The 259,614-nt window shown below is 40.1% G+C and overlaps 5 protein-coding genes and 1 long non-coding RNA gene across 8 annotated transcripts; 3 read left to right on the top strand and 3 right to left on the bottom strand.

Moving 5' to 3' along the window:
* Window positions 1-25,559: 25,559 nt before the first annotated feature.
* LOC133553455 (protein phosphatase 3 catalytic subunit alpha-like) lies at window positions 25,560-118,794 on the bottom strand. Of its 3 annotated transcripts, none has more exons than XM_061901673.1 (14): window positions 118,774-118,794; window positions 79,313-79,513; window positions 70,754-70,878; window positions 55,489-55,600; window positions 49,006-49,151; window positions 46,038-46,177; window positions 44,214-44,291; window positions 40,174-40,268; window positions 39,932-40,057; window positions 37,790-37,867; window positions 37,589-37,673; window positions 35,239-35,336; window positions 34,587-34,634; window positions 25,560-27,560 (listed from the first exon to the last, which is right to left on the bottom strand). In XM_061901673.1, exons 2-14 carry the CDS (start codon window positions 79,479-79,481, stop codon window positions 27,382-27,384), a joined length of 1,479 nt encoding a protein of 492 aa, XP_061757657.1. In that variant the 5' UTR covers window positions 79,482-79,513; window positions 118,774-118,794; the 3' UTR covers window positions 25,560-27,381. The 3 variants fall into 3 exon arrangements, with proteins under 3 accessions (XP_061757657.1, XP_061757655.1, XP_061757656.1); XM_061901671.1 differs by lacking the exon at window positions 118,774-118,794 and adding an exon at window positions 93,015-93,035; XM_061901672.1 differs by lacking the exons at window positions 34,587-34,634; window positions 118,774-118,794 and adding an exon at window positions 93,015-93,036.
* An 11,323-nt stretch (window positions 118,795-130,117) lies between these two features.
* Window positions 130,118-139,426, bottom strand: LOC133553454 (uncharacterized). Its single transcript, XR_009806915.1, has 3 exons — window positions 139,297-139,426; window positions 132,158-132,356; window positions 130,118-131,500 (listed from the first exon to the last, which is right to left on the bottom strand). It is a non-coding gene; the product is annotated as an uncharacterized LOC133553454 (long non-coding RNA).
* Window positions 139,427-142,446: 3,020 nt separating this feature from the next.
* LOC133553453 (ubiquitin-conjugating enzyme E2 D2) lies at window positions 142,447-165,149 on the top strand. Its single transcript, XM_061901669.1, has 7 exons — window positions 142,447-142,716; window positions 148,053-148,116; window positions 160,379-160,410; window positions 160,540-160,617; window positions 161,960-162,065; window positions 163,024-163,117; window positions 164,097-165,149. The coding sequence occupies exons 1-7, from the start codon at window positions 142,693-142,695 to the stop codon at window positions 164,140-164,142; spliced, it is 444 nt and encodes a 147-aa protein (XP_061757653.1). The 5' UTR covers window positions 142,447-142,692; the 3' UTR covers window positions 164,143-165,149.
* Window positions 165,150-167,193: 2,044 nt separating this feature from the next.
* zgc:110843 (uncharacterized protein LOC541492 homolog) lies at window positions 167,194-175,355 on the top strand. The gene is made up of 3 exons (XM_061901668.1): window positions 167,194-167,398; window positions 170,683-170,885; window positions 174,786-175,355. Exons 1-3 carry the CDS (start codon window positions 167,332-167,334, stop codon window positions 174,873-174,875), a joined length of 360 nt encoding a protein of 119 aa, XP_061757652.1. The 5' UTR covers window positions 167,194-167,331; the 3' UTR covers window positions 174,876-175,355.
* A 3,346-nt stretch (window positions 175,356-178,701) lies between these two features.
* On the top strand, window positions 178,702-181,096 carry LOC133553451 (CXXC-type zinc finger protein 5-like). The gene is made up of 2 exons (XM_061901667.1): window positions 178,702-178,919; window positions 179,601-181,096. Exon 2 carries the CDS (start codon window positions 179,731-179,733, stop codon window positions 180,607-180,609), a length of 879 nt encoding a protein of 292 aa, XP_061757651.1. The 5' UTR covers window positions 178,702-178,919; window positions 179,601-179,730; the 3' UTR covers window positions 180,610-181,096.
* A 37,887-nt stretch (window positions 181,097-218,983) lies between these two features.
* Window positions 218,984-244,120, bottom strand: zgc:92242 (uncharacterized protein LOC436899 homolog). The gene is made up of 6 exons (XM_061901666.1): window positions 243,923-244,120; window positions 237,009-237,398; window positions 229,180-229,297; window positions 224,627-224,741; window positions 224,336-224,549; window positions 218,984-219,895 (listed from the first exon to the last, which is right to left on the bottom strand). Exons 2-6 carry the CDS (start codon window positions 237,178-237,180, stop codon window positions 219,744-219,746), a joined length of 771 nt encoding a protein of 256 aa, XP_061757650.1. The 5' UTR covers window positions 237,181-237,398; window positions 243,923-244,120; the 3' UTR covers window positions 218,984-219,743.
* Window positions 244,121-259,614: the final 15,494 nt, after the last annotated feature.

Genomic DNA, 259,614 nt, shown 5'->3' with positions numbered 1-259,614 from the left:
TATTATCGGGAACAATAAGGAAGTGGTTGTAAATTTGTGGCGAGATTAATCCAATCCAATCAAATCCACTTTATTTGTATAGCACATTTAAACAACAGAAATGTTTCCAAAGTGCTGCACAACAATATTAAAAACAATATTCAAATATTATCCTTAGCTCCACTAATGACTGAATTAAAAAAAAAATAATAATAAATATAAAACCAATATAAAAACAATATAAATAAACATGATTAAAAATTATTTTAAAGGGTAAAACCCATAAAAAAATAAATAGAAATCTACATTTTAAAAACACAATGGACCACAGAAATCACGTAGTGTTAAAAGGCAAAGAATAAAAGTGGGTCTAAAGATGTGACTTAAAACATTCCACTGTTCTAACATGGAGGGGCAGAGTTTTCCAGAGTTTAGGGCCGACCACAGAGAAGGCCCTGTCTCCCCTGGTTTTAAGTCTTGTCTTGGGCACCACGAACTGGAGCTGGCTCTCGGTAAATAATAATATAAGGCAGTATCACTATTGGATTAATACCAAGGTAACTTATTTAAAAAATGACATGTAAATCCATCCATCTTCTTCCGCTTATCCGAGGTCGGGTCGCGGGGGCAGCAGCCTAAGCAGGGAAGCCCAGACTTCCCTCTCCCCAGCCACTTCGTCTAGATCTTCCCGGGGGATCCCGAGGCGTTCCGAGGCCAGCCGGGAGACATAGTCTTCCCAACGTGTCCTGGGTCTTCCCCGTGGCCTCCTACCGGTTGGACGTGCCCTAAACACCTCCCTAGGGAAGGGTTCAGGTGGCATCCTGACCAGATGCCCGAACCACCTCATCTGGCTCCTCTCGATGTGGAGGAGCAGCGGCTTTACTTTGAGCTCCTCCCGGATGACAGAGCTTCTCACTCTATCTCTAAGGGAGAGCCCCGCTACACGGCGGAGGATACTTGTACTTCGGCCGCTTGTACCCGTGATCTTATCCTTTCGGTCATGACCCAAAGCATTACTGAAGACGCCTCACCGATCCGCCTGTCGATCTCACGATCCACCTCTTCCCCCACTCGTGAACAAGACTCCTAGATACTTGAACTCCTCCACTTGGGGCAGGGTCTCCTCCCCAACCCGGAGATGGCACTCCACCCTTTTCCGGGAGAGAACCATGGACTCGGACTTGGAGGTGCTGATTCTCATTCCGGTCGCTTCACACTCTGCTGCGAACCGATCCAGTGAGAGCTGAAGATCCCGGGCAGATGAAGTCCTCAAGACTACAACTTCCGCAAAAAGCAGGGACCTAATCCCGCGGCCGTAACATTGTAAATGTAATATAAAATAAATATAGCAGTGAATGTTCAATAACAAGGTTTCTGGAATCAAATTAAGAATATCTAAGATGACCTATACCCCCTATCAAAACACGCAAAAGTGTCTGTTTCACCTGGATAGGGGAAAACCCAGTATGAACGCTCCACTCAACACATGACAATAAAGTTCCTTGAATCCTTGAATAGCGTCATCATGAAAGCTCACTGTTAAGCATTCACACTCAGCACCTGTCACAAAGTGGTGGAGGTGACGAACCCACAGATGCAGAGATGACAGGCTTGAAAAATCAAAACATGGTTTTAATGTTAAAAAAAAAGGCAAGGAAAACACAAACCAGGAAACCACAAACAGGGACAGGAGTCGGGATCCAGGGAATGGCTCTCAGCTTCCAAAAAAAGTCAGTCCACAGCATACAGCAAACAATACTCCAGCACTTACTGGAAGGCAAGGCAAGTTTAAATAATGTCTCTGATTAGTGCTCAGGCAGCAGGTGAGTGGGTGAACACTAATCATAAGCAGGTGGATATAATAAGTAACAATGGTAACTAAAACAAACAAGGGTGCACAAAAACAGGAACCGAAGGAGTCTTAGTTTGAAAATAAAAAACTTTATACAGACCACCGATCATGACAGAACCCCCCCCCCTTGAAGGACAGATCCCAGATGTCCAAACCCCAAAAAAACAAGATCAAAGAGTCATGAGAGGGCAGGAGGGGTACTCGGCGGGTGGTCCCCAGACCAAGTGTCTTCGCAACCAGCGAGGGACTGTCAGGTGGCGGCGACGTGTAGAATGCGGCTGCACCTGACGAGGCGGGCGACCCGAGAACGGCCACATCTGTGGCCGCTGAGGTGGGCGCACTAGGCATGGTGGACGTCCAGGGAACGGCCAAATCCGTGGTCGACGAGGAGGTGGGTGCGTCATCCTCGAGGCAGGCGTGGAAGCTGCACGCGTCGTCCTTGCTGCAGGCGGCGAAGTTTGGCATGGCGGGTCTTGGCTTGGCGGTGCTTGGCGGCGTGGAGCAGCTACTGGCGGCGTGGAGCAGTTACTGGCGGCGCTTAGCAGCGTGGAGCAGCTACTGGCGGCGTGGAGCAGTTACTGGCGGCGCTTAGCAGCGTGGAGCAGCTACTGGCGGCGTGGAGCTGATACTGGCGGCGTGGAGCTGTTATTGGCGGTACTGGAGCTTGGCGTGGAGCTGTTACTGGTGGTGCTGGAGCTTGGCGTGGTGCTGTCGCTAGCCGTGGACTTGGTGCTAGCCTTGGACTTGATGCTAGCCTTGGACTTGGTGCTAGCCGTGGACTTGGACTTGGACTTGGTGCAGGTGGCCTATCTGGGGGTTGCGGCTTGGCAGGCCGAAAGACTGGTGGAGGTGGCCGGGCCGGAGGTTGCCGCCTGGTTGGGTGCAGCTGAGTCACCCCACTAGCACAGCTCCCAGCCCTAGCCCCCTCCTCAAGGGACGGATCCAAAACGTCCCCAAAGAGGGCCACAGACGACAGGGATAAGTGGGAGGGAGCTTGAAAAGAGTCAAAACATCTCCTCCATTCGGCCATCGTTGCCAGCATTCCTTTCAGGCCTCTCTGTTATAGATATCTCCACGGGGTTCGTATTTGACTGGAGTATTCTGTCACAAAGTGGTGGAAGTGACGAACCCCAAGATGCAGAGATGACAGGCTTGGAAAATGAAAACATGGTTTTAATGTAAAAAAAAAAAAAAGGCAAGGAAAACACAAACCAGAAACCAGGGAACAGTAAACAGGGACTGGAGTTTGGATCCAGGGAATAACTCTCAGCTTCCAGAAAAAAGGCAGTCCACAGAATACAGCAAACACTACTCCAGCACTCACTGGAGGGCAAGGCAGGTTTAAATAATGTCTCTGATTAGTGCTCAGGCAGCAGGTGAGCGGGTGAACACAAATCATAAGCAGGTGGAAATAATTAGTAACCATGGTAACTAAAACAAACAAGGGTGCACAAAAAACAGGAACCCAAGGAGTCTTAGTTTGAAAATAAAAAACATAATACAAACCACCGATCATGACATCCCCAGCATTCTGGAACAAGGATGAATTGATAGAAGAAGGGTAAAAATACATTAAATCTATTTTTTTGCAGCATAGTAGAAAGTTATGTGTAAATTTCACTTTTGCACATAACTGAGGCACGTTGAAGGACCCTGGATTAATGTTAGAAACAGAGGTGCCGCTAGTTTATAAAGAGAGATGCGCTAAAATGTAATATAATCATAATCATTTTAAAACCAATATTGTCTATTGCTGATAATCCCATGTGTATCAGATAATCTGTAGTTTACAATAACAGGTTATGGGATTATTCCAATAAATTTCTGGCTACTTTATATTGAATTTGTTGGCACTTTTTTTGTAAAAAAACAAAACCAAAAAAAACTTTTTTTTTTCTTACATACCCAAATTGTATTGGGGGGTTTGTCTGGATGTAACTTAATCCCATCCGTAAACATTCAAAAAACCTAAAGAAGGTCTTTACTTGCGTTTTAAAAGATGGTTTTAACCAAATCCATGCAATAACTAGATTTTTTTTAGTGCATGTAAACATACCAAGCATGTGTGTACAGTATGGGGATGTTTGTGTTCAGAATGCAGATTGGGGACCCTTTACTTTTGTGAACAGGGCCCAGAATTTGGTGCTATGACCCTGGCCAATAATATAGTGTAATGCGATGTATATTTTCTCTTTAGTTCTACAAATATCTGTTTTTTGTTGTTGTGTTGTCCGTGTTGTTAAATTGTGGATATTGGTATATTTACAAAGTCAGGAATAACTACTTGGTCACCGTAGTATTTGCTTCTATTTACTTACGATGCACCTAGGAGTTTGTATTGTGCTATGACGTTTTGTGGTTACGACTCACTCCCATAATTACTAAAAATGTTTATTTTCGACTAGGTGGTTTGGTTTGTAAATACAAGATGTTTGAGGATAGTTAACAAGGCACGGTGGAAGAATACATAGTCGTGCGTAGCTACACTGAGAAAGGACCACATCACTTTTATAAATTTTTGTTAACATTTTACCTTTCATTAAGTGTCCGAAGCACAAAGTAGATTCTTTTGAGTATAATCATGATGTAAAAAATTAAGGCATAATTACAATATCATTCAAATGATTTAAGAAAAATATTAAGTAAAAAATATCCATGTCAGTGTGATATCGGTAATAAAGGCCCTGTATATACTCGATATCAGATCTATTGTATAGTTGAGCCTGGAACACTGACACTCATTGGTGTTATAGCGTCAGCATGTCAGCTGATGACAGCTGCTATCAACGCAGTGATTGGTGGAGAACAAGTCAGACCTGTCTCAGTAGTCATTCCTCCTGTGGCTAACACCAGAACTCATGCATCTGCAGTGTTTGTGTGATTCCAATGCACATGACAAAGAACAAAACAAGGTCTTCTCAGCTGATCAGAACACGTTTCGGGCTATAGTTTAAGAACGTATTGTTTCAGTCCAGATCAATAGCGTATATTACTAAGTAACATGATTCACAATGACAATGTATACATAGGATCTACTTTATCAATGTAAGCCTAAAATAGAAATACTGGGATTGATGTCATAAAATCTAAACCACGGTATATAATGCAACCTATTGCGATGACAACACACATCAAAATATATTATTTGATGTATAAATGATAATAGAACAATTTCAAAACTAATTACAAAGGCTTTTAATTTGGCTTGATGTATGCAGTAACATATTGTGTCATTTCCAGTTTTATTATTTTCTCAAAATCATTATTAATCTTTTTGTTATTTCATTGTCAATATCTGGTTACTTTCTGTTGTAACATGGTTCTTTCTTTCTGTTAAAATGTAATACGCACTTATTCTTCTATTGTTTGGATATTTTACATTACTACAAATTTGGGTATTGATTCAATACCAAGGAGTTACACGGGCAGTATTGGCCATGTCAATGCTGATACTGATATTTCAAATTTTACAAGCTCTTTAAATGATAGTATTTTTGATTATAATTATAATCAGACAAAAACACAGGATGGTTGTGTAACAATATCAGATAAATATTTCAATAGTTTCTTACTACTGGCTCTGATTTAAATATGTATTCCCTGTGCCCAGGGACTAATTTCCTGAGTTTGTAAACAATGACAAAACAACAAAAAATATTGATCTAACCACTGCACATTACTATTGATCATATAATGATGTCATACTTTGTATCAATCCGACAACCTTTGTTTACATTCAAGAGCTCTAGCTTGTGGTTAGGGGTCAGTTTATACTCCTATGATGTGTAGTGTAGCAAGTTTAGCTATTCCTCATCCTCCAGGGATGAAACGTGTAAAAAACATAGTTTGTTTGGAGTCGAGGATTGGTTTGCACTGTGGAGGGACGTTAGACATTAGCTCGCTGGCAAAGACCATACCATTGAAGATCTGTGTGTTCGCTTGTTGCTGTCACATTTGCAGGACATGGCTAGAATGTCATCAACATTTGATTCATATTGTCTAGATTGCGCAACCCTACTTTCAGTCATGCTAAGTCAAAATTACAACAAGTAGTCAAATAAATACGATTGTAAAATTATGATAGAGAATACTTGGAAATAGACAGTGGGGAAAATCAGACGCAGGCACCAACCAGAACTTCAAACAATTGTACAGTTCATTTTGACGCATGCTCAAATTTAGTAATTGGATTGAAGAACTAAGTAGATATCGGGGCCTTACGTCATTGTTAATTGGTGGTAGTTTTTCACCTGCACAAACTATGAGAAGCATCTAGCTAAAATGCTCAGACCGAAACACTCAAAAGTTTGGTTAGACTTCACCTCAAATGATGCTGACCAAATGCTTGAAGGTGATATCGTGCAATTAATGTTGTGTAAGTCACTTTATTTGGCTCAATTAATACACAACTCTTGCATGCAGGATTAGCTAGCAAAAGTTAGTCGAACGTCACTAGAATTGTGTATCAACTGCACATTTCTATAAAAATTCTGCGGAATGTATGCACCAAAGCAGTGTTTCTTATATAAGCGGGTGAGAACCCCCTGGGGGATTGCCAGCAGCAGGGGATATATATATATATATATATATATATATATATATATATATATATATATATATATATATATATATATATATATATATATATATATATATATATCTTTTGAGTCTACACTCTAGTATTCCCGTTAGAACAATACACAAGTCTCCAGGGTGGCAGCTGTGATTAGATTATTTAAAATGTCTGTCGTCATACAGTAAATAAAGAAAGTAACTAACTCACAAAGATCAATACAGCTCCCAATAGTAATTAAATGTATCAAGGGTCACAGTGATTTACGGTTCATAGGGAAGTCATGATGGAAAATAATGGAGAAGCACTGCACCAATGTACTGCGATTAGTTCTGTGTTCTGTATTGCTGCTCGTTGTCCTGTGATAATTATGACAATTTCCTATCATATTGCATCTTTTTGGACTCTGGAACAAATCAATCAATCAATCAATTAATCAATCAATCAAACAATCAAAGTATACTTATATACCTATCCGAGTGGATAGAGTTAATAATGAGTCCAGTTCATAGTCAATCAATCAACCAATGTTTTTTGTATAGGCCTAAATCACAAGTGTCTCAAAGGGCTGCACAAACCAGTTCAAACGACATCCTCGGTACAGAGCCCACATAAGGGCAAGGAAAAACTCACCCCAGTGAGACGTCGGTGACAGTGACTAAGAGAAACAATGGAGAGGACTGCAAATGTGGGCAACCCCCTTCCCCCAGGGGGGACCGAAAGCAATGGACGTCGAGCGGGTCTAACATGATATTGTGAAAGTCCAGTCCATAGTGGATCCACCCTAACAGTTAGAGTCCAGTCCATAGTGGATCCAATATAGTAGCGAGAGTCCTGTCCATAGTGGATCCAGCAGGAAACCATCCAAAGCGGAGACGGATCAGCAGCGCAGAGATGTCCCCAACCGATGCACAGGCAAGCGGTCCATCCTGGGTCCCGACTCTGGACAGCCAGTACTTCATCCAGGGCCACCGGACCTGTGTGTCCCCCGCCCCGCCCTCCATAAGGGAGAGGGGGGCAGAAGAGAAAAAGAAAAGAAATAGCAGATCAACTGATCTAAAAAGGGGTTCTATTTAAAGGCTGGAGTATACAAATGAGTTTTAAGATGAGACTTAAATGCTTCTACTGAGGTAGCATCTCGAACTGTTACCGGGAGGGCATTCCAGAATACTGGAGCCCGAATAGAAAACGCTCTATGGCCCGCAGACGTTTTTTGGGCTCTGGGAATCACTAATAAGCTGGAGTCCTTTGATCGCAGATTTCTTGCCGGGACATATGGTACAATACAATCGGCAAAATAGGCTGGAGCTAGACCGTGTAGTATTTTATAAGTAAGTAGTAGAGCCAGTGTAGGCGTAATATGATCAAACTTTCTTGTTCTTGTCAAAAGTCTAGCAGCCACTCTTTGTACCAACTGTAATCTTTTAATGTTAGACATAGGGAGACCCAAAAATAATACGTTACAGTAGGGGTGTAATGGTACGTGTATTTGTATTGAACCCTTTCGGTACGGGGGTTTCGGTTCGGCACGCGGGTGTGCCGAATGAGTTTGTGACCAAAAGTCTTCACAAGCTGCTCTGCTTTCTGTCTCTGCGTCAGTCCCCAGCATTGACCCACCCACACAACCATCTGATTGGTTGAATACAAAGCCAATCAGCAGTGCATATTCAGAGCGCATATAGTCAATGCTTCAGCGTCGAGCAGATAGGTCTTTAGCAGGAGAGCAGCGGACTATGAACCCGTTGACCTTCTAGAACAGGGGTCACCAACGCGGTGCCCGCGGGCACCAGATAGCCCGTAAGGACCAGATGAGTAGCCCCCTGGCCTGTTCTAAAAATAGCTCAATTAGCAGCACTTACCAATGAGCTGCCTCTATTTTTTAAATTGTATTTATTTACTAGCAAGCTGGTCTCGCTTTGCTCGAAATTTTTGATTCTAAGGGAGACAAAACTCAAAATTGAATTTGAAAATCCAAGAAAATATTTAGACTTGGTCTTTACTTGTTTAAATAAATTCATTTATTTTTTTACTTTGCTTCTTCTAACTTTCAGAAAGACAATTTTAGAGAAAAAATACAACCTTAAAAATTATTTTAGGATTTTTAAACACATATTCCTTTTTACCTTTTAAATTCCTTCCTCTTCTTTCCAGACAATTTAAATCAATGTTTAAGTAAATTTAATTTTTTTATTGTAAAGAATAAAAAATATATTTCAATTTAATTCTTCATTTTAGCTTCTGTTTTTTCGACGAAGAATATTTGTGAAATATTTATTCAAACTTATTATGATTAAAATTCAAAAAAATTACTCTGGCAAATCTAGAAAATCTTTAGAATCAAATTTAAATCTTATTTCAAAGTCTTTTGAATTTCTTTTAAAATTTTTGTTCTGGAAAATCTAGAAGAAATAATGATTTGTCTTTGTTAGAAATATAGCCTTGTCCAATTTGTTATATATTCTAACAAAATGCAGATTGGATTTAAACCTATTTAAAACATGTCATCAAAATTCTAAAATTAATATTAATCGGGAAAAATTACTAATGATGTTCCATGAAATATTTTCAAAAAGATTCGAATGAGCTATTTTTTCTCTTCTTTTTGTCGGTTGAATTTTGAATTTTAAAGAGTCGAAATTGAAGAAAAACTATATTTCAAAATTAAATTTTTATTTATTTCCTGTTTTCTCCTCTTTTTTTTTCATCATTTATTCTCTACAAAGAAACTTCTGTAAAAGGAAAAAAAATGTACGACGGAATGACAGACAGAAATACCCAATTTATATATATATATATATATATATATATATATATATATATATATATATATATATATATTAAAGGTAAATTGAGCAAATTGGCTATTCCTGGCAATTAATTTAAGTGTGTAACAAACTGGTAGCCCTTTGCATTAATCAGTACCCAATAAGTAGCTCTTGGTTTGAAAATGGTTGGTGACCCCTGTTCTACAAACTTAAACTGCAGCTCAGCTCGCTTGCAGTTCTGGGTTGAGGTGAAAGCTAATTAGCTTTTAGCGTAACGTTAGCTCATTTTGCTGTGTGTGTTTTGAGCGTGTGTGTGTGTGTAAGGAGCTGCAAAGCCCTGTCTGTCTGTTATTTCATTGAACTCCATGGTGTTCAGGGATGAATAGTTTCTCCTATTGCTATTGTACTATTTTTTCAGCAATAGTTACATTAATCATTAGTAATGTAGCAGCCTAGTTTTGAATGGCAGGGTCCCTGTTATCACATGTTGATAAAAATATAACATTTACATAATAAAAGTCAAATGGTAAATGAGTTGTATTTGTATAGCACTTTTCTACCCCTTTTTGAGGAGCCCAAAGAGCTTTGACAGTATTTCCACATTCGCCCATTCACACACACATTCACACACTGACGGCGGGAGCTGCCATGCAAGGCGCTCACCAGCAAGGGTGAAGTGTCTTGCCCAAGGACACAAAGGACGTGACTAGGATGGTAGTCAACTACAGGCTTCCCAAATGCTGTAATAAATTAAGCATGATGAGTTGACTTCAAACTGTTTAATGTTGCACTTTTTATATGTAGAAGAAAGGTTTTGTAATTTTATTTAATCAGAGCAACAACTTGAGGCAGTTTATTGTGGATTAACGTAGGCAAAATTATTATAGTGTTCCCAATGTTAAAAGGATAAAGCCATTGTTTACAAATTTGGTAAATAAATAACCAAAAAATGTATATTTTGTTGTTTTCTTACTGTACCGAAAATGAACCGAACCGTGCCCTCTAAACCGAAGTACGTACTGAATCGAAATTTTTGTGTACCGTTACACCCCTACGTTACAGTAATCTAGACAAGACTTAACAAACGCATGGATAATGATCTCAGTGTCGCTAGTGGACAAAATGGAGCGAATTTTAGCGATATTACGGAGATGAAAGAAGGTCGTTTTAGTAACACTCTTAATGTGTGACTCAAACGAGAGAGTTGGGTCGAAGATAATACCCAGGTTCTTTACCGAGTCGGCTTGTTTAATTGTTTGGTTGTCAAATGTTAAAGTTGTATTATTAAATAGATGTCGGTGTCTAGCAGGACCGATAATCAACATTTCCGTTTTCTTAGCGTTGAGTTGCAAAAACGATAACGAGGCCATCAGTGGATCTTCTTGTATGGAGACAGAAGCGCAGAGATGTCACCAACTGATGCATAGAGCCGTGGTCCATCCCGGGTCCCAACTGGGAACAGCTAGCTTATCCTCCATGGAAGCTGAACTGTGGCCACCCAATAACCTCCCTGCAGGAGAGGAGGGCAGATCAGAACAAAGTGACGGCAGATCAACTGGTCTAAAAAGGGGCCTATTTGAAGGCTAGGGTGTATAAATGAGTTTTAAGATGGGACTTAAATGCTTCTACTGAGATAGCATCTCTAACTTTAGTAGTAGTAACCAGGGGAAGGCAAAGGAGACACCAGCCGACAAGGCCCCCGCAGTGTCCTTTCTCTGGAAAGGGACTGGAGTATGAGAGTTGACATCGGCAAACAGCTCCAATTCCCCCGTGAGATCACCACCACTTCACTCCACCCAGACATTGTGCTGTGGTCTTCTGTTACCAAGTCTGCCATGTTGATTGAGCTTACCATCCCCTGGGAGGAGGGAATCCAGGCAGTTTACGAGCGCAAAGCAGCCAAGTATGCAGATCTGGCTGCTGAGTGTAGAGGTGCAGGCTGGTCCACTACCATCTACCCTGTAGAAGTAGGCTGTCCGTACATCAACCATAAGCCTGCTCCGAGATGTGGGATCGACTGGGGCTAAGCTCCAAAGGGAAACAAAAGCCCTTGCTGAGGAAGCAGAAAAGGGAAGTTTCTGGTTGTAGCTGAGAAGGAGGGATAAGTACTGGGGGTTGAGGCAATAACATGGGTCAGCAGCAGGGGGTAGCAGGGAGACGCCACCAGGAGGCGTTCCGGTGTTAAAGTGAGCGAAACTCCAATGAGCGGTGGTCCCCGGCTGACGACCCTACAGCTGACCCAAGGCGCAGATTACTGGAGTCCATACAGAAAACGCTCTATAGCCCACAGATTTCTTTTTGGGTATGGGACTCAATAATAAGCCGGAGTTCATTGAATGCAGATTTCTGGCCCGGACATATGGTACAATACAATCAGCAAGATAAGATGGACCCACACCGTTTAGTATTTTATACGTAAGTAGTAAAACCTTAAAGTCACATCTTACGTGCACAGGAAGCCAGTGCAGGTAAGCCAGTGTAGGCATAATATGATCAAACTTTCTTGTCCTTGTCAAAAGTCTCCCCTCTGCATTTTGTACCATCTGTAATCCTTTAATGCTAGACATAGGGAGACTCATAAATAATACGTTACAGTAATCCAGACGACACGTAACGAATGCATGAATAATGATCTCAGCATCGGTGGAGGACAAAATGGGACACATTTTTGCAATATTACGGAGATGAAAGAAGGCTGTTTTAGTAACATTCTTAATGTGTGACTCGAAAGCGGGAGTTCGGTCAAAGATAATACCAAAATTCTTTACCGAGTAGCTATGTAAAAGGGTTTTGTTGTTATATGTTAAGGTGGTATTATTAAATAATTGCAAAGATGCAAAAAGTGGCTGCACATCCATTGTTTCATATCATTTAGACACGCCTCCAGATGACTAAAGTCTAGCGTGTTGGTCAGTTTTAAGGGCATGTCAAGTTGGGTGTCATCAGCATAACAGCAAAAGCTGAAGCCGTATTTGCATATGATGTCACCTAGCGGCAGCATATTGATGTTTTTTTTTTTTTTGCTGCTTGAGCTGTGGAAGGCGGCTGCATCTCCAGTAGCTCTGTAGTTGTTTTTAATTTTCTTGTAGGAACTCTCCTGAAGGAATTAATAAAGTACTATCTATCTATCTATCTATCTATCTATCTATCTATCTATCCATCTATCTATCTATCTATCTGTCTATCTGTCTATCTGTCTATCTATCTATCTATCTATCTATCTATCTATCTATCTATCTATCTATCTATCTATCTATCTATCTATCTATCTATCTATCTATCTATCTATCTATCTATCTATCTATCGATCTATCTAAAGAGTGCAGGGCCAAGAACCAAACCCTGTGGAACGCCGCACGTTACCTTAATATAATCTGAGGTCACGTTGTTGACATCAAGTAGCAGCAACATGGATGACGCATCAGCATCCATAGTTAAAACAGATCATTAGTCATCCTTGTGAAGGCTGTCTCAGTAGAGTGTTTTGCCCTGAAACCAGACTGACAGGGTTCACAGAGATTGTTAAATGCCAAGTGTTTGTTTAGCTGCTGTGCAACAATTTTTCTGAGGATTTTCGAGATAAAGGGAAGGTGGGACACCGTCCGTTAGTTTACAATGACGTCAGAATCGAGGTTAGGTCTTTTGAGCAGAGGGTGAATAACCGAATGCTAGGAAAAGAGTACCATTGGAAAGTGATACATTCATAATATTTTATCACTGATGGGCCTAATATCACAAACAGAAGTTTCCCAGGAAGTAGGTCAAGTAAACATGTTGTTTGTTTTGTCTCATTTATGAGTCGCAGAAGTTCCTTTAATGTTATTTCTTCAAAAAGAGAGAGATTATTTTGAAGGTCAATATCCGTCGTACATGCATTCGTATCTGTGTCAATACAACCCATTTGGAGCTGCAACACGTTTTTAATCTCCTTTCTAATGAGTACAATTTTCTCAATAAACAATTTCATAAAGTCATCTGCTGAGTGGGTGGAGCAACTGAGAGGAGTTCCTTGTTGGGTTCGCGAGGCTATTGTATCAAACAAATATTTAGGACCGTTTTTATTGAGGCAGATGATATTTGAGTAGTAATTGGTTTTAGCTGTGGTAAGAGCGTATTTATAAGTTATTAAACCATCACTCCATGCTTGATGGAAAACCTACATTTTAGTTGCATGCCATTTGCTTTTGACATGATAGTTTAAGAGCTCTGTTTTCTTCTGTGAACCAGGGGTACGCCTTTTACCGGTCTTTTTTTTTTCTAGCTTTAGTGGTGCTATACTATCAATGACATTGCGTAGGGCATCGTTAATGTTGTGAGTGAGGTTATCGATAAAGCCCACACCATTTGGGAATGGTGCCAGTAATGAGGGCAATAGGCCTCGTAGTTGTGACAGCATTAATGTAGCGACTGCTAAAGTATCGATTATTAATAGTTTGTTAAAAATGAGTCTGAACTTTGAATTTTATTATGTGGTGATCAGACATTACTTTAGTGTACGGGAGTATTATAACTTTGGAGGAGTTATAGTATAGTTAGGAGGAGATACCTCGTTAAGTGGAAAACAATCATCTGGTTTTAGCTAAGTGTCACTGACACCAAGGAAGTTAAGATTGTTGTCTCTAATTACCTCATTATCTAATAACGTTTTGGGAGACACTGATCTAATGTTTAAAAAAGTCCATAGGCATTTTTGTTACCGGTATACATAGTACTGATATTAACGTTACGCCTATTTTGTGTGACACGCCTTAAATAGTTTTGATTCTCTTCTAGAAATTGATATGGTGGGGATCTTGAGATTATTTGCTTGCTGCTGCAATAGATTTAACACTTCATAATTTGCCACCTCAGTAGAATGCATGTTATATAATGTAATATTTTGTAAGTCATGTAATATTCTACGAGAAATGCTATGTGTGCAGGAATTGTCATGCCTGGCGCTGATTAGTTCTAGCTTAACTGACTCCTCACCTGGGCTAACAGTCACTCCAGTTGCCTGTGTCCGAGCTTGCTCAAGTGTAGTTAATTAGTTAATGTACACTTAGATTCGGTCCACAAATGGATTTATCTTATTAAACACACACGAGCGTTTAACTAATCTCTGTTGAACAAAACACACATTTTCAAGGAATTGATGACATATGATGTGATTCCTGTCAGGCTTCATCCATCCAGCTCCACTTTTAATATATCTAAGAACTGTATTAATTTGTGGAAAACTAATATTATATGTGTACTGTGAATCAATCAACCTTAGCAATATTTTCATCACCAGTGTTCTTTTTTTCAGCTGATAGAAGATTGTGCCAGGTTACACACAGACTCTGTCATGTTAGGCTGCATTTATTGCCCGGTTTGATATAGTTAAAGTGGTATGCTATAAAACCTTTGCTGTGTATGTGACAGTTGTGTTACAAAGTGTCTAACTATATAATGGAGTGACAACTGTATCTTTGAGTTGTATTTACATGTACAAATGAAAATGTGTGTGTTATGAAAGCTGCCTCTGTCTGGTGCAAGTGAACTGTGACCTATTAAGAGTCTTGTGCGTACACACGAGCATCACCGGGATACAACAACGCTCCTTTGTGTGAAGTTTAATCTTTTAAAGCCTTTGAGCAAGCAGTTTAGCCTTGTAATGTAATGTAAGGGCCTCAAGAAGATTGACTGACTTAAGATAGGTCTGATGCAACGTCAATGTGCTGTTGCAGTCTTAGTGTACGGGAGTGGACTAGCTAGACCAGTACACAAGAATAAACAACGTTATTCTGACTGGGCTTAATATAAAGCCCCGTTCATATACTCGGGCGGTGACCGCCAATGGTGGAGAGGAGCCCGGGAATTTGGACATATCCACAGAGAGACAAGTTGCAACGTTCATGGAGTCCAAGGGTATACTCATGGACATTACAAATATAGAAGCTTGCCACCCACTCCATAAGAAGAAGGATGGATCAGCACCAGCAATAAAAATGAGGTTCGCCAATAGGAAATATAAAACTGCATTACTAAAACAAGGGACGAAGTTAAAAGGAACAAATGTGTACATAAATTAACATTTAACAAAGAAAAACGCAGACATAGCCAGAAAAGCACGTAGCCTAAGAAAACAAGGCAAAATACAACAAACATGGACAGCAAACTGCTAAATATTTATTAAACTAAATAGACCACCAGAGGAAGCAAAAGTAATAGTCATAAGGAAAATAGCATAGCTGGATAAATATCAATAACGATAAATAAATTAAACACAACCATGACACAAACACACATTAATTAATCAGAAAGAGAATTTATAACCTTTTTCAGCATTGATCATAAGGGGACAGAACTGGACAGTGCTATAGATCCAGACACACTTTTTTTTTCTCACATGGACAATAATTGTTTATATCATACAGAAGTACAATTCCACACCAACATTAGTTCCAAAAACAAACTGTCAACTATTCATATTAACTGCAGAAGCTTGTATGCCAATTTTAACAATATGAAATCATTTTTGGAACAATTTAAAGAACCTTTCAAAATTATTGCTGTATCAGAGACATGGATGTATACAAAAAAAGGAATGGACTTTAGACTAGAAGCATATGAACTCAATTATATTAATAGATTAAATAAGAATGGACGCGGAGTTGCTGTGTATGTGATGGACTTCCATTACAAGGTGGTAAAAAACATGTCACTAGCTATTGACACTGTTTTCGAGTGTATAACCATTGAGATATGTCATGAAAGAAGTAGAAATATATTGATCAGTTGTATATATATAGAACACCCAATTCAAGTATTGAAGGATTTGAAGACTGTATTAAAGGAACTTTCAATGGAATCAGTCAAAAATTACTTTTTTATGTGGAGATTTCAATATAGATCTCTTGAACCCCAATAAGCAAAAGTCAATTAATGATTTGTATCCCCAAATCACAAGGCCAACCAGAATTGCAAGTTACAGTGCTACACTCATTGATAATATCTTCACTAATGTCTTTGATAATAACATAACAAGTGGACTGTTAACAACCGACATCAGCGACCATCTGCCAGTTTTTACTATTTATGATGGGAATTACAAGAAGAAGAACATTGACGAAAAGAAATTTCAAAGACTATGCACAGAGGAAATAATAATTTCCTTCAAGGAGGATCTGAGGAAACAAACTTGGGACAATGTATACAATGAAGATGATATAAATGATGCATATGGGAATTTTTTCAACACCTTTCTAACACTCTATGATAAACATTGTCCTTGGAAAGAACTTAGTTAGAAGCAAAATAAAAACAACCAACCATGGATTACAAAAGGACTGAGAAATGCCTGTCACAAAAAAAAACACATCATATCGAATATTTATAACACAGAGATCAATAGAGGCAGAAAATACGTATAAGAAATAAAAAAACAAGCTAATTGGTATACTACGAACATCTTAGAGGGAACACTACAGTCAATTATTAAACAAGAACAGAAACAACATGAGAGCAACATGAGAGCAACATGGGGCATCCTAAATAGCATCATTAAAAATGATGCTAAGAAAGATTACCCCCAGTACTTTCCAGATGGAAATACAAAAAATTACAATATGAACCAAATAGTTGAACGTTTTAATGATTACTTTGTTAATATCGGAAAAAATCTGGAACAAAGTATTCCAAATGCAGATGATGGGTCAGTTGAGAACTTGAGTGAGCTCATAGACAGAACTCCCAATTCCATGTTTCTTAAGAAGGTGACAAAAGAAGAAGTAATTAAAATTGTAAAAAATTGTAAATCTAAGACCTCAACCGACTGTCATGGAATAGGTATGGTAACGATAAAAAAGGTTATAAAAGACATTTCAGACCCTCTGACATATATCAGTAACGTATCATTTCTAAATGGCAAATTCCCTGACAAAATGAAAATTGCAAAAGTTGTACCAATTCATAAGAATGGAAACATACACCAGTTCACTAACTACAGACCAGTTTCATTACTTCCACAATTCTCCAAAATCATGGAAAAACTATTCATTAGCCGATTAGATAAATTTATCAACAAAAGTGGGACGCTCTTGGAGAACCAATTTAGATTCAGAGCAAATATCTCAACATCAATAGCATTAATCAAAAATAACTGTGACGATTACATGGCATCGTGGTGATGCGGGTCGTTCTCTCATAGATTCAGTCGGGCTTCGGACACAGCGTGAAGGTAAGAAATACTGATTTATTTAACAAATAAAACAGGCTATGAAACAGAAAAACTTGCACAAGGCACAAAAGACAAAACGAACAGAACCAGCGTGGGAGCTAGAAAAAAAACAAAAGACTTAGCGTGGAAGCTAGCTGGTTGCGAACATGAATACAGAATCGGAATCAGAGGCGTCACTGTTGTGAAACACAAACTAGGAAGCAAGGCTGAATCAATGGAAAAGGCAGGCTTAAATAAAGACAGCAATCAGAAAACAGGTGCGCGTCAAAAGCAAGGGGCAGGTGAAACTAATGCGTAACTATAGTAACAGACTAAACAAGAACCGAAAGAGTCCAAAACAAACAGAAAACAAAATATGATCCGGGCAGTGGATCATAACAATAACAGAGGAAATTACTAATGCAATAGACGGTAAAGAATGTGCGGCCGCAGTTTTCATGGATTTAACAAAAGCATTTGACACAATTAATCATGATATTTTAATACAAAAGCTAGAACGATATGGCATCAGAGGTTTGGTATTGAACTGGGTAAGAAGCTATTTAACCAACAGTAAGCAATATGTGAAGATGGCTGAAAATATGTCAACACGGCTAGATATATCTTGTGGTGTACCCCAGGGATCAATACTAGGACTGAGATTGTTTAATCTTTATATAAACGACATTTGTCAAGTTACAAAGGACTTGAAGTTAGTTTTATTTGCAGACGACACAACTGCTTTCTGTTCAGGAGAGAACACACAGAAGATAATACAGATAATAACGGAAGAAATTAACAAAATTTAAAAAATGGTTTGATTAAAACAGACTATTTTTGAATCTCAGTAAAACTAAAATAATGCTATTCGGTAACAGTATAAAAGAGCATCAGACACGAATACAAATACATGGAGTAGATATTGAAAGGGTAAAAGAAACCAGATTTTTGGGAGTATTAATAGATGATAAAATAAACTGGAAATCTCATATACAAAACATACAACAACATAAGGTGGCAAAAAACATTTCAATAGTGAATAATGCAAAATACGTCCTGGGCCAAATATCACTTTATATTCTCTACTGCTTGCTAGTGTTACCATATCTGATTTATTGTGCAGAAATATGGGGAAACAACTACAAATGTGCGCTACATTTGTTAACTGTGTTACAAAAAAGATCAATAAGAATAATACATAATGTTGGATGTAGAGAAAATACAAACCCTTTAATTATTGAGTCAAAAATATTAAAGTCCGGTGATTTGGTAAAATTGCAAACAGCTAAAATGATGTACAAAGCAAATTATAACCTGATACCAAAGAATGTACAGCAATTCTTCTCAACTAAATAGGGGAAATATAACCTTAGAGGAAAATGTAATTTAAAACATTTGTATGCATGTACAACACTTAAAACCTTTAGCATATCAGTATGTGGAATTAAACTATGGAATGGATTAAGTAAATAAGTTATTACTGATATGATCCGGTTAAAGAGGCTGTTCAAATTAATAGTGCTTACAAAGTAAATAAGAATAATTATGAGAAACACTTTCAACCTTATTGAAAATAAGATATTCTTCATCTTAGTATGTTAATAATGACTGAATTAATTAATTACTTATTACAAAACTGTTGTGTTACTCATTCACTGATGTCATTTTACTATATTACTATAAAAAAGGTCAGTAAATGAATGTCCTTATTTGTAAACACTCTGACGTGGGAAAAGGGTAGGATTAAATAACCTTTGCTTCTTCCTACTCCTTTTCGGACATGATGTAATGTGAAATTATATGAAATTGTCTGATGTATTATGTTGTAAGTATGTTCATGTTCAAAATAAACTAAGAAAGAAAGAAAGAAAAGTCTGGTAAACAGGTGTGGTGTCAGGTGCCTCGTCAGATGACTTGTTCTTTTTGTTTTGATTTATGTCGTCATATATTTGTTGCTTCATGGTGGCAGAGGTGTTAGTGCGTCTGCCTCACAATATGAAGGTCCTGAGTAGTCTGGGCTTCAATCCCGGGCTCGGGATCTTTCTGTGTGGAGTTTGCATGTCCTCCCCGTGAATGCGTTGGTTCCCTCCGGGTACTCCGGCTTCCTCCCACTTCCAAAGACATGCACCTGGGGATAGGTTGATTGGCAACACTAAATTGGCCCTAGTGTGTGAATGTGAGTGTGAATGTTGTCTGTCTATCTGTGTTGGGCCTGCGATGAGGTGGCGACTTGTCCAGGGTGTACACCGCCTTCCGCCCGATTGTAGCTCAGAAGGGACCCAGCGCCCCCCGCGACCCCAAAGGGAATAAGTGGTAGATATTGGATGGATGGATAGTTGGCTTGTCTCCATCATCCTCCCTACAGCTGCGGGTTGTTTCCTGTTTGTGCTCATAACTGTTATGGACTGGCAACAAACCCTCTTTATTTGCCTTGTTACAAGGACGTTTTTGTTTGATGTGATACATTATTGAATTTACAATCTGAGAGGTTGTCCTTAAGGTGCTGATGTAGGTTGTGCGTCCAAAAGGAGCAAGACACCAACAAGATTGAATACAACCTTTGGTCTACTGTGGAACAATGTCACAGTCTATTAACAGGATGGACATATAATGTTCTGTTCTCTCGGGAGGAAGAGAGAGGACAATCGAGGTGAATTGTACGCACACGAACCAACCTGTTCAGTGTTTTTCCACAACGACTTATTATGCAATGCAGTGTGTTTACAACACATACATTCATCTTCATTACCCTTCAGTGAAATGAGTCTGTTGTTGAGTGTTTCCCTTGGTTGGTGTCGGCAACTATAGTTCACTTGTTATAGTTTTATGATATGCAATTTGGGCTGACTTTTGTGGCGCCAAAGTGACTTATATTCCTTTGCAGTGAGTGTGTCCAGAATTTACCCACAATCTTGCCCAAAGTCAGCTGGCATAGACCTGCAAAACATGCTGATGTCTTGCATGATGGATGTTGAAACAGTGTTTTTGTAGGACTTCAAAGACATATTTCAAATCAGAGTTAAACTCCAGTGTCTCCCATAGAGCTGCAACTAACGATTATTCTAAAAGTCGATAAGTCAACGATTATCTTAATGATAAGTCAGATAATAAAGTGTGTACATATTTAATGGTTCTAAGTTTTCCATCGACTTATAAATGCAGCTTAAGTTATTTTACGCATGTGTTTACTAACAACAAATATGACTAGTTCATTCATACATATTTATTTTTACTGTAACTGTGCGGCTCATAAAGCTGTTAAAAAAGACAAAAAGACTACTCAAATGTTGTCCATTTAAGCAGCCATGAAAACAAACAACAAAACACAGAATCTAACTTCCTCAAAAAGAAAAAAAGGACTTTGTGATGATGTTTGAAAAGCTGCACACTGGTATATTGACTATTGAATAACTCTTGGCAGTTTTAGCACTTTAATAATCTCAATGTGTAGAATTGTATCTTTGATTAATTCTTAAAATGTTGGCTATTAATAGATTGTATGTTTAATCTGATGATACCTCCACATTGGTGCATGTCTGTCTGTCTCTCTGTGTGTGAGTGTGTGTGTGTGTGTCACGTTTGTTATTGTGCCCTTTTTTACGGCATTGCAAATTGATGCTCCTTTGGCTAAAATGATAGTTAAAGTTTTTTTTCACACAACTTTGTCTCACATTTGTCAGCTAGCTAGCAATGCAGAAGCTATCACTCTTACCAAGGCTGAGACCACGGCCATCCCCCAGATGGATGACATCATGCCTCCTAATTTTCAGTCCCCTCCTCGGTTTCCTATTGTATCCTATTGGAATGACTTTTTCCTTGCCCTGATGTGGGATCTGAGCCGAGGATGTCGTTGTGGCTTGTGCAGCCTTTTGAGACACTCGTGATTTAGGGCTTTATGAATAAACTTTGTTTGATTGATTGATTGACATCCCTAGTCTGAATACTTGTCTAATATAACATCTAAGTCGCTAAGTTGTCAACACAAATCCTGTTTGCAATGTCTTCTTATTTTCTGGCAGACTATATCAGCAAATAACAGGTAGCACAAGGAGGCAGTGGTCCAAGTTTCATGGCGCACAGCCACAAATAGACAAATGTATGGGAAAGACTCCATCTCCAACTCCAATTCGCTTAGTCCTAAATTAGAACGGAATCAACCTGTTCATGTAAAATACAATACATCATAGTGACTGAATAAGACATTCACCATACCCTAACTCATAATGACATACATTTTTGCATGTATAGTCAGAATAGCACTCTCAACCTCGGTATCGTTACGGTTCAGGGTTATATGTAAAATAATACAATTATTAACTTCGAATCATATAACACTTTTAAAAGCAGGCTTCTTTACAATCTTATATCCTTAATATACTAAATGTTGTTTGCTGGTTGATGATGGTTTTACATTGCTTTACAAAACAGTCTCTTCTTAGATGAATTATCAGAATTACCAGTAGGTGGTACTATTACTGTATGAACAGCAGATGCAGCTTATCAGGGAACCACTGCAAAATGTAGTGGAATTGAATACACTTGATACTGCTAGGTGTTTATTTAACAATAAGCTTATCATTACTGTTGGAGTTTGCAACTGCATCATAACAGAGCTGTTTTCGATATTTCCGTTATGTTAGAGAATGCATTCTAGAAATAGTATTACAAAGGAGATTTTCTACACCGTTATTAAACACAACCCTAAAAGACTGAGGCAGAATTTACATACAGGACAGATTCAATTGTTCTAAATTGGCAGCACAAGTCACAGAACACAAGCCAAGTTCCCACAACCAAGTGAGGAGGAGGACGAGGCCAGGCTGTGGGCCACATTCATCTTCCTCCCCCAGATGTCTGATGTAGCCACCTCTGACGGACCCTGCACACCCACCACACAAGCAGCCGGGCAGAAAGTCACAACACGTCACCTCTGCTCAGGGGCAACCCAACACCCTTTGGAAGGTGTCAGCCAAAGGAAAAGGGCATCCCTGTGATCAAACTGCCCTTTCCTACGTCGGAGGACTATTCCTAGAGCAAAAACAAAGAGCAGAGACAGCTGCACATTTGAATCTCTTAACACTATGTGGAGACTTGACAAGTAGATAGCGAGCGCCTTGACGAAGATTTGTTTTATGTTTTTAAACCGCAGAGGACACGTAAATGACACACTTTATTCTACAATATTGTTCTACACAGAGAGATAAATCCCACATGGAAATGGGTCTTTATGGAAGTAGATCTAATAGAAACAGTTTGCACAGTGCAGCTCATGTTGACAAACGTCTAGCTGAATGTTGTCAGGGAAGCTCAATGTGAGGACAACGTCTGTTGTACAAACACCAGTCTCATGTCAGCGTTAAACCTTAATTGATTTACTTTTATTTGTTCTTTCCTCCCAAAGACTCACATGAGTGACGCTTCTGTGTTAGTGCCAGGCAGCGAAACAGGAGGTTCTGTTGACTTCATAAGAACATGATAGACGCTGATGGATGACATATAGAAGTGTTTTACTGAGACTGGATAGCTAAAATTGTTTCCCTATAGTCATTTTATCACCTGAGAAATATTTCTAAAGTGAGGAATTTGCTGTCAAAATTGGATCTTCACACGTTAATATTTTCTTGTATTGACTATTGCAATTCTATTTTCACACTTTTCAACAAGTCAACGCTAAAGAAACTTAAAACATGCAGCTGCCAGACATTTGACCGGTGCACTCAAAACAGCCTATATTACCCACAGTTTATCCAGGCTTTTTTGGCTTCCAGTCAAATTCCGCATAGAGTTTAAGATCTTAGTCATGACTTTCCGTACTTGAATTAAAAAAAACTATTCACAGGGGGTACATCACTGAAAAAGGTTGAGAACCACTGGTCTAAAACAGTGGTCCTCAACCTTTAAGTATCCGCGGACCGGTCAGCACTTAATAATTTGTCCCGCGGCCCGGTTAGGGGGGGATTGGGGGGGGGGAATGGGGGTGAATCTTTTTTTTTTTTTTTTTCCTTTGTCATGAAAAAGGGAGGTTTTTGTCATGAAAAAGGGAGGTTTTTGTGGTTGGTGCACTAATTGTAAGTGTATATTGTGTTTTTTATGTTGATTTGATTAAAAAAGAAATATATATATATATATATTTATATATAGATATATATATATATATATATATATATATATATATATATATATATATATATATCTATATATATATATATAGATATAGATATATTTCTTTTTTTTTTAAAATAAAAATGAATAAAAATTATTCTGCTGCCCGGTAACAATCGGGCCACGGGGCCGCGGCCCGGAGGTTGGGACCACTGGTCTAAAACATATATGGCCAAGGCAACAAAACAGTGGCTCGAAGAGAATCAATCAATCAATCAATCAATCAATCAATGTTTTCTTATATAGCCCTAAATAACTAGTGTCTCAAAGGGCTGCACAAACCACTACAACATCCTCGGTAGGCCCACATAAGGGCAAGGAAAACTCACACACAGTGGGACGTCGGTGAAAATGATGACCCAGTGGGACGTCGGTGACAATGATGACTATGAGAACCTTGGAGAGGACGAAAGCAATGGATGTCGAGCGGGTCTAACATGATAGTGTGAAAGTTCAATCCATAATGGATCCAACACAGCCGCAAGAATCCAGTCCAAAGCAGATCCAACACAGCAGCAAGAGTCCCGTTCACAGCGGAGCACGTTAAGACTGTGTAATGGAATAGCTCATAGAAAATCTGTGGAAGGAGCTGCAACTTCGAGTTGCCAAGTGATAGCCAAGAACAGCTTCTGCTGAGAGATGTGGACCTTTGGCCTGTCCCTCCTAGAATTTGCGATCACGCAAATTCACGCAAATTCAACAAATCCTTGTCAATTATGTGTGGCTTTACAACTTTGTCCAATCCCCGCAGATACACCTCACATTTTGGCCAATGACCATCGTTTTTACCAATCAAATCAAACCGTCTAATGATAATTTATGTTTGTTTCTGTATAGATGAAGCAGTTACAGCAAAGTGTAAAAAAAATAATCATCTCTTTATTTTGCTTAGCCTTTCCGGTAATGTAGTATATAAACATTAATCAACACTCTGGGGTTTTAGGTTCAAAGCGTGGGGAAAAAGTAGCGGCTTAGAGTCCAAAATTTATTTTCCAATTTTTGTTAAAATCCTGTCCAATTTGAGGTTAAAGTTCCAAGGAACACCCTCCATCCATCCATTTCCTACCGCTTATTCCTTTGATTGATTGATTGATTGAAACTTTTATTAGTAGATTTCACAGTTCAGTACATATTCCGTACAATTGACCACTAAATGGTAACACCCAAATAAGTTTTTCAACTTGTTTAAGTCGGGGTCCACGTCCTCACGGGGTAGCAGGGGGTGCTGCAGCCTATCCCAGCTGCACTTGGGCAGAAGGCGGGGTACACCTTGGACAGGTCGCAACTTCATCGCAGAGCAAACACATATAGACAGACAACATTCACATACTAGAGCCAATTTAGTGTTGCCAATCAACCAATCCCCAGGTGCATGTCTTTGGAGGAGGGAGGAAGCCGGAGTACCTGGAGGGAACCCACGCAGTCACAGGGAGAACATGCAAACTCCACACAGAAATACCCCAAGCTCAGGAATCGAACGCAGGAGTCTCGTATTTTGAGGCAGACGCACTAACCCCTTTTCCGTTAAAAAATCATGAAATCACAAGTTGATTCAATGTTATTGAAAAAATACGCTTTTAACTTTTGCTGCACCTTTTGGAAAAAGCTGCTGCGAATTTAGGCATTTCTGGCCACAACAATCACAAAACAATGATAAATCCTGATCGACCACTGTCACAATAGTGAGTGCAGTGACCCAGATATGAGAGTGAGGTTTAAAAGAGGGAGTGTAAGAGATAATGGCTAGTGCTATAGTATGTTTTGTAAACTTCACTTACAGAGGAAGTGCTGGACAATGAGTTGACTCATTGACTAATACTGTTCTTGGTTTGTGGACATTTGTGAACCTTGGTTCAAGCCCGATGTTTTCAGGACTGTACTGTGCAGAATCACCAATGTTACACTTGCACAACTAGGAACTGAATGTAATACAAGACTAAATGACTGTTATTAACAGTACCGACCAGTTCTAATATAATTGAAAAACAATCAGTTCTTTGCGACATTAGGACGTGTATGCGATTCATCCAGTAAATAAAGGCCCAGTATGGATACCAAAGGTTCATGCATATTTTATTCAAGAGTAAAAAAAGTGGATTGTCCCATGGGGCATGCTTACAGTGTTAGTGACTGGGGAGTTGCAATAGAGAGAGAGAGAGAGAAAGAAAGAGAGAAGGGGAGAGAGAGAAAACCATGACACAGTCGCTATGCCATGGGGGGTTCACCTCTCCCAAAGAAGCACAACAAGATCAACCAAGGAGCAACGCAACATGAATAGCAACTAGCAGAGAGAGAGCTTAAATATTAATAATAATGTTCATAATAAACATAATAGAGCCATAAATATCAAATAACAAGAGGAATCGTTTAGTTTTTTTTCATTTAAATGGTGACAGCAAAACAACTGCCTTATCCGGTCAAAATGTGTCTTGCTGCTTTTTGCTTTGAACTGCGTTTTTTTTGTGTTTTTTTTTTACCATGCGATCATGCTTTCGTATGCCTGAATGTCTTTTGCCTCTGATATACAGTAGCGGTGGTCATTCGATACTAGTTTGTAGTTATTACTCATATTTGTCGTTAAAAAGCACCTCCTGTACATTGACAAAGAAGTATTGAACGTGGACTTGACACTTCTCAGTCGAAGCGTATTGTTGTTCTGTACAGTGCCGAAAGAAACAGGAAGTAGGCGTTGAAAATAATCAAGAAGGAAACAAAATGAATACAAAAAAAGCAAATTAACATTATGTACAAAATAAATAATTCATAATTCCTCCGCTCATTTATGTCAGCCAGAAAACCAGGAAAAAAAATTCTACTATAGTGAAACACATAGAGCACAAATATAATTCACATTTTTATCAATTAACTTAACTCTGCATGCACCGATGCGTTAATATAAATGCTTCACAAAGAAACCGCTCTTCTGATGTCTTCTTGTCTTGGCAGCGGAAGAGTCCATTTCCTCTGTAAAATATAATTGCCTACTTCTTAGACCAGAGATTGATTTGTTCTAACAGGAGGGATGTGTAACTTAGTATGACGTCGTATTTCAAGCTCGTTCACACTCGCATAAATAAAGCATTCTGTTTCTGCTACACTGCATCTTGCATCAGGTGTGCAATGCAAACGTTCTAAGTAGGCTCAGGAGAGACAAGCCTAGTTTGAGGCCTAGTTAGCCTGAGGCCAGTGGGGATGACTGGGCCTCTACTCTTTCATCAGGTGGAGGTGTTGTGCTCCGACAGCAAACATGATCTCCTCCTATATTAAAACACCAGGGCTCAGATCAGTCTGCAGCTGTGATGATCTTCGCACATCCCTGTAGGAGAAACAGCCACCCCTCGCGTCGCATTTTTCCAGCACATGTCTCAAATAAAACGGGCGAGGACATTGTTAAAGCATATCTCACTTCTGGCTTTTGGATGCAAACAGGAAAAAGAATCTATTTATGTCCCTGATGGCCACACTCTGACCTTACCCACTCCTTTGTCAGCATGACACGTTCCACATCCACATGACGCTGACACGGTCAACCCACTGTGGATCTCCAACATGCACAGTGAATAGTAGCTCCTCCTGCTCTGCACAGGGAGTGAGGTTATTTCCTCTTTCTTCGGGTAACGTAGGAGTCAGAGTTATCTAAATCGGCCTTTTGTTGTGAAGTCCGGCCACACTCATGCCTTTTAGGTAGAGCAAGGAGAAGGGGTAGATAATCACGACCCTCTCTGTGCCTGTCTGTGTGTGAAGCCAGTGTTGGAAATACTGCATTTGTGTGTGATGTATTTGCTTATAGAGTATGTCTATGTACAGGTATAAGTACCAGTGTTGTAACTGCATTAAACTGTGTCTTGGGCATGACAGTGCGCATCCATCACTGTATATTGCTGTTGCTATCGGTCCCATTGGGTTCTCCCATATTCATGCGACCCATAGACAGGCCCACACTGTTGACGGCGTCACGCCGCGGCGGCATTCGCTCGTTGATCCTGTCCAGACCTTTGGCCTCCTCGAAACTGCTGATCCGATGCTGCGGGGAGAAACCTCGAATGGCTGTGAAAACAAACAGCGACAAAAACACACACACATAGATGCACACAGTTAGTGTTTAGTTATGCGTTCAGTAAAAATATTTGTGTCAAAACTCTCGATAGAAGCCTTTTACTGAATGCCAGTCCGACTTAACGAATAAACTCAACTTTCCCATGCTGTCGTTGCACTCGGGTAAGGGCAATGCCATCATTCGGTCCAGATTTTCTGCTTGTGGTTTTGGGTTTGGATAAACGGAATTCTGTCACACTGCGCATGTTCTAACACCAATATCTACAAACATCAGGCAGTGTTTATCTGTTGTTCTCAATGCTGAGCCAGGATTAGCTGGGCGACCTAACCACTGATCAGTAGATCTGTAGTCAAAAGCCCCTAAGAGAGAGTGTGTAATAAACAAAGCAGAGCTCTACAGAAGTAATCATTCATTTTGTTTTCAAAACTAGTGTGTGTTGTTATTTATTTGACATACAGAGACTAAATAAATGAACTAAGATTAACACGATCTAGTAATCTCACTAAGCCCTACTAAAAGTCTAATCATAAAAATCAATTGACAAAAGTTATTTTTTAATACAAAATAATAACATTTTAATGATCAACCGCCAGGAATGTTCATGTTTACAGTCTCATTTTTTTTAGGTCAGGGATGCCCACACTTTTTCAGTGATCTTCTTCATATATATATATATATATATATATATATATATATATATATATATATATATATATATATATATATATATATATATATATATATTATTTCATATATATTATACTTATATGTATATGTATTTATGTTTATACTTATATCTAATGTTTATTTATTTATGAAACTGACATTTTTTGTTAACATGTTAAAGGAGCTTAATCAAAATACAAGCATGCTTATCACATGTATTATTTTGTAATTGTATGCATGTTTGAAAAAAAAACTCGAACCATAACATATACATTCCTTTCTTTCATGAAGACAAAAATACAAGTTGGTGTATTACCTGATTCTGATGACTTGCATTGATTGGAATCAGACACGATTCACAGTAGTGCTGATAACTTCCCCATTTTCGAATTTACATTGTAGGGGAGAAAAAAAGTCCAATACCACATAAAAGTGGTTGGTTTTTGGCATCTTATTTGTCGAGCTTTTATATTCATTTGTATACACTTTACAAGAAAAACATTGACGGCAAACTCCGTAGCTTGCTAGCTTGCTAGCTTTCTGAGACTCTTATTTTGTTAGCACAGGCAAGATAGAGCAGCACTTTTATTGTGAAGACAGGAACTGTGCAGTCGGTGTTTAGGCTTTTGACAGCAGGTGCGCCACGAGAGTCTTTTAAAATAAAAGGTGTTTCTCGCGTTCTAGTCAGTGTTTTTTGCTGCAGCCAGCGTCATCTCACAAGGTCCTCGGGTGTCAATCAAGTGACGAAAGTAATGTCATAGTGAAGGTTGATGATCGCTAATTTTTAGGACTAATTTTTAAATGCCTGGCTGGCGGTTGACTGACACACCTTCTGCGATCGACCGGTAGCTTGCAATCGACCTAACGGGCACCCCTGTTTTAGGGTGTGCCCACTTTTTGCACTGAATGTCATGTGTAAAGGACATCTTACACCCTAAGAGTCTGTTGATTTATTTTTCACTGTGGTTCTATACTTTGTATAAGAAGGTAAAGCCATTTGTTTCGCAGTCATTTATCTTTCTTTTGTTAAAATTGAATTTACTATAACAGTTTTACTATAACACTTAAACTTCAAACTCAAACGTGTACAGCCGATTTAAATTTGTCAAAAATAATTGATGACTTTTGGACTATTAAATAATCGTTATTTGCAAACCACTTTTGTACCCTCACAGTTAACATAGTCAACATCTTTGATGGTTGACTATTGGCAAAAAATGTGTTTATTTTTGTTTATTCCAATTGTTGAGACGTAATATACATTATTTTATAGTTCCTTATTTTATCAGTTTCTTCAGTGGCCCGGTTTTGATTGAAAGGTCCACAGTGGCAAATAGAAAAACAACATATTGTACATAACACATATCGTAAAGGAAACATTACTTTTGAACAACCATTGTTACGCTACTTTCAACAAACATGCAGCCACCCACAAATATTCTGCTTGACATTGTACATCTAATACTGAGCTAATAGATTATCAAACACACACTCACACAAACACAATAACAAGCCATACCCATAATTTATTTGCCTAAACAAATTATGGACTGTACATCAGGTAAGCCACACACAGATTACTAAATATGCACAAACAGACAAATCCTAATTCCAAAAAGGTTGTGTACAGCTTTTTGTAAAAGGAGAATGCAATGATGTTTCCATCCATATTAATTTGTGCTCAATTATAACACAATCACACATTTAGAATTTGATACCCCAAAAACATTCCAGTAAGCCCATTTTCTTGGGAACTGAAGATACTGTTACTTACTTTGAGTATTTAAAGTCATAGATCAAAATGTTAAACCCATTTTTTCTACAGGTTTGTAAAGAATGGGCTGATTAGGGCTTACCTACAGTATTTAAGTTACCCATAATACCATGTGGCTGTCAAAGATAGTGACCATTGAAAAAAATTACTTATTTTACTTTCATTCTTAACTATCATTTTCTAAAGCAGTCAGTGTGCATCTTTAACCGTGTTTCCATTAAGCAGTAAAGTTTAGTTTGGTATAGAACACATTTTCACTTCTTTGAAATCTCTACTGGGTTCAAAGGGAATCGACATAGAAGTACAACAGTATATAAGTTTCATGTGACAACAAAAGAGATGAGTACAGGATTGGGTACTTTTAAAGGTACTAAACAAATTATTTTAGTACCGCCAAGTACTGATTCAGGTAAAATAAAAAAGGACCTTTGTTGCACGTAATGCCACATTGGGTTGCAGAGTCGGCACAGGATCAAACACTTCAGGGACAAACTGGTTTATTTGTATCAGACCACCTCCAGTTATTGTTGCAATTTTTTATACTAACAAAGCAAGCATGCTTGATAAAAAGTGCTCTAAAGTAAGGCTGTACTTTTCAAAATGCGCAAGGTCAATGCTAATTTACATTGGCTATCATTTATATACATACTACTGTTTAGCATCAGCACTTTCACTAGGCAATTTCAGCACATCCAAATTTAGCAATCAAAATTACAACTATGATACACATTACAATTAAAAAAACTGGTTTGTAATAAAGACTGTACAATACTTACAGTATAAATACATTGTTTATATATATATATATATATATATATATATATATATATATATATTGTATATAAATATATTAGTATTTATCATATACTGTATATATACTATGTAAATATGACATGTACGCTATATTTTATATTGCTACTACGGTACAGTTTTAGTGTACTTTATACCTGCATTATCCTTTCAATCCTTACATTTTCCATCCTTTGTAACTGAGCTACTGTGTGGAACAATTTCCCCTTGTGGATCATTAAAGTTTGTCTAAGTTTAAGTTGTAGGTCTCAACAAAAGACAAGACTGGCACATCCAACTTAATGGCAAAGGACTGACTACGGCAACAAAAGTAGGACACACTGCAATGAGTCAATACTTTTAATTGAGACTCAGATGTGTTGTGTTTGATAGCCAATTAATACTACCCATGCTATCTTTGAGTGCAGGGCAGGAGCCAAAATACTTTTCTGGATTGCTAAAATGTTTTGATGATTTGCCTACATAGACATTGAAAAAAAAAAAAATCCTATCCTGGTTTGTAACTGAGTGAGTACTATCTACAAAGATGAGCCTAATTGTTTGTTTCACACATTCCTATTTGTCTATTGTGACTGTCTTCAAATGTGACTGTTTTGTTGCAGGCATTACATTCAGAATTAATTGTGAAGTTCAGTAAAAGCTGAAAACCTCACATGCGAATCATTGCCGTCTGTCATCAATTTTGGAATAAGGGTTTGATCGAAGCTAAACATTACAGTTAAGTGAAGCGTGCACAAAATCACCAAACTTGTTTATACAAAATACAACACAACATTTAATACAATACATGACCTCGATCTGTTTGCTGGTTTGTCCTCTTTTTTTAAGGTTACAAATACATTATAATCCATTAACACAAGCATATTGTTGATGTCTAATGACAACCATGTACTGTATGTCACACAACAAAACAAAAGACTGTTACTGGACATATTTAACATCAGAATTTGTAAAATGAAAATACTGAATAAAAATAGTCGAGCAACCCAGTTTTCGATTAACAGCTATTACGCGTAAGTCTCTGCAGTCCTACCAGCACAAAGTGAAAATGCTCTCCCACCGTGTTTGATTGACACTTTCAGAAGCCGATGGATAAACTTAAAAACTTAATTATTGTTTTTATTGGTCAGATGGGTATGTAGTGTTGTTTGATCTTCATAGAATCACAGCATTTTAAACGTCCAGAATTGTCGAACAGCTGATTTCCTCAGGACAGCTGACATACCAGTTAGTGTATTATGTGGTAAGGCAAACGTCTACAGGGGCCAGCACAACGGAAAATGTCAGGTGACTTTGCGTTCGAACCTGGGTTTACATGCAAACGAAGCGTCTTCGTGTCGCCCTTGCCACATCCGGGTCTTAATTGGCTTTCAAAGTGTACCAACTTGTCGTAATACATTCTCATCCTTCGGATATCAAGGTAAAAGAGACATGATTTATGATCTGGAATAATTGTTCATGAGCAAAGAAGCGGGAAAACAGCTTACCACTCGATAATGTCAATAAAGGCACACAAGTTTGTGATCGGCGCCGCTATAAATAGTTTGACTGCATTAGCGCTTATAATAACAATATAACTAATTCTTGATTAATAGTCAAGTCACAAAATGCAAATGGAATATTGTTGGTGTTTTTTTATTGGGTTAATGGGCGAAATAGAGGAGCTCTCAAAGGCTCCGCTGTCTGCTGACTTTTATTTACGTTTCTTTACAAGTTAGAATTGTCAGGCTTGTCACTGACAGTTTGGTTATGTTTGGTTTTTCCTCTGTGTTTGTGTTTCATTTCCTGTCAGCGTTCTTATTTTGGTTCCTTTTCCTGCATGTCTCCCTGAGCGCTTGTTTCCCTCACCTGTACCCGATTTGCAGTCTGGCACACATGGTCGCAATTGCCCATCAGGCTACTGTTTAGACCTGCCTCGCCCTCCTGTCAGGGCTGGAGTATAGTATGCTGTGGACTGTTTGCTGTCTCGAGTTCTCCCTAGTTCCTCGTCTCTTGTATCCTGTTAGCTGTCTCCAGTTTGCCTGGTACCTCTTTCGTTTTTTTCTCTGCATTTTTGGGACATTAAAGGCCTACTGAAACCCACTCCATGCAGTCTGAGAGTTTATAAATCACTGATGAAATCTTAACATTGCAACACATGCCAATACGGCCTTTTTCGTTTACTAAATTGCAATTTTAAATTTCGTGCAAAGTATCCTGTTGAAAACGTCGGTATGATGACGCGTGCGCGTGATGTCTCTTATTGTAGCGGACATTTTTTTCCAGCCCGATCCCAGCTATAAGTACTCTGCTTTAATCGCATAATTACACAGTATTCTGAACATCCGTGTTGCTGAATCTTTTGCAATTTGTTCAATTAATAATGGAGATGTCAAAGAAGAAAGATGTAGGTGGGAAGCGGTGTATTGCAGCTGCCTTTAGCAACACAAACACAACTGGTGTTTGCTTGTTTACGTTCCCGAAGGTGAAGCTTTACTATGGAACAGAACGGTCAAGCAAACATGGTTCCCATCCACATGTCAACCGGCAGGTTTTGGTGAGATAATTGTGGTAATAAGTCTGCTCTTACCGTAGACATGTCAAAGAGGCAGCTGCGACTCTCTTGCCTGCTCTGTGGCTTCCCTCAGAGACACTGGCGGTCACCACACCAGTGGCCACACCCCTCCAAATTTCAGGTATGACGGTATAATCTCACTACAACACTAGTAACACAATAAGCAGATAAGGGATTTTCCAGAATTATCCTCGTAAATGTGTCTAATAACATCTGAATCGCTCCCACTGCCCTGTCTTTTTTTTAATTTTTTAATTTTTTTTCTAGTCCTTCATTTTCACTATCCTCACCCACAAATTTTCCATCCCAGCTCATATTAATGGGGAAATGGTCGCTTTCTCGGTCCGAATCGCTCTCGCTGCTGGTGGCCATGATTGTAAACAATGTGAGGATGTGAGGAGCCCTACAACCCGTGACGTCACGCGCACATCGTCTGCTACTTCCGGTACAGGCAAGGCTTTTTTATCAACTACCAAAAGTTGCGAACTTTATCGTCGATGTTCTCTACTAAATCCTTTCAGCAAAAATATGGCAATATTGCGAAATGATCACGTATGACACATAGAATGGACCTGCTATCCACGTTTGAATAAGAAAATCTCATTTCAGTCAGCCTTTAAAGTCATGTCTTCCTGCAACAAGCCTACCATCTCTGCATCTTGTGCTTCGGCACCAACACTTCCTGACAAGAAAGCATTAAAAAAATACATTCACTGTCATTTCTTTCGTAATGTTACTAAACCCTTTTAAGGTAACTGAAACCAGGAAACAGATTGATGACATGCATGTTCACCTTTTAACATATGTAATTGACAACAAGGGATCAGATTAACATCAGCGTTCACTCCTCTTTTGTGTTAGTGTGCAAAAAAAGTGATGATACAGTATGATAAGCAAGTGTGCAGGTAGAGTAGGTGTACTGTAGTTCTGTTTTTTTTTTTCACCAATAGGAAGAAAATGAAGCGTACATACAGTATGTAAGAATAATACGATGACTTCAGCAGGCGTTGGATATCGGTTGATGCAGTTAGAAAAGCTCTGTGCATTGTGGGTAAGGAGAATCTTTGACCTTATGAGCATGGGTGGCCAAGAGTGCAGCCATGCTATCTCTCTCACACACACACGCACGCACGCACGCACACACACACACACACACACACACACACACACACACACACACACACACACACACTGTGAAATGAGTGGTTTTACCTTCGTCATCCTTAACTGTCTCGATGGCTTCTATGGCCTCAATGGTAGCTGAAGGATGGTCAGACAGAGAGAAAGAGGAGGCAGCAAGAAAGGGGTGACAGATTCCGAGAGAAGAGAAAAGAGGTGAAGGAGAAAAAACGAGTGAAGGCTGAAACATGCTTCTGTGCAGATACACGTCAACATAAAGGCTAAAGAATAACCCTGTTGGCAGAATAAGACTCCCTGATTGGAAAGCATGTTTCAGGCGTAATCCATGTGAGGCCTGCACAGCAACACTGAGGCCAAGGCAGGTTAGATAGCACCTGGTGTTAGCAGCAGCTTTGTCTGACTCACACATTGTCTCTTTCGCTCTCTTCTGTAATGCCACGCTTTCCTCTCTTTCACACACCCACGCACACACATACACAACCAGCAGGCTGTTAGTATCCTCAGCGCCAGTGAAGAGAGGTGGAAGGAGGGAATGAGTCCATGGGGCGCACGGATGACAGGAGATAAACAGCAGTTTAGGAGGGGAGTAAAGGCAACAAAACGATGCAAATGTGAGACTAAGCATGTGCTTCAAGTGCTTTGTGGTTTTTGTGTGACTTGGAGGTTAGGTTTGAAAGTCAAACATCTGTGTGTGTGCTTGTTTGCCACTAAGTAAAACACTTACCGCTCTGCAGAGTCTGTTTGCCCCCTGACAACACTCCGCTTGGCAGCATACCTGTAGGGGTCAGTCCCTTCAGGGTCAACACGTTCTCGCTCTCCTCCCTGGGAGTAAGTGTGTATGTGTGTGGAGACAGACAGAGAAATAAAAAGTGGGTAAGAAGATGAGCACATCTGCCCGCACTGTTTGTTAATGCAGTCATTCCAAGAAAGTAGCAAGAGAAAACAAAGCAGAAGTCAAAAACCATAAAATAAAAAAATACAAGTTATCAGGGACATGCAATAACAAGGCTTCAATTTCTTCTGCTGTACGGTCACAGTGTTGCAATTTTTTATTCAATTACCTTTGAAGCTCCTTGATTGTTTCTATTTCTTAATTATTGGTAACATTGTTAGACACAAAAATGCTCCTGGGCTACATTTCACTGCATACCACATAATGGAATAGTGGAATAACATGGCAACATTTGCTTTTAACTTGCACAAAACTTTTTCATTCGAATTGATGTCACATGTGCCTCAAGGATTCTTTATTATTATTATTATTATTATTATTGCCATTAATATTTTCTTTATCGTTATTATTATTATTTTATGTGGGATCCAGCATCCAATTTTGCACTTAAGCAAACGTTTATTCAGGCATGTGACATTTCCGCGAAAACGCTGAAATCGGCGTCATTAAAACATTAATGTTCGCGTCAAAATATCACTTTTGCATTTTTTATACAATATTTTAAAAAATTACATCCAAATAAAATGTTTTGAACGCTTGACTTGCTGTTCCTCTTGTTTAAACGCTGCGCTGTGTTGCAGGACGGGGAGACAATCAGGAGCATGGAAACAGCACTTTTTGCTGATATAAATTGTAACGTGATCGCTGGCGAGGAGGCATGATGATGCCGATTGTTCTTTCGGCGAGGACAGCAGGAACTCCAGAGATAGCGTGCAGGTGGGATTGATTTAATGATTGATTGATACTTTTGTTAGTAGATTCCACAGTTCAGTACATATTCCGTACAATTGACCACTAAATGGTAACACCCGAATAAGTTTTTCAACTTGTTTAAGTCGGGGTCCACGTTAATCAATTCATGGTACAAATTATTATAGGACAAATTATTTATTTGCATAAATCATACACAAAAACAGAAACGAACAAAACAAGCAAACACAAGGTGAGCGTGCCTAGGACAAGGAAAGTTAACAGAATAGCTACACACAGGGAAGGCATAAGGCAACACTGAGGTTAAGGAACACAAGGGACAAATGTAACAGTTACGTTAAGCAAACAAAAGCACCAGACTGACTGCATCCGACTAAATAGCTCTCTGATTAGTGCCCAGTAACAGGTGAGCATCCTGAACACTAATCAGATGCAGGCGAAAACAATCAGCACTCATGAGAACCAAGAAAACACAAAACAGGGGTGCCGAAACAGAACTTAAACCACGAGTGACTCATAACCCAAATTAAACTATGATCCGGCACAGGATCATAAAAATAAATGTTCATTTTTTTTTCTCAATGTTCCTTTTTTTTTTCAAAGAGTGCTCAAATGCCTGTTTGTTGAAGCAAAAAATGTTACCATGTTATCACAATGTATCCACACAGGTTGCTAGCATCCCGAGCGCGGCCACCGCTGCTGCTCACTCCTCCCCTCACCTCCTAGGGGGTGGAAACTATCAGTGGTACTTTAACTTTTGAAATAACAATGACTAACTGGCCCTGCTACATGTTGCAAAACCGTTCTACCAAGTCATTGTCAAATGGTTTGGCAACATGTAGCAGAGTCACTTAGTCATTGATATTATTTAAAAAATTAAACATTTAAAATACCACTGATAGTCACACACACACTAGGTGTGGTGAAATTACCCGCTGCAATTCATCCATCCCATTGTTTACCACCTGGGAGGTGAGGGGAGCAGTGAGCAGGAGCGGCAGTCGCGTTCGGGAACCATATTGGTAATTTAACCCCCAATTCTAACCCTTGATGCTTGATGCCAAGCAGGGAGGTAATAGGTCCCATTTTTATAGTCTTTGGTATGAATCGACCAGGGTTTGAACTCACGACCTACCGATCTCAGGGCGGACACTCTAACCACAAGGCCACTGAGCAGGTATTACAATATACAAATCTAATGTTGACCAGCGTATCTGAAAATATTTTGGTAGACATTAGAATTTATAATGTATCAAATAAAACAATCACAGGACAAGCTACACTAAATAATTTTCCAGCCTTGGAATGGTCCTGTTTTTTTGGGGGAGTTTTCAAAAAAAAAAAAAAAGCGACTGCAAAATATTTCTATAGGCCTTTACAAAGTGCTTTTAATGATCACAGGTCAACTCACCGTAGAACCGAAAACATTTTAGCCATCTTCCCGATGGCACGAATCTTGTTCTTAATCACTTCCTTCCTGGCTGCTGCTGCACTGGCTGCAAATGAGACAATAAACAAAAAAAAACAACCTCAAAACTACTGTGAATGCTAAAATACATGCACAGTAGTCATGAATGTGATGTGTAATACCACCAATAAGAGTGTTCCTTACCGTCATAGATCTCATCGCCATCGTTCATGAGCTCATCATCAGAGCAGATACTCAAGACATTGACCAGCATTTCTGTCACTAGGTGAACAATTCCAAAAACAAATAAATACGTTATTCTATCAAACATTATCATTTTGTAAACTAAACTCTAGTTAATGTAAATAGGTAGTTTGATCGCGGCACTGAATATTTTCCAAGAAACTGCTAAAGGAGAAGCTGAATGAATTGTCTGCTATGTTTAGACACTTCCCTGAAAAGGCATTACAGTCGTTAGATTACATAGTCACTTCATGTACACCTTCGACTTGGAAGAAACTGAAGGAACAGAGTCACGGTTACACTGCAAAAATGAGCTGACAAATTTATAAGATACAAAGACTAGATTTTAGGGAAAAATATATATATTAAAAACTACTGAAATTATTTGTCCATGCTACAAGTTCATTTACTTCATAGGATATCCTAAATTAGGATTTCCATATCTAGACTTTTAAAATATAAATACTTATTTTATTCTAAAACAAGCGTGATTCGAATTACAATTCTTAAATTAAACATACTCGTGATGTTGCAGAATATTTAAAGAAGATTTCCTATGTGGTGAAAACCCAAAAATCTTATTTGAATTTTTTTTTTTTTTCAAATTGAACCTTTTTAAACTAGTCTATGGAAAATATATCATGCTAAAATTAAAATTGTGATGTAAAGTCAATGACTAAAAATAAGCAAATAGCTCTTAAAACTAGTTAGGGCATTTTTAGAAATACCATTTTTAATCTGGGAAAGTGGAAAATAATTTTCAGTGTAGAAGCTAAAGAAGCTGAGTCATCATGTCTTGAAGTAAATAACAAGACTAGGATGTCCTGGCTGGTTCACTAATATAGATTTTTAACGTACTATAAGTAATCTGGTGTCAGCGTAGCAATGACTGATATGTTCTCCTAATTGGAAGCTATCCAAATAAATATCTCCTCAAATGAGGATACACAAGTTAATACAGTCCTAACCAAGCACCTGGTAAAGAACACAATCCAACTAAGGTGTGAACACCCCCAGTCTCTATCCTTGAAAGCACAGGCTAGCCATTTTTTAAGATTAAATATCAATCAATCAATCACTGTTTACTTATATAGCCCTAAATCACGAGTGTCTCAAAGGGCTGCACAAGCCACAACAACATCCTCGGCTCAGATCCCAGATCAGGGCAAGAAAAAACTCGACCCAATGGCATAACAATGAGAAAACTTGGAGGGGACCGCAGATGTTTTAACTTAACATTCAAAACTGCTCTGAAACACTGGTGGAAAACTAATCAGACGTTCACGCACAATTATATTATTCACTTGTTTTTTTGTTCATTGTTTCATTTTTTGTCAATGGTCTGTGCTTATGGTTTGCTTGTAATATGTAATGTCTTGTGATTCATGTATTTTTTTGTATCATGACCTGTAGAATGTTTACTGTATTAACCTGCCTTAGGACAATGGATGAAAATGAGCTATTGTGCTAACATTGGCATATTTACATTGTTGCTCTTTATTGATGAATATGCAATGTCTTAATTCAAATAAATAAACAAATGTACATTACAAAAAAAATGATGTACATCCAAACCAAAGAGAGAATGTAGAGGGCTATTTTAGCACCGCATCATTTCGAAAGTACCGATTGGGTTCTAATATCGGAGGTTAAAATGTAAACGATACCCATCCCTACTGGCTTGCGGAAGCAACTTAAAAGCAATGTTTTGTTACAAATGTTTTTCATGTGTTGAAGCAGAAGGTAGGATTTGTAGTTGATGGACCGAATTGCTTTCAAATATTTAATGTCTTTGTGCAACACACATTAAATTGCTATTTTACGTTTGTACATTAACATCACATTAGAACTGCATTCCTGTCAATCCCGGATATGGTAGAGTCGTTTTCCAGTTCTTGTAATCGTTTATTTGTGTCACCTTTTGTTGTTTATGTCATTCCGTGTAAAAGCATTTCTCGGGCAAAATCACTGCTATGAAAAAAGACATTAAAAGAAGGTAGCTAGGGGAGACCGAAGACATTTGCAAAGTAATTAAGAACTGTTCCCACCCTAATTCAGTCAATGAAAATAGCGTCATTGCAAAGTGTGTGTGGTGCATGGTACCCTTTTCCCCCACAAAAGGTAGCGACCAGGTGAAGACATCCATGAAGTTAGGCAGCCAGTATGGGTGAGGAGAGCAATTGAACTGACGGATGTTCATGACGTTGTTCTCATATTTCAGCACCGCCGCTGGAAACACACAGACACTTTGTGTAATCATTATGTTTTTGTTTTTTTATCGATCTAATCCATTTGTAGTTGTTTGTTGCACAAAATGAATGCCAGTATCATAATGCTAGTGTTACCTTTGTTATTATAGACATCCAGGTAGTTTGGAGCAGAGAAAATGGTGATGAGTGACGGGAAACCCGTTGTCTGACTCTTTCTGTACATGCGGTACCTGTGGAAGTTTTAGTAGAACGGGTTAGAGTTGCACACACGAGCCAAGTAAACAGCTGATGACTGACACAAATGCTACTAATGGGTTCACCAAATAGCACTGAGAAGAGTGCTGGCTTAATTGCCGCACTACATTGAGAGGATAACAGATGTCAGGGATGGATTATGGGTCAGAGAGAATGTTTTGACCCTGTACCTTTTTTTTTATTCATGAATGGTGGAAACATCTTAAAACTGGATCTTCCATGCAAGCTTGACGGCCTTGTTTACAGAAGGCATTTTCACAACGTAAAATGTAAACACACAATCAAAGGGGCTGCGAAGTTGCACAATTTGAAGATCAGTCGAAATCTTCTGGAAAAGTACTCCTCTAAACTTTGAGATGAAACTGCCGTTGAACGAGGTTTGCTGAGGGTTCGCAAGATATATGTGTTTAATCAGCATCGAAAAAGTCACCTCCACCTGTGTTTTCCTTTTTCTTATGAAAAAGAAGGAAAATGTGAAGACAACCATAGAACGGATAAGTGGGATTTTAGGATGTTACAGTAGTATAGCTGTAATAATTGATTATATTTACCGAAATAAACCACCAAAGTTGGTGGTGTCTGCGCTCTTCCATAAGTTGCACACATTCTACATGCTCTGTGTTTGTCCATCTTAGACATTCATTTATTTTCCAACACATTTACTCCTGCACTTTAAGAGCATGTGTGAACTGTTGAGAGCAATTTATAGTGCTATTTTTTGTTAGTAGAGGAAAGACACTGACAGATTATCATCACACTTCAACATCTTTAACTGTAAATGTTGCCTCTTAGACAGGTTGGAATTCCAAATGAAAATCTGATCTTAATTATTTTACTCTGGATAAATAAAGCTTGAACATATAATTGCATTTAAACTAGGATGTGAGGAAGCCAGTGGGTTACCAAATGTTTATATACTATGTACCACTATTCCTATACTATAATACCCAGAAGACTTTGCGCCATAGACAGGAACAGGAAGTAGGTCTGAGTTGCGTGGTGTCGATAGGCCTTTTTTATGGGGCTGGAACCCCCTAAACTTTCTTTTCACCAGGACCTCCTCTGTATTGAGGTCAACTCTGTAGTGCTGTGCAAGTTCGTTCACACTGCTGTCACCTGTGCAGCGTTTCCCTGTTTACAAGTTGCTAGCTAGCTTTTCCGTGCAACAACATTGTCCTTTTGTGTTTGGGCCATCTCATGCTTACTAAAGATGACTAAAGCATTCGTAAACTTTCACTTTCAACCATTTAGATGTATTCAGTGTTTGTTGTGTAATTCTAATACAGTGCCAAAAAGTTGTGAACGAAAAGATTTTGCTAGTGCAAAAATGTTTTGCTCTCGCGATCTACACACTCACAGGACCCTCTTGTTCTTCAAACCAAGTGACGCCCCTTGATTGCGTTATTTGAGTGATAAAGAGTTGACATGAGGAGATATGTCCATTTTCCTTGTTTTGAGTAAATTAATGTTTTTTGTGGAGCTTTTCATGAAACAACTGTACTGCCGATGTGTGTTGCAATTAAATCGTTTCTAATAACCAAAATTAATCAATTTCAAAAATACAAATCTATTACAAAAATATAATTTTGTACACATTTTTCAGTTAAAACAGATAACTCTAAACATTTTTTTTTCCAAAACAGACTCATCCTATATGGTGCCAGCTTGACCTTAACAATGAGCGAAAACATAGTTTTTTTTAGGGGAATGCTTATTCCATCACCGTAATGAATTAATTAATTGATTAAATTCAGCCAAACAAACACTTTTTTTAGGTCATCTCTGGACAGAATGGTCCAGGGTTTACATTGACCACTGCATTATGACATCATTACATTGACAGCTGCATCACAAGACAACAACAGCAGAGTAAACATTTGTATTTATTTCTTTTTTCCTGCAGCTGTAACACATATTGTAATATTGTACATGGTAATTGGGATTTGGTATATATTGTATATATTATATGAACATATTATATAATAATATAATATATCAGTATATCAATCAATCAATCAATGTTTACTTATATAGCCCTAAATCACTAGTGTCTCAAAGGGCTGTACAAACCACCACGACATCCTCGGTAGGCCTTTTTTAACTTTAGCGATGCTATGTTATCAATGGTTTCGCGCAGGGTGTCGTTAAAGTTGTTAGTGAGGTTATCAATAGAGCCCACATACTTTGGGAATGGTGCCATTACCGAGGGCAGTAGGTCAGCAAGAGTTGTCGTTGTGGCCGTATTAATGTTGCGGCTGCTATAGCAGTTATTATTATATAATAATAATAATAATAATAATAGTATATAATATATACTGTATATATATAATATATACTGTATATATAATTTGTAAATGTTACCTATATTTTATATTTTATATTGTACTATGGTACATTTTTAGTATACTTAATACCTGCATTATTCTTTCCATCCTTACCCTTTCCATCCTTTGAAACTGAGCTACTGTGTGGAACAATTTCCCTTGTGGATCAATAAAGTTTGTAGTTTAAGTGTAAACACACGATTCAGTTCGTCATTGGAGAGAGTAGTGACTAAACACGTATCCTGTAAATTATGTACACAGGCAACAGACGGCATTTTCCCACCGCGCTGTGTCGACCTTTCTTGCTCTCGCAGACTGCTCAGATTTATCAGGAACGCTCGCCGATTTGATCAACGTTACTCATTATTGATGCTTTAATTTGGTTACAATCACGGCAAAAACTGACACGAAGTGAGCAAAAGTGAACACTGATATTGGATGACGCCATCAGATTGGTCCTGGTGGATTTGTCTGTTTGTGATAGAAAGACAGCGGGGCGCTTGTCAGTTTCAGAATCAGAATAGTTTTATTGCCATTATTTGAAAACGGGTTCACAAACTAGGAATTTTTCTTGGTAAAATTGTGCAATATAAAAACACATAACACAGAATAGCTAATAAAAATTAGCTATAAAAATTGTAAGGCTATATTAAGGGCATGCATTAAAAAAAAGCAAAGTGAGTGAAACAGAATATTCAACAGTGAAATGCCAAAGATAAGTTACTTTTGCAAAAAAATAGATTTTACCTTCTGGTATAGAACGGTGTTAACCACTAGTTCTCAAACTTTTTTCATCAAGTACCACCTCGGAATAAACTTGGCTCTCCAAGTACCACCATAATGACAAACAATAAAATACAGTAGCGTTGTAGCCCCAAGTATTCATTAAAACAAGCCAGCGGTTTTATTTAACAGGTATATTAAAATGTCTGTAACCTTACACGCAATTTGAAAGGTAACACCACATTTAAATCTGGGAAAATAAAAACGCTGTACTTTAATCAAGTGTTTCCTTTGTGTAAATTCTTTAGTGGCGTTTATCGTTTTTTGCGCCTAAACTCTTCATTTATTTTTACATTTTGCTGGTCCTGCTTCATCTACACAAGAAACAAACATAAGTATTGATTTGACAATTGACTTGTGCGCTTGAGTGCTGCTTAGAGACAAATTTGAGTGGCGAAATTCACGGAGATTGGCTTAATTTGCGGGAATTGGCGCGACCAAATTCCTGGAGTGACTTGCCAACTCTCCATTATTGCCGCCAAAAAAACTAGAGCCTTGCTTTTCTGTCCTCCTGTTTAAATAGTTTCCCCTAAATTTTACGCATTTAAACTTTCATCCAAAAATAGCAACTTTCTGGTTCTGCAGCTGACAAAGATGACGTATCCCCGCTTGAGTTACAGCAATCTGCAAGGGCAATGGTTCCCCAGAATCATAATTGTCTGTTTGTTTGTAATCCTCAACCGACAACACATCTGATGGAGAGGTTTACGTGGTATTTTCTCACTAGAACAAAATGTCTGGGTGCGTTCATTTGAAGGGTACAGCCTGTAAGTATAAACAAAGGTTAGGCTGTTCTCAGAAACATCAGCTTACCCTGCATCCTGTGCTTCGTGTGCTCGGATGATGGAAAGCAGGTTGTTGGTTTGTAGAAATTCACACACTGCTGGGTAACTGGCAGAGGGAAACAAAAGACGAGGTGTAAAAGAGCATCAGTCAGTCTGAATGAAGACATAACCATAAAACACAATACATCATTTGCATATTTTAAAGCTCCTTAAGGGGATGAGACTGAACTGCTCGGTCAGTCCTGACTGCCAGCAGGGGCCATGAGTGAGCTCGAGGAGGCATAGTACTAGACACAGTGATGTGTCAATACAACTCATTGTCACAAACCAAAAAAAAATCCCAGATATTACATGAATAAAAACAATTTATACCAAAAAACAAAACAAAAAAAACATTCCGTATCTAAACAGTCATCTCTCTTTAAACCTCAGCTTGTCTCTTTACATCTCTCCATTTGGACAGTTATATGTGCATCTTTTTTATCTTCTTATCCTCACCACCGCACTCCCTCTTCTCTCACTGTATCTTAATATCACTCTGTAACTGGCAAGAGTAGCCAGTTGTCATAGCAACAGAACCGCGCAGCTTCCCCAGGGATTGTGGGATATCGTTTCATGCCGAAACAGAACTGTGTATGTGTTTGCGCATGGACGCGCTGTGTTTACGTGTTTGATCTCATAACTGTGTGTGTGTGTGTGTGTGTGTGTGTGTGTGTGTGTGTAGTGTGTAGTGTGAACTAGCCAAGATGTTATGTCTGTAGCAGTATGCCCTCAAGTAGTGATGGTTATTAGATTAGAAGGCATCTTGTCATCGCTCGTGTCCCAAAATAATAGTGTTGGTCCACCTAAAACTTATTGGATTTTTTTTTTAGTTCAAATTAATCAATCTCAAAAAAATAATACACAATAATACCATAACAACACAATTCCAATTCCAAAACCAAACCGGGCCCAGCAACATTCAGAATAGCAATCAACAGAGCAAATGAGAAGACACAAAACAATTACACAAAACAATCCAAAAGTAGTCAAACAAAAATTAATAATATCAACAACAGTATCAATATTAATGACAATTTCAACATAGCAGTGATTAAAAATCCCTCATTGACATTATCATTACAGACATTTATATATAAAAAAAAAACATTAAAAAAAAAAGAACAATAGTGTCACAGTGGCTTTCACTTGCATCACATCTCATAAGCTTGACAACACAAAGAGAAAATAAGTCATATTTTTGGTTAATTTAATAGTTAAAACAAATTTAAATTATGGATCCCATATTCCAATATATGACTCACTATTATCTAAACTAAATGCAGTTTTTTCTACTGATATCATTTCCATAGCCTGTGTATAGCAGTCAGTATGAGTTGGACTATTAACATCCGTCCATTTTTTTTAATATTACCCTTTTTATTATGATACATATTGAAATAAATGCAATTTTACTCTTTGATGACACGTTGCTATATTGATGCAGATCACCTAGAATACAAGTTTGCAGTGTCATTGAGATGTTTATATTTAGGAATGTGATTGCTTCTTGTTATTTTCAACCATAACTCCTTTATTCTCTGACATTCCCACAATAAATGAACAAGAGTTCCCTCATACATACTTTGCTATATACTGCACCAATTTTAAACAGCTGAGATGATGTAAAGTACAATCTATTCAAGATCTTAAATTGACTCAGCTTATCTTTATTTTATTTTTTATGTATTAAAGTCGTATTACTTTCACAAAATGTCATGACGCACACCTTTGAGAGGCAGTTATATTACGCTTTGCATGTGCCATGCAGAACTATTGCGTACGCCCCATTGTGAGGTTATTTTGTTTTTACCTGTAGAAATAAGAGCAGCCTCTGACTGTGTTGTGTCCAAAGTACTCTTGGGTCTTCTCATTGCCAAAGTCTTCAAGGGGGTCTGCCCACAACAAGTCACACATGGGCCCAAACGCCGGAGGCTCCTTGAATCGGTCCAACTGGGACAAATAATGGACACATACAATAGACCCTAGACAAAAGTGTTACGGCCTGCGAAGAATACACCGAGGAAACAGATGCACCAGCACATGTCATTTCAATCAGAGGAAAGAAAAGCAAACACATCACGCATACACACATACATCATCGCCATGGCAACTCCAACCACACAGGAGGGAGAGGATGTCACACCAGCAGATTCACCATGGAAACGCTGCCATTAAATGAGGAAGTGTGTGTTCTCTCCATGTTTTTTGTACAGTGTATTTTATTCAGGATACAGATGTGCGGGGTTTATTCATTAGTCCTTATCAGACATCGAAATACAGTCATGGTCAAAAGTTTACTTACACTGTACAGAACATAATATTATGGCTGTCTTGAGTTTCCGATAATTTCTACAACTCATATTTTTTTGTGATAGAGTGATTGGAGGACATACTTGTTGGTCACAAAAAACATTCATGAAGTTGGGTTCTTTTATGAATTCTTTATGGGTCTACTGAAAATGTGACCGAATCCTGGGTTTAAAGGGCTCACATTTTCTCCCCCAAACATATTGCTGGGGATTGTGGCCAAACAGCTCAATTTTTGTTTCATCTGACCACAGAACTTTCCTCCAGAAGGTCTTATCTTTGTCCATGTGATGTCAGATGAAACTAAAATGTATCTGTTTGGCCACAGTACCCAGCAATATGTTTTGAGGAGAAAAGGTGAGGCTTTTAATCCCAGAAACACCATGCCTACCATTGGGCATGGTGGTGGTAGTATTATGCTCTGGGCCTGTTTCGCTGCCAATGGAATTGGTGCTTAGCAGAAAGTAAATGGGACAATGAAAAAGGAAGATTACCTCCAAATTATTCAGGTCAACCTAAAATCATCAGCCTGGAGGTTGGGTCTTGGGCACAGTTGGGTGTTCCAACAGGACAATGACCTCAAACACATGTCAAAAGTGGTAAAGCAATGGCTAAATCAGGCTAGAATTAAGGTTTTAGAATGGTCTTCCCAAAGTCCTGACTTAAATGTGTGGACAATGCTGAAGAAAGAAGTCCATGTCAGAAAACAAATACATTTACCTGAACTACACCAATTTTGTCAAGAGATCAGGTCAAAAATTCAACCAGAAGCTTGCCAGAAGCTTGTGGGTGGCTACCAAAAGCGCCTTATTGCAGTTAAACTTTCCAATTAAGGGACATGAAACCAAATACAGTATTAACATTTCTGTATGTATATTTTTAACCCAGCAGATTTGGTCACATTTTCAGTAGACCCATAATACGTTTATAAAAGAACCAAATGTCATCAATGTTTTTTATGACAAGTATGGGCTCATCATTCTATCACAAAAAAATAAGAGTTGTAGAAATTATTGGAAACTCAAGACAGCCATGACATTATGTTCCTTACAAGTGTATGTAAACTTTTGACCACAACTGTATAGACATCAAAATATGTTCTGAAATCCTGCACTTTAATAAGAGTTTGATATTGATCTCCTTTTTTTTTAAATTACCATAATTATTTTTGTGTAAAATATAAGTTTTCTTTTTTATTGCTGTTAATTGGTTCCAATAAATTAATTTCCGTAATTTCATTATAATTTCATAGCAAGAGCATAAAAAACTGTGTACCACCTTGTAAATGCATCTAATGGTATTATGAGAGCCCCCTAGATTATTCTAACCCATTAAATTAAGTTCATAATGCAGGAAGTTGAATAATGCGAACATGTTTGTTACCGGACACTTGCTAATACGCCTCTGCCTCGGATCGAAGACTTTTCACGTGTAAGTGATATGCAACTATAATTATTTGATACGTGTTTACATTGACAAACGTTGTTTTAGACAGCAGTGTTGTTCAATTAGGGACAGTTATTACGCATGTCGAGCTCGTGTGGTATTGTGTGCTTAGCTGTTGTGTAGCTGCTAGCTCGAAGTATCAATGACTTGACTAAATTACAAGAATATACCAACCTTATGTGCTTTTTGGAGGACAATTAGATGTTAACTGGCTGCCCAACTTTGCACAAATAAACATGCTACAGGACTGCTTGTAGCGGCGATTATATCGGAGATATTAGATGCAAGCCAATATCATCCGATACAACCATTATTTTCTTTTTTTGCTGATATTGAACCGATGTAAATAATAATTGATATTTACTTATTTTTAGAATGTGATGGGGACCAATAATATACCAGCTGTGAGCCAAAAATGTCCCCATAGCCACACTTTGGACACAGCTGCTGTAGTATCATCTTTCGTCAAAGCTATAATTCAACCTATCTGCAAACTTGGCAATGTTCTTTTTATAAATTACTTGTGATTATCCTTCAAAATAAATGCAGCAAATATATTTTGCCTAGCTTCAAAGTGAGCAGATGATACTGTGCATAAAACATGACAATTATGCATATACCGAATTCATCACAAAGTACTTTCATACTATCAGAAATGTAAATGAAATGTTATACAGAAAAATGAGTATATTTCTGCCAAGACTTATGATAGGCTGGCTCTGTCAGAACCCAGCAATGCAACAACCCACAAAGAGATCATTTGATGCATGACGACATCTGGTGTGACGCATGAAATACAACATCACAACAGGACAGGATGATGACTAATGACCGTCCCTGCATTTTGTGCATTAGCGCTAACGCAGGTGCCTTCCTGCCTCCGCCTCAGCCATCATTAAGTCCCTCAACAGTTCAACGGCACTATAGCCCCTAATTTGATGATTCAATTCCTGTCTTTTTTTCTTTGACGTTCTTGAAAATTGCAAGATTTTATTCAATGAGGCAGAGTCAGGTTGTGTGTGTACCTTCTTGATGTCATCTAGTGTGTGGATCTCTGGTGAAAGGCCTCCATGCACACAGAGAAACTGCTGGTTCATCAGGGCTGCTAGAGGCAGGCAGTCAAACGCCTCCATGCAGGAATCATACACCTGCTCCGAATACTTGATCTTACCTGGAGGTCATTGAACAAAAAAAAGAATTGAGAGCGGTGCAATGTGTTTTTTTAAGTAATACTTTTTCTCCCTCGTCACGCTTAAAGGGGTCCTTCTGATCACTTCAGGCGCTTTTAAACTGATAATGATTCCCAGTGAGGCACTCTAATAAGTTGTTTTTATTTAAACACTCCATACATTTCAAGTTGTGTACGGGGTGAATCTGCATTCTCCTCCTCTTGGGCGAAACTCTTGTATTCCACAGATTGCTCCACCGACCACACCCACTCAGATGGGCGATATGGCCTAACATCTATATTGTGATATTGTGAGATTGTGTATGTATATATATATATATATATATATATATGTGTATATTTATGTATATATATATATATGTATACGTATATATATATATGTATATGTATATATATATAGAGAAAGAGAGAGAGAGAGAGAGAGAGTGAAATTTGAAGGATGGATATATATATATATATATATATATATATATATATATATATATATATATATATATATATATATATATCTCCATACCTCCATCCATCAATTTTCTACCGATTGTCCCTTTTTTGTGTATATACATATATATATCACAATATATTATTTAGTATATAAATGATAAAAGAAGCATTCTCCTTGTTAATTCATGTTGATATCTCTTTTCCGTGTAACAAGGTAATGTATACACTTGTGTCAAAATGTAAATGTAATAGGCACTTATTCTTTTGTTGTTAGGATACTTTACATTAGTTTTGGGTGGTACTGCAAATATGGGTGTCAATCCAATTCCAAGTAGTCACAAGGGCAATATTGGTCATATCAATGCTGATACTGATACATTTTCAATGATTACATTTTTGTCACAATTATAATCAGACTAAAACAGAATGGCAGTGTGACAATAACAATGATATTTTTTAACTGTGAAGTGAATTATATTTATATAGCGCTTTTCTCTAGTGACTCAAAGCGCTTTACATAGTGAAACCCAATATCTAAGTTACATTTAAACCAGTGTGGGTGGCACTGGGAGCACGTGGGTAAAGTGTCTTGCCCAAGGACACAACGGCAGTGACTAGGATGGCGGAAGCGGGAATCGAACCTGCAACCCTCAAGTTGCTGGCACGGCCACTCTACCAACCGAGCTATACCGCCCGGTATAATGTTAATATTCTACTAACTAAAGTTAAAGTACCACTGATAGTCACACGCACACTAGGTGTGGTGAAATTACTCTCTGCATTCGACCCATCCGCTTGTTCCACCCCCTGGGAGGTGAGGGGAGCAGTGAGCAGCAGTGGTGGCCGCGCCTAGGAATCATTTTGGTGATATAACCCAGCACTTGATACTGAGTGCCAAGCAGGGAGGTAAAGGGTCCCATTTGTATAGCCTTTGGTATGACTCGGCCTACCGATCTCAGGGTGGACACTCTTAACAACAAGGTCACTGAGCAGGCAATTATTTCCTACGATTCCATCCTTTCATCCATTTTCTACTGCTTGTCCCTTTCGGGGTCGCTGGAGCCTATCTCAGCTGCGTTTCGTATTTAATTAATTTTTTTGTGTCCAGGTTTTTTATTTCCTGAGTTTGTAAACAATAGCAACATCGACGGACAATTTTTTTTTAATGATAAAACATATCGAATTAACCACTGTTGTATCGACCATACACTGTACTACACTTTGTATCGTAAAAACTCTCCCTTCCCTCTTTTACACTCATTCTCACTCATTCACACTCAATCACACTCATTCACACAAAAGGGTTGTTTCCTTCTGTTATTAATATTCTGGTTCCTACAATATATATCAATACAGTCTGCAAGGGATACATTCCGTGACCCACACAGCATTGTGTGTGCTGCTGGTCCACTAATAGTACTAACCTTTAACAGTTAGTTTTACTCATTCTCTTTAATTACTAGTTTCTATGTAACTGTTTTTATTTTATTCAAATAAATTTTTTGTTCAAAAAAATATTTTTTTATTTATTTTTAATTTTTTTTAAATAAAGAACATTATCTTCACCAGACCAGGTTGTCAATGAAATTTGATTGTTTAAAGGGTTCTTAAAACCAGGTTCAGTCCAGATTATGTCCAGGTCTGGCTCAGCAACACACACCTTCATTTATGTACACTCAAATCTGGGAACACAACAACAGATTGCATATAATCTCTAAACAAAATTACATTTTCAAAATAAGCATTTGAGGCCTTCCCATCTGTTTTTTTGTGTGTGGGGGGGGGGGGGGGGGCATCATTATCGGTTTAAACCATATAACTTTCTATAACTTTTCAAACTGTGCTTTGTTAAGTAGCTAGAGCAGAGGAACAGTAGACTACAAACATATTGAATAATCTGAGAAATATTGTGGTCAATTTACCACATTTTTAACATAATAAAGCATTAATGTATAAATGAAAACTTGAAATGGAATAGTATGTATGCTTTCAAAGACTGTACTAAAAGTGGCCCACATATGAGCATTAAGCAGAATAGAGAAACTGTGAAGCAGATTGTTTTGTTCTACCAACAAAAAAAACTCCTTTCATTTGGCAGCGATAACAGTCAAGACATCCAGCAGGACGCATCTTGAAAGAACATTACACACAGACGGACCCTTGCAATGCGTCCAACACAAAACAACATCATTGGATTAAAATAGCTGAAAGGGAAAAAAGATAGAAGGAAAATAAGAAGGGGGGGGGGGGGGTTGGATGAGAGAGAAGCGGGGAAAATAATTTCATGAAGAGAGAATGAGGGCATTTGGAGAAGGTGATGAAAGAGAAGAGAGACTGTAAAATGTACGCAAAAAGGCTAGAATAATTGTACAGTGAGGGAATTATGAGGATGTACTAGTGTGTGTCTGCAAGGGGTGTCATTGTCAACCTCTCCATCTGCTTTGTGTAGAACAAGAGATCATTATTGCCAGGTGTCAACTCTCTTTCGCTCTCACACACACACACACACACACACACACACACACACACACACACACACACACACACACACACACACACACACACTCAAACGCATGCAGCAGATGGTAATTGAGGGCGACCACCATTCGCCAAGAGCATCAGGGGAAATTAGCTTCCTCGTCCCTTGGCCAATCAGACACAAAGGAAGAAGTCCCCGAGCCAATCATTGACGGCCAAATTAATTTACTGCTAATCACCAACTCTCCCGGACAGAACTCGCTGGTAGGCACCGCTCTTCTTTGACTAGTCAGGAATGCCATGCAAGAATGAAAAGGAAGAGAAAAGACATCTAACGGAAATTGATATGACCAAAATCACACATTTCAATAGCAATTAGTGTTGTCTCGATACCAATATTTGGTACCGGTACCAAAATTATTTCAATACTTTTCGGTACTTTTTTAAATAAAGGGGACCACAAAATGCGGACCGGCACTTTTCAGAGGCGGTATAGTACTGAACATTATTCATTAGTATCGCGGTACTATACTGTTAGCAATTGTATTGGTAATGGAGAAATTCATTACATAAAACATTTTTGCTGATCTGGCAGTATTTCCTTAATACTAAGTTGAAAATAGAAAGCAGGGTCCTATTTAGTTATCTAGTTACTGTATCCTCCACATAACAAAACCTGGTCATAAAAACTACAAAGCAAGTTACATATTAAAGATTGGTGAGCCGTGTGCGCAGTATCATTGATCACAACACTTTTACTGTAACTGATAGGAACATTAATCAACGTTTAGTAGAGTGTAAGTAATTGTTTTGGTTAGCAGAGTCGGACCGGATGTGACATGCAACGCTATTATTGTAAAGGCCAGAAAAGTGTTTGACTGGTGGGAAAAAAGAGAGCTTTTAATGGTGTGGTCGTTTTAGAAGGAGTGACTTTGTTTACTTCTTGCCTTCTCCTCTTCACTTGTGTAAACTCATCCGAACTAGAACGTCTTCCCGAATCAAGTCTGCACATGTGCAGTGACATAGCGGGAGACGGGAGGGAATAGCTGTCGAAATGATCATAATTGATTAAGCATTTTGATGTACTGTGTTTTTAAGCACATTGGTATGAGGTGGCGACTTGTCCAGGGTGTACCCCGCCTTCCGCCCGATTGTAGCTGAGATAGGCGCCAGTGCCCCCCGCGACCCCGAAAGGGAATAAGCGGTAGAAAATGGATGGATGGATGGATGGTTAAGACAAACATGAATACATACATGTTTCAAATATTACAAAAACTCTATTAATCGATTATGTGAGACAAATGTCTGTAAATCTTGGGGCCCCCTGCCCTAATGGTAGGTTAGCCCTTGCGTTAATTAGTGCTGTTTTCCTGGAATGTAGTCCAACCCGAAATTCTTCATCTTAAATATAGCAAATGGCTAAAAACACTATTAAACAACATTTTGGGGGCCACCAGTATTTGATACATGGACTTGGGTCATTATGGTCTCATCAACCCCTAATAATAATGGTATCATCTTCCACAAACCACAGATTTTTTTATGTACTTTTGTAAATGTTTATCATGTTAGCTACATCTCTTTGTTTAAAATCTACAAACCCCGTTTCCATATGATTTAGGAAATTGTGTTAGATGTAAATTATAAACGGAATACAATGATTTGCAAATCCTTGTCAACTCATATTCAATTGAATGCACTACAAAGACAAGATATTTGATGTTCAAACTCTTTTTTTTTTTTTTTGCAAATAATAATTAACTTACAATTTCATGGCTGCAACACGTGCCAAAGTAGTTGGGAAAGGGCATATTCACCACTGTGTTACATCACCTTTTCTTTTAACGACACTCAATAAACGTTTGGGAACTGAGGATACTAATTGTTGAAGCTTTGAAAGTGGAATTCTTTACCATTCTTGCTTGATGTACAGCTTAAGTTGTTCAACAGTCCGGGGTCTTGTTGTCGTATTTTACGCTTCATAATGCGCCACACATTTTTGATGGGAGACATGTCTGGACTGCAGGGGGGCCAGGAAAGTACCCGCACTCTTTTACCACGAAACCACGCTGTTGTAACACGTGGCTTGGCATTGTTTTGCTGAAATAAGCAGGGGCGTCCATGATAACGTTGCTTGGATGACAACATATGTTGATCCAAAACCTGTATGGACCGTTCAGCATTAATGGTGCCTTCACAGATGTGTAAGTCACCCATGCCTTGGACACTAATACACCCCCATACCATCACAGATTATGGCTTTTGAACTTTGTGCCTATAACAATCCGTATGGTTATTTTCCTCTTTGTTCCGGAGGACACCACGTCCACAGTTTCCAAATATAATTTGAAATGTGGACTCGTCAGACCACAGATCACTTTTCCACTTTGCATCAGTCCATCTTAGATGTGCTCAGGCCCAGCGAAGCCGGCGGCGTTCCTGGGTGTTGTTGATAAATGGCTTTCGGTTTGCGTAGTAGAGTTTTAACTTGCACTTACAGATGTAGCGACCAACTTTAGTTACGGACAGTGGTTTTATGAAGTGTTCCTGAGCCCATGTGGTGATATCCTTTACACACTGATGTCAGTTTTTGATGCATTACCGCCTGAGGGATCAAAGGTCCATAATATAATAGCTTATGTGCAGTGATTTCTCCAGATTCTCTGAACTTTTTGATGATTTTACGGACCGTAGATGGTAAAATCCCTAAATTCCTCGCAATAGCTCGTTGAGAAATGTTGTTCTAAAACTGTTCGAGCTACTGTGTGGAACAATTTCTCTTGTAGATCACTAAAGTTTGTCTAAGTCTAAGTTCATCACGTCACTATATAATTTAGAAATTATAGATAATTTTGATAGGACAAAATTCATATGACTATCTTTATGGACAAAAAAAAAACATTTATAGTGGACGTCCTGATTAAAAAAATAGGGCACAACCTACAAAAAGTGAATTTTATTTTGATTTGATTTTAATTATATTTTCTATAGCACCAGATCCCAACAAAAATTAATTTAAGAATGCATTTCATGGAAAAAAAGGTCTCATCTTTCTGTATATTTACAGCAGAGCTGTCATTTCCAAGTTGTTCTCTGTATCACATGAGGTGGAGCGATTGTATTAACTTATCGACACGTCTTGTTTTTTTCTTTTGTGGATTTCTTTGTAATATTTTTGTTTCATTCTGTTCCGAAAGGTTGTGAAATATTAATGTAAAGTGGAGTGGTGGTTGCAATAGAGAGGGCTATGCTTTGCAAGTGCGCCTGTGCTGCCCAAAATGTAACCAATGATGTTACTATTATCCAAACATTTTCTGCCGTATCTTTAAATTGAAAATAATAAAAGAAAACATCATTACTTCTGTAAAAGTGATGAGGAAATGAATGGATAACTCACATTCTTGTTTGAAGGTGAAATATTCTGTCAGATGTCTACATTCATGGTTCCCCCGTAGAAGAAAGAGCGTCTTTGGGTAGAGGATTTTCAGTGACCACAAATATAACACACACTAAAGAAGAAAAGAAAAAGAAGAATCACATTAATTGTAAAGTATAAACATGTGTGTAAGCCAATGATTCTCAAACTTTTTTCATCAAGCACCACCATAATGACCAACATTAAAATACAGTGTTGGCATTAGGTCCAAGTATTTATTAAAACAAGACAGATGTTTTATTTAGCAAGTAACATTACACACAGTTTGAACAGTAACAATGTGTTTGACTTTGAATGTAGGAAAATAAAATTGCTACATTACAATATTTAATCGAGCGATTCTTTGGCGTACCACTATATAGCACCCGCATACCACTAGTGGTACCTCTACTTCAGTTTGACAATGACTGTAGATAGTATCGTGAAGTGGAAATGGAGGTTTGTTTTTGTTGTCCTTGTGAGCATCTTTTCCTTGTTTCTAGTCTCTCCATGCTACATGAACTCTACTGAGTTGAAGCAACTTTTTTACAGTGACCTGTCCAACCATTAGAATAAAAGTAACTTCATAATAAACATTCAGAGGAGAATATATATAAGCACATCTAATGTGTTCTCACAGGAATTCAGTAGGAGATTATGCACGAAAAAATAGAGCATTTTGTTGTGTTGAATCATTCCAGCACGATGAGTGTGCACAGTGTTTAGTAGGCAAACTACTTTTTCAACATTCATTCATTCAAAAAAGTAGTGAAGTAACTCTGAACTAGTAGCAAAATTATTTCGATGCTTTTCTGTACGTTTCTAAATAAAGGGCACCACAAAAAATTGCATTATTGGCTTTATTTTAACAAAAAATCTTACGGTACATTATACATATGTTTCTTATTGCAAGTTTGTCCTTAAATAAGATAGTGAACATACAAGACAACTTGTCTTTTATTATTAAGTAAACAAACAAAGACTCCTAATTTAGTCTGCTGACATATGCAGTAACATATTGTGTAATTTTCGGTTCTATTATTTTGTCAAAATTATTAAGGACAAGTGGTAGAAAATAAATTATTCATCCAGTTGTTCATTTACTGTTGATATCTGCTTACTTTCTCTTTTAACATGTTCTATCTACACTTCTGTTAAAATGTAATAATCACTTATTCTTCTGTTGTTTGAGACTTTACATTAGTTTTGGATGATACCACAAATTTGGGTATCGATCCGATGCCAAGTAGTTAAAGGTCATATTCAAAGTCCTTATGTGCTCAGGTACATATTTCCTGAGTTTATAAACATAATATACATTTTAAAAAAATCAAAGATGTTGTGATGCCAAAAAATAGACGTAATCATAGTGGTATCGACTAGATACGCTACTGTAATTGGTATCATTACAGTGGCTGTAATGTGTAGATCCACCATTGACGTTTGTTTACATTTTGACGTCTGTGAGCTACGATGTGTAGTGAAGCATGTTTAGCTATTCCTCGTCCTGCAGGGATGATACTTGTAAGAAACTCACTTTATTGTCGCGTTGGAGGCGAGCATTAGTGATTTAGAAGTAGCTACAACACTGCCGACTGGGGGATGGACTTTAGCCGCTAGCTAGCAAGCCATGTCTTAAAGCACCTCTTCCTGAGGGCATTCAGTGTTGTAACTTCACCTTTATCATTATTTTTTAAGCCAAAAAGTGTCTGTTCTCCTTTTCTGTCTACACACCATGTCTGCTTGTAAGTACTCTGTGATTGTGCGCTGCCGAACATGCTCGTCAGCTCGTAAAACCTGCAATGTCATGATGTGACAACGATGTGGGCACGGAGGGAGGGGCGGGTGGTGGGCCGGTACTTTTCAGAGGCGGTATAGTATCGAATATGATTCATTAGTATCGCGGGTACTATACTAATACTGGTATACCGTACAACCCTACTCTGAACATGTCCATTTTTTGATGTTCTAGTCATTACTTTGTGTAAAAAATCCAACCAAATGTTCTTATAGCAAACCCAGATCATTGCCGCAGTATCTCCAGTTTTGTACACCCTACATTCTGTTGGCTTATGTGTACAAGTTGTGTGTATGGTGTAGACGTACAAAGGGAAAAAAACAGTCAGTTTGGAACCATTCAGCTGAATTAAGTGCCCAAACAAAGAATACTGGGCACCTAGTCTGGGGTTAAAGAAGGTTGAAATTTGTAGCCTCCTTGCTGTGGGGTTGTAGAGTCTCGACAGCGTGACGTGTTATGCTGTAAAGCGCCGTCTGGCCCAACCTTTTTTCAGTGATGTACCCCCTGTTAACATTTTTTTTAATTCAAGTACCCCCTAATCAGAGCCAAGCATTTTTGGTTGAAAAAAAGAGATAAACTAGTAAAATACAGCACTATGTCATCAGTTTCTGGTTTATTAAATTGTATAACAGTGCAAAATATTGCTCATTTGTAGTGGTCTTTCTTGAACTATTTGGAAAAAAAGATAGAAAAATAACTAAAAACTTGTTGAAAAAAAAGCAAGTCATTCAATTATAAATAAAAATTTCTACACACATTGAAATAATCATCAACTTAAAGTGCCCTCTTTGGGGATTGTAATAGACATCCATCTGGATTCATTAACTTATACTTCCAAACATTTCTTCACAAAATAATAAATGTTTAACATCAATATTTATGGAACATGTCCACAAAAAAATCTATTTGTCAACACTGAATATTGCATTGTTGTATTATTTTTCAAATTTTATGAACTTACATTCATATTTTGTTGAAGTATTATTCAATAAATATATTATAAAGGAATTTTTAATTGTTGCTATTTTTAGAATATTAAAAAAAAAATCTCACGTACCCATTGGCATACCTTCAAGTACCCCCAGGGGTACGCGTACCCCCATTTGAGAACCACTGGTCTAGCCCATCCATGTGATTTTATCATTTAATGAATGTATATCTCTTGGAGATGAATAAAGTATCTATCTATATATCTATGCAAATGAGTCAGGTGAGAACACAGTTTTTGTCTGTGCATTTTAGATACAACACTAGTGTCAGCACTTTGTTAAAAGAGATGAGAATCCTTATTGAGTTAAAAAAAAAACTCATAGCAAAGCACAAAGGTGGGATTCATGTAGCTTTGCTTCCCTTCCGCTTATTGCTGTGTTTGCCAAAAAGTGTTGAGTAAAAGTAGAAGTTGTCACGGTGTGCCAATGCTGGCTGTAGTCGTGACCCCAAGTTTCAGGGACAGCAGGCGACGTGCAAGTAAAATGTCCCTTTATCACAGATGCAATTGAGGGAGCAAAAAGGAAACCATTGAAAATACCAAAACAAACCAGCATCGCTGGGAAGGTGACGCTGGTGGATGGACCCTCCTGATTAGTGATTAGAGTTAGCGCATAAAGTTAAAGTTGAAGTACCAAAGATTGTCACACACACACTAGGTGTGGTGAAATGTGTCCTTTGCATTTGACCCATCCCCTTGATCACCCCCTGGGAGGTGAGGGGAGCAGTGGGCAGCAGCAGCGGGCAGCAGCAATGCCGCGCCCGGGAATCATTTATGGTGATTTAACCCCCAATACCAACCCTTGATGCTGAGTGCCAAGCAAGGAGGCAATGGGTCCCATTTTTTTCATTGTCTTTGGTATATAACTCACAACCTACCGATCTCAGGGCAGACACTCTAACCACTAGGCCAGTGGTTCTCAAATGGGGGTACGCGTACCTCTGGGGGTACTTGAAGGTATGCTAAGGGTTACGTGAGATTTTTTTTAAATATTCTAAAAAGCGCAACAATTCAAAAATCCTTTATAAATATATTTATTGAATAATACTTCAACAAAATATGAATGTAAGTTCATAAACTGTGAAAAGAAATAGAACAATGCAATATTCAGTGTTGACAGCTATATTCTTTGTGCACATGTTCCATAAATATTGATGTTAAAGATTTCTTTTTTTGTGAAGAAATGTTTAGAATTAAGTTCATGAATCCAGATGGATCTCTATTACAATCCCCAAAGAGGGCACTTTAAGTTGATGATTATTTCAATGTGTAGAAAAATGTATTTATAATTGAAACACTTGTTTATTTTTCAACAAGTGTTTAGTTATTTGTATATCTTTTTTTTCCTAAATAGTTCAAGAAAGACCACTACAAATGAGCAATATTTTGCACTGTTATACAATGTAATAAATCAGAAACTGATGACATACTGCTGTATTTTACTTCTTTATCTTTTTTTTTTCAACCAAAAATGCTTTGCTCTGATTCGGGGGTACTTGAATTTAAAAAATTTACACAGGGGGTACATCACTGAATAAAGGTTGAGAACCACTGCACTAGGCCACTGAAACCAGAGGTAGAGTGGCAGAGAAATGAGTGCAGACAGGAAGCAAAACAAGAAATAAGAACGGTGGACAGAAAATAATACCAAAAATACAAGATCAATAAACATAAATCCAACCTGTCATGAGTGATCATGACAAAAATGTATGTTAAATATTCAATCATCCATATTATTTCACATTGTTTTCTGCATGTAAAACTATAATTATTCTTGCAAAAAATTATTATTATTTTTTTCATTTACATCATTTTTTATATCGGAACATTTGCTTTAGTTTTTGCACGATTTGGTTTTCATCTGTTCTTTTGGAACGCTTTACTGAGGAAAACTGAGGTATTACTGTGCGGTACTTGCATCACGTCAGTTTTAGGTTGCCAGTTGTAATTAGTCATGATTACATTCATGCAGGCTATTATAATGTTGGTCTCATCGTACAACAGTTTGTCAAATACCTCACACGTCATGTAGATGGTTTTACATTGTCTGCGAGGGCACAATGATTCCATAGAATCAAATTGTTTTTGTGAAAAATGATCAAATAAAGAACACAGCTGATTGAGACATAGGACAGCACAGTTGACATAAAGCTATCATATTTGCAGGAGGTTCTGAGTTCCAATCTTGCTTCTGAGGGTAATCTAAGACTATAAATTGTTCATAAGTGTGTGAATGCTTGTTTGTATATTAGACCAGTCCATCTTCCCTGGGACCCTGAACAGAATAAGCGGTAGGAAATGGATGAAAATATATTTCAGACGTTGTCCTGAGAGTACCTGCTCTACATTTGTTCATTCTGCCCTTGACAAGCATTACAAAGGTGGAATAAATACTGTTCACCTCCCTCCGAACTCATGTCAGTGACATAACACTCATCCCGCCATGGCACACTTCAGCCAGACAAAGTAATAGCAGGAATACCAGCATGCTTGCATTGTTTATACACCAGTGGTTCTTGACCTTTTCGACCTCGGGGCCCAACTTTTCCACTACAGAGAGTCACGGGACCCACTCAAATAATAACGCTGAATTAATACTCTTACTCTTGAATTTAATCATGTTTAATAATTACATCTAACCTACTAACAGTTTAAAAAAGATATAGTACCTTGTCAAATGATATGAAACCATGTGTTATTAAACAAGGATTATAATTAAGGCTTAGGCTGATTACAAAAGGAAATACTATGCTAAATAAATTATACTGCAAAAGAAGCAACTCCTTAAAAAAAGATGTTTTTATTTTTATTACATTCATTTACACAGTGCTAAAATAATAAAATAAATACATCTAGCTAAATTAATAATAAATGAATATATATATATATATATATGTATGTGTGTGTGTGTGTGTGTGTGTGTGTGTGTGTGTGTGTGTGTGTGTGTGTGTGTGTGTGCTTTCTTGTATTTCAACCCTTCTTGAGACGTCAATTGTCCATATAAGGACCGGTGAACAAGTTAGGACATGAATCATGGTCTCAATATGGAAAACTATTGCATCCAATTGAGAATGTCTCATATGCACCCATGGTGGTGAAATCTGTCAAAATTAAGGTGGTCCCAAAAAGGAGGGATTTTTCAAATTGACTGTGTGTCGGTTTTAAAAGTGCTCCTGCACTGGTCAACATATGAAATAACATGTGTGTGTAAAACTGTGAAGTGCTCCCCCTCTGGCCAATATATGTAATAACAAGTGTGTGTAAGAAATTGGAATGCGCCCCCTTTGGCCAAAATTAATTTATATATATACATATATATATATATATATATATATATATATATATATATATATATATATATATATATATATGTACATAGAGACATACTGTAATAACTTGATCTAAATAATAAAGATTAAAAACCAATTATAAACAAAAACATTTAAAGATTAAAACAAATTAACTAAAAGCTTACCTTTTTTATATTTGCATGGTTTGTATATATTATTTATGTTGTAAATAGAAATCTTTATATATCTAGAAAGGGTGGTCCTAAAGAGGCAGGCATTTTTGGGAGGTCCCAAGAAGGTAAAAAATACAAAAGTGTGTGTGTGTGTGTGTGTGTGTGTGTGTGTGTGTGTGTGTGTGTGTGTGTGTGTGTGTGTGTGTGTGCGTGTGTGTGTGTGTGTGTGTGTTTGTGTGTGTGTGCGTGTGTGTGTATTCATTAAATAAACCGTCACTAAAATTTAAGTGCAAAGGAAAATACAGCTTCACCACTTTAGTCATCATTCTATAATTTTGGGGCTACAGAAACTTTCATCCATCCATTTTCTACCGCTTATTCCCTTTGGGATTGCGGGGGGCGCTGGTGCCTATCTTTTCTTTTTAACAACTTCAGCTCCAGAATTCTTCTGTTAGTTTGAGATTGTCATTACTGCCACAAGTGGTAAAAAAGTGTAAGTGTATTACAACTGAATACTACTGCAGCCCATACAGATCACAGTTACAAAACGCATATATTTTGGCGGCCCTCTAAATCAGTGGTCCCCAACCTTTTTGTAGCTGCGGACCGGTTAACGCTTGATAATTTGTCCCGCGGCCTGACGACGGGGGGTGGGGTTGGGGGGGACGTTTTTTATTTATTTATTTTATTTTATTTTCTTTGTCATGAAAAAGGGAGGTTTTTGGGGTTGGTGCACTAATTGTAAGTGTATCTTGTGTTTTTTATGTTGATTTAATAAAAAAATTAATAAATAAATACAAAAATTCTTCTGCGGCCCGGTACCATTCGAGCCGCGGCCCGGTGGTTGGGGACCACTGCTCTAAATGGCTGGTGGTTAAGAAACACTGGTATAGACTACAGAAAGAAACGTTCATATATGTGATAAATGATGATCGTAATGCATCGAGTGATTTTATGTCACTGGAATCCGATCATATTGGTGGCCCTGTCAGGTCACATGCGTTGGCGTCATGTTTGATTTCACCCGCTGCAGATGTCATCTATGTTCTTAAAAACAAAACGAGCCAACTTCAAATGTAATAATAGCATGAGGCTATTGTGGTTAGAAATAACTGAAGTTATTGTGCATGCCTAGAGTAACGTTATTGCACAAGAACACACTGTGTGCACAATACAGCCAACAACAACTGCCTCGTGGAAACAGACATGAAAACAATTTGAAGGAGGTTACACAATGTGATGTCTAGTGAATACGACATACTCCCATGAATTATTAATATTGTACACACACAAAAAGAGAACTATTTACATGGGAGTTGGCGGAAGGGTATGTAGAATGCTTTTACACTATAAAACTACTGAAAGTGTACTGCGTTGATATTGTACTATTCACTTGTTTTTGTGGAGCCTGGGACGGATTAAGGTTACATTAGAACAGATTTCTTCCACGGGAGGTGAGCGACCCTAAGAGTATCCCTAGAAGTATTGCAGAGTGGTCATTTAAGGTTGGTTATTTAAACCAATGGTCCCCAACCACCAGTCCAGGGAGCGGTACCGGCCCGTGATGCGATTTAAACCAGGGCCCACAGAAACATCAAATAATGTATAAACAACCGACTTAACTTTAACCTGTCTGACTGGACACCCAACTAAGCTTGTTCATATATGTATAATAATAAAACACCTGATAGGAAGTTGTCATTTGTTATATCTTTGTTACATTGGACAATGCACATTAATCAGCATATAAAATGTAAATACGCTAAACTGTAGCCAAATTCTAATTTCTTTCCTACTGACGATACCTTGCAGGTTTAAAATAAAAACATGAATAAATAATTGTATTTTTACATAATTTTATATTTATGTTAGTATTTATGATAGCGAGCAATTGGCGCTTTAGTTACCAGCTATAGTGATTAGCAGGACTATATTGTATATCTTAGTAATGCAAAATAACAGCATACCTTTAGAACTAGTTTATACAGATGTATAAGTAGGACTCAAATGCCTAAGTTTTTTCCACTATGGGTCAAATACTGAAAAGTTTAGGCATGCGGGGAGCATTTTAAATTTTTAGGAAACAAAATCATAAAAACAAAATCAATTATCCATCCATCCATCTATCCATTTTCTACCTCTTTTCCCTCTCGGGGTGGCGGGTGTTGCTGGAGCCAATTCTGCCTTCATTGGGACGGTAGGCGGCGTACACCCTGGACAAGTCGCCACCTCATCACAGGGTCAACACAGATAGACAGACAACACTCGCATTCACACACTAGGGCCCATTTAGTGTTGCCAATCAACCTATCCCCAGGTGCGTGTTTTTGGAGGTGGGATGAAGCCGGAGTACCCGAAAGGAACCCACGCAGTCACGGGGAGAACATGCAAACTCCATACAGAAAGATCCCGAGCCCAGGATTGAACACAGGACCATATATGTATATATATATATATATATATATATATATATATATATATATATATATATACACAAACCCCGTTTCCGTATGAGTTGGGAAACTGTCTTAGTTGTAAATATAAACGGAATGCAATGATTTGCAAATCATTTTCAACCCATATTCAGTTGAATATGCTACAAAGACAATATTTGATGTTCAAACTGATAAACTTTATTTTTTTATTTTTTTGCAAATAACTTTAGAATTTGATGCCAGCAATACGTAACAAAGAAGTTGGGAAAGGTGGCAATAAATACTTATAAAGTTGAGGAATGCTCATCAAACACTTATATGGAACATCCCACAGGTGTGCAGGCTAATTGGGAACAGTTGGGTGCCATGATTGGGTATAAAAGCAGTTTCCATGAAATTCTAAGTAATTCACAAACAAGGATGGGGTGAGGGTCACCACTTTGTAACCAATTGTCGAACAGTTTTAGAACAACATTTCTCAACGAGCTATTGCAAGAAATTTAGGGATTTTACCATCTACGGTCCGTAAAATAAAAAGTTCAGAGAATCTGGAGAAATCACTGCACGTAAGCGATGATAATACGGACTTTTGATCCCTCAGGCTGTACTGCATCAAAAACTGACATCAGTGTGTAAAGGATATCACCACATGGGCTCAGGAACACTTCATAAAACCACTGTCAGTAACTAAAGTTGGTTGCTACATCTGTAAGTGCAAGTTAAAACTTTACTATGCAAAACCAAACCCATTTATTAACAATATCCTGAAACGCCGCCGGCTTGGCTGGGCCTGAGCTCACCTAAGATGGACTGATGCAAAGTGGAAAGGTGTTCTGTGGTCTGACGAGTCCAAATTTCAAATTATATTTGGAAACAGAGGACGTGGTGTCCTCCAGAACAAAGAGGAAAATAACCATTCGGATTGTTATAGGTGCAAAGTTCAAAAGCCAGCATCTGTGATGGTATGGGTGTGTATTAGTGCCCAAGGCATGGGTAACTTACACATCTGTGAAGGCACCATTAATGCTGAAAGGTCCATACAGGTTTTGGAGCAAAATATGTTGTCATCCAAGCACCCTTATCATGGATGCCCCTGCTTATTTCAGCAAGACAAGTGTTACAACAGCGTGGCTTCGTAAAAAAAGAGTGTGGGTACTTTCCTGCCCAGCCTGCAGTACAGACCTGTCTCCCATGGAAAATGTGTGGCGCATTTTGAAGCGTAAAATACGACAGCGGAGACCCAGGACTGTTGAACGACTGAAGCTCTAAATAAAACAAAAATGGGAAAGAATTCCACTTTCAAAACTTCAACAATTAGTTTCCTCAGTTCCCAAACGTTTATTGAGTGTTGTTAAAAGAAAAGGTGATGTAACACAGTGGTGAACATGCCCTTTCCCAACTACTTTGGCACGTGTCGCAGTCATGAAATTCTAAGTTAATTATTATTTGCAAAAAAAGATTAAGTTTATGAGTTTGAACATCAATTATCTTGTCTATGAAGTGCATTCAATTGAATATGGGTTGAAAAGGATTTGCAAATCATTGTACTTCGTTTATATTTACATCTAACACAACTTCCCAACTCATATGGAAACGGGGTTTGTGTGTATATGTGTATATGTGTATATATATATATATATGTATATATATTTAAAGACATAACTTTGTGTCATGTTTCTGTTGTAGGTTACAACATGTATTATTATTATATCAAAGCTGTTAGTATCAAAATGTAAGCGTTTTCTCATTAATTACATCTTTTTGCTCACATTTTTACTTTTGTTGGTTTAATTTTTGTTCGACAAAATGCTGTTGGCCAACAAAACTCGAGCTCCCGGCCACAAATGGTCCCTGGGCCCCACCTTGGACACCCCTTGGACATCATTTTGGGAGTCTTTGGCCTCGAGAATGTTGAAAACCACAGTAATCCCATGTTCACGTCCTCTGTTCAATCCAAGCTACTCACAAAAAGCTAGACACCCCCGGGCGGAACACTAGCACAAAGCCATAACGCATGTCCACCTACGCAGACCAACCCAACCTCACCTTCCCTCACCTACTAAATGCACTCACCTAAATGCACGCCCTCCACAATCCGCCGCCCTCCAACTAGGAGCTGGATGGGAAATCTCACAAGGGTTTCTTAATCATGAATATGACAATAACCAGTCCAAGTCGGTTACACGCTGCGAGCATTATCAAGTATAAAAATGGTATATTGAAACATGAAATCGACAGTAATCAACAGTAAGAAACTTGTTTCTGCCTCTCTTCTAACTCCCTTAAATGTGCAAGACGACCCAAGGGATAAAAGTAAGAACATTTTGAACTCATCAGTTCATATAATTAGAAATTTTTAGGAGGGGGCTAGAGCTTTATACATGCAATAAATGTTGTCTCATCACCTGCGTGTCAAGGAATACAGCACAAGCTCAGAGGTGAATTTGCCTCCAGACGAAAGTGAAAGTGAACGTGAGGCGAAGAAAATGTTGGAGGAAGCAATTCTGAGTCTGTTCAACAAATTGAAAGACGGATTCAGTGGTTTTGGTGCGCACAGGGAGGAGGATGAAGATAGCGATCAATGACTTTTCTGGTAGGCTGCTGTACACAGCCAACACTGACAGTGAATGAACACAATATTACCTGCTTTAATGTGTACACCTGGAGCCTATAAACACTTGGGCCCAATATAAGTATGGTTATGGTTATGGTTTGAATTTATTTCGAACATGCATTCAATTACAATATTATTTATTTATTTATACATTTATTTACAGACAGACATAGTTTTGTAAATTCATCATTGTTTTTTTTTGTTAATATTAGAGTCCGTTCTGCAAAAAAGGTCATCCCGAGAAGCACACTGCTTATGGACAGGGACCCACAGTTAAAACATCCATAATCATATAATATATAAAATACAATACAATACATTTAAAAATCTACCCACCAAATACCCATATACAATTTCATTTGTAAATAAAAAAGGAATCTTTATATCCACCAAATCAGTCTCAATATCCTATTATTCAAATTTGATTATAAGGTTGCATCTTGAGGATTTGCGATAATCTTATCAGACATACAGAGGTCAAGACCACAATTATGCAACAAATGTAAATTCCTCAACCATAAAGGGTGTGTTAAAATTACTAAGCATAACATTGCAATAGATTTAGCTTAAAACGCTTTTTAAAAATGTCTAAAGAATTTGATTCTTTTAAAGAGCTATCAATCTCATTCCAGATCATCGGGCCTCTACTGGCTATACAAAGGCTTATACAGTATAGATGATGATGTTTCCCTTTTAATAAAGGTTTACTTCTAATGTTATATCAATGATACGTCCCAATTTCCGTTTTCTCCCTTCAACATGTTCGAAAAAGGAATAGGAAGAAGCAGTTTATTTAATCCAACCCCTTTTCCATTACATAGCAAATGCTGACACATTTGTTCACTTCTTGTTCTCAATTTCTTCACAATTTACTCCATAAATAATAAAATAAAGAAATAAATACTGATGTAAGTTGTACTTCATATAATGAGATGAATAAGTTATCAGTATGTTCAAATATAAACATATAAAATAAAATGCACAAACAAATTTAGTGGGTACAGTTTATATTGATGTGCGCTCTATAGTCCAGAAATTAAGGAATTCTAATATTTAATCCTTTGATTGCTGTATTTTATATGTGTGTGTGCAGTGTTACAGTGTTAGGGACTTAGGTACTAGTTACAACTACATTACCAAGCTACATGACATGTGTGACACAGTTTTCAGAGTAAAGTTGTGCGGACCACTGTAAACTAAAACCACAATTGACAGTAGCCACATGCACATGGACAGCATTTATTTAATCTGATCATCATTCGAATTAGAATGTTGCTGTACATGGAGCCTGAAAAAAATGACCTAATGATGACATGCATCACACCTTAAATTGGAATACTTTATTTTGACATGCGCAGAACATAACATAAACAGAAAGGTGTGTTACTATTCATACAATGGTGCCATCTTTTGGATGAGTTTTCTCACTGCAGATGCTGACGAGGCAGTGACTCACACTGTAAACAAACATGGCTTTGTGCATTTCTGCTTGTTCGATGTTATCACTAGGGTTGCCTTGAAAAACGGAATTGTCCCTTATCAATCTGTAATGGGTAACACTTTGTCCCGTATTACCGTGTAAATCGACACAGTCTTTGTAAAGTCAATGGAATCATTGCATGACAAGGCGCTTTTATATTGTTTTTCACGGTAAAGCAGCAGTCCTTTCCCTGCTCTGGGACCAATAAGCTGACAGCACCCTCGCACATGACCATTACAAAACAGAATTCGGCTCATCTCATTGGTTGAGGCACTGGCATGTGCGACGAAGGGACCGGAAGTAAACAGACAAGAACACAAAAGCATGGCTCACAAGGGTGACGCGGAGACCGATGCTATGCATACGAGTGACAACCTCAATCAGCTTTCTCCTCCCAGGAACAGAACGAAAAAGCTGCAGAAATACAAATTTGATTGGTTAAAGGGAAATATGTTGCAACACTAACAACCAACTAGAAGTCAAGCGGAATATTATTTTCTTTAAGCGTTATAGCTACTTCCTTTTGATATTTTTTCAAATTGTGCAGTATACTCAAGTTTTCAGCAATTTTTTTGCCGTAGCCTATTCTAATTACTTCAAAATATGCATTTATTTAAATGTAGGTTTGAGTCAAATAGTATCGTTTCACAAAAAAATGCCAAACCAACCACGACGCTGATAGGGGTGAAGACGATAAGTTGGACCGGTGTTTTAAGAAAATGTGCTACCTGTAAAATTTGCTACCCATCGCTACTCCGCATGTGCATGTATGCCCATCAACGCTAAAGGTTTCCTCGGAACAAAATAACCATAGCAATTAAGGTAAGAAAGGTTGCTATATTGTGGATTTTTTTTAGTATTATTTTACATACCAGGAAAAAAAAAACAAAAGAAAGTATGAACCTTGATTAACCTGGTTATTTGTCTATATCAGTTTTCAACCAAGTACCACCTCAGAAAACACTTGGTTCACCAAGTACAACCATAAAGATCAACATTAAAATACAGTAACTTTATTTATCAAGTATATTGTAAAATTAAACATAGTTGGAACCGTAACACTGTGTTCGAATACAGGAAACCAAAACTGTTACATTACAAAATATTTAATTAAGTGACTATTTTGCGTATCACTTTTGGTACCCGTACCACAGTCTGAGAATCCCTGGTCTGTACGGTATGGTGACAGAATGAATATCAAGTATCTTGACAAGCTCATATATGAATAATAATGAAAACTACAAAAAAAAACTTCTTCCAGCACCTATTTAGGAAATGTTTTTAATCTTTATCCAAATCCGTGCATTGGTTATGTTGAAAACTCTCAAATTACACAACTGGTTGCATTTTTTTTTTTATAAAGCAGCACATTTTTTTGGAACACAGGCCGTGCTAACAAGGTGTTCCTTATTTTATTTTTACAACTATTTATTTATAATTTTTCCATCTGTTCACTACTTTTGTTTTACCTCTCTTTTTGAAATGGAGTTGTTCTGTGTTTTTTGTGTAGTGAATATGTACAGATTGCGGTGCATCTTTATGTTACAACATTCAGTGTATGTCTTTGAGGCTAGAAGTTAACACTTAAAATAGCTGTAGTCGTGAATAAAAAAGCTTCTTAAGACAACAATTGGATGCCTTTTTTTTGTTGTTACATCGACACATGACACTCCAGACCATACTTTTGTTTTTTTTATTCTCATTTTAAAGCAACAAACTGAACCGTATGTAACGCTACTTCTGTACATGTTGAATGGGGGGAAACAGAAGCAAGACAACAGCTTCATTCCGAGACTATTATATTTAGTCCCAGCTCCACCCCCAAAGTATATGTGAAATCAAAGACATGCGCAGTAAGGATAATTATAACCTGAATTTTGAAAGGTGTGTTTTCATAAACCACCTGTCTCGATTGGAAATACATTTTGATCCAAAAGTGTGTGACTTGGTCAAAATATTCCGAATTTTTTATTTACATGAAGCATGTTTATCTGTGTTGGCCCTGCGATGAGGTGGCGACTTGTCCAGGTTGTACCCCGCTTTCCGCCCGATTGTAGCTGAGATAAGCACCAGTGCATGGATAGATGGATGGATGTTTATTCCGGTTAGGATTTTAATCTCATTACATGTGTCCATGTGCACAAAGATATTGTCAATCAAAACTGTGCAAATAAGTGTAGCTCAGAGTATGAGAAACCAGAATATGAGAAATCTATGTAGCACTTTGCTTCACTGTAACCATGGTGGGAGACAAGCAAATACTGGTGTGTTGTTTCCTTTAATGGTAATAAGCTTACAAGGGTATGCAGAGGTATATTTACAAATATTTTATAGACAAATTATACTCCTTCTATTCACGATGGAGAGTGAAGCACTGGTGTAATTTCCTTAACAGCTGTTGTATTGTAGCGCATGTATTAAATAACAGGTGTGTATCCAGCTAGTGCTGGAAAATAAATCCACTCTTACCTCAATACTGAAATAGCCTCTGTCCACATAGTCCCCTAGAAAGAGGTAGCGCGTGTTGGCAGGGGAGCCTCCCACTTCAAACAACTTCATCAGGTCAAAGAACTGTCCGTGGATGTCTCCACACACTGGGAATGACACACACGCACGACAATAAGCCACTTTGACACATTACAGTACATATCTGGAGAAATACAGGCTTTGCTTGTGGTCAGATTTAGAAGCAAGAACAGTTTTCTGGAATGTGCCCGAATGCAGCTGAGATACGCTCCAGTACCCCCCGCTAACCCCGAAAGGGACAAGCGGTAAAAATGGATGCATAGATGGACGCCTGAGAATATTCTCGTTCATCCAGGTTTATGTATGGAGTTGAATAGATCGCTCTTGGACTGTTCAGGTTGTTTTAGAGAAAGCTGTCCTATCTACTGATTAACATTAATTGATGAGAGGGGAATCATCTTCTAAGGCACCGTTTACACTAAGGTTATCCAGGGTAAATCCCACCTAACCTTATCCTTGTCCACACACAACAATGCCCCCGTTTAAGACCCCCTTCCTCCCTCCGTCTGCCGGCGCAACGCGACTTAATAGGCATGCGAGGAAAATGCCCACGTCATAGTCATCTCCAGTGTTGCTTTGTGTGCAGGTTCTTGAATTTATCTTATCTGAACAATATCCAGTGTTGTGGTATTTCAATTAACTGGAATCCAGTGTGCTATTGTAGTGAATCACACCTGAGCCATCATGAAGTAATGTATTCTTTATTAGACACATCATCAATGTGATAAAGAACATTTTACAAGAATCAAAGTAGGTAACTAGATATCTGGTCAGGACTCTCCTCACTGTTTTGCCATCACCTTCATTGTCCATTTGTTTTTGGTGACTTTATATACTCTGGACCTAGATGCTGAGTCCGCGACATACATGGCGGACAATAATTGATACAGTCTGCTTTGCCAGTCCAAAACCATTCGCCGTTTTCTGTAGTTAGTCTTCCCTTGACGGCCAGGTACTACCTTTTTTATCACATCCCCGAGAGCTCGCATTCTCATTGACTCTCCTTCGACAAATGGACAAAGTTTTTTCGCTAAGTAGACTCACAGCTGACCTCGCCATTGGAAAGTTCTCTTGCCATCTGAGATGTGTTGAATCCCAAATAGCTGCAAACGCTTTCCTTTAAGGTATTCATGTGTGATTCGCACAAGCGTCTGTACATGTAGAAGAATGAGAAACACGGCATGTCTGGATGACGCGACTTCATATTTCTAGAGGTTAGCGCCGAATTACGAAACCGGTTTATTATGAAGCTTGCTGTGGCGTGTTCTTTCTGACGTCACTTCCTGTGTGGGGCGCGGTCTTTCTGGTGTCACTTCCTCTCCGAACTCACTTTGTAAACGATCAATGAGTCCATACAAAGCTAAGAGCCGGAGATTCAAGAAATACACGGCGCACTTACCCGTGTAAAAAATTTGTCTGAGTAGGGGGACCTTAAACGCTGTTCAAATGTGGCTGAAACGGGGCTTAGGATAAATAATTATTCGTTTAAAGGGTTAAACGACTTCGTGTAAACATGTCCTAAGACCACCCGAACAGTCCAGGAATTTTCTAAAAGGCAGCATTTTATTTTTGCCTCCACGGTATCACTCTACACTACAGTTTGTGTCTGCAGGTGGAGATCAATATTTCTCTGTTTGAAGCAGTAGGTTGGGGAAAAAAAACAACAGTTTCTATTGGACCCTTTCCCCATCTGCCTTTCTGTCTTCTGTTGTCCCCATGGAGCTGTACTTGTGAAAGACGAGCAATGTTCCTACACTGGAACATCCCACACAGATTCATCTCACCACTTAGATTTGCATAAACACACACACACACACACACACACACACACACACACACGCACACAGTAAGTATTGGATGAGTCTGGGTCTGATTGCCTTCACGTCTCAGAAAAATGCTTTCCATTCTGCTCTCCATCGATCTCCATCTATCCCCAGCTACCACCTTCCATATTCTCCTTGCATCAGACCATTTCCCTGTCAAGGAAATACATGCAGGCATTACCCAAGCCAGCAGCCGCTAATGTGAGGCGTGTAACAGCCAATTGGGTCTCTCAGCTCAGTGTAGTTCTTATAAAAAAGGGTGGCAGATTCTTCAGGTAGAATAACAAAATCAACGAATGGAGTCTGATTAACACTGTAAATGATTAGGGCTTTTCCCCCCTCTACTGACTTGTTTTTAATTGATTGTGTGATAATCAACCTATTGGTAGAACATCATCTACAACCCCGTTTCCATATGAGTTGGGAAATTGTGTTAGATGTAAATATAAACGCAATACAATGATTTGCAAATAATTTTCAACCCATATTCAGTTGAATGTACTACAAAGACAACATATTGATGTTCAAACTGATAAAAAAATGTTTTTGCAAGTAATCATTAACTTTAGAATTTGATGCCAGCAACACGTGACAAAGAAGTTGGAAAAGGTGGCAATAAATACTGATTAAGTTGAGGAATGCTCATCAAACACTTATTTGGAACATCCCACAGGTGTGCAGGCTAATTGTGAACAGGTGGGTGTCATGATTGGGTATAAAAACAGCTTTCCAAAAAATGCTCAGTCTTTCACAAGAAAGGATGGGGCGAGGTACACTCCTTTGTCCACAACTGTGTGAGCAAATAGTCAAACAGTTTAAGAACAACGTTTCTCAAAGTGCAATTGCAAAAAAAATAGGGATTTCAACATTTACGGTCCATAATATCATCAAAAGGTTCAGAGAATCTGGAGAAATGTTGGCCGGAAACCAACATTGAATGACCGTGGCCTTCGATCCCTCAGACGGCACTGTATCAAAAACCGACATCAATCTCTAAAGGATATCACCACATGGGCTCAGAAACACTTCAGAAAACCACTGTCACTAAATACAGTTGGTCGCTACATCTGTAAGTGCAAGTTAAAGCTCTACTATGCAAAGCAAAAGCCATTTATCAACAACATTCAGAAACGCTGCCGGCTTCTGTGGACCTGAGATAATCTAAGATGGACTGATGCAAAGTGGAAAAGTGTTCTGTGGTCTGACGAGTCCACATTTCAAATTGTTTTTGGAAATATTCGACATTGTGTCATCCGGACCAAAGGGGAAGCGAACCAAAGTTCAAAAGCCAGCATATGTGATGGTATGGGGGTGCATTAGTGCCCAAGGCATGGGTAACTTACGCATCTGTGAAGACACCATTAATGCTGAAAGGTACATACAGGTTTTGGAACAACATATGCTGCCATCTAAGCGCCGTCTTTTTAATGGACGCCCCTGCTTATTTCAGCAAGACAATGCCAAGCCATATTCAGCATGTGTTACAACAGCATGGCTTCGGAAAAAAAGAGTGCAGGTACTTTCCTGGCCCGCCTGCAGTCCAGACCTGTCTCCAATCGAAAATGTGTGGCGCATTATGAAGCGTAAAATACGACATAAAACAAGAATAGGAAAGAATTCCACTTTCAAAGCTTCAACAATAATTTTCCTCAGTTCCCAAACGTTTATTGAGTGTTGTTAAAAGAAAAGGTGATGTAACACAGTGGTGAACATGCCCTTTCCCAACTACTTTGGCACGTTTTGCAGCCATGAAATTCTAAAATTAATGATTATTTGCAAAAAAAAAAAAAAATGTTTATCAGTTTGAACATCAAATATGATGTCATTGTAGCATTCTCTACTGAATACGGGTTGAAAATGATTCGTAAATCATTGTATTCCGTTTATATTTACATCTAACACTATTTCCCAACTCATATGGAAACGGGGTTTGTACCATGCAATATAATATCTTTGTACTAGTAAGCTCAGTGTTTCCCACCTAGGCCTTCAGTGAGCTCCGACTTCAATGATTACCTCTCAAAATACCATTATTTATGTCACCACATGACCATTGCTGGAGAAATATTATACGGGAACACATTTACACCCTACTGGACAGTGAATCACATCGACAGTATACAAAACGGGTTATTTTATGGGGCATTTAAAAATCAATTGAAACGCATCAGCAATTAAAACACATACCGTAAATTTCTCTGCTTGGCTTATACAACTTCCGGTCAATAAAGTTTGATTCAAAGTAAACACTTCTCAAAGATATATTAACTGTCCTGACCACATGATAGCGACAAATATACACGCGACCCCAAAAGGGAATAAGCGGTAGAAATGGATGGAAATATACATGTAACAATGTTAATTAAATGACAAGCATGATACACTTTAACAACAGGAGTTTACAACTTTCAGTTGTAACTAAAGATGTCTGATAATGGCTTTTTTGCCCATAGTCGATATTCCGATATTGTCCAACTCTTAATTACTGATTCCGATATCAACCGATACCGATATATACAGTTGTAGAATTAACACATTATTATGCATAATTTTGTTGGGATGCCCTGCTGGATGCATTAAACAATGTAACAAGGTTTTCCAAAATAAATCAACTCAAGTTATGGAAAAAATGCCAACATGGCACTGCCATATTTATTATTGGAGTCACAAAGTGCATTATTTTTTTTTAACACGCCTCAAAACAGCAGCTTGGAATTTGGGACATGCTCTCACTGGGATGCATTAGGAGGTTGAGGTGGGCGGGGTTGAGATGTGGGAGCGGGGGGGGTGTTTATTGTAGCGTTCCGGAATAGTTATTGCTGCAAGGGCTTCTGGGTGTTTCTTCTGTCGTGTTTATGTTTTGTTACGTTGCGGATGTTTTCCCGAAATGTTTTTGTCATTCTTGTTTGGTGTTGGTTCACAGTGTGGCGCATATTTGTAACAGTGTTAAAGTTGTTTATACGGCCATCCTCAGTGTGACCTGTATGGCTGTTGATCAAGTATGCGTTGCGTTCACTTGTGTGGGTAAAAAGCCATAGATATCATGTGATTGGGCCGGCACGCAAAGGCAGTGCCTTTAAGGTTTCTTGGCGCTCTGTACTCCTCCCTATGTCCGTGAATACAGCAACGTTTTAAAGAGTCATCATTTTTACTTTTTGAAACCAATACAGATAATTTCCAATATTACATTTTAAAGCATTTATCTGCCGATAATATAGGCAGTCCGATATTATCGGACATCCCTAGTTGTAACAGAACAGCTACTGTCAACAACTTGTGATCTGATTGGCTATCACAACTGTCTCTCAACTCTTTGTGTTCTCAAATTCATCTGCTAACGGTCCCGATGACGTATCCAATCACAGGATGCATAAATATCACATTGAAGGTGAGACCATCTAGAAGGCCTTACTGACAACAATTCATGATCTGATTGGGTATCGCAACTGTCTATCACCTGTATGTGTCCGTTCACTTACAAACTAAACCTAAAAACAACAGCGCTGGTAGGAGCATAATATGACATGAAGAGAATATGAATAATTTTTGATATTTAGGGAAGGTAAATAAAAATGTGTTTTTATCTTTAATCTCTAATCATGACCACTATTTGTAGTTATAGCAGACCAGCAGAGAAGGTCTTGCTGGCCCTGACGGCACACCACTGGGTAAGCTACAGTATTTGGTTGGTGGCAAGGTGCTGGAAGCAGAACTAGGTAATACAATGGCGAGTTTGGAGCAATCTATTGAGTTAAAACTGCCGTTTTTAGGATGGAAATATAAAACTATTTTAATATCTTTGATGTAAAAAAATAAATGTTTTTTGACTGGTTAATAATGTTAAGGCTGCACAATTAATCATTTTAATTACAACCACAATTTTGGCTGCCACAATTAAACGAGGACCGGTGACCATCTGGGATATTAACATTTAAAAAGCAAGCTGTGCTACATATTAAATTAAAGACTTTCACAGCGGGCTGTCTTGAAGCCCCGTTAAGGGGCGACCGCCCACCCCAGAGGCCACTGTGCATGGGCACAGGGTTCCCATTACCACGCCGACCACGTTTCTGGTCGGCATTAACAAACTTCTCCTGGGCTGCTGAGGCCTCGTTTGAGTTCCATGGAGTCGAACTCCGCATGCGTTAAAGACCGCACTGCTGTAATTTAATGGCGACAGGTGTGAACGCCTGTGCAACACATCGCTCTGTTTGTCTCCTTGGAGTCGCACTAGCAGGATTAACCGCTAACCATCGTGCTGAGTAGAGTCTGGAGACACTTCTTAGTCGCATTTCTCGCCGGTTTGGTGGTGCAGTGTTACTCGCAGCTGTGTCCCAGCGTTTCACGTGATTGTACTCACGTGAAAGAGTCCTTCAAAAGGGACGCACGCTCAGGGAGACAATTACATTTCCATATTCCTTGTTACACACATGCAGGACTTGCATGACTTCCAGGAGGGTGCCTGTCTTGTCAGAACACTGGTTCAAGTTTGAGAGCAAGCTGCAATAAAGGTGTCGTCTATTTACAGTGCAACACCGCTAACTAACAATTGGGGCTTTAGTAGTTTCCTAGCTATTAGAGGCGCTATAAAATATTTGAATATTTTAGTATTACACAATAACTATAATATAGCTTTATATATATATATATATATATATTTTTTTTTTTTTTTTTTTTTTTTTTACATATATATATATATATATATACATATATATATATATATAAAACTATAATAATAATAAGTGTACCTGCTCGGTGGCCTTGTGATTAGAGTGTCCGCCCTGAGACTGGTAGGTCGTGAGTTCAAACCAAGTCATACCAAAGACTATAAAAATGGAACCCATTGCCTGCTTGGCACTCAGCCTCATGGGTTGGAATTGGGGGTTAAATCACCAAAATAATTCCTTAGCCTGGCCACCGCTGCTGCTCACTGCTCCCCTCACCTCTCAGGGGTTGAACATGGGGATGGGTCAAATGCAGTGGATGATTTCACCACACCTAGTGTGTGTGTGTGTGTGACTATCTTTGGGACTTTAACTTTAACAAAGTACGTTTAGTACCAGTTTATTGACAATTGTATACAGGACATATAAGAAGGGGATCCCCGCTCCAGCTCTACATTACTTTGGGGACCTTTGGCCTGGAAAACATTGAAGACCCCTGCATTAATGTAAAGTTGGGGTGATCAATCTAGATCAGGGGTAGGGAACCTGTGGCTCTAGAGCCGGATGTGGCTCTTATGATGACTGCATCTGGCTCTCAGATAAATCTGAGCTGACTTTGCTTAACATGATGAGTAATGAATAATTCCACGTGTAATCAGTGTTAAAAATAACATTCAAAATATAAAACAATCTCATGCATTTTTAATCCATCCATCTGTTTTCTACCGCACCTGTTCAAGAGGTTGCGTTAATGGTAAGAAGTTATTCATTTATTATTGGTTAGTGTGGGGCCTGCCCTCCTGGGGGTTCCTCAGACCACCAAGCATCGACATGAGAGCCTGTTTCAGGGTTACATTAGTGTTTTATTTTTTAATAAGTCTCTCAGTTGCTTTCCAGCAATTGTCTTTTTCTCTTTCGTTCTCGCTCGCACTCTGGCTCCAGCCCCAACCCCGTCTCTCCTCCTGGCTGCTGCTTATAACAGAGCGACGGGTGATTAGATAACAAGGCCCAGGTGGACCATCTACGCACCTGTCGCTGATTTTGAGGCCGGTCCTGGCACACCCCAGTTCGCTGCAGGCCCGCAGGCCACGACCACTCCACAGTTAGCTTCAGAATAACAATGTTATTACAAAGAATAAGAGACCTGTTATACTCTAGGAATGTTGGTGTTACTTAAAAATGCACGTATTTAGTTGTGTTCAGTGTTTAAAAAAATATTGTATGGCTCTTACGGAAATACATTTGAAAATATTTGGGTTTTTTGCTCTCACAGCCAAAAAGGTTTCCGACCCCTGATCTAGATATTCATACTATCAATACCTACTGTAGTATTAGTATATAAATGGTACTAGAGTAATAAAATGGATATTTTTTTTTGTTATTGTTTTTATTACAAAAATTATTTTGGTTGTTTTTGTTATTGGAGCAGTATAGCTCGGTTGGTAGAGTGGCCGTGCCAGCAACTTGAGGGTTCCAGGTTCGATCCCTGCTTCTGCCATCCTTGGGCAAGACCCTTTACCCACCTGCTTCCAATGCCACCCACACTGGTTTAAGTATAACTTAGATATTGGGTTGCACTATGTAAAATCGCTTTGAGTCACTAGAGAAAAGCGCTACATAAATATAATTCACTTCACTTCATTGTTAACAAACTCCAACACAAACCAAAATGATTTAAATTGGAGTATATAGTAATTTTCTTTTGATTGTGTTTAGTTATTGGGGAACTAACCACTTTATTTTAAAACTTCCAACACTTTATTTTGTCTAAAAATTTAACATTCGATTCCACAAATTGAATACGTGATCTGATTTACCTCAATACTAACACTTTCTAAATATAATAAGATGAGCTTTGTGTTAATTATAGTTACTTGCTAAAAAAAAAACATTTTCAGTTCTATTATCTGTTGCCAAAGTATCGGCTTGGGACTCAAAATCGGACTTGATTTGAGGGCCAAAGTGATTGGATCAGGATGGAACGCCAAAAGCGTTGCTTGGGACATCCTTCCTACCTGTGACTGGCGCCTCAATGTCCAACATGGTGCGTTCCTGGCGCAGGATGGCAGCGCCCTCATCAATGATGCGCAAGGCCACCGCTTCATCCAAGCGGCCCTCCTTGGTGAGGTGCGCTTTTAACAGGTCTACCCTCGGCCGGCCCTCGGCGTCGAACACCTCCTTCATGGTGAGCCGGTGGGCCAAGGGGAAGGGGACCGCTGCGGAGGGGAGATTGAGAGTTTAAATTTCAATGGCTGAAAATGAAGAATGAACTCATGTAGAGAGAATGAGGGAAGCAGAACATGATTAATTGATGTTTCCTTCAAGAAAAAAAACCTTGCCTTCAAACATTATAAGCCCTCTCCATTCAGAGCTGCAGGCTTTGACTCTGTGTGTGAGTTATGGAGGTTACAGCGTGTTGTAATAAAGCAGGGGCTGCAACATTTATCAGGGTTGCCTGCCTCTGTTTTGCAGTAATGTCTTTCTTACATAATGAAGGCCCTCAGGGCACCGCTGGAGAGGGGGGGAGGGCTTGACTAACGAGGGGGGAAGATACGGCGAGGGTGCACAGCTGCATGTGAGGAGTCGCATACAAGCAAGACACGTTGGGCACACCGTGGACTTGAAAATCGGGGGTAAGAAACAAAACAAGTATGTGTGGGTGGTACCCACACATGTGAGATCATTAAAGGTATTGTTACACACAATCCACTGAGTCTCTTCCGGCCCCACCAGTGCTAACACAGATAATGGCCTAGATCATATGCTAAAAGTAGGCCTGGCTCTCACTCCATCTCTTTCTCTCTATCTCTCTTTCTCTCTCTCTCTCTCTCTCTCTCTCTCTCTCTCTCTCTCTCTGCACACCCACTCACACACACATACATTGCCACTCTGCCACTTTGTCTCTGTTTTGCACCCCTCTTGCCCTGTCTGTGTTTATTCCTCCCTCTTTACTATTTTCGTGTCTCTATCCTGCTGACGCTGCGAACAAGCCACACCTCCTCTGTGAGTATCAGGCTAATGTCCGTCGTAATATTTCAATGTGAAAGTCACACTCGATTTTAGCTCCATAGCCAGTTTAGCCACAGATCCAGACAACTAACAAAGTAAAGAAATAACCCCTGAAACTGGTCAAAATACCGTACTTTCCGGGCTATACAGCGCACGCTTGTGCGCACGCAAGCTTTTTAGCCCCACAGGGCTATTTGGTTTCTGAATATCATAACTCTAACAAAATAAATAGACCAACATCTAATGTCGACCACACAGTACGCTGGTTCTCAGGAATATGCAAAAGAGGAATCATTTTGAATGGAGAAGTCCGCCCTGCGGTCCTTAGCTTTCTGTAAATGTGCCCCCAAAAACTACTTCCAGATTTAAGAGGTACCGATATGCCCTTTTCAGGGGCTTAGTGATGTTTGGACAACTGACATTTGAAAATCTAAGTGACATTTTTCATAATCAGATGCTAATCCTTTGTAGTAAATGACTTTCATTGCAGTCCACCCTCAGTGTTGCGATCTGCTGCTCAGATCTTCACGTGTTTGTTTTTTCATTCTCAGTCTGACCCGTTTATTTCCTGTTTTTGTCCATCACTATGGTTACACATCAGTCCACCTGTTAGTCTCGCCCCGCACACCTGCTACTAATTTTCACCCTCCTATTTAAGCTCACCTTTTCTGTTTACTCATTCTCGGATCCTAATTTGCCCACGCGCATCAGTGACGACTCTCATCATTTCGTATGTATTTTCTCGCTAGCTCTCACGCCAGGCCACTTTATTGTCTAGCTTTCAGGCTAAATGTTTTGTTTAATCTTTTGTGTCCTCGTACCAAGTTTTAGTTTTCCTTGTTTTATCCTAGCTTTCACGCTAGCGTCTTTTGTTTACTTTTTCTCTTTACACCAGTATTTTTGTTCATAGACTTTTGTTATTAAATACCCTTTATCTTACCTATGCTGTGTTCTGCTTCGACGCATCCACGGGAAAACCACACCGGCATTACCATGCCGAAGAAGAGTCTTCACAGTAGGATCCGAGCATTAAAAAGTTTTTCCGCGTCTGGCAACCACGAGGAGACCTTCGACGAAGGCACATGGAGGGTATTCCGAGCGATGGAGGCTGAAACTCTCCGATGCAATCCAGACGAAAGCATGATGTGGGACCTGGAGGGAAAACTGGTTCCGATCGATGCTTCCGGGAGCGGTGAGTTTCCCTCCCGCAGGGCTCGCGCTCGTCCGCGTAGGCGGAAGCCGCGAAGTATGGCTTCGTCGGGCGACAGTGACTTGCCCACTCCATGTCTCCCTCCTCACGAACACAGCAACCTACAGTCAGCACACAAAACCCCTACACCATTGTTTGGGGACCCAATAACACACTTTGCTAACAGTTTTACCGACTGGGCAAATTCCCAACTTGTGTCCCGCGCAGATGACGTCATTTCGTCGACGCCCCCCGGTAACGCAAACCCGTCTTCCGATGATGACGTCATCAACAAGGAATTTTTTGGGGAAGATTCGTTTTCTCAGCCATTTTCAAATGACAATAACATTAATAATAAGATACAAAAGTATCAGGATATTTTTTCTTATTATTCTAGTCAACCTCAGTCACCTAGTTTTTCTTCTAACCCACCGTTTAAACCTCATTCTCTGCCCAAGTCCAAGGTTTTTTCTCCCTTTTCAAAGGGACACTCTGGACAATATAGAGGGGAGGGGTCTGCCCGCCTCCAAACCTCCCACCACCCTCCCTTATGGTCAGTCCCTGACCACAGGGAACGGGTCTGGGATTCCCGTCTGGAGGGGGGGGCTACGGCCTATAGCTGTGTTGCGGAGGTAGGGCAGACGCTACCTCTTCTTAAAACTGCTAAACAAAAACCTCCATGTAGGCCACCTTTACCTGTTTTTCGGCCCGCTAAACGCTTAGCTCCTCCTAGTAGACCTCCTCCACCTGTGTTTCCCCAGGCCAAGTCTCAAGGGCCTTGTAGACCTCCTCCACCTGTTTTTCCCCCGGCCAAATCTCAACGGCCTTGTAGACCTCCTCCACCTGTGTTTCCCCCGGCCAAGTCTCAAGGGCCAAGTAGACCACCACCGGTGTTTACCCCTGTTATACCACTACGGCCTCCTAGACCTCCACCGGTGTTCTCCCCGGTCAAGTCACGCCCTCTTAGACCTCCTCCACCTGTGTTCCGTCTGTGCCCTAGTTCTAGTTTTAGTCACAGTCTCTCTCAGAGTTCGAGTCCCAGCCTTCTTCGTAGCCCATGCTCTAGTCCTACTCGTAGACCGACTTGTAGACTGAGTCGTAGTCCAAGTCCTGGTCCGAGTTTCCGTTCTGATTCTAGTTGTAGTCCTAGTCTTTCTCGTAGTCGTCGTAGTCCTAGTTCCACTCGTAGACTGATCCGTAGTCCGAGTCCGGTCCCGAGTCTTGTTTCTTGCCTTTGTAATATTAGTACTGATTCCCCTCGTGGTCTTAGTCCGAACCCTAGTCCTTACCCAAGTTCTTGTCCGAGCCCCAGTGTTACTGTAAGTCCTAGTCTTTGTCCTAGTCCTTGCCCGAGCACCAGTTTGATTGTTAGTCCCAGTCCTTGCCCAAGCCCTAGTTTGACCGTTTGTCCTAGTTCTTGCCCAAGCCCTGGTATGACTGTAAGTCCTGGTCGTTGCCCAAGCCCTTCTCAAAGCACTAGTGTGATTGTAAGTCCTGGTCCTCTCTCAAGTCCTTGCCCGAGTCCTAGTGTTTGTCTTATCACTCATCATAGTCCTAGTCCTGCTCACAGCCAGTCCCCTAGTTCTCCTCGGCAGACCCCTGTGCCTGCTCCTCGGCTGAAGCCGACTCCTGCTCCTCGGCTGAAGCCGACTCCTGCTCCTCGGCTGAAGCCGACTCCTGCTCCTCGGCTGAAGCCGACTCCTGCTCCTCGGCTGAAGCCGACACCTGCTCCTCGGCTGAAGCCGACACCTGCTCCTCGGCTGAAGCCGACACCTGCTCCTCGGCTGAAGCCGACACCTGCTCCCAGTCTGGTTCTCACACCAGCACATGACTCTGACCTGGTTTTCACGCCAGAAAATGTTTCTAGCCTTGTTCTCACGCCAGTTTCAGACTCTAAACTGGTTCTCACGCCAGCACAAACTCCAAGGCTGGAGCCCACTCCGGTACCAGCACCACGACAGGTACCGGTGCCAGCTCCGCGCCGCCAAGCACCGCCGACGACGGGGCTGGAGCCCACACCAGCGTCGACGACGGGGCTGGAGCCCACACCAGCGTCGACGACGGGGCTGGAACCCACACCGACGACTACGCCTGCATTCACGTCGATGACGACTCCTGCGGCTCCCAGGCCGCCTCCGACGACTCCTGCGGCTCCCAGGCCGCCTCCGACGACTCCTGCGGCTCCCAGGCCGCCTCCGACGACTCCTGCGGCTCCCAGGCCGCCTCCGACGACTCCTGCGGCTCCCAGGCCGCCTCCGACGCCTTCTTCGGCTGCAGCACCCGCATCATCCTCGCCAGCTGCACTCGGGCCTGCTGGGATTTCGGTGCTGAGGCGTCCACCACGTCGACCACGGGCGTGGCCTCTGCGAGGTCATCCTCCTCGCCAGATACTCCCTCCTCCATGTCGGCCACGGATGTGGCCGTGCCCGGGTCGTCCGCCTCGCCGGGCACCTCATCCTGCGAGGCGGCCACTAATGTGGCCTTTTCGAGGTCGCCCGCCCAAAACTTTTTCGGCAGCAGCGTTCCACCCGCCGCCGCCACATGATGTGTCCTCGGTGGATTCGGGGACATGCGATCTGGCGACCCTCCACCGTGGCCTCCCTCCGCCCTCCCTTCGTTTGTGAACTTTCTGGTTTTGGGGAGGGGGTTCAAGTTTTTGTTTGTTTTTTAAGACATCTGGTATCTGTCTTTTGTTGGGGGGGAATACTGTTGCGATCTGCTGCTCAGATCTTCACGTGTTTGTTTTTTCATTCTCAGTCTGACCCGTTTATTTCCTGTTTTTGTCCATCACTATGGTTACACATCAGTCCACCTGTTAGTCTCGCCCCGCACACCTGCTACTAATGTTCACCCTCCTATTTAAGCTCACCTTTTCTGTTTACTCATTCTCGGATCCTAATTTGCCCACGCGCATCAGTGACGACTCTCATCATTTCGTATGTATTTTCTCGCTAGCTCTCACGCCAGGCCACTTTATTGTCTAGCTTTCAGGCTAAATGTTTTGTTTAATCTTTTGTGTCCTCGTACCAAGTTTTAGTTTTCCTTGTTTTATCCTAGCTTTCACGCTAGCGTCTTTTGTTTACTTTTTCTCTTTACACCAGTATTTTTGTTCATAGACTTTTGTTATTAAATACCCTTTATCTTACCTATGCTGTGTTCTGCTTCGACGCATCCACGGGAAAACCACACCGGCATTACCATGCCGAAGAAGAGTCTTCACACTCAGCTTGTCTTCAGTAAGTGAAAAAAGCAATCAGCCTTTTAATCCACATGGCCTGCCTTGGTTTTCCTAGAATCAACATGTCCAAAGGGCCAATAGTAAGCCAGAACAGCTTCTTCAAGTTAAAGAACTCGCTGAAGATTTTCAATGACTTAGATGGAACAAATTAAACAAAGAAGAAATACATTCTTTCTAGAGGATGGAGTATGGCAAGATGACCTTAGCCTGCTGAAACCAGGAAAAGTCTGAGCAAATGATCCTTTACACGTGCCACTATGTGCCTGCAAGCAATTTGTTGCAGGCAAGCCATGCCCAACACGTTTAGAAGTTTTTGTCATTCTCTGAAGTTTTTCGAGGGAAGGATACTTTTGCTGATCACAGGTTGGGAATTGTGGCAGCAGCCGTCCTGCCACGTGTGGTTAAAGCTTTACCACTTCGACCCCTACTTAGCATCAATTAAGCTCATAGATTAATTTTTGTCTTAGAGCTCTCCTGCAACTGGAACTAAGACAAAAACAAAACATGTCCCAAAGTAATGTGTGGTCTGTTGACAAACTGTAGAAAACAGAATGGACAGAAGCGTTAGTGATGGTCAATACAACAACAAAGCAATGAAGATGGCAGCTATTGCACACAGGAAAGATCCTGAAAAGGTCTGCGTCAGATGGTCAAAGAAAGACAAAGACGCACAGTCAGAAGGGTTCAATGACAATTAAATCTGCGAGCAGCGATTGATTGAAACTTGTATTAGTAGATTGCACAGTACAGTACATATTCTGTACAATTGACCACTAAATGGTAACACCCGAAAAAGTTTTTCAACTTCTTTAAGTCAGGGTCTACGTTAATCAATTCATGATACAAATATATACTATCAGCATAATACAGTCATCACACAAGTTAATCATCAGAGTATATAAAATAGTATATACATTGAATTATTTAAAATTCAGGGGATGGGATTTGGAGGGCTGGGGGGGTTAGGTTGGGTTGCTATCAGCATATTGCAGTCATCAACAATTATATATCAGCGTTGAGAGGGTTTCGGTACCTCCTTGCAATTCTGTGTTCACGCAAGTTTGCAGGCACACACAACGCATGCTGTCACGTCATTTCCAATGCCAGGACCCACCACCAAAAATTTCAAGAAGATCGGAAAATGCAGAAGGAAGTTACCAGTCTAATATTTTTCCACCACAAGGGGGCGATCTTAGTGTCGATATCAACTAGGAATGCAACGGTATCAAATCTCACGGTGCAGTATTATCCCAGTTTTAGGGCCAGGGTACGATATTATTGTGGTATATGTCCGAAAACAATAAAGGCTTTAAGATATTATAGTGTGTAAAATGGAGTGGCAGGAATGTTTAGGTTAAACACACTTACTGAAGTTGAACAGAAACATATTACTAAAAAATTCTAATCATATTTATTAGTACAAATATACATTTTAAGTGCAAAAAATTGTGCAGGGAGATCCACTGTTTCAAGCAAATTTATTTTTTTTAAATACAGTTGCCTGTCTTTAAAGTGACAATGAAAATCCAGTGTCCAAGAATAATGTTTACTTTAGTGTATATCAACTTTTACTTTCTGACTAGCAGTGTCCTCCACAGTGGACATCTTTGTTAGTCTGGCATATGTTGTTTCTTAGAAAAGGTAACTAAAAACGTAATTTTTAATAATGTAAATACCTCACAGTGATGTTTGGCTTTGCTGGCTTCAAATATATTTTCTGGATGACAGTTTATGAGGTAAAATCTTGTCTAGAGTGTATGCTGCCTTCTGCCCAAGTGAAGCTGGAATAGGCTACATTAAAGAAATAAACAGTACAAAAAAAGATAGACGGACTGAGGATTTATCAGATGTTTTGTCAGTTTTCTCATATTTCCTGCATTGAACAATTCTTTAGGTTGATTACCTATATGCAATGCAATGTGTCGCCTTAGAAACGCTTGAGACAAATGAATGAATGAATGAATGGTTTATTTTGAGCCATGCAAACAAAACAAGAGAATTACATAAAATACAAAAGAAATATATGAATACATTATTTTTACACATACATTGAAAACATTACATGTGACTAATCTTTTGTAGATGTCAAGATTGGCTCAAAACGGAGTGGGAAGAAGTAAACTTATTAGGTCCCACCCCTCAAAAGCATTTATTGCTTTGTAGAATGCGTGTAGACTTTCCTACCTCCGCTAAAGAGGTTATGTTTTCACCAGGGCTTGTTTGTGTGTTTGTTAGAAACATAACTCAAGCAGTCATGAATAGGTTTTGATGACATTTTTCAGGAAATGTCCTAAAAAGTAATTCCTCTCATCGACTACGAACACATTTCGAATCCTGCTTACGGCGTACCAGGCCCCCACCTTGGCACCCCGCGCTGAGCAGAGGATTCTGGGAGACGTAGTTTATTTTCAGACCAGGCCAACACTAAAGCGCCGGGAAAAATCCACACCAGGTTTTGGTTTGCTACCGTCAGGCATCACAGTATTACCGTGACGATTTTGAAACCGAATTTCAGAGGTAGCTACAATACCGTTACACCCCTAAGATCAACATCTAGTCATGATCAGACCCCAACCTAAAAGCCTCATATCAGTTTGGAAGAAGAGCCAACCATCTAAAGTGAACTAATGACGGTTTAATGGTTAATGGCAAGGAGCATGAATTACCATGAATTGATTAACGTGGTCCCCAACTTAAACAAGTTGAAAAACTTATTCAGGTGTTACCATTTACAGGTCAATTGTACAGAATATGTACTGTACTGTGCAATCTACTAATAAAAGTTTCAATCAATCAAAGCCGGTTTCGCCGCCAGTCTCAACCCCTCACAAATGGGTACCAAAGGATACTGGCCCATCCAGCACTTCAGAATGTCAATATCATCGTTTCTACCAATTATGACTAAGATCTTTATTTGTGGAGCAGAGTTAAAAATGTTGAACGTTTTGTATCAACTTTTATAACGCCAATCGAAGTGTGGCGCCATGCCACGCCCATATGCTAATGCAAAGGCAAAATTCCTTCCTAATTTATCATCGCCCATCTGTCTCGTATCTGTCATTTTAACCGCATTCCGTCCCTAGGAGGAGTTTTAAAAAATGACAGACGAAACCAAAATGGACAACTTTGTTTTCTTTCAATTGTAGGTTCTTGAGACTTTTATGTGGGTCTTGTCAAGGTATAGACTTTTCCAGCCATATTCGTAGCAATACGTTAAAAATGGTGGCGGTGGCTAATCTTTTCTCATTTTTGAGGGGGCACTGGAGAGTCATTATGAAAATTTTGTGTTCAGTGGCCACAAGCTAGAACATTTTTTGCCAGATCAAACGCGCCAGCAAAAATTGCTGAGTTTACGTGCGCATTAAGGGCCTCAAAAATTTTGTCAAAGCGAGAGAAAAATCATGTACAAAGGAATTACAATAGGGCTCTTGCAGCCCTTGCTGCTCAGGCCCGAACGAGGCTTGTGTGGACCCCTATGACCGCATGCTGAGAACACTTAACAGTTCCTGGGCTTTAATCTGCTGAACTACTTAGAACCTGACCACCATGGTTAGAAAGCAGATGAAAGCATAGAGAGCGAAGAAGAGTAACAGTTACCATTCACCAGGATAATTCCTAAAAAGATGGTAGATTACACTAGGGGTCAAGGCGTTGAGGGGTTCCGGTTTGGTAACCGCAGGATTAGGTCTCTGCTTTTTGCAGATGATGTGGTCCTGATGGCTTCATCTGACCGGGATCTTCAGCTCTCGCTGGATCGGTTCGCAGCCGAGTGTGAAGCGACCGGAATGAGAATCAGCACCTCCAAGTCCGAGTCCATGGTTCTCGCCCGGAAAAGGGTGGAGTGCCATCTCCGGGTTGGGGAGGAGACCCTGCCCCAAGTGGAGGAGTTCAAGTACCTAGGAGTCTTGTTCACGAGTGAGGGAAGAGTGGATCGTGAGATCGACAGGCGGATCGGTGCGGCGTCTTCAGTAATGCGGACGTTGTACCGATCCGTTGTGGTGAAGAAGGAGCTGAGCCGGAAGGCAAAGCTCTCAATTTACCGGTCGGTCTACGTTCCCATCCTCACCTATGGTCATGAGCTTTGGGTCATGACCGAAAGGATAAGATCACGGGTACAAGCGGCCGAAATGAGTTTCCTCCGCCGTGTGGCGGGGCTCTCCCTTAGAGATAGGGTGAGAAGCTCTGCCATCCGGGAGGAACTCAAAGTAAAGCCGCTGCTCCTCCACATCGAGAGGAGCCAGATGAGGTGGTTCGGGCATCTGGTCAGGATGCCACCCGAACGCCTCCCTAGGGAGGTGTTTAGGGCACGTCCAACTGGTAGGAGGCCACGGGGAAGACCCAGGACACGTTGGGAAGACTATGTCTCCCGGCTGGCCTGGGAACGCCTCGGGATCCCCCGGGAAGAGCTAGACGAAGTGGCTGGGGAGAGGGAAGTCTGGGTTTCCCTGCTTAGGCTGTTGCCCCCGCGACCCGACCTCGGATAAGCGGAAGATGATGGATGGATGGATGGATTACACTAGGGGTGTAACAGTACACAAAAATTTTGGATCGGTACGTACCTTGGTTCAGAGGTCATGGTTCGGTTCATTTTCGGTACAGTAAGAAAACAACAAAATATAATTTTTGGGGTTATTTCTTTTACCAAATTTGCAAAATCTTCCACCAAAAATATTTTTCTTTGTGGAATATTTGATGTGAAGTAATCGGAACCTTGGATAGGTCAATAATTCATAATAACATTGATTTTGATTCAATATTATTTTTTGAGTAATGACAGTTTGAAAGAAAAAAACAGGTTGGTTTCATTAGTCAACGTTGCAACTTTTTCTTAAATTACATTTAGCCTTTAAGCTTTTTTATCTCACTTTTTTATTTTTTTGTTTATTTCAATAGTATTTTTAGAATGTGCCGTGGGCCTTTAAAACATTAGCTGTGGGCCGCAAATGGCCTCCGGTGCACACTTTTGACACCCCTGCTATAGAAAATAAAATATAAAATCTGATAAATTTATGGGTAAAAAGCAGAGCCTGGCGACGCATGCGTGTTTATCATAACTCTCTCACTCTCTCTGTCTCCGCCCCTCCTTCACGAATGCTGCTGCCTGCACAAATTGTCTTGTTTTTAACCCCTTCTTAACCCTGAACGTCCATTGAAAGTACACGCAACCCTAACTTAAAATACTGGACATTTGAGGCACTTAAGAAACTCCACCCGGACAGCTCTGCAGAAGAGGACATGTCCGGTGAAAAGAGGAGGTATAGTCAGTCTAACACACAGCTGCTAGCATGCTGTGTGTTGTGCCTCTGGGTGTAATGTCTACACAACGTGCGGTACGCTACTTAATATGTCCGTGTGGATACTCGTTCGGTTGGAGGGTCTTCCAGCTCTGGCTTTTACATGTTGTCCTGGTCCGTTCGCTGCTAGCATGTGTACTCGTTCGGTACACCTCCGAACCGAACTGAAACCCCCGTACCGAAACGGTTCAATACAAATACACGTACCGTTACACACCTAGATTACACCCATGCATAGTGGTGCTGAAACCAAGCTAGCAAGGTTTCAGAAAGCAAGAAAGTTACAGAGTTTGCCATCAATGTATTGCTTGTAAAGTTTTTAAAAATAGAGTATGGAAGCTGGAAAAATAAGATACTAAAACCAACCATATGACACAAAGAATGACTTTTTTTCACCTCCACAATGTAATTCAAAAATGTGGAAGTTATCAGCACTCCGGTGAATCCTGTCTGATTCCAATCAATGCAGGTCATCAGAATCCGGTAATACACAAACGTATATTTTTGTCTTCATGAAAGAAAGGAATGTATATGTTATGGTTATGGTTTGAGTTTATTCGAACATGCATACAATTACAACATGATACATGTGTTAAACATGGTTGTATTTTTATTAAACACCTTTAACAAAGCACACACTACCTTTTTTTATCACATCCACGGGAGCTCGGATTCTTGTTGTCTCTCCTTCGACTAATGGACAATGTTTTTCGTTAAGTAGAATCACAGCTGACATTCGAAAGTTACCTTGCCGTCTGAGATGTGTTGTATCTGAAATGGCTGCAATCGCTTTCTCTCAAAGTATTCATGTGTGATTTCCACAAGCGTCTGTACATGTAGAAGAAGAATAAACACGGCATGTCTGGATGACTCGACTTAATATTTCCAGTGGTTGGCTCTGAGTTACGAAACCACTTTATTATGAAGCTGGCTGTGGCGCGTTCTTTCTGGCGTCACTTCCTTGCCGTACTCACTTTGTAAACGATCAGTGAGTCCATACAAAGCTAAGTGCCGGAGATTCAAGGAATACATGGTCCACTTACCCGTGTAAAAATTTGTTCGAGAAGGGGCACCTTAAACTCTGGTTTAGTGTGACTGAAACGGGGCTTAGGCCAAATAATTATTTGTTTAGGGGTTAAACGACTCAGTGTAGACATGGCTTAAGACTGAATACAACACCAGAGAACCCAGAGACATCCCAGGATTCAAGTACTGCCAAAACCTTTGAGTCTCCTTTCCATTGCTTCACACCTTTGCACACTAAAACCAGGTTAGCCTAACCAGGTATAGACTGATTATAGTAATATTTGAAATAATAACGTAATAACAGAGAAAGCAGTCATGCTTGTGACTTCACACTGAAAACAGCCGGTGGTCAATGTGTTGTGTGACTAAAATTGATTGTCCAATGATGTACTATACTGGTTGCGTCATGCTGTAATGTTCTGTTGAAAAGACAACACAAGCTAGTGCACACTAAGTCAACACATGCATGCTCCTGCTTTGAAGCAACACAACTTACTTATTTGTAGGTATGAATTTGTGTGTGTAGAGCAGGAGAGTTGTAACTGTGCAAGTGTGAAAATAGGTATGAGAGTGTCAAGCCCCAGCAGAGTCACAGCTCGGATAGAGAAACTATACTTGGAAGCAACCATAAATGTCCCTTCCACCTGTCACAGGAGTTTCATATTTAGATACGAAGCCTCGGTTTTGGACCATAATCTGCAGATTGAGAGAAGAGAGTACGAGCCAACCGGCCAAAAGCCTGAGCTGTCACCTTGTTGTCCAGCGCGACTCTCAAGGCATCAGGGAGTGAAGTTTGCACATGGACTCATGGCAACCCCCTGGCGTAAACACTCTATGTGGTTGTTTAGGGCAGTGGTTCTCAAATGGGGGTAGTACGCGTACCCCTGGGGGTACTTGAAGGTATGCCAATGGGTATGTGAGATTTTTTTTTAAATATTCTAAAAATAGCAACAATTCAAAAATTCTTATAAATATATTTATTGAATAATACTTCAACAAAATATGAATGTAAGTTCAAAAACTGTGAAAAAAAGCGAGATTTTTTTGTGGACATGTTCCATAAATATTGATGTTAAAAATTTATTTTTTTGTGAAGAAATGTCCCCGAAAGGGAATAAGCGGTAGAAAATGGATGGATGGATGTTTAGAATTAAGTTCATGAATCCAGATGGATCTGTAATACAATCCCCAAAGAGGGCACTTTAAGTTGATGATTATGTCTATGTGTACAAATATTTGTTTATAATTGAATCACTTGTTTATTTTTCAACAAGTTTTTAGTTATTTTTATATATTTTTTCCAAATATTTCAAGAAAGACCATTATTTTGCACTTTTGTACAATTTAATAAATCAGAAACTGATGAAATAGTGCTGTATTTTACATCTTTATCTCTTTTTTTTCAACCAAAAATGCTTTAGGGGGTACTTGAATTAAAAAAAAATTTCACAGGGGGTACATCACTGAAAAAAGGTTGCGAACGACTGGTTTTGTTAAGATCCGTACGCGGATTTTCTCATATTGTTGTTGTTTCTGTTCCATTTTCATATGACTCTGCTGTTTAACATGCTTATTTCCTGTTTTTGTTCATTACCATGGTTACTCATCAGTTCACCTGCTGCTCACGGCCCCGCACACCTGCTACAGATAATCACCATCACTTTATAAGCCGTCCTCTTTTGTTTGTTCAGCCCGGGTTCATAATTTGCTTTCACGCAACGAGTTACGCCTGCACTCTGTCACATATGTACATTCTCTCTAGCTTTTCACGCTAAGCCATTTGTTCATTCCAGCTCTCATGCTGTATGTTTTGTTTTACTCTTTTATGTGCCTACGTGCCAGTTTAGTTCTCATTGTTGTATATCCTAGCTTTTATGCTAGCGTCTTTGGTTTGCCTTTTTATTAGCACCAGTGTTTTGTTTCATAGATCCTTTTCGTTAAATACATTGTTTATATCTTACCTTTGCTGTGTTCATTTGTTGACGCACCACGATGCCGAACAGGCGTAACAGGTTTAGGGCCACAGTAGCTGATCATCAACGTAATCGAGGTTCTCTGCAGGTGTTTGCATGTTCTACTTTGATTGACTGAATGACCTCATGGATACAATTATACTGTGACACTGCAGAACTTTTAATCAGCGGTGAGTCAACGTGTCTTTTGTGTTAGTTTTATTACGGTTTGGCAGCCTCTATTCAAAAGCCCATAGAGATAATTGCTCATTTAGCGTCACTTGGAACGCCGTCACCGTGACGGATTTACGGCCATATTTCTATCCATCCACCCATCCATTTTTTACCGCTTATTCCCTTTGGGGGTCGCGAAAACGGCTATATTATTTAAATGTATTTTGTAGCTAAGCCTTTTCCCCAAATATACAATGTCTAAAGAACATTACTTTTTTTCACAGTTTTCTCTATTTATTGTGTTGTGTTTACTGTTTTAATTAATGCCCAAGCATCATTGCAGTTTTGAATTGGCTTTACTGCAATAGCCGATATCGAAAACTTTTATTTTCCGCTTGGACCTATCAACCTACTTTTTACCTTCTTATATAAACTTTGGACATTATCTGGAATATAATCACATGACTACGAAACATATTGGATTGAACTAAATTGTAATTCTCAATGTAGTCTTTTTGTCTATTGTTCATATCTGAATTGTAATGGTTTTGGTTATGATTTTAAGTTTATTTCGAACATGCATACAATTACAATATGATACGTCAGCTATTTCCAGTTTCTCATTACAGCATGTCTGAAACGATGTAGGAAGAAGCAGAGCCTATTTAATTAAATCAATCTGTAACACAACCGTGAATAACTGAATTAATGAGTAGATAAATATTAAATACATAAATAAATAATTAATAAAGTTATCATAAATAAATAGCTAAGTAAGCTATAAATCTCATGAGATGTATTAAGATTATTTTATTTTTCAAATTCAGGATCTTTATCATGGTTCTTCTTTTCTGAGTTTGAACAGTTTCTTAAACTGGGTCATATAAGTACTTTGTTTGACTTATTTGCTTAATCAATTCCATAATTAAATTCCACATTAAAAAATAAAAAATTAAACTGGTTCATATAAGTACTTTGTTTGACTTATTTGCTTAATCAATTCCATAATTAAATTCCACATTTAAAAATAAAAAATTAAACTGGGTCATATAAGTACTTTGTTTGACTTATTTGCTTAATCAATTCCATAATGAAATTCCACATTTAAAAAAAAAGTATCGTACGAGCATACAAATGTTTTGAATTTGATTTTTCTCTAAGGTTATATTTCTCCTCTTTTGTTGGCCCTGCGATGAGGTAGCGACGTGTCCGGGGTGTACACCACCTTCCGCTCGAGTGCAGCTGGGATAGGCTCCAGCACCCCCCCGTTATTCCGAGAGGGAAAAACGGTAGAAAAAGGAAGCATTGATGGACAATCTTGGGTAGCAGGTTACAGTTTGCTTTGTACATAATTTTTGCTTTTCGCAAATGCACTAAATCATTGAATTTAAAAATGTTGATTTAATAAATAGAGGGTTCTCGATAGCCAAAATAAAATGGTATTAATTTAACTGACCTGTTTGTAACATGGTTAGTAAAAGAAGAGTACTTTTGTTATTATTTACCCATGTTTCTGCACAAATTTCGATATGGTCACACAAGCGAGCAGTAGAGAATATGGAGTGATTTTTGGTCTAACACATGTTTGCCTTTATTCATTATTATTTCTTGCAACTTTATGTTGTATATTTTATATAAATGAGATTTCCAGTTGTATCATCTATTATTACAAATAAAAATTTGATTCCCCCTCCTTTCAATGTCTATTTCATCTATTTGTATTTGTTTTTGACTGTCTCTCGTGTAGGGCTGGGCGATATATCGCGGGTTTGTCTCTGTGCGATATAGAAAATGACTATATCGTAATATTCGAGTAGACGTTCTCACGCAGTTGTTTTTAACTGCAGGCATTACACTACTGGCTCTCTTTGCTCTTTCCTGGGTTTCCTTCTCACAGACAAGCAGGCGCACATTCTTACATACGTCACATACTGTCACGTCATACGTCACATACGTACACGCCCTCGACCATTAGAGAAGTAGCGGCGTGGCTCACGTTAGCTGTGATGCTAGCGGTGTGTCGCGAGAGAGAGAAGGTGCGAATCTCGTAACAAATGAAGGAAGAATTAATTCCCGAGAAAAACAGCACAGGGTCCATCGTCTGGCGGTGGTTCGGCTTCAAGCGGGAATATGTCGAATAGACAACTTTAATTTGTCAAGTGTGGGGCACAAACGTTGCTACCAAAAGTAGCATTACTGCTAATATGTAGCATCATTTGAAAAGTCACCTGCTAATAACTTTGATAAATACAGTTTTGGTAAATTGACTTAGTTGTGATTTCCTTCTCTGCATGAAAGTTTAAAAGTAGCATGTATTAGTGCAGTATGAAGAAGAATGTTTCAATGTAGACACATCGAATCACCATATTGCTGTGATTATATGTATTCAGTGTTCATTCAAGGCTGAGGCAAGATACAGAGAAATTTATTGTATATCGCGATATGGCCTGAAAATATCGCGGTATTAAAAAAAGGCAATATCGCCCAGCCCTACTCTTGTGCATTATTTTAGTTTACTATCTATTGCATTGCTGCGATGAGGCGGCGACTTGTCCAGGGTGTACCCCGCCTTCCGCCCGATTGTAGTTAAGATAGGCGCCAGCGCCCCCCACGAACCCAAAAGGGAATAAGCGGTAGAAAATGGATGGATGGAGGGATCTATTGCATGGATAATCTCTTCCGTTATTTTGATTAATGCCATTAATGTTAGGATATTGGCGAGTAAATACAAATCCATACATCCATCCATTTTCTACCGCTTATTCCCTTTTGGGGTCGCGGGGGGCGCTGGCGCCTATCTCAGCTACAATTGGGCGGAAGGCGGGGTACAACCTGGACAAGTCACCACCTTCCCGCTGCTCCCCTACCTCCCAGAGGGTGATCAAGGGTGATGGGTCAAATGCAGAGAATAATTTCGCCACACCTAGTGTGTGTGTGACAAACATTAGAAAAAAAAATATATATATATATATACACACATATCTACATATTTACAGTATATATGTATATATACATATATATATGTATACAGTATATATAATATATATATACAGTATATATATACACATATATACACACATATCTACATATATACAGTATATATATACAGTATATATACTATATATATATATACAGTATATATATATATATATACACAGTATATATGTATAGTATATATAAAGCCTTTCTCCTCTTAGCACATTATATATCAATATACATAAATATATATATATATATATATATATATATATCAATATATATCAAAAAATATAGAGAGATATATATACACACTGTATTTATTGTATATATAGACATATATATCTATATATATTCAGTATATATATATATATGTGTATATATAAATATATATATACATATATATATATATATATCAATATATACAAAAAAATATAGAGAGATATATATATACACACTGTATTTATTGTATATATAGACATATATATCTATCCATATATATTCAGTATATATATATATATGTGTATATATAAATATATATATACATATATATATATATATACATATATATTTATATATATGTATATAAATGTATATATACACACGCACATATATATATATATATATATATTTATATCTATATAGTTATTATACATATATCTGTTTGTATGTATTTGTATATATATATATATATATATATATATATATATATATATATACACGTGTGTATATATATACGTATATATATATATACAAATACATCCAAACATATATATGTATAATAACTATATATATATATATATATATATATATATATATATATATATATATATATATATATATATATATATATATATATATATATATAAAAGTGTGCGTGCGTGCGTGTGTGCGTGTGTGCGTGTGTGCGGGTGTGTGTGTGTGTGTGTGTGTGTGTATAATGGACAAAACAATGGTTTAGTACCAGCCCTTTTTTTCGACTGATTATTATTGGGTCATGTCTGCACATATGGATTCAGAGATGGCATCTATAATTTCTAAATGTCTGCAGGGCTGCTTATCACAGTCCATGCATTTGGACAACAACTCTGTTAGGCTTGTCGGGTTTTTTCTTCATCCCTTTGTAGTTTTGAGGTATTTTTTAGCTTTTCTTTGCATTTTAACACTGTTTTTATACTGTCCTTCATGCCGTGTATTGCAGTGACTTGTTGGCGGCATTTTTTGTAGATTAGCCTACTGTTGATGGTCCCTGTCAGATTGTTTTAAATCCAAACAAATCCTTTTATTGGCATTCAATTTTTGGTTTAGCTTACGTTGTGGTCTTTGTTTTTGAAATGTTGTTAACATTCATGCTCTCACCAGCTTTCACCATAAAGTTCCATTAGTGATGTAAAATGCTCCTGCAAAGCAGCAGCAATGCTGCAGCTACACTACATTGGTTAGAATAACGTTGCCAATATTAGGACCTTTTTTTTTGTTTGTACTAAATTGTATGTCGTAATATAGCACATACCTAGTTTTGGCCTTTCATACACACGGTAATTCCATTCTGGAAGGTGAGCATTAGCTTTAAAGATTAGACTCCAGACTGGAAAAGCCTGATAACTCTATTTTGTCATTCTCGCCTTGGCTCCTCTCCTGTAATTGTTTAGGCATCTATAAACTATAAAGTCCGCATATATGAAAACATGAATATAGTGTTTCATTAATTAAGACAAAAGATAATTTTTTGAAAATACAGTTTATATACAATTACACATTCTTACAAATATATATTTATTAGCGCTGTCAAAATTAACGTGTTAACTCATGTGACAAATCACAAAAAATATTACAATAATCATGGATATACTGTATGCTGATTAATCACGCCATTTATTTTGGACATATGTGCTCATTTACCTTAGCTTTGGATGGATACCTGAAAGGCTGAAGTTTGTAATTTGTTCAGTGATCAGGTCAATGCATAGGTCAAATTAAACAGATTACTCATGATTAATCACAGGTTATCACAGCGAGAAGGTTCCTGGTTAGATTCCCGGTCTCAAAGTCTTTCTGTGTGAAGTTTGCATGTTCTCCCCGTGACTGCATGGGTTCTCTCCGGGTACTCCGGCTTCCTCCCACCTCCAAAGACATGCACCTGGGGATAGGTTGATTGGCAACACTAAATTGGCCCTAGCGTGTGAATGTGAGTGTGAATGTTGTCTGTCTATCTGTGTTGGCCCAGCGATGAGGTAGCGACTTGTCCAGGGTGTACTTTACCTTCCGCCCCTACCCTGAGACGGACAAGCAGTAGAAAATGGACGGGATGGAAGACTCTAAAAATGCGTGGACTTTTATTGTCAGAATGTCATACAAAAACATTATAAAATGTTTTACTTGAATGCACGTCATTTATTTGCTCAAAACTGAGTTACAGTTTGAGCTAAAGTCAGGATGTTTTTTTAAAGTGAAATTTTCCAGCAGCACAACAGTCTGAGTCTCCTCACTCATGTTTGCACTGACGTGTGCATTGAGCTGATACCCAACCTTATTAAACTAAAGGAGCATGTATGGTAAAAATAAAGTGCGTTATTAATCTGTGTACATACATGTTTAATGTGATGAGTTTGTGTTAATTCGTTAAAAAAAATAAAAATTTAAATGTATCTTTTTTTTTTTTTTTACAAAAACTAAACTACGGTATTCAATCCAATCCAATCCACTTTATTTATATAGCACATTTAAACAACAATAACGTTTCCAAAGTGCTGCACAGCCTTGTTAAAAACAATATTATGCTCCACCAATGACTGAATAAAACAAAAAATGAATAAAAATAAAACCCAATAAAAACAATATAAAAACAAATATGAAGATTTTGCATAATATGATTAAAAACTCAGTACATAGAACAAATCTGATTGACAACCAGTATCTCGTCAAGTAAAATGTGCTGGTTTAAGTAAGTTTGATTTAGGAATGTGTGTGTGTGGGAATTATATTTATATAGCGCTTTTCTCAAGTGACTCAAAGCGCTTTACATAGTGACACCCAATATCTAAGTTACATTTAAACCAGTGTGGGTGGCACTGGGAGCAGGTGGGTAAAGTGTCTTGCCCAAGGACACAACGGCAGTAACTAGGATGGCACAAGCGGGAATCGAACCTGCAACTCTCAAGTTGCTGGTGTGTAATTAACTTGTGTGCTTACTTGTTATCTTAATAATACCACCTTAACATTCGACTACAAAACAATTACACAAAGCGATTAGGTAAAGTACCTGGGTATTATCTTCGACCCAACTCTCTCATTTGAGTCACACATTAAGAATGTTACAATAACAGCCTTCTTTCATCGCCGTAATGTCGCTAAAATTCGCCCCATTTTGTCCACCACTGACGCTGAGATCATTATATCATGCGTTCGTTACGTCTCATCTCGATTACTGTAACGTATTATTTACAGGTCTCCCTATGTCTAGCATTAAAAGATTACAGTTGGTTCAAAATGCAGCTGTTAGACTTTTGACAAGAACCAGAAAGTTTGATCATATTAGGCCTACACTCGCTCACTTGCACTGGCTTCCTGTGCACTTAAGATGTGACTTTAAGGTTTTACTACTTACGTTTAAAATACTACATGGTCTAGCTCCATACTATCTTGCTGATTGTATTGTACCATATGTCCAGGCAACAAATCTGCGTTCAAAGAACTCTGGCTTATTAGTGATTCCCAGAGCCCAAAAAATATCTGCGGTACTCTGGAATGCCCTACCAGTAACAGTTAGGGATGCTATACTTCAGTAGAAGTATTTAAGTCCCATCTTAAAACTAATTTTTTGAATACTCCAGCCTTTAAACAGCCCCCTTTTTAGACCAATTGATCTGCCGTTTCTTTTTTCTGCTCTGCTCCCCTCTCCTGCGTGGAGAGGTTATTATCGGGTGATCACGGATCAGCCTCAACGTAGGAAGCGCTAACTGTTCCAAGTCGGGACACATGTTGGACCACGATGGACCACTCCTCTTAGCATCAGTTGATGACATCTCTGCATTGCTGACTTGTCTCGGTTCTAGAGGATCCCCTGCCGGCCCTACTGTGGATTGGACTCTAACATCATTAACCGTATCCACTTAGCATCCATTGCACTGGTCACCCAAGGGGGGGTCTCCAAGGCCACGGTCCCTTCCAGGGTTTCATGTTCCCATTGGGTTGAGTTTTTTCTTGCCCTGATGTGGGATCTGAGACATCTGTGATTAAGGGCTATACAAGTAAACTTTCAATGACTGATCATTTAAATTTCCATTTTGTGTCTGTGCCCCAATCAAAACTGTTACTTTTATTTCGCAGATTGATTAGACAGGCAGGTAGAGGTTGTGACCATGTGGTTTTCTAAGTATGCATGTGACATTTTGTAAATAGTATAAACATTTCATTTTAAAACTGTTGTTTTCCAGTTTATAACAACGGCCTTGATCACGTTTAGCTTCCTACACAATCGACTCTTTTATTGTTTACGTCCTCCGGCACACTCTCCACAGCCAAACTCCCTTGTGTGGAATTTATGAAGTGAAGTGGCGAAGCCGCCAGCTCTGCCAAAAATGTCACGAGCCTGAGCATACATCTATGACATGGCTTTCAACCAAAGCCCCTAAATTCATTTGGGCCGGCCTAATACCCTAACTGGAGCAGAATCTGATCAGAATCCGTCCGCCCATTATTGAGGGCACCATTCATAATGGCTCAAAACAATTACGGGGCTATTTCATCAGTTTTTACGACACAGAGGCACTGTTCGCACTGCTGCGGGATGGCGGGAGTGACAGGAACAGAGGACATGACGGAAGATATTGTTGTGTCCTACAAACAGGTGGAGAAGATACCAAGTAGAGAAGTGGATGGAAATGATGACTTCATTGTGACGGGTACAGAATGGAGAGTGGCAGTGTGCGCGACGCTAGATGTAGGTTGTCTTTATACCATGATCACACACATTTCATTCTGTTGTTGGGCTCCGCATGAATAAATGAAGCTGGAAGAAGTGGAGGATGAAAGAATGAGAGCAAGTCTTTAAAAGAAAGGAGTAGCACAAACTGAGGACTGATAGTTGTGATTTTGTGCTAATGTTTATCTGCTGACAGAAGCATGGGTATTGGAAGGTGGTGGTGCAAAGATGCGTTTGAAGTCATTCAATTAATGCACACTACACACATGAAGAGCCATCTGTGTACACTAAAAGACACACAACAGCACATCTCCCAACAGCCTGCCCTCGTTAGACAATCTCTCCCTCTCTCTCCCCGGAGTGCCTTCACTATAAACAGACAGTGCCCTGCCGCCCTCCTCGCTGGGCACACACAGACCTGTCAAGGTGGGACCCCCTGCTCGTGAGACGACACACAAATCGAACACACTTATCCTAAAATGCAGCTCACACAAGGCCTTGGGGCAGCCATGAGGGGACGGGAACATGTTGCACTAAAAGGAAATGTGCCCAGAGTGCCCCAAGCCATGCTAGAAGTGGTGCGTTTGTGCATGCATGAATACATACATGCATGTGTGCATATTAGATACGGCCATCAGTCAGCTTTGGTGAACTGATACGCCTAAGAGTACTCTTACATTGACATGAAACCACTCACTCTTTGTAGGACTACTTTCTGAAAGTGACGCTGGGTGTTCTGTAATGAACACATGAATTAGGAACTGTTTGATTAGTTGTTATGACTATATTGTAGTGTAGTGTACACATCAGGGGTGTCAAACGTACGGCCCGCAGGATGAGTTTGCTAAGTACAAAAATGAGCTGAAATTTTTGAATGAAAGAAACTGCTGTTCTAAATGTGTCCACTAGATGTCGCAATAGCAATTCTGTGTATCTTCGTAGATGATGCTACATATGTAAAATAAAATAAATAAACCACATGATGTTAGTGCACCAGTCGAGAAAAATAAGCAAACTACATATATAAAGTCATGTAATTTGATTTTGATATTTATATATCTTGATAGATGGAAAATGAACACCAATTAATTGACTGATTTTACCATGAATTGATTAACGTGGACCCCAACTTAAACAAGTTGAAAAACTTATTCGGGGGTTACCATTTAGTAGTCAATTGTACGGAATATGTACTGAACTGTGCAATCTACTAATAAAAGTATCAATCAATCAATCAATCAATGAACATTATCATAATTTATTCGGTAAGTATTAATCACGACAAATAAAAATATAATACTATTAACCGCAACATGAAAGTGTAAAAAAAACCCAACAACACCATTATGATTTGTACATTTTCAGAATGTCCTTGTTCTATTTTTAAACAAAGAAAACAATCGGAAGTAATCTTTTCTATTGAACTTATCGTGCCATGATTTTACCAGTCTGGCCCACTTGGGAGTAGATTTTTCTCAATGTGGCCCCTGATTTAAAATGAGTTTGACACCCCTGGTATACATACAACTGCTATATTTTCCAAACTTTATAAGCCACACCCCCTAAATTTTAGAATTTTAGAATTTTTTTTTTCAGATTTTAGCCACACCAGACTGTAAGCTGCATATATATACCGGTACATTGTCAAATTAGATATTTATATATTTAGTGATTTTGTAAATGTTTATGTGCATACCTTAATAAACAGTGCCTGTAACACGGCAGTAAAACAGCCGGTTCAAAAGAACACAAAAGCCATTGATGTCGTTATTCATCCTTAATGAAATGAATAAGATTTTCTCCCTTTTTAACAATGTTCAAGAAGTACTTCTTCTTGGTGAGTTTTAAAAACTTTGAGTTTGAACTGTTTCTTAAAGTGGATCATTTTTGTACATTGTTTGATTTCTTTGCTTTATCCATTCCATAATATAGCCGTTAGTGGGGGAAAAAAATCCTTATATTAGTTGCACCTTTGTATAATCGGCAGGGTTCAAAGCTTGGGGAAAAAAGTAGCAGTTTATTGTTCGGAAAATACGGTAGTTAGTTGGTTAGCAGGCCACTTTTTGGTTCTTGAAGGATAACAAACAATGCTGATGCCACTAGAATTTTAAGAGCTGGACAGCTTCATTGGCGCCTTGCAGCCTTTTTTACACAGAGATCCTGCCACAATACTGAAGACGGTGCAACTGGAAAAAAAAGGGCATATCCGAAAGACTCCTTTCTGCTTCTTTACATTTCAACTGAAAAAAAAAGGGCATATCCGAAAGACTCCTTTCTGCTCCTTTTCATTTCCAGTGTTTTTTGATCATTGCATTTTTTTCGCATCTTATGTCTGTGCTTTTACATAGCGTCAAAGCATAGCAAATACCCAGAGAGGTGACGACCAAGACAGTAATATTGACTTTAAAACAAGTTTTCTCCATTCACTTTTACACAGGCAGTGTCTTCCCTACTCTTTAAACAGAACAGATCATGTAGCAGGCAGTTTAAAAGTCTCTCAGATGTCAACACACCCTATGTCTGCACCTTTTGTAAATATAATCGCCTAAATTTTAATGGTTTATTACTTGGCCCATGCACAACCCCTCTAAAAAATTGTGTATTATTTTGTATAAACCTTGTACCTATTGTTCTACTGTCAACGTGACTGATGTCCACATCAAAGCAAAACAACATACTAATATACAGTACATAGTTTACACAGTAAACAATAGGATTGTGCCGATCAGTATCAGTCCATTTTTGTGAAAAAGTGTGTGATCTTCACAGCCAATGAATGCCTTTTAATGCCAATAACAAACACAGATGCCTTCTGGGTGACACTATTTATTTTCAGTCCGCCTGCTGACAAGCAGCTAACAGCTAATTATGTATCTCCATACACAGTGTGGAGCTGCTTCTCTAAATTAATTAATAATTTCCATTTGGTCAAATAAACTGCATTGCTTAGTATCTCAGAGGGGACTTATTGTAAAAAAAAAAAAAAAAACTACTTTTAATACCTATTGGTACTTGATTTTGTGTACTTGGATCTGCATTAGCTCCAACTATTTGAAAGCAAACTATAGAGGCATAGCAGAAATATTCATAAAACTATCTTGCCTTCCTTCATACTGTGGAGGTTGCCCTCCAGGGGGTTCTTCGGACCACTAAGCACCGACATGATAGCCCGGTTCAGGTTCACAATACAGTTTTATTTGACAATAAAGTCTGTGGCTTGCTTTTCAGCAATTGTCTTTTGTGTCCGTATCAGGCTCGCTCTCGCTCTTACTCCAGCTCCCATCCAGCTCCAACAACTCTTTCCTTCCGGCTGCTGCCTTTTAACAGAGCGACAGGTTATTAGACAACCGGCACAGGTGGGCCATCTACGCACTTGTCCCTGAGTTTGAGGCCAGTCCTGGCACACCCCGTTCGCTGCAGACCCGCAGGTCACGCCCGCTCACCCCTCACATACTTTCTCCAAAAAAGCCGTTTGGAAAATGCCTAATTTGTGATGTTTTTCCCTTTGGTGGCGTTAGAGGATATCTAGATATATGGTAAAGTTTAACCTGGAGAGCTTTGCGCAAGACCGCCATTACAGTCTGACTGTGTTGTCAATAATTTCCTTCTTTTTCTCTATCCTCATGTGAGTCCTACCGGCTCGTACATGCACACGGATCCTCCGTTGTTGTCATTTATAATACAAAGTTGTAGTAGTTCTAAATTATATCTATCAGTAGACTCAATATGGCAGCGCTAAAAACTATAACATAGCTGACAGGGAGAACACGAGATCAAAGTGGAAGCACGTAAATAAGACCGCACACAAAAGGCACATCCTGAAGAGACGGCCAGAAGGGACTTGAAGATCGTCTGTAATACATAATTTATGAACATTTTTGACCAACGAACCTCCTTTACATGTTATGTAGACCACAAGGAAATGTTTTAAATGTAGTAAAAAAAATCATAAAATGACCTCTTTAAGTACTTAATCGTTATCAAGTATCATCGTCACCTGAGAACGAGGCTAAACATGTTACACATTGTGAAAAAGACAAGCGCAGGCATGCAATTGCTTAGTTAAGTTTAAGAAGGGTAGATTGAACCACGTAACTGGTAATTAACAAGTTGAATAATACGATATTGGGAAGGGATTACATAACAACTGTTGGTGTGACAGCATTGTCACAGTCAGTACACAGATTGATCCGTAGATGTGTGGTCTCAATACCAAAGGTAGTATAAGTACAGATATATCCTTGAGTAATTAGATCAATATTGTTTTTGTTCATATTTACAAACTCAGGAATTCCTTTCCTGGACTCAGAAGGACATTGAGGGCAAAAACCAAAGGATTAAATGAGTAGTCGACAGAAGTTTATGCTTTTGTTTAGTTATTGTGTAATTCTGACTTTGTTTAGCTCAAACATTGTATGTAGTACAAAATAATAAGAAACTAGTTTAGATATTGTGGTGATTATGTTAAACTAATAGCTCTCTCCATAAATACATGGACAATTTTATAGTTGATACATGTGATCGGTATTAGTAGCGGCCGATCTCATTCCTGGATGATCGGTATCAGATGCGGCAGCATAAAACCCTGATGGGAGCATCCCTAGTAAACACACATACATACAGTACGCTAAACAATGCAATGCTACTATAATAATGCTGGAAAAGCAGTTGTGATTTTGAATTATTAACAAATTAACACTGCATAAGAATTATTAAAACACATCCATCGGAACTATTAGTAACATTATATACCGTATTTTCCGGACCATAGGGCGCACCGGTTTATAAGGCACACTGCCAATGAATGGTCTATTTTTGATAATTTTTCATATATTAGGTACACCGGATTATAGGGCTCATTAAAGGAGTCATATTATTATATTAAAAACAACCCGAAGGCCCTCCGAAGGCCCTCCGAGAGGCGGGGTGGAAGATGGGCCTAACAGGACTGACTACTCGGTAACGACTGGAACGGACATCGACAACGAGATGAAGACCTTCCGATTGTGCAGGTGTGGATGGGGGAAAGTGACCACATACAGGGGCTTACGGATTCATCAGGGGAGGAAGAAAAAGGAGAGCGAGAAGAAAGGCATGCAACATCCTTGCACTGCTCCAGCAGATAAGACAAGCAGGACCCCCAGCCGGGGAGAGAACCACAGAGCCAAGGGTCCAAACATTGTTGATATGCGGACGGTAGAGGAAGAACCCCCCGAGCGGAGAGGTACCCCCCTGGCATGTGAGCATGCTGAAGGTGGACCCGGCAGCCCCCCAGTCACCCAGCAAACAGAAAAGAAGGAACCAGGAAGGAAGGGCACCATCAAGTGGCCAAGGGCAAGTGATGTGAAGACATGGCAGAAACTGGACTCAGACCTCAGTCTACTGCTGGAGAACGCACTACGTGGTAATGTGGACAAGAAACTCAACCTTCTTGGGAACATCCTGTACGAGGAGTGCAAATCTAGATTCGGTAGCCTCACCAAGATGCAGAGCCAACTCCACCCAAGAAAAGGCAGGAGGGAGGCTGAGATTGACGCCCTGGTGCAAGATCGGCGCCAGCTCCGCAGGAGATGGAGGAAAGCAACTGCAGAGGAGAAAGAAGGCCTGAAGGTGTTATGGGATGAGGTGAGACAGAAGCTGGGCAGCATGCGAAGAGCTGAGCGTATTCGCAGACGCAAGAAAAGAAAGGAGAAAGAAAGGGCTAGCTTCATGAGGAATCCTTTCAAGCACGCCCGCCAGCTTCTAGAGGAGAAAAGAAACGGGAAACTGGAAGCCACCAAGGAGGAGCTTGAGCAGTACATCAGGGGCCAATACAGTGACTCAAAGAGGAACGATCCGTTAGGTTCACCAGGATACGTACCTCCTCCCCCACCTCCAACCACGCAGTTTGACAGCTGCCCTCCTCGACTGAGCGAGGTAAGAGCAGTGGTCAAGAAAGCGAGGTCAGCATCAGCTCCTGGGCCTAACGGAATCCCCTACAAGCTATACAAGAACTGCCCCCAAGTGCTGAAATCCTTGTGGAAGCTAATGAGCACAGCATGGAAGAAACTACTCATTCCGTCGGAGTGGCAAAGAGCTGTGGCGGTGTTTATTCCGAAGGAACAGGAGTCCCATAACATCAACCAATTCAGGAGCATTGCTTTGTTGAATGTCGAGGGAAAGATCTTCTTTGCAGTCATGGCCAAGAGACTAACATCTTATCTCACAGCGAATGGCTATATTGACACCAGCTGCCAGAAAGCAGGAGTACCAGGTTTTCCAAGATGCGTGGAGCATTCTTCTATGATTTGGGCACAGATCCAGAGGGCCAAGCAGGAGAAGAACGACCTCCATGTGGTGTGGCTTGACCTCGTCAACGCTTATGGTTCTGTCCCTCACAAACTCATCCAGTTTGCATTGGAATTCTTCCACGTCCCTGTTTCCATCATCAACCTGGTAACCAGCTACTTCAGGGACTTTCAGATGTGTTTTAGCCTCCAAGATTTTACAACATGATGGCAGCGTCTGGAAGTAGGCATAGCCATGGGGTGTTCCATCTCCCCAGTCCTCTTTGTCGCAGCTTTCGAAATCATCCTCCGCGGAGCCCGTCAGACTGTAGGTGGGATGAGGCTGCAGACAGGGCAGAGGCTTCCACCACTCCGAAGCTACATGGATGATGTCACTGTGGTGCTGCAAACAGCCCCATGCATGAGAAGGTGTCTGAAGAGGCTGGATGAGCTAGTGACATGGGCACGGATGAAGATAAAACCCTCCAAGTCACGAAGCCTCTCCTTGCGCAAAGGCACCAGGAACGACAAAACTATCTTTGTTGCAGGAGGTGAGCAAATCCCTCTACTGGTCAACCACTCCATCCAAAGCCTGGGGAGGCAGTACAATGCGGACCTGTCGGACAAGCACGCAGGCAAGGCAGCACGGAAACAACTCTCAGAAGGCCTAGCGAGCATCAACAAGAGCCAGCTCCCCGGAAAGTACAAGTTGTGGTGCTACAACTTCACACTGTATCAAAGGGTTATGTGGCCACTGAAGATGTGCGAGATTCCATCCTCAACAGCCAACGGGTTGGACAGAGTAGCAAACTCCTACATCCGAAAGTGGCTGGGCCTACCGCGTTGCTTCTCCGACACTGGCTTGTTTGGGGCAACTTTACTGCATCTGCCGATTCAGTCCATCGCCCTGGGCTACAAGCAGGAGAAGGCCAGATTGGTTCTCGAGCTGGAAGAATCCTCAGATCCTACAGTGAGGAATGCACAGGTACCAATCCGAACAGGCCGGAAGTGGCAAGCAGGGCCAGAGGTTGCCAAAGCCATTGGCAGGCTCCAACACCAGGAGATAGTTGGCAGGGTGCAAGTAGGAAGAGCGGGGCTTGGCTGGGGAGATTCTCCACGCCTTTGGTCCAAGGCCACAAAGAGGGAACGCAGAGCCATGGTTGTGGAGGAGGTCTCAAGGGCGAACCAGGATCAATATACTATCAAGGCCGTGTCTCAAGGTCGCCAAGGAAGATGGACCACTTGGGAAGGTACCCTTAGCAGACCCATCAGCTGGGCCGACCTATGGAAGATGCCCCAAGCCAGACTCAGCTTCCTACTCAGGGCAACTTACGACACCTTGCCATGCCCCAGAAACCTCCACCAGTGGTATGGCCAGGAGGAGAGCTGTCCCCTGTGTGGTGCTCCCAACACCAGCCTGCAGCACTTGCTATCAGGCTGCAAGATCGGGCTGACACAGGGTCGCTTCAGATGGCGGCATGATCAAGTCCTGATGAAACTGGCAGAAATCCTGGAAAGCAGTAGACGAGAGGCCAACAGCCAACCCATAGCCAAACAACGTTCTGTCATGTTTGTGAGGCCAGGGGAAGGCAAAGGAGACACCAGCCGAAGAGGACCCCGCAGTGTCCTCTCTCTGGCAAGGGACTGGAGTATGAGGGCTGACATTGGCAAACAGCTCCAATTCCCCCGTGAGATCACCACCACTTCACTCCGCCCAGACATTGTGCTGTGGTCTGCTGTTACCAAGTCTGCCATGCTGGTTGAGCTTACCATCCCCTGGGAGGAGGGAATCCAGGCAACATACGAGCGCAAAGCAGCCAAGTATGCAGATCTGGCTGCTGAGTGCAGAGAGGCAGGCTGGTCCACTACCATCTACCCTGTGGAAGTAGGCTGTCGGGGCTTCGTCGGTACATCAACCATAAGGCTGCTCCGAGATGTGGGATTGACTGGGGCTAAGCTCCGAAGGGAAACAAAGGCCCTTGCTGAGGAAGCAGAAAAGGGAAGTTTCTGGTTGTGGCTGAGGAGGAGGGATAAGTACTGGGGGTCGAGGCAATAAGATGGGTCAGCTGCAGGGGGTGGCAGGGAGACGTCCCTGCCACCGCTCCGCCACCAGGAGGCGTTCCGGGGTTAAAGAGAGCGAAACTCCAATGAGCGGTGGTCCCCGGCTGATGACCCTGCAGCTGACCCAAGGCGCTGTAGGAGGCGCGTCAGGCATACTTGCCCAGCAGAAACAACACCATATCTGTACAATCAATATTTTTTGGGGAAATTGAAAACACTTCCTTGTGGTCTACATAACATGTAATGGTGGTTCTTTGGTCAAACTGTTTCATAGATTATGTTTTACAGATCATCTTCAAGCAGTTTTCTGAAAGTCACTTCAGAATGCGGCGTTTTGTGAGCGATCTTATTTACGTGGCTCACCTTCAGCAGCGTCTTCTCCCCGACATCTTTGTTGTAGCGGTGTAGCGTGCAAGAACGGGAGTGGAAAAAGTGTCAAAAGATGGAGCCAACTGTTATGACATTCAGACTTTACTTAAATCAAAAACGTAGCAGCATTTCCTTATCCGGAAACAACAACACAGAAAACGTGTCCTGTGAAAAAACATCAGACCAGAATTTTAATAACTAAAGTTCCTTGGGTGAATAATGTTAACTCACTACACCGGTATGTTTTAGCGCTTTCACGGTGAGTTTACTGACAGTTATAAGCAAGAAATTTACACTACTTTGTATTAGAAATCACCACAGCGGAGGATTAATGTCACATGACAAAAAGATAGAGGAAAAAGAAGAAGCTTATCGACTCGCGGACGCGCGCAATTTTTTAGGACTTCCACAGATCCCAAATACAGATCAGCAGGTACGAGAAGATAAGAAAAGTTGCTTTTGCATAATATTTCGAAACAAAACGCCAGATAACTTGTCTTACCTTATACAGACACCATAATAATGTATGTTTAATGCGCTGACAATCCTCCAAGAGGTGCGGCTTACCAAAGTCGTAGTAAAACATTTTAATATATTTTTGAGCGCCGTGCGTAATGTTCTATATTTTCAATGGAAATTTTTTAATTTTGATGTTGTATACTTGAGACACATTGCAATAAAATCGCTGTATACACTTATCTCTTGTGTTTGACTGCCATCTACTGGTCACTCGTATCATTACACCATGGACCAAATAGAATAGCTTCAAGGTGAGTAAGCTCACCCAAACGTAGTCTGTACTTTAGGCGCACCGAGCTATAAGGCGCACTGTCGAGTTTTGAGAACAAAAAAGGATTAAAAGTGCGCCTTGTAGTCCGGAAAATAAGATAATCAGAGGCGATGAAATGCCCTGGCTCGAACTGATGACCTCACAACCCCTTTTTAAAAATACATGTAATACTGAGTAGTGATTTAAATGGTAAAATAATGTGGAACATTTATCATATTTGAAAGAGTAATGTCCTTATTGTGTGTTTGTTTCAGCCTGTAGTTTTCTATTCAAACAATAGAAGGCCTGCCTAGCAACAAGTAGAATTCTAGTGATTAGAGCAATTCTGTCAATCAACATGGCTACATTTCCTAAACGGTTACACTTGGTAATAGTAAATGTTTTGTAATAAAAAAAATCACATCAGGCATGAAGAGAGCACAGTTCTGAATTGTTAATAAAAACACTACTATTAGTAAATGTTTTGTAATAGAAAAAATCACATCAGGCATCAAGAGAGCAAAGTTCTGAATTGTTAATAAAAACACTACTATTACTATCCATCAAGCATCCAGTGAGGATGTAACTAACAACATCCGCTACTCAGCCAGCAGTCACATTACAATGACTGTGTGGGACATATAAATGGAACACAGCTATGACTCACACTTTTAGCTACGGTTGTGCTTACAAACCAAAATGTGCACTGTAACAAAGGTCTATTGGAGGGCATTACAGTGAGATGTAGCTTGCTATATTTCCCCCACATACTCGTACAATGGAGGATCTGTGCTCCCTCATCTATTTCATTGCCTACTCTTCCACTTTTTGTTATCTCTTTTACAGGCATTGCATCAACAGACTGTACCTATTTTTAATGTGACGCTTTGTTTGTGTTCCGTTTTCTGTTTCCACTGATAAGAAAGCGCTAAAATACAGATGGCCTCCCATATTTTTCAATCTACAATCATAAAATGGCACAATTGAGTGATGCTATTATTTGATAAAGCTTGCTCGGGTTGAGTTTCATCAAGCAATGGCCACATTTTATGATACCATCAGCAATATTATAAGACATTTTTAGATTCATTTGGATCCCTGACTGCTGCCAAACAATGCATGGGCAGTATTGGCGATAGTGGTGTTGACTACTTTGGAATTTATTTGCATTTCTCGGAAAAAAAAACGTTTTCCCTCCATTGCTGCCTTACCCCTTGAATATATGGAGTTATATTTGGAGATGAGGGACGTAACAATTAACAGTAGATAGACCACGGTAATACTCCTGACGGTTAGTATTACCATTTTAAAGGCCTACTGAAATTAGAGTTTCTTATTCAAACGGGGATAGCAGGTCCATTCTATGTGTCATACTTGATCATTTCGCGATGTTGCCATACAGTATGTTTGCTGAAAGGATTTAGTAGAGAACATCGACAATAAAAAGCCTTGCCTTTACCGGAAGTTGCAGACGATGACGGCACAAGGGTGAGGGCTCCTCACATCCTCACATTGTTTTTAATGGGAGCCTCCAGCAGCAAGAGCTATTCGGACCGAGAAAACAACAATTTCCCCATTAATTTGAGCTAGGATGAAAGATTCGTGGATGATGATATTGATAGCGAAGGACTAGAAAAATAAATAAATGAAATAAAAAGCGACGGCTCCGGGCGGTGGCAGTGTGAGCGTTTAAGATGTAATTAGACACATTTACTAGGATAATTCTGGAAGATCCCTTATCTGCTTATTGTTTTAATAGTGTTTTAGTGAGATTGTAAAGACATACCTCGAGGTCGGATGGCTGCGGTGAACACGCATTGTCTCAGAGAAAAGCCGAGGAGCCAAGCTCACAGCTGCCTTTTAAACAGCTACTGCAGGAGGACAAATAATCCAATGATGTCTCCGGTAAGATATATATCACAATTTTCCCATCCAAAAACATGCTGATTGACTAGAGAAACATGTTCGCTTGACCGCTCTGTGTTAAAAACAAAGAAACACCGGCTGTGTCTAGGTCAGGGGTGCCCATTACGTCGATCGCGATCGACTGGTCGATCTCGGAGGGTGTGTCAGTCGATCTCAAGCCAGGCATTAAAAAATAGACATAAAAATGAGCAATCATCAATCATACCAAGACTTCACTTTCGTCAGTTGTTTGACATTCTCGGCATCCGAGGATCTTGTGAGATGACGCTGGCTGCTGCGAGCTCATATTTAAGAAAAAAAATCACTAACAGGGCGAACGCAGAGAAACACATTTTATTTCTAGAGACTCCGTACCTACTGTCAAAACTCTAAAGACCGACAGCACAGTTCCTGTCTTCACCATAAAAGACCTGTTTCATCCTGCCTGTGCTAACAAAATAAGAGTCTCAGAAAGCTAGCGTGCACAAGCTAGCAAGCTACGGAGTTTGATGCCAATGTATTTCTCCCCCGCCCCCAGCGACCGCTTTCTCACTTGCTTGCCCACCCGCACAGTCACTGACGTCACTCACCTGCTGCCAGACATTAAAGGGCCACACACATATGCTACTCTCATAACAAAGTGTTTAAAAACGAGTATGCAAGTTGGACAAATGAGATGCCAAATCCAACCACTTTCATGTGGTATTGGACAGAAAGGAGGACTTTTTTTTTCCTCCATTTGAAAATGCGGACGTTATCAGCACCACTGTCTAATTCCAATCAATGCAAGTCATCAGAATCAAATACACCAACTTATATTCTTGTCTTCATGAAAAAAAGGAATCTATGTGTGTTAAACATGCTTGTATTATTATTAAACACCATTAACTTGTTAACAAAAATGTCTCTTTCATAAATATAAATTATAAATAGGAATGAGGTAGATCTCCTCGACTTGGTCAATTGAAAAGTAGCTCGCCTGCAGAAAAAGTGTGAGCGCCCCTGGTCTCGGTGCTAAAGACAGCTGCAATCCACCGCTTTCCACCAACAGCATTGTTCTTTATAGTCTCCATTATTAATTGAACAAATTGCAAAAGATTTAGCAACACAGATATCCAAATGACTGTGTAATTATGCGATGAAAAGAGATGACTTTTAGCCGTAACTGGTGCTGAGCTAATATTTCCTGACAGTACGCGTCATCATTCCGCGACGTTTTCACAAGAAACTCCGCGGGAATTTTAAAATTGCAATTTAGTCAACTAAACCGGGCGTATTGGCATGTGTTGCAATGTTAATATTTCATCATTGATATATAAACTATCAGACTGTGTGGTCGGTAGTAGTGGGTTTCAGTAGGCCTTTAAATTAAGCCCCATTTAACAACTATCAGTTTTGGTTGATTTTAGCAGCGGACCAATGCAGACCACATTTCCTATGAGGACCAGCGCATAGCGTCGTAAATCATCAGAAACTACTGTCACGTACATACAAACTGACACGATAATACTACAATGATTTAGTACAACTGATCTTTCCACAGTAGGAACCAACATATTTTACTCAAACTTTACAGGTCGAAAAGTTAATTAGTTTTTCTTTCAATTAAAACTGTTGTAAAAGCATGATTGATAACTACACTTTTATAAACTAATGTACAGGTGATACTGCTCATTTCCTGAAGAAGCAAGTAAGTACGCTAAAGGCTGGCTAGCTACTTTAAATGCTACAATAACAAGCGACACTCTTCCTTGTGGTCTTTAACGTCTTTCCACATTAAGAGACGTCCCACCCCAATCTAAACTTGTATAATCACATCTGAGTAACTAAGCCAACACTTGGTTAAAATATTTCATTGTGTGTATAAGTACTAGAGATGTGCAGATCAATAATGAAATATTGATACCGCCGATACCAGATAGTTATGCTGTAATATGGATTCTAAAATTAAAATATCGATACTTTTGACACTTTAGTTAATTGAGATTGTGTTTATCATTAACAGGAACACAGTGTAAAAAAAAGTAACTAAACCTGTGAATGAAGCAATGTGTCAAATCCTTTTGTTGAGTGGTGTTTACATGTTCAGTATTTTTTACGATGTGTTCATGTAACTGAATTGTCAATCACTTTTTATTCAAATAGTTTTAACGCTTTTATCATTTTACGTATTTCCTTTTTTTAATGATTTGAAACAACATGTTTGTGTACTTTGTATGATTTTGCCCTTCTGTTGTATTAGTTTGGCTATATTGTTATTCATGCCACTAACTCAATATGCTACAGAGTTTGAAACAAATAAGTAACTCTAGTCCTGTATTCTTTATGCTACGAGATATGTTATTATTTGAAATACTGTACACCATTTTTCAAGTTTTAGCAGACACACTAGGTATATTTTCACGAAATATCAGTATTGGATTGGTTTCATTATATCGCGCAACAGAAACCGATACCAATGCGATATAGTCCGATACCAATACCAAGCTAATCACATGTATTAACTGTAAATTTCCAATGTATTTTATGCTGAGTGCTATTGACAGTTTAACATTATCAACACAATATTTAAACTAGTTCCTTATTTTCCATCCATCCATCCATTTTTTACCGCTTATACCCTTTGGGGTCGCGGGGGACGCTGTTGCCTATCCCAGCTACAATCGGGCGGAAGGCGTCATACACCCTGGACAAGTCGCCACCTCACCGCAGTTCCTTATTTTCTTTTGATTATATACAATTGTCTGATCAAAACAAAGTCAATAGTACACAGTAACTAAACAAAAGTAAAAACTACTATCCACTACTCATTTAATTAATATACCACCCTAAATTTTACTTGGTATCAGATCGGAAAGAAAATGAGTGGTATCGTACATCACCTACAAGTACAGTACAGTATGTTTCAAAGAAATTCAACAATGCCATGATAATAATGATAACCATGACAGGAAATGTTCACAGTGTTAGATCTCTATCCTTCAATTTATTAATTCTTACACCTGGCCCCGTTTTCAGAAATAAGCTACAACCATTACTGAGCAGCAACTTCCTAAAGTTGTGCCGTGAGAAAATTCAAAAGCTTTCCAGGAAATCCAGTGAATTTCTCTTACCAGACCGACCATTCATAAATTTGAGTGGCGGAAAAATAAAACCGGGGATTACCTAATACCACCAACCTCACAACACTGCACTTCCACATTGCACAGAACGAGATAACCACACCTCAAACATACATCTAAATCTGAAAATTCTTAACAGATGCTAATGGAATTCATGCTGAGCTTTTCAAAGAAAACATTGTCGCCAATAAATATGCAATAATATAGAATGCATGTATTTGTTTTAACTATAGTACAATCCTCTCCAGTGTCAATAACATATTCAGCAATGAACACTTGTGGAGGGTTTTCATCATAAGCGCTTTAGAAAGGTGTAAGAAGATAATTTTCATGGCCTTGGCCCTCCTCTTGTGCTTTCCTGCTCCAGCAAGAGTCCTCTGTGGCCTTGTCACACACTCCCTCTCTCTCGCTCTCCTCTCTCTCGCCTCGCCCCCACACTTTCTGTCCATTCCTGCGGGTATGCTTTGTCCTTTGGCTCCATCTCCGTGCACTTCTATCTGACAAACAGCACTAAAATCCATAACGTAGGCAACAGTCTGAGCGACACAGTGCTGTCTGTGTGACTGATGCCATCGTCCCCCTTCAGCCCAAACACATTAAATCATTCTCTCCAGGTGTGATGAATTGCAGTGTGGTGTCGCTCTGTTTGTGTGTGTGTGTGTGTGTGTGTATGTGTGTGTGTGTGTGTGTGTGTGTGTGTGTGTGTGTGTGTGTGTGTGTGTGTGTGTGTGTGTGTGTTATTACGACTAATGCATGAGGGTATAAGCTGCACAATTGCTCTAGTGTGGAGGCAGCTGAGCTTTGGTTGCCTGGATGTTTACAACGAAAGGGGAGACGTGATGTAAAAGCATATATGTATTTATAAACAAACATCCATCAATCCAACGCCGGAAGCAGGAGTCTATCCCAGTGGGGTGGATTCTGTACTGACTGCCAGTCAGTCACAAGACTGACAGAGGGACAGTTTCGGCTACTTTATTTTGGTTCCTTTTCCAACTTTCATCACTGTATTTACTAGGAATTATCTGATCAGAGTTGTATGACGCCGATTCCGATACCAATGTGATATAGTTCAGTACCAGGCTAATCACATGTATTAACTGTACATTTTCCAACATATTTATGCTGAGTGCTATGGACAGTTTAACATTATCAACACAATATTTCAACTGGTTCCTCGTACAATTGTTTAAAGTGAATAGTACACAATAACTATCCATCCATCCAGCCGTCCATTTCCTACCGCTTGTCCCGTTCGCATTCGCGGGGGTGCTGCAGCTGCGTTCAGGCAGAAGGCGAGGTACACCCTGGACAATTCGCCACCTCATTGCAGGGCCAACACCGATAGACAGACAACATTCACACTCACATTCACACATTAGGGCCAATTTAGTGTAGCCAATCAACCTACCCCAGGTGCATGTCTGAGATAGGTTCCAGCACCCCCCGCCACCTCGAAAGGGACAAGCGGTAGAAAATGAATGGATGGATGGGGTTCCACTGTACTCATTTAAGTGTATAGTTGTGACACATCCAATGAACCTGGAGAACTATTTTCTCATCCTTTTTAACCCTTCGGGCCGCAGTACTTCTACTTAGCTGCACATAAATACAACATGCAACGGTTTTAATATCATCATCGCTATTACAGCCATTTATTTTTTCTTATTTTGCCCCCCTACCATGGACCTTTGTCCCACTGACTAACACATGGGAGGGAAGAAGACCTGATAGAGCCCACCCACAAAACACAGGATAAATGTTAACTCCACACACAATTCCGAACCTAGAACCTTTTTGCTGTGAGGCAACAGCACCCATCATCTGTGCTGCGGGTGATGGGTGCTAATTTTCTACACCAAAATTAATCTATTTACTCAACTTTTTATATTCTTCTTTTCTAGAGTTTGGTGTGCTCTACCTTCCACATTTTTCATCCAATTCAAACCGTTCCAACTTCAAACTGTTCAGCCTATTCAGGAATCGCGGGCTTTCCTTTGACAAAGTCCAAAAAATTCCCAGATTTCCCCAGAATTCCCAGCTTTTTCCGGCACATTTTTCCCATTCAAAATGAATTGGCCATTTTTCAAACATTCATAATTTCCACATTTTTCAACCAATTCAAACCATTTCCACCTTCAACACATTCCACCATTATGGAAATTCAAACTATCATTTTTCCAAGTTAAAAAAAATTCCCAGGATTTTCCAGAATTCCTGATCTTCCAGAGCCTTACTTCCACCCTTATTTTTGGCGACCACTTCTTCCAGATTTTTCAACGCATTTCAATCATTCCTCCGTCAAAACATTCCTCTTAATCGGGACACAAAAACGTTTTTTTGAACAGGAAAAAATCCTGGTTTTCTGGAAATCCCGGAATTCTGTAATACCATTTCTCAAGTCAACATGTTACTACTTCAGCTATTCTCGAGCGATTTGAAAAGTTTCAACACCAACCAGTTTCAACTCATTCAGACCCATCCATCCATCCATTTTCTACCTCTTGTCCCTTTCGGAGTTGCAGGGGGAAGGGGGGGGGGTGCTGAAGTCTACACCCTGGACAAGTCGCCATTTCATCGCAGGGCCAACACAGACAGACAGACAGACAACATTCACATTCATATTCAATACACACTAGGGGCCAATTTAGTGTTCAATCAATCAATCAATCAATCAATGATTATTTATATAGCCCTAAATCACTAGTGTCTCAAAGGGGCTGCACAAACCACAACGACATCCTCGGTAGAGCCCACATAAGGGCAAGGAAAACTCACACCCAGTGGGACGTCGGTGACAATGATGACTATGAGAAACCTTGGAGAGGACCGTATATGTGGGCAACCCCCCCCCCCTAGGGGAACCGAGTCCAACATGATAGTGTTGCCAATCAACTTATCCCCAGGTGCATGTCTTTGGAGGTGGGAGAAAGCCGGAGTATACCCGAAGAGAACCCACGCAGTCACGGGGAGAACATGCAAACTCCACACAGAAAGATCCCGAGCCCGGGATTGAACTCAGGACTTTCGTATTGTGAAGCACATGCATGAACCCCTTCACCACCGTGCTGCCCTTCTTGCCTCTTCTAGTTCAACATAATCATTTAGTGCACAGTGTCGTTTTGTGCTTGCACACCCACTACATAGCTGTACGTGCAAAACATGCACCCCACACCCCAGCTTCCCTGTGAGCACCACTCACGCACGGAATACCGGGGGCATGCCCGAGCGACGAGTCCAGCTGTCACCTCGGCTTCTTCCGGCAGATAGACCTTGTGACATTATTACCAGGGAGAGAGAGAGAGGAGAGAGAGAGAGAGAGAGAGAGAGAGACGTGAGGAGGGGCGTGGGGGGGGGGGGGGGGGGGGGGGTTGTCATGTTGTGGCCACATAAAAGAGGACAAAGTGTACAAAGCCCACCCCTCCTACATGCCTGGCCATGCGTACGGCACGAGGTATTCCATAAATCCAATGATGCAATAACATCATTAGCGCGGCACGAATCACCATCGCCATCATGGCAGCCCTGCATGCATCCCCCTCACTCCATTTTGTCTCTCATTTGACCGTCAGTGGAAACCGGGGGAGGGGGGGCAAGGAGGAGTCTTTAACACGGACGAGGCCTTCGAGGACCTACGAAAAGTGGGCGGCCATCAAGCCAAATGTGACGCCAAAGTTTTCACTTAAAAAAACCGATCGATCGGCAGCTGCAGCTGTGGTCACATCTGGAGGGCTCAAATGAAAAGCGCGCACATGCGTCGTGTAAACGTCAACATCGGAAGTGAAAGGCACGATATAAAGCGTCAAAACTAACCCCCCCCCCCCCCCCCCAAAAAAAGGAATTAAAAAAAGCCCCCTCTCGTGGCAGCATCCTTGAACCCCCGCACCCCTCCTCCCCCTCCTTCTCCTCCCATCACCGCAGCATCAGCACCACTGTCAACACACACACACACACACACACACACACAGCGCAAAAAGGTGCATGTTTTTTTTACCTTTGTGGTCTGCCTTTCGCCGTCATCGTCACACTGCTCCGTGTTTCATCCCAACAAGATGCCCATCTCTCTCTCTCTCTCTCTCTCTCTCTCTCTCTCTCTCTCTCTCTCTCTCTCTACGCTCGGTTGGTGACTCCGGGTTTTTTTTTATTCAGTAGCAGCCAACCACCGCTAGGAGTAGTGCGCGTACACGACAAAGACCACCCCTCCCTCCCTCCGGAAAATAGGGTATTGCCTCAAGTGAGGATTGTAAAAGAATAGAGGGGGGGGGGTGGGGGGGGGGGGGGGGGGGACACATTTGGGGGAGTGGAGGCTGCAGCCCACTCACACGTTGCGAGGGTCACGTGCTCTTTTATCGCCAGGAGTCACGTCACAACGTGCACACATGTTTCGTCATTTCATCAATGGGACAATGCGTGGATAACAGGCGTGCATGGTTGGCTGCTGCAGTGGCATCGCTCCACCAAAGCGTCCCCCCAGGTCCTCGGCCGGGGGAAGCCTGCGCTGCTGCGGGGACTTTGAGGCTCTGTAGGCGGCAGGCCTCTGAACAGAGGTGGTGGTGGCGGTGGTGGTACATTATAGGAGGTTATAATAAGACTAAAAGACGCCTCTGCATGCAAGGATGTGCAGCTGGCTGCTTGGCAACACCCCGGAATTGCGAGAGTGAAGGAACTCCCACGCACGGTCACAATTACGCAGGCGCAGTCAAGCTTTTACTGCCACCTTGTGGTGGCTGACAATTAGGAGTACAGTGCAGGGCTTCCCCACAGAGCAACTGTATGGTCTTGTGATCTGTAGACTTGTCTTTGGAATATCAAATACATACCCCCCGAATGCAGCTAGGATCGGCTCCAGTACCCCCTGTACCCCTTAAAGAGACAAGCGGTAGAAACAAGGATGGATGGATGAATACAACTGTGTTGGAGAATGAAAATATCCAGTGCATTTAAAAACTAAATGGATTGACGCAAAATAGATTATCTTATTCCATATGTTCAGAGAAAACACGTACATTTATATATATATACATATATATATATATATATATATATACACATATATAATATATATATATATATATATATATATATATATATACACATATATATATATATATATACATATATACACATATATATATATATATATATATATACATATATACATATATATATATATATATATATATATATACATATATACATATATATATATATATATATATATATATATATATATACATATATACATATATATATATATATATATATATATATATATATATATTATATATATATATATATATATATATATATTAGGACTGCGAATCTTTGGGTGTCCCACAATTCGATTCAATATTGATTCTTGGGGTCGCGATTCCATTATACCGTATTTCCTTAAATTGCCGCCCGGGCGCTAATTAATTTAAAACCTCTTCTCACTCCTGCGCTTACCAAAGGCATGCGGTAAAAGTAAGCATGCGCTAATTATTTTAAAACCTCTTTACTCACTCCGGCACTTACTAAAGGTATGCAGTAAACATTTGAGTGTGATGTAAGCTTGGACCTTAAATTCCTACTGATTAGCTCTTAATCTTCTTCCCTTTATGCGATTTCAAATTACCGGTATTGAAATCAGCCTCCTCCATTTTGAAAATGATGACAGGGGAAGTGTCACTCGTAACGTCATGAGTTTGACCAGGTGGTAATACTAAGCATGCGCTGATTATTTTGGGAAGCGAGTTTGACCCGGCAGTAATTCAAGGCAGGCGCATACTATATGCCCTGCGGCAATTCAAGGAAATACGGTATATCGATTTTTTTTTAATTTAACGCGATTCTTGATTCAAAAACGATATTTTTCCGATTCAAAACGATTCGGTTTTCATTCAATACATAGGATTTCAGCAGGATCTACCCCAGTCTGCTGACATGCTAGCAGAGTAGTAGATTTAAAAAAAAAAAAGCTTTTATAATTGTAAAGGACAATGTTTTATCAACTGAATGCAATAATGTAAATTTGTCTTAACTATTAAATGAACCACAAATATGACTTATTTTGTCTTTGTGAAAATATTGGACACTGTGTGTTGTCAAGCTTATAAGATGCGATGCAAGTGTAAGCCACTGTGACACTATTCTTTTTTTTTATTTATTTTTTTATAAATGTCTAATGATAATGTCAATAAGGGATTTTTAATCACTGCTATGCTGAAATTATTACTAATATTGATACTGTTGTTGATAATATTCATTTTTGTTTCACTACTTTTGGTTTGTTCTGTGTCGTGTTTGTGTCTCCTCAATTGCTCTGAGTGTTGCTGGGTCAGGTTTGGTTTTGGAATTGGATTGCATTGTTATTGTATTGCTGTGTATTGGTTTGTTGGATTGTTTAAAAAAAAAAAAAAAATTTAATTAAAAAAAAATATATATTAAAAAAAAAAGAGAGAATCGATTCTGAATCGCACAACGTGAGAATCGTGAATCGTATTCGAAACGATTTTTTTCCCACACCCCTATATATATATATATATATATATATATATATATACATATATATATATATATATATATATATATATATCAGTGACGTGCATTTAGAAAACATTTTTATTAAATTGTTGTATGTATCCAGTGATTATACTATAAAGTTATTTTCCATTTAACTTCACCCGTTTTAGAATTTTTTTTTATTCAAAATCGCTGAATTTTCACATTTGCCGTTCAAATACAGAGAAGAGACTTGCGTTGCGTCAGCAGCCAGTTGAGCCCATGGCTCTATGCAGGGGCAAGAGGGGGCAGAGCCCCCTTAAATAAATGTCTTGCCCCCTCAAATCAAAATTTGAGAAAGCAAATGTGAATAAACTCACAAAATTACTACATTACAAGTTGACAAAATTATCTGCACTAGCGGAAAAATCCGCCGAAAAAGGGACACACACGATATAGTAGTGTCGGCTTCCCTCTCATCCCTCGCTCCACTCTGCGTGTATTCACCATTCCACAGCCTGCGCAGCAGACACACACCCGCACACACACCTCAGCCCTCAGTAAACATCCAATCACTGTTGCAGTATGAAAGTAAAAGAAAAGGAAAAGTTGTCTACATTTATCATATACTTGTTAGGATGGGTGTATTTGTGTAGTCTTATCTGTCATAAACACGTTTATCGTTGCGGACTTTCGGTGCTACGGAGTTCCTTTTTTTTTTTTTTTACAACTTGACGAGAGCAGTGACAGTGGAGGCTCTGAGCAGCAGTGGTTTGGAAGGCAGAGAGCCTCCACTGTCCCTGTAACAAGCTACAAGTCATTTATGATGCTGTTAATGACGGTAAAAATGAAACATAAGGTATATATCCTGCTTAGCAGTCCTCCTCTGCTGTCCTCTGTTCAGAGCGGAGTCCCTAGCAACGGCCCGTTTTACTTAGCAACGATCTGGCAATCGACTGCTAGAATTCTTTTTCTGTTGTTTTTCTTATAATTCTACATAGTCAACCTTTAATGTTTCAATCTACATTTTGTAATAAACAAATTATAAGTTTCATTTGATATGACCAAGACACCTAAAAACAAAAACACTGCCGTTTTCATCAATTTACAAGCAAGTGGGCGACACACATACATTGGAGTGAATGAATTTTGTGCCCAGATGAGTGCCCACGTCCACTGCATGTGATGAACTGAAGACAAGTGACCTGTGTCTGACGGACCCCTACGTAAAGCCCCGCCCCAGGCTGTAGTCCTGTACTGTTTTTGTTTTTCTTCATGTAATCACAGCGGGTTTTTTCTGTTGTTGTTCAAGCTTACTTATTTTCTGCTCCAGCTTCCAGCAGCTCACAAACAAACAGTTAATGCTCTGTAATGCATCCATTTTTCAGAGCATTTAAAAAGTTTAATCCTGCTCCTGCATGTAGTAGTAGCAATGATGCTACTGCTAGTACATCAGGGACAGCAGATAGCAATACTGCACCTTTAGCACCAGCAAGCACTGTTTCTCCTGCACCAGCTCCCTCCGTCCCCCCAACAAGCGCTCCCCCAAAGCAGCCTGCTCAGCTACCCAGTGACTTAAATGGCAACGCACCATCTCAGCCAATACTGGGTGGCTACCCAAAGCGTGCATTTGGTACAACATTAAGATCATTCAATCCTGCCTGGTACCGCACACAACCATGGCTAGAGTATTCTGTGGTGCGAGACGCCTGCTTCTGTTTCCCCTGTCAGAAATATGGCAGCGCTGTTAATGTTTCCCCCCCTGAGGGATTGCCACCTTATTGTGGTCAGGGGGTTTGCGCGCCTCAGTGACCGTAAGAGCTATACCAGCAGGAGCTTAGTCTTCAGGCCTGACAAAGTGCAATCCACTACTCCAGGTTGGGGTTGGACACATAGCTAAAGACCCATTTCAATGAAGAAAGCATCGTTACTATAAGCACAAAAAAAAAAGTGCTGGAGCATGATGTGTACACATGATGCCCCCTTCACATTTCTGACTGCCCCCTCATATAAGCATGCCTAGAACCCCCCCTGGTTGAGCCTCACCATGGATTGCGCAATGACTCAGCTAACTGCTGGCTTGCTGTGCAATAGACACCGTATTGCTATATGAATTAAATTATACATTTCCATAGTTTAGTCAGCTGAGGTATATAATGTACAGTGTATTTTGTCAAAAACTCTATGTGTGTAACGTATTTCTTGTGCTGAGCATTCATAAAACGGCTGCAAAGACGTACTGGGTGAGGCTCGCAGTAATCCCGCCTCCTGGTGGTAGAGGGCGCTAGTGATCCCAGAGATCTTTCTTGCGACTACTCGGCTGCAGAAGAAGTGACAACAAGGAACAACAGTTAGCAGCGATCGTTTTTTTTTTTTTCCTCTCGCCTGGCTTTTTAACATGGAGGATTACATATCTGAAATAAAACTGTTTTCTAAACTGGACTTTCAATCAAAGCAGGAGGTAATACTTAAAGGAAGATCTCCATCGAGACAGAGAAACTTTTAAAACCGAAGAAAGATAAGGAAGACTTCTATAAACAAGTTATCGATGCTTTTGTTCAAAAGGAGCGGTGCATGGACTTCATTTATAAGTAAAGGTAAGATCATAATAACTTTTTTTTATTAAATGTGCTTTCATGTGTGCTACAGTTTGTATGTGTAAAGTTAAAGTTAAGTTTATCACCAATGATTGTCAAATACACTAGGTGTGGTGAAATGTGTCCTCTGCATTTGACCCATCCCGTTGTTCACCCCCTGGGAGGTGAGGGGAGCAGTGGGCAGCAGCAGCACCGAGCCCGGGAATCATTTTTGGTGATTCAACCCCCAAATCCAACCCTTGATGATGAGTGCCAAGCAGGGAAGAATGCTGCTATGAGCTTTTAAACATAACCCGTTAACTGCTGCCAATCAAATGGTGAATAAGATACTCTCTAGGGTTCATATGTCTGTAAATCTGACTGTGATGAAGTCAGTGCCTCACCAGCCATGAACCTAACCGCACGTCACTGATATAGATATATATATATATATATATATATATATATATATATATATATATATATATATATATATATATATATGTATATATATATATGTATATATATATATGTAGAATGAATACAGTGGGGCAAAAAAGTATACGGCGTGGCGCAGTGGGAGAGTGGCCGTGCGCAACCCGAGGGTCACTGGTTCAAATCCCACCTAGAACCAACCTCGTCACGTCCGTTGTGTCCTGAGCAAGACACTTCACCCTTGCTCCTGATGGGTGCTGGTTGGCGCCTTGCATGGCAGCTCCCTCCATCAGTGTGTGAATGTGTGTGTGAATGGGTAAATGTGGAAGTAGTGTCAAAGCGCTTTGAGTACCTTGAAGGTAGAAAAGCGCTATACAAGTACAACCCATTTATCATTTATTTATCATTTATTTAGTCAGCCACCGATTGTGCAAGTTCTCCCACTTAAAATGATGACAGAGGTCTGTAATTTTCACCATAGGTACACTTCAACTGTGAGAGACAGAATCTGAAAAAAAAACAGGAATTCAAATTGTAGGAATTTTAAAGAATTTATTTTTAAATTATGGTGGAAAATAAGTATTTGGTCAATAACAAAAATTCAACTCAATACTTTGTAATATAACCTTTGTTGGCAATAACAGAGGTCAAACGATTGCTATAGGTCTTTACCAGGTTTGCACACACAGTAGCTGGTATTTTGGCCCATTCCTCTATGCAGATTTTCTCTAGAGCAGTGATGCTTTGGGGCTGTCGCCGAGCAACACAGACTTTCAACTCCCTCCACAGAATTTCTATGGGGTGGAGGTCTGGAGACTGCGGCTATGCCACTCCAGGACTTTCAAATGCTTCTTACGGAGCCACTCCTTCGTTGCCCGGGCGGTGTGTTTGGGATCATTGTCATGCCGGAAGACCCAGCCACGTTTCATTTTCAAAGCTCTCACTGACGGAAGGAGGTTTTGGCTCAAAATCTCACGATACATGGCCCCATTCATTCTTTCCTTTACACGGATCAATCGTCCTGTCCCCTTAGCAGAAAAACAGCCCCAAAACAGCCCCATGTTTCCACCCCCATGCTTCACAGTAGGTATAGTGTTCTTGGGATGCAACTCAGTATTCTTCTTCCTCCAAACACGACGAGTTGAGTTTATACCAAAAAGTTATATTTTGGTTTCATTTGACCACATGACATTCTCCCAATCCTCTGCTGTATCATCCATGTGCTCTCTGGCAAACTTCAGACGGGCCTGGACATGCACTAGCTTAAGCAGGGGGACACATCTGGCACTGCAGGATTTGATTCCCTCTCTGCGTAGTGTGTTACTGATGGTAACCTTTGTTACTTTGGTCCCAGCTCTCTGCAGGTCATTCACCAGGTCCCACCCGTGTGGATCTGGGATTTTTGCTCACCGTTTTCATGATCAGTTTGACCCCACGGGATGAGATCTTGCGTGGAGCCCCAAATCGAGGGAGATTATCAGTGGTCTTGTATGTCTTCCATTTTCTGATAATTGCTCCCACAGTTGATTTTTTTCACACGCCAAGCTGCTTGCCTATTGTAGATTCACTCTTCCCAGTCTGGTGAAGGTCTACAATTATTTTCCTGGTGTCGTTCGACAGCTCTTTGGTCTTGGCCATAGTGGAGTTTGGAGTCTGACTGTTTGAGGCTGTGGATAGGTGTCTTTTATACAGATAACGAGTTAAAACAGGTTCCATTAAAACGGGTAACACGTGGAGGACAGTAGAGCTTCTTAAAGAAGAAGTTACAGGTCTGTGAGAGCCAGAGAGCTTCCTTGTTTGAAGTGACCAAATACTTATTTTCCACCATAATTTACAAGTAAATTATATAAAATTCCTGCAATGTGAATTCCTGGATTTTTTTTACATTCTGTCTCTCACAGTTGAAGTGTACCTATGATAAAAAGTACAGACCTCTGTCATCATTTTAAGTGGGAGAACTTGCACAATCGGTGGCTGACTAAATACTTGTTTGCCCCACTGTGTATATATATATATATATATATATATATATATACATATATATATATATATATATATATATATTGTCAGGAAGTGGTGGTGACAAACCCCAAGATGCAGAGATGGGAGGCTTAGTGCAGGAAAACATTATCTAATGTCCAAAATGCAGGGGAAAAAAAGAACTACGAACTAGGAACAGGCAAACTGGAAACAGTGAACAGGAACCAGCAAACAGGAAACGAGGCACTCGGAGACCGCAAACTACAAACAGCTATCAGCATACAGCCTACAGGAAACAGCTAACAAGAGATGAGGAACCAGGGAGAAATGGAGACAGCAAGCAGTCCATAGCATGCAGGAAGTAATACTCCAGCCCTGACTGGAGGGCGAGGCAGGTCTAAATAGTAGCCAGATTAGCAATTGACCCCAGGTGTGCCAGACTGTCAATCAGGTACAGGTGAGGGAAATAAGCGCTCAGGGAGACACTGACAGAAAGAGGAAAAATCTAAACATAACCATACTGTTAGTGACAAGCCTGACACACACACACACACACACACACACACACACACACACACACACACACACACACACACACACAGCCCGGCCCCTGGCCGAATTTTTGTAACCCAATGCACGTTACAAAGTCAAAAAGTTTGGGGACCCCTGATATAGATACGTCACTTGCTGTTAATGGGAGAAGACGCACAGAAAAAGTCCCCACTTTTGCTATCGGGGTTTTTGATAAATTGGAGATTCTTGGGATCACAGCCATAGCTGAAATACCTGACATCGTCAAATTGCTTTTTGTCCGGTGAGAGGCATTGATTTGCTGAAATAGGGCAAATTGGAAGAGCTGTTAGCCTCAAGCCAACGGCCCCCACTGCAATTCAAAGTGGTTGTCGAACAACCAGAAGCTACTGCAAGGGTTTGAAACTGTTTTAAATTGCTTCTGACGACACCAAGTGCTATTTAAGTTGACAGATTGATGCTTCAAGCTTATCTCTGAATTGCACAATGTACCAAATTGTTGAAATAAACAAGTTAAATGTGCCGCGGATCGCTAAAGAAGCAACTGCTGTTAGCAAACTGATACGAGCTGCTGATGCCGGCGATCTGCTACAATGTCCGAATCTAAAAGATAAACTCTGTTGCGATCCGCTGCTCGGATCGTTCGTTGTTTAGATTTTTGAGTTTGTTTGCGCACTTCCTGATTGGTTTCTGTTGCCATGGTTGCATATTTGTTTCACCTGTTCCTTGTTTCTGGACTCTCACCTGCTTGTTGATTACCATCCTTATTTAAGCCTGCATTTTCTATTACTCGCTCTCTGATCCTAGCCTTGTTTCCCACAACAGTGACGATCGCTATCTCCTGACACTGGTAATCCTGTTTTATACCGATTAGCTTCCACGCTATCCCTGTGTTTAGTTCCCTAGCCTCCTTGCTGGCGCTTCTGGTTTGTCTTATCTACCTAGCACCAGTGTTTTTGTTTGTAGCGTGTTTTTAGGTAATAAATCTACATTTCTTACCTCTACGCTGTGTCCGTGCCTGAACTGCATCTTGGAAGAAGCACCTTTAGCCACCAAGCTTAGCGAACGTAACAAACTCAAATCCCAAAACCTTTGGTGTCATCTGAATCAAAAGATTTTCTGGATAAAGGACACGATGGGAATCGACATAGAAAATACAAGAGTCGATCACACAGCAGGCCTGGAAAGAGTAACAAGAGAACCTGAAGACGAAACGCAACATCAGAATACAGAGAAGATCTCCGAAGTAAGCAGGAAAAAAAAAAAGAAAGGATTTTCAATGCGTCAAGAGGTGGAAATAATTGCAGTGAAACCAGACATCGTGCTGGGCAATATCGGAGATGAAAGTGATCAGGATCAACGAATGAATGATATCATCGTGACAGGGCACCGAATTAAACCAGGATCCTACGCGAAGGCTGAGATTAATTGAGAAGAACCAGATGACATGGATGTTGCCTAAGCACAACAGCAAGTGGTCAACTTGCTGGGGACGGCGTGGTGCAGTTGGAAGAGTGGCCGTGCCAGCAACCTGAGGATTCCTGGTCCAATCCCCACCTACTACCCACCTTGTCACGTTCGTTGTGTCCTTGAGCAAGACACTTCAACCTTGCTCCTGATGGGTCGTGGTTAGGGCCTTGCATGACAGCTTCCGCCATCAGTGTGTGAATGAGTGAATGTGGAAATATTGTCAAAGCGCTTTGAGTACCTTGAAGGTAGAAATGCGCTATACAAGTATAACCCATTTACCATTTACCACTGTATCCACTTTAGAATAATTCTCCTCACTTTCAAAGCTATCCATAACCTCTCTCCGTCATTTCTCTCTGGCCTGCTTCATGTCGCCACGCCCTCACGTTTCCTAAGATCTTCTTCATCCAGCCGTCTCACTGCCCCCTTATTTAAACTGTCCACCGTGGGTGCCCGAGTTTTCAGCCGCTCTGCCCCTCATCTTTTGAACTCATTACCATCAGACCTTCGTAACTTAAGACTCAATATTCCTATTCCTGACTACTTATTCATTGTAAATCTCATCGATCTTTGTTGTTGTTGTTCTTTTTATCCTATTTATTTTATTGTTTTGATTTTATACGGTGTCCTTGAGTGCCCAGAAAGGCGCCTTATAAGTAAAATGTATTATTATTATTATCATTACACAAATAAGCACCTCAAAAAATGTAATACTGAAATCTCCAAGAAAGCAGGCGATTTGAGAAAGCAGGGAAAAATTCAGGGAACTTGAAGCGCCAACTATAAAATCTACATCAAGCTTATTGGAGGTCCAGAAGCAAGAGTACTTGTTGTCCATCATATCAATAACCTGGACAAATATTAAAGTTTACACTGCTTCCACAATAATGGAGTCTGTTGAAAAACAAACACCTAAATTCAACACCAACACTACAATGTCCGAAAGGGACCACAAAACAAGAGGACCTCGATTCAGGAGTGCGTTTACCTACACTTATAGAAAGTATTAAAACAACATCAAAGATTGAAAATATGGAACTGAAAAACTTCTGTGACAAAGACCATAAAATCCAAGATTTGGGGAATCATATATATCCAGATACAATTGTTTTCTCCCCCATAAGTAATAATGTTTTTTATTATACAGAGAAACAATCATTGGTACTTTAACTTTAACTTAACTATGAAAGTAATATTAAATGTGATTAAAATAAAGGTTAGTTATTAATTTCAACAGCAGAAGCTTGTATACAAATTACAAAACCCAAAACCAGGGAAGTTGGCAAATGTGTAAATCGTAAATAAAAACAAAATACAATGATTTGCAAATCCTTTTTAACCTATATTCAATTAAATAGACTGAAAAGACAAGATATTTAACGTTGGAACTGGTAAACTCTGTTATTTTTTGCAAATATTAGCTCATTTGGAATTTGATGCCTGCAACATGTTTCAAAAAAGCTGGCACAAGTGGCAACAAAGACTGAGAAAGTTGAAAGTTGAGGAATGCTCATTAAACACTTATTTGGAACATCCCACAAAGGCCCGAGCTGGGCCCGAGCTCATCTAAGATGACTGTGGACGTTGTGTCCTCCGTACCAAAGAGGAAAAGAACCATCCAGACTGTTATAGGCGCAAAGTTCAAAAGCCAGCATCTGTATGGGGTATGGGGGTGCATTAGTGCCCAAGGCATGGGTAACTTACAAAGCTGTGAAGGCCCCATTAATGCTGAAAGGTACATACAGGTTTTGGAGCAACATATGTTGCCATCCAACCAACATCTTTTTCATGGACGCCCCTGCTTATTTCAGCAAGACCATGCCTAGCCAAATTCTACATGTGTTACAACAGCGGGGCTTCATAGTAAAAGAGTGCGGGTACTCTACTGGCCTGCCTGTAGTCCAGACCTGTCTCCGACTGAAAATGTGTGACGCATTATGAAGCATAAAATACGACAACAGATAACCTGAACTGTGGAACAACTTAAGCTGTACATCAAGCAAGAAGGCATTTGACTGTGTCCCTCGGGAAGTCCTGTTGAGAGTGCTCAGAGACTATGGGGTATCAGACAGTCTGATTGTGGCGGTCCGCTCCCTGTATGATCAGTGTCAGAGCTTAGTCCGCACTGCCGGCACTAAGTCGGACCTTCTTCGAGTGAGGGTTGGACTCCACCAGGGCTGCACTTTCTCACCAATTCTGTTCATAACTTTTATGGAGAGAATTTCTATGCGCAGTCAGGGTGTTGAGGGGATCCGGTTTGGTGGCTGCAAGATTACATCTTCATCCGGCCACGATCTTCAGCTCTCACTGGATCGGTTCGCAGCCGAGCGTGAAGAGAATGGAATGAGAATCAGCACCTCCATGTACGAGTCCATGGTTCTCTTACGGAAAAGGGTGGAGTGCCATCTCCGGGTTGGGGAGGAGATCTTGCCCCAAGTGGAGGAGTTCAAATACCTGTGTAAGGGGAGAGTGGATCGTGAGATCGACAGCTGCAAAATTTTACGTCGACGGTGACGAAATAAAAACATATGCTGAGGTATGTTTGGAACTATATTTTGACATATTATTTTGGTTGATTTAGTCAAGAAAACTAATGTCAGAAGGACCAGAATGCACGCTTTCTAAGCACAACCGCACACGTCCTTGGTAGAAAACATGGCGCCTGTTGTTTAGTTGTCCCTACTCTCTTTATACACGGTTCTTGTTTTCACAGAGTCTGTTTTGTTTGAGAAGGTGTCTTGACATGTTTGATGAAAAGAATAAAGACAAAATGATTATAAAGACTTCCTGCCTACTGTCTGCCTTCTGCCTGTCTTTCCTTTGTGTTGAGCTTTTACCCCATCTTACTAAAGCAGTTACAGTAACAATCCACATTTTATGTTATCAATGCAGTAAACTGCATCCAAACACGGAAAAGAAGCTCCTTTCTGCAAACGGCAAAGCACGCCAGCCCGCATTCGCTCCAGTGACTTCGTCTCACAGTGTTCAGTTAAAATAGTCTTTTCTTGTCAAGAAAACGACTTGTCATGGCTTTGGACATCAGATATACCCTTTTCTTTGTGCATTTCAATCGAAGCTTACTTATATAGCCGTTATTTACAAATGTCTCACCCTGGTGCATTGGATCCCGAGTGGATACGGTTAATATTGTGAGAGCCCAGTTCCAGCAGAGGATCTTCTTGTATGTAGACAAGTCCGTAGCGCAGAGACGTTCCCAATTGATGTAAGGAAGAGTGGTCCATCCCGGGTCCTGACTTGGAACAGCTAGCGCGTCCTCCGTGGAAACTGATCTGTGGCCACCTAAAAACCTCTCCACGTAGGACAAGGGGGCAGCAGAGCAGAAAAGAAAGACGTCAGATCAACTGGCCTAAAAAGGGGTCTATTTAAATTTGTCTCATTTAATTTTATATTTTAAGATGGAACTTAAATGCTTCTACTGAGGTAGCATCTCTAACTGTTACAGGTAGGGCATTCCACAGTACTGGAGCCCAAAGAGAAAACGCTTCATGGCCTGCAGACTTTTTTGGGCTGTGGGAATAGAATAGAATAAAATAGAAAGTACTTTATTGATCGAGAATAATAATAATAATAAATAATATAATTTATATCATATATTATATATAAAACAAATTAATAATATAAATATATTCTACATATCACTAATGAGCCGGAGTTCTTAGAACGCAGATTTCTGTCCGGGACATATGGTACGATACAAGCTGCAAGATAAAATGGAGCTGGACCGTTTAGTATTTTATATGTAAGTAGTAAAACCTTAAATTTGCATCTTAAGTGCACAGGAAGCCAGTGCAGGTAAGCCAGTATAGGCATAATATGGTCAAACTTCTTGTCAAAAGTCTAGCACCCGCATTTTGTACCAACTGTAATCTTTTAATGCTAGACATAGAAAGACCTGAAAATAATACGTTACACTAGTGGTTCTCAGCCTTTTTTTCAGTGATGTACCCCCTGTGAACATTTTTTTAATTCAAGTACCTCCTAATCAGAGCAAAGCATTTTTGGTTGAAAAAAAGAGATAAAGAAGTAAAATACAGCACTATGTCATCAGTTTCTGATTTATTAAATTGTATAACAGTGCAAAATATTGCACATTTGTAGTGGTCTTTCTTGAACTATTTGGAAAAAAAGATATAAAAACAACTAAAAACTTGTTGAAAAATAAACAAGTGATTCAATTATAAATAAAGATTTCTACACATAGAAGTAATCATCAACTTAAAGTACCCTCTTTGGGGATTGTAATAGAGATCCATCTGGATTCATGAACTTAATTCTAAACATTTCTTCACAAAAACAGAAATCTTTAACGTCAATATTTATGGAACATGTCCACAAAAAATCTACCTGTCAACACTGAATATTGCATTTTGACATTTTATGAACTTACATTCTTATTTTGTTGAAGTATTATACAATAAATATATTTATATAGGATTTTTGAATTGTTGCTATTTTTAGAATATTTAAAAAAAATCTCACGCACCCCTTGGCATACCTTCAAGTACCCCCAGGGGTACACGTATACTTGCCAACCCTCCCAGATTTTCCGTGAGACTCCCGAAATTCAGCGCCTCTCCCGAAAACCTCCCGGGACAAACTTTCTCCCGAAAATCTCCTGAAATTCAGGCGGAGCTGGAGCCTACGCCCCCTCCAGCTCTATGAAGACCTGAGTGACGTGTCTGAGAGCGTGTCTGCCCAATGACGTTATAACTGTAGAATGATCGAGGGCGAGTTTTTGGTTTCTTATGTGGGTTTATTGTTAGGCCGTTTCATTAAGTCCCCCCAGCGCAGTAACAACACAACAACAGCAGTCACATTTACGTCTACCACTCTACCGTAAGGCAGTTTGGCTGCCGTAAACAGCATGTGACACTCTTAAACATGACAATACTGCCATCTACCGTACATGCACCACAACACCTCCAGGCAATTTCAACCGTTTACGAATCCTCCAACAATCACATTCCATCTCCCCGGATTGTAAATAACCTAATGTAAATAATCTAATGTATTTCTAAAGTATATATTTGTTCTTATGCTATCTGAACTCACTATGTTCTCTGCTCGCGGTACATATCCTACTAAGTAACACCTACACTGTTTCAATGTTCATTTATCTGTTGATACAATAGTCAATGACTGAAGTACTGATATCAACCAAAGCTCCTCATCCCACCCCCCGGATTGTAAATAATTCAATGTATATACTATGATGATTTACTTGTGTGATGACTATTCTATTCTATTCCCACTGGCGCAGTGGAAGAGTGGCCGTGCGCAACCCGAGGGTCACTGGTTCAAATCCCACCTAGAACCAACCTCGTCACGTCCGTTGTGTCCTGAGCAAGACACTTCACCCTTGCTCATGATGGGTGCTGGTTGGCGCCTTGCATGGCAGCTCCCTCCATCAGTGTGTGAATGTGTGTGAGAATGGGTAAATGTGGAAGTAGGGTCAAAGCGCTTTGAGTACCTTGAAGGTAGAAAAGCGCTATACAAGTACAACCCATTTATCATTTATAGTATATATTTGTACCATGAATTGATTAACGTGGACCCCGACTTAAACAAGTTGAAAAACTTATTGCGGTGTTACCATTTAGTGGTCAATTGTACGGAATATGTACTGTACCGTGCAATCTACTAATAAAAGTTTCAATCAATCAATCTACTTTAGAAAGTGCAGGGCACAACTGCACACACAAGAGCTGTAAATATACTCCTCCCCTCTCAACCACACCCCCAATACCCGCCCACCCCCTGAAATCGGAGGTCTCAAGGTTGGCCTGTATGGGTACGCGTACCCCCATTTGAGAACCACTGCGTTACAGTAATCGAGACGAGACGTAACAAACGCATGAATGATAATCTCAGTGTCCATGATGGACAAAATGCAACACATTTTAGTGATATTACGGAGATGAAAGAGAGCCATTTTAGTTACACTGTTAATGTAAGACTCAAACAAGAGAGTTGGGTAGAAGATTCTTTATTGAGTCACTTTGTATAATTATTTTGTTGTCTGATGCTAAGCTGGTATTATTAAATAAGTGCCGGTGTTTAGCAGGACCGATAATCAACATTTCTGTTTTCGTAGCATTAAGATGCAAAAAGTTAGCAGACAACCATTGTTTAATTTCTTTAAGACACGCCTCCAGCTGACTAAAATCCAGCGTATTGGTCAGCTTTAGGGTCATGTAGATTTGGGGATTTCAAATGGTACTTCAACACATAAACAGTACATGGCCCCTTTATTATTATATATGTAACTCTCTTGTGAGTATAAAGGGTACTTCAACACATACACATTACAGTATGTACTTCATTATCATACATGTAAACTCTTAATGGGTATAAATATGTTCTTCATTATCAAATATGTAACTCTCATTAATAAATAGATCCTAACACTTGATTATTAGTTATTATGTGTGTGTGTGAACAAAGAGCAGTTATTATGTAGCTTCTAAACAAGAAAAATGTTTTAGCACATCAGAATTGGATCAATAACAGTCTTTTGCAATCTCATTTATAGCATAGAAAAAAATGGCTAAGTCTTTAAATCATTTCAAATTAAGCATATCCTTATGATAACCACAAAAATGTGTTCGTCTTACATTTACAGTAGTATAAGTAGTAATCAGTTGTGGACAGACAAAGTCCGAAAGTGGTATGCGCTCTTGCGAGGCGGTGGGAATACATTTTTGCCACGGAATCAGTTTTTGGCGCAATACCAATAGCAGCAAATAATAGATATGATTTACAGTTGTGAAGATGTCACGATCGATGACTCGCCGGCTGATGACATAATAAGAATAAAAATAAAATATGTTCTCTTCAATTTGTCCCATGTGTACACATATATCATGTGGAATGTGGAACATGTGAAAGCCAGACATTTTGGTCTTGGCGGTGACTTCTTGATCTCGCAAGGAAAACCACCTGATTGGCTGTCGTTCATAACTAACCCCCACTCCACTTCCGATGTCAACATGACTAAATTAAATATGATTGGATTATGTGTCTGTCAACATTTTCGTCTCGTATTTATACTCAAACTAACATGTCAGTTAATTGTGTGTTTGTATGGTTTCTTCTCTTTTTCTATGTTTCTGCATGAAAAGTGCTATATACATAAAGTTTGATTTGATTTGATGATGATTTTATAGCCTAATTGGACTCTAGACCACCACCCAAAGCCCGGAAGTGCCTCTAGGTCACGTGATTGCAACTCAGCAATAGAAAATCTGAAAGCTGTACACAGACTACTTTCATGTATAACCATGTTTCATTTCTCTGACATTGTCTTAAGAATACACTGTTTACACTGTTATAACAACAGTTGTTGAAATGTAATAAGTGTACTTGCATGAATTGCTACTGTGCCGATGGAAGACAAAATAATAAAAGTAATAAAATGATGAAATAACTATTAAACATCTGTATCCATCATCTTGCATGCATCCACATATTGTAATAATTATGTGTAATTCATTAGGGAAAATACATAACCTGATATTCTTGATGAGTTCTGACATGACTTTGGATAAACAGAAATAGGCTATCTTTTAAACATTGGACTATGCATTGAGTAAATATATTTAGACATGTTTGTGGCTCCTTAACAAGACAAATAGGCTTACTGTATGTATTAGATATGTTCAGTGGTACCTCAACTCTAAATTGAGTTGAAATATGAGCTGCCTCTTAGCTAATTGTAATACTTCGAGTTGCATGGAAATATTTGCATGACAAGCATCGCCGCCATTAGCTGTCGGAGAAAATGTCACAGTAAACCTCGTAAAATCTGTCCAAAACATCTGGTCTTATTCGCTAACCTTAGCTTATAGATCAGGGGTCGGGAACCTTTTTGGCTGAGAGAGCCATACAAGCCAAATATTCTAAAAAGTATTTCCGTGAGAGCCATATAATATTTTTTTAAAGACTGAATACAACTAAATGCGTGCACTTTTAAGTAAGATCAACATTTTTAGAGTATAATAAGTATTGTATTATTTTTAATAACATTGTTATTCTGAAGCTAAACAACAATAAATAAAATACTTCTTACCATTAATGTGACTTCTTGAACAGGTGCGGTAGAAACTGGATGGATGGTTAAAAATGCATGAGAATTTTTTATATTTTGAACGTTATTTTTGACACTGTGATTACCAGCGGGGGCTTCACGGTGGCAGGGGGGGTTAGCGCGTCTGCCTCACAATACAAAGGTCCTCAGTAGTCCTGGGTTCAATCCCGGGCTCGGGATCTTTCTGTGAGGAATTTGCATGTTCTCCCCGTGAATGCGTGGGTTCCCTCTGGGTACTCCGGCTTCCTCCCACCTCCAAAGACATGCACCTGGGGATAGGTTGATTGGCAACACTAAATTGGCCCTAGTGTGTGAATGTGAGTGTGAATGTTGTCTGTCTATCTGTGTTGGCCCTGCGATGAGGTGGAAACTTGTCCAGGGTGTACACCCGATGGTAGCTGAGATAGGCACCAGCGCCCACCACGACCCCAAAGGGAATAAGCGGTAGAAAATGGATGGATGGATTACCAGCGGAATTATTCATTAGTTACCATGTCAACTAAGATTTATCTGAGAGCCAGGTGCAGTCATCAAAAGAGCCACATCTGGCTCTAGAGCCACAGGTTCCCTACCCCTGTTATAGATGGATAGAACTTTGTGTTCAAACCACTGGAAAAGAGAAAGTGAGTATAAATTATTATTACATTACTTTATAGATAGATAGATAGATAGATAGATAGATAGATAGATAGATAGATAGATAGATGGATAGATAGATAGATAGATAGATGGATGGATGGATAGTACTTTATTGATTCCTTCAGGAAAATTAATAAAACTAATGTAGTTATTTGTAATACAGTATATTGTTAATACAATATTTCTTATCTGTTAAGTTATTTGTTTTTAATGGTATGTTACATGTTAAAATTCTGTTGTTTTTGGGCGGAGGCCTAACATCCATCCATCCATTTTCTACCGCTTATTCCCTTTCGGGGTTGCGGGGGGCGCTGGCGCCTATCTCAGCTACAATCGGGCGGAAGGCGGGGTACACCCTGGACAAGTCGCCACCTCATCGCAGGGCCAACACAGATAGACGGACAACATTCACACTCACATTCACACACTAGGGCCAATTTAGTGTTGCCAATCAACCTATCCCCAGGTGCATGTCTTTGGAAGTGGGAGGAAGCCGGAGTACCCGGAGGGAACCCACGCATTCACGGGGAGAACATGCAAACTCCACACAGAAAGATCCCGAGCCTGGATTTGAACCCAGGACTGCAGGACCTTCGTATTGTGAGGCAGACGCACTAACCCCTCTGCCACCGTGAAGCCCGGCCTAACACCAATTTGATTTAATTCAATTCAAAGGCAGACATTGATTGATTTAAACTTGTATTAGTAGATTGCACAGTACAGTACATATTCCGTACAATTGACCACTAAATGGTAAAACCCGAATACGTTTTTCAACTTGTTTAAGTCGGGGTCCACGTTAATCAATTCATGGTACAAATATATACTATCAGCATAATACAGTCATCACACAGGTTAATCATCATAGTATATACATTGAATTATTTACAATCCAGGTCTTGGTTTGGTTGATATCAGCACTTCAGTCATCAACAATTGCATCATCTGAGAAATGGACATTGAAACAGTGTAGGTCTGACTTGGTAGGATATGTACAGCAAGTAGTGGAGATAAAGAGATCAAGATTTGATATACAAGTGTTTTCAGTTACGAGCTCCTTCACAAACCCATGTAATATTGCAAATGGGGGTACTACTGTACTTGTGTTATGTACAATATATAATGTTATACATGTTATATGCTTTATTAATCCTGTGGTGCAATTTAGGGATGAACTATTTTGACTATGTAATATGTACAGGGTATCAGTCAAAATGATAATAAACGAGAACTCACTAAATCTTACGAAAGGTCAACCTTTACAATTGCGCAATTTGATAAACGACGTTAGACCCTCAAAGGCCACCGTTGTCAGGCCCTAGGACTGGTGGTCATGCAGGCTAATACTCCCGAGCACAAGACATCAACCCTCGCGTTTCAGCAATCCCAATAATGGTCTACCGACGTTCATAGACGTGTCCACTTTTATGTCACTTCCTATGTACTATTGCATGAATGTCAAAATAAACCGATAGACACTATTGTCTGTTTTTTTTTTTTTTACCTTATACAGTGTTCGTAGTGGAAGACATTTTGGCTCTGTCGGACATCTGGAGCTGTCTATCCGCAGTTGATACTGCTGCTCGTCGGAGCCAAAATGATGTACTCAATGCGCATGTCGTCGGGTGGGCTTGAGGAGCAGTGCCATACGGTTTCCGGTGTCAGACATTGGCCTTCAAAATAAAATATATTATTATATAAACTTGCATTCAATTTTCTGCGGAGAACCAACGTTTTTTCTTTCAGTATATGTATTTCTTGTAGATTTTGTTTGCGACAAAATAATTGTGTAAATGTTTTACTGTAATTGGACTGTCAAACCTCTAATTGTGTTGTTTACTTAAGCCACTATGAGGAAAGTAATTGATAATGTTCCATTATTAAATGCTATAAAATCCATCATTACACATATTTACATGTATTCGATTAATAATTTATACTGTTAGTAGGGCTGCGAATCTTTGGGTGTCCCACGATTCGATTCAATATCGATTCTTGGGGTCGCGATTCGATAATATATCGATTTTTTTCAATTCAACGCGGTTCTCGATTCAAAAACGATATTTTTTCGATTCAAATCGATTCTGTTTTCATCCCCATGTCTAGCATTAAAAGATTATAGTTGGTACAAAATGCGGCTGCTAGACTTTTGACAAGAACAAGAAAGTTTGATCACATTACGCCTGTACTGGCTCACCTGCACTGGCTTCCTGTGCACTTAAGATGTGACTTTAAGGTTTTACTACTTACGTATAAAATACTACACGGTCTAGCTCCATCCTATCTTGCCGATTGTATTGTACCATATGTCCCGGCAAGAAATCTGCGTTCAAAGGACTCCGGCTTATTAGTGATTCCCAAAGCCCAAAAAAAGTCTGCGGGCTATAGAGCATTTTCCGTTCGGGCTCCAGTACTCTGGAATACCCTCCCGGTAACAGTTTGCGATGCCACCTCAGTAGAAGCATTTAAGTCTCACCTTAAAACTCATTTGTATACTCTAGCCTTTAAATAGACTCCCTTTTTAGACCAGTTGATCTGCCGTTTCTTTTCTTTTTCTTCTATGTCCCACTCTCCCTTGTGGAGGGGGTCCGGTCCGATCCGGTGGCCATGTACTGCTTGCCTGTGTATCGGCTGGGGACATCTCTGCGCTGCTGGTCCGCCTACGCTTGGGATGGTTTCCTGCTGGCTCCGCTGTGAACGGGACTCTCGCTGCTGTGTCTTGGATCCTCTTTGGACTGGACTCTCGCGACTGTGTTGTATCCATTGTGGATTGAACTTTCACAGTATCCTGTTAGATCCGCTCGACATCCATTGCTTTCCTCCTCTCTAAGGTTCTCATAGTCATCATTGTCACCGACGTCCCACTGGGTCATTATTGTCACCAATGTCCCACTGGGTGTGAGTTTTCCTTGCCCTTATGTGGGCCTACCGAGGATGTCGTGGTGGTTTGTGCAGCCCTTTGAGACACTAGTGATTTAGGGCTATATAAGTAAACATTGATTGATTGATTGATTCAATACATAGGATTTCAGCAGGATCTATCCCAGTCTGCTGACATGCTAGCAGAGTAGTACATTTTTTTTTTAAAAGCTTTTATAATTGTAAAGGACAATGTTTTATCAGCGGATTGCAATAATGTAAATTTGTTTTAACTATTAAACGAACCAAAAATATGACCTATTTTATCTTTGTGAAAACATTGGACACAGTGTGTTGTCAAGCTTATGAGATGTGATGCAAGTGTAAGCCACTGTGACACTATTGTTCTTTTTTTAATTTGTATAAATGTCTAATGATAATGTTCGGAATAAGGTGGAGTGCCATCTCCGGGTTGGGGAGGAGACCCTGCCCCAAGTGGAGGAGTTCAAGTACCTAGGAGTCTTGTTCACGAGTGGGGGAACAGTGGATCGTGAGATCGACAGGCGGATCGGTGCGGCGTCTTCGGTAATGCGGACGTTGTACCGATCCGTTGTGGTGAAAAAGGAGCTGAGCCGGAAGGCAAAGCTCTCAATTTACCGGTCGATCTACATTTCCATTCTCACCTATGGTCACGAGCTTTGGGTCATGACCGAAAGGATAAGATCACGGGTACAAGCGGCCGAAATGAGTTTCCTCCGCCATCCGGGTGGCGGGGCTCTCCCTCACAGATAGGGTGAGAAGCTCTGCCATCCGGGAGGAACTCAAAGTAAAGCCGCTGCTCCTCCACATCGAGAAGAGCCAGATGAGGTGGTTCGGGCATCTGGTCAGGATGCCACCCGAGCGCCTCCCTAGGGAAGTGTTTAGGGCACGTCCAACCGGTGGAGGCCACGGGGAAGACCCAGGACACTTTTGGAAGACTGTCCCCCAGCTGGCCTGGGAACGCCTCGGGATCCCCCGGAAAGAGCTGGACGAAGTGGCTGGAGAGAGGGAAGTCTGGGCTTCCCTGCTTAGGCTGCTGCCCCCGCGACCCGACCTCGGATAAGAAGGAAGAAGATGGATGGATGGATGGATGGATGGATGGATAATGATGATGTCAATGAAGGATTTCTAATCACTACTATGCTGAAATTAAAACTAATATTGATACTATTGTTGATAATATTCATTTTTGTTTTACTACTTTTGTTTTGTTTTGTATCGTGTCTCCTCAATTGCTCTGTTTATTGCAGTTCTGAGTGTTGCTGGGTCAGGTTTGGTTTTGGAATTGGATTGCATTGTTATGGTATTGCTGTGTAGTGGTTTGTTGGATTGATTAAAATAAATAAATAATTAAATAAATAAATATAGGGACGATGTGGCGCAGTGGAAGAGTGGCCGTGCGCAACCCAAGGGGTCCCTGGTTCAATCCCCACCTAGTACCAACCACGTCCGTTGTGTCCTGAGCAAGACACTTCACCCTTGCTCCTGATGGGTGCTGGTTAGCGCCTTGCATGGCAGCTCCCTCCATCACTGTGTGAATGTGTGTGTGAATGGCTATACAAGTACAACCCATGTATCATTTATCATTTAAATAAAAAAATCAATTTTTTTTAAATGAGAATTGATTCTGAATCGCACAACGTATTCGAATCGATTTTTCCCCACACCCCTAATTGTTAGTCTTAACTTCATGTTTCATGCATACACTGAGCTCTAATTTTGAAGGGGCGCCGCCGGATGTGCTGTCACTGTTGCTGTTGTGCGAGCACAGGCCCGCTGTGATTTGGTAGCCGCTGCAGTAGGAGGAAGGACCGCGGTTCTACCACCTTCTATCGTCTTGTTTCGACTCTAAATTCCATAGGTGGCTCCTTGTAGCAGCGATCAGTCACTTGTGTGCACTCTAGTCGCCTTCTATGATAATCACGTCGCTGTATTATCAACCCACTTATATCACTCGCCGTTTTAATCGCACGTTTCCACTGACAGCAGCGCTAGCACAACAATGGCTCTGAAAAGAATCCACAAGGTAAGGAAGTGAGCGGGGAGGCCCTTGGGTTTCCTCGTTTTGTGGGGAGATTTGGCGTCAGTCGACGGCTGTCGGACTTCGCCGCAGCGAGAATAACACAATGGCAGTGGGGGAAAGAAGCAGGCCGGGGGCTGTAGACGCTAGCTAATGTGTGAGGACAGTCAGCCGCGACACTAGAAGCAATGCGCCGCTTTTCTCTGCCTCAACTCGGGGCCACCTCGCTCGACACAAAAGTGGCCCGTTTAACCCTGACTGGATACATTTGTATTATCCTTCAACATGTCCAGTCGTCATATACTAGAATGTTTAAAGTCGTCATCAAGCGGGTATAGTTTTTGTTTCGTTACAATATGTCCCGGTGAGGCTAAGTCAGGGCTTCTGGTGGTAAAGCTAAGCTAGTACATTAACGCTAAGGTTAAACTCCTAATGCTTCGCTTTGTCGCCGTTCTTGACGTTTGGGTGGAAAAACATATTATCAAATTGTGTTTTTAGCTACATTAATTGTCCATCTTCGTTCCCGTTTTTTTAATCTACTCTGCAGCATTTGACAGTGGCTAGGCTAAAGCTAGCTGAAATATAACGATTATTTTGCTTCCTTTATTATTGTCTAAATCTGTTGGATTGTTTTTACTAGTGACACTTGTAAAAAAAATATCAAAACGACATTTAACACAAATATCAATGGTTGCATTTCGTGTGTTGCTATTATGACATCCCAGACGTAAGGACGGATGTAAAGCTAACCCAACTAGTTCATGCTTGTGCTGCTTTAATATTGTCCTCTGACAGTTTGTCGCATATTACGCTAGTGTTGTTTTGCAAAAGTTTCAAACGTGTTTGTGTTTTGCACAAATATCATCGACACAATAGCAACGCAGCGTGAAAAGCCATTAAGATGTTAGCAGGCCCCACGCGTCGTTCGCCTGATGTGTTTGGTGACAACTGTTGTAGGCACAATACCAATGTGAGCAATTTGCAAAATGCGCAACCGCATTTTGAAAATTTGTATAATGCGCAATCTTTTTGCAAATTGCTTCCAGTTATAAATTTGAATAATGTGTGGTGCACATTTTGTAAATCAATGGGTGCAAATACATGTTTTTGGGGTCAAAATAATTTATTAAATACTTAAGTAATCTATTCATTCGTAAACGGGACAATATAACTGAGTATTGCCCTCAAATCAGTCCAACCCTATCTAAAGTTGGGTATCATTTGAATTTGAATGATTCCGATTCTTTGTTTCGATTGATTCCTGACGATTATCGATTCCGATTCTTCTTGTACCATGCCGGAATCAATGTGTTTGCCAGGTAGTCCCTGGAAGGTGGTATGTATTTCGGGTTGAGATTTTTCACCATATCCCTGCACACATAAACAAACATGTAATGTTGCTGTTACTGTTTAGCCCAGTGTCAATTAGATTAGCTCTAACGTTATTGCTTAACTAACCTAAATGTTGGAGATTCCACCCCTGAAAAGGGATGCGGTCTTTTGACTATGTGTGCAGTGACCTTTCTGTGGCACCGACATCTTCCCCATTGCCGCTACGGTGAACGGAGTACGCTGAGCCCATCGCGGGGCCTGGCTAGCAGGTTGTAAATTCCATCCATCCATCCATTTTCTACCGCTTATTCCCTTTCGGGGTCGCGGGGGGCGCTGGCGCCTATCTCAGCTACAATCGGGCGGAAGGCGGGGTACACCCTGGACAAGTCGCCACCTCATCGCTGGGCCAAAATTGTCTATGAAAAAATACGCAGACTAATTTGTTAACTGCCTCAACGTTGGCGCAAAACACAATATTTATTGCATATGTATTGTTTTACTTACCGGATTCGGACTGTAGTGCAGTCACCGATGTGCCAGGCTGGGCGTCGCAGCCGGAGCCAGAGGAAGAGGCAGAGGAGGACAGTCGGCGCAGCGCGTCGAAGACGGGACACGCATTTATTTGTACTCCATGAACTCGGAGGTGCTTCATCATGTTCAACATGCACCCTCCTAATCACGAAACAGTCCTGTCGCACGTGTTACATTTCGCCGATATTTCATTATTTTTAGTAAAATAAATCCACACTTTTGACCGCCGATGCCCGCTATCCATGCTTGACTGACTCGCTCGGCCACTGGCGGTGGGTGCTTCTTCGTTTGTGTTCAGCGGCTTCTTCTTCCGGTCGGCGGACTTATTCTTTTTTTCCGGTCGGTGGACTGGGTATCGAAACTAGGAATCGAAATTTAAATTTTGAACGATTCCGGAAGAATCAGAAAGTTAGTCCCGGTTCCAATCGATACTCGATACCCTAACCCTAACCACTATACAGTGTACATCCACAACTAAACTACTGACTAAACTACTACCACAACTTTGTTTACTATTTATAAAATATAATAATGTAGGGTTACTGACTAAACCATCCACAAAATCTCGTCTTAAATCTCGTCTTGCGATATGCAAATTGCTTGCGCACAATGGAAATGACGTATACGTTGCAAAGTGCGCGAGATTGGTGAAATGCTTACAACAGCAGCCCCAAAAAGACCTCATCATGCCTAATCTTATGCAAGCGTTTTGTTTATCTGCTGTTTTATCGCCCACCAGAACATGTTCTTTTACGTTCTGACCTGGTTTGTAATCCTCTCACTTCGTATGCTGCTGAGCCAGCGAACAATGACGCTAACGTTTGCAGAGCTGCACCAGCTATTGCCAAGTTTGCCAACTAAAAGTATTTGACTTGACATCAGCCTTGGTTGTAAAAATGTCAATAGTGTAGGTCTTGTAAGATCAATACCAATGGGCGCAATCTAGCAACGACACAATCTCTAAATTGTGTGCACACGATGACACAATCTCTAAATTGTGTGCACACAATTTTCATATTTTTGTTTCATATTTTTTCCTTCATAAGAAAATTCAACAAATATAGAATGACATCACAATACAACAATGTACAATTCAACAATTTTTTATTCATTTTTCTGTGCAGAATTCTGAAAATTCTTCTTCAGCCATCCTCAAACCATCCATTTGCACGGTCGCGCCATTTTCAAACAAAATCTCGCCTTAAATCTTGTCTTGCGATATGCAAATTACTTGCGCACAATGGAAATGACGTATAATTTGCAAAGTGCGCGAGATTGGTGAAATGCTTACAACATAGGCCAGTGGTGTTAAACTCGTTTTCGTTAACTGCCACCGTTTTGGCTGCTTCCAACAGTGAATAATATATAAATATATGCAAGTATTTATTAATTATGTATTGTGTACACTGAAAAAAGGTATGTGGATTTTATAGTAAAAAAAAAACACAACTCAGTTTGCAAAATATTTCTGTAAAATTTCCAATGCTTATTTCCATCCATCAATTCATTTTTTCTACAGCTTGTCTCTCTCGCCTATCAGTCTCCCAGCTGCATTCGAGAGGAAGGCAAGGGTACACACTGCACAAGTTGCCGGGCCAACACAGATAGACAACATTCATGCTTACACACTAGGACCAATTTAGTTTTGCCAATTAACCTATCCCCAGGTGCATTTCTTACATCATTAAAATGAAAATAGGAAAACAGGACCAATGTTTTTACTGTAAAATCTACGTTTGTTAGTTTTAAAGGTTTGATTCCCGAGCGTGGCCACTGCTGCTGCTTGCTCCCCTCACCTCTCAAGGGGTGGAATAAGGGGATGGGTGAAATTTAGAGAGTAATTTCACCACACCTAGAGTGTGTGTGACTATCAGTGGTACTTTAACTTTACGGTGTAATACTGTAAATAGAAAACAGTACCACAGTTTTTAAGAAAACCATTTCCACAGTAAATTTCTGGCGACGGAGTTATCCGTTTTTTTTTTTACCTTAAAAAAATCTTTTTACAGTGTACAATTTCATGGATTACTTGCTTCAAAATCAACCAATTTTTTCGGAATTTGTGATAATATAATATATATAATTATAATATGATCATTGCAACATTAGGTCAAGTTTACAATATATAAAATTGCAGATTTTCCACACTATAGAGAGGACAGGTGTATAAGAAGCACCCACTAAATTTTAGAACAAAATACACATTTTTGCATATAGTAGCCACACTGGACTATTAGCCTCAGCTACATGTGTTGTAAAATCAAGTTATTTACATCGAAATAGTTTGTAAATATTTATTTACATACTTAAATTGTTTCCAAACGGTATCTGTAAAACGGCTGATCAAACATATCAGAAGTCATCTTCATGGATCCATTAGCTGCGGAAGCTCGCTCTTCAATCAGCAAAACAGACTCCATAAGTCCAGGTGACATTTTGGTGAATTCAGGAAACTGAAACAATTCAAAAATCATGCCATTGTAAGTTAATAATACTAACAGACACTCCTAAAAGTATTAGCTAATGGTAACTACCCGGCAGTAGCTTCATTAGATTACGGTAGCACATACAAATATGCATGAAAACACTCCTACAAACATACATGGGACGGTTTAGTAAGTAATAATTGTTTTAGTTATACTGCAATACTTGAAAACATTGCTTGGAGTGACACAGAATCCATACGAGTAGCAACGCTACGGAAGGCTCTGTCACGCCAAATTCCCCCCCCCCCCCTACAAACCCCCCCCATTTACTTCCGGGGTCACGTTTCCTCACGTTTCCTTTTACGTCATCCCATAGCTTGTGTTTGTAAAAAAAAGTTTTTATTTTTTATTATATAGCGTTAACAAAACATCTGTATTTTTATAATATATTTTTATATTTTTATAATATAGAGTTATATTTTTATAATATAGCGTTAACAAAATGTCTGTATTAATCGTACAAATTAACTTCAGGATATTCCTGACTGAATGCACATTTGACTCGAGAAATGAGAAGGATTAGAGAATTTTTTTATCGTGTTAATCGATTTCTTCAGATTCCAGCAGTGAAGTATCCTTCCAGCGACGGGCAGTCAACGCCGAAGTGTGACGTAAAAGGAAACGTGTGGTGTAAAGGAAACATGACCCCGGAAGTAAATGGGGGGGTTTGTAGGGGAAAATAAATTTGGCGTGACAGCTCAAAGACAGAACAGGACTCATACTTCTGGTTGAAAGGACATTAATAGAAGGACACTACAGCTCCTGCAGTGAGCAAACTCGTACAAAGATGGCACCATAAAACAAGAAATATAAACTGAAGCACATGGCATCCGGAACATTGTGTGTGTGAAAAGATAGCGCAAAAAAATCGCAATCTCAATTCAGATTTTTTGCAGAATTGTGCAACCCTACTATGCATCAAATCCATAATCAGATTGACAGTGTTTTGCTATAATTTGTTGTTCATTATTAATATCGTTGTTGTGGTTTTAGGAATTGAATGACTTTGCACGGGATCCTCCAGCCCAGTGTTCTGCTGGACCAGTGGGAGATGACAGTAAGTTCAGCACCAGTTGCATGGTTTCCCGTACATTTATTTATGTCGGCCTGCCACAAATCTGGATTGTCACATGTGCCGCTGCTTGCTCTTCCTTACTTATAAACAAATTGTAATAGGTTTGTCAGGGAATGTAGCTTTTTGTTACAAGTTTTTACTGTTGATGGCTGTAACTCTGCTGCAAAACACACCTTATCTGACAGAATAAGAAGACACTGCAGGAGGGATCAATGTTTCCACTGTAGCAATTTTGTTGCTATATTTAGAAAGTAATCAGACTCCTGTACTGTAAATATCCCTTTTTAAAAAATCAACTAGTGACAAATCTTGTAAGGAGACTGACATTAAAACACGTTTTGCTCTTGTCAACGAGTCCTGCTGTGGCCCCTCCCCCATTTAAACATACTCACAGATGGCTCAGTTATTTTTGTATCATAAAAGACAAAAACAAACTGAATAAACTTCCTCTTCTGTATTCAGTCATAAACATTGGTGTTTAGCGTTAGGTTATTATTTTCTCACAATATACCTCTCCTCAACATCCATTCAAATTAATTGCGCCTATGTCATTGCCAGTTATGCAGTTAAGGTGAGAATTTCCTGTGCTCGAACTATTTGGGGAAGAAAACACCACGCACACACACACAGGAGAACGCGCACACTCAAACAGCGTTTCGAACACTTCATTTCCTGGTAGCAAGGCCATTGTGAGGCCCTGCTTGTTTTTTGGAATGTTGCCTGTCTTTCACAATTATTATAAGAGACGAGATCTCACGTCTTTTAAAAAGAAATAAAAAATTAAATATGATAAAAAAATGTTCAGACGATAGTGCTAATGAAAGTCACCGTTGTCGCCTTCAAAGCCCTCTAAAACAACTTCAAAACCCTCCAACGTTTTATATACACAATACAAGTATACATAATGTAGTAACGGTCACGTTCATAAAAAAGTGTAATAGGTACAATATTAACCATAATTGTAATCATTGCTGGAACTGACTTATTCCGCGCATTGATTTCCATTTCAATAGCAGCGCATGTTTGACTTCCGGCAACAACTTGTGTTCCTTCTTCTGGATTCAAACGTGAGTGTGTTTTAATCATGACAGACTTGGTAATAGACAACATAGACGACTATTTTTGGACAAATAAGAATTCACAACCTTATCTTTTTGAAGCTGGATGGACTACTGTTTATAGAAGCCAGCACAAAGAAAGAGGGTGAAACGTTGGAGCAGACAGAAGTCGAAAGAGTATAGTTGGCATGACACAGAGCTGAAAATGCGGAATTTGGAGACACGCTATTTCAACATTAATTGAGTGCTTACCCCCAAATAATTTGGAAAAAAATGTGTCCGGTCAGCTGGACCAAACAGTCCATCGAGTGAGTCACACTTTAATATCAATCATGAAACACGCAGCACGTAATACGTCTTATTACAACTGCGCTGTCTGGCTAGCTGTGTTCATACAAAATATGAAATGTGGGTTAATACTTTACAGATACTGTAATATCATTGTTAATGTTTTTCAATCAGTACTGATTTTTGTACTCTTGCATTTTTATGCATTGAAAATTTAAACGCCTTTTGTGCCGACATAGACGCTAGTTTATCTATTGCCGAAGTTAGCTTTTATGGGTAATACCGTAGCACGCCGATGTGTTAGTACGCTGCAAAAAGAGTTGGTCGGTGTTCGCTCTTACAATAACAATGTCATACAGCTTGTCTATTATACAGGTTATGGAACAGAACTGAAGTTTTGGTGGCGTTTTTTGAATGCATTTTTAAAGTGATTTAGCGGTAGTATTGATTGCTCCCTTTAGCTGCATTGCTAGCCAATAAAACTAGCTGATTTTTACATGTTAAAATGCAAAAAAAACAACTCCTAGCTCCTTTCATGATTGTGAACAATAGGAAACATTCCCAAAAAGTGTAGTTCCCCTTTAATTTCCCCGTTTAAAAAAATGTAAGCAAAATCAACTAAAAAGGGAAATTGCTGTTGGAATTCTATTTTCAGTGCTCCTTATTATAAAATGTTGCTGTATTGCTTAAACCATGTGTTTACCCACAATAAAAAATGCAACAGTTGTAATCAGTTTGATATATATGAACAGTTGAAATCTTGACTTTTTCAAAATGAAAGTATTTCCTATTTCTATTTTTTAGCAGCATGTAGGATACATTCTTGCACAATGCACATACCGTACCATTACAAAGTGCTGCAAAAAAGCTCCTAACTTCCACTCCTTCATGCAATCATTGTTTACTTCAAATAAAGCATTATTTTATAGAAAGTACGTCGGGCAATCTTTCCTTCTCCCACGAGAAACTAATGTATTTTGTCCTTATTTACCGGTGTCTTCCTGCTCCCATTTTTACTCGCCATTATTGGGGAACTACACCTCTTTTGGAATTTTGCCTATTGTTCACAATCTTTATGAGACGGCGCATCCTACAGAGACAGTCAGAAAGCGGCTTAAAAATGTCTGTAAAAATAATTTATGCAACATTTTGCACAAGGAATCACCATTACATGTTATGTACACCATAAGGAAATGTTTTGGATGTAGGATAAAACTTCATAACCCCTTTAATGCGCCTTACAATTCGGTGCACCTTTTTTGTGAATTTACACCTGAATAGACCCGTTCATTTGTAGTGCGCCTTATAATCAAATAGGCCCTATGGTCCGAAAAATACATTATATGGAACATTGATGGAGGTTTTTAAGTTTTTTTTAGAGCGCTTTGAAGGCAACATAGGGGACTCCTATTAGACGTATCTTGCAAGCGCTTATTTGGGCCCGGGCGATATGGCTTAAAAATTATCCCTGATTTTTTTCAGAAAATTTTTCCCCCTACTTTTTAAACAAATATTTAAATACAAATAACAGATAATCCAAAAAACATGTTTTTCTTTTATTTGATAAAAAAATACTGGTTGAAATGACACTGCATACACTGCATCTTATACTCTTGGCAAAATTCTAATTTATGTAATGTTCTTTTTAGGTCAGATATAAATTGTACTTTTAATAAAGTAATTTTCAAATAATTAAATTAAGAGCCTCCCATGGAAAGCAATACATCTGCTTGAAAAGAATACTTTTAACAAAAATGTTGCATTGCCCATTTTGCACACCCTTAGAATAGAACAGCGGTTTTCATACAAATGTGTCCAAGGGCCAACATTTTTCGCAGCAGACAGTGTGAGGCCTGGATTTATGTGGTGAATTATTTCAAGCCAAAGGCTAATTAAAACCTATATTTAAAGCCTAATCTTTGTAGTATTGTATTTAGGGTTGTACGGCATACTGGCACTAATACCGAATTAATTAAAACATTTACTTCACTGTCTTTTGAAAAATAAGGCCCATGTTAATAAACAGACACACAGCACTTAAAAGTAGAAGCAGTGTGAAGACAGAGGAGGGTGAATTGTTGTATTTTGTCTTTAAAACTAACACTATAGAAACTGAAGCGCTGCTCTACAAGCAATGCTTTAAAACATAGCTATCTAATCCCTCTGTAGTGTTGTAAGATACTTTTAAATCAGTAATCCTCGCCTCAGTGGCAACAAATAAACTACATTTCTTACAAGTATCATTACTGCAGGATGAGGAATAGAAAAACATTCTTCACAACAGACTGTAGGATGGAACTATAGCTAACATCAAGCTTGCGCTCCTGAATGTAAACAAATGGGTGGTTCTTTACAAATATCGACTCCAACGATACCAAGTTATAGATACCTATATAGTTGACACTACAATGATCGATATTTTTTTCATTACAAGATGTTTTGTAATTTTTTTATTGTTTATAAACTCAGGAAATAAGTCATCGGACACAGGATAGCTCTAATTATGACCAGTGCATGGTCCTGTAACTACTTTGTATTGGCTGGATACCAAAATTTGTTGTATCACCCAAAACGTATGTAAAGCATCTAGACAGAAGAATAAGTGTTTATAACATTTTAACGGAAGTGCAGATGGAAAAGAAAATAACCAGATATTAACAGTAGATGAACATGTATAGTAATAACATAATTGTGGATTGAACTGCTTGAAACAGAAATTAACCAGATGTCAACAGTAAATGAACAAGTAGATTAATCATTCATCCATCTACCGCATGTCCCTCATAATTTTGACTAAACATCGGAAATGACAATATGTGCTGCACAGGGGCTTCACGGTGGAAGAGGGGTTAGTGCGTCTGCCTCACAATCCGAAGTTCCTGCAGTCCTGGGTTCAAATCCAGGCTCGGGATCTTTCTGTGTGGAGTTTGCATGTTCTCCCCGTGAATGCGTGGGTTCCCTCCGGGTACCCCGGCTTCCTCCCACCTCCAAAAACATGCACCTGGGGATAGGTTGATTGGCAACACTAAATTGGCCCTAGTGTGTGAATGTGAGTGTGAATGTTGTCTGTCTATCTGTGTTGGCCCTGCGATGAGGTGGCGACTTGTCCAGGGTGTACCCCGCCTTCCGCCCGATTGTAGCTGAGATAGGCGCCAGCGCCCCCCGCGACCCCTAAAAGGGAATAAGCGGTAGGTAATGGATGGATGGATGGATGTCTGCAGTCAAATTAGGAGCCTTTGTAATCTGTTTGCTTACTTACTAATAAAAGATACGTTGTCCAGTACTGTGTGTGCACTGTTATTTAATGGCAAAATTGTGTTTTGATTGCAATAGGAAACATATGTTTAATGTTTATTGTATCACACGATTTTATGTTAAAACAAAGGCAATGATTACTTTTTTGTGGTCCCTTAATTTTGAAAAGCATTTAAAAAAAGAATCTAACTATCAAAATACATTTTGTTTTAGGTACCAATGTTATCGGGACAATGTTTACGTTCTGCAAGGGGTGCTCAAATCTTGGAGGTGTACAAATAATTTGAGGTCAATTTATTTATGTGGGTCAGATTACTAGGTTTCAGTCCAATTTTCTTGGAATTGCCAATTTTCACTGTCCACTTTTCTTTTACCGGCAAACTCGGACCACGCTATTTTCATGCAAACTATGCTCCTGACAGCCGACAGGGTGTCTATATGCAAATGGATACAAAAATGAAAGTGAAACTTAAAGGGGCACTGCATTTTGGGAGGAATTGTCTATCATTCACGATCCTTAAAGATCAAAATATGTTTTTCTCTTTTTTTATGCATTTTAATTTGTAATATTCAACTTATTGCTGACGGCTAACAATGGAGGTAACTGGGTTTCGATTTATTCCACCTATAAAACGCTCTAAACATCATCCAAAATTTTCAATCAAGGTTTTATTTAAATGGTGTAAGTGTATACAGAATGTATTTTAGTATCAGGCACATTCATAATAACATGTAATATTTACATCCATCCATTTCCTACCGCTTATACCCTTTTGGGGTCACGGGGGGCACTGGCGCCTATCTCAGCTACAATCGGGCGGAAGGCGGGGTACACCCTGGACAAGTCGCCAACTCATCTCAGGGCAAACAGATAGTACAATTTTGCTCATTTTAAGCATTACGACAACGCATAGATTCCCAATGTTTGCTATTTTGTTCAAAGAAATACAGCTATAACTAATTATGGCAGACTCCATGAGATTCTACAATAACTACTTTGGGACAATTTTTCAGTCTGAATATATAGTATGGAGGATTGGCTACAAGTCTTAGAAGCTTGGTGCAAAGATCTAAGCAGATCTCACTATACTGAAACATTAAGCACCATGTAGCCACAAGCAATACAAACTACGAACATCATAAAACAATCACATATTAGACCCGGAGATTGCGAGAAAGACACAAAAGATGCCAACCTTTCTTATTTTTTATTCAATTTTTTTTTTTTTTACTTGCATGAGGATTATGACTAAACAGGAAGATCTGAAAGTCCCATCAGTCGGCATCCCAGTGAGTGCAGACATTGTACTGAAAGTGATTGTTTTATTATGTTTGTAATTAAACAAGCAATGTAAAGTGGCATATGAGATGTCTGTGGACCACAAAAATTGAGACGGGCAGGTATAAACCCTGTCAGTGCAGCAGCACACATGAACCTACCAAAATAAGGTTTGTTAAAAGCAACACCATTTTTTTACTCGGGGGAGTGGAATGATTTTATGAATATGTGATTCAAATGCAAACCCAAATAATCCGTTTCAGACACTGTGGTATCTACAGCAGAGGTCTGAACACTGGCTAAATTTAACGATGCCCGTTAAGTTAGCAACACTTATTCCTCCTGCTACTTAACCTTTTCTCTGGCAGACCACATCCAACCATCCATCCATGTTCTACCGCTTGACCCTTTTGGGGTCGCCAAGGGGGGTCGCTGGAGCCTATCTCAACTCTATGTGTATGATATATTGTTTTTTCCCAAAGCGGAGTTACAATTCATACTGCCACACAACTGTAGTGCCGACACCACAAATAAATGAATGTATGGAAAATGTGAACTCCTTCAAGACATAGCTAAAATCTTTAGTAAGGACGTGAAATGATTAATTATGCCGGGATTTTCAAAGTTTCATTTACCCCTCTTTAAAGAACATTTTGTAAAATAAGCTTTAATTGTTCAATCACTAATCGATGTGAAACGTGAGTTTTTGGGCTGCCTGAGTACAGAGAAAACGTTTTTTTTCCTTCCTAAATACTGTGCCTTTTCTGAGGTCCTCAGCTTTGACCTGGTGAGAAGTGCGCTTCACTCTTTAAAACCCCCAAAAATGATTGTGCGCTCACACAGGACTTCAATTTGGTTTTCTGTACAGAGACACAAAATTTAACATTTGAAATTGGATGCATGGCTGCAAGAGTTTGAGAAAAAAACTTTTTTGCGATTTGTATCTCCAAAATTGCGATTTTTATATTTTTTTACACATGAATGCATACAACTGCGAAACTAACAAGTAAAGGAAAACATGTTATTTTGAGACTGTCAATCATCATATTTTTGTCTCAAGGTGCCACACAGAACAATGTTCAAAAATGTATTTTAAAAATATTTGGCTTTATGCAGACAGACTCTGAGCTTTTGTTTACAACATGCTCTTAAACTGTAGAAATACCCGATAAGGACTATACCGTGTTTATAGTGTATTATAATAATATTAATATGTAATAATGCATTGTACTGTAATTGGAAGGGCAATCACTTTATCCTAAATAGATAAACACAAAAATAAAATTGACTCGTTTATTATATATGCTAAAATAGTACTTGAATAATTATTGAACATTTTAAAGTGCACTTTTTTCCCAGTTGGAAAAACAATGTCGGGTTGTCTTTTCTTCGTTGCTGCCAACACGGCATGATCGCTCATTCGTCCGTGTTGATGAACTCATATTTCCCATCCGATTTGAAGCTGAAATATTCCCACAAAGGCTTTGTAGTCATATTTTTTCCCTACTAATTTTGGTACTTTGCAAAACCTCTTATTGACGAAACACCATGATCCCCGTCCTTGCTTCCTGTGTGTGTGTAACGCTGGTGGTCTTGCTCTCTGCCCACATTGAAAAGGATTGTGAATTACCGAAAAGAGGGCTCATTGCGTAAGGTTATTTCTACTGTTAAACATGCTCAGATGCATTTGAGAGCAACACGTAATTTGTCATTATGGCTTTTTACAAATCTGTATTTACAATAGCGACTACAAACTGTGTCAATCAGTGTACAAGTATGTGTAGCACAAGCGCTAATATCATTCAACCTGTATTTATTGTTTGTACAAAGGACATTGTGTACAAGTATTATGATAATAGGACCATTTCAATAAATGGGTGACAGATGATGGCAAGTTTCCAGTGAAGTCTAAATAGCAAATAAACAGACTTAAAGGCGCCTATTCTACTTAACTTTTATACAACAGTCTGTACTGTACCTACGGCCAGTAACACAATCCAGAAGCTGGATTTATCATAAGAAATAATAAATTTTTGCATTACTTTAAACACCTTGCACGTACATGTGTTTTCCTTGCCAAAGTTAAACATGCAAGCAACCCTTAAGAAATGTAACATTTCCACTTTTGCACTGCGAACTACATCATCTGCGTTCAACAAACTGCTATTGATGCTTCTCTATTGACCAAAGCAGGAACTCTCAAGTATATTATTTATTGTATGGGTACTGTAAACCTTTGCTGGCTGATTAAAGGTCACCTTTTTGGTATCACCATAAGGATTTGTGATTCAAAACACACATGCTAAATTACATTGATTTACCATATGAATAAAATGATTAGAGCTGCAGCTATAGATTATTTTAGTAATCGAGTAATTTATCGATTAGTTTAATCGAGTAATCAAATAAAACACACTTTAAAGACTCGTTGCGTATATTAGGGAAAATAGTTTAAACAATGAATTTTCTGCTTGCAATAACCTTTTTTTCCCCCAAATAAATGCTTCATCAACATTAAAATTGCACTTTTAGCATGTGTGTATTAATATAAAAAAACAAAAAAAACACATGCCATGTGCATTTCAAGGCACTCACACACCACCGCTCTCATCATTCTCATGTGCAATATATTTAGCGGCCGTGCAGAAACTATGTATGCAATTTAAAGTTCCAGGCCCTGCAATCCGGATTTTATTATTTACACTCATGAACAATTAATCAAAGCAGCTGAATATGAATTGCAGCTTTATTCTACACCATTAATTGTTGCATTTGTAGCCCCTTATGATAACATACAATTATTCCAGATGAACAAATAAATTGGGTGCATATAAATAGTGCTGTCAACCGATACTTTTTTAAAATTAGATTTATCACACTTCTGAATTGTAGCTGAGATAGGCGCCAGCGCCCCCCGCGACCCCGAAAGGGAATAAGCGGTAGAAAATGGATGGATGGATGGATACTTCTGAATTGTGAATCATCTGTCGCAGTGAATTGCTTGCGTGCTTTACAAACCCCGTTTCCATATGAGTTGGGAAATTGTGTTAGATGTAAATATAAACATAATACAAAGATTTGCAAATCATTTTCAACCCATGTTCAGTTGAATATGCTACAAAGACAACATATTTGATGTTCAAACTGATAAACTTTTTTTTGTGCAAATAATAATTAACTTTAGAATTTGATCCCAGCAACACGTCACAAAGAAGTTGGGAAAGGTGCCAATAAATACTGATAAAGTTGAGGAATGCTCATCAAACACTTATATGGAACATCCCACAGGTGTGCAGGCTAATTGGGAACAGTTGGGGGGCCATGATTGGGTATAAAAGCAGCTTCCATGAAATGCTAAGTAATTCACAAACAAGGATGGGGTGAGGGTCACCACTTTTTTAAGCAAATTGTCAAACAGTTTTAGAACAACATTTCTCAACGAGCTATTGCAAGGAATTTAGGGATTTTACCATCTACAGTCCGTAAAATCATCAAAATGTTCAGAGAATCTGGAGAAATCACTGCACGTAAGCGGTGATACTACGGACTTTTGATCCCTCAGGCGGTACTGCATCAAAAACCGACATCAGTTTGTAAAGGATATCACCACATGGGTTCAAGAACACTTCATTAAACCACTGTCAGTAACTATAGTTGGTTGCTACATCCGTAAGTACAAGTTAAAACTCTACTACGCAAAGCAAAACCCATTTATCAACAATAACCTGAAACGCCGCCGGCTTGGCTCACCTAAGATGGACTGATCCAAAGTGGAAAGGTGTTCTGTGGTCTGACGAGTCCACATTTCAAATTATATTTGGAAACAGAGGACGTGGTGTCCTCCAGAACAAAGAGGAAAATAACCATTCGGATTGTTATAAGCGCAAAGTTCAAACCAGCATCTGTGATGGTATGGGGGTGTGTTTGTGCCCAAGGCATGGGTAACTTACACATCTGTGAAGGCACCATTAATGCTGAAAGGTCCATACAGGTTTCAGAGCAACATATGTTGTCATCCAAGCAACGTTATCATAGACGCCCCTGCTTATTTCAGCAAGACAAGAGTTACAACAGCGTGGCTTCATAAAAAAAGAGTGCGGGTACTTCCCTGGCCCGCCTGCAGTCCAAACCTGTCTCCCATTGAAAATGTGTGGCGCATTATGAAGCGTAAAATACGACAGCGGAGACCCCAGACTGTTGAACGACTGAAGCTCTACATAAAAAAAATTTGGGAAATAATTCCACTTTCAAAGCTTCAACCATTGGTTTCCTCAGTTCTCAAATGTTTATTGAGTGTTGTTAAAAGAAAAAGTGGTGTAACACAGTGGTGAACATGTCCTTTTCCAACTAATATGGCACGTGTTGCAGCCATGAAATTCTAAGGTAATTATTATTTGCAAAGAAAAATAAAGTTTATGAGTTTGAACATCAAATATCTTGTCTTTGTAGTGCATTCAATTGAATATAGGTTGAAAAGGATTTGCAAGTCATTGTATTCCGTTTATATTTACATCTAACACAATTTCCCAACTCATATGGAAACGGGGTTTGTAAATGAATTGTAAAAAAGACCCCATTATTTTGGATACATGCTGTGTATGTCTTACATGAACATTTAAAAAAAAAAAATTTTTTTTACTTGAATACACCATTTATTTGCTCAGAACTTGATAAACCCATTTTGGTTTATTATGTGGCAAAATTAGTCACAAAGCAAATGACCAGATCACTGACTGTATAACATCCGTGCCGCATTTCAGGTCATGAGCCGCGTTCATGGTAAAGGAACATTCACAGTCAAAATAAATTAGATGATTAATCTGTGCTAATACATGATTTTTGCAACAATTTGTTGATAATATCATGAGTTAATGTGTTAAGTTTGGCATCCCTAATTTAAACCAAACTGAAAGTCTGCCCAAGCAAACACTTTCAAGTTTACAGGTGTTACAGGTACAGTCTTAAACAACTGTTTTTGGGATTATGGATGTAATGATAAACCATAATAATAACTGCAGTTAAACTCCCGATGTTTAGTTTTACGATTTAAATAAAAATAATGGAAAAAGATACATTTTAACCCCACTTTTATAAACTGATGTACTGACTGGCACCAGCTCGCTATCTTAAATGTTAACATGAAAACAAGACACAATAACATATTTCCCTATTAAGAAACAACTTACCCCAATCCAACACATTGCGGTCTGACCATCTAAGATATTCAATTGTGCATGTTGAACCTACAAGCTGTCCTCTCTTAGGTGCGTGATCATGGATTACGAGACAGAGGGGGTTTTATGGTGCGTTCAATGACCGCTGAAGAGAGTAGAATGACACTATGACTAAAAGTGAAGCATAAGAAGCCCAAAACATACAAAATATTGGGTTTTCCAACAATGTCTATTGTTTGTAAAAAATAATACTTTGTCAAAAGATTTCAGTGTTTGTACTTTTCAAGCACATTCAACAATACCGCCATAATGATAAAAGTGATAATTTTGCTCACGATAACCGTGATATTAAATTTTCATATCCTTATTTTGGGGTCCGTGTGAACTTTGACATGTGGGAATGTGAACAGGTAATGGCACATCTATTTGTGGTTGTCCAGATGTAATCATGGCAGGTACAAAAATAAATGAATGCATAGTCCTGTATTTCCTGACCACCAGCCACATTATGGGGAAAACATATGGACCCTCATGTTCATTGTATTGTTTGTTAGCTTATGACTGAGTTGTACGTGTCGTGGTTTTCTGTTCCCTATTTTTTGAAGTACAAATCTGATCTACAAAAGGCTAATAGCCGAGCTGTTGGAATTGTGCAATAGAAAAGCAGCAATAGTTCACAGAGTGACAGCCTTTAGGAGAGGCTGAGTGGAAGCTGAGCACCACGGCAGCATATCAATGAATCCATGCATAATCAGCATGTGAAATTTAGCTTTAACACAAATGTCAGTTTTAATTATCGTCCTTTAACATAATTGCAATCCATTCAACCTGTTTTTTTGTTTTTTATTGGAGTTGGGGTATTATGGATTATGTCAATAATGATATCTATATTTGCCTAGATTTATCAATATTTAAAAAAAATATTATTTTCAATTATTGGGTTCCCTCATCCTGTGTTGGTACCAATGAGATGCATTATAAGAAGTGTAATTAACAATTGCAATTTTACTGATTATTTTTTTAAGCTTGTATGGCCACTTGGGTAGCTCTCTGATAGCATTTTGTAGCCGAGTGGAAATAACAAACGAACAAATGTTAAATAGATAGAAATAGGAGCAAATTAAGTATCTTGCATGTAGTTTTTTTCCTTGTCCTGGGCCCCGCTGATCAATTATTTTGGTCTGTTTCAGGTTTTCACTGGCAAGCAACAATAATGGGGCCTGTAAGTATTGTTTATGCATATTTAATTTTACTGGTCGTTCCATTTAATGTATCGGCATAGTATATGTTTATTGTTCATGGAGCTCCTTGGGGAATGTGTTATGCTAAATGTTTTCCTCTGCCTCCATAGAATGACAGTCCTTACCAAGGCGGGGTTTTCTTCTTGACCATCCACTTCCCCACAGATTACCCCTTCAAACCACCAAAGGTATGCAAGACACAATACAAGGTCATGTCCACACTGACACTTTACCAGCCTTTGGGTGTATACGTCTTAAAGGGAGACTTGTACTCATCTGATGATGTCAAGGTTGTGCACTGGCATTTGTAAAGCACAGTATATAATGAACATTACTGCCTTTAAACATGGAGGATATATTGTATGTTTAAACTTAAACATTCAGCTATTTTCACTCTCCATTGATGAAAAGATGCCTTAAAATGGGCTTTGAAAGACGCTGCTGTTGCTTCACTCTATCTTCTGCGACACAACACCAGTGGCGCCAATGACAGTCGGCTGTTTTGGATAAGATCCCTGCGGGACTTCCAGCAGATAGAACACCTTGGACAAGCAAGATGTTTTGCTTTGTGTCATAAGAAAGGTGCAACATTATTTCATGTTTTAAATTTTATTTCAAACAGATCATGAAGTTACGTATTTACGAGTGTTTGTTCCATTTGTGGAGACTGTGCGCACGCATTTAATACGCCCATGCGACAAAGAATAAAAAAACATGATGTAGCTTCCTCCTTTTTAGTGTGTACTGATGTTGAAAACAGTGCACACTTCATTGCACATGTAGTGTATCACTACATTGATGATATAATGCCTTATAATCCCACAATGGTTTTGCAGCAGCACACTCACCAAGAGGGTTCATTGTTAGTGTGCACTGATTAAAAAAAAATATTACTTCACTGTACATGTAATATATCACCCTGTTGCTGAATAAACGTGTTATAATTCCACGAGTGTCGGGTTTTGGCAGCACAGGCTCGTATGCTCGCTTTAGACACTTAAAAAAAGATTCATGCTCCTTTGTACATGTAGACTAGTTTTAAATGTAATGTACATGTCATTGTATGTCTCGCATATTACAATTAACATGATATTTATAAATGGTTGATTTATATAGGGTAGTAAGGTAAAGTTTTGTACCAGACAAGTTTCGGCTACTTTGCTTTTGCAGCCGTCATCAGAGGTGTCACGTGATGTTATAAATTTATAAATACACATCAGTAGGCTAAATGAACCTCTTCAACATACAATTAACATGATCATAATAACTGAGGCGTCATGCCACCAAGTCAGCTGTGGCTGCTTTTCAAGGCTTCTAATTGGAGAAAATATGCATGACAGCTGGTGTATGCTTTGGCGTGTGGACAGAGACTGTTTTGAAACTACGCTTGGTTGATGGAGATTGTTTAACCTCATATGTGTTTTTCAAAGTATCCGTGTTCGTGTGGACATGGCCCTTTTACAAGTGGCTGAGATTTTACCCTTGTGTACCCTTTTAATGTTGACCTCCTTGGGTTTGTTGTCTGGTCAGGTTGCATTTACCACAAGAATCTACCATCCAAATATCAACAGCAATGGCAGCATTTGTCTTGACATCCTGCGATCACAGTGGTCTCCAGCTCTCACCATCTCCAAAGGTAATTTTACACAACTAACTGCACTCTTATTTTAGAAATTACAGAACCAATAAAATCCATTTTGACTGCCATGGGTGGCGGTTATGCACATTATCCTTACTACTCTACCAAAAGCTGTCTCTAATCGTCCCAACATGATAATTGATTTGTTTGCGGACATCGATCCCTACTAAAATCATTACAAAGTGCTGAGTGACTCTCACTGTTATGTTGGATCCACTATGAGCTGGACTTTCACAATGTCATGTTAGACCCGCTCGACATCCAATGCTTTCGGTCTCCCCTAGGGGGACCGCATTTGCCCACATATGCGGTCCTCTCCAAGGTTTCTCATAGTCATTGTCACCGACATCCCACTGGGGTGAGTTTTAACCTTGCCCTGTACCGCGGATGTCGTTGTGGCTTGTGCAGCCCTTTGAGACACTTGGGATTTAGGGCTATTTGAATAAACATTGATTGATTGATTGATGAATGTAAGGTTAGGCCCAATAATATTTATTTTCTGGGCATATTTATGTTGAAGAGAATAAATAAATACATGTGTATACAAATACAATGAACCATGTCATGACAAGGGAGCACTGCAGTATTATTAGTATGTCTTATAATTTGAACAAACTTTAAACCTACTTTTTTATTGAAAGTCAATTACTGCTACTCCCTTGTCATTGGAGTGGGGGAACATAAACATCATATTTGTTTTATTGGCAAATGCATTTGCCAAAGGTGGGTAAAAACATGAAAAGCAAAACAATAGAACTGAATTTACACTATTGCATTTCTCACTAAACTTATGAAAACTAATGTTATATGCATATTGCATGACACATATTAAAGCAGGATTTTCATGTCAGAGACAAAGTCTGTTTCTATGATGTCATCACATCCAAGTGCTGGCTGCTACCAAATATGTTTATACTGGTTGATGGTTTGTTCACCTTTGCCGTGTCCTTCTCAGTTCTCCTGTCCATCTGCTCTCTGCTGTGCGACCCAAACCCGGATGACCCCTTAGTACCGGAGATCGCCCGTATCTACAAGACGGACAGGGAAAAGTATGTTTTCTTATCCACATCATAGTTTTGAATTAGGGTTTTTGTTTTATAGTTGTGCTCTTGTTCTAGGTACTTAAATAAAGCACACATACAATTGCTGATGTAAAAATATCATCATTAGGTAGTCCTGCACCATATAGCTTTCATCTTTATCTTTATTATTATTAGTGTTTATTTGGCTAAATAGAATTGTAAGTTTTAAGTTCTTCACTATGTTCTGACTGATTGGCAAGCAGCAAGCTTTTTTTTTAGCACAACATTGAACAGACACTACCCGATTTCACAATGTTGTGATTGCGATAAATCTTGCATATTGGCACTATTTCAACCAATTTATGCATTTACATACTGTAAATGACAACAAGTACTGTTTTACTTTTTACTTCTCTAGCTTGCCTGCTTCACCAACGGACTTATTGAGATGATAATTTCTCCTGGTAGTAAAATGGAGATACAACACCCATCATAAACGTTAAAATATAAAGGGTCCGTCAATAAAGATCACATAACCACACATTACAGTATGTCACGGGTACATTAACATTGGGTACATATTTGTGAAATCACAAGCTTTTGCAGTGTTATTGGGGAAAAAAATAAACCTCAAAACATGCTGCAAAACCGGACATTTTCGGCAGCAATAATTACAAAAATGTATGGCAAAATCCAGGAAGAACTATTTACCCATTTTTTTTCAAATAGTAGCCTCTGCTCTGATGGACACCATGGCACAATTAACCTTCATCCACGTGAATGAATAGCGAACACCACGCCTCAAATAGGCATCATTATTCAGCATCTGGAGGTTTATACATGCACACCACAACAGGTGGTGACAAACAACTTCTCCCCAAACGAGTCCCTGTTTTTTCATCCTGTCACTTACACAAGTGACGTAGAGAGATGACACAAACACATTGGGGTGGTGGAATGCTAATGATCAATAAAACGTAATCATAATCCTATTTTGTGTTTACAGGTACAACAAAATAGCCCGGGAATGGACACAAAAGTATGCAATGTAGTGTTGGAGCGGAATCATTGCCAACCAGCTCTACGGCAAAAGATTGGGGAGCTTGAGATGTAAAGAGAAAACAAACAAAAAACACAAACAAATGAAAAAGTTGTTGGTTTCCATTGGAGTGCTTTCATTGAGCCACACCCCCCTCCCCCTCCCCACACACACCACCACCAGATTACCTGTAATAGTCCCTCGACACCCCGTGCCCCCCATTCGTGTCATCCCTCTCATCTGTCTTGCTTCAACCCCTCCCATCCTCACCTGCACACCCTCCCACGTACTAACAGCCGACTTGCCATCCTCTCTGTTTTGGCCCCTGCTTCCTCACTCTAGTGTTTTATTTGGTCTCCAAGCAGGTGTGGCTTTTGCTACCTTCCCCAGGCCCTTCATCACTTAAAGCATTCCTTTGAGCATCAAAAATTATTTTCATTTCCCGTTTTAGGGGGGGAGGGGCACAATAAATTGGAGGGACATTGACACTCTGCATCCTTTGTTTTTTCTTTTTTTAATCCCATCCGTTGAGAAGGCAGACTGACAGCGAGTGGAAAGGCACTCTGTATTTCATGGCCTTCTGTTGGATACTATGAACTGACTTGAATTTATCTCCATATTTTCCTGCTCCTCACACCTCCCAGAGTTGATCCATTTGTACACAGCTGAACACACACACACAACACAACAAAACACACAGATAACTAACCCCCTCAACTACCGCCATCTTTTTCTTTATTGACAAAGTGGAGGTTTTGGACCAGGTATTTAAACAATTTATTTTTCTTAGTTCAACCTGTGTTTTTACCCCCTACCCATAACTCTTTAGGTTGCTTTTATTTTTATTTTTTTTTGTTATATGCTTTTTGTTAAACTAGAGGCTAACATCTAAATGGCTCTGGGACTGGCTTGGGCTCTGAGTGCAAGGAGAACACACTCTTCTTGCACAAAACCTCTGTATATTGAATTACCTGAGAGGCTCGTTGAGCTTTGTGTGTTGATTAAACTGTGTAATAAAAACCTCTGACTCCAGTGTGGACTCATTTTAAAGCCTTTTTGAAAGGAATAATTAATAGCTGGGTAATAGCGTGCAATCCTTTTCCAACGTCCATTCTGATGTTTACATTACAAATTGACGTTATGCTATAGCTTTCAATTTTCTCATGCAATTTTCACAGAAAATTAGTGCCTCATTTCTTAATTATGAAATACTTTGGTCATATAAACTCTGAAACCACAACATTAGGCACTTTTGCCGACTTGCACCAAGGCTACACAATCTCACTTAACACAATGCACTACTTTGATGGGCAGTCAAAATTGTGTACCGGTAATTTAACTGAAGTGTAGTCTAATTAGACAAACATTTGCATGACACAAATGCCTACACTGCAAATTAATTGCCACATGCCAAGATTTAAAATTGTATTTGTAGAAATGTCCTTAGTTTTAAGAGCTATTTACTAACTTACTTTATAGTCGAGATAGGCACTAGCGACCCCAAAGGGAATAAGCGGTAGAAAATGGATGGATGGACTTCATAATTATTTTAGCATGAATACTTATTTGTCTTTTAGGATGACTTATCTAGTAAAAGTAACTGGCTGCATTGACTGATAATTTAAATAGTTTTACTATTTTTTTTCTAAAATGTAGTCTTTTTTTTATCTTATATTTTGTAAGTTACCATGAATTGATTAACGTGGACCCCGACTTAAGTTGAAAAACTTATTCGGGTGTTCCCATTTAGTGGTCAATTGTAAGGAATATGCACTGTACTGTACAATCTTCTAATAAAAGTCTCAATCAATCAATCAAAAGCTCGTTTTTGCAGTGTACATGCTCGTTGGCCCTGTGACGAGGTGGCAATTTGTCCAGGGTGTACACCGCCTTCTTCCCGATTCTAGCTGAGATAGATTCCAGCTACCCCGTAGGGCAGTGGTTCTCAAATGGGGGTACGTGTACCACTGGGGGTACTTGAAGCTATCCCAAGGGGTACGTGAGATTTAAAAAAATATGATAGCAAGAATTCAAAAATCCTTTATAAATATATTTATTGAATACTACAACAAAATATGAATGTAAGTTCATAAACTGTCAAAAGAAATGCAACAATGCAATATTCAGTGTTGACAGATGGATTTTTTTGCGGACATGTGCCATAAATATTGATGTTAAAGATTTCTTTTTTGTGAAGAAATGTTTAGAATTAAGTTCATGAATCCAGATGTATCTCTATTACAATCCCCAAAGAAGGCACTTTAAGTTGATGATTACTTCTATGTTTAGAAATATTTATAATTTAATCAATTGTTTATTTTTCAACTGGATTTTTGTTATTTTTATATCTTTTTTTTTTTTACAAATAGTTCAAGAAAGACCAATACAAATGAGCAATATTTTGCACTGTTATACAATTTAATAAATCAGAAACTGATGACATAGTGCTGTATTTTAATTCCTTATCTGTTTTTTTCAACCAAAAATGCTTTGCTCTGATTAGGGAGTACTTGAATTAAAAAAATGTTCACAGGGGGTACATCACTGAAAAAAGGTTGAGAACCACTGTTGTGGGGAATAAGCGGTAGAAAATTGATGGATTTTAGTTTATGTGGCACCCTCTTGTGTTGCCTCGGTGAATTACATTAGCCCATTCGTCAACTTCGGCTTATTCTGTTCCTGAATAAGTGTTCCATATAAAATGAATTGGGTACTGTATAAACCGTTTATGTGCCATCGAGTGACTTTTTGAGTTGGTAAGCCTTTCCTTAAATAATATCCAAACAGTCATACCGCCGTCACCAAAGACTGTATTTGTCAAGCAAGTTCCCTTCCCTAATCAGCAGGCGATCGCGCAATGTCAAGCAATGTTTTAAATTATCAATACAGCCTTTGGGCTTCATAACACATAACCATACGATGCACACTCGTATATGGATTTAAAATGTGGCAGATATACCAAGTAGCACATCTTTAAGCCTTGTTGTATATGGACATGTTCCAGGTCGTGTTAAAAAAAGCGCCAAAGCGAAACCGGAAGTGATGTGGGGGGCAAAACTGAAGCCGATTCCTTGCTCTCTGTGACGTAGCCGGGACAAGCTCGACGGCAGACAACCTTTGCAGAAAGCGGGACAAGAGTTCACATAATACTGTGCTGCTGACCTTGCCGTTCTGAATACCTAACACGACGTCTGGAGAAACCATGGTGGCCTCAAGCGTATCTGCCATACCACAGTTGGCAACCAGCTCTGGAATGAAGCTGTCAAAAGGTAAAAATGTTCAACTTAGCTAAAAGCATGCTAGCTTGTTTATGTGACGTCGGGTCATTACGTAGTCACGTGGCGTTCGTATGTAACAACCGGATGTAGATCCAAAGCCTAAAGTGATTAACACATCTAAAGTCTGCGTCCTACTTGCAGTGGTGGCTACCGGCCATTTGGCTGTGTTAAAATGCCATGGAACCCTATATAGTTTCTTAAAGGCCTACTGATATGAGATTTTCTTATTCAAACGGGGCTAGCAGGTCCATTCTATGTGTCATACTTGATCATTTCGAGATATTGCCATATTTTTGCTGAAAGGATTTAGTAGAGAACATCAACGATAAAGTTTGCAACTTTTGGTCGCTAATAAAAAAAAGCCATGCCTGTACCGGAAGTTGCAGACGATGACGTCACCCGTGTAAGGGCTCCTCACATCCTCACATTGTTTATAATAGGAGCCTCCAACAAAAAGAACTATTCGGACCGAGAAAACGACAATTGCCCAATTAATTTGAGCGAGGATGAAAGATTCGTGGCTGAGGATATTGATAGGGAAGGACTGGAAAAAAACAATAAATAAATAAAATAATTTAAAAAAAGGCGATTGCATTGTGAGCGATTCAGATGTTTTTAGACGCATTTACTAGGATAATTCTGGAAGACTCCTTATCTGCTTATTGTTTTAATAGTGTTTTAGTGAGATTTTAAAGATTATAAAGACATACCTCGAGGTCGGATGGCTGCGGTGAACACGCAGTGTCTCAGAGAGAAGCCGAGGAGCCAAGCTCACAGCTGCCTTTTTTGACAGCCGCTGCATGACGACGAATAATCCATTGATGTCTCCGGTAAGATATATATCACAATTTCACCATCCAAAAACATGCTGGTTGACGTAGAGAAAACATGTTCGCTTGACTGCTCCGCTTCACAACAAACAAAGAAACACCTGCTGTGTCTCGGTGCTAAAGACAGCTGCAATCCACCGCTTTCCACCAACAGCATTGTTCTTTATAGTCTCCATTATTAAATGAACAAATTGCAAAAGATTCAGCAACACAGATGTCCAAAATACTGTATAATCATGCGGTTAAAGCAGACGACTTTTAGCTGTGTGTGTTGCAGCGCTAATATTTCCTAACGCGTCATCATTTCGCGACATTTTCAACAAGAATCTCGCAGGAAATTTTAAATTGCAATTTAGTACACTAAAAAAGCCGTGTTGGCATATGTTGCAATGTTAATATTTCATCATTGATATATAAACTATCAGACCGCGGGGTCGGTAGTAGTGGGTTTCAGTAGGCCTTTAAGTCGGGGTCCACGTTAATCAATTCATGGTACAGATATATACTATCAACATAATACAGTCATCGCACATGTTAATCATCATAGTATATACATTGAATTATTTACATTATTTACAATCCGGGGGTGGGATGATGAGCTTTGGTTGATATCAGTACATCAGTCATCAACAATTGCATCAATAAACAAATGGACGTTGAAACAGTGTAGGTCTTATTTAGTAGGATATGCACAGCGAGAAGAGAACATAGTGGGTTCAGATAGCATAAGAACAAGTATATACATTAGAAATACATTTGATTATTCACATTAGGTTATTTAAAATCCGGGGAGATGGGATGTGAATGGAGGAGGTTATTAGTAAAGGGTTGAAGTTGCGTGGAGGTGTTGTTTTGAAGGATGATAACGATGCACTTGTACACCTGTTGGGAGTGCATTCCACATTTATGTGGCATAGAAAGAGAATGAGTTAAGACCACTTAATTGTGGCTGGTTTGCTAAGCTTTATGTTTCGGGTGATGGAGTCCCCTATGACAAAAGTGTGGTGCTCGGTGGACTGGTGGGTAGGACTGGCTGAAGGACTAAATCTGTTATGCGTCTCAACCGGTACACTGTACCTTGTAGGCCGCTTAGGGCTGCTACAGGCTGGGCTAGTTAGCTCGCTACAGCTAACGCTAGCAGATGTGTCTGCAACATCTTAAAGTTATGAAACTACACTGCTCTAACTGGCGGACACGGCTCTCTAGCTGAGCCAACCTATCCATGAGTAAGGTGCACAAAGCGAAGGAAGCCATACTCATAGTACTTTCTGTCGCCAAGTGGAGTGCCAGCTGTCTTTGGGAAAGTGGTGATTTAAATATATTATTTTTAAAATATTTTACTTTATATAATTTTATATCTCTTTTATATTTTTTATCAGACTTTTTGTCTGTGTCTGTAAAGATTCCCCTCCTATGATATAACACGCACAACAACAAAAAAATCATTACTGTTGGAGTACAAGCACAATAGTATAGTATAAAAAAACCTCTGCAGACAGACACTTTGTGTTGGTTTTTTCTTGTTTGTGGATTTAAAAAAAAAAAATTGGCCCTGAAGTAATCCGTAAACTTGTATGTGTTGGTACACATTATTTTACAATACCTCATTCAAACTACACTTTAATGAATTTTCATTCAATTTAAAATACAGAATTTGAGTTAACAGAACCAAACTGTGACTCTAAAACCAGGTATGAACCCTAGCGTGACTTACCAGTACTGTTACATCTCTACTAAACACAATTATAAGTACAAACAAACTGACAGTTGTCAGCTGTTAGCATTTATTATTACCTTTCCAATCTAGCTTTTTTTTTAAATCGTAACATTTATCGAGATAGGATATTATGAAAAAAAATTATCATTATACATTTTTTTGCCATGTTGCACAGCCCTAGATTTCACTATTAGAGTCACTAAAGAAAAAGCCCTATATAAATATAATTCCTTTCACTTCTATACAGCTTCAGTGTGACTTATACACCATTTCACATTAAATCCAAAGTTATTCACAACAAATCAGACTGCAGCTATTAATTATTTTATTAATTGAGTCTTTTATGGACTAATTTGTGTGTTGATGTTATAATTTTTTTTATCCCACTCATTAAACACTAACATCAATGCAGGCTGGGAAACGTGAAGCTCTCCAGTTACTTTGGTGCAATGGAGTACTTAGGGATCCTATAGGCCGCTAATTGTGTATATTTTGCTTATCACATGTGTATTGTTATGTATTGATCATTAATTTCCTCCCACATTACAGCAATAGTACTAGTTAGTGTCGTACCTAACATTTGTGTAATGTTGTTATCGTGTCCAAATCATTTGTCATCTCCTTCCCCTGCTTTCTGTCGTGCATTAAGAATCTTGTGTCAATTGTTGTGCATTTTTACATTGTTGGTCTTGACAAAGAACATGTTTGCTTGCTTTGTGTCTCTGCAGAACATTTCATCGTTGCAGTGCCTGTAGCTGTGGTCGCTGCCGTAGGGGGCTTCCTGGTCAGTCGCTACCTGACTGGGCGCAGCTGCAAAAAGGGCATGGTGAACACATGCATCAACAAAGATAGTCCCAAAGTGGTGCACAGCTTCGACATGGAGGACATTGGCACCAAGGCTGTGTATTGCCGCTGCTGGAAGTCAAAGAAGGTCAGCTCGCAACCACAATTTGGATTCTGAGTTATTGTAGTATTGCAAGGACTAAATTCTCCATTATTTAGGGGTTAATTTGGTCGATAAGCAGGTCCTGAGCAATTGAGGCAAAACGGGGTGCACTAGTTGGTGTCGATTCCCTCTCAACATAATATTTAGTCTGAAGCAGAACATGTCAGCTGTGGGAAATTGAGTTGGATGCATATAATGTGTTAGTATGTTGGCATGGAAACATGACCTGAGAACATTCAGAAAGAATATTTCATCCCATGAAGAAAAATATTAGTTAATTTTCTTCAAGACTTCAAAGATGTTGATAGCGACGGACTAAAAAAAAACAACAAGTTAAAAAAAAAACGCGATTGCATTGGGACGGATTCAGATTTTTAAAGGCCTACTGAAATGAGATTTTCTTATCCAAACGGGGATAACAGGTCCATTCTATGTGTCATACTTGATCATTTCGAGATATTGCCATATTTTTTGCTGAAAGGATTTAGTAGAGAACATCCACGATAAAGTTCGCAACTTTAGGTCGCTAATAAAAAAGCTTCGCCTTTACCGGAAGTCGCAGACGATGACGTCACAAGGGTGAGGGCTCCTCACGTCCTCACATTGTTTATGATGGGAGCCTCCAGCAGCAAGAACTATTCGGACCGAGAAAACGACAATTTCCCCAAAAATTTGAGCGAGGATGAAAGATTTGTGGATGATCATATTGATAGCAAAGGACTAGAAAAAAAAAAAATATATATATAAAGTAAAAAAAAAAAAGGGCGATTGCATTGGGACGGATTCAGATGTTTTTAGACACATTTACTAGGATCATTCTGGCAAATCCCTTATCTTTCTATTGTGTTGCTAGTGTTTTGGTGAGTTTAATAGTACCTGATAGCCGGAGGTGTGTGTCCACGGGTGTCTTGACGCCAATGTCTCAGGGAAGTCGACGGCAGCTTTATTAACGGGGCAAGCTCAGCTGATCTCCGGTAAGAAGCGACTTTTTACCACAATTTTCTCACCGAAACCTGCTGGTTGACATTCGGTCGGGATCCATGTTCGCTTGACCGCTGTGATCCATAGGAAAGCTTCACCTCCAGGAATTTTAAACCAGGAATCATCGTGTGTTTGTGTGGCTAAAGGCTAAAGCTTCCCAACTCCATTTTTCTACTTTAACTTCTCCAATATTAATTGAACAAATTGCAAAAGCTTCAGCAACACAGATGTCCAAAATACTGTGTAATTATGCCGTTAAAGCAGACGACTTTTAGCTGTGTGTGTGTGCAGCGCTCATATTTTCTAACAGTTCGTGACGTCATGCATACACGTCATCATTACGCCACGTCTTCAAGAAGAAAATCCCGGGAAATTTAAAATTGCAATTTAGTAAACTAAAAAGGCCGTATTGGCATGTGTTGCAATGTTAATATTTCATCATTGATATATAAACTATCAGACCTAATCGTGGGTAGGAGTGGGTTTCAGAAGCCCTTTAAAAATACATCCTTCCTATAATAAGTCTGTCAACAGCATATATTTATTTTAGTACATTAAACCTGCAGTGTATACATTTTTTCAGTTCTGTAAAAGAGCGGTACCTCGATTTACAAACTTACTTTGTTCTTGAACATGGTCCGTAAACAGAAAAGTTTGTGTAGTGAAGCAAACATTCCCATAAGAATCTATTTAAACATGAATAATTAGTTTGAGTCTTGACAAAATTCCCTATTTTATTTACAAAAAAAAAACCTACACACTTTTAACGGTATATAAACATTATAGTGTCTACATACCGTAAATTCCAGACAATAAGCCGCTACTTTTTTTTTCCTGCGCTTTGAACCCAAATACTTATAAAATGGTACGGCTAATTTATGGATTTTCCTCTTACAATGGCATTCTCTTTGTATTGTTCCAGTTTCACAAGTTACTCCGTAAAATCATCCAAACGTCATCCTGGAGTTATTGAGTCTGTTTAGCTGATCGAAGAGCTAGCTTCTACAGCTGGTGGGTCCATGTCTTCAAAATGCCAGCCCCCCGACGACTTCAAGCGGCATACAAAATTAGTGAATGAATGAAGAATTTCTACGGCAAGACATGGTTCGCACACAGAGGCATATTTGGTGCAATATCAATCAATCAATGTTTACTTATATAGCCCTAAATCACTTGCCTACCCTAAAAGTCCCAAATTGAGCCGTTCTTAAATCGGGGTCATACAACACTGAAGCAACGATGCCTCATGTAACACACCAAGTACTTCGATGACTGAAAGTGTGTGTAACCTTTAAGGAAAAAAGGGCTACACACCCACTGAGAAGATCAAGAGGGAAACATTAAAGAACACAACCATCACAAAAGAAAGTTAGAATTATTGTTTTCAGGGTCAAACGTCATCATTTTGTCGACCTGTATTACCTTTGACGGGCATTGTTTTGTCTAAGAAGTTAAAGTTATCAATCAATCAACAAATAACAATTTATTTATTTAGCCCTTAATCACAAGTGTCTCAAAGGGCTTCACAAACCACGACATCTCTTGATCTGAAGCCACGTTTAACACAGCTATCATTTTCTCGTTTTCCTGTAGCAGCTATATGTACACCCATGTGACGTTACTGACATCTAGTGCAGTGTTTTTCAACCTTTTTTGAGACAAGGCACATTTTTGTCCATTTAAAAATCCGGAGGCACACCACCAGCAGAAAACGTTAAAAAATGAAACTCCACCAGGTCCTCCTTGTGCCTTATTTTGAGTTTGTTGGTGTTTCCCTGTGTGCATTGCTTTAGTTTTTGTCTTGTGCTGTTATTTTGGTGTTTTCCTGTAGCAGTTCTACGCTTCCCTTTGAGCGCTATTCACCGCACCTGCTTTGCGTTAGCAAGCAAGGCTATTGAAGTTGTTGCTATTCTCCTTTGTGGGGACATTGTTGATTGCCATGTCATGCACGGATGTACTTTGTGGACGCTGTCCGTCTCTGCTCCACACGTTGCAAGTTTTTGCTGTCGTCCAGCATTCTGCTTCTCTTTACTTTGTAACCAGATCAGTTTTACTGTCATTTTACATAGCCATCCCTATGCTTTATTGCCATTTCCTTTTGTTCATTTTTGGCTTAAGAGATACATACCTTTTTTTACCTGCACGCTGTGGTCTGCATACTGGGATCACAGTTCTACAGCCCAGTTCTACACAGCACGGACATTAAGGAACGGCACAGTATTTACAGATTATAATTATTCATTTGCAAAAAAAAAATTTTTGGGGAGCAATTAGGTAAAGTTGCATCATTTCCCACGGCACACCAGACAATATCTAATGGCACACTGGTTGAAAAACACTGATCTAGTGGACTAATCACTATTGTGGGGATCTTTTATCAGCTATACTCCTTTAAGGGAAAAAAAGACTGTCTGCTGATCGTATACAATGGCAAAAATCTAACAAATGAGATTGGTCAAAGAAATTCCTTGGTTGAAGACATAGTTGTAAAAACAACAATAATAAAAGAGGCACAGCCCTCATGTTAAAGGACATGTAGAGGTAGCTAAAGCTACGGGATGCTGACGACTCATGATACTTCAAACGCACTGACCACCCGTTAAGTTTATTTGTGTTATCCAGGTTGACAAGTGGACATGAGGACCAATCAACTCACAATCAAAATACAATCTAAAATATATAAGGAAATTAAATCATGTGTAAAACATGGTTGCCTACAGACACAACTTCAATTTAAAGAATTGTTTTGTTTGAGCACTCAATTGATAATACAGAGGAATTGATGATACATGGTCAAAATCTTGGGAAAATGTTCATCAAACCGAATCCTATGGAATGTGGGGCCGTACAAAACCCGAGGTTCCACCTTATCTGTCCTAATCTTTGTTTTCCTTCTCCTTGCAGTTCCCGTACTGCGACGGTGCCCACAGCAAACACAACGAGGAAACCGGGGACAACGTAGGACCCCTTATCATTAAGAAGAAGGATGCCTGAGCCAACCAATCACAGCTTCCCTGTAGTGTGTTCACGCATGGCCACGCCGCCTATTGGAGCTTTACTACAGGTGTTGTGTTGCAAATCCCAGGCCTCAATAGCATCTGCTGCTACTTGTACACTAAGTGACATCAAGGAGATGTTTGACTTCAAGATTGCTAGCAGCAAAGACAAAAAGTGTGTATCCTCTAAAAATGGTTTGCGTGTACTGTCTTTCACTGAGTGTGCAGCAGGTGGTTAAAATGATCTTTCTAACTTAAACTCTAGCCTTAAATGAAATAAAAACACACTATCCTTATGAATGTTGAGAGATTATTGTGCGGCAAAAGCTAGATGTTTCTCCTAAATCATGTTTGTGAACTGCTGGGAAGTCTGCTTACAAATGTTTTGTTGGGTTTTTTTCTTTAGGTGTTCTATTTGCAAAGTGGGATATGATTCTTCTGTATGATGTATATAAACTTTTTTTGCTCTGCAACTTGATGATCACGTCTTATATATTTGTGTGTGTGTGTGTGTGTGTGTGTGGCCGCCTTCTGCAGTGTCCACCCCCATTAGCACGCAGTGGCCATTTTAAGACGCGTCAGTGTGTGCGGTGACCGCTAGAAGACGCTGTGTTTACACCAGCAGTCGTGTCCAGATCGTGCACGCGAGTGCTAGTGGGGGCCCCTGCTGCTACGGTGACACGCGCACGCGCGCGAGCATGGGCGCGTGCGCGTCGTATGTGGCTGCGTGCCAGATGCAAGCAGGACTCTCACAAGAGGTGGACTGGACTCTGCGTCCTGTGAGGAGTCACCTGGAAGCGGCCGTGTTTCATGCTCATTAGCGCCCATTATGTGTTCAACTTGTTATTGTCATCACCTCACAGGAAAACAACATACAAAACAATTTGTAGTCAAATTTTGAAGAACGTGAAACATTAATTACACTGCTAAAACATGGATATAGTACTGACATTAGTTAGTACAAAGTACTTCAGTTTACACACACATAATGATAATGAAAAAAAAACATTTAGACTACGGTAATTGTTTAGTAATAAAGTCTTATACATTTACCTATTATAAAGTTTATTGAAATATTTATCCTGTTGTCATCAATTTATGTTATTTCTACTTTTGCTTTTGTTTACTCTTCAAATATATCGAATATACTCTACTCCTTTATTTATTTAATAGTTATGACTATCTACAAGATTTTATTAACGTGTAACATATCTTTAACATGTTTATTTATATATTAAAACATGAGTAAACGTAGAACAATCAGTAATTGTTGTGACCAGAATAGATAAATGTGTAATAAATGACAATACTTTATCAAATTGCATGATGAATTCAGGATAATTTATGACTCTGGGCTTTTCACTGTTTAATGAAACGGTTTACAATTATATATATATATATATATATATATATATATATATATATATATATATATATATATATATATATATATATATAAATGTGTGTGTAAGTATGCAGTGTATATCTGTTAATATGTATTATGGTGACGCTTAAAGGCACAGGAAGTCAACAAACTTTAATGAAATGAATGAAGGGTAGGATAAAAAAAAACCTCTTCTTTGTAGTTCTTTTTGGACACTTGGCAGTGTGCTCGTGAGAACATGTGTTCTTTTGTTGTTCATATTGCAAACAAAACTATTGTGTTTATATGTGTTAGTATTCATCTACTACAGGGGTGTCCAAACTTTTTCCAGTGAGCGCAGCAATATATTTTGTACATTTAAGATGCGAAAAGCAATCCAATTTAGGTCAATATATGCTAATATATTTCAACAAAATATACAGGTAACACATCAAATTAATGTACCCATACTATTTAAAAATGTATCTAATATATTATTTATTTAAATGTAATTGTAAAAAAAAACAATGGCCACCAGGTCATACACACCTTGACATTAAATAAATACATACATAAATAAAAATATCAAAATAAATAAGAAAATCTAAATAAATATATAAATAAGAAAAATATTTAATGGTTAGAAAACGAAGAATATATATATATTTTTTGCAGTTTATTTGCCATTTTTCACATTTTACGAGATACTGATGTTGGGCTTTATTAATCAGAAGCTATGAAGTTATCAATATTAAATATTACTATGAAAAACTCGTGTTTATTTAAATATTTCACTCCGTGAATAGTGCCTGCTCGGATTATATTTGAATGGAAATAATCCAACAAAATAACTTCTCAAAGTTGTTCTTGTGGCCTGAGATGCACCTGATATGTATATTAACATGTTATTGTATTGTGTTAACTAACTGTGAGATGCAACTGATATGTATATTAACATGTTATTGTATTGTGCTAACCACTAGTTAGCACTGTGAGATGCACCTGATATGTATATTAATATGTTATTGTATTGTGCTAACACTAGTTAGCACTGTGAGATGCACCTGATATGTATATTAACATGTTATTGTATTGTGCTAACACTAGTTAGCACTGTGAGATGCACCTGATATGTATATTAACATGTTATTGTATTGTGCTAACAGTAGTTAGCACTGTGAGATGCACCTGATATGTATATTAATATGTTGTTGTATTGTGCTAACACTAGTTAGCACTGTGAGATGCACCTGATATGTATATTAACATGTTATTGTATTGTGCTAACACTAGTTAGCACTGTGAGATGCACCTGATATGTATATTAACAAGTTATTGTATTGTGCTAACTAACTGTGAGATGCACCTGATATGTATATTGACAAGTTATTGTATTGTGCTAACCAACTGTGAGATGCACCTGATATGTATATTGACAAGTTATTGTATTGTGCTAACTAACTGTGAGATGCACCTCATATCTATATTAACATGTTATTGTATTGTGCTAACAGTAGTTAGCACTGTGAGATGCACCTGATATGTATATTAATATGTTGTTGTATTGTGCTAACACTAGTTAGCACTGTGAGATGCACCTGATATGTATATTAACATGTTATTGTATTGTGCTAACTGTGAGATGCACCTGATATGTATATTAACATGTTTTTTGTATTGTGCTAACAGTAGTTAGCACTGTGAGATGCACCTGATATATATATTAACATGTTATTGTATTGTGCTAACTGTGAGATGCACCTGATATGTATATTAACATGTTTTTGTATTGTGCTAACAGTAGTTAGCACTGTGAGATGCACCTGATATATATATTAACATGTTATTGTATTGTGCTAACTGTGAGATGCACCTGATATGTATATTAACATGTTTTTTGTATTGTGCTAACAGTAGTTAGCACTGTGAGATACACCTGATATATATATTAACAAGTTATTGTATTGTGCTAACTAACTGTGAGATGCACCTCATATGTATATTAACATGTTATTGTATTGTGCTAACAGTAGTTAGCACTGTGAGATGCACCTGATATATATATTAACATGTTATTGTATTGTGCTAACTGTGAGATGCACCTGATATGTATATTAACATGTTTTTTGTATTGTGCTAACAGTAGTTAGCACTGTGAGATGCACCTGATATATATATTAACAAGTTATTGTATTGTGCTAACTAACTGTGAGATGCACCTCATATGTATATTAACATTTTATTGTATTGTGCTAACAGTAGTTAGCACTGTGGGATGCACCTGATATGTATATTAACATGTTAGGTGAGATGCACCTGATATGTATATGAAGATGTTATTGTATTGAGCTAACAGAAGTTAGCAAAGTGGCGTGTGGCAAGTGAGCGTGTTAAAAAGTGTCAACTTCCCGCCACACTTGGGATGTTTGCGAGTGTTTCCTCGGGTCGTCGTGACCGCCACGCCACGCCGCCGAGTCCACTTCGCATTTTGAGCGACGCCCCCAAATTCCGTGCCGAGTGTTTGCAGACCCTCCGGGACGGAGAGGTGGAGGAGGACTCGGCAGCTCGGCCGTCTGTGTTCACCAGCAGCGCCAACACGCCATTATCAGCCCATGACTTCACGCCACCTCCCCGGCAGCGGCGTTCGGTCAAGGCGGGCTACTTTCCCCCCTCTCCGAGGTAAGATGGTTCCTAAGCTACTTCCTGGTTCGTTGCGGCTGCTTTGTGTGTTGTTGTCGCCTTTCCGTGTCGCAGCGACCACTCGGACTGGTCAGCGCCTCGTCGTCGTCGTCGTCTTAGGTAACATCAAGTCCGGCCACAAGCTTCGCCATTGTGCTCCTAAATTTAAAAAAAAACACGCCGCGGTGCTGTAATGTCCACGCCATACGTGTCCATTGTCGTGTTTGTCCACTAACATGTCCGCGGAATATACCCTGCTTCTTTTTTTCCCTTCTCCCCCTTCTTCCCAGCCACCGCATCGTTGCGCACCTCGCCGCTGCTCGTCGTCGATAGCAGGACAAAAGACAGCCTGTTTTTTTTTTTGTTTTTTGGACGCTTCTCCTTCCCTGCGCCGCTGCTGGCACACATAAGAGCAGTCGTCAAAATGTATTTGAAAAGCGCGCTCCACATTTGACCTGCGCATATGCGCATATCTTTGCATATTGTTGTCGCTCTGTTATTGATTGCATTGATATACCGTGAAATTCTTAAAGGGATACTAACCTCCTGCATGCGGAAACCCCTGCAAGCTCACAGCTGCCTCTTTTACCCCACATGATCATGAGTGTTATTATTATTATTATTATGTTTATCATGATATTTTTGTGTGGCTAACATTTCTGTTCTCATGTCGCTCCCCAGGACTCTACGGCGGCTGCAGAGAATGGGAATAAGGACGCAGGCCGAGGTTTGCCATTTTGGCTGAAGTGAGAGGATTTCAATCCCCGCAGCACGCACACAAGGACACAAACCTCCGCCCACGTTCACGGATATGTCCACAGCGGTGGACATTGCTGGCCCTTCCTCGCCAGACCCGGCTAACAGCGGCGCTAAAATCCCCAACGAGCCGCTCAGACCCAGCCTCAAACGCTCCAACCACCCTTACGGACTCTCCCATTTGGTCAGCACCCCTTCCCAAGCCATGGACGTCAAGGGCCTCATCCAGCCCTCCCCGGAACAGGAACAGGCGGCCCCGCCCGGCCCCGCCAAGCCTCGCCGTGCCCCTTCCTGGCCCGACATGTGGGAGTCGCCCAGCGGGCTTCACCTCGCCCACGCCGCAGAACTCCTGATGCGCGCCGGGCTGCTCGCTCTGACCCCTGCCGCCGCGGAGCAGGCCGGCTCCGGCGCCCAAAGCAGCCAGGTGGCGGAGGCGAAGGGAGGCAAGGGGGACGGCGAGGGCGGCGGATCCGGGCCCGAAGAGGAGGAAGAGGACTCGCCTGGATGCAGGGCGGACATCCAGCCCTTCCTTGGCGCTTGGTTCCCCTTCAGCCCCACTCTCTTGCCGCTCGCCGGGTTCCAGATGGGCGGAGGCCACTGGAGGAGCGCGGCCTTGGGTGCCGAGGGCATGGAGGGCCTGGTGGCTGAGGGCCACTCCCCTGGCTCCCTGGGCGGCGGCAGCGGAAGCAGGAGGAAGAGGAAGCGCTGCGGCGAATGCGTTCCGTGCCGGCGGCAGACAAACTGCGAACAGTGCAGCAGCTGCCGCAATCGTAAGAGGGGACACCAGATCTGTAAATACAGGAAGTGCGAGGAGCTGAAGAGGAAGCCGGGAGGCCCCGGGTTCGAGAGCAGAGTGTCCGCGTTTGACCTCAGAGGCTCCGACTTTTCTTTGGGCCTGGCACAGGAGAGGAGCAGCGGCGCCTTGGATGGATAATACGTTTGCCGCACAGGATCGCGCTTTGGATGATTGTTGAGGAGCTGCAATGTAAACACACACACACACACACACACACACACACACACTGGACACAATGTTAACAAGCTGGGTCAGAGACGTGGACATGATGTGTTGAGTGCACAGCGGCACTTCTGTTCTAGAATGTTCTCACTCATCCTTTCTTTTGACAATCAGCGAATTGGAGAGAGGAGAGAGAGAAGGATACCAAGTGTCACCGTTTCCATGATGACTGTAAATAGACTGTAAATAACATTATGTCTTTTTTACATCCCTTTCCAGTTTGGATGTATTGTGTTGCAAAAAACAAACAAAAAAAGAAAGAAAAAGAGCCAAGATGTTTTGTTTCTAACGGGGACTCTCGATTCTGTTGTCACCGCATCACCGAGTCATCTAAATTATTTCATGTGCAACTTGTACGTATAGATCTGTTTGCCCTTTTGAAATAAAAGAAATTGGCCACGTGCGCTTGTCTACATGCTTTTTAAGTAACTAAATATTATTCTCTACACTTTATACTTAGGTAATTATTATTATCTACATTCTTTATGATGTGTAATAGGGTTGGGCGATACTGAAAGTGTTAGTATCGATTTGATACCAACCAAATACGGGAGGTGACAATGCCGCTGACAATACTTTCTGGTTGAACACTTAAGATCTCCACAAGATCTTTTGATTTTTGTTTTTAACGTGTTTATCATGATAATAAAGACAACAAAATGGATTGTATCAGTAAAGCGATAACTCTGGTTTAGATAGCAACACATTTGAAGCTGGGGTACTTGAATCTTGTATCACCAGGCAGAATTCAAAGTAAATACTCTGCGCACCTGGCTGATAGTCCTCCCCGGTCCCCTCCTCTCTGGAAGTGCACACCACATAGGTTGTTGACAGTTGACGGTGCAACCAAAGATCCCCGAGTTCGTATTTTGTTGCAGAAAATAAATGTTGTCAAATGTACGTGTTTTTGTTTACTGTAATTTTAAAATGCTCATTAAGTTGCTAAGTTTTAATATTGCCATGTACCATACAAAAAAATTTGCAAAAACTACAAACTATGTCTCTGCTTACAATACACGGAACAACAATGGTAGGACACGTTGCCACGCAAAATAATACTCACAAAATATAGGAAAATGGAACATTAGATTTACCTGTTGAGAAGAAAAACAGCCACATGTGCGTCTGAAGTTAGACCAAGACTGGCCGACGATAAGCCATCCATCCGTCCATTTTCTACCAATCACCTTCCATCTTAAATACGCCCGACTAATATTTATTAGGATTTTTTTTTTTTTAGATGTACAGCATCTTTCTTTTGTTCTTCTGATTTCTTCTTGTTGGGGTTTTTAGCAGTGTATGCTGTAACAGCAAGGGCAGGTATTGCGATTTTTTTCAGGTGGCAGCCATGTTAAACTGAAAACAAGTCACTACAGCCGATAAGAAGTCTCCTTCTTGGGTGCTACTTGCCCTTCCTTTCTCTACATTCTGTGATTGGATCTGGAGGGGTTGACCACCAGAACGAGAAATGAGTTTGTCTTCCGTGGTTTCATTTACTAAAATACTTAATTATGAGGTAGAGACAGCACGCAGACGTACAATTTTTTTCCAGAAATGATTACTACTCTGATATACTGTATGACACATATATGATTTTTTTTTAGGTAAAGAATATAACTTGGGTTCCCCAGCTTTAATAAGGTCAGACGAAAACCTAAACAATTTTCCCATGCTTAAGAAATAATGTAAATGTAATTGATCTGTTCTAGACACCTCAAAGTAACACATTGTTATAAATAATACTAAATATCTACTTGCAGAAATAATTAAGAATAGGTTGATTGGCAACACTAATTGGGCCCTAGAGTGTGAATTTTGTCTGTCTATCTGTGTTGGCCCTGCGATGAGGTGGTGATTTGTCCAGGGTGTACACCACCTTCCGCCAGGATGCAGCTGAGATAGGCTCCACTACCCCCCGCGACCCCGAAAGGAACACGCGGTAGAAAAAGGATGGATATATAAATGAGAAATTAATGTTATCAATTACCAGTAACCAGGGGCAGCATGGTAGCTCAGTTAGTTAGTGTGTGAGCCTCACAATACGAAGGTCCTGGGTTCGATCCTGGGCTCGGGATCTTTCTATGTGGAGTTTGGATGTTCTCCCCATGACTGTGTGGGTTCCCTCCGGGGTACTTCGGCTTCCTCCCACTTCCAAAGACATGCACCTGGAGATAGGTTGATTGGCAACACTAAATTGGCCCGAGTGTGTGAATGTTCTCTGTCTATCTGTGTTGGCCCTGTGATGAGATGGCGACTTTTCCAGGGTGTACCTTGACTTCTGCTCAAATGCAGCTGAGATGGGCTCCAGCACCCCCACGATCCCATTAGGGACAAGCGCTAGAAAATGGATGGATGTAATTACCAGACACTTTTTTTTTTGTGCCAAACACAGCAATCAACTGGGAGGGGAGATCTATCTTTGTAGTTTGTTTGACTTCAATAGTTTTTCTCACCTTCTTTATCAAAGTACTCACAACTTTCTTTGGCCCCATTTTGGCCTGTTTTGCATGTGCACACATCAATAACAGCACTGAAACTGAGTCAGTAACACCTGGGTTTTTTATTTTGGCAATCACCTTTTGGTGTGAATGGATGTAGCACCATATTTGTATGCAGACCACACAGGGCAACACAACAATATCAACAAAACAATGCAATCATCTACCATTAAAGCCCAAATAAATACAATAGTGTTAAATGACACTCTTGGCTCTCATTCCCACCCTTTAAAGGCCTACTGAAACCCACTACTACCGACCACGCAGTCTGATAGTTTATACATCAATGATGAAATATTAACATTGCAACACATGCCAATACGGCCTTTTTAGTTTACTAAATTGAAATTTTAAATATCCTGCGAGTTTCTTGTTGAAAACGTCGCCGAATGATGATGCGTCACGGACTGTGAGGAAATATTAGCGCTGCACCACTAGCGGCTAAAAGTCGTCTGTTTTAATTCCATAATCACACAGTATTCTGGACACCTGTGTTGCTGAATCTTTTGCAATTTGTTCATTTAATAATGGAGACTATAAAGAAGAATGCTGTTGGTGGAAAGCGGTGGATTGCAGCTGCCTTTAGCACCGAGACACAGCCGGTGTTTCTTTGTTTGTTGTGAAGCGGACCGGTCAAGCGAACATGTTTTCTCTACGTCAACCAGCATGTTTTTGGATGGGAAAATTGTGATATATATCTTACCGGAGACATCATTGGATTATTCGTCGTCATGCAGCGGCTGTCAAAAAAGGCAGCTGTGAGCTTGGCTCCTCAGCTGCGTGTTCACCGCAGGCATCCGACCTCGAGGTATGTCTTTACAATCTTTAAAATCTCACTAAAACACTATTAAAACAATAAGCAGATAAGGGATCTTCCAGAATTATCCTAGTAAATGTGTCTAATTACATCTGAAACGCTCACACTGCCGCCGCCCGGAGCCGTCGCTTTTTCTTTCTTCTTTCTAGTCCTTCACTATCAATATCCTAATTGACAAATCTTTCATCCTCGCTCAAATTAATGGGGAAATTGTCGCTTTCTGCGCCGAATTGTTCTTACTGCTGGTGGCTTCCATTATAAACAATGTGAATATGTGTGGAGCCCTGCAACTCGTGACGTCACGCGCACATACTTCCGGTAAAGGCAGGGCTTTTCTATTAGCGACCAAAAGTTGCGGACTTTATCGTGGATGTTCTCTACTAAATCCTTTCAGCAAAAATATGGCAATATCGCGAAATGATCAAGAATGACACATAGAATGGACCTGCTATCCCCGTTTAAATAAGAAAATATCATTTCAGTAGGCCTTTAAAGGCCCACTGAAACCCACTACTACCCACCACGCAGTCTGATAGTTTATATATCAATGATGAAATATTAACATTGCAACACATGCCAATACGGCCTTTTTAGTTTACCAAATTGCAATTTTAAATTTCCCGGGAGTTTCGTCTTGAAAATGTCGTGTAATGATGATGTATACGCAAGACGTAACGGGGTTTAAGGAAATATGAGCGCCACACACACACACAGCTAAAAGTCGTCTGCTTTAACCACATAATTACACAGTATTTTGGACATCTGTGTTGCTGAATCTTTTGCAATTTGTTCAGTTAATATTGGAGAAGTCAAAGTAGAAAGATGGAGTTGGGAAGCTTTAGCCTTTAGCCACACAAACACACGGTGATTCCTTGTCTAAAATTCCTGAAGGTGAAACTTTACTATGTATCTGAGCCAACGTGAATCACGACAGAATGTCAACCAGCAGGTTTCGGTGAGAAAATTGTGGTAAAAAGTCGCTTCTTACCGGATATCAGCTGAGCTTGTGCCGTCCATAGCTGCCGTCGACTCCCCTGAGACACTGCACGTCAACACACCTGTGGAGACACCACTGACTATCAGGTAATATTAAACTCACTAAAACACTAGCAACACAAAAGAAAGATAAGGGATTTCCCAGAATTATCTTAGTAAATGTGTCTAAAAACATCAGAATCTGTCCCAATGCAATCACATTTTTTTTTTTTTTTCCAGTCCGTCGCTATCAATATCCTCAAATACGAATCATTCATCCTTGCTCAAATTAACGGGGAAATTGTTGTTTTCTCGGTCCGAATAGCACTTTTTGTTGGAGGTTCTCATTAAAATCAACATGTGACGTCGTCTGCGACTTCCGGTAGAGGCAGGGCTTTTCTCTTAGCACCGAAAGTTGCAAACTTTACCGTGGATGTTCTCTACTAAATCCTTTCAGCAAAAATATGGCAATATCGCGAAATGATCAAGTATGACACATAGAATGGACCTGCTATCCCTGTTTGAATAAATAAAAAAATCTCATTTTAGTAGGCCTTTAAAACTTAATCCCTGAGTTTGTAAACAACACATCCAACGCATCATACATTTATGAAACTATCATCATGTTAGTGACATCCACCTTGGTGTTGATACCACAGGGTGTCATATTTAATTGGCTGTTTGTTGGTCACCGTGCCTCCGCTCATGCACGAACGTGCACGTTTACTCCTCGGTCCTTGCGTGTGTGTGTGTGTGTGTGTGTTTGTGAAGCCATGTGTGGATTATGAGTCACCTAATGGTGTGGCAGAGAGCCTTATCACAACGCCACAGACACACACACCTACACGCTGCTTGGCGAGCACACCTAAGCTGACACACACACACACACACACACACACACACACACACACACACACACACACACACACACACACACACACACGTTGACGCAATGTCCTTTTTATTCATAACTCCACATAAGAAAGACCTCAGCGAGAGCTATAGGCCCAGTTGGGGTTTTTTTTTTTTTTTTTTTTTTTTTTGCTCGTTGCCGTAACGATGGCTGATGTGATAAGACCTTCTTCCTCAGCGCCACACTCCAGGGGACCTCAGGGAAGACGTAACCATGGCAACGGTCGGCCTGAGGTGTCACGCTATAATTGGGCCACGGCTGCACTTCCTGTGCGCCTTCAGTGGGGTGGGGTGGGGGGGGTGGGGGGCGTAGGGACTGTGTGTGTGTGCGTGTGTGTGCGTGTGTGTGTGTGCATCTGTGAGGGTGGGGGGTTTTTGTGTGTGTGTTTGTCAGGCAGGCGAGGGAGAGAGACGCAGCACGCCAGCCAAGGCAGGACACTCACTGCCAACTCATGGAGAACAGCATCATGCTATTACAACACTCGCTCTGAATGACAATCTCGCACTAAAAGTCTTCATGTTTCTTCATCATCACACACAAAAGCGACCCCCCCCCCCCCCCCAGCCTCCCTCGTCGGCGCCTTTCTAGTGATTTGGAGCTTAATCCCCCACCCCTCCCTCCCTCCCTCCGTCCCTTTTTTTTTTTCCGTCACGCACGCACACACGCACACCGGAAATCTGTGTCACCCGCTGCCCAGCAGGTCCAGTGACTCCCTGAACGCCTGCAGTCTGGCTCCACTGGCCTGCAAGATGGCAGGAGAGAAAGGGAGGAGGGGGGAGGGAGAGGGAGGGAGGAGGGGTATTGAACAGGGGACAGAGAGGGGGGGGGGGGGGGGGGGGGGAAGGAGGGAGGGGTCGAAAGCGGATCCAGCGGGAGAAGGTGGAGGGTGAAGGGTGGGAGGGGAGGGTTGAAAAAGACTTGGTGAAGGGCAGAGAGGGAGGAGGGGGTGGGGGGTGTAGAGCGGAGAGTGGGATGAAAAGCAGGACAGAGGAGAGGGTGGGGGGACAAGAGAAGGAGGGACACACGGGGAGGAGGACAGGACAGAGGAGGGGGGGAGAATGAGTGACACACGGGGAGGAGGACAAGAGAAGGAGGGACACACGGGGAGGAGGACAGGACAGGTGAAGGGGGACATGAGAAGGAGGGACACATGGGGAGGAGCACAGGACAGAGGAAGAGGACAAGAGAAAGAGGGACACACGAGGAGGAAGAGGATAGGACAGAGGTGGGGGACAAGAGAAGAAGGGACACACGGGGAGGAGGACAGGACAGAGGAAGAGGACAAGAGAAGGAGGGACACACGAGGAGGAGGAGGATAGGACCGAGGTGGGGGACAAGAGAAGGAGGGACACACAGGGAAGAGGACAGGACATCAGGGGGGTGGGGGGGGGGAGAAGGAGTGACACACGGGGAGGAGGACAGGACAGAAGAGGGGGGTAAGAAGGAGTGACACACAGGGAGGAGAACAGGACAGAGGAAGGGGGACAAGAGAAGGAGGGACACATGGGGAGGAGGACAAGAGAAGGAGGGACACACAAGGAGGAGGATAGGACAGAGGAGGGGGACAAAAGAAGGAGGGCCACACGAGGAGGAGGACAGGACAGAGGGGGGGGGGGAGAAGGAGTGACACACAGGGAGGAGGACAGGACAAGAGAAGGAGGGACACACGGGAGGAGGACAGGACAAGAGAAGGAGGGACACACGGGGAGGAGGACAGGAGGGGATGGAGATAATGTTGGCCAAACAAAGAAAGAGGAGAGATGAGTGTGAGATCCTGAGACTGATGAGGCCTGATAGAAACGCACTGAGACAGTAGTGAGGTGTTTGTGTGTGTGTGTTTGTGTGTGTGTGTGTTTGTGTGTGCGTGTGTTTGTGTGTGTGTGTGTTGCATTGCAGCGTGCAATCAAGCAGCCCTGTGGCGCTGACATATGTTGGCAGTTGGAGGATAAAACTCCTCTCGCACCGCACTCACTTCCAACTCTGCCAGCCTGGCTCACAACCTGCACTGGGAGCAGCGGGGCAGGGCGGACCCTCGCTCGTTTGCTCCCTCGCTCGCTCAGCCAGACCTTTCCGTCCTGACCACGGCTTGGAGACACTGCGTCTCATTGTGTGTCCGCCCCCCCCACCCCCCCGCCACCCGCCGGCCTCCCCCTCCTTTCCTGCCTCCCTTCCCCACTGTTAGGAAATGTGTCGGAGCCGAGCGGAAACAACGCCGCATCTTTGCTGAGGTCACTTTTCTGCGTGTGGATTAACGGAGGTGGAGGCAGGCCCACTGCGGCTACACCCCCCCCCCCCCGCCACACCTCCCTCTAAGGAAAACACAAACGTCTCCGCTTCCTTGAAGAGCTCAGGCTCATCTTGCCCTCTGGTTTTATTTTGGTGACACCAGGGGGTTCAAAGGGGACTGTTGACCTTTGACCTTTAAAACTATTCAAGGCGGCCGACGTCTTTAAACGTCTTCACTCACTCTTGCTGCAGAAGAAAACAAGAGTGAACTTGTCGTTCACTCCTGTTGGCGACGTTTCGGTCGAGCGCGTCGCTTTTTCGAACGGTTACTTTTTGTCCATAACTCCCGCTTTATTTCGGCCGTCAAAAATGCGAAGTTGACTCATATAATCGGAAAAAATAAACGGCATGAATCATTGATAACCGAGAGTGTACAAACCATTACTATTAAAGACCTACTGAAACCCACTACTACGCAGTCTGATAGTTTATATATCAATGATGAAATATTAACATCGCAACACATGTCAATACGGTCTTTTTAGTTGACTAAATTGCAATTTTAAATTACCCGCGAGTTTCTTGTTGAAAACGTCGCGGAATGATGACGCATACGCGTTATGTCACGGACTGTTAGGAAATATTAGCGCTGCACGACACAGCTAAAAGTCGTCTCTGTTCATGGCGTAATTACACAGTATTTTGGACATCTGTGTTGCTGAATCTTTAGCAATTTGTTCATTTAATAATGGAGAATATAAAGAAGAATGCTGTTGGTGGAAAGCGGTGGATTGCAGTTGCCTTTAGCACCGAGACACAGCCGGTGTTTCTTTGTTTGTTGTGAAGCAGCGAACATGATTTCTCTACATCAACCAGCATGTTTTTGGATGGGGGAATTGTGATATATATCTTACCAAAGACTTTAGTGGATTATTCGTCGTCCTGCAGCAGCTGTGAGCTTGGCTCCTCGGCTTTTGTTCACCGCAGCCATCCGACCTCGAGGTATGTCTTTACAATCTTTACTTTACAATGTTTAAAATCTCACTAAAACACTATTAAAACAATAAGCAGATAAGGGATCTTCCAGAATTATCCTAGTAAATGTGTCTAATTACATCTGAAACGCTCACACTGCTGTCGCCCGGAGCCGTCGCTTTTTTTTAATTTTCTTTTTTCCTTTTTTTCTATTACTTCACAATCACTATCCTAATTCACAAATCTTTCATCCTCGCTCAAATTAATGGGGAAATTGTCGCTTTCTCGGTGCGAATTGCTCTTACTGCTGCTGGCTCCCATTAAAAACTATGTGAATGTGTGTGGAGCCCTGCAACTCGTGACGTCACGCACACATCGTCTGCTGATCAAGTATGACACATAGAATGGACCTGCTATCCCCGTTTAAATAAGAACATCTCATTTCAGTAAGCCTTTAAATATACAGTTGTGGTCAAAAGTTTACATACACTTGTAAAGAACATAATGTCATGACTGTCTTGAGTTTCCAATAATTTCTACAACTCTTATTTTGTTGTGATAGAGTGATGGGAGCACATACTTGTTGGTCACAAAAAACATTCATGAAGTTTGGTTCTTTTATGAATTTATTATGGGTCTACTGAAAATGTGACCAAATCTGCTGGGTCAAAAGTATACGTACAGCAATGTTAATATTTGCTTACATGTCCCTTGGCAAGTTTCACTGCAATAAAGCGCTTTTGGTAGCCATCCACAAGCTTCTGGTTACATTTTTGACCACTCCTCTTGACAAAATTGGTGCAGTTCAGCTAAATGTGTTGCTTTTCTGACATGGACTTGTTTCTTGAGCATTGTCCACACGCATAAGTCAGGACTTTGGGAAGGCCATTCTAAAACCTTAATTCCAGTCTGATTTAGCCATTCCTTTACCATTTTTGACGTGTGTTTGGGGTCATTGTCCTGTTGGAACACCCAACTGTGCCCAAGACCCAACCTCCGGGCTGATGACTTTAGGTTGTCCTAAATAATTTGGAGGTAAGCCACCTTTTTCATTGTCACATTTACTTTCTGTAAAGCACCAGTTCTATTGGCAACAAAACAGGCCCAGAGCATAATACTACCACCACTATGCTTGACAGTATGTTTGGTGTTCCTGGGATTTTAGGCCTCACCTTTTCTCCTCCAAACATATTGCTGGGGATTGTGACCAAACAACTTTCCTCCAGAAGGTCTTATCTCTGTCCATGTGACGTCAGATGAAACAAAAATTGAGCTGTTTGTTAAAACAGGTAAAAATGTAATCTGCAGGAGAGAAGGGGACTGTTGACCTTCGACCTTTAAAGCTATTCAAGGTGGCTGTAGAAGAGGCCGACATCTTCACTCACTCTTGCAGCACAAAAAACATCAGTGAACGTGTCGTTTACTCCTGTTGGCGAAGTTTTGGTCGAGCACGTCGCTTTTTTGAACAGTTACTTTTTGTCAATAACTCCATTTTACTTGGGCCGTCAACAATGCGAAATTAACTCATGTGAAAAATAATGGCACGGATCTTTGATATACGCAGATTAATCACCCACTTTATTTTGACTGCACACACTGCAAAAAAAGAGCTGACAAAATATAAGATTAAAAAAAGTAGATTTTAGGAAGAAAAATCTGAAAGCTAGTGAATTTATCTGTCCATGATCATAGTTAATTTTACTTGATAAGACATCCTAAATTAAGATGTGTAAATCTAAAAATCAGCAGGATTTTTAAGACAAAAATAAGTTTTTTAAACTGGAACTAATACATCCCCATACCACCGCAGATGCTGGCTTTTGAACTTTGCCCCTACAACAATCCGGATGGTTCTTTTCCTCTTTGGTTCAGAGGACACGACATCCACAGTTTCCAAAAACAATCTGAAATGTGGATTCGTCAGACCGCATAATACTTTTCCACTTTGCATCAGTCCACCTTAGATGAGCTCGGGCCCAGCAAAGCTGGCAGCGTTTCTGGGTGTTGTTGATAAATAGCTTTCGCTCTGCATAGTAGAGTTTTAACTTGCACTTACAGATGGTACGACCAACTGTAATTACTGACAGTGGTTTTCTGAAGTGTTCCTGAGCCCAAGTGGTGATATCCTTTACACACTGATGTCGCTTTTTGATGCAGTACCGCCTGAGGGATTGAAGGTCCCTAATATCATGGCTTACGTGCAGCGATTTCTCCAGATTCTCAGAAACTTTTGATGGTATTGCGGACCGTAGATGGTGAAATCCCAAAATCTCTTGCAATAGCTCACTGAGAAATGCCATCCTTAAACTGTTCGACAATTTGCTCACGCATTTGTTCACGAATCATTTCATGGAAGCTGCTTTTATACCCAACCATGACACTCACCTGTTCCAAATTAGCCTGTTAGGATATTCCAGATAAGTGTTTGATGAGCATCCCAAAACTGCTTCAGTCTTTTTTGCCCATTGTGCCAGCTTTTTTGAAACATGTTGCAGGCATCAAATTTCAAATGAGCTAATATTTGCAAACAATAACAATGTTTTCCAGGACAAACATTAAGTATCTTGTCTTTGCAAACTGTACAATTGAACGCGGGTTGAAAAAGATTTGCAAATCATTGTATTTTCAATTACTAGTTTAGCTCTACACAGCCCTACTGTATGTAGTTACAGTTCTTTGGCCCACCTCTATGATGCTATTAATTTTCTTTGCCTACTGTAAAAAAACTAAACAATAAATAAAACAGCATCTTGACAAATACAACAAAGAAAAAAAAAACAGAAACTTGTGTGTTTTTCGGGAACCACTGGTAATGGTTATGTGCGTTTAAACTTTTCTTGAACTCAACTTAGCTTAAATGGGAACATTGTCACCAGACCTATGTAAGCGCCAATATATACTTTGATGTTGCAGAAAAAAGACCATATGTTTTTTTAACCGATTTCCGAACTCTAAAAGGGTGAATTTGGCGATTGAAACGCCTTTCAATTGTTCGCTGTCGGAGCAATGACCTTTCACTCGTGACGTCACAACATGAAGCAATCCGCCATTTTCTCAAACACATTACACACACCAAGTCAAATCAGCTCTGTTATTTTCCGTTTTTTCGAGTGTTTTCCGTACCTTGGAGACATTATGCCTCGTCAGTGTGTTGTCGGAAGGTGTAACAACACGATCAGGGACGGATTAAAGTTGACTTACGTGGAGTGTGCTAATCAGACATATCAATGGTCACGGCATGCTAATAGATGCTAAAATGCTATTTAGGCTAGTTGTATGTACATATTGCATCATTATGCCTCATTTGTAGCTATATGTGCACCCAGCCTTTCCCTCCACCCACATTTAATGCCGAACAAACACTTACCAATCGATTGATTCAAGTTTCACCAGTTGTCAAAAGATGCAATCGTTTGTTAGAAAGCAATCGCCAAATTCGTCCTCGTTGCCATTGTCTGTCGTGATATGGCTCAATAGCTTCAGTTTCTTCTTCAATTTCGATTTCGCTATCTGCCTCCACACTCCAACCATCCGTTTCAATACATGCGTAATCTGTTGAATCGCTTAAGCCGCTGAAATCCGAGTCTGAATCCGAGCTAATGTTGCTATATCTTTCTGTTTTATCTGCCATGTTTGTTTGTATTGGCATGACGCAGTGACGTCACAGGAAAATGAACAGGTGGATATAGCGATGGTGAAAATCAGGCACTTTGAAGCAGTTTTTCGGGATATTGCGTGATGGGTAAAATTTTGAAAAAAACTTCGAAAAATAAAATGAGCCACTGGGAACTGATTTTTATTGGTTTTAACCCTTGTGAAATTGTGATAATGTTCCCCTTTAATGTGTGTTCCTAAATATGTGTTGGACGTCTTAGATGAAGAGAGAAGTTATGATTTTGGCGTACAGCGTAAACAACTAAAAACAAAGGTTTTGGGCATTTTTTCTTCTAAACCAATACATTTGTCTAAATGTGGCAAACAACACGCCATCTTCATCACTAAAGGATATATCTAATCTCCAGTAGAGAATTCCACTGTACTTTTGAAGTCTGTTTATTTTTTTGAGTAGTCAGCTTGAAGCGTACCTCTGTCTCCGACTCCCTCGTCGTCATGTGACATGAGTGCGTGTCTGTGTCTGTTTACTTCCTGGTTTTGATGACCCGCCTTATTTTGCCTCTGATTGGCCAGCCCGTAATGTTTCACCCTAACCTTAACCAATTGTGACTCATCATACGAACACTAGCCAACCAATCATGTAATTTCTCCATATACACGGACGTTCTCATTCATCCAGGTCATTGTATTTTCTCTGCACTTTTGGCCTGAATTTGCAGTCCATTTTCTCTTTTTGTAGCGTGTAGCCTTGAAATAAGGTACCTCGCTACATGGGTCTAAAAGTAGCTAAGCTAGAGGAAAAGCTACCACCAAGCTACTGGAAAATGTGGTAAAGCTACGTCACTACAAAGATGAGTGAGGGAGACTCGGACTGGTGTGCTCTCTGGCAAATTGCACTTTAAAATACATTTTGACTGAATTTTAGATACAACTGTTACCACATTTTGAGCAATTAAAGACGTGCACTTAACTCCAACTTTTATTAATTTTTTATTTCTGTGTGACATTCTAACAATAAAATTGCATTTGTGTCCAAATATTGGTGTCTTTTTTTAAGTAAATGTAAATGATCCAAGTGAGTAATAACCTGTGTTATGATTAATTCAAATTCAAAAGAGTGATTAATCTGATTGAAATAAATAATCACTTGACAGCAGCACTTTATGTTATGTGTTCTTTGAAACCTTATCATCAAAAAGCATGTAGAATTTCAATAAATCCAACAAAATATGCTATTTGCACACACGTGGGCATAGTTTAGAAAACAAACATTGATGTTTACTTCTTTTATTACTAGACAGAGTAACTAAACAAGTAAAATATTAACATTAAATATGGCTGTGGTGTGCCAATGTATATTCTATCTGTTCTTATTTTGGAGGACTGAGGGCTGAGTGGACATGAACAGACTTCAACACCCTAAGTTATTATTCAGGCTTGGTAAAAATTTGTTGACTTGCTGTTTGTTTGAACCCCCTTATACAAAATATGAACAGTTTAGGACGTTTTATGGAAGTGTTGAGCGCAAAATGGTGATTCAACTGTCAATGTAAACAAGGAAGTGAGGATGCGTTGCTAAATGTTTACACACTACATTACCCAGAAGCCTTAGTGCTGCAGAAAGGAACCAGAAGAGGATTTGATATATGAGTGAGTCAAGAGTTAGAGCAATAAAGAGCAGATATTTTGTTACACATCGCTGTCCTTGGTGTGTAAACACAAGAAGCTAGCAGGTTTTGATTAGACCAGGGGTGTCCAATGTGCGGCCCGGGTACCATTTGCGGCCCACTGCTAATGGTTTACCGGTCCGCCACACAATCTGGAAATACTATTGTAAAAATAAAAAAAATTAAAACATTTAAAAAGTGGAACGAGGTGAAATGTAACTCGAAAAAGTTGCAATGTTGACACAAAGTGCCATGCAGGCTGTTTTTTCTTACTTTTGTGTATCTTTATTTTTAATTTTTTGCCATTGCTCCAAAAAAAATATATATATTAGAATGAATTATTGACCTATTCAAGGCTCCAATTATTTCAAATATTTCACTTTAAAATGTTTTATGTGGAAAATATTGCATATATTGTAAGGTTGCCATACAAAAATATAATCGTTTTCTTTGACAAAAGAGATAAAAAATAAAAAATAAATAAATAATAGTTCAAACGTAAAATCGACCGATATATCTGAAGGTGATCTCGTAACTTAAGTGTTGAATGTTAAAAAAAAAATGATAATAAAAATATGTCACTTTATGAGTGGGGGACCTTTTGGATCCCAATTATGTTTAATGGGATTTTATTTATCTTTTCACTGTCATTACTCAAAAATATGAATTAATTAAAATCGATGGTGTCCTGCATTATTGAATTTTTTAAGGCTCTAATTATTTCAAATCAAACATTGCTTTCTGAATGTTTTGGGCAGTGGGGGAAGTACTGCATATTTAATTTTCATTATAAAAACAAAGTTATCTTTGACAGAAAAGGCTTCTTTTTTTTTTTTACTTTATGTCAACCTGAAGTTGATACACTGTAGAGATTTACCGTAAGCATTAAATAAAAAAAAATAATAATAATTTGACCTTTTTTTTTAAAACTTTTTAATGACTTAGACCCTTTATGGTCCCCAGGAGCCCTATATGTAAAATAAATAACAAAAATCCATATATTTTGTTATGGTTTGAAAATGAAAAATATCAAAATGGCCCCCACTTGCTTTAATTATTCCGTGTGCGGCCCTCAGTGGAAAAAGTTTGGACACCCATGGATTAGACAATAATGTCACATGTCGGTTGTTGGCGTGATTCCAGGATGCAGAGAAGGTAGGCAGGCCACTCGCATGGAGGAGGTAGTTTGATTAGGTACCAGGCAGACGAAAAGTAACACAGGATGAGCAAGCAGTGACAAAGGGAACTAAGTGGAACTAAATAGAACTAATTAACATAGTGGGACAGGTCTGATGGTAGCAGAAGGCACAGGAAGTAGAGGTGCTGCAAAACACAGAGACCAAACAGAAAATACCACCAGCGAATGTAATGTTACCAAACGCAGGAACATAAGACAATGTTTGTTTGGCCCAAATGAGAGGGGAAATTGTAAAAAAGTTGCCAGACTGCACACAAAATGTGGAGATTGGTTGAATTTGCGTGAATTTATGCAATCGCAAAGTTGTACATTGATAGAATGTCAGAAATGGAGGAGGCTCCCACTTATTCGCAGCATGGCTTTTGCTCCCTCATCATTTTTTGGCTGATTTTGTTAAATTTTTTAAAAAAATTTTACGGCCACTTAAATGAAAAGTAAAAAAATAATCCAGTCTCAGCAGAAAGATGCTTTGATTAGTGAAGTTGTGTGACTGCATGTTTTGTTAAGTACAATACTGCATACTGTACATGCCTGTACACTCAAAGTTTGATATACAGTAACGCGGCCCAATATAACGTGATGTTCTATACAACATGATCACGCCATGCACCCCGAATTTTTGCTCGTTGACATCGCAGTGTGGTGGCCAGTAGCTAACAAGCTAAATCTGTTATGCGTCTTAGCCAAGGGTGTCAAACTCATTTTAGATGGGGGGGCCACAGGGAGAAAAATCCACTCCCACATGGGCCGGACTGGTAAAATCACTGCACGATAACGATAAAATAAAGACAACTTGAGATTGTTTTCTTTGTTTAAAAATAGAAACAAGGTCATTCAGAAACTGTACAAATCATGTTGGGTTTTTTTTCACACTTACATGTTGCAATTCATAGTATTCTATCTTTATTTGTGGTTCTTTATATTTTCTGAATAAATTATGCGATAATGTTCATTAGTCAACTCATTAGTGTTAATTTTCAATCTCTCAATGTAAAAAAAAGTATATCAAAATCAAATTACGGGATGTTATTTATGTAGTTTGCTCATTTTCCTCGACTGATGTACTGACATCATGTGGTTTCTTTTGTACATACATAGCATCATCTGCAAAGATACAAACAAAATTGCTATTTCGCCATCCAGTGGACACATTTAGAACAGGTGTTTTTTTTCATGAAAACATTTCAGGCTTCACGGTGGAAGAGGGGTTAGTGCGTCTGCCTCACAATACGAAGGTCCTGCAGTCCTGTGTTCAAATCCAGGCTCGGGATCTTTCTGTGTGGAGTTTGCATGTCCTCCCCGTGAATGCGTGGGTTCCCACCGGGTACTCCGGCTTCCTCCCACTTCCAAAGACATGCACCTGGGGATAGGTTGATTGGCAACACTAAATTGGCCCTAGTGTGTGAATGTGAGTGTGAATGTTCTCTGTCTATCTGTGTTGGCCCTGCGATGAGGTGGCGACTTGTCCAGGGTGTACCCCGCCTTCGGCCCGATTGTAGTTGAGATAGGCGCCAGCGCCCACCGCGACCCCAAAAAGGGAATAAGCGGTAGAAAATGGATGGATGGATGGATTTCAGGTTAATTTTTATACTTAGCAAACTCATCCCGCTGGCCGGATAAAACCTGTTTGTGGGCCTGATTTGGCCCCCGGACCATACGTTTGACATCCCTGCTCTAAGCTGTTTAGGGCTACTACAAACTGGGCTAGTTATGGCAAATACGGCCAACGCTAGCAGGCCTGTCCACGGCATCTAACGTCATACTTGCCAACCTTGAGACCTCCGAATCCGGGAGATGGGGTGGGGTGGAGGAGCTGGTGGGGGGTTGTTGAGGTGTGGGGTGGGGGGTGGCAGGGGGTGTATATATTTCCAAGTATTTTGTTGTATACTGTATATATATATATATATATATATATATATATATATATATATATATATATATATATATATATAAATATATATATGAATAATCTGTTCATGAATGAGTATATCCGTTCGACCACCGTGTTCAATGGAGAAGTCTGATCTACAAAATTTGCAGGCATCATGCCCCTTCCCCTTGGAGCTGTCTTGATTGAACTGAAATTATTTTTTCCAAGGAAAAACTCACCCAAGTGGGACGTCGACCATGATGACTATGAGAAACCTTGGAGAGGACCACATATTTTTCCAAATAGTTCAAGAAAGACCACTACAAATGATAAATAAATAAATGATAAATGGGCTGTACTTGTATAGCGCTTTTCTACCTTCAAGGTACTCAAAGCGCTTTGACACTACTTCCACATTTACCCATTCACACACTGATGGAGGGAGCTGCCATGCAAGGCGCCAACCAGCACCCATCAGGAGCAAGGGTGAAGTGTCTTGCTCAGGACACAAAGGACGTGACTAGGTTGGTTCTAGGTGGGATTTGAACCAGTGACCCTCGGGTTGCGCACGGCCACTCTCCCACTGCGCCACGCCGTCCCTATGAGCAATATTTTGCACTGTTTCCAATTAAATAAATCAGAAAGTGATGACATAGTGCTGTATTTTATTTATTTATCTCTTTTTTCCAACCAAAAATGCTTTGCTCTGATTGGGGGGTACTTGAATTAAAAAAACGTTCACAGGGGGTACATCACTGAAAAAAGGTTGAGAACCACTGTTGTAAGTAACCCCCACAAATAGCAAGGATTTGATGTACTTCATTTACATTTAATTTTTTTTGGGGTAGTAAATATTACTTTAAATTATGCAAAACTGCGACAAAAAGCCCCCAAAAATAACCTCGAAGAAATGTATGTATACAGTATACATTTTAGTCATGGCTACGGTCATTTGTTTCGCACATCTTTCATATATCACATGACTGCATGTCTGAAAAGGAGTAGAAAGATGCAGATCTTATTTAATCCTACCCTTGATCCATTTATATTTAAAAAATGGTATAAGTGTCACCTTTTTCTATATTGCTAATATATGTATTGTTTGTTTGTAATGCTGCCTTTTAATGAGAGCCACAGTGTCTGATATCATTCATATTGAATCTGTTCATCCAATCTAATAAGGTGTTTTCATCTCTTACATATGTATTGGATTTCTCTCATTACATAATAAACATTGTGTCATTCAGGGCCATTTCACACTTTTGGCTGTCATTTTTAGGCAGGGTCTTTCAGAGGTAATGTGTGCTCAAAATTCTGTTAATCTTTAGCCTGCTGCTGCTCGCAGAGAATCGGGGAGGGGGGAAAAAAGCCACCGTGGCTCCAGGAAGTTAAGCAAAGCGCTGAGATAAAGTCTGCCTGCCTGCAGCGATAGTTCATCGCGGCCTCTTGTCACGCCATCTCATGATGCGGAATCGATTGTTACCACTGAGGATTGAGCTCCAAGTGGCCTTCGCTCCCCCATTTGCATCACTCCCGAGAGCATTTCCTTTTTAACGCTGGAATAAATCATGAATAGAGCCGTTGGTTTGCTTGATTTATAGCAAATACACACAAATAACAGCTGAGAAAAATGAGAAGTTAATTCTTATCATTGTAATTTAGGAAACAGTTAAATCTACCAAAATAATCTCCAAAAGTGGTTATTGAATAATTAACACATAGATTTTTTAAACGTTTTTTTTCAGATTTATGAGAAAAATGAAACATCAAAGTCTAATATATCATTTGCCCGTTGAGACTTTCTCAAATCAAACTTAAATTTCTGCCTTTTTACAAGTCAAAATCTGATAATACATGTATTGAAGTAGAGATGTCCGATAATGGCTTTTTTTTTACTGATATCCGATATTCTGATATTGTCCAACTTTTAATTATCGATTCTGATATCGACCGATATATACAGTCGTGGAATTAACACATTATTATGCCTAATTTTGTTGTGATGCCCCGCTGGATGCATTAAACAATGTAACAAGGTTTTCCAAAATAAATCAACTCAAGTTATGGAAAAAAATGCCACCATGGCACTGGCATATTTATTATTGAAGTCAAAAAGTGCATTATTTTTTTTTAACACGCCTCAAAAGAGCAGCTTGGAATTTGGGACATGCTCTCCCTGAGAGAGCATGAGGAGGTTGAAGTGGGCAGGGTTTGGGGGAGCTAGGGTGTAGCGGGGGGTGTATATTGTCGTTTATGTTGTGTTACGGTGCGGATGTTCTCCGGAAATGTGTTTGTCATTCTTGTTTGGTGTGGGTTCAAAAAGTGGCGCATATTTGTAACAGTGTTAAAGTTGTTTATACGGCCACCCTCAGTATGACCTGAATGGCTGTTGACCAAGTATGCATTGCATTCACTTGTGTGTGCGTGAAAAGTCGTAGATATTATGTGACTGGGTCGGTACGCAAAGGAAGTGCCTTTAAGGTTTATTGGTGTTCTGTACTTCTCCCTACTGCCGTGTACAGAGTGTTCTAAAGTCATAAATTTTACTTATTGAAACAAATACTGATCATTTTGAAACCACTAATTTCCGAAATTACGTTTTTAAGCATTTATCGGCTGATAATATATCGGCAGTCTGATATTATCGGACATCCCTATATTGAAGCATTCAAAATGTGTATCGGCCAATCTCATCTCTCTCAATCTCTAACTTTTTTGTACAAAGTTTCTAATTCATTTGCAGTGATGGGTAGTATGTATACCGAGTACCGCCGGTTTTTGGTACCGGTCCTAATTAGGTTGTTTGAGTAACAGGACAGAAAGTTAATGGAGTGAGTTTTTAGCATGGAATTAGCAAATACATGAGATCCCGAGCCACACTATATTGATGCTAATAGTATGTTGCCACTAAGCACTAAAGAGATTCAACCAAAAAAATATTATAAAAATAAGAATAATATAAGCAAAAGGATAGAGATACTTCATATAATTGAATAAACAAAACAATATATGTTAGAAATGTACTTTTGGCCTTTTTTATGACCTGGGGAGAGTTTAGTGATGCAACTTCCTGTGGACCATGTGACTTGAAGAATATTCCAAAATTTTTACAGGGGCCAAAAGGACTGGGTGAAAAACCTAGGACACAATTAAAGTGTGAGTTTTTACTTAATTATTGTTGTTGTTGGGTTTTTTTTAGAAAAAAATTAATATTGAGTATAGTTGAATAGGGAGTTACATAAAACATACAGACGAGGGCTGTCAAAAATAATGATGTAACACGAGATTAATATAAAAAAATTATCACATTAATCATGTATAGTTTCAAATTAATCACACGTTTCATTTTGAATTTGACTTCATGACAGTACGATGAGTGAGTAGACTCCGATTGCTCTGTTCGCTGGAATATGTCCCTTCGAAATGCATCCTGATTTGACTTTATATAAAACTGTTACCAAGTCTTTCATGGATAAATAAGAACATTCAAGAATAAGAAGTGTGTATTACATTCTGACAATAAAATAGCATTTGTGTTCAAATATCAGGGTCAGTTTTTAGGTTACTTCAAATACTGCGATGCTTCCCAATTAAACCAAATTCAAAATGCAGTGGTTCTCAAACTTTATTTCACCAAGTACCACCTCAGAAATCACTTGGATTTCCAGGTACCACCTTAATGACCAATGTTAAAATACAATAAAGTAGTATGCATAAATATTCATTGTAAATAAGGCAGAGGTTTTATTTAAAAAAAGTATATCTAATATTTTTGGCCACTGTAACATTACACACAGTTTGAACAGTAACACTGTGTTTGAATATTTATCAAAGGGATTTTTTGGGCGTACTACTAGATGGAGCGTACCACAGTTTGTGTAATGTGATTAAAATATTATATATTTCATAGTGAAATGTAATTTTAAAGTTTGGTATTGATTTATCTTTATTGAATATGCAACCAGATCCACGTGCAGTACACTTTCCTTAATGAGAAAAATATTCAACAGTACATTTTAATGTGCATTCATACATTATATTTCCTGGGGAGTCAAATGCCCAAATAAATAACGTATGTAATAGAGACGGTAATAAAAGGCTAGAGTAGTCTGCATTAAAGTGTTGTTCGTAATAACAAGATGGTTTCTTTAATGAGCAGAAATGAATAACTCATCATGAGTTTTTGGTCTTGCGAGAATCATCATTGATGCCTCAAGGCATACTTTGAACAAAAAGGGTTTGGAACGGCCGGCAGAGACATACCAAAGATGTCACACGGTCGAAGGTGTGTGTTTGTGTTGTTTTTTGATACGGTCAACCTTAATGCAGTTATCAAAAATGTGTGTTTGTAATAGATAACATCATCTGATGTGATCAAGTGCCATAACATGACTTTTTAACTGTAATCATGTAAAATCAAGTTTGGATTGTCACACACAAACGCACACAAATTGCCTCACAATGTTGTGAGGCAATTTCTGATTAGCAGAAAAGGAAAATCAATGCAAAGTTGCAATCAGCTGAGTGCTGACAACAGAAGACGAACTGATGTGACCTTTCACCCAAACATAAGCATCCTCATTAGGACTCTTGTTTGACTAAGGAATATTATCCCCGCAAGACTGAAGTGGATCACTTGAAAAATGCAACCAGTTAGGGTTCATAGCTTAAATGGCTCCCTGTTGACAAACATCCTGACTTGATGAGCACATGTACCGTGAATTCCAGGTTACAGGTTGTATTCATCTGACGCCACGTCCGGCTCATACGTGTGATTTGAGGTGATGGGCCAGCGAGCGTCTGTTGTCAAAACGTTCTGGGAGGCATTTTGTCTTTCCCGAAGAAAAAGGCTCAATGCCCGCGTTGTTTTAGGCTGTTGGAAAAGCGAAAATGATAAATGTATTTTCAGAGTTCCTCAAGAGGTAATCAAGAAGGGCGAAAGAGTGCAAGATTTTACAAAAAACGACAAGAAAAGTGGAACGCACTCTATTTCAAGAGAATAAGAATGCATGAGTTTGCAGTGGTCACTTCATTAAAAAGTTTGTTTGATACATTAACGTTTCGTATTTACTATTTAAGCATTGACTTCATATTATATGTGTTTTATCTTATTTTGGAGTGTTTTGTAAAGCACCAACTCGGTGAGTCCACATAACCAAAAACCAGTGAAGTTGGCACGTTGTGTAAATGGTAAATAAAAACATAATACATCAATCCATCCATCTTCTACCGCTTATTCCCTTTTGGGTTTGCGGGTGGCGCTGGCGCCTATATCAGCTACAATCGGGCGGAAGGCGGGTTACAATGAATTGCAAATCCTTTTCAACTTAGATTAAATTGAATACACTTCGAAGAGAAGATATTTTATGTTGGAACTAGGAAAATTAATTTATTTTTGCAAATAATCCTTAACTTACATTTGAAGGGCGGAAACACATTGCAAAAAAGTTGGCAGAGGGGCATTTTTACCACTGTGTTTCATAGCCTTTCCTTTTAACAACTCTCAGTAAACATTTGGGAAGTGAGGAGACCAATTTTTGAAGCTTTTCAGGTGAAATTCTTTCCCATTTTTGCTTGATGTACAGGTGCTGGTCATATTATTAGAATATCATGAAAAAGTTGATCTATTTCATTAATTCCATTTAAAAGGTCAAACTTGTAAAATGTATACATTCATTCCAAACAGACCGATACATTTCAAGTGTTTTTTGCCAAAAAGGAGATGATTATAGCTGACAACCAATGAAAACCCTAAATTCAACATCTCAGAAAATTAGAATATGGTGAAAAGGTCAGATATTGAAGACACCTGGTGCTACACTCTAATTAGCTAACTAACTCAAAACACCTGGAAAAGCCTTTAAATGGTATCTCGTTTTGATTCTGTATGACACACAATCATGGGGAAGACTACTGACTTGACAACTGTCCAAAAGATGACCATTGATACTTTAACGAAGGAGGGCAAGACACAAAAGGTCATTGCCAAAGAGGTTGGATGTTCCCAGAGCTCTGTGTCCACGCACATTAATAGAGAGGCGAAGGGAAGACAAAATGTGGTAGAAAAAGTGTACAAGCAAGAGGGATAACCGCGCCCTGGAGAGGATTGTCAAACAAAACCGATTCAAAAATGTGGGGGAGATCCACAAAGAGTGGACTGCAGCTGGTGTCAGTGCTTCAAGAACCACCACGCACCGACGTATGCAAGATATGGGCTTCAGCTGTCGCATTCCTTGTGTAAAGCCACTCTTGAATAAGAGACAACGTCAAAAGCGCCTCGCCTGGGCTCAAGACAAAAAGGACTGGACTGCTGCTGAGTGGTCCAAAGTTATGTTTTCAGATAAAAGTAAATTTTGTATCTCCTTTGGAAATCAAGGTCCCAGAGTCTGGAGGAAGACAGGAGAGGCACAGAATCCACGTTGCCTGAAGTCCAGTGTCAAATTTCCACAATCGGTAATGGTCTGGGGTGCCATGTCATCTGCTGGTGTTGGTCCACTGTGTTTCCTGAGGTCTAGGGTCAATGCAGCAGTCTACCAGGAAGTTTTAGAACACTTTATGCTGCCTGCCGCGGACCAATTTTATGGAGGTGAAGATTTAATTTTCCAACATGACTTGGCACCTGCACACAGTGCCAAATCTACCAGTACCTGGTTTAAGGGCCATGGTATCCCTGTTCTTGATTGGCCTGCAAACTCACCTGACCTTAACCCCATAGAAAACCTATGGGGTATTGTGAAGCGGAAGATGCGAGATGCCAGACCCAACAATGCTGAACAGCTGAAGGCCACTATTAAAGAAACCTGGGCTCTCATAACACCTGAGTGCAACAGACTGGTCGACTCCATGCCACGCCGTATTGCTGCAGCAATTCAGGCAAAAGGAGCTGCAACTAAGTATTGATTGCCGTACATGCTGAAACTTTCCATGTTCATACTTTTCAGTTGGCCCACATTTCTAAAAAATATTTTTTGGTACTAGTCGTAACTAATATTCTAATTTTCTGAGATACTGAATTTGGGGTTTTCAGAAATTGTCAGTACTAATCATCAAAATTTAAAGAAATAAACATTTCAAATATATCACTATGTGTGTAATGAATATATATAATATGTAAGTTTCACGTTCTGAATATAATTACTGAAACAAATCAACTTTTTCATGATATTCTAATAATATGAACAGCACCTGTACATTTTAAGTTGTTCCACAGTCCGGGGTCTCCGTTGTGGTATTTTAGGCTTCATATCGGGAGACGGATCAAGACTACATGCAGGCCAGTCTAGTACCTGCACTGTTTTACTACGAAACCACGCTGTTGTAACACGTGGCTTGGCATTGTCTTGCTGAAATAAGCAGGGGCGTCCATGATAACGTTGCTTGGATGGCAACATATGTTGTGCATATGGTGAGCAAAACCTGAAAGAGTTAAGCGTTTACCAAAGGCAACAATCGTAAATGAAGCTTTTAGCACATACTGTCACGGCACACACACGCCCCCATGCTCGTTGCACAGACCGCGCCCACGCGCCGACACAGCTGGCGGCAATCTCCTAACGACACACCTGGGACTAATGAGAGGCGACAGAATAAAGAGCCTCACCGCTGACTTCTTCTCGTCGGAATGTAGCCCTGGTTACAGTTAGCTCTCACGTCTTTGGCTCCCCTCCTGTGCTTTCTCTCTTGCCCGTTTTTGTCTTCCTTGTGCCTGGCCCTGATTTTGTCTTTATGTCATCTCCTGATCCCGCAGCCTTCGTGTCTCAGTCGTTGCTTTGCACTTCCACCCGGATTCTGATTGCCTCCCCGGATTCTCGACCCATCCATCCATCCATTTTCTACCGCTTATTCCCTTTCGGGGTCGCGGGGGGCGCTGGACCCCTCACCCGGATTTGGACCTTGGACGCCTCTCTCCTGCCCCACGGGCCTTGCTTGGATCACAAACCCTTTTGGATCGTCCCCTCTGGAATTGGATGCTGCCACTACCAACACGTACTTCCAACAAACCCTCGGTAATTCACGTATCAATTTCCACACATAGTTTAACATCCACACACATAGTTGCATACACACTCCACATATTCATTAAAGGCCTACTGAAATGAGATTTTCTTATTCAAACGGCAGGTCCATTCTATGTGTCATACTTGATCATTCCGCGATATTGCCATATTTTTGCTGAAAGGATTTAGTAGAGAACATCCACGATAAAGTTCGCAACTGGAGAAAAGCCCTGCCTCTACCGGAAGTCGCAGACGATGACATCACATGTTGAGGGCTCCTCATATATTCACATTGATTTTAATGGGAGCCTCCAACAAAAACAGCTATTTGGACCGAGAAAACGACAATTTCCCCATTAATTTGAGCGAGGATGAAAGATTTTTGTGTGAGGATATTGATAGTGATGGACTAGAAAAAAAAAAAAACGCGATTGCAATCGCGTTGCTTTGAGACGGATTCATATGTTTTTAGAGACATTTATTAGGATAATTCTGGGAAATCCCTTATCTTTCTATTGTGTTGCTAGTGTTTTAGTGAGTTTAACAGTACCTGATAGTCGGAAGTGTACGTCCAGGGGTATATTGACGCGCAGTGTCTCGGGGAAGTCGACGGCAGCTGTACGTGACGCACAAGATCAGCTGATATCCGGTAAGTGGCGACTTTCTAACCACAATTTTCTCACCGAAACCTGCTGGTTGACATGTAGTCGGTATCCATGCTCTGATCCATAGTAAAGTTTCACCTTCAGGAATTTTAAACAAGGAATCACCGTGTGTTTGTGTGGCTAAAGGCTAAAGCTTCCCAACTCCATCTTTCTACTTTGACTTCTCCAATATTAACTGAACAAATTGCAAAAGATTCAGCAACACAGATGTCCAAAATACTGTGTAATTATGCGGTTAAAGCAGACGACTTTTAGCTGTGTGTGTGTGCGGCGCTCATATTTCCTTAAACCCTGTTACGTCTTGCGTATACATCATCATTACACGACATTTTCAAGAAAAAAGACCCGGGAAATTTAAAATTGCAATTTAGTAAACTAAAAAGGCCGTATTGGCATGTGTTGCAATGTTAATATTTCATCATTGATATATAAACTATCAGACTGCGTGGTGGGTAGTAGTGGGTTTCAGTAGGCCTTTAAAGACTCAATAAATCCATTGAGCTATACCTCCTGTTGTTACCTCCCCCTTGTCGATACATAACACATACACAACGTTGACATCTGCAGTTATTTTTGGATAAACACGGGGAAAACACGCATATTGATTGGCACTTGCAACAAAAATAAGGCAACAAAGATGGCTGTAGACACAAAGTTATATCATGAAGTGAAACCTAGCCCGAGCAAAAATGATGCATATTTATAAGAGGGAGTCTTGATACCAATGTGCTTAACCCAGGCAAACACAAATAAGTTGTAGATTTCAATGCTTTTCCAAGTGTTCTTCTGTGTTGTCGTGTTGGACATGTCTGGGAACACGACGGATAATCCTTGAGATCACTCGACAAATCTTTTTTTTTAATAACCCATAGGGTTTGTACGGAGTCCTAATGCATAGTTGGAATTTTTTGTTTGTATCTGCTTTTAATGGTAGGATCCAAGCCCTTTTTGCTTACTCAAATAGTTTGCACTCAGTTTCTGCACAGTTGCCATGTTGGTTTAATTGACCACCACTCCGTGTGCTTCTATTCGAAAGTCACGTGACGGAATACAACCTATGGATCGCACCCACCAAATTTTAGAAGGAAAAATATGTTCACATATATTAACTGTACTGGACCATAAGCTGCAGACATATACTGTTACAAAAATATTTTTTAATGTTTATTTCTTCCTTCCATTTTCTACCGCTTGTCCTATTCGGGGTGGCAGGAGGTGCTGGAGGCTATCTCAGCTGCATTTAGGGGTGAAGGCGAGGTAAACACTGGACAAGTCGCCACCTCATCTTTTATACCTTAATTGTTTCCAACTGGGGTCCTGTCACACGGCAGTAAAACGGAAGGTCAAACAAAACAGAAGTTATTGTCATGGACAAAAGATCTGCAGAAGCTAGCTCTCCAATCATTATTCAACAGGAAGTACATTTTCAATCCGCAGCACCTGCACTGAGCGATCTCGTACAAAAGAAAGTTCCATAAGTTGGCCGCACCGTTTCATAGGCCGCCAGGTTCAAAGCGTAGGAAAAAAGTAATGGCTTACAGTCTGAAAATAACGCTAAGTAGTGGCATCCTGATACAACTTTTACCTTCCGATACAATACCGATATTGGGGCCAGGAGTATTGGCTGATACCGATATTGATCTGTTTCTCGCAGGTATCATGCATTATTATTATTATTTTGTGGTGTGAAATGTCAGAAACGTTTTGGTCAAGTGAAATTAGTCAAACAGAAAACTATGGTAGGCATAATAAACACTAGCCTATTTATTATTAACCGTCTGCAATGGACTTTTGCTTTCTATAGGTAAAAGTGGAGCAGTCCCTTTTTTGGTGACACCTCGTGGCCACAATAATTAGTTAAGTTAAGCTCATGACGCAGCAAGTTGATGGATGCGGACTCATTTGTTACTGTATACTTTCTAATATGCTTCTACCTTGGAGATTTTGTATGTGTAAGTAATATGCAAGTAATATATATATCGTGATAAATGGTGTGTTTAGTTAGACCAGGGGTCGGCAACCTAAAATGTTGAAAGAGCCATATTGGACCAAAAACACAGAAACAAATCTGTCTGGAGCTGCAAAAAAATAAAAGCCATATTACATACAGATAGTGTCATGATATAAATTGAATTATGAGGACTTAAGAGAAACTAAATGAGCTCAAATATAGCTACAAATGAGGCTTATCGATGCAATATGTACATATAGCTAGCCTAAATAGCATGTTAGCATCGATTAGCTTGCAGTCAGGCAGTGACCAAATATGTCTGATTAGCACTACACATAGGTCAATAACATCAACAGAACTCACCTTTGTGCATTCATGCGCAAGGTTATAAGTTTGGTGGACAAAATGAGACAGAAAAAGAAGTGGCATAAAACAAGTCTTAGAAAGTCGGAGAAAGTTATACATGTAAACAAACTGTGTTGAGTTCAAGGACCGCCAAAATTAGTAGGACAAAACGGCGCTCGCCAAATACTCGAATCAATGAGGCATGTTTGATATAAACAGTGTGCTTTATAGCAATTAGAGAGGTTTGTTTCATGTTTGTCCTCCTACAGAAACCAAATTAAAACAAAAAATAATTTTTTTCCCCCTCATCATTTCCATTTTTCATATATTTTTAAAAAAGACCCAGAGAGCCACTAGGGCGGCACTTAAGAGCCGCATGCGGCTCCAGAGCCGCGGTTTGCCGACCCCTGAGTTAGACGGATAGATAGATAGTACTTTATTGATTGTTCAATTAAGAATATTTATTATGCATGTCTAGCTTGTGTGCTATTGTGTGCTTTGCTGTTAGCTAGCTCCTAGGCCTATAGCCATACCATGTTTACCTTTTGTAAATTACTTTATGTGCTTATCGGAGCACATTTAGATCTTAACTGGCTATCCAAATTTGCACAAGTAAACACGCTGCAGGACTGCTTGTATCGAAAAAAAATATTGGACATTTTTGATGCAAGCCGATATAACCATATCCTTGTTGTTTTGCTTATATTGGACAAATAACAATATCAGCTTAGTGTATGTATCTATTTTTACTTTGCCTCCTTGTGGCGTCTCCTAGAAAATATAGCACATTTAGTTAAAACTGCCACTGGCTGCAACCATTGGAGAAGTGACAAGAAACAAGCAATAATTTGGCCTCAGATTTGGTGACCAACCCGGTGACCATGCTTTAAAAGTCTTCATCATGTGACTTCAGCAAATCACATGAGATGTCAGCTCAGTGTTTTTTTTTCTTCTTGTAATGGTGGCCAAGAAGAAAAGTGTGATGATGACCATAGAACCTGATATGATGTGGTAATGCAGCAACAAAAGTAGTACACATGTGTCTGTATATGGCTACAAGTTACAACAACATTAATAAAAAATATACAAACCCCGTTTCTATATGAGGAAAATTGTGTTAGATGTAAATATATAGGGAATACAATGATTTGCGAATCATTTTCAACCCATATTCAGTTGAATATGCTACAAAGACAACATATTTGATGTTCAAACTCATAAACATTTTTTTTTTGTGCAAATAATCATTAACTTTAGAATTTGATGCCGGCAACACATAACAAAGAAGTTGGGAAAGGTGGCAACAAATACTGATAAAGTCGAGGAATGCTCATCAAACACTTATATGGAACATCCCACAGGTGTGCAGGCTAATTAGGAACAGTTGGGTGCTATGATTGGGTATAAAAGCAGCTTCCATGACATGCCAAGTAATTCACAAACAAAGATGGGGTGAGGGTCACCACTTTGTAAGCAAATTGTCGAACAGTTTTAGAACAACATTTCGCGACGAGCTATTGCAAGGAATTTAGGGATTTTACCATATACGGTCCGTAAAATCATCAAAAAGTTCAGAGAATCTGGAGAAATCACTGCACGTAAGCGATGATATTACAGACTTTTGACCCCTCAGGCGGTACTGCATCAAAAACCGACATCAGTTTGTAAAGGATATCACCACATGGGCTCAGGAACACTTCATAAAACCACTGTCAGTAACTACAGTTTGTCGCTACATCTGTAAGTGCAAGTTAAAACTCTACGATACAAAGCCAAACCCATTTATCAACAATATCCTGAAACGCCGCCGGCTTGGCTGGGCCTGAGCTCACCTAAGATGGACTGATGCAAAGTGGAAAGGTGTTCTGTGGTCTGGTGAGTCCACATTTCAAATTATATTTGGAAATAGAGGACGTGGTGTCCTCCAGAACAAAGAGGAAAATAACTATTCGGATTGCTTTAGGCGCAAAGTTCAAAAGCCAGCATCTGTGATGGTATGGGTGTGTATTACTGCCCAAGGCATGGGTAACTTACACATCTGTGAAAGCACCATTAATGCTGACAGGTCCATACAGGTTTTGGAACAACATATGTTGTCATCCAAGCAACGTTATCAAGGACGCCCCTGCTTATTTTTGCAAGACAAGTGTTACAACAGCGTGGCTTTGTGAAAAAGAGTGCGGGTACTTTCCTGGCCATCCTGCAGTCCAGACCTGTCTCCCATCGAAAATGTGTGGCACATTATGAAGCGTAAAATACGACAGCGGCAACCCCGGACTGTTGAACGACTGAAGCTCTACATAAAACAAGAATGGGAAAGAATTCCACTTTGAAAGTTTTAACAATTAGTATCCTCAGTTCCCAAACATTTATTGAGTGTTGTTAAAAGAAAAAGTGATGTGACACAGTGGTGAACATACCCTTTCCCAACTACTTTGGCACGTGTTGCAGCCATGAAATTCTAAGTTAATTTTTTATTTGAAAAAAAAAAAAATAATAATTTTATGAGTTTGAACATCAAATATCTTGTCTTTGTAGTGCATTCAATTGAATATGGGTTGAAAATGATTTGCAGATCATTGTATTCCATTTATATTTGCATCTAACACAATTTCCCAACTCATATGGAAACGGGGTTTGTACAACAATGTTAATTTTAAAAAAATGCACACCTCAGAGGCAGTTGTGATCAGTTTTGACAGGAAGAGTCATCTCCCATCACACTCAGTCCTTTGTCTTTGATCTTGATGAATATTCTTGGAAACCAAATTATCATTTAGACATTTTAATGTAGCACAATTACTCCTTTTAATACCCAATTTATGAGGTCAATTTTATTATGTTTAATAATTTCTAAGAATGTTCAAATGATATGATGGTAATAAAGGCTTTACAGTCTTAACATTTGATATATATATATATATATATATATATATATATATATATATATATATATATATACATATATATATATATATATATGTCTCCATCCATTTTCTACCGCTTATTCCCTTTTGGGGTCGCGGGGGGCGCTGGCGCCTATCTCAGCTACAATCGGGCGGAAGGCGGGGTACATATATATATATATATATATATATATATATATATATATATATATATATATCCAATCAACAGTTACCTGCAAGTTTTCCAATCTACTACAGTATGTATCCACATTAACACTTGTATTAATATATTGTATTATGTTTTCTACGAATATGTTGTTGTATTATGTTTTTGTAATATTATTTTGTTGTATTATGGCAGGACATGATCTCGGGTGTCCAGCCGGTGATCCTTGGCAGGTGATTTGTCACAACACATGAGAAGTGTCCTGATTTCTCCATCTGCGCCAGACACAAAAAACACCTGCACACTCTTACCACACACACACACGAACACACACTCATATGCAATGACGTGCACTTTTCTTGTGTGACAAAGTCGAGCACTGCGGTCCCCACAATGCCTGCCTGGGAAACCCAACACTGTCCTGCTAAATATAGTGGGCCTTTTCACACTGCAGGCATGTGTGTCAGGTCACATGATCTAAGATATGGGGCGTACACACACACACACACACACACACACACACACACACACACACACACACACACACACACACACACACACACACACACACACACACACACACACCAAATCCTGAGGCTGAGGGTCTGGAGGTGGTGAGGGAATGCGAGGAGCTTTAATGAGTTGGCTGTGACGTGTTGCTTCTCCCGTGACCCGACTCCCAGTTGCTCCGTCTCCTCGAGCGTCTCGCCCTCTGTCTCTGCGTCTTAACCACGCGCTAATCAGCTTTATGTGCTCGCCGTTTGATCTCTGGTGGGCTGTTGGGCTGCTGAATAGATAATCATTGTGCGAGTCGCCGCTATCAACAACTTCTCTGTGTCCAACCCTATCAGGCCACCCCAACCCCACTTGGAATGCCTTCACGGCTTTGGTAAAGTACGAAATAAAGTCTTTCGTTCTGTTTTTTTCTATATTCTAGCTTAGTGGTTCTCAAATGGGGGTACGCGTACCCCTGGGAGTACTTGAAGGTATGCCAAGGGGTATGTGGGATTTTTTTTAAATATTTAAAAAATAGCAACAATTCAACAATCCTTCATAATTATATTTATTGAATAATATAGTTCAACAAAATATGAATGTAATTTAACAAACTGTGAAAAGAAATGCAACAACTATGCAGTATTCAGTGTGCCCTGCGATGAGGTGGCGACGTGTCCAGGGTGTAAACTGCCTTCTGCCCGATTGTAGCTGAGATAGGCACCAGCGGCCACCGCGACCCCAAAGGGAATAAGTGGTAGAACATGGATGGATGGATGGAATATTCAGTGTTGACAGCAAGATTTTTTGTGGACATGTTCCATAAATATTGATGTTGAAGATTTCTTTTTTTCTGATGAAGTGTTTAGAATTAAGTTCATGAATCCAAATGGATCTCTATTACAATCCTCAAAGAGGGCACTTTAAAAGCCTACTGAAATGAGATTTTATTATTTAAACGGGGATAGCAGGTCCATTAAATGTGTCATACTTGATCATTTTGAGATATTGCCATATTTTTGCTGAAAGGATTTAGTAGAGAACATCCACGATAAAGTTTGCAACTGTCGGTGTAAAGAGAAAAGCCCTGCCTTTACCGGAAGTCGCAGACGATGACGTCACAAGTGTGAGGGCTCCTCACATATTCACATTGATTTTAATGGGAGCCTCCAACAAAAAGTGCTATTCGGACCGAGAAAACGACAATTTCCCCATTAATTTGAGCGAGGATGAAAGATTTGTGTTTGAGGATATTGATAGCGATGGACTAGAAAAAAAAAAAAGTAAAAAAAAAAATGCGATTGCATTGGGACGGATTCCGATGTTTTTAGACACATTTACTAGGATAATTCTGGGAAATCCCTTATCTTTCTATTGTGTTGCTAGTGTTTTAGTGAGATTAACAGTACCTGGTAGTCGGAGGGGTGTGTTCACGGGTGTCTTGATGCCAATGTCTCAGGGGAGTCGATGGCAGCTATGGACGGCACAAGCTCAGCTTCTCTCCGGTAAGAAGCAACTTTTTAACCACAATTTTCTCACCTAAACCTGCTGGTTGACATGTAGTCGGGATCCATGTTGGCTTGACTGCGCTCTGATCCTTGGGAAAGCTTCACCTCCAGGAATTTTAAACAAGGAATCACCGTGTGTTTGTGTGGCTAAAGGCTAAAGATTCCCAACTCCATCTTTCTACTGTGACTTCTCCAATATTAATTGAACAAATTGCAAAAGATTCAGCAACACAAATCTCCAAAATACTGTGTAATTATGCCGTTAAAGCAGACGACTTTTAGCTGTGTGTGTGTGCGCAGCGCTCATACTTCCTAAAAACCCGTGACGTCTTGCATACACGTCATCGTTACACGACGTTTTCAAGACGAAACTCCCAGGAAATTTAAAATTGCAATTTAGTAAACTAAAAAGACCGTATTGGTATGTGTTGCAATGTTAATATTTCATCATTGATATATAAACTATCAGACTGCGTGGTGGGTAGTAGTGGGTTTCAGTAGGCCGTTAAGTTGATGATAACTTCTATGTGTAGAAATCTTTATTTATAATTGAATCACTTGTTTATTTTTCAACAAGTTTTTAGTTATCTTTTTTTCCAAATAGTTCAAGAAAGACCACTACAAATTAGCAATATTTTGCACTGTTATACAACTTAATAAATCAGAAACGGACGACATAGTGCTGTATTTTACTTCTTTATCTCTTTTTTTCAACCAAAAATGCTTTGCTCTGATTAGGGGGTACTTGAATTAAAAAAATGTTCACCGGGGGTACATCACTGAAAAAAGGTTGAGAACCACTGTTCTAGCTCATTTGGAGAGTATGAGTACGTTCATGTGGGTGATCTTCGGCTTATGTCACGGTACACTGACTTTTGTTTTGATGTGGTTTTCTCTGGTCTAGAACGCCCCAATAGGGACACAGTGCAGTTCGGTCTGTCAATATTTGACATGGTTTGACTCCTTGTAGTGTGTGTTGATGTGCACCCGCACGCAGGACAAGAGGAAACAGGTCTGACTACAAAATTTGATAAACAGTCCCATTCCACAGCATGAGCTACATCACCACAATCCAGTGTAATGTCACAATCCATAGTATTAGCTAAGATAGGGGCGTCAAACGTACGGCCAGAGGGCAGAATCAGACCCGCGAGATGAGTTTGCTGAGTATAAACATTTACCTGAAATTTTTGAATGAAAAAATACAGCGTTAGCCGTATTGTGCTAACTAGCCCAGTTTGTAGCAGCTCTAGACAGCCCAGAGCAGGGGTGTCAAATGTATGGTCCGAGGGCTGGATCAGTCCCGCAAACAGGTTTTATCCGGACCGGGAGATGAGTTTGTATAAAAGTATAAAAATTTACCTGAAATCTTTTATTGAAAGAAACAGCTTATCTAAATGTGTCCACTGGATGTCACAATAGCAATTCTTTGTATCTTTGAAGATGATGCTACATACCGTATTTCCTTGAATTGCCGCAGGGTATATAGTATGCGCCTGCCTTGAATTACTCGAAACCCAAAATAATTAGTGCTTGCTTAGTATTACCGCCTGGTCAAACTCGTGACGTCACGAGTGACACTTCCCCCGTCGTCATTTTCAAAATGGAGGAGGCTGATTTCAATACCGGTAAATTGAAATCGCATAAAGGGAAGAAGATTAAGAGCTATTCAGTAGGATTTAAGGTCCAAGCTTACATCACACTCACATTTTTACTGCATACCTTTGGTAAGTGCCAGGGTGAGAAGAGGTTTTAAAATAATTAGCGCATGCTTACTTTTACCGCATGCCTTTGGTAAACGCAGGAGTGAGAAGAGGCTTTAAATTAATTAGCGCACCGGCGGCAATTCAAGGAAATACGGTATGTACGTACAAAACAAACCACATGATGTTGATCAAATGTAAATAATCAAATGTATATACCTGTTATTATGCTTTCTGATCTCTTTGTCCACTACTTGCTGTACATATCCTACCAAGTCAGACCTACAGTGTTTCAATGTCCCAATCCCACAGATTGTAAATAATGTAAATAATTCAATGTATATACTCTGATGACTTACTTGTATGATGACTTTATTATGCTGATATTATATATTTGAACCCTGAATTGATTAACGCGACAGCCACACTGTCACAATCCACATTAGCTAGGAGACGACGTGGCGAAGTTGGGAGAGTGGCCGTGCCAGCAATCTGAGGGTTCCTGGTTCAATCCCCACCTTCTACCATCCTAGTCACGTCCGTTGTGTCCTTGAGCAAGACACTTCACCCTTGCTCCTGATGGGCCCTGGTTAGCGCCTTGCATGGCAGCTCCCGCCATCAGTGTGCGAATGTGTGTGTGAATCGGTGAATGTGGAAATAGTGTCAAAGCGCTTTGAGTTCCTTAAAAAAAGGTAGAAAAGCGCTATACAAGTATAACCATTTACATTTACATTTACACTGTCACAATGTGACAACATTATCTACACTGTCACAATCCACAACATTAGCTACACTATCAAAAAGTGACAGCATTAGCTACACTGCAACAATCTATCCATCCATCCATCCATTTTCTAACGCTTATTCCCTTTCGGGGTTGCGGGGGGCGCTGGGGCCTATCTCAGCTACAATCGGGCGGAAGGCGGGGTACACCCTGGACAAGTCGCCACCTCATCGCAGGGCCAACACAGATAGACAGACAACATTCACACTCACATTCACACACTAGGGCCAATTTAGTGTTGCCAATCAACCTATCCCCAGGTGCATGTCTTTGGAAGTGGGAGGAAGCCGGAGTACCCGGAGGGAACCCACGCATTCACGGGGAGAACATGCAAACTCCACACAGAAAGATCCCGAGCCTGGATTTGAACCCAGGACTGCAGGACCTTCGTATTGTGAGGCAGACACACTAACCCCTCTGCCACCGTGAAGCCCTGTCACAATCTAATGAGAACTAATACTAAAATACTGCTCCATATCAGTGTGTTTATTATTGTGTGTTGTTTGCTGCACCATTTTCACACCACAAGGTTAACAAAATATTAAGAATATGTTACCTAATAATATTGTGATGTTTCAATGGAAGAAAATGTCCCAAAATGTTCTTCTCATTGAATAATCTTTATCAGCATCTTCAACTTTGCCTCTCTGACTTTCTTATGATGTGTCACTAGTTTTACTTGATGTCCCAAAAAAAGGCCTGAGTTGGCCTTTTTTCTTTGCTTTTTGTTCACACTTTAAATTTTTGTGAAATGTTTTTTTTAATGATTTAATCACACTTGAATTATTTTTTATAAAAACGAGTTAATGGGAAATAAATTGTTAGGTAATTCCTTTTTTGTGTGCAAATGATCTAATTAAACATTTATTTACATATCTTTATGGCCTAGTGGTTAGAGTGTCCGCCCTGAGATCGGTAGGTTGTGAGCTCAAACCCGGCCGAGTCATACCAAAGACGATAAAAAAAAATGGTACCCATTGCCTCCCTGCTTGGCACTCAGCATCAAGGGTTGGAGTTGGGGGTTAAATCACCATAAATGATTCCCAAGCGCGGCACCATTGCTGCCCACTGCTCCCCTCACTTCCCACGGGGTGATCAAGGGGATGGGTCAAATGCAGAGGACAAATTTCGCCACACCTATTGTGTGTGTGACAATCATTGGTACTTTAACTTTAACTTTATCTCCGACCGGGATTAGATCCCAGCATAACTGTTCATCAGCCCAGCACTAATGCTGACAATGCAAATGTCTGGGTGAATTTGACATTATATTCTTATCAGTGACGGAGCAGGAAGGGGCTTCGTTTACGGTAAAATATTATATGAAACGCCTGTCATTCATTAATTAACGTTTTAAATGCGCTTATTCATGCAAAACGGGACCCCCCATGGGTCGTGGGGCCATATAGACTGCATAATCTGCGCTGGATAAATTGGAGCCCCAAAAAGAATAAAATGTTGAGGTCCCCGGGCCACATTACAAAGTTTTACATGCACTTATTCGTGCAAAATGCACGGCCCCCCCTGCATATCTTGATCTTTGGGGTGCACGAGTGACGGGCAGAACAGTTCAATGCGCTGCCACTGGATATCAGAAGGTACGTAATTAGCCTTGAAGAAGTGATGAAGGACTTGGTGAAATAAAATAGTACCTTGGTTTTTGTTGTATCAATATGTTACAAAAGCATTGACAAAAGCTGAAACGTACAAAAACTATTTTTCTTATAAGAAAACATGCGAGTACAATTATTCTGTTACAAACATACAACATTTTAATACAACTAAAACTATTTTGGTGTAAACTATTTTTTTCTTTCACATGCAGAAAACAATGGCAATTACAAATAAATGAAAGACTTTTACCCTTACCGTTATTGGAAACTCGGGATATTAATCCCACAATTCTTACAAACTTAAGAAATCACGATTCAATTTGATTGCCATTCTTGGGTCGGCAATTCGATTCAGAACCAGTTCTTGACTCAACAAAATGATCTATTTAAATGAAATGAAATGAAGTATATTTATTTAGCGCTTTTTCTCTAGTGACTCAAAGCGCTTTACATAGTGAAACCCAATATCTAAGAGACATTTAAACCAGTGTGGGTGGCACTGGGAGCAGGTGGGTAAAGTGTCTTGCCCAAGGACACAAGGCAGTGACTAGGATGGCGGAAGCGGGGATCGAACCTGCAACCCTCAAGTTGCTGGCACAGCCGCTCTACCAACCGAGCTATACCGATTGATTATTGCAATAGGATATTTGGTATATTATTGTATGAAAAACTTTTCAAAACGGGTCACAGGCTACAAAAGTAAAAAGACGACTTTTTCAAAATCTATTTTTAACATGTTGTTATAATAAATAAGAATGGCAATTTGGATGTGAGTCGATATTTTCTGGGACCCCTATTGAAAACTCTTGTTGGCAAAGACGGCAATGAGGGGAGGAGGAGGACGCCACCATCGTACTTTGCTACGAGTGCTTTTTCTCACCTTTTTTTAAAATGAAAATGCTGGTACTCACAACTTTTTTTGGCCCCGTTGTGGCTCGTTGTATTCTTTGTTTAGGCACTCCATTCAACTTTTGGTGACATTTGTTAATGTGCCTTCCTCACTCCTTTTTGAGTGTGCTTTTGTTTTTGTTCAATCAATCAATCAATGTTTATTTATTTAGCCCTTATTTACGAGTGTCTCAAAGGGCTGCACAAGCCACAATGACATCCTCGGCTCAGATCCCACATCAGGGCAAGAAAAAACTCAACCCAATGGGATACAATGAGAAACATTGGAGGGGACCGCAGATTTGGGGACCCCCTCCCACCCTGGGGGACCGGGGAAATGGACGTAGAGTGGATCTAGTTAAAAGTTAAGTTAAGTTAAGTTAAGTTGTTATTCTTATTTATTTGTTGCTCTGCATTGGGGTCCCACTCCGACTGACAGGTTGTGAAACACTGACCTAGGATATGGAGTCTGGAAGCAGTAGAAAAATGGAATAATGTCAAATTGCAATAAGCGGTCTTGTTCCACCAGTGCAGTAGTTTCACTGAGGTTTTATTTATTTACAAAAGCCAACATTCAAGGGAAATCTGGTGTTTTTTTAACAGCGTCACATTCTAAAAAAGGAGTCAACTCACGACAGTCTTCATATCAAAGCCCTAAAATACTTTACAGCAGGTCAGTTGTGAGTGATGTGTTGAGAGTAAGTGACTTTCAAACGTTCACAAAAAGATATATGTAAAAGGTACAGAATAAGGGGTGAGTAGCTCAACTATTCATAATGTACTTTTTATGCATGTCAAAAGTCTGAGTAACCATTTTGGTCCCCTATTACTTTTCAGAAAGTGTAATAACTGTTAAGAAAAGTGCAAAGAAGTAGGGGAACATCATAGCACTTCTTAAAAGCAGCATTATTTATCCACGTCCTCACTAAGCTTTTTCTTGGCCTGTTTGACATTTTTTGGGGGTTTCAAGGTAGCACAGTACTCAGTAATGTACTTTGAAACACATCCAGTTCACCAAAGTACAATTAATGAAATCGGAATAAGATAAATGTGCAATTGAAATATGCATTAAACATTAAAAACCCAATTATGTGTCCAGATAGAAAAAGATTGTCCTTGTCTTTGCACAATATTCAGTTCACCTTCTGGGTCTGTGCGAGGCTCATCCTGGACCCCAACCCATGTCAACGAGTTACGGAGTCATCCTAGGCGTCGAACATGTGATGCTAATCAGCATGAGTGTTTTGGTGTGACGGCAGAATAACAGGTGGAGTCCTAATGGATCAACGGAGCAGCTCTGGTCAGTAGATGAGCAGGTTTGGCAGGTAAAGGAGGTTTGGTGAAGCTCTGACAATCAGACACACATGTTTTTTTGAGTTGGGCCACTCTGCCGCCGTATTCTGACGCCTTCTCTTCAATGAAAATGCCTGAGAAAAACAGAAGGGAATCAGAAGTAAATTATTTGAACTGGCTTCATTTGTAAAACCACATATTTATAGCAATAGCTAACAGGAATCGGAGTTACGACAAAACAGTATCTAAGCTGTATTGGTTTTGGTTCTGGTGTGCCTGGATGGATGGATGTGCCTGTGGCCAAACTGTATTACCCGGAATCCCTCCGGGATCCATTCTAAGACATCTATTATCGATTATACCAGCAAGATCATTGCTTCTCTAGTTGATAAATGAGCTGTTTTTTTTTTTTTTTTTGGTCAGTTCCGTTTATGTCAACAACCCGTCAATGTCAACCAACTCATCAAGCCCCGGTACCCTTCTTATTACTAAAAAGATCTCTCTTAAATTGACGTCGACATAAATAATTTAATTGACAAGAAGCATTAAAGTCACTATTTAGCCTTAAAACGTGCACAGTTCCTGTTCGCAGCAAAGTAAGCTTCAAAATAAAAGCATGGCAGCATTATTCTGTATATCCATCCATCCATCCATTTTCTACCGCTTATTCCCTTTTTGGGGTCGCGGGGGGGCGCTGGCGCCTATCTCAGCTACAATCGGGCGGAAGGCGGGGTACACCCTGGACAAGTCGCCACCTCATCACAGGGCCAACACAGATAGACAGACAACATTCACACTCACATTCACACACTAGGGCCAATTTAGTGTTGCCAATCAACCTATCCCCAGGTGCATGTCTTTGGAAGTGGGAGGAAGCCGGAGTACCCGGAGGGAACCCACGCATTCAATGGATGGTTTCACTTTTAATTTTGGCGATGTGAAACAGTGTTTGACATAGCCAAAATGACTTGCTGGCTGGCTGACGAGTGTTTAACAAACACTTCGCAGCCAGTCACCATAGCCGGTTCCACCTCACGTGTATAACAATATAGTGTATAACGATAATAATATCCACTTATTTTTTTCCGCTTATCCTTTTCAGGGTTGCAGCAACTTGCAGGGAAGCTGGAGAGTATGCAAGCTGACTTAGGGTGACAGGAAGGCTACATGTGGGCAGGACAGTCCATGCAGACATACAGCATCATGTAGAAGTTTGTTACGTTTATTCATCCATCCATCCATCCATTTTCTACCGCTTATTCCCTTTTTGGGGTCGCGGGGACTGGGGGGTGGGGGGCGGGGGGGGGGGGGGCCGCTGGCGCCTATCTCAGCTACAATCGGGGGGAAGGCGGGGTACACCCTGGACAAGTCGCCACCTCATCGCAGGGCTACGTTTATTCATTTTTCCTCAATTTAAATAAGACCAAGTAAGTCGAAATGTTTGTTTAGTAACAGTATTCTTACATGACAACAGCTTTCCAAAAAATGGGGATATTTCAGTGTTTATGTTTTTGAAGTGTCACATGCATGCAGATGACAAACCTCCAATGCACACAGGTGCTGTAATATGCATGCCAGGTCATTAGCTGGTGATAGTGAGCAATGCAACTTGCCTGGACACGGCAGGGGTGGAGTAAATGTACACTTAACGGAAGAAGTGCTGGCAAAAACAAATAATGGTTATTTTGTCCATGTCTACACGAAACACAGCCTCCATCGTCAACAGGCGGGCTGTTTTAGTATTCACGTGAATGCAGCTGAGTTTTTGATTGATTGATTGATTGAAACTTTTATTAGTAGATTGCAAAGTACAGTACATAATCCGTACAATTCACCACTAAATGGTAACACCCGAATACGTTTTTCAACTTGTTTAAGTTTTAGGATCAGTTTAAGTTTTTCAACTTGTTTAAGTCAAGTATATACATTGGATTTTTTATATTTGATTATTTACAATCCGGGGAGGTGGGATGTGGAAGGGGGAGGGTATTAGTAAAGGGTTGAAGTTGCCTGGAGGTGTTCTTTTAGAGCAGTTTTGAAGGAGGATAGAGATGCACTTTCTTTTACACCTGTTGGGAGTGCATTCCACATTGATGCGGCATAGAAGGAGAATGAGTTAAGACCTTTGTTAGATCAGAATCTGGGTTTAACGTGGTTTGTGGAGCTCCCCATGGTGTTGTGGTTACGGCGGTCATTTACGTTATAGAAGTAGTTTGATATGTACTTCGGTATCAGAGAGGTGTAGCGGATTTTATAGACTAGGCTCAGTGCAAGTTGTTTTACTCTGTCCTCCACCCTGAGCCAGCCAACTTTGGAGAAGTGGGTGAGAGTGAGGTGTGTTCTGGGGCGGAGGTCTAAAAGTAACCTGACAAGCTTGTTCTGGGATGTTTGGAGTCTAGATTTGAGGGTTTTGGAGGTGCTAGGGTCCCAGGAGGTGCAAGTGTGACCGAAAAATGATTGAACGAGAGTTCCCGCTAGAATCTTCAAGGTGCTTTTGTTGTCCAGAGAGGAGATTCCATAGAGAAATCTCGTTTGTTGGTTGACCTTTTTGATTACCTTGGTTGCCATTTTATCAAAGGAAAGATTAGCCTCTAGAATGGAACCTAGGTAGGTGACCTCATCTTTCCTGCTGATAACAATGTCACCCACTTTTATAGTGAAGTCACTGACTTTCTTAAGGTTGATTTGGGACAGGCGACAGGACATTTGAGATAGGCTCCAGCACCCCCTGCGACCCCAAAAGGGACAAGTGGTAAAAAAATGGATGGATGGATGTTAACAATAGCAGCTGGTATACTTTCCTTAAACTTGTTTAACCTTTGTTTTCAGGTAGTTTTTTTAGTTTGTGTTTAATTGGATGGATAAAATATAAAAATACCAGCAAAAATGGGAAAACTATAGAGCAAAAAGAAAAAATGTAAACAGAACAAGCTAATGAAAACAGCTAGCAAGACATTTTTCCGAAATTAAAAACAGATACAAAAATATTGAAACGCTCCTCTGACACCCAAAATCAAACCTTTCAGGAACTACAAAAATAAAAATCTGTTTTCGGTTAAAATTAGTCTTGCAGTGGAAACAAATACCTGGCTTTCACAGCAGTATTTTTCACAGTAACATACTGTAACAAAATGTACTGTAACATTACAACAAATGACTGTACAAATCATGACACCCTTATATTTCACAGTAAATTACTGTAGTAATTGTCCTCTATAACATCACAACAAATGACTGTCTTATCTGGTTCCGTAGACTACGTTGCTAACTCCAGTACAGCAGGTGGCAGTTTGTTGTTAAACTGAAAGACTAATCAACAATAAACTTTTTTAAATTGTGAAGTTACTAGGGGTGTGGGGGAAAATCGATTCGAATTTGAATCGCGATTCTCACGTTGTGTGATTCAGAATCAATTCTAATTTTTAAATAAATCGATTTTTTTTAATCAATCCAACAAAACAATACACAGCCATACCATAACAATGCAATCCAATTCCAAAACCAAACCTGACCCAGCAACACTCAGAACTGCAATAAACAGAGCAATTGAGATTAGACACAAACACGACACAGAACAAACCAAAAGTAGTGAAACAAAAATGAATATTATCAACAAAAGTATCAATATTAGTTATAATTTCAGCATATCAGTGATTAAAAATCCCTCATTGACATTATCATTAGACATTTATAAATATTAAAAAAAGAAGAATAGTGTCACAGTGGCTTACACTTGCATCGCATCTCATAAGCTTGACAACACACTGTGTCCAATGTTTTCACAAAAATAAAATGAGTCATATTTTTGGTTCGTTTAATAGCTAAAACAATTTTACATTATTGCAATCAGTTGATAAAACATTGTCCTTTATAATTATAAAAGCTTTTTACAAACATCTATTACTCTGCTTGCATGTCAGCAGACTGGGGTAGATCCTGCTGAAATCCTATGTATTGAATGAAAAGAGAATCCTTTTCAATCGGGAAAAAAAATGTTTTTGAATCGAGAATCGTGTTGAATTGAAAAAAAAAAAATCGATTTTGGATCGAATCGTGACCCCAAGAATCGATATTGAATCGAATCGTGGTACACCCAAAGATTCGCAGCCCTAGAAGTTACAGCATTTAGTTGTACCTTTAATGTAGTGAATTTAACAATATCCATTTTCTACCGCTTATTCCCTTTCGGGGTCGCGGGGGGCGCTGGCGCCCATCTCAGCCACAATCGGGCGGTAGAAAATGGATGGATGGATGGATGGAATTTAACAATAGCAAATACTATTCTGTAATTGACTGTGAAGGTAATGCAATTATTAGCCAGTAATTTGCTGTGAATTTACAATGAAGGTTTTTAGTGTGCGTAAACATCAACTTAGAATTTATATCGTTTTAACAAGAACATCAAAGTAAATCATAATTCGTAACTGTGTTTGGCTACTCTTTTTCAAATGAATCAATCATTTATATCATCTTTATGTTAGGACATATTTTACAGCCAATAATGTCTTCCACAGAACCTCCGAAGGGAACATTGACCACTCGTTCTCACCACCAAGCCTCTCTTGTTTTCTCACCTCTGGCTTGTGTGCTGACCCTCTCTGCGCCTGACAGCTGGGCTTTGAGTGCTGCTTTGTTGCCATGGCTACTAAGATGGGGCCTGTAGAGAGGAGCCCAGTCGCCGTGGTTGTCCGAGCTGCTGCCTGATTCACTGTCGCTGCCCTCATCGGGGTCCTTCAGGTCGTCATCGGCGCTGCAGGAGTCCGTCTCGTCCTCGGATGATTGGTGGTTCTGTGGCCAGAGAAGCTCCATGTTAAGATCTGTGGGGGTTTATCTTATTGGCCGGGCTTAGGAACACGTCTGCTTACAGTGGTCGTGTCCATGCAGGGAGGATGGCTTTCTTCTGTTAATCCAAGCTGCTGGGCCTCTTTTCCTGCCTGCACGTCTGCTGTCTGGATGCCATTCATACGACCATGATGGAGTCTGGGGGGGGGGGACAATCGCCATCACAGAACAATCAGGCCTATACCTTTGAGTCGCCTCATGGAAACACAAAACTTGAAAAATCAGCAAACTGCGAGCATCAGTTCACTGTCCATACCATCAAAGGCTGTGAGTGACGTCATAATGGGGGCAGAGAGCTGGCGTCATGTTTTTATGAGCAACATGTCAACATGACATACTACAGTGGTGCTATTGTTTAATTGATACTGAACTGCACTGCATCATCATTTTGGCGTTTATTAAGGTTTATTACACATCTGTAATTTTTTTTTTTGTACTATCCAACAATGCTTCCCTTATTTATTTGTTCATATCCCCGTAAAATAAACAAGGGTTATTATAGTCTACTCATCTCCAGAAAGCTATGTGAACTTAAATTAATAAATAATAAATGGGTTGTACTTGTATAGCGCTTTTCTACCTTCAAGGTACTCAAAGCGCTTTGACACTACTTCCACATTCACCCATTCACACACACATTCACACACTGATGGAGGGAGCTGCCATGCAAGGCACTAACCAGCACCCATCAGGAGCAAGGGTGAAGTGTCTTGCTCAGGACACAACGGACGTGACGAGGTTGGTACTAGGTGGGGATTGAACCAGGGATCCTCGGGTTGCACACGGCCACTCTCCCACTGCGCCACGCCGTTCCTATCTTCACTATTATTACACATTTCCAAAAATATATTGTCCTGCTATCCATTATACAAGTGTTCACTGTAGATCCTTGGGGCGCCGGTTGAATAGCCTCAATGTAAATAATTTACAAGTACTTTTTATAGTTTTCTTTTATTATTTAAAAAAATATATATGCGTACCTCTTAAAATAAACTTACATTACATTAATATAATTGTTATTATCATTTAACTTTTTTTTAAATATGTATTGGCACATTTTCAGAATGTATTATTATTATTATTTTTATTATAATGATAATAATAATAAAAACAACAACAAAAATAATAATACTAATCATTATTACAATGAATAACAATGTACATTAATAAAACTATAATTAACATTAATAACAATGCATAATTAATAGCAACAATGTATGAAATATTGATAATTATTATTGTTAGTGAGTATGTATTATTAATAGCAATAATAATATTAATAATCATAATAATAATAATCAATAAACTATTCTAAATATGTGTTCACCATCCATCCATCCATTTCCTACCGCTTGTCCCTCTCGGGGTCGCAAGGGTGCTGGAGCCTATCTCAAATGTCCTGTCGCCTGTCCCAAATCAACCTTAAGAAAGTCAGTGACTTCACTATAAAAGTGGTTGACATTGTTATCAACAGGAAAGATGAGGTCACCTATAGGTTCCATTCTAGAGGCTAATCTTTAAGAAGGCGGTGTACACCCTGGACAAGTCGCCACCTCATCACAGGGCCAACACAGATAGACAGACAACATTCACACTCACATTCACACACTAGGGCCAATTTAGTGTTGCCAATCAACCTATCCCCAGGTGCATGTTTTTGGAAGTGGGAGGAAGCCGAAGTATCCGGAGGGAACCCACGCAGTCACGAGGAGAACTTGCGAACTTCACACAGAAAGACCCCAAGCCAGGGGATGGAACCCAGGTCCTTCTTATTTATTTATTTATTATTTATTTATTTATTATTTATTTGTACATTTATTTTAGTACAAGGTTCCAATGGCTCATTTGTTGACTCATTTCAGTAACAGGACTGAAAGTAACAGGAGTGAGAATTTAGCTTAGAATTAGCTAATTGTCTTTTAAAAGGGACCTATTATGCAAAAGCCTTTTATTGGGATTTGCATATAGGTCCATCCATCCATTTATTTTCTAACGCGTATTCCGTGGAGGCTTTGCGGGGACATTCATTAAATATTCTTGCCTTCCTACATATTTCTTTCAAAAGAGCCGTTTGAAATTTGCTCTGACTTGTGATGTTTTCTATCTCTTGACGTCAGCTGAGGTCTCCATATATAACAGAAATTTACCGAAAGACCTGTGCACGAATCCGCCATTCTATCTAGTCCAACATTGTAGTCAGTAAGTGCTTTATTTTTCTCTACCCTCTTGTTATGGGGAAGACTGGCTCCTACATTCACATGCATACACCACTGTTGCCATTTCTGATATAAATAAACGAATATTCATAACATATCTGTCAGTAAACTCGATATGGAAGTGCTGAAAACTACAACAAATATGACGGGGAGAAAAAAACGTCGAAGTACTATGTAAATAAAAAAAATACAAAACTGTTTGAAAATGGTATGTAAAGCCTAATACATGCAAAAATTACAAACGGACCATCATTACATGTTATGTAAACCACAAGGAAGTGTTTAAAATATGGAACACAATTAATATTGTGACTCCTTTAACTGTAATTTTAGACACCATAATTATTATTATTATTATTATTATTATTATTATTATTATTAGGGACGGCATGGCGCAGTGGTAGAGTGGCCGTGCGCAACCCGAGGGTCCCTGGTTCAATCCCCACCTAGTACCAACCTCGTCACGTCCGTTGTGTCCTGAGCAAGACACTTCACCCTTGCTCCTGATGGGTGCTGGTTAGCACCTTGCATGGCAGCTCCCTCCATCAGTGTGTGAATGTGTGTGTGAATGGGTAAATGTGGAAGTAGTGTCAAAGCGCTTTGAGTACCTTGAAGGTAGAAAAGCACTATACAAGTACAACCCATTTATTTATCATTATTATCTTTTGTAAAAAACCTCGCTCCCTTCTGTTTTTGTCCATCCCTACCTGCTGCTTTTTCTCCTAAGATCCTTGTTGATGATGTTAATGTGGTTGGATTTTACTTTTTTAAATGTTTTTTAAGAATTTTAGTACAGTTGGAGAGTGGCTTCTGTGTGAGTGTGCGCATGATACTAGGGCAGTTCAGTTGTTACTAAATACAAAGTTGATCCATCACATCCTTGCTATGTTTGTTTGATATACAGTAGTGTAAAGCACTTCATATTGTGTTCAAGGTCTACACACCTACACTAAAATATGGACTTTAGTTGAGGCTGGAACCCATTGTTCATATTTACAATGTTTCTTCTGGGGAACTCTGCTTTACGGCACAAACTTTTCGATATACAAACCATGCTCAAAAACCAATTAATTCGTAAATCGAGGTTGCAATGTATTTTAAATGTGTATTTATTTCCTTTTTTTGCAATACTGCAATGAAACATTTGTTGACTCATTACAGCAGCAGGACTGAAAGTAAAAGGAGTGATTTTTAGCAAATACATGAAATATAGCCTCGTGATATTTATGCTAATTGCATGATGACATTACAGTGTTTCGACCGCAAAAAAATCTGAGAAATAAAATTAAGGTAACAGGACTGCTGCAATTTTTAATCCAGTCGAAGTTGAAATATCAAATATACAGAAAATAAAAATAATAAACTGACTTTTAGCCTTCCAATAGTCTGCAGATAATCTGAATGATGTAACTTTCTGTGGACCATGTGATTTATGGAATATTCCAAATGCTTCAGAAGAAGTAATGTGCAATGCGAGTGAAAACCCATTGAATAATGTGTCAATTTTTTTTTCTTTAAGAAATCAAGGCAAAGCATTGTTGAGATAAAAAGTAACACAAATATGAAATAATAAACATTTTTGATTGATATAAATCAGGATATTCCAAAATAAAATCGCCGTTTGGAAGAGGGCTCAGGCAACATTGTTCAAGGTAAAAGATCAATTTTCATAACCATTTTTCCATCCATCCATCCATTTACTACCGCTTGTCCCTTTCGGGGTCGCTGGAGCCTGTCTGAGCTGCATTCGGGCAGAAGGTGGGATTCATCCTGGACAAGTCGCAATTTGTATTCAGTAATTATAAATATTTGCTTCTTTTTTTTTCTCTACAATTATTCCTTTTATGCATTTATCCTTTTTTTTTTTTCTTGAATGGGACCACTTCAGTCAATCAACAAAGCAAGTGATTGGTAGATCTGTTTGTTCCTACTCCTTTTCAGACAGGTGGAAAGTACTTTAATGTGATCTTGCATGCCTATACATAAAAAAGAAAATTAAACTATTACCATAACTGATGGAAGCTGTTTACTTAGCTACAAGAGGTCACCAACATTTTATAAGCACAACCACATGAATAAACTTACTGCGAAGTCAATACCCACTATATCGTTGATTAGTTCTACACAATTTCAAAACAAAAGAAACATATGGATTAGTTACATTTTATACTTGGCTATGTATGTTTAAAGCACTCACTTTTCAAATGATGGACATTATTATTAAATAATATGCTGCGTTCAATTGCTCTTTCTGTGTTTTGTAGTTGAATTCACAAATCAAACAAACATAATCTGAAATGCATCATTCACACTGCACCATGTGACATTTCAAAACAACTATATTTTATTAGTGTGCTAACCTGTTGATCATTATGGTCTGGAGAAGTTTGGAGGACCTGAACTCATCGACCTCTCCGATCACAACGACGCTGACATCTCCATCACGACCGAGCAGCCAGCTCACACGCTTACTGGATGCTGTAAGCAACAACAACAACAAAAAGAAAAACAACTTCAGGGACAAGCAGTACAAAATACATGAATGGAACTTCAGATTGTCATCTTTCTGTATGACTGAAAAAAAAAAGATTCAGACTGTTATGAAGGCTTGCATCCAGAAGATGGTGCTGTCCTTTAAGTTTCATCCTCCTGGAGCCTCTTTAGGCTGAATATTCCTGCCCTTCTATTTCACAAATTCATGTTTGTTATGGTGAAGACTCATAATGTGAGTCCACTTTTGTAAACTGAACACGTATATAATCCCCACACTTTTGTTTTTGCTCCCATTTTTCATGAGCAGAACTCAAAGATGTAACACTTTTACTATATACACAAATACCTTTTACGCTCAAATATTGTTCACAAGTCTGTATAAAAATCTGTGTTAGTGAGCACCTTTTTTTGCCAAGATAATCCAGGATGCTAATTAAACAGCATGATTATGGCACTCGTTTGCCTTTGGCCGCCCACGGGAAAATCAACAGTTTTGCTTTTATAGGATCTGGGGGCGTCAGAAAACTAGTCGTGTCTGGTGTGGCCACCATTTGCCTCACACAGAGCAACACATCTCCTTTGCATAGACTTGATCAGGTTGTTGGTTCTGGCCTGTGGAATGTTGGTCCACTCCTCTTTAATGACTGGGCCAAGTTGCTGGATATTGGCAGGAAGTGGGACACATTGTCGTATACACCGATCCATAACATCCCAAACATGCTCAACGGGTGACATGTCCGGTGAGTTTGCAGGCCATGAAAGAACTGGTATGTTTTAGCTTCCAGGAATTGTGTACAGATCCTTGCAACAGGGGGTCGTGCATTGTCATTCTGCAACATGAGGCGATGGTTTGGGGTGAATGACGCAACAACAGGCCTCAGGATTTCGTCACGGTATCTCTGTACATTCAAAATGCCATCAATAAAATGCACTTGCTTTCATCCTCCATAACATACGCCTGCCCATACCCTAACCCCACCCCCACCTTGGGCCACTCGATTCAAAACGTTGACATCAGCAAACCTCTCTCCCACACCACACCACACACGCTGTCTGCCAACTGCCCTGAAAAGTGAAATCCGGGATTCATCTGTGAAGTGAACACCTCTCCAACGTACAAGATGCCCTCGAATGCGAGCATTTGCCCACTCAACTCTGTTACGACGACAAACTGCACTCCGATGAGGATGACTAGCATGCATCCGGCTTGTTAGTGATTCCCAAAGCCCAAAAAAAGTCTGCGGGCTATAGAGCGTTTTCCGTTCGGGCTCCAGTACTCTGGAATGCCCTCCCGGTAACAGTTCGAGATGCCACCTCAGTAGAAGCATTTAAGTCTCACCTTAAAACTCATTTGTATACTCTAGCCTTTAAATAGACTCCCTTTTTAGACCAGTTGATCTGCCGTTTCTTTTCTTTTTCTTCTATGTCCCACTCTCCCTTGTGGAGGGGGTCCGGTCCGATCCGGTGGCCATGTACTGCTTGCCTGTGTATCGGCTGGGGACATCTGTGCGCTGCTGATCCGCCTCCGCTTGGGATGGTTTCCTGCTGGCTCCGCTATGAACGGGACTCTCGCTGCTGTGTTGGATCCGCTTTGGACTGGACTCTCGCGACTGTGTTGGATCCATTGTGGATTGAACTTTCACAGTATCATGTTAGACCCGCTCGACATCCATTGCTTTCCTCCTCTCTAAGGTTCTCATAGTCATCATTGTCACCGACGTCCCACTGGGTCATTATTGTCACCGATGTCCCACTGGGTGTGAGTTTTCCTTGCCCTTATGTGGGCCTATCGAGGATGTCGTGGTGGTTTGTGCAGCCCTTTGAGACACTAGTGATTTAGGGCTATATAAGTAAACATTGATTGATTGATTGATGCAGAAGAGCGTCCCTGAGGCGGTTTCTCACAGTTTGTGCAAAAATGATTTGGTTATGCAAACCAATTGTTGCAGCAGCTGTCCGGGTGGCTGATGTCAGATGATCATGGAGGTGCACCTGCTGGATGTGGAGGTCCTGGGCTGGTGTGCTTACATTTGGTCTGTGGTTGGATGTACTGCCAAATTCTCTGAAATGCCTTTGGGGATGGCTTATGGTAGAGAAATGAACATACAATTCACGGGCAACAGCTCTGGTGGATTTCTTGCAGCCAGCATGTCAACTGCAGGCTCCCTCAAAACTTGTGACATCTGTGGCATTGTGCTGTGTCATAAAACTGCACATTTTAGAGTGGACTATTATTGTGGGCAGCCTAAAGCATATCTGTGCAATAATCATGCTGTTTAATCAGCATCTTGATATGGCACACCAGTGAGGTGGGATGGATTATCTTGGCAAAGAAGAAATGCTCACTAACACAGATTTAGACAGCTTTGTGAACTATATTTGAGAGAAATAGGTATTTTGTGTATTTAGTAACAATTTTATATCTTTGAGTTGCATCCATCCATCCATCCATTTTCTACTGCTTGCCCCTCTTGGGGTTGCGCAGGTGCTGGAACCTATCCCAACTGCACTCAAGCAGAAGGCAGTATACACCCTGGACAAGTCAACACCTCATCACAGGGCCAACACAGAGACATACAACATTCACACTCACATTCACACGCTAGGGCCAATGTAGTGTTGCCAATCATCCTATCCCCAGGTGCATGTCATTGGAGGTGGGAGGAAGCCGGTAACTCATGAACAACGGGAGCAAAAACAAATGCGTTGAGTTTGTATTTTTTTTCAGTGCATGTTAAAAAGCTGTAAACGTCGTACGAACTATTACAGACTATTTTGATATTAGGCCTTGATTGCTAATCCATCACTCCTGCTCATAGTTATGTTGTCACACGTTTATACATGCTGGGTATCAAACTATGATGCACCAATCTGTCGACCTATTCTACAATATTGTACCTTACTTATCCAACTATATTACAATAGTACAATTTCTCTCACCTGCAGGCATTTTCACTTCCAAAGCTGCAGATGACTTATTCCAGTTAATGTTTTTATTACTATATTACCGTAGAAGTAAACGTCAAGAATTGTACCTTTGATAGTACACCTCAATTGATTTTAATAATATCACTCTCAACCTTTTTATGTAGTTTGTCATTCTCCCCTGTATTAGGCACTCATGCTCTCAGAGGCACAGCAAACAACCTCGTTATAGTTCTCATAATTACTCCCAGTAGTAGCAGTAATACCAATAATATGCTATGGATGTTGTTATTCATCCCATTCATTGTATTCTCATGCCCTGCGAATATCATAACGTTAATAACACAGCGTCATCATCATTATAGCACTTATGTAGAGGAAGTTTTTCCTTGCCTCTGTCACCAAAGTCCTTGCTAATGTTGGGTTCGTTCTAGGCGTCAGTGCCTTGAAATAACTTTTGTTGTGAATTAGTGCAATATACCGTAAATGAATTTGATTTGACCATTCAATGAGAAATTGACATTTGAAAAAGTATGTCTGAAGTTGTTTGTTTAACACTTACGTATGGGGAACATATTCACCATTAATTAGTTGCTTATTAAAGTAACAAATACTTAATTTAGAGTTATTTGGACACTAGGGGAACATATAAGGGGTTAGGGTTAAGAATAAGCAATAATTCCAAGGTTATTGAGGGAAGACTCTTAATTAATGGCTTACTGGTTGTACAATAAGGCCATGCAGAATAAGGAATTAATAAGTTAAACAATAAATAAACAATATGTTACTAATTTGCATGTTAATAAGGAACTAATTAATGGTGAATATTTGTTCCCCATACTAAGTGTTACCATTGTTTGTATAAATACGAACTTTTTTGCACCCTTTTATAAATGCAAAAGACTGTCTTTACTTAAAAAAATAATATTCCATATTCAAATTTGTAAGTGCACATTGAAAATGTGGCTTTGGGATGAATAATTTGGGCCTTTAATGTCAATTTTAATTTCAATTTAAACATATTTAATCATCCAGTTTTGTAATTCATTACTATTATTTTTGAAAAGAGGCTATTTGTAGGAGTTATTTGATGAGTTGACAGCACAGTAGGCAAGAACAGCGTTGAGACGTTGTTTTCCATCCCATTAGTCCTTCTGAGGTATTGCACCTGCGATGGCATCAGGGTGCGGTTGGAGAATACAAAAGAGCTGCTTTGTCAAGCAGGCTGGATGAATTCAGATGTATAAACAAGGGTAGCTTTGTTAGAGGTTATGTATTTATTACAGTCACGCAGGTGCATGAGAGCGCAACGTCTCACGCTGAGGTCAGCGAACCAGTCGTGCTGTGTCCGGGAAACACACCTTTTAGTTTGCACATACTGAGCAGTCTATGTCAGGGCTGTCCAAAGAGCGGCCCAGGGGGCATTTCTTTTACTCTAGAAACACAATTAAACTAAAAAAAAAAAGCACAACAGAATTGGGAAAGGTAAATAAAACAAAAGACACAATTTTGTGCAAAAAGCTGAAATGTTAATACTAAACTTAACTAGGGCTGTCAAATGGTTATTTATTTAAATCTGATTAATCACATTTTGAAATTAATCATGATTAATCACTGGTGATTAATCATGAACAATTAAAATTGACTCAAGAAAAGACCCCAATAATTGTATACAAATGCAATTTTATTATCAAAATGTCATCCAGGGACATTTTAAAATATTTTTGTCAAGCTTTCCCCTGACAGTTTGTCTATGTTTTAGTTTTTTCCCCTGCATGTGTCTGTTTCCTCTGTGTTTAGTATTTCCTGTCTTTAGTTCCTGTCTAGTGCTCTTATTTTGTCAGCTTCCGGTCTTGTCCCCTGAGTGCTGTGTTCATCGTCAGCTGCGGCTGATTGGCACCTGGCCACACCTGTTGCCAATCAGCTCGCTCCTATTTGTACCTGCTTTGTCTTGTGTCAGTTGCTGGATCATTGTACTGTCTTGTTGATGTCACGTCTAGTCGCTCTTGTGATGTGTTATCGCGCCTGTCGTGTCGTACCTTGTCTTTGCAGCGTAGCGGTAAGCTATATTCAGTTGATGTTTGTAGCTTACTGTTTTTTGTTCCCTGCTTCCGTTTTATTTTTCATTATACAAGTACGACTTCTGTTTGCCTGTTCGCTACCCGTTAGCTTCCACGCTAAGCTCCTGTTCGTTATTTTCTAGCTCCCAGGCTAGCTCCTTTTGTTTGATTATCCACCTCATGCGCGCTTTGTGTTTGTACCCTTTTGGTGTTGTTTTTGTCTTAGTATTTAATTAAATCATGTTTTCTCATTCCATGCCTGCCTCCATCTTTGCATCTTGGGGTTTGTCACCAAATAACTGTGACAATTTTACTTGAATGCAATGTCATTTACTTGCACAAAACTTGGTAACAGTTTTATCTAAAGTTCTTTTTGTAGTGAAATTTGCCAGTGAGTACACCAGTCATTCATTTTTGTACACTGATTGATCTGATCAATGATCGTTTTACGGTGAAGGTAAAATAGCTTGTACGGTCAAAAATCAATTGCATGATTAATCAAAATCAATCAATCAATCAATGTTTACTTATATAGCCCTAAATCACTAGTGTCTCAAAGGGCTGCACAAACCACTACGACATCCTCGGTAGGCCCACATAAGGGCAAGGAAAACTCACACTCAGTGGGACGTCGGTGACAAAATGTGCTCATGATTAATTTTTTTTTTATCAATAGCATGGTATTTTTAACTGCCACCCGGGAACAAATGTTTTTTTAATAGAATTTAATTACAATTGAATGAGTACATTTTATAATCAGGTGTTTTCACCATCCGCAGCACATCTAACAGCAGATCGGTGACTGCATTGAATGTTGTGTAACACAAGCAGACTTGGTTGCTTCTCAGGTGACAAGGTACGGTTTGGGTACACAAAGACAGTAACCTAATATATGGTTCAGACCGCAGGGGCTTAGTCAGTGCTCCTCAGCAGCAAGCCAGTAAATGGATTGGAGGAGTGCTGATAGCGGCTGTCAGTCACACACAGATACACAAACAAACACACACATTCTTATTGTGTGTCTGGACCAGTATAGCCAGTTCAGGCTCTCCTCTGGGAAGGAATAAATACGAAAGACATATCAAAAGAGGATGTGTACAAGGGGAGAGCCGGGAAGACTGAGTATGTTTTGCCTTGTGTAATCTATTTTTAACACCTTAATCAGATCGCGAACACATGCGAGTGTTACTCCAAACCAAATATTTTCTGTTACGCCCCCATGAAGTACGAATAAAATTGTTTTGCGCCCCTCCCCCCAACTCTCCACCAAGATTATAAATAATATAAATTGACCTATTTCTCAAATATTGTTCACAAATCTGTCTAAATCTGTGTTAGTGAACATTTGTTCTTTTCCAAGATGATCCAGCCTACTTCACAGGTGTGGCATATCAAGATACTGATTAAACAGCATGATTATTGCACAGATATGCCTTAGACTGTCCACAATGAAAAGACACTCTAAAATGTGCAGTTTTATCACACAGCACAATGCCGCGGATGTCGCAAGTTTTGAGGGAGCGTGCAGTTGGCATGCTGACTGCAGGAAATCCACTCGAGCAGTTGCCCGTTAATTTAATGTTAATTGCTCTACCTTTAGCCATCTCCAAAGGCATTTCAGAGCATTTGGCAGTACATCCAACTGGCCTCACAACCGCAGACCACATGTAACCATACCAGCCCAGGACCTCCACCTCCAGCAGGTGCACCTTCAACCAGGACAGCTGCTGCAACAGTTGGTTCGCACAGCCAAATAATTTCTGCACAAACTGTGAGAAAATTTTTTGCTGCGTTCCCCCCCCCACTCTAGTATAATTTATCCATAAAGTTAAAGCTGAATTTACCTCAACTTAACATTGCAAAATTATTAACATTAATGGAAAAAACACACCATTACCATCTGCCACCGTGGTTATAGTGAAGTCAGGTGCTACAAACGCTTCATCATAATCTGGTACGGCAAAAAAAAAACATGTTTCTCAAGGTCACAAGTGCCCCCACCTGCAACCGCACCGCACCCCACCTCCAGAAGGGGCCGGCCCACTATTTGAGAAGGACTGCTCCAAACTGTGTGTGTGTGTGTGTGTGTGTGTGTGTGTCATTCCTCATATATAGTTAACTGCAATACTGTTTTAATGTGTGTTAATTTCAGTAACAATCCAAAATGTAAAATATCTAATGAAATGTACCAATAGACTTGTACATTCATTATAACTAAATATTTTTGATCAATTAACAGTTTTTGCCAAAAATTCACACTATCCCTCGTTGCTGAAAAATGGAGAAGCTCATAAAAGTGTGATAAATTATGTGTTTTGGGAATTAAAATTTTGTATTTTTTTCATTAAATTTTTTTTACTTTAAACTCTTTAACTCTTTCAGAAGCTTCTAACCTATCCATATATATTAAGTTGTTGTTGTTGTTCTTTTATGTATTTTATATTTTACTCTGTGAGAAAAAATACATTATTTTTATAATGGAAAACAAAAAAATATTGCTCAGTGCCATATTTGAGATTAGGTACTAGGGGTGTCTCGATCCAATATTAATATTGGTCCGATATTTGCAAAAAAACCTACTAATTGTTTTTCGGGATTTATGCTTAATTTGGTGACTTCATATCTGCATTTGTTGGAGGAATAAAGACTACATTCCCCCAAAACATTACTGCTACTGGTTCCTTATCTCTGACAGTTCCCAGTAATGTTACCTTTCTTTGACCTGCTGACGACAATGTCCTCTCCTTCCCGCTCCTCTCTTTCCCTCCAGCGGCGTACCTGCTCCTCCCTCATCTTGAGGAAGAGGATCCTTTTCTGCTCTTCGCTCAGGGCCTCCAGCACCTCCGGCTCCACCCACATCTCCTCCAGGATTTTAGCCAGCATCCTGAGGCTGTGTCCCAAGCAGACACCAGAACTGACCGTCAGCCCCGTAGACACCTCTTGTTTCACTAGTGGCTTAATAAGGTGTGCTCGGGCTCAGGTTGCCTGATCTGGGACGGAGTTAAGGATCAGGTAGAAGATGCTCTGGTGTCTTTTTGTCCGACTGTCCTGAGGTGCAGGTGTGTCTGGATGGACTCTCCGTCGGGCTGGTAGTCTGATTTCTGAAAAGAGAGTGAGGTTGTTCACTGCATCTCCATTCAGCAGAACACAATTGGTCAATACTACAGGCGTTGTGTGTGTGTGTGGGTGTGTGTGTGCGTGTTTGCGTGTTTGCTGTGCATACAGCAGTGTTTCCCAACATTTACTGAGACAAGGCTCATATTTTACATCAGAAAAATCTCCCCACACACAATCAAACGTGTCAAGACTTATTTTGTTGTAGAAAGGGCAACAGATGGATACACAGGTTTATTATTATCATCCTGCCATCTATTGGAGGAAAATGTATCTATTTTGCCCCGTTACTACGTGTTGCTAACATGGATACACTAATAACTGTACAATATTGTGGTAAATTAACAAGATTTTACCAATGAACATTGCTTCCAGGATTTTTGCTGGCTTTTTGTGATTGTCGCGGCCTAAAATATCTGATTTCACCGCAGCTTTTCCAAAAAGTTGCGTAGAGGGTTGCTATCTTTTAGGCTAGATTAGATTAGATTAGATAGTACTTTATTTAATCTAATTTTATTCAATAACATTGCTTCAATTAAGTGTTATTTAAAAAGGAAATGTGTGGTCACGTTAAAAATAATTTCAAATGATTTTTTTTTTTTAATTGACTGAGCATTAATGTAAGAAGTGATGGGTTCGCCACATTTTAATCAATACAGTACCAATTCTATCAGCACGGTGGAACAGGGGTAACTGCATGTACCTCACAATACGAAGATCCTAAGTAGTCCAGGGTTCAATCCCAGGCACGGGATATTTCTGTGTGGAGTTTGCATGTTCTCCCAGTGACTGGGTTCCTGTCGGGTACTCCGGCTTCCTCCCACTTGCAAAGACATGCACCTGGGGATAGGTTGATTGGCAACACTAAATTGGCCCTAGTGTGTGAATGTGAGTGTGAATGTTGTCTGTCTATATGTGTTGGCCCTGTGATGAGGTGGCGACTTGTCCAAGGTGTACCCTGCCTTCCGCTCAAGTGCAGCTAGGATAATAAATAGTGAAGTAAGAAGTTGGAAAAACAAAAGTAGGTAGTTGGAAGAGCAACATTTTTGTTTGGGGTTTTAGTCAGATGGAAGCGAAAGTGGAAGACTACCTGTTATTCATTTCTGTGTCCTTTGCAGTAGCACACATTTCGCTGGTTAAATCACAACCTGGCAAATAAATAATAAATGATAAATGGGTTGTACTTGTATAGCGTTCTTCTACCTTCAAGGTACTCAAAGCGCTTTGACACTACTTCCACATTTACCCATTCACGCACACATTCACACACTGATGGAGGGAGCTGCCATGCAAGGCGCTAACCATCACCCATCAGGAGCAAGGGTGAAGTGTCTTGTTCAAGACACAACGGACGTGACGAGGTTCGTATCAGGTGGGGATTGAACCAGGGACCCTCGGGTTACGCACGGCCACTCTCCCACTGCGCCACGCAGGGTCTGAGTGAAGTGTAACACTATGTCCAGCATATGTGTTTTCAAACACTGCGAGGCAAACAAGTTATATATCGACTACGGTCTTACTCGAAAAGCTTTATAATTAATCACAAGCGCTCATATGCACAAACCCCTTTCTAGCAGATAACCTCCACACGTAACACTGGTAGCCATTAACAGCCCAGTTAGTCATTACAAGGAAGTCCTCAAAAAGCAAATTCCTGGCAGTTACTTTATTCCCCCTTCTAAGTGTGTGTAAACAAAAATTCAAAAAGGAATGACTCAGGATGAGCCAATGGGATTGAAGGTATTTGATAAGGTTCAGCCAACGGCTGCAGGAGGGCGGTCAGACAGTGTTGACAGAGGTGAAACATCAGGCCTGACTTTGGAGCTTCAGGTGTGGCCACGTGTCAGCCAGATTTTCAACGTCTGTGGGTCTTACAAAGCAGCACAATGAATATTTTCTGCCTCTAACAGCTGATTCCAAATTAGATATCGACTTAAAACCTTTAAATGTAATCCTAACGACCACATATTGAGATATTGGTAATGGTGGGTGAAGTATTTTCCAAAACAACCTGCAACAATCGCCATGGAAACATTATTTTAAATATTGACAAGACACTCTCCAAATAATTAATGCAAAATGTAGCAGCTTGTTGATGATTGGCCTACACCATATTTAAAAATGAAATATAATAACTTCACAAAATGGCTCTAAATTTGAAATTTTAAAACAAAAAATATTAGCAGAAACTATATTCAAACGATAACAAAGATCCTCAAAGTCTGTTTAGCTTTCACAATTACTTATTTAATCCAATAAAAATAATGATTTCGGCCGGAATAAGATGACTGTCCGTGTTGTACATAAGCACATGACTTTAGCGTGCACACGTACATAAAAGTAGTCCCAGCTTTGAACAGATTAAAACCTCATCCTGTTTTGTTATATTCTGATATGTATTGACTTTAATATTATTTTTAGAATATGTAGCGACCTGGATATTACTTCCGGGTTTGAGTTTGGACACCTCTACTTTAACTTATTATAATATTAATACAGTTTGCTTATTAGGAGGAGAAAGAAAGAAGAAGAAAAAAAACAATCATCATTTTTGAAGCTTTTTTGTTATATATTCATCCTTACTTTCTTTTAGTTGTAAAATTATTTCAACCGCTTTGTGAAATGTTGTGAACATCCTGGCTAAGCTATGCCGTACCTTACTATAGACAGATGTCAGCGACATGTACTTGCTAGATCACGTACGGCCTTACCCTTTACAAAATAATGATGTCACACTTTGGGGTGTCCCAATCCGATAGGGATACTGGACATCGGCCCGTTATCAGGAGAAAAGTGACAAGTTTCAGATGGTATTGCCTAGCATGTGGAATCTCTGATTTAAGCTCTGATTCAAGCAGTCCTGCAGCATTGTGCAAAGCTGGACAGCCATTTAACAGCTACATGTGCTCTAATAAGCACACAAAGTTGGTCTTTTCTTGTATTTTAGTCAAGTCCTTTACAAACGGTAAAATGTGGTTTATAGGGTACGAGGAACTAAATAATGATAAATGGGTTGTACTTGTATAGCGCTTTTCTACCTTCAAGGTACTCAAAGCGCTTTGACACTACTTCCACATTTACCCATTCACACACACATTCACACACTGATGGAGGGAGCTGCCATGCAAGGCGCTAACCAGCACCCATCAGGAGCAAGGGTGAAGTGTCTTGCTCAGGACACAACGGACGTGACGAGGTTGGTACTAGGTGGGGATTGAACCAGGGACCCTCGGGTTGCGCACGGCCACTCTCCCACTGCTACACACCAGCTAAGCACACAATAGCACACAATCTATAGACAGACACAATAAGTGTCCTTATTTGAACAATACTGTAGTCTAAAACACAACATTTGTCAATATAAACAAGTATTAAATAATTATACTTGTATATTACTCACACGTACAAAGTCTCCAGAGCAGAAAGAAGCCTATTTGAAAGTATCCAGTAACAAACATGTCTGCATCATTCAACTTCCTGCAACTCATGACCCCAGTTTGTTGAATTATTGAGGACACGAGGTGTCATCAAAAAAATCAAGGCTCGACTCTAAAAGCATAAATTTGTCATAATTTTGGTGTTTTTCATAACTACCTTTGTTCTCTGAGTAATTTCATTTGATCAAATATGTTCTAACATTATACTACAAAATAAAACAACTACAGTCGTGGTCTAAGGTTTACATACACCTGTAAAGAACATAATGTCATGGCTGTCTTGAGTTTCCAATAATTACTATAACTTTTTTTTTGTGATAAAGTGATTGGAGCACATACTTGTTTGTCACAAAACATTCATGAAGTTTGGTTCTTCTATGAATTTATTATGGGTCTCCTGAAAATGTGACCAAATCTGCTTGGTCAAAAGTATACGTACAGCATTGTTAATATGTGGTTACATGTCCCTTGGCAAGTTTCACTGCAATAAGGCACTTTTGGTAGCCATCCACAAGCTTCTGGTTGAATTGTTGACCACTTCACTTGACAAAATTGGTGCAGTTCAGCTAAATGTGTTGGTTTTCTGACATGGACTTGTTTCTTCAGCATTGTTTGCAAATTTAAGTCAGGACTTTGAAAAGGCCATTCTAAAACCTTAATTGTAGCATGATTTAGCCATTCCTTTACCACTTTTGACATGTGTTTGGCATCATTGTCCTGTTGGAACACCCAACTGCGCCCAAGACCCAACCTCCGGGTTGACGATTTTCGGTTGTCCTGAATAATTTGGAGTTAATCTTCCTTTTTCATTGTCCCATTTACTCTCTGTAAACCACCAGTCCCATTGGCAGCAAAACAGGCCCAGAGCATAATACTACCACCACCATGCTTGTTCCTGGGATTAAAGGAGTAACATTTTCTCCTTCAAACATATTGCTGGGTATTGTGGCCAAACAGCTCAATTCTTGTCACATGGACAAAGATATTACCTTCTGGAGGAAAGTTCTGTGGTCAGGTGAAACAAAAAAATTGCTATTTGGCCACAAAACCCAACAATATGTTGAGTATAGCGAACATATTGACAACCCACTGACAAACCAAAATGGGCGCAAGACATTCAGTTAACGAAGAATTGCACACTAACCTCAGGTCCAAATTGCAATTTCAGCAATTTTTACTAAATTTTAGAGAAAATATATTCAAAATATAGTCCAAGCTCACCTATCACCCTGAGCAGAAAAGGCAGTAAAACATGAATGAATGAATGAAGCTACAGCATGTTGAGCTCACCAGCTTTATCAATTTGGATTTCAACGTACTTTAAATTATTTCTCATTTCCTATAAAAGGAAGTTGGGTTATACCTGCAGTAATGAAGCATGCATATTAAACCGGGGATGTCAATGGCCCGCGAGCAGGAACAGGCCCGCGAACAGGTTTTACCTGGCCCACAGGATGAGTTTATTAAGTATAAAAGTGAGCTGAAATTTTGAATTTCAGAAACTGTTGTTCTAGATGTGTCCGCTAGATGTCGCAATACCAATTATTTTTATCTTTGTAAATTATGCTACATATGCAAAAAAATTAAAAATAAACCACTTGATGCTAGTGCACTAGTCAAGGAAAATGAGCAAACTATATTAATAAAATCCTGCAATTTGATTATGATATTATTTTTTTAACGTGTGAGATTGAAAATTAACACCAATGCCTTCCGCCCGATTGTAGCTGAGATAGGCACCAGCGCCCCCCGGGACCCCAAAGGGAATAAGCGGTAGAAAATAGATTGATGGAGTTGATTGATGAACATTATTACACAATGTATCCAGAAAGTATAAATAACAACAAATTAAGATAGAACACTATTAACCGCAACATGTAAGTGTAAAAAAACCCCTAGCAACAATATGATTTGTACATTTTGTATAAATTAATCAATTAATTAATTAATTGATTAATTTATTCTGGCAGACAGACATATATAGCAACACTTCATCAGTCCTTGTAATTTGACAGACATGCAACGGCACCCACCGAAAAGGGATAAAAGAAAAAGCAAAAATGCTTATCCATGTCCAGCCCCTAATTGACAAACAACTTATATGTTGGTTGTATAGTTCAAGTTTTAACAGCAGATTTGATGGATACATGACAATTTCAGAACAAGTATAACATATGATAATGGGTGATAATAACAATTCGATATACATACACCGATATGGATATAAATGGTAAATGGTAAATGGGTTATACTTGTATAGAGCTTTTCTACCTTCAAGGTACTCAAAGCGCTTTGACACTATTTCCACATTCACCCATACACACACACATTCACACACTGATGGCGGGAGCTGCCATGCAAGGCGCTAACCATGAACCATCAGGAGCAAGGGTGAACAGGCGTGACGAGGTTGGTAGAAGGTGGGGATTTAACCAAGAACCCTCAGGTTGCTGGCACTCTCCCAACTGCGCCACGCCGTCCCCTTTAGATATATTTTGTTTGATTCGTTGATTTTTTTCCCCTTTGTTATTTATTGATTTACTTTATTTTTTTATTGTTGGTTTTTCAGTCCACACAGATCCTTAATTTTTCAGAATGTACTTATTCTATTTTTGAACAAAGAAAACAATCTGAAGTTGTCTTTAGTTTTAAGTTATCGTGCCGTGGTTACACCAGTCCGGCCCACTTGGGAGTCGATTTTTCTCCATGTGGCCCCCCATCTAAAATGAGTTTGACACCATGCATTAAACATTGCTGCATGGAGTACCAACATCCACAGGCCTAACTCTGTGGTTGGCATGTCAAGACAAAGCATCTCCCCCTCTGGCTGCGCTCCAACATGCAAATAGTCTTTGCTTGTGCCTCTGCTTACACCATGCAGGGAACAGAAAGCCGGGGGAGCAGAGCGAGAGAGAGAGAGGGTCAAGGTGTGTGCCAGGCATACTGAGAGAAGAGTTTGGAAAGTCCCTCCGTGTGACAACATAGTGGATGTTTTCAGAGGGCGCAGGAGATAAATGACTGGCCGTAGAATAGCCATCGCAACAAAGACGCCAAAAGAATGAGAGTGGACTTACTCAGCGGCCGCCAGCTGCCAGCATCTCCTCGTACCGATTGAGTCGTGTGATGAGTGTGTGACGTGGGAGCATGGAGCTGTGTGTGCAAGTTTTTGTGTATGCGTGTGTGTGCAAGTGTGTGTGTGTGTGAGGTCAGTTGCAGAGGGCTGGAATGCAGGCGCAGCTTTACTCTGCTGCATTTGTAGCCAACACAAGTGGGACGGCCTGACATCAGCGCATTCATCTTTTTCCCTCCTCCTCTCTGCGTATCACCTTTGAGACAATGACACACAGCACTTGCATGAGGCAAACCCCACAAAATAACGTTGCATATTGCATCAAAGGTTTGAACAAACTTTTAGAATTAGCTACATGGGGGAATGTGGGCGGCACAAACAGGAAATGGGAGCAGGGCACGTTCTAGGCTACCGGTAAATTATTATCTCCAATGATTGTGTCTGCTTCACAGCAAGTGGCTTGTTTTTCAGTCTCCTTCCGTTGTTTTCTTCATGCAGGAAGTCCTGCTGGCTTCGTGTGAAAGCAGTAATCACAACACCACATGTGCGGGAAGGAATGTGCATAGTTAGGACTCAGCTGACGACAGGTTGTTGGCACGTTCATCAAGCATCCACGCATTGTGTTTCTTTGGCCCTCCCGCCTTACGGCGACATACCTGAGTGCACTTGCTCCTAAATAATTAGTGCCTCAAGCCAGCCAGCCATCCAGTTTCTATACCACTGCTACTCATTAGGGCCACAGGGAAGATGGAGCCTATCTCAGCTGACGTACCGAAGCTGCCGCCGCCAGGGGAGTGAAGTGATCTTTATATTTTAAGGCAGTGTTTTTCAACCACTGTTCCGCTGCACACTAGTGTGCCTTGGAATACAGTCTGGTATGCTGTGGGAGATGATCTATTTTCACCCATTTTGGTTAAAAATATTTTTTGCAAGCCAGTATTTATAGTCTGCAAATGATGAATAATTTCGCCACATCTAGTATGTGTGTGACAATCATTGTTGTAGTAGCTTCTATTATACTGTTTATCATAGTATATCATGGCTTTCTACGGTAAGTGTAATGAATTTTGATTAATAATGAAGCGGGTGCCTGTGGCTGCCACCTTTCTACGGAGAGGAAAAGTGGCTGAGAGATGTTTCGATTCAATTTGTGTCACTATTACAATAAAGTAGCTGAGCTTCAACCTGAAACAACAAAGCACAAAAAAGTTCAGTGCCTCACCCGCTATGAAACTAACCGCATGTCACTGTTCCAAACCTTGCTTCACTACAACGCGTCAACAGAAACCCAATCTCTGACCAGTTGATACTGATGTGTTTCTGGCAAAAAGAGCTGCAGTGAAACCAGACTCCTGTTTGTTTTTTGACTTACTTTGTCACTGGTATGACCAGAGGAAAGGTCAAGGTTAGCATAACACAGGCTTGTATACACCTACTTTCTATAAACCAGGGGTTTTCAAAGTGTTTTCAACAATATGAATATTTTGGGGAGTTTTCTGCTCATACCAGGCTCCCTATCCATCCATCCATCCATCCATTTTCTACCGCTTATTCCCTTTCGGGATCGCGGGGGGCGCTGGCGCCTATCTCAGCTACAATCGGGCGGAAGCCGGGGTACACCCTGGACAAGTCGCCACCTCATCGCAGGGCCAACACAGATAGACAGATAAACATTCACACTCACATTAACACACTAGGGCCAATTTAGTGTTGCCAATCAACCTATCCCCAGGTGCATGTCTTTGGAAGTGGGAGGAAGCCGGATTACCCGGAGGGAACCCACGCATTCACGGGGAGAACATGCAAACTCCACACAGAAAGATCCCGAGCCTGGATTTGAACCCAGGACTGCAGGAACTTCGTATTGTGAGCCAGACGCACTAACCCCTCTCCCACCGTGAAGCCACCAGGCTCACTAACAAAACTAAAAATGTATTCATTTTCCTTTTGATTATTGGACTTATCTTAGCACTCGACTAAAAAGTCTTGTGGCGTCACTCAAACTCACCACTGCCAGTCACTAAATCTTGATCTTCGTAGTACATATTATAGAGGAACCCATCCATCCAAATGCAGACATTTTCTATACCAGTGTAGTACAGGTTTCAGATTGTAGAGGGGAGCGTGGCCTGCGGGCCTGCCGCGGAACGGGGTCTGCCAGGACCAGCCTCAAAAACAGCGACAGGTGCGTAGATGGCCCAGGCGGGCCTTGTTATCTAATCACCTGTCGCCTTTATTAGCAGCAGCCGGATTGAGACACGTTGTTGGAGCTGGAGAGAGAGTGAGAGAGTTAGAAAGCGGGACACGAACTGAGAAAAACATTTTGCTGTAAAGCTGAACACTTGCACCTTGTGAGGAAAAATAAAACAGTGTTTTAACCCTGAGCCGGGCTCTTGTGGCAATGTTTGGTGATCCGAGGGACCCACTGGACGGCAACCTCCACACAGATCAATAATAGTGTGATCGGATTAATATTTTTCAGTTCTCCCAGTTTATTTTCACAAAGATATACAGTACTGTATGTGATATTTTATTCAGGAATATTGTTGATATATTCTTTAATACCTCAGGGATTAAGTCTTTATGACAGGAGTGCATGGAAAGACTTGAATGAGAACCTTTGTTGACCTATTTGGCAATATTGACCTTTTTTTTTTTGCTTAGACTATTTTTGTAATAAATGGATACAATAAATAGGAGTGTGTTTAAGATTAAGATTAGTTTATTCCAAAAGGAACAATGTAATTTCATAAAACAAATGACTACACATGGTTAAAAAAGACAGAATTAGTCAGAGGTTAGTTTTCATCTGTAGTCCCCTGGCCATTGATTGATTGATTGAAGCTTTTATTAGTAGATTGCACAGTACAGTACATATTCCGTACAATTGACCACTAAATGGTAACACCCGAATTAGTTTTTCAACTTGTTTAAGTCGGGGTCCACGTTAATCAATTCATGGTAAAAAATAATCCATGGCCATGATGTAAAAAAGGCAGTAAAATGACGATTTCAAAGAGATATAAAAGATTAAGAGAGAAAAAGAAAAAAGGCACACAATATATTTACGATATAATAAAAAAACAAAATACAACATCGCAACATAACATTTATCATAGCATCAAAACAGCCTCATCTTTTAGTGCTGGCAGCTGTCGGCGTTGATAAGCCACATTTTACATTTTTGTGTAAACTATTTGTTTTGTTCGGATTGTAATCATGATGGACTAATCAAATGCAAATATCAAGATATTACTTAAAAGATCTTTAAAAATCTCCAATGAGAAGTGATATTGGTATCCGTATTGGTATTGGCGCCATGGCCCTATTTACTAAGGAGATACAAAAATTAATACTAAAATATTCTCTACATGTATTTACTGTTGGATATCAATCATTGGCAAATACTAACCCCATTTAGTCTTAATTTTATTTTAAAGTATAAAAATAACAATAACCCCCTAAAATTCAAGGTTTCAAGTTGGCCTATAAAAATATAACAGTGGGCGTGATAGACAACAAGGTGACACACGCATGCTGCAGCAGTCATGAGAGGCTGAGTCAGGAAAAGATTAGATTATGAGGACACGTTTTTCTGTCAAAAACTCGTCATTAAACCCACATTTGCATTTCCTCCAGCCAGGCGACAGTTTGGGAAAATCCCAACACTGCGTCATCCTGCAGGGGGATCAGATTAAGATTCAGGTTTCAGAGCAGGTTTTTCATGGTGAATGTTGTACACATAGCGACATCTGCTGGACTAAATGGACACATGCAGACCAATTACTCATTCAGAAATAGAGAATTTAGTCAACAGGCCTCTTTTAAAACATATATAAATGAATACAGATAAAATATAAGTAAATACGAAAATACAAATAAAAAAACTATTAAAAAAATACAACTTTGTTGTTCTATAATGATCAGTGTTCTGCCCATAGGTCCAGTTGTAGCAGAACGACTAAAATTGTCGAAATAAGTTTTTAGACAGTAGGTCTCAGGAAGTACAATCAAACAACAGGATGAACTAGAACTGATCTAAGTATATGAGGATGAACTGATGAAGCCTACTCGGATGAGACAAACCAAACAGTTGTGATCGATTGAATACCCTGAGATGACAATGACCTGGATGAATGAGAACATTCTTAGACACTAAACAACAAGATCTATATGCTTAAATTGCTCAAAACGGCTCATTAGGTCTTCTTATTCATATATTCTTTCAGACCATATTTTTCGGTATATTAGATGGAATCTTTACCTGTTTCAACTGTCATCTGCAGTCTTCTTCAGAAGGGTCACCTGACCACTGTGACGTGTTGCCTATCAGCTGTTTTCTTATAGGCGTTGCCAACCAGGTTGACCTTGTAGGTCTACCTGGTTGGCTAAATTCCCGCCGCTTGATGGTTAATGGAGTAGGGAGTCCCAGGTATCCGAAAGCATGAATGCTCCCTCATCCCGATTGATGTTTTCCTTTGACTGCTTCCTAAATTCGATCGCCTCCTTGATCCATCGTTTGAATTTGTTACTTTCAGTCCCGATGATTTTGCCGTTGTCCCAGTCCATGAGGTGGTTGTTTATTTTGAAATGATCTGATATGGCTGATTTTAAGATTTCCTGTTCGGAAACTTTCTTCGTAGATGACATTGCATTTGTTGTCTTGTTCTATTTTGTCTTTTGGATGTACAACTGTATTGATTTTGTGTGAGGTATAACTGTTGTTTATTTTTTGTTTTTTCAATACCAACTGTATTGGTTCAGTTACTTCCCTAATGTGTGGTAAGGTTATGACTGCTTTGTTCTTTATTTCAGGTTTTTCTTTGAGTTTCTTCTTTGTTCTCTTTTCCTTGTTTTTTACTTATTGTTCCGCTTTTTTTGATAGTTTGATGGCCCAGGTGGGATGTTGGCAGGTTTTGGTTGCATTTTCGATGTGTTTCTCTTCTTTTTTTCTATTTTGTTCTTCTGTTATGATGTTGGCCCGTTCATAGAGTGTTCTCACAACTGATAGTTTGTTGTGCTGTGGGATGTTTGGTCACAGTGGTTAGGTGACCCTTCAGAAGAAGACTGCAGATAACATGTCTATATACCGAAAAATATGGTCTGATTCCAAGAACATTCGAAAGAGTATATGCTTAAGGCTAATTCTGATCTTGCTCAATGGTGTTACATTCAACATTGTTTACACTTGCACCATTCACATATCCAAAAAGAAGTTCGAAGAAGCAGATTTGATTTATTCCTAATCCATTCTTCATGCCACAGCAGTAACTGATGGTTTGTTTACTTCCTGTTCGGGAAGAATAAGTACTCAAGATGAGCTGGGAAAATAGGAGATAACAAAAAGCTGCATGGAGTAGAATATCAAATTTAAAGGAAATAAATGAAGTGTAAAAATATGGATACATTTATTGAATATATATGCTATATGGTGCCCTGGAGGGGCTTCACAGTGGCGTCTGCCTCACAATACGAAGTTCCTGCAGTCCTGGGTTCAAATCCAGGCTCGGGATCTTTCTGTGTGGAGTTTGCACGTTCTCCCCGTGAATGCGTGGGTTCCCTCCGGGTACTCCGGTCTCCTCCCACTTCCAAAGACATGCACCTGGGGATAGGTTGATTGGCAACACTAAATTAGCCTTAGTGTGTGAATGTGAGTGTGAATGTTGTCTGTCTATCTGTGTTGGCCCTGCGATGAGGTGGCGACTTGTCCAGGGTGTACCCTGCCTTCCGCCCGAATGTAGCTGAGATAGGCGCCAGCGCCCCCCGCGACCCCGAAAGGGAATAAGCGGTAGAAAATGGATGGATGGATGGTGCCCTGGATGGCTAATCTGGGAACTGTGGGTATAAGAACCCCTTTGTCAACCCGCAAGAAACTGTTACTTGCATGCATAAAAATTCTAAAACAAAAGCCTTGTGCTATTACACCTCTAAAACCATAGTCATAGCTATAATATTGTTTTGGTAACTTAATGTGTTTATGATTTCATTAACAGAATACAGTAATCTCACATTTTATTGCTGTTAATTGATTCCAGGCCGGTTTAACGGTGGGAGAAGGGTTAATGCTTCTGCCTCATAATACGAAGGTCCTGCAGTCCTGGGTCCAATTCCAGCCTCGGGATCTTTCTGTGTGGAGTTTGCATGTTCTCCCCGTGAATGTGTGGGTTTCCTCCAGGTACTCCGGCTTTCTCCCACTTCTAAAGACATGCACCTGGGGATAGGTTGATTGGCAACACTAAATTGGCCCTAGTGTGTGAATGTTGTCTGTCTATCTGTGTTGGCCCTGCGATGAGATAGCGACTTGTCCAGGGTGTACGCCGCCTTCTGCCCGATTGTAGCTGAGATAGGCGCCAGCGCCCCCTGCGACCCCAAAAGGGAATAAGCGGTAGAAAATGGATGGATGGATGATTCCAGGCCTGACCTTGGTAAAATAATTTCCCAACATCAGAATCAGAAATACTTTATTAATCTCCGAGGGGAAATTAAGGTTTTCAGCACAGTCCCATTCAAGAGCAGATACACATTACAGGGAGACAGAACAGGATCGCGGACAGGTCTGCCAACTTCCGGCTCCCCTTACAAAAAAGGTGCGAAGCAGGTGAACAGGTCAAATAAAAACTAACAACAAAAATGCAAACAAACAAACAAACAAAAACAAAACAAAAACAAAAACACTGCCGTGGCCTCTGCAGTGTTCCACTCCATCATCTGCTGGGGTGGGGGGAGCATGGCCAGAGACAGGAGCAGACCCAACAAAGCAACCCAGTTGGAATTATTAATTATGTATGAAATAGTTTCATGTCGCTGGAGCATAAAAAAAAACACAAAAAAAATTATCACCGACATTTCAAATATGTTTTTTTGACACAATGAGAGCCCTCTCGACATGAAATAACACCCACATCATCACCTTTAAACTTGTTTAATCCAAAATGTTGCCTGACACTGGGCCTATCAGTGGAAACAATCCTGAACAGCGGGTCCTGACTGGTTTAGTGTCATTCAGTGGCCAGAACTACTGTAGTATTAATGTCTGTTGTACATTGCCATTGCTATACTGGAAAATTCTTAATTTAGGCCAGAAATGTAAACATACTCTTTAAAAAGTCTCCAACAGAGCCGCAAACTGTATATTTAAAATTATTTATTTTTCCATTTGTTGATGCTTTTCCTTTTTTGGGTTATTTCTTTTGCCAATATATAGTGAGATACATAATAATACTTTTCGAGTCAAAAGACTCATTTTCATTTATTGGAATGAGAATGTGTGTTTAAACCTTCGGCTCACATTGGGTATTTTGAATCTTTTTATTATTTTTTATTATTATGTTCTCATTCAAAAGTTTCGAAATGCAACCAATTTCAAGTAAACAATCAGTAATATATTCAGATTATCCTGCACGTTACTTTTTAAATTTTTCTATTTCCCTCTTTCTTACCCTGTGGACGTGGTCGTGCAGGGTGTGCGAGCAGAATGGAGAACAAATCCTACAACCACCTCCTGCTCTCCATTTTTTGTGGCAGTCATGAAGAATCAGTAACATTTTCCACACTCTTGACCCAAATATGCGTAATCGGATGGAAAGAAATCTCAGAACAAAAACCTCTGACTCTGTTTTGTTTCTGACATAAATTAAAAACTCAAATTAAATCATATCTTGAGTCATGATACTACAACTAAAACCTGGTAGCTTATTTTGAACACTACTTATTTGACAGTATTATAGTTTGAACATGGATCTCTCCCTCTGCATTGGCAGAGTTCTGTGTGAGAAATACTTGTGGTTAAACATTCCATAAAGTACCACTTTAGTGGTCCAGATGTTCTAAATGGTTGAAACATCATACAATGGTGTTCAGGTGGTCCTTGTTTTACAACAGTTTCTGGTTACATCACACCTCCATAAATTAGTAACGCTGCGCTAAAAGAAATAGAGAAATGAAATGGTAACTTGGCTTTTACTACCTGTTTCAAAAGGTCTGACAAAAAAAAAACCTTTTCTCCCCATTAAAGATCATATTACCTAGACACCCACATTAATATGAAACACATTTTGTAGAGAATAATTATAATTGTAAACAAATTAAATGGATGAATGAACATTTAATATCACTTTTACCTTTGAAGGGAACCTAGAATGTTGGAAAATGGAGCTTTCTAGCTGTGTCCCACACAAATCCTCGCTTATATGCCGGCAAATAAACATTATTTCTTACATGTAGCAGTATCACTGGATGAAAATAAGACAAGGAACAGCTAGACCATATGAGGATACACAAAAAAGAAGAGCTTTTGTGACATCCAGTGGACACATTTAGAACAGCAGTTTCTTTAATTCAAAAATTCAAAGTATATTTTTATACTTAACAAACTCATCCTAACCTGATTCTCACCAGATCCTTGTAGTTCGCTGAGCTCCACACAAGGATATGGGACTTCTCAATAGGAGATGTATTTCAGAAGGCGGGGCCTTGTCAAAAAAAAAATCATTGTATGTGATTGGCTAAGCCACTTGTCCGTTATCTTGAATGACGTGCTACTTCAACCACTCACATTGAAATCAACCCGTGACGCTGATGAGAGCGACGCTGGGAAATCCAAAACCGGTCGGAAGAAGAGCCAAAACATCCTTGCCACCAATAAATGCCTTCCAAACCGTTCGCTGTTCATCTTTTAAAGAAATAATATTCAGAAGATTTGACAAAACATTAGCAATAGCAGAATCAATGTCAGCAAACGACGCAGCGAGGGCTACGTGCCGCCATTGTTGTTTAAAACACACAATTGCTTCGGCGCTATGTCACATCTATGAACTCCCACCCGGCGATCCTGATTGGTTCATTATTTTTTTTTGCTATCTGGAAGGAGTTTGGAATGCCTTCGAGCCCAGATCCTTGTGTGGAGCTCAGCGAACTACAAGGGTCTGGCAAGAGTCAGGTTAAACTCATCCCGCGAGCCAGATTAAACCTGTTAGCGAGCCTGATCCGGCCCTCGAGCAGTACGTTTGACACCCCTGCTCTACAGTGTTGATTATTAGTAATGGTTATTGGATGGGGTGCAGACCAACAATTACTGTTTGTAGCCAACAAGTAAGGCAGGATGCATGTTTGAGTTTGTTCATCAGTAAGAATTGTTCCTGCAACATGCGTCATGTCGACCATGTATTCGTGGTTTAGTCAGCCTTTCGCGCTGTGGGACTAATTCAAGCTCATGGCTGAAACACATACAGCTGGATCAACACTGGAAAAACAATTGTAGAAAATGTACAAGCTGGAGGCCAAAAAGGAGAGCGCGTGTGTTGGCTTCTTCTTTGGAAAGAAAAGCGGCAGTGAGGCATTCCTCCTATTTCCTGCAGCACACTCTCTAGCTCCTTCAAATGTTGCCCTGTCAGGGGTCTGAGTTTTCTGGAAATTTGATGCAATTCACGCACACACAAAAAAAAGCATCATATTTCGAGTGGATTCATGTCGAATCATTGAAGGAAAATGTTGAATGACACCCTCTCCACCCATGTGTCGGCATGCATCTTCCAAAAATGACAACTTACCTGTACAATTGAAAATACTACCATAATTCCAAATTTTCCACTTGGCATGGGAGTACCGAGTGCGGTGCTGTTGCCATGGTTACGTGTCAGTCTGTTGACCCGGCTGCCCGGCAAACTCATAGCTGGCACGCATGCCTCAAACACAAATTGCACATTCTGTCATTATGTTGGCAGGGTTTCCCATGTTTGTCTGTCTGGCAGGCGCTATCACACACATGCCCCCCCACACCCCCCCACACACACCCACACACATGCACATGAAACCATATGCACACTGTAAACAGAAAGTCTCAACGCCAAGTGGTCACAGGTGGAAGTGATGGATGCCTCTTGACGACCATCCCCCGTTTATCTACCTCTGTCCAATAAGGCGATGTGCTGAATGTCATTGTTATCTACTTGTTCATGCCTGTAGATATAATGACCTAGATGAGACACACACACACACACACACACACACACACACACACACACATGCGAACACTAACGCTGACAGGCAGTATCCTCTTCCATGACAATGACGGCTGATGAGGCAGTCAGTGGAGTCCAACACGAAGCAGCTGAATAATCGTCAATTCATACTGAATGAAGCCGTGATGTGAAGCAAAACACGGTCATTGTGATGCTGATGAGCCACACTGCAAAACACTTAAAGGTCATATAATGTAATAAAAATATGTTCAGTGGTATTGCAGTAGTAATAGTAGGCCTACTGCATATCGAACACAGAACAATATGGAAAATAAAGGAAATAACCAGTGTCTTTTATAGAATTGATTTGATATTGTGATTTTTTTAAAGAACACCTTTCAAACTAGAAACCAAATAAAGGCTTTTATAAATGTTTTCAGTGGTTTGCATTTACATGAACATTGAGACTTATATGTAAATTAAACACCATCAGACATAAGTGTACTCAGGTGGATCATCCATTTTCTATCACACTGGAACTGAAGCCTATCCCAGCAGACTTCAGGCAGCAAGTGGGGTGTACCCATAATTTTTTAATTTAAGGGGGTCGGACTAAGAAAACTCCACAAGCGCAGGGAGAATGCAAGATCCATACAGACATTCCCAAAGGGCGATTTAAACCCTCAATCTTCTGTGAGGGCGACATGCTTGCTGCCAAGAACATATAACAAAATTAATTTAAAAAAAGTAATACATTCTTAAAATGATAATAATAGTTATTATTATTGATTAATATATTATTATCCATCATTCAACAATTTTGTACTGCTTGTCCCTCTCTTAGTATCTTTTTTTTCTTTTTTTTTTTAGAAATGCAAAACCCATCCATCCATCCATTTTCTATCGCTTTTTCCCTTTGGGGTCTCGGGGGGCGCTGGTGCCTATCTCAGCTACAATCGGGCGGAAGGCGGCGTACACCCTGGACAAGTCGCCACCTGATCGCAGGGCCAACACAGATAGACAGACAACATTCACACTCACATTCACACACTAGGACCAATTTAGTGTTGCCAATCAACCTATCCCCAGGTACATGTCTTTGGAAGTGGGAGGAAGCCGGAGTACCTGGAGGGAACCCATGCAGTCACAGGGAGGACATGCAAACTCCACACAGAAAGATCCCGAGCCCGGGATTGAACCCTGAGTACTCAGGACCTTCGTATTGTGAGGCAGACGCACTAACCCCTCTGCCACCATGAAGCCCGAAATGCAAAACCATACAAGAAAAATAAATGCATTTTTTTTTAACAGCCAGCAACAGCCCTATCATTAATTTGTAATATTGGGCCCACTGTGTCTTTGGGATATTTAAAAATATCCATCCATCCATCCATCATCTTCCGCTTATCCGAGGTCGGGTCGCGGGGGCAGCAGCCTAAGCAGGGAAGCCCAGACTTCCCTATCTCCAGCCACTTCGTCTAGCTCTTCCCGGGGGATCCCGAGGCGTTCCCAGGCCAGCCGGGAGACATAGTCTTCCCAACGTGTCCTGGGTCTTCCCCGTGGCCTCCTACCAGCTGGACGTGCCCTAAACACCTCCCTAGGGAGGCGTTCGGGTGGCATCCTGACCAGATGCCCGAACCACCTCATCTGGCTCCTCTCGATGTGGAGGAGCAGCGGCTTTACGTTGAGTTCCTCCCGGATGGCAGAGCTTCTCACCCTATCTCTAAGGGAGAGCCCCGCCACCCGGCGGAGGAAACTCATTTCGGCCGCTTGTACCCGTGATCTTATCCTTTCGGTCATGACCCAAAGCTCATGACCATAGGTGAGGATGGGAACGTAGATCGACCGGTAAATTGAGAGCTTTGCCTTCCGGCTCAGCTCCTTCTTCACCACAACGGATCGATACAACGTCCGCATTACTGAAGACGCCGCACCGATCCGCCTGTCGATCTCACGATCCACTCTTCCCCCACTCGTGAACAAGACTCCTAGGTACTTGAACTCCTCCACTTGGGGCAGGGTCTCCTCCCCAACCCGGAGATGGCACTCCACCCTTTTCCGGGCGAGAACCATGGACTCGGACTTGGAGGTGCTGATTCTCATTCCGGTCGCTTCACACTCGGCTGCGAACCGATCCAGTGAGAGCTGAAGATCCCGGTCAGATGAAGCCATCAGGACTACATCATCTGCAAAAAGCAGAGACCTAATCCCGTGGCCACCAAACCGGAACCCTTCAACGCCTTGGCTGCGCCTAGAAATTCTGTCCATAAAAGTTATGAACAGAATCGGTGACAAAGGACAGCCTTGGCGGAGTCCAACCTTCACTGGAAACGTGTCCGACTTACTGCCAGCAATGCGGACCAAGCTCTGACACTGATCATACAGAGAGCGGACTGCCACAATAAGACATTCCGATACCCCATACTCTCTGAGCACTCCCCACAGGACTTCCCGAGGGACACGGTCGAATGCCTTCTCCAAGTCCACAAAGCACATGTAGACTGGTTGGGCAAACTCCCATGCACCCTCAAGAACCCTGCCGAGAGTATAGAGCTGGTCCACAGTTCCACGACCAGGACGAAAACCACACTGTTCCTCCTGAATCCGAGGTTCGACTATCCGGCGAAGCCTCCTCTCCAGTACACCTGAATAAACCTTACCGGGAAGGCTGAGGAGTGTGATCCCACGATAGTTGGAACACACCCTCCGGTCCCCCTTCTTAAAGAGAGGGACCACCACCCCGGTCTGCCAATCCAGAGGTACCGCCCCCGATGTCCACGCGATGCTGCAGAGTCTTGTCAACCAAGACAGCCCCACAGCATCCAGAGCCTTAAGGAACTCCGGGCGGATCTCATCCACCCCCGGGGCCTTGCCGCCAAGGAGCTTTTTAACTACCTCAGCGACCTCAGCCCCAGAAATAGGAGAGTCCACTACAGATTCCCCAGGCACCGCTTCCTCAAAGAAAGACGTGTTGGTGGGATTGAGGAGGTCTTCGAAGTATTCCCTCCACCGATCCACAACATCCGCAGTCGAAGTCAGCAGAACACCATCCGCACCATACACGGTGTTGATAGTGCACTGCTTCCCCTTCCTGAGGCGCCGTATGGTGGTCCAGAATCGCTTCGAAGCCGTCCGGAAGTCGTTTTCCATGGCTTCCCCGAACTCTTCCCATGTCCGAGTTTTTGCCTCCGCGACCGCTAAAGCTGCACACCGCTTGGCCCGTCGGTACCCGTCCACTGCCTCCGGAGTCCTATGAGCCAAAAGAACCCGATAGGACTCCTTCTTCAGCTTGACGGCATCCCTCACTGCTGGTGTCCACCAACGGGTTCTGGGATTACCGCCACGACAGGCACCAACAACCTTGCGGCCACAGCTCCAATCAGCCGCCTCGACAATAGAGGTTCGGAACATGGTCCACTCGGACTCAATGTCCCGCACCTCCCTCGTGACATGTTCAAAGTTCTCCCAGAGGTGTGAATTGAAACTCTCTCTGACAGGAGACTCTACCAGACGTTCCCAGCAGACCCTCACAATGCGTTTGGGCCTGCCAGGTCGGTCCGGCATCCTCCCCCACCATCGCAGCCAACTCACCACCAGGTGGTGATCGGTAGAAAGCTCCGCCCCTCTCTTCACCCGAGTGTCCAAAACATAAGGCCGCAAATCCGATGACACAACTACAAAGTCGATCATGGAACTGCGGCCTAGGGTGTCCTGGTGCCAAGTGCACATATGGACACCCTTATGTTTGAACATGGTGTTTGTTATCGACAAACCGTGACGAGCACAAAAGTCCAATAACAAAACACCACTCGGGTTTAGATCCGGGCGACCATTCTTCCCAATCACGCCTCTCCAGGTTTCACTGTCGTTGCCAACATGAGCGTTGAAGTCTCCCAGTAGGACAAGGGAATCACCCGGAGGAGCACTTTCCAGTACTCCCTCGAGTGTACCCAAAAAGGGTGGGTATTCTGAACTGCTGTTTGGTGCGTAAGCACAAACAACAGTCAGGACCCGTCCCCCCACCCGAAGGCGAAGGGAAGCTACCCTCTCGTCCACTGGGTTGAACTCAAACGTACAGGCTTTGAGCCGGGGGGCAACCAGAATTGCCACCCCAGCCCGTCGCCTCTCACTGCCGGCTACGCCAGAGTGGAAGAGGGTCCAGTCCCTCTCGAGAGAACTGGTTCCAGAGCCCTTGCTGTGCGTCGAGGTGAGTCCGACTATATCCAGCCGGAACTTCTCTACCTCGCGCACTAGCTCAGGCTCCTTCCCCCCCAGTGAGGTGACGTTCCACGTCCCAAGAGCTAGCTTCTGTAGCCGAGGATCGGACCGCCAAGTGCCCTGCCTTCGGCTGCCGCCCAGCTCACAATGCACCCGACCTCTATGGCCCCTCCTATGAGTGGTGAGCCCATTTGAGGGATGACCCACGTTGCCTCTTCGGGCTGTGCCCGGCCGGGCCCCATGGGAACAGGCCCGACCACCAGGCGCTCGCCATCGTGCCCCAACTCCGGGCCTGGCTCCAGAGCGGGGCCCCGGTGACCCACGTCCGGGCGAGGGAAATCTGGGTTCATTTCGTTGTAATTCCATAGAAGTCTTTGAGCTGCTCTTTGTCTGATCACTCACCTAGGACCTGTTTGTCTTGGGAGACCCTACCAGGGGGCATGAAAACCCCCAGACAACATAGCTCCTAGGATCATTGGGACACGCAAACTCCTCTACCACGGTAAGGTAGCAGCTCAGAGAGGAGTATTTAAAAAAAATATATATTTAAAAATATATATTTAAAAATATATTTTAATATAATAAAAACTATTTTTATAACAAAATGAATGATACAAATATAACCACCAACAACAACAAAAAACACAGAAAATCCATCTCATCATTTTTCTCAGCATTTATTAAATATCAGTTTTCTTTACTGAGGCCTGGTAAAGCTATTGCCTTGTTTGTGTTACAATGCATTGGAACATCCTCAAGATTGTGTTGTTACAGTATAGTTGCATGCCTCACAAGTATTGTGAGGCAGACGCACTAACCCCTCTGTCACCGTGAAGCCTGAAATGCAAAACCATACAAGAAAAATAAATGCATTTTTTTTAACAGCACGCAACAGCCCTATCATTAATTGGTAATATTGGGCCCACTGTGTCTTTGGGATATTTAAATATATATTTTTAATATAATAAAAACATTTTTTATGACAAAATGAATGATACAAATATAATCATCAACAACTAAAAAAACAGAAAATCCATCTCATCATTTTTCTCAGCATTTATTAAATATCAGTTTTCTTTACTGAGGCCTGGTAAAGCTATTGCCTTGTTTGTGTTACAATGCATTGGAACATCCTCAAAATTGTTTTGTTACAGTATAGTTACATAAGTATTTGGATAATTCTGTCATTTTACATTGTTATAACCTGAAAAAAAGCAAAATCAGAACAAAATGTAAAACACTGAAACAGCAAAGTTATTAAAGCCTAAAATAAAATTATAAAAATGTAAACTTATAACTGTCCTTTGGCACTGTTAAAGTTAAAGTTAAAGTACCAATGATTGTCACACACACTAGGTGTGGGGAAATTTGTCCTCTGCATTTGACCCATCCCCTTGTTCACCCCCTGGGAGGTGAGGGGAGCAGTGGGCAGCTCAGGAATAATTTTTGGTGATTTAACCCCCAATTCCAACTGTTCCCCTAGCATTAAAAAAAAGTGGTTATTCATCCTTTCATCCTC

Source organism: Nerophis ophidion, linkage group LG05 (assembly GCF_033978795.1).
Source record: "Nerophis ophidion isolate RoL-2023_Sa linkage group LG05, RoL_Noph_v1.0, whole genome shotgun sequence".
NCBI classification, from domain to species: domain Eukaryota; kingdom Metazoa; phylum Chordata; class Actinopteri; order Syngnathiformes; family Syngnathidae; genus Nerophis; species Nerophis ophidion.
The sequence above is the reverse complement of the archived record's forward strand: the minus strand, read 5'-3'. Positions and strand labels throughout refer to the sequence as shown.

Excerpts from the sequence above, each read along its gene's own strand:
- LOC133553455 (XM_061901673.1), bottom strand. The coding sequence starts at position 79,481 with ATGAAGGAGGTGTTCGACGCCGAGGGCCGGCCGAGGGTAGACCTGTTA. Across the intron at positions 70,879-79,312 it reads CATTGAGGCGCCAGTCACAG|TGTGTGGAGACATCCACGGA; the intron begins GTAGGAAGGATG and ends TGTCATTCCCAG. Across the intron at positions 46,178-49,005 it reads CACTAGATGACATCAAGAAG|TTGGACCGATTCAAGGAGCC; the intron begins GTACACACACAA and ends TATTTGTCCCAG.
- LOC133553453 (XM_061901669.1), top strand. The coding sequence starts at position 142,693 with ATGGCTCTGAAAAGAATCCACAAG. Across the intron at positions 142,717-148,052 it reads CTCTGAAAAGAATCCACAAG|GAATTGAATGACTTTGCACG; the intron begins GTAAGGAAGTGA and ends TTGTGGTTTTAG. Across the intron at positions 160,411-160,539 it reads AAGCAACAATAATGGGGCCT|AATGACAGTCCTTACCAAGG; the intron begins GTAAGTATTGTT and ends CTGCCTCCATAG.
- zgc:110843 (XM_061901668.1), top strand. The coding sequence starts at position 167,332 with ATGGTGGCCTCAAGCGTATCTGCCATACCACAGTTGGCAACCAGCTCT. Across the intron at positions 167,399-170,682 it reads TGGAATGAAGCTGTCAAAAG|AACATTTCATCGTTGCAGTG; the intron begins GTAAAAATGTTC and ends GTGTCTCTGCAG. Across the intron at positions 170,886-174,785 it reads GCTGCTGGAAGTCAAAGAAG|TTCCCGTACTGCGACGGTGC; the intron begins GTCAGCTCGCAA and ends TTCTCCTTGCAG.
- LOC133553451 (XM_061901667.1), top strand. The coding sequence starts at position 179,731 with ATGTCCACAGCGGTGGACATTGCTGGCCCTTCCTCGCCAGACCCGGCT.
- zgc:92242 (XM_061901666.1), bottom strand. The coding sequence starts at position 237,180 with ATGCTGGCTAAAATCCTGGAGGAGATGTGGGTGGAGCCGGAGGTGCTG. Across the intron at positions 224,550-224,626 it reads CCTGCATGGACACGACCACT|AACCACCAATCATCCGAGGA; the intron begins GTAAGCAGACGT and ends CTCTGGCCACAG. Across the intron at positions 219,896-224,335 it reads GGTCAGCACACAAGCCAGAG|GCATTTTCATTGAAGAGAAG; the intron begins GTGAGAAAACAA and ends TGTTTTTCTCAG.